This window comes from Podarcis muralis, chromosome 5 (genome assembly GCF_964188315.1).
Source record: "Podarcis muralis chromosome 5, rPodMur119.hap1.1, whole genome shotgun sequence".
Taxonomy (NCBI): Eukaryota; Metazoa; Chordata; class Lepidosauria; order Squamata; family Lacertidae; genus Podarcis; species Podarcis muralis.
Genome location: NC_135659.1, coordinates 32,856,191 through 33,111,591, shown reverse-complemented (window position 1 = coordinate 33,111,591; position 255,401 = coordinate 32,856,191). Strand labels below are relative to the sequence as shown.

The 255,401-nt window shown below is 43.0% G+C and overlaps 9 protein-coding genes across 16 annotated transcripts in view; 3 read left to right on the top strand and 6 right to left on the bottom strand.

Annotated features, from left to right (window-relative positions):
* Positions 1–14,810, top strand: part of DNASE2B (deoxyribonuclease 2 beta) — a 21,297-nt gene extending 6,487 nt beyond the window's left edge. For both annotated transcript variants that reach the window (XM_028732952.2, XM_077928529.1), the window contains exons 3-6: positions 2,694–2,775; positions 4,013–4,174; positions 11,287–11,487; positions 12,200–14,810. In XM_028732952.2, coding sequence (XP_028588785.2) covers positions 2,694–2,775; positions 4,013–4,174; positions 11,287–11,487; positions 12,200–12,561 — 807 coding nt within the window. In that variant the 3' untranslated portion in view covers positions 12,562–14,810. The remainder of the gene's footprint in view (positions 1–2,693; positions 2,776–4,012; positions 4,175–11,286; positions 11,488–12,199) is intronic.
* A 47,619-nt stretch (positions 14,811–62,429) lies between these two features.
* On the top strand, positions 62,430–69,766 carry RPF1 (ribosome production factor 1 homolog). Its single transcript, XM_028732950.2, has 9 exons — positions 62,430–62,703; positions 63,327–63,383; positions 65,321–65,401; positions 66,124–66,219; positions 66,871–67,024; positions 67,375–67,457; positions 67,533–67,714; positions 67,796–67,922; positions 69,069–69,766. Exons 1-9 carry the CDS (start codon positions 62,494–62,496, stop codon positions 69,108–69,110), a joined length of 1,032 nt encoding a protein of 343 aa, XP_028588783.2. The 5' UTR covers positions 62,430–62,493; the 3' UTR covers positions 69,111–69,766.
* A 556-nt stretch (positions 69,767–70,322) lies between these two features.
* On the bottom strand, positions 70,323–74,205 carry GNG5 (G protein subunit gamma 5). Its single transcript, XM_028732951.2, has 3 exons — positions 73,922–74,205; positions 71,516–71,671; positions 70,323–70,545 (listed from the first exon to the last, which is right to left on the bottom strand). The coding sequence occupies exons 1-2, from the start codon at positions 74,000–74,002 to the stop codon at positions 71,546–71,548; spliced, it is 207 nt and encodes a 68-aa protein (XP_028588784.1). The 5' UTR covers positions 74,003–74,205; the 3' UTR covers positions 70,323–70,545; positions 71,516–71,545.
* On the top strand, positions 73,276–103,348 carry SPATA1 (spermatogenesis associated 1). Of its 2 annotated transcripts, none has more exons than XM_077928528.1 (15): positions 73,276–73,652; positions 78,139–78,256; positions 79,642–79,872; positions 82,927–83,033; positions 85,010–85,127; positions 89,818–89,871; positions 89,967–90,309; positions 91,325–91,540; positions 92,952–93,096; positions 93,598–93,658; positions 94,732–94,855; positions 97,064–97,189; positions 98,094–98,272; positions 100,730–100,828; positions 102,383–103,348. In XM_077928528.1, exons 3-15 carry the CDS (start codon positions 79,837–79,839, stop codon positions 102,485–102,487), a joined length of 1,713 nt encoding a protein of 570 aa, XP_077784654.1. In that variant the 5' UTR covers positions 73,276–73,652; positions 78,139–78,256; positions 79,642–79,836; the 3' UTR covers positions 102,488–103,348. The 2 variants fall into 2 exon arrangements, with proteins under 2 accessions (XP_077784654.1, XP_028588774.2); XM_028732941.2 differs by having other exon boundaries at positions 91,265–91,540.
* Positions 103,349–107,174: 3,826 nt separating this feature from the next.
* LOC114598810 (di-N-acetylchitobiase-like) lies at positions 107,175–115,811 on the bottom strand. The gene is made up of 7 exons (XM_028732944.2): positions 115,461–115,811; positions 113,873–114,011; positions 112,056–112,264; positions 110,012–110,183; positions 109,417–109,514; positions 108,901–109,065; positions 107,175–107,363 (listed from the first exon to the last, which is right to left on the bottom strand). Exons 1-7 carry the CDS (start codon positions 115,632–115,634, stop codon positions 107,175–107,177), a joined length of 1,146 nt encoding a protein of 381 aa, XP_028588777.2. The 5' UTR covers positions 115,635–115,811.
* A 4,540-nt stretch (positions 115,812–120,351) lies between these two features.
* LOC114598808 (di-N-acetylchitobiase) lies at positions 120,352–128,445 on the bottom strand. The gene is made up of 7 exons (XM_028732934.2): positions 128,166–128,445; positions 125,703–125,841; positions 123,889–124,097; positions 123,018–123,189; positions 122,688–122,785; positions 122,045–122,206; positions 120,352–120,734 (listed from the first exon to the last, which is right to left on the bottom strand). Exons 1-7 carry the CDS (start codon positions 128,307–128,309, stop codon positions 120,546–120,548), a joined length of 1,113 nt encoding a protein of 370 aa, XP_028588767.1. The 5' UTR covers positions 128,310–128,445; the 3' UTR covers positions 120,352–120,545.
* Positions 128,446–129,901: 1,456 nt separating this feature from the next.
* Positions 129,902–158,679, bottom strand: LOC114598435 (vitellogenin-2-like). 2 transcript variants are annotated; one of them, XM_077928526.1, is made up of 31 exons: positions 158,583–158,679; positions 158,366–158,386; positions 157,183–157,334; positions 155,327–155,578; positions 153,526–153,687; positions 153,257–153,405; positions 152,121–152,271; positions 151,858–152,015; positions 151,341–151,506; positions 149,549–149,674; positions 148,975–149,193; positions 147,799–148,016; positions 146,654–146,751; positions 144,940–145,061; positions 143,629–143,730; positions 141,834–141,953; positions 141,566–141,737; positions 140,894–140,987; positions 140,075–140,260; positions 139,353–139,485; positions 138,733–138,961; positions 137,696–137,904; positions 136,883–137,095; positions 135,965–136,107; positions 135,557–135,695; positions 133,633–133,768; positions 133,227–133,413; positions 132,505–132,602; positions 131,837–131,931; positions 131,583–131,742; positions 129,902–130,084 (listed from the first exon to the last, which is right to left on the bottom strand). In XM_077928526.1, the coding sequence occupies exons 1-31, from the start codon at positions 158,620–158,622 to the stop codon at positions 130,044–130,046; spliced, it is 4,491 nt and encodes a 1,496-aa protein (XP_077784652.1). In that variant the 5' UTR covers positions 158,623–158,679; the 3' UTR covers positions 129,902–130,043. The 2 variants fall into 2 exon arrangements, with proteins under 2 accessions (XP_077784652.1, XP_077784653.1); XM_077928527.1 differs by having other exon boundaries at positions 137,696–137,901.
* Positions 158,680–175,102: 16,423 nt separating this feature from the next.
* Positions 175,103–200,834, bottom strand: LOC114598434 (vitellogenin-2-like). The gene is made up of 37 exons (XM_077928525.1): positions 200,769–200,834; positions 200,623–200,643; positions 198,996–199,016; positions 198,349–198,369; positions 197,365–197,513; positions 195,801–196,052; positions 194,995–195,156; positions 194,749–194,903; positions 193,681–193,819; positions 193,403–193,557; positions 192,982–193,159; positions 192,692–192,817; positions 191,948–192,151; positions 191,401–191,618; positions 190,932–191,017; positions 190,365–190,489; positions 190,109–190,210; positions 189,640–189,753; positions 189,367–189,553; positions 188,630–188,699; positions 188,335–188,523; positions 187,708–187,828; positions 186,788–186,953; positions 186,604–186,695; positions 185,504–186,235; positions 184,804–184,854; positions 183,357–183,440; positions 182,086–182,262; positions 181,847–181,989; positions 180,641–180,779; positions 179,918–180,029; positions 179,053–179,239; positions 178,095–178,186; positions 177,648–177,742; positions 176,943–177,093; positions 176,192–176,353; positions 175,103–175,415 (listed from the first exon to the last, which is right to left on the bottom strand). The coding sequence occupies exons 1-37, from the start codon at positions 200,806–200,808 to the stop codon at positions 175,303–175,305; spliced, it is 5,331 nt and encodes a 1,776-aa protein (XP_077784651.1). The 5' UTR covers positions 200,809–200,834; the 3' UTR covers positions 175,103–175,302.
* A 5,126-nt stretch (positions 200,835–205,960) lies between these two features.
* On the bottom strand, positions 205,961–224,912 carry SSX2IP (SSX family member 2 interacting protein). Of its 5 annotated transcripts, none has more exons than XM_028732928.2 (15): positions 224,774–224,912; positions 222,247–222,358; positions 221,573–221,706; positions 220,713–220,876; positions 220,314–220,514; positions 218,132–218,242; positions 216,715–216,850; positions 215,904–215,979; positions 215,613–215,790; positions 213,544–213,694; positions 212,516–212,652; positions 211,394–211,567; positions 209,136–209,247; positions 208,712–208,832; positions 205,961–206,916 (listed from the first exon to the last, which is right to left on the bottom strand). In XM_028732928.2, the coding sequence occupies exons 3-15, from the start codon at positions 221,613–221,615 to the stop codon at positions 206,745–206,747; spliced, it is 1,776 nt and encodes a 591-aa protein (XP_028588761.2). In that variant the 5' UTR covers positions 221,616–221,706; positions 222,247–222,358; positions 224,774–224,912; the 3' UTR covers positions 205,961–206,744. The 5 variants fall into 5 exon arrangements, with proteins under 5 accessions (XP_028588761.2, XP_028588765.2, XP_028588762.2 ...); XM_028732932.2 differs by having other exon boundaries at positions 211,394–211,564; XM_028732929.2 differs by having other exon boundaries at positions 224,799–224,912.
* Positions 224,913–255,401: the final 30,489 nt, after the last annotated feature.

Genomic DNA, 255,401 nt, shown 5'->3' with positions numbered 1-255,401 from the left:
CCATCAAATGTCAAGGAAATAAACAACTATCTGACTTTTAGAAGACATCTGAAGGCAGTCCTGTTTAGGGAAGTTTTTAATGACTGATGTTTTAATGTATTTTTAATCTTTTGTTAGAAGTCACCCAGAGTGGCTGGGGAATCCCAGCCAGATGGGTGGGGTATAAATAAATTATTATTATTATTATTATTATTATTATTATTATTATTATTATTATTATTATCCTTCTAAAATTTGGCCAGGTTGTAATAGCCTCTTGGATACTGAGGTAATATCAGCCCCTGTGTCCCATAACCCAACTAATAAGAGGTTATCAATTTTAATTTCCTCACTGAATTGCACCTGAGCCCATCTAGATTTACGTGGGTCAATTAATGTCATTCTCACAGTCTGTTGAACCCCATTCAATGCCTCTTCTGATGAACCATTTTCTGTTGAAGCACCTCTCCCCCAAAATGGAAATGTGACACACCCACACACGGTCAAAAGAGGATATATATTTGCTTAAGATGTTCACATGCTAATTTACAGGTTATAGGTGCTAATTTAGAAATGATTGTAAAATAGAAATAGAAACACAATATCTCACCGTAGTAGAGAAGAGTGTTCTTAAGTGACCTGTGTGCCTTCTCAGTTCACTCCATCCTTGATGTTCATTGCTGGACAACCAGATGGTCCTTCAGTAGATGATGACCAAACAGAGGGATGTCCTCTGAAAGTGGGGCATATGGCTACCCTAGACATAAGGGTGACTTGAGTGGCCATAGAAAAAACACACCACACAGGTGAGTCCTCATTAGGGATTGGCAAATTTGTCCATTTTAGTTTCTCATCTCAAAGCCTTCATTCATCATGTTTTTCTATCTTAAATTCGGTTCTCGGGATTTCTGCAGCAATTTGCACACGTAGAGGGAGAGGAATTAAACCCTCGTGAAAATTTGTCAATTTTTTTGGGTACAGATTTCTCCTAATAAACTTATTTTTGTATGCCGTTTTGACAAATATGCACATTTTTTGCAAGCAGTTCCCCCAAATATTTTTTTGTAGGTATGCATCTAATGAACATTCTCCCATGATACATATGCATTGTTTGGTTGGAGAACTACACTGGAAAAATGGTAGAAGTGCGAATTTTGAATAATAACCCTGTTTTGGTTTGTGCATTGGTTCGAGAAGTGCAAATTAGTTAGTGTTACATTAAAACACAAGCAAAACTGAATCCTGCCGCCCTTAGTCCTCATATTTTTTAGATTCTTTAGGAGACCTTTTGCTATGAAAGAGCACTGAGAAGGCTAGGTTTGTGGCTCTCCTCCCAGAAACCTATGTCTACAGGCATTTAGCTATACTATACCAGGTTTCTTTTTAATAATTAACAGGAAGGATTAGCGTCACAGCTAATTTCCACATTGTTTGGTCCCAAATGTGTGAGTGCTACTAAACCCTGAAACACACAGATGCACACACAAGTATCCATGTGTCAAAAAAAAAGCTTTTCCCCTGGAGTATTGGGTGTGAGACAGAGAATTTGCTCATCTTGGGGAGAATGCTGTCTGAAATGTTTAATGCAAGTATGCTTGTTTCTCTAGCCTGGTAACTTTCTCAAAGAGCCAAGTGCAAGCTCTCTTTTGATTATCATAGGCAAGGATTCTGCAAAATGTAAAGTCGGACAGACTACTAACTTGGTCTTTTGATGTGCACCTTGTTGAATGAGTTAATTTTCTTATCTGTTCTGATTTCAAGAACCGAATCGATGATTTATTTTTTTAAGTGACCAACAAGCTATTAAATTTGCATTCTCTTAGGAGCTGTTTTCCAAATAGTGTGTATATTTAAATACGTAGTTAATGATTGATTGTTCGTATTCATTACAAATAACATCTTTTACTAGGAGTTCTTAATTATATTGAAATAAGTAGGCATTAATATATATTTTAAAAAGTTGGCCAGACTGCCAAGATAGTATTAGCTTCTTGCCATCTTTCCAGCAGCTACATTTAAATACAATTAAGTTTTTTAAAACTAGTGCTATGCATCCACTTACTAGAAAATGCAATGCAAAAAGTTCACGCTGTACAAAGGGTAATTTTGTAGGAGGGTAATTTTAATAACATAGGCTATGGGCCAATGTGACTGCTCACTAGGGATATAAGAATTTCTGCTTCAATTTCTGTTTTCTTTGGTATTTCCCAGCATCCCTACTTTTTACAGCACTAGAGGTGATTTAAAGCTGTGAGCCTAGGACTTGCTGATCAGAAGGTTGGCGGTTCAAATCCCCGCGACAGGGTGAGCTCCCATTGCTCAGTCCCTGCTCCTGCCAACCTAGCAGTTCAAAAGCATGTCAAAGTGCAAGTAGATAAATAGGTACTGCTCCGGTGGGAAGGTAAACGGCGTTTCCGTGTGCTGCTCTGGTTTGCCAGAAGCGGCTTAGTCATGCTGGCCACATGGCCCGAAAGCTGTACGCTGGCTCCCTCGGCCAGTAAAGCGAGGTGAGCGCTGCAACCCCAGAGTCGGCCATGACTGGACCTAATGGTCAGGGGTCCCTTTACCTTTATCTAGATTATGCCTTTGGCTTCACACCAGTGGCAAAGGACCCTCTTGTGTCAATGATAAGGAGAGTGTTGCTTTTTAGAATCATGTTTCATTAAATAACATATTTAATAGACTGGTGTCTGTCTGTCTGTTTGTCTGTTTAGGAAAACAGCACTGCCTATGTGATATATAATGATGCACCACCTAACAAAATGAATTACAGCTGGACACATGGACATTCTAAAGGTATTATCAAGTGGCTTTTGGCCTGTTTCCACCTGCTACAGATGAGGATGGGTCCAGAAAACCACACAATGCCCTGCATAACCTTCCTTGCTATGTGAGGGAGTTGAAGTGGGAAAGCAGTGTAATGGGCATTCTGAATGGGAAAGCACTTTCAAGGATGAAAACCTTCATCTCTGCCAACAAAAAAACTATAAAAGGAAAGAAATGTATTCAACCTCCTGAACAAAATAGAAGGATATAAGCAAACGATTTGGTCATACTGAATGGATAGGTGATATATATCGCCCGAATATGAAATATGAATTCCTGGGCAGAGAGTGACTTCTGCACCCTCGTATCTGGGTGACCCCAGAGCAGAATTTGCCACCCATATGCCATTCTGGCGCTGAACTCTTTTGGGAAGCTGTTTGGTGGCAGCAGAAAGTTAAGTGTGTAGAATTTGGCAATCTGAACCTACACTGAGGAAATGGCTATTTCCCCACAGATTTAGTCTTGATGGCTCCACGTCTAATTGCTCTATATCTAGCAACCCACATTTCTCCACATTTAAAAGGTCATGCAAATCCTCCCCTTAAGGCACATGCTTGAAATACTTTCTGCAGTGAGGAAAGAAGATTTTTTTAAAACTATTCTAGAGAGGGATAATCAACTTCTGCAAAGTCATATGCTGGGATCTTGGCACCTGAAGGCCAAACTAGTCACAAAATGTGGAGAAATCCATGATTACAATGGCAAGTAGGCTGTTGCGGGTAGATTTTCAACTAATTAGTAGCTTCAACTATCAGGAGAGTGGCCCTTGGGAAGAAGGTGTTTAATGCATTCCTCTTTGAAGTTTTCTTGCTATTAGCTTTGGCCAGAAGTACAGGAGGAAAGGGTTAAGCGCCCCTTTCCCCATTGGCCACTTCTCCAGTTAGAGAACTTTCACATCATGTCTAGTTTGACCCCAGAACTTTCAGGATCCGCTGAGAAAATGAGTGACTTGCTGGTCGTGTACCTTTTTTCTAGGCAGACACTGTCACCGTTGACTGTGTGGAAGACATGTGTGAGACTGTGCTGGGTGAATAGAAGGATCCCGTGCTGGGAAAAGTGATCCCAAGCCACATTCCTGTGTATTAGTCAGACCATTAAATTATTTAACTGGGATAATGCAAATGGAGAGAGGCTTTTGACTTTTATGTTCATGAAAATTCCCACGATGACACAATTCCTTGCATTTTTCTTCCTTTATTATTGACAGGGTTTTTGCTCTTGGACCAGTCCCAAGGTTTCTGGGTTATACACAGTATTCCCGAATTCCCTCCATTTCCCGAGGACAGCTATGGATATCCACGCACGGGAAAGTACAATGGACAGATAGCAATCTGCATAACATTCCGATACGAGCAGTTTGCGGAAATAGGTAATGATAGCTTACTGTCTAGAAAGTGAGCGCAAACATGTCTAGATGAGTTTCTGGCTGCCAGTGTTTGTTACCTTAGATGTGCCTTATGTATGTATGGCTTGTTTTGAAGCTTACAGGTCGGTCATCTTAAATCGTAATTGGTAGCACTTCAAGTTTTGAATCAAGAATGTGAAACTTGCTAAGTGCCAAGGCTCATGTGCCGACACACATTGACCGCAGGCCTCAACGAATTTGGCATACCGTTTTCATGAATGTGGCAAATTATAATCGTTAGCTGGGCATGCTGACTTGGAAGTAAGTCCCATTATATCAAATGGGCCTTTGTTGTTTCTGCTTTCCTTCACTGTGCAGCGAAAGGGCTTGTCACGAGACAGGTGTTTACATTCCACAGTCTGTACTGTTGGAGTTTCTCACGGGAAAGGGAGACTGGATGTGACGTACACTGGTTTCCTGTTTTTCACTGTGTGATTCTCTCCAAGCTGTCGAGGAGAGAGGATGCATTATCTGCTCCGGCAGAGGCAAGATGTCTTTCTGTAATATAACTGCTTTGAACTGTAAATAAAGCAATATAGAGTATGTAGTACGTACTCCTCATCCTTCCGCTGGGCACGGAACTCTGCTTCACACCAACACGTGGTTATGGGCTCCAGAAGTCGAATCGGAGTGCCGGCAAAGGATCGGAATGCAGAGGGACAGATCGGATCGGAATCTGCTCTGCGCGTAAACATGATTGATGAGGTATGTGCTACTGCTCCGGGCGGCCTGCCAGCTTCTAGTTAATGGCTTTATGGCTGGACTTTGAACTTTTAAAGCCGTTTTGCCGGGAATACGCAAAAGGCTCCCAGGCTCAAGTTACTATGCTGGGGAAATCGAAAGTAACTTTTAAGTGCGCTTTTGGAATGAAGCAGCTGCAGCAGTGACGCAGCAAGATTTAAAGCAGCATATATAACGCTGAAGGCTAATGCCAGAGTCATGATGGCCCTTCAGGATGCTTGTGGGATTCCTAAGCTCAACAAGAAAAATTATGCGGACTGGGTTCTGTATGCAGAGGCAATTCTGCAGAAAGAGGGTTTGTTTGAGGTGATTACAGAAACCCCCCCCCCAGCTCCAGTTACAGATGCATGGAAAGCTAAGGATTCCAAAGCACGGGGAACTCTTACATTGATAGTATCCCCAGAAGAGCTCTGTCTATTGCGTGATAAGACCTCAGCCAGAGAAATTTGGGATTCTTTGAGAGAGGCTCACTTAAGGACAGAAGCTGGATCTACTATGTTTTACTTTAACAAGCTGCATAATATGGCTCTTGCTGAAGGTGGAGATGTGCGTTTACATCTGTTGGAGATGCAAAATCTGAGACATGAGCTGCAACAGAGAGGACTCAACTTTCCAGAGGCTGTGTATTCTTTCATGATACTACAATCTTTGGGTTCAGGTTGGGAGTCTGTTGCAACCCAGATTGCTGTGCAGCCAACCGCTCAGCTGACAGTGGACTTTGTTACTGCCGTGGTTTTAAATGAAGCAGATCGCCGGGGTGCTAGCTGCATGGGCAAGGGGGAGTCTTCACAGACGTCATCCCATAGTGCAGTGGAACCACCAGATGGCGCCAAAGCTTTGAAGGCAGTGAAATGCTACTCGTGTGGACGTCTAGGCCATATGAAGAGGGAATGTAGATATCCCAAGGCCAAGACAGAGCAGCGCAGCGAAAGCTCATCACGCGGAAAAGGCCGAGGCAAAGGCAAAGGTCCGGTGTCTAGGACAACGCAGCACAAGGCTATGGTTTCACGCTTCACTCCAAAGGTTGCAGAGGTCCGGAAGACGTCTAGATCTTTCTTCGTTGTTGATTCGGCGGCGACCCACCACATGTGCAACGATAAGAGACTGTTTGTGTCTTTTACACCGCAGGAAGGTGCGATTCACCAGGCGGATGACCACACTATTCCCAGTAAAGGCTACGGAACTGTTGTTCTTCACAGTTTGGACTTATCGATACAGAATGTCCTTTACGTGCCAGACGCCAAACATAATCTTCTCAGCGTTGGACAGCTAATTGAGCGGAACATTGACGTGTCCTTCAAGAACAAGAAGTGCATCATCACAAAGAAAAATGACTATGTGTTGCATGCTGAATATGTTGATCGTTTGTTTGTTTTGTATTATGATGATGTTGTGCAGGATGACACTTGTTGCATTGCAGGTTCTAACAAAAGTTTGCATGCAGAATGTATTCATGATTTTCATCGAAAATTTGGTCATTTGCATTTTGAGGCAGTATCTAAAATGCCTGCCTTGGTTGAAGGTATGACTATTAAACCCTGCAAGTACCACATGAAGTGCAAAGCATGCGCAGCAAACAAGGTGAAAATGGCTGCGAAAGGTAAGGTGTCTAGTAGGCAAGCTACGGAACCATACCAGATTGTTCATGCTGATTTGGTTGGACCACTATCGCCCTCTTTGGGTGGAAATAGGTACTTCATGGTTCTCATTGATGCATTTTCTAGATATATTTTTGTGTACAATCTCAAGCAGAAATCAGAGGCTTTTCCTAGGTTCAAGGAATTCTGTGCTTGGTTGGAAAATGTGCATGGTAAGAAGATAAAGACTCTTTTCAGTGATCGCGGGGGAGAATTCACTTCTCAGCAGTTTGAAGCTTTTCTGACTGAGAAAGGAATTCAACACGATTTGTCTAGTCCTCGCTCGCCATGGCAGAATGGACTTGCGGAACGGGCAAATCAGACATTGCTTCAAGGGTTAAAAACCTTGCTGCATGATGCCAATCTTCCAGAGAGTTATTGGGCCGAATCTCTCTCGTGTTTTGTTTACAGTTACAATCGCAGGTTATCTTCAGCGATTGGTTGTACCCCCTATGAGAAGATGTTTGGCAAGAAGCCATACATCAAACACATGAAAATATTTGGTTCTGACATGTGGGTTCATTCACCACAAAATTCCAAGTTAGACAAGCGTGGATTGCATGGTATCTTTCTAGGTTATCAGAAAGGGTCTTACAGAATAATGATGACTGACTCTAAGACAATTAAGCTCACGAGAAGTGTTGAGTACAATGCAAAGTGGGGGGAGAATGTGGGAATTTTCCAATGTTATCCTGATGATGGTGATGAGACTGAGGATAGTCAAAAGCAACCACAACAACCCACACCCACTGATGAAGGTTCTGAGTCTGAATCTGAAACTGAATCGGGTGATTCAGAGGATTTCAAGAGTGCGAAAGCCTCTATGCGACCCTCTGAAAGCTCTGATCAAGAATTGGAAGAACCATTGTTCACAATAGGTCGTTTTTCTCCTAAGAAGGAAGAGGAGAGTGTTGAAGACTTAAGGCTAATTCGTAGGTCACAGAGAGCCACAAAAGGCAGACCTCCAAAGAGATTTGCTGATGAGTTTGCTACGATAGCAGTAACAGCTGTTAAAAGCTCCAAGAAGGTATTTGAACCTTCAAGTTTCCAAGAAATCCAGGGTTTCGATTCAAAGGAAGCTGAGCCATGGTTAAATGCCATGAAGGCTGAGCTTGATTCCTTGGAAAGGAACAAAACATGGGAGCTAGTTCCAGTAGTTCCAGGAATGAAACTGCTTGGAAGCAAATGGGTCTTCAAAGCGAAGACTGATCAAAATGGCAAGATAGTCAGACACAAAGCCAGATTGGTAGCCAGAGGTTTTGCACAGGTACCAGGTGAAGACTATCACGAGACCTACTCACCCACAGTGAGGTATGAAAGCATTAGGCTTATGCTCAAGCTAGCTGCAGAGCAAAATCTACACATTAGTCACCATGATATTAATACAGCTTTTCTGTACGGATCTCTAGATGAATCACTTTATATGCTTCCACCTGATGGCGTACAGGTAAAACAGGGATTTGTTTGTGCTCTGAAGAAATCCCTTTATGGTCTCAAACAAAGTGCACGGTGTTGGCACACAAAACTCACTGAAGTATTGTTTTCTCTAGGTTTTCAGCAAGGGAAAGCTGATCCATGTGTATTTGTCAAAGAGGAGGGGCAAAAGAAACTGTACTGTTTGTTTTATGTTGATGATTTATTATTCTTTTGGAAAGATGTCGCAATGTACAATAACGCCCTAGCTCAACTGAAAGAGCACTTTGACATGAAAGATCTTGGTGAGGTAAACAACTACCTATCTCTGGAAATAGAGAGAGATCAAGATGGTAACATTCTAGTACACCAGTCACGGAAAATTGCTGATGTGTTAAGCAAACTAAACCTGATGGATGCTAACCCTGTAGACACACCGATGATAACAGGTTATCAGGTAGATGACACTGAAGAAGTATTTTCTGACACTACACTGTACAGAAGTGTGCTAGGCAAGCTAAACTTCATTGCCAGATGTTCAAGACCAGACATTGCTGTTAGCTGTAATTTGCTAAGCAGACAAGTCAACAATCCTAGTGTCAAGGATTGGAAAGCTCTGAAACGCATAGCGCGGTATTTGAAAGGCACTATGCATTACAGACTGAGATTTAACAATCAGAAGTCTGGTGGTCTTGAGATATTTGCAGATGCAAGTTTTGGAAGTGACACTGCAGACAGGAAAAGTACGTCTGGAGTTTGCTACATGTACAATCAAGGTCTGTTTGATTGGTCATGCAAGAAGCAAACAACAGTTAGCTTAAGTACTTGTGAAGCTGAACTGAATGCACTGTCTTATTCACTTAAGGATTGTGAATGGTTGTTACAATTGTGCAAAGATATGAAAATTCCTGTCAAATGTCCAATCCAGGTTTACCAGGACAACAAAGCATGTTTGGTTTTGCTGAAGTCTGAAGGTTGTAAGCAAAGCACGAAGCACTTGCAATTAAAGTTGCAGCATGCTAGGGAATGTATTCAGAAGGGACTCGTAACGGTGTCCTATATGCCAGGTAATGAAATTCCTGCTGATGTATTGTCCAAGATTGTATCAAGGGATCAACACTGTACCTATGTGCAGAAGTTGGGTTTGTACTGATATTGTACGAACACGCTGCCCAGTGATGTTCACAGAAAGGGGGAGGATGTTGGTTTCTGCTTTCCTTCACTGTGCAGCGAAAGGGCTTGTCACGAGACAGGTGTTTACATTCCACAGTCTGTACTGTTGGAGTTTCTCACGGGAAAGGGAGACTGGATGTGACGTACACTGGTTTCCTGTTTTTCACTGTGTGATTCTCTCCAAGCTGTCGAGGAGAGAGGATGCATTATCTGCTCCGGCAGAGGCAAGATGTCTTTCTGTAATATAACTGCTTTGAACTGTAAATAAAGCAATATAGAGTATGTAGTACGTACTCCTCATCCTTCCGCTGGGCACGGAACTCTGCTTCACACCAACAGCCTTGTCCCCTAGGAAGAGCTTTGGGAACGGCAGTCTTAATCTCAGCTCCAATGAAAAGAGTTACAAAATGGTTGTTCTAGGGCTGAAAAAAATTTACAAAGGCTTAACGCTAAGAGCAGTAAGTGCTATATGTCCAGAAACACAGATCTATTCAATGATTCATAGAATTGTACAGTTGGAAGGCACCCTGAGCATCTTCTAGTCCAATCCGCTGCAAAGCAAGAATATGCAGTTGTCCCATACGGAGATCAAACCTGCAACCTTGGCATTATCAGCACCACGTTCTAACCAACTGAGCTATCCAGGCATAAGAACAAAGGGACACCCGGATATAAGGATGTAAGTCGAAGCACGCATATTAAGTGTCCCAGAAATTGAATGTTTTGCAACTGAATGTGTTTAGAGTTCAGAGATAAGCCATTACCTTGATTTTTGAAGGACTAATGTGACTAATACACATCTGAACTGTAAGTGTGAGATTAAGGCTGCAGTCCTAAAAGTTCAAGTGTTGCCTTTTTTCTCAACTCAAAAACATATTCAGCTACAAAGAAACAGATTTCAGCAACGTAGCCACACTTAATATGTTTGCTCAGGATTACAACCTTTATCACAAACATTGAAATCATATGGGTTTCTGTTACATTGTTTTTGGTTTTAGGAACATAGACTTATTGCTCTTTGGGTTTTCAAACTAGCCTTGGCAACCATGAAAGCTGGAACCTTTTTCAAGTCCCAGAGCAGCCACTGCAACACCGTTTTCTTATTTCCAGTGTGCATGCATGTGTGCAATTACTTTAAAAGGTGACTTTTTGGGGGGGAAATGCCCTGCATAACCTTTCAGTGTTTTATATTTGCTGCTTCTCAATTCTGCATGGAATAAGCTGCATTTCTGCAAATCTAAGGTGTCTGTCTCAAACTATTAACAGTTTTCCACTCAGATTCCAAAGTATGGAGATGTTATATTATTATTGTTATCATACAGATACCTACTGAGAAGTGAATTAAATGAGACTTACTCCCAGGTCAGTGTGTATGGAATTGCAGCTCAAAAGTTTGGTCTACATCTTTTCCAAGTTTATTCTGAATGGACATGCCTATGATTGGGCAACATAATCACCTGATCCTGAGTGAAGCACAGACCAGAAGCAGGATCTATGGCTAAAGATGAGCCATATCTTCTCAAAGACTCCCAGGAGCATCAACTCCCAGGAGCATCAACTTTCACACAAGCACTAAGCAGGGGAACTTTCCTTGATGACATTTCTGCTAGGAGAGATATAAGACTATGCTAGCTGCATGGGTTGCATGATCACACGAATCCGCTGTGCACAGGAACAAGGAATCAGTGGGCTGAAACTAGTGTTCACCCATGGAATATGAAAGGCATAGGCTGTTGTTTCTTTAAGTCTGCAAAGGATACATGATTGATTATACCCTTCTCTCAATTTGCACTATGTTTTCGGTGCATTGAAGTGTATGGAGTGGAATAAAGTAATGACAAGGGAACAACAAGACAAATAACACAGTTTTTGGCAGAGGACGAACTGCAGCAGTGTGGAAACAGCGCTGCATGCAAAAGTGTAAAGCAGAAAACAATTCCTTCTAGAAACTCAGGAATCAGTTGGGTGTGTAATAGATCCTGCCTACCTCCTCTCACAAAAATTGCTTGTACCAATGCTGCTTACATACGTTCTTCAAAACTAGGACAGCATTTAGCACTTTTCACTGGTTTTTTCTTTTAAACATAGCTTTTGTTTTTCCATTTTCTTCAGATAAGCAATTGTTATTCTACAACCCAAATGTCTACAACTGTTCCATCCCAAAGCCCTTTCAAGCAGAGCTCCTCAACCTGCAAACAATGTGTGCAGGAGCACATCTGCCTTCAGTTCCTTCAAATCAAAGCCTTATCAAGCTTCTGTCAGCCCAGGGAGAAATTCTGTTCAACTTTGCTAAAACACGGTACGATCACGAAGGTAAGAATATCTATCATGAAGTTATCACTTTTGTGGAAACGGGGGAGGAGGGGGCTTTGAGGGGATTCGTGACAGGAAACCTGATGCATCAACTACTGGAGGTCTTAGACACACTTAGCAGTATAGCTCTATATTTGCATATCCTTAATAACAAAGGGATAGATAATAATTCACCTCCCATTGAGGGCAGAAAAATTGTGATAATGGCAGTGAGGCTGCAACCCAAACTCTGAACACTGAAACACCTTAACCAAAACTGAAGAGCTGGCAACTTAATCATTACAAACATCTAGGGATCCTTCAAAAAATATAATTCCCTCTAACAGGAAACTTCGGGGTCCCCTTGCGGACAAGACTGGAGCCACTGAGAATGAAACAGAATGAAACAAAATGAAATTGAAACCAAAGTGGGGTGGGGGTGACCTTTCTTCAAATTAGCCTAATGAGTACTGAGCATGCCCAGTTCTCACAGAAAGCCATAAGATACTGAATGTCAGCTGAATAAGAAAGAGACAGAGAAGCAGAGAGAGTTTATTTGCCACTTAAAAACTTCAAAGCCATGCTGGATCAGACCAGAGGCCTGCCTAGTCCAGCATTCTCGTCCCTCAGTGGCAAACTGAAATGAAGTATACAACCTTAGCCCTAATGGAGTCAATTTAAGAAGCAAAGCCAGTGATAATTTCTCACTTGCCCCCAATCCCTGATTTGCCAGATATCTACATCGCCTGGATGGCTCAGAAACTGCAAACAAACTTCCTGGTGGAATCCTGGCAGCGCAAGGGACACCGGCTGTTCTCCAATTGCTCCCTTCCTTACCATGTCTACAATGTAAACCTTGTTGGCACACCATGGAACTCCTCATTCCCATCCTATTACGACCATTCTAAGTGGTGCGTTTCTTCACGCCCTGAAGACAGATGGACATGTGTCCCTCAACAGGCTAAGAGAAGTGGTGGCTTCGTTTGTACCCAGAATCAGCATATTTACATGGCTTTCAGGGCATTGGTTCTCCATTATTATGATTGCCGTGAGTTTCAGGAATTTACAGGTGCAGCACAGACCTCTGGTCTCTAGGTCCTTCCTGAAAAGTGCAATTTTTCCTTCTTTCTTAAAAAAGAAATGTTTCTGGTCCTCATGGCTTTGGAGAAACAAAAAGAGGCTTGGGCATGATTTCAGGAAACAGGATGGTTCATTGGGCCTGTCCTGGAAGATCATATCTACCGGTACTTTCTTTTTTTACTCCTACATTCTCCAGTCTTTTCTAAGGACTTTGTATTCTGTAAAATACCCTAATATCAGAATTAGATATTATGTAACTGCAAGCAGGCCTGCATGATTTAGATAATTGGTTCTTAGTGCAAAATTGGAGGGATAATGTTAGTGAAGCATGTGGGCTTCTTTGGTATATAATTTGGGTTTGTTTTTAAGCTTGAAGGATACCCTGCTTGAAGTGACTAAAAATACAGGTTGGGTTTATGAACCTAGCATGCCTACCAGTTAAGTAAAAAAAAGGAGGACAGTGTTGTTTTAAGTGCAGTTTCAGAACTGGTTCTCACAAATACTCCTGAAAGAGAAAACCTGCTGAATAGGAAAGGGGGATAAAATTTGATTCAGTTTGCATTTAAAGGCCAAACTACCACATCCACACTTCCCGAAACAATACTTAAACTGAAACACAGCCATCTTTTGCAATTAGTAAGCGCCTGGATTTTGCAACACAGTTTCCCAGCCATATACTAGTGGGGGTGGGACGTACATGAATGCTTTATATTTGGCAAAATTACTTTGCAAAAATGTATGTATTCGGAGAAATCTACACTGAAGTGCTGATGAATTTTCAGGGTGTGTGTGTGTGTGTGTGTGTGTGTGTGTGTGTGTGTGTATATATATATATATATATATATATAAAATCTCAAACGGATGTGGAGATGTAGAAAACTGAATTTATATTGGAAAAATAAGAAACTGAGAGTGCTCAGAATTCACAGATTCTCCCACCCCTAAAGTGTATTTTAAAGGGGAATATGGCCTAGTCCCTATACTTAATAGTTCTTTTGTACCTGGGTCTTAGTACCCATCTTCTCAAGATGACTGAGGGGACCAAACGCAATGTCTTGAGGTAACATGCGTGACGTCACATGGAGCCAGGGGAGCGGGGCCAAACACCTTCTGAACACTGAGGAGGCCCAGACCCCTAAAAACCCAGGGGTGTGAAAGTGCCTCAGCCCCTAGGAGCTCGTGCATGATACCCCATATGATTTAGCAAAATGTTTTATCAATCAGGATGTTTAGATTGTCATCAATCAGAAGCAGGGCTTTTTCAGTGGTTTCCCCCACAAATGATGGAATTATATCCCCCTATAGGTCAAATTGGCACATTCTGGCCCTCTTCTGCTTGCTCTTCTGCTGTTTCCTCTTCTGCTTTCTCTTGTTGTGTAATGTTAGTTGTAGCTTTCGAAGTAATTGTTGTTTTGACTGATATTACAACTGCTTTGTTATGATTATTGCGAGACACTTTATGAGCCACTAGGGTTGAAAAGTGATTTTTAAAAATCCAAACCAATAACGAAGATTGTAAGCCTATCTATACCTACTTAGCTGGGAGTAAGACTCATTAGATGTCTGATCAGGCGTGTAAAGGATTGCACTGAAAGAATCAGCACTCAGAAGATCTAGGTCAACCAAGTCAACAGTTTGGGCCTCTGCTTCTAATATCGCAAATCACAAAGTATTAAGATGCCTGTAAATTTGGGTTAGCATATCCCCTGCACCTGTGTCATGGATAAACTTGGGTTCCAATAGTTGCGCTTTACAGTATGTGCATGAATTCATTTCCTCTTGACAATGTCTCTACTTGGCGGGGGCAGGGGTGATGTCAGGGTGGGAGAGCGGGAATTACAAGAAAGTTCCACTCAGCAAGTGCAAGGATTGAGCAAACGCTTCCTCTTTCACTTTCAGAAATATTAAAGAAAGAGCAGAAAAGCATATCAGGAAGTTTCTGAGCTGAAGATCTTCTTTGTATTGAGAGGTGGGATCTCAGGGCTTATAACCACATCCCTGCATAATGTCCATATCCCTATATAATGGGAAAGTATGGGTGGTTACCCTTGCTTCCCGATTAGTGATGAGGAAGATGATTCAATTCAGTTTGCATTGAGAGGCGATCCTGTCATTATCACACTTTCAGAAACTTTCTGAAATGCGAGAACTTAAACGCAGCCTGATCTTTGCACAGGAAGTTGGTTTTGGTAAACCACTCACAAGCTTTCTTATAATCAAGTGGCATGTATACGTTTTGTTAAATAAATTTTAAAAAAGATTGATCCTTTGGCATTTTGGTTGCATTTGTGTCTTATTGGTTTCAAACTTGTGAACTGCTAAGAGGACAAGGTTCAGTATGTGACGGTGATTGCTCTTTGCTTGGAGAAGCTGGTGGATGACTAGTTGCAACCATGATTAAGGTCCAAATTGGCTTCCGCAAAGAACAAAGCTTGGAGAGACAGGGTGAAAGGGATGAAAGATTTGTTCCTAGAGTCAAGCAGCACATACAAACAGCTAACTTGAAGATTCGGTCAAAAACTTGGATGGAAATAAGCTCTTTATATAGGTTACGTTGACTCAAGCTAAGGTCACCAGGTGGCAACCCAGAGAATATTTGCCCTATTGCAGAGAGTTTGGGGAGGGCAGACAAGAACATAGGGAGAAGAACAGCAGCCTCACCTTCTGTTTGATCTGCATCTTTAAAGGTGGCTTCACGTTTTCCAATTGCAATGTGGCAGCCCCCACCCCAACTGAATCAGAGCAATGAACAAAGTAGACCATTGCAATAAAATGAAGGCTAGTAATTAGTAAAGATCTGAAGGCAGCGCTCTTGTTTGTTGCCCAATATGTTTCAGAATAAAGGCATCCTTGCCATAACTGTAAGTGGCAGGGAAGGAGGAGTCTGGCAGAATTCCTGCTTCCTCATTCACGCCAGACTATTCTTGGCAAATTTTGAATAGGACGTGTAGCAAAAAGGCACAACTGAAGAGAACTTCTTGTCACTGCAAGTAGGCAGGTTATTTTGTCCACCCGTTTGGTTCCCTCTCCGGCAGTAGGCATTTAAGCAATGTCTTTCAGGAAAACAAAAAAGCAGCATCTGCACCCCTAATCCAACACACCAGCAGATGTTGGGCTTTTTGCTGTCTGTGATAGATCCTCCTCTACAAACCAAAGAACATCTGCTTAAGAGTCTAGTGCTGCCACACTGGGTTAAGTGTAGAATATTGCAAAGCAATGTCAACCATTCTCAGAATGACGACCACAAACAAGCATATGAAGCTAGATTTCCAAGGAAGAATTAATACCATATGCACAGCATGCACAGTTTAAGAAGTTGGATCTTCCTAACAGAGGGTCCATGTTGTGCTTGGCCCTGAAACTCTTCCCTAACTGGCTTGTGGGCGGGGCTTGCCCCGCTCCAAGCCGGTGGTGCCATAGTTATGCCAATGGCCTTTAGCCAATCAGTAGCGTGGCAAGGTTGGGGGTTGGGGGTATCTATTTGGCAGCTCGACGTAGGGACCTCCTTTTGCTTTGCGCTGCCGAACACCCACCCACCCGTTAATTAGGTTGTGTTTGGCCTTGCTTTGGACTTCGGTTGGTTGCCTGTTTTGGAATGGGGGCCAGGTAGGAATTTTCCCCAATGTGGCAGATTGGCTGTGGCCACTTGGTTTTTGCCTACCTCTTAGCAATCGTCACAACTTTGTAAGGTTTGGCAGTTAGGCATTGGTTTAGGGGAATGTGGGGAGGGGAGGTGCGGCCATCACCTGCCCCTCCAATGAATAGGGTATTCTGTTAAAGGAATCTGGGGGTCTGGATCCCGTCCGAAGCCCGGAGAGGGGCTAGGGCCATGCCAGGACCCCCGGGAACCCCAGGGGTGAGCACCAGTCAATATACACTGATGGAGATCCCCCTGCTGGATGTTTACCCTTCCAGGCTTCCTGCAGGGTGGGGCAGGAGTCAGATATAGTTTGATACCAATGCCTAAGCCAATGCCAGTCACATTTGTGTATTTTAATAAAGTTGTGGTCAAAATTTGCCCATTAACATTTAAACTAACTTCTGTCTCCACTGTGTCTTTATTTCCATTCGGGATGGGTTTTGGGGCTTGAAGCACAACTAAATTTCTGGTTAAGGTTGCGATTTTCAGGAAATGTTCCTGGCAGTAGATCCCCCTGGCATGAGGACTAGGCTGTTAGGAGCTATAAATGTCAATTGTGTGGTGTAACAAATTATTAGATTTACTTCTGGCATAATCCCTTTCCTGCCTCTCTTGACAATCCCTGCTTCAGCCATAAGCTCAGTGCATGATCTTGGACTATAGTCACTGACTGAGTCTGGACATCGTGATAAACAATGGTTTATCATGATGGAAATGAATCTAGTCTCTCTAGGACTCAGACACCCTCCTCCTCTGATGAGGCCATACAGAATTTGTTTCCATTTTTGATTAGCCACAGTTTGTCATATTGTTCAGCCTTGACAAACTGTGTTGTTGTTGTTTTCTTATCTTGAAACAAGACAGCTTCAAACCATCGTTTATGAAGCTGGGTTTAAATTAACCACAGTATAGGGTTTGGAAGTGGCAGCACACAAAACAGCTGTACTTGGTCAATCTGTCTGTCTCTTAAAATAAAAGCTGTAATACATGTTTCTTACAACTGATAACTTACCACTTTTACTGAACTGCAGCTTATACCTCCACTTTTAAAACCAACACGCAGGTGAGAGTTCTATCAACATTTTATGCTGTAAAATTTGGAAGACTTACTGGAATTTCAAACAGCAAAAAGGGTGAGGAATTGGGCTTCGGCAAAGATTCCCCACATCTGGAAACTGTATTTACACAGAGGCCTTTCTCTCGCAGAGACCAATGACTGAATATGGTTCTACAAGTTTAGAAAATTACTAGATATTTCACAGGCATGCCCTACATTCCAAAATCCATTTCATTTGAGGGCAACTCTTTTCCGTGCTTCCTTACCATCTTCCATAACAACAAATCTTGAGTCATATGTTAAACACCAGTTCCATTTTACACAGCTAAAATGTGATAGCTTATAGTCTCGTAGCACGTCTGACTTGGAGATTTGGAAATAAAACAGGGAATGGAGGATCAACACACATTGATACACAAAGCCTTCAACAAAATCTTGAAAAAAAGAGGGAGATTCTTGAACCTTTGTCTAAGAGGCAATGCCACATGTTTTTTGGTGTGTTCAGTGGGAAAGCACACATTTTTTATCTCTTCCAATCTCTGGGAAATGTTTGTGACATTCGCCTTTACTTATGCTTCCCACTTGAGATCAACAGGACAATTACTGCTGAGTAAATGTGCTGAGGACAGCGGCCTTAGAGAGTGAAGAAATAACTCGGATAGCATATGATGATTGGAATTTTTTCCTGGTAGACTTGCATAACAGGAGTTGTACCGGATCAGATAATCTTACTACAGAAAGTTCCCCCAGTTGCTGACCAGATTCTCTCAAGAAGCCCTTACAAGTTTTCCCATTGTATGCACCCATCCTCTGATTTTAAGAATTATACTGCCTCTGCTTTTGTACATAATAGTCATGGACAGACTTGTCTTCTGTGAAATAATTTAACCTGTTTTAAAATCAATCTGGTGTGGTGGCCATCACCAAAAGTTAATTATACAGTGGTACCTCAGGTTAAGTACTTAATTAGTTCTGGAGGTCCATTCTTAACCTGAAACTGTTCTTAACCTGAAGCACCACTTTAGCTAATGGGGCCTCCTGCTGCTGCCGTGCTGCCGGAGCACGATTTCTGTTCTCATCCTGAAGCAAAGTTCTTAACCTGAAGCACTATTTCTGGGTTAGCGGAGTCTGTAACCTGAAGCATATGTAACCTGAGGTACCACTGTACACTGAATGATACAGTACCCCATTTGTCCTTTCTGAATCTACTTCCAATCCACTTCATTGGGTGACCCTGAGTTCTAGTACTAGGAGAAAGGGAGAAAAATATATCTGTCCACTCAATCCATTGAATGCATAATTTTATTAACCATGTTGTCTTTTCCTCCCGAACATCATACACTGACCCAAATTTCACCATAGCTTAAACACTTAAATCTGTTCCAGAGAGCATTAGAGATAAAACGCCTTGAAACTCATCCACCACAGTCCCTATTGCTATTCTGACATTTATTATGTCTACAAAACATATCCTCCTTGCTGCGGATCACAATATAAAGTGAAAATTTCCCTCTGCCACGCACAGCAGAGTGATGAGGTAGTTGCCTAGTTCTCCGAACACAATTTTACTCCAAAAACGGAAATCGAAATATGCTCCCTGTCTGACTCCAAGCTTTCTCTTCTGACTGCATTTGACAATAAAAAGAAGGATCTCTTCTATCAAGTGTGTACTAATCCATAGCCGCTTGCAATGAACTAGACCACCAGTGGAAATTACCAGAATCAGTGCAGTATTGGTACCTAACAATTAATGTTGTTAGAAAAGAGAGCACGGCAAATGTACCTATCCCATAGATTTGGTCAGACCAGATTCCTCTCTGTCACATTTCACAGGTCAGTAAAGAGTCTTTCCATATACATACTATCTAGCTAGTATGTTCAATATGCTTCAAACAAGTCTTAAAAACTCCTGCTGTGATCCTAACTCACTATGTTTCATCGAGATCTTTCAGTTGGTTACAGTTTTGTTTACACCGTCTTTGTAATCATGCTAAAAACGTTCAATAGAAACATTTTTAAGAAATATATCCGAAACTCCAGTGCGTAGGAGCCAAACATTATGAACACAGAACATGAAACTGAAACTGATTTCATTAATTATCATGGTGTAAAAATACACTAGGTAAGAGATTGACAAGCTAGATAATCCATTAAAACCTCTGTAGTGTGAATTTAATTTCACAGGCATCTGCGGAACTTGAATGGAGAGTGTTCCAGTATAAGCATTTTGGCATGATTAAGAAAGTACTACTCCAAACACTCTGCCTATGAAAGGCTCGGTCACTTGAAGACTAGGAAATAGAATTTTAGACATCAAGGAAATAGGATTGTGTGTGTTTGGTGCCATATCCTTTTTTCAAGCTGATGGCTACATTCACACGTCTTTCATTTAGAACTTTCCTCAGTGTCATAAACAGAATTTCCCCTTTATTTAGAACACCCCATTATCCCCAGTGCTTTCCCCAAAGATGTTTACATCCACACACACACACACACACACACACAAAAACACCACACACACCCCGTGATTCAAACACTGACTGTAAAATCTGCCTACAATAGCATGTTCATCTATGTTCATCTGAGATGCCCGTCCTTAGCAATGTGCTAAGGCATAGAGCTTTATTTTTAAGAACGAGATCCGACTTACAGTAAGGTGGCACGAAGTAGGTCTCTGACACACTGTAGGTCTCTGCATTTTCGACTCTTGGAGATGGCTCAGGAAAGTAATAGCAACTCAAATTATCTTCTGGCTTCGGCAGCTGCTGCCGGTGCTTTATAAAAAGTGTCATCTTCATAATATGTAAGGTGGAGCGATGATTGAGGGGTTGGCTTGACAGATGTAAATATTGCAGCACTTATTCACTAGCGCTGCATTTCTTTTTTTTTCTGCCTCGGGCAGAAATTTTAATGAAGGAATCTATCCGTGACAACAAAGGGAGCAGAGAGGCAAAGGGTTGAATCCTGCTGCTCGTAGTTAAAACAATGGGAGTTTACCTTCAAACTTAATGGTAACAGGACTTCAAAGACTGAGCAATTCCAGATTGAAATAAATAAATAAATCCGAGGGCAAAATGCTAATTTAAAATCAATTGGCACTATACAACATAGCTAAAAGAAGGCCAATTTCCATATTATCGAGTCTAGGGTTGCCATGTTTTCTCGACAGTGGTTTTGCTACAGAAATTACATTTTAAAAAAGTTGGTGCCAAGTAGCAGTGAGGGGTATATGGGTATGGAGCATAAACAGTCTAACCATCATTATCCATCAGTGTATTTGCAGACCCTTCAAGTGTCCCTATTTTCCAGGGACAGTCCCAGATCTACAGAAGCTGTCCTGGTTTCTGATTTGATAAATGTTGGAGAGTATGGAGTTATGTGTGACACACACACACACACACACACACACACAACCGAGCCTAGGAGATAAGTAACTACACAACCTTTAGAAGACATCCGAAGGCAACCCTGTATAGGTAAGGTTTTAAATGTTTAATGTTTTATTATATTTTTATATATGTTGGAAACTGCCTTGAGTGACTGGGGCAACCCAGTCAGATGGGTGGGGTATAAAAAAAAAGTTATTATTATTATGGAACAGAACATCCCTATTTTCATCAGAGAAATATTGGAGGGTATGGCATGACACTTTACAAAATTCCAGGGGAGAAGTCTGTGCTCTGAGACGCAGTATGACAGGATTAAGGCAGGATAAAAACCATCCTATATACTAATTCTTTCTTTTGGTAATGTGGCTTTAATTCATTTTCATCTTTAAACTGTTTAACATAGTTGCATTGAGATATATCTTTGTTTACATTATAGCATATGGCATGCAAAAATTACATAAAAATAAAGCAACAATAAACACTCAGATAAATGTCTCTGAATATATTCACAAAGTTGTGTCAAATTACATATACCCAAATGATTACAGTCATTACAGATATGAAATGATGTAAGTTGCATGTGTATTGCTCAGATTGGTGACCACAAGTAAAAAGTATTTTGTGTTAATAACAATTAGAGCATATAGGAATTTATAGGATGTGGGGAAGGAGGGGGGAGGAAAAAAATTAACATCTGTACTTCATGCACACCAGATTGTGCTGTAAACTATGAGTTCTGTTCTACTATATGACTCAATATTTGTGTAATCACTAAAGTCACACCAGTCTGCACAAAAAGTGTCATGTTTCTTTTGACCTCTTGCAACTTTTAATTTATGTGTCAGTTTTTACAATTACGCTGTTTGCCATTACATCATTATGCCATTGCTCCATAGTTAATAAATGCAGTGATTTCCATGCCCTGCAATAGTTGCACTTGCAGCTGTTAAGAGATGTGTTATGAGTTCTTTGTTTCTAATTTGCATCATATCACGACTATACAAGTTAAGTAGAGACAGTGCTGGGGGTCATGGGCACTGTCTGCCTTGTAATCAAAGATATATTTTTTGTAAATACATATCGCCAGAACTTTGCTATTTTTGGACACTCCCACCACAAATGCTGATATTTCCCTATATACCAGTTCTGAGTGTGGTTCCTTGTACAGTCAAAACAGCAGCCCAAACACAAGAGGGAAGGGGACTAAGGGAATTTGGGGGTGGGGAGCCCAATGCAGAAATGAGATTCCGACTAAACATTAGGAAGAACTTACTGACAGTAAGAGCTGTCTCTGTTATCAGAGCTTTTTAAACAGGGGGTGGATGGCCATCTGTCAGGGATTCTTTAGTTGTGATTCCTGTATTGCAGGGGATTGAATTAGGTGATCTTTGATGTCTCTTCCAGCTGTACAATTCTATGATTCTACAATCATGCACCTCAGTGTAGGAGGAAATGTGGGATAAGCGAGTGATTAACGGGAAGTCATGTAAACACCCCGCAATATCAGAATGAATGCTCATCACCTTGTAAGGAAATCAGAATGAATGTTCAGTAAAGACCAGACATAGCCCAACCATGGCGTAAGCTTTGTGTATGCAGATCAGGATGAATGCTGAATAAACAGCTCACCTGGAGGAACCCATATACTAATATCGCCCACACACAAGAGGAGCGTATCAGCAGACTCAGGGAAATCTTGAGGGTGGGTTTTTTTAGATAGTTCTGAGGTTTGCAGAAGTACAGTGGTACCTCAGGTTAAGTACTTAATTCGTTCCGGAGGTCTGTTCTTAACCTAAAACTGTTCTTAACCTGAAGCACCACTTTAGCTAATAGGGCCTCCCGCTGCTGCTGCACCGCCGGAGCCCAATTTCTGTTCTCATCCTGAAGCAAAGTTCTTAACCCGAGGTAATATTTCTGGGTTAGCGAAGTCTGTAACCTGAAGCATATGTAACCCAAGGTACCACTGTACTCAAAAAATGCAACTTTCCCACAGGGCATTTGGAGAATCAGAGATCCAATTGCTGCGGCTATTAGTAACTGTCACTTAGGGATTTGCTGTTCTGTGTTTTAATGCAGTGTTTCCCAGCCTTGTGTCTTCAGCTGTTTTTGCACTACAACTCCCATCATCCCTAGCTAGCAAGACCAGTGGTCAGGGATGATGGGAGTTGTAGTTCCAAAAACAGCTGGAGACCCAAGGTTGGGAAACACTATTTTAATGGATTGTGCTTTTAATGGATTTAATGGATTCTTATTTGCATGTTTTAATCATACACCGCCCAATGGCTTGTGTAAAGGGCAGTACAGAAATCCTCTGGATAATAGATAAATAACTGAAGATGTGAAAACAGCTAAAAGTAGCCAAGTGAGGATTAGCATCCGCAGTGTGGACATGGAATGCTCCCAGACTGTTCAGGAATATAAAATGGAAAACCGAGTGAAAAGAGGAATTAGAGGTGTCACTCCTGGACGAAGGCACGACAGCATCCTCTGTCCCAAGCATTTTGTTTCAAGTTCCACTTGTAGATTAGTTATGTTTGTGAAGCTGTTTTCTAGATTTCCTTTGTCCATAGTAAACAATGATAAAACGGCAGCACACTCTACTTTTCAGGAGGGCAGTGACCACAACCTGCAACAGATTTAGGCACATATTTAAAGCCATTGGTTTTTTAATGAACTTAAATATGCCCAGTTCTGTGCCAGAAGATGTTTCTACAAGTTCTTACCAAGCAAATTTTGTGTTATTAGATTACAAAGCTGTGTATCTCCAGAATACTGAAATTGCTAGGCAGTGGAGCCAGCCCTACCATTAGGCAGAATGAAGTGGCCACCTCAGGTAGCAGATGCAGATGGCAGAGGGGGGCAGCAAGCAATTGGTAGGCTGAACTGTGTGTACCTCACAGCCGGTGTTGTGCCCCCAAGTTAGCCATCTGCCTTCAGGTAAGGATGTTGCTCTGATGTAAGATTCAGCTGGTCAGCATCTGTACGTGGAATGTGGGGAGGCACCTTCTTGTCATTCACTTCAGGCGGTAAAATACCTTGAGCCGGTTCTGCTCAGAAGAGCCTCATTCTGAATTCCATCTTCTGGAAAAATTAAAACTGTTCCTGGTGGCAGAACAAGATTATGCAAGTCACATTTATATGTGCAGGCTTTGGCAGCGAAGAGAACAGTCAGGGTTGCCATGTGGTTTTTCTGTTTTCTCGCTTTTTTAATGGTTTAGTGGACTTTTCAGCGCATACTACAGTGGTACCTCGGGTTAAGTACTTAATTCGTTCCGGAGGTCCGTTCCTAACCAGAAATTGTTCTTAATCTGAAGCACCACTTTAGCTAATGGGGCCTCCTGCTGCTGCTGCGCCACCGGAGCACGATTTCTGTTCTCATCCTGAAGCCAAGTTTTTAACCTGAAGCACTATTTCTGGGTTAGCGGAGTCTGTAACCTGAAGTGTATGTAACCTGGAGCATATGTAACCACTGTACATCTTATCATATTTTAGGTGTAAAATGTGTGTGTGTGTGTGTGTGTGTGTGTGCGTGTGTCTGATGTCAACATGTCTACGGTGCACGCTGATGTCACATGCCCAGGCACATTTTGGGTGCCCCCCCCGGCTCCCTCATTGGGGGTGGCAGATTTGCTCTTGGGTCAGGTCTGACCTGGGGGCGGAGCGGAGGAGAGGAAGTGGCGGCAATGTTGCCACCCCTCTCCTGCACTGGGCTAGCTCATGAAGGAGCAGCCAGCTCCCTCACGCCCAGCCCCAGCTCTGTTTGGGTGGAGAGTTGTCACAGCGGGGCCCCCTGCACTGGACAGAGAAGAGGAGGAGAGGCGACTTCCTTCCTACTCTTTCTGTGGTTCCTTAAATTTATTTTTATCATTTCTTGTATATTCTAAATTAACCTACCTTATTCTTTTATTCATCTACTTTAATTAGATACTCTTATGGAACTGCAGGTTATTACAATAATCCAATGTCCTTATCTGTTTACAATTTCTTTCTAAATATTCTACAAACCATTTCCATTCTTTTATAAAAAGTTTGTTGCGTGGCAAGTCCCCTCCCCCATGTGAAATGAAGACACTGGACACATTATTTAAGGTTAATGGGCATAAAAAGGCCACAACTTTATTGATTACAGAATTGAAAGGTTTTGGCTTTAGGCATTGGCTCCTATCGACTACCCGGCATGGGGACCGGGAAGGGTTGTCCACAAGCCGTGGGAGTCCTGTTGAAGTACGCCAACTAGGATCCCACGGGCGTCACCGCTTGGGGGCGTGCCAGAGGCCCTTACCTCCCTAGGTTTCGGACAAGGCAACGCCCCCCGGAGTCCTCTACCAGACTACCCCTTTCATTAGGGGGAAGGTGATGGCGCTTCCTCCCCCCCCATTCATTTGCATAACAATTAACCCCTGCCAATGCCTAACCGCCAATACCGCGGAAGTTGTGACATTTGCTACGAGGTAGGCGAAAAAACCAAAAGGCTCGAAATGCGCCAAGTTGGAAAAATTCCTACCAGGCCCCTTGCGGTGACCAACCGAAGTCCATAGCAAGGTCATCGCTAGCCTAGCCTCAGGGAGCCTAACCTCAGGGTGGGTGGGATGGGAAAACCTCACAGCTGGCAAGGGGAAAAGAGGGCGGTCCCCGGGCATGCCTGGGCTTAAATAGGCTATGCCCCACCTCCCCGACCCGCTGATTGGCGGGCCGGGTCGGAGACACGCCCGGGGATTCCCTGTTCACGCGGGGGCAAAGGCCGGCCCCCGCACGTGTGTGGAAGGGATTAGCCCGCAACCCCCTCTCCTCCCAGGTCGGAAATGGCTTTATCTTGATTTCTTATTTTTCCAGTAAGTTTCACCACTTCTGCATAGTCCATAAGTTTTTGTATCCATTCTTCTTTTGCCGGAACTTCTTCTTCTTTCCATTTTTGGGCAAATAACATTCTTGCCACTGTAGTCACGTACATAAATCAATTTCTATACTGTTTAGGTAGTTCTACCCCTATAATTCCCAAAAGGAAAGCTTCTGCTTTTTTTATGTTTACAAATGTTACTTTAAACATCTTTTCCAGTTCATTATATATCATTTCCCAGTAAGCTTTAACCTTACCTCAAGACCACCACCTTCTTTCTCTTTGCATTTCCAACACATATTCAATTTTGATTTATACATTTTTGCCAATTTACTTGGTGTTAAATACCATCCATATAACATTTTCATGTAGTTTTCTCTTAAACCATAGCATACTGTAAATTTTATATCAGTATTATATCCCTCCTTGGTGTGCATAAACCGGGCACAGAAAATTGTGGGGGCCTGGCCCCTTCATGGGAAATGTTGTGTGGGCTGGAGCACCCAAGGCGCCTATGCTAGAAGTTTCCTTCAAAATTGTTGTTTAGTCGTTTAGTCATGTCCGACTCTTTGTGACCCCATGGACCAGAGCACACCTGTCTTGCACTGCCTCCCATGAGCATTCAGGGCTGATTTCCTTAAGAATGTATAGGTTTGATCTTCTTGCAGTCCATGGGACTCTCAGCAACAATAATTGTCCCTATTTTCATCAGAGAAATGTTGGGGGATATGGCTCTGCCTTTTCTGCAGAACCAGCAGGGGTGAGGTTCAGATTGCACTTTAAATCAGACTTTTGTCCCCCCCCCCCAAAAAAAAGATGGCATTGCTGTCATGTCAACCAACTTTAGATCAGGCTGTGACATAGTAGTGTATTCCGGCCTAACATTTGAAAGCCAATGCAATAAATGATAAAGCACAAGAAACGATAAAGCAACAGGTAAAACTGGGTCTCCTTGAAGGGGTTGGGTGGCAGAAGATATTACTTAATCCATTATTCTTTTGATTTTGAGGGCTTATTCACACTCACCTTTTCCCCTGCTCTTCCCAAACACAGGGCCATGCTTAAAAGTTCCATGTTCAAGCGGTTTGTTGGTTTGTTGGTTGGTTTGTTGGTTTGTTTGTTTGTTTGTTTGTTTGTTTGTTTGTTTGTTTGTTTTTGCCCTGGAGCTTTCCCTGCTCAAATTGCCATTTGCTCTGATTGAGCTTTAAAGAGCAGGTTTTCACAGGGAAAGCTCTGGAGCAAGCGAGGGGGGGGCACTCAGACACAGAGCTTTAAAGCAATAGACCAAGGCCTGGAAAGAGTGGGAGAAAGGTTAAGTGTGGATAAGCCCTGAAATTGAAAGATCCCGTATTCGACTCATCCCAAGGCAGGACGCTATACATACATACAGACAGACAGACAGACATACCTGCATAATATAGATCAGCCTTTACCAGCATTCCTGAGAGGCCCATCTTTACTATCCTGACAGCACCTGCCTCATTATGCCAGCTAATGCTACGCTGCAAAAACTGTTTGCTAACACACAATCTGATAAGACATCAGTTTCAGCAATAAATATTCAGCACAAAATTCTGCAGCACTATAGGTATCAACCTACACACATTGCAAATCAGTTTCCAGAGATATGCTTACATCCTGTCCTTTACTTCCTCCCAGAAGATCTTTTCTGCACATAATAACCACAAGCATAGGAGCCAATTCCTAGGGGCCAAGGGGACTTTGGGTCCCCCCATGAAATATTTGAGGATGCATGCAGGTCCTTCCAAAGTTGATGGGCATTACCAATCAAATGGTGTGCGTACACCATGTCATGTGATTGATTATATGGGCATGGCTTACCCCCACCCCAATATTTTATTCAAGTTACCACCCCTGACCACCAGTCAGTCACACAGCCGATCCACCTGCCTCTCTACCTGCCCCGCACTTGATGTCATCCATGCAGACCAAATATGGCCCTCCTTGCTGCTACATAGGATTGCGCTGTTAGTAAACATGCCGTAACTGTTCTCCCCGTAACCATGTATCACTTCATGTGAACTTCTAATGTTGAGGGAAAACCTGTACATGCCTCCGCCATAAACAACAAAAAAAGACCATATCTGTACTCCCTTCCTCCAGCTTATGAAATCTGGACTTGCACTCCCTTGGAAAAAAATGAGCTTAACTGTCAAAGCAATGCAGGAATCTCTGGTTTAGTCAGATATTCTTTGTGTTTTGTTTCCCACTTCATGTATACACTATCATTTAAAGAATGATTACTTAAGCTTTCGCAAGAGCCCGAAGGTAGAAATCAGGGTCATGGAGTACATTAAGAATCATGAATGGGCCAAAGATGAGGACACATTACCAGGCTGACATTTTGATTAAGTGCATTTTCTGGCAATGTCTTGTGCTGTCATCATGAAGATGAGACTTTGTGAGGGTGAAAGAGGAGAGCGCAAATTATGGTCTGAAGCTCAACATCAAAAAAACTAAGATCATGGCCACTGGTCCCATCACCTCCTGGCAAACAGAAGGGGAAGAAATGGAGGCATTGAGAGATTTTACTTTTGTGGGCTCCATGATCACTGCAGATGGTGACAGCAGCCACGAAATTAAAAGACACCTGCTTCTTGGGAGAAAAGCAATGACAAGCCTAGATAGCATCTTAAAAAGCAGAGACACCACCTTGCCGACAAAGGTCCGTATAGTTAAAGCTATGGTTTTCCCAGTAGTGATGTATGGAAGTGAGGGCTGGACCATAAACAAGGCTGATCACTGAAGAATTGATGCTTTTGAATTATGGTGCTGGAGGAGACTCTTGAGAGTCCCATGGACTGCAAGAAGATCAAACCTCTCCATTCTGAAGGAAATCAGCCCTGAGTGTTCACTGGAAGGACAGATCCTGAAGCTGAGGCTCCAAGACTTTGGCCACATCATGAGAAGAGAAGACTCCCTGAAAAAGACCCTGATGTTGGGAAAGAGTGAAGGCACAAGGAGAAGGGGACAACAGAGGACGAGATGGTTGGACAGTGTTCTTGAAGCTACCAGCATGAGTTTGACCAAACTGCGGGAGGCAGTGGAAGACAGGAGTGCCTGGCGTGCTCTGGTCCATGGGGTCACGAAGAGTCGGACACAACTAAACGACTAAACAACAACAACAATTGTTGTTGCTGCTGCTGCTATTATTGTTATTATTGTTGTTATTATTATATATACACCTCCCATCTGACTGGGTTGCCCCAACCACTCTGGGCGGCTTCCAATATATATAAAAACATAAGAAAAAATTAAACTTTTAAAACAACAACAACTTCCCTATAGAGGGCTGCCTTGAGATGTCTTCTAAAGGTTGTACAGTTACTTATCTCCTTGGCTCAGGGGTCGCATCACTCCATACCCTCCAACGTTTCTTCAGTGAAAATAGGGATGTCCTAAGGATCAAATGAGCTTCACTGAATGCCCATGACATTTTGTGTTATGAGGCAACAAAACAAAAAAGAAAAGAAAAGAAAAGAAAAGAAAAGAAAAGAAAAGAAAAGAAAAGAAAAGAAAAGAAAAGAGGTTTCTCTGTCCACTTTTTCTATAATGTGCAGCTACCTGCTCTCAGGTAATGCTTCCATCTCAGATTCCCACAGCCAAGCTCCCAGACATCCCAGGGAGTGGACATGGTTTGGGGGGGGGTGAGAGAGTTTATGTTTCTCACCTGTACAGGATAATTACCTACAAGCTTCCTCTGTCCTGATGTGATCCACCTGTATTTTAGATGAATGATGAAAGAGGAATGAATCTGGAGATGCGATTGAACAATCACACCTGAGGAGAACTTCTTTCCTTCCCTCTTTCCTGCTCCAAACCCTCCCCCAAACTGCTGCTTTCCATAACATTTAAGATAATTATTTCTAGTCATTTTCAGCTTTGCGTTCCAAAATCCCAGCTGACCAGTTTTTGCCCCGTGTGCCCGGTTGACCCTCTTGGGTGGATTCCTCGTTGCTTGAAAAGAGAAAAAAATGAGTGGATTTCCCGCTCCCGTGAATTTATTATTTAAAAATTAAATAATTTAAGAATTAATCTTTGTTTTCCACAAGAAGGGAGTGTGGTGTGTGTGTGTGTGTGTGTGTGTGTGTGTGTGTGCTGCCGTTACTACCCAGAGAGACTCGCTACCCCACTTCCCTGGCTGGGCTGCTGAGGAAAATGGCCGCCACACCAGGTTACATCCATTTCCCTGACTAGCGTAGCAAAGAGGAGCCCAGTTGGCAGCCCAGCTTCCTTACCACGTTCGATGAAACAACCTATTCTATTTCCTGCCCATATAAATTTCACACATTGTCAGTCATAAGTCAAAGCCTGCATCAATCTGGATTTTTTTTAATACATGAAAATTCACATTTCCTCTCACAAAATACATAACTGTGTACACATTTCATCCTAAAATATGCATTTTTAATATGTTTTAACCGTATGTACATTTTTGTATGCACTTTTCCCCCAGCTGAGGACTATATCACAGCATTTGGAGATGTGCAAAAACCAAAAAAAGCCACCTGCATTCTGAACTGTACATTAGTCTGGGAAGTATGAATCAGGAAGTAGTGCCAACTTCTCTGCTACTTTGATCCTCTTCCTCTCTTTCCTTGTAAGCAGCAGAGATTTAGCTGCCGGGAGATAAATTGAGCACTGGCTTCCTATCATGCCATCCGCTACTGGAAGCAGGCCAGTTTGCTTTAAAATGTGGTCTGAATGAACTCTATGAGAGTCAGAGATTTCCTGGATGGCAGCAATGTTCCCACAGCAATAGTGGCCCATGACAAGTAGTGAACAATGCTGCTGCTGCTGCTGCTGCTGCTGCAGTCATGGTGGCAGAGAAAAGGATGGGTAGACAGAGATAAGGAGCTATGTCAACTACTTGGGCCACTGCATTTGCCTGCAGTTGTGAAACCCAGGGTGCTGGCAAGGTGAAGCTGCCACTCTGTTGGCCCATTCCAGCTGCCCACCAATGCCAGGACAGCCCAATGCCTACCTGTCAGCTCAGTTGGCTTGCCCATCTTGGAACAGCACCCTCCAGGAATCAGGAAAGTGAGTGGTTTGGAGAGGGTGGGTTTACCACAAACAGCAGCAAGACCATAGAATCATAGATTCATAGAATTGTAGACTTGAAGGGACCCTGAGAGTCATCCAGAGCAACCCCTTGCAATGCAGGAATCTAAACTCAAGCATCCATGACAGATGACCATCCAACCACTGCTTAAAAGCCTCTGAGGAAGTCCACAACTTCCTGAGGGAGACTGTTCCACTGTTGAACAGCTCTTGCTGCCAGAAAGTTCTTCCTGATGTTGGACCAACTAGTAGAAGCCACTAGGTTAAGGTCCGTTTTCTGTGTTTGTACAATGCTGGTCCAATATATTTTGCTGCCTGAGGTAAAGGTCAAGATTCCCCCACTGCCCCAACAGAAGTTGAGTGGATTTGGCTGTTGAAACTAACTTCTTCGCTCATAGAGAGACATCCTTTTCCACTGTACCAGAGGACAGCAGATTCCCTCAGAGGGCAAAAGCAAAAGCTGTTTTATACACATAGCTTTATCTTTCAGCACCTCACTGACACGCCTTGTCACTTCCACAGCAGCTGCCACCTGAGGCAGCTACTTCACTTTGCCCAGTGGCAGGGCTGCTCCTACCACTGGAAAAGGAGAGGCATAATTGTGAGTATGCAATGTCACCAAGATGTTTTGCCACAGCATTGGTTAAATTGAGGGCAGCTGGTTGTTGTTGGCTTCCATCAGTCTCAGGAGACAATGGAAGAGTGCGTCTTTGGGAGTGAAGTCAAAGCGAGGGAGAGTTACAGTGCCTGCTGTGGCTGTAGAGACCGATATGGGAGAGACATGATATGTTGCAGCTGGGCAGAGATGGTTTTAGGGCAGCGTGACTGGTTCCCCCACACTGGGCACCGAGCAGAGATGCGTCCCAAAAAGCACTTGCACAGCAATGGGAAGGAGGTATGGGGGCTCTGACATAGTCCCAGAGTCCTCCCACCTCCTTCCCAAAGTCTAGTTAGCGTTTGCCCAGCTTTGGGAAGGAGGTGAGAGGATTTTAGGACCCGTGAGGGCTAAGAGTGGAGGCACCACATTTTGGCAGAGCTCAGGATACCATTGTAGCAAAGTCTGCCCCTGAGTTATAGATGAAGGCATCCAGTTGTGTTGATGCAAGTATACCATGGTGTTTCTTCTTTCTGCATGCCTCCCAGTGCTCATGCCTTCTCAGGTCACATTTGCAGAGATCTTCGTAACACAGAGTTGGTCTGTCAACAGGCCTGGTGCCGGAAGCCAGCACATCCTTGGGGATCCTGCCATCTTCCATTCTGTGGGCATGGCCAAGCCAGCGTAGACGTCGCTGAGAGAGAAGTGCAAACATGTTGGGAATGTGGGCTTGGGAGAGCACATCTTTTTAAAAAACTCTGTCCTGCCACGTGATGCCCAAAATCTTTTTGGCACAGTGCATGTGGAGCGCATTGAGGCATCGTTCCTGGTGGCTGAAGGTTGCCCATGACTTGCAACCATAAGGCAGTGTGCTGAACATGCAAACCTGGTAGACCTTCATCTTGGATGTTAGCATCACATTCTCTCTCTCCCTTCTGGAGAGAATAAAGTACAACTGATCAGAAATAAACACGACAGCCTTTTGCATCCGGAGTGCGTTATTAGTGAGGCGGGTGAAGGTGGAATGTGGCCAAGGGCCTGAAAAAAAGAGAGAGGGAGGAAGAAATCATGCAAAAATGTGCTCTGCCAAATGAATGCATATTTGTACCATCCTGTCATGAGAAGAACATTGTTTCCTTTTACGTGGTAGGCGTAGCGAGAAACGCCTATTGGATAGATTAACAAAAAAACAAAACAAAACAAAAAAACCTTACTGATGCTGTTCTGTGGTTCTCTTTAAATGAATAATTAGGAGTCTGGCGTCGATTTCGGATGATAACTACTGCTTTCTTAGTACAGCTTTCCGAAACCTGTGAGACCAGTTTGCTGAGAGAAAGAGAGAGGGAGACTCTCCAGCGAAGTTATTGTGCTACAAGCGTTACATCACCAGAAGGAACTGTTCGTGGCTAATCAGGGATCTCGAGGGCATCCCGCAGCTTCCTGGTACACACACACAGAGAGATTGAGCTCGACAAATTAATGCAGCACATTTCAAGAGTTGCTTCTCAGATTAAGAAGAGGGGCAGAGGCACACAATTTTTATTTATTTGTTTGCTTTTGCTGCTGTTGCTGAGGTTCTGTAGAGCAGAAGAACCATCGCCACATCCACAGCCCAGCCACTTGCAGAAGCAGGGGCAGCAGCAGGTGGATTGGGCCCGGTGGCACTGGCTGTGAGAGCAATTTAGGATCTAGTAGACCTTGGGCCAGCTGAGCCCCACCTTCAGGATGTTCCATTTCGGGGTTTTCCACCAAGCTGTGCTGGCAGGGAAACTGCTAGCGAGCCTTTCAGCTGCCCACAGACTCATTCTGTCAGCAGCAATTGGCAGGAAGCTGGCTGAGCCAGCAGAAGTAAGCAGAGAGACACCTGCTCTGTCTGACACTCCCCTCTCCACAGCCCCACATAAGGGGGTTTGGGCAGCAGCCCTAATCTGGAAATAAGTTATCTAATATGAATGTTGTTTATTTCCAAATGAATGTGCTTAGGATGGGAGCCTTAAAGCCCCTGACCTCTTTATTGTTATGAGATTGTGGGTGACAGACACCCATAACCCCTGGATTTAGTAAGTGTTAGAATTTAATCCTGCTGGAGGAGACTCTTGAGAGTCCCATGGACTGCAAGAAGATCAAACCTATCCATTCTTAAGGAAATCAGCCCTGAGTGCTCACTGGAAGGAAAGGTCCTGAAGCTGAGGCTCCAATACTTTGGACACCTCATGAGAAGAGAAGACTCCCTGGAAAAGACCCTGATGTTGGGAAAGATGGAGGGCACAAGGAGAAGGGGACGACAGAAGACAAGATGGTTGGACATCGAAGATACAAACATGAGTTTGACCAAACTGCGGGAGGCAGTGAAAGACAGGAGTGCCTGGCGTGCTCTGGTCCATGGGGTCACGAAGAGTTGGACACGACTAAACGACTAAACAACAACAACAAAGAATTTAACCCATGCTTGGAGAGTTAAACTGGAAGCCAGACTCTTAATAGCGGGACTCGGCTTCTAGGGTTCAGGAGACTGCCTGAGAGATGGGCCATTAACAAGGGCTTCAGTGGCTGAATCTAACTTAATGTACCACCTCTGTTCTAGAGCCTTATGCAAACATAGGAGAATGAAAGGCAAGAAGGGGGACACCAGGACAAGTGAACTCCACCCAGATGAAATAATCACAGAGTAGCAGCAGCTATGATAGGAATGTTAGTGTCATATTCAGAACGTCAGTTATTTGAATACTGCAAATTCTTCATTTTAAGGTGCATTGAAATCTTCCTAGGCTTAATTCCTTCACAGCAAAATGTTTGTCATGAGCATGGGTAGTGTTTATCCATCTGCCCATTAATCCTTTATTCATCCCACACTTTTCGATGTGTTCCCCTGCCGCTTTCCAAACTGCAAAATGTCCATTTTTAAAAATAAAAGAGTGGATTTGTTGTGCTACGCCGGCAAGAGAAATTCAATACAGGCTGGTGAATCGGAGAATGAGAGAGGGGGTTTGCACGGGCCTGGTCTGGTGGAGTCATGGGAGAGAGAGCTTGAAGTCATTTCTGCATCAGGTAAAGTAATTTTTAGCCCACCCCACCCCCCAATTCCCCTCCGACCTGTCCTGTATTCTCCCTGACCAGTCCTTTATTTTGCCCAACCAAAGGCGTCAACCCTAGAGTTGACCTATGTTTCCTCAGAGACAATAAAATTTGCAAAGAGCAAGTAGAACTCTGAGTTGAGATATTCTCTTTGAGATGTTGTAGTTTGTGGGCTTGGGTGTCAACACTTACAAAATCCGTGAGGATCTGCTGTTAATCCGCACCCTCTCTCTTTGTTCAAGAAACAAGTGAAGCCATTCTGAAATAGGGTAATTGTGGATGTTCTTTCATGTCAAAAGTAATCCTAGCTCTTGAGCATAATCTGATAACACATGAACAAAAGGCTCTTCATAATGGCAGAAGACACAGATAAACTAGGCCTGAGTACAGAACAGTAATCCCGGTTGGGTAACCTATTTAATAGGGAATTAAATGAAATTAGATTTAAATGAAAGCTGCATAAAGGACTGGTAATAATCCTACAGAGGAGTGCTCAATCTTTGAAGTCGGGGATCAGAGTGGAAAATTTGAACAAAAAACCCAGCACTATAGTCAAACTTTAAGATTGTTCTTGGCTTCATCTGCACATTTACGTGAACATTTAAAAAGGTAAAGGTAAAGGTACCCCTGCCCGTATGGGCCAGTCTTGACAGACTCTGGGTTTGTGCACCCATCTCACTCAAGAGGCCGGGGGCCAGCGCTGTCCGAAGACATTTCCGGGTCACGTGGCCAGCGTGACAAGCTGCATCTGGCTAGCCAGCGCAGCACACGGAACGCCGTTTACCTTCCCGCTGGTAAGCGGTCCCTATTTATCTACTTGCACCCGGGGGTGCTTTCGAACTGCTAGGTTGGCAGGCGCTGGGACCGAGCAGCGGGAGTGCACCCCGCCGCGGGGATTCGAACCGCTAACCTTTCGATCGGCAAGCCCTAGGCGCTGAGGCTTTTACCCACAGCGCCACCCGCGTCCCTACGTGAACATTTAGTTTGGCTCAAAATCCAAACCTTTCCAGGTATTAGGAATGGGGAAGGAATTTCATTCAGCAAGGGCAAATATACCTCATTCACACTTTCTGAAGCAATACATGAACTGAAACATAGCCCTGCTTTGAAATCCACATTCCTCCTGCATTTGATGTTGCAGTACTTCATTCAGAGTAATGCATGCACAAAGATGCATATATAGGGGGCTATCTGTCACAGATGCTTTTGCTGAGATTCCTGCATTGCATGGGGTTGGACTAGATGACCCTTGGGGTCCAAATCTACAATTCTATGATTAGTGAAAATACATTATATTGGGGAGCAGTGCTTTGCAAGGATGTTCATATTAGGCGAAATTGCATCTGTATACGTAACAGAAAGTTGCATTGAAATACTGATGAATTTTAAAAATAAGATAAAATAAAACTGCATGCTGATGTGGAAGTGTGGAGAACTTGAATTTAAGATTGGAAAAACAAAAAGCAACGAAACCCAAACTGACAAATTCACTCATGCCTACTAGGTGTAAGAAGGAAATGTTCTCGGTCATCAGGAGCCCAGAAAACACTGATAACCCTTGACTAACCACGAATAACCTGGTTTCCTTTATTTAGTACATACCATCTAAGTAATGTCTACCGTATACTAAATAGAACAGAACAGAACAGAAATGTTAGTCTTCATGGTACCATATTGTTTCTGCAATCATATAGAAAGCCAGTTCTTCATTTTGTCTGTCCCTAATCTTGTTCTATACACATGTCAGCAAAAAGATTATGGAGTCCATTGGCTGCTTGGGTTCCTGACATAAATTCCAGTATTAATGTTTATCCTGCACCATTTATCCTGGTTCTCAGTTAGGGGGTCTGGGGACTTAACTTGTTAATTGCACAGTGAAAGCCACAATGTTGATCCACTGATCACCCAGCCTCTGCTTGCTGGCAGGAGAAAACTTGCAAAAGAGTTGCTGGATGGCAAGGGAGTTGGAATTGGGCAAAAAAAAACCTCTGACACAGTTCCCTGGGGCTCTTGCGATTGGAGGGGGCAGAGAGAGAGTGCAAATGGCTTGCTCCATGAGGTGGGTTCACATGCTTATAGTTTAAAAAATGTAAGAGGTCCCTTACCCTTGCTCTCTACTTTTTAACTGAAAAGAACTTCTAATTGCTTTCAAGGGCTATCAAGTTGAGATAACTACTGCACTGCTTGTAGGCAGGGTTTTCAGTGAATCTTGCCTTATGAGGTTGGTATTCGTGTCTCATCTTGGAAGTCCAACAGGGGAAATAGCTAAGCATATTGCCACTATGGTTAACACCACTCACCCTCTAATGATTTAGTTTAGTGCTAGGGCTGGACGATATTTCATTTTTAAACATCACAATGTATCAGCAGCTAAATACTGATATATCATGATGACTGGAATTTATCTTGGCTGCTTCTTTCGAGATACATGGTTCATCCCTACATGATGCGTCTCAGGTTCAAGTCCGAGCAGAGGAGCATCGGGGCTCTGCTGAACTGCTCAGCTGAGGGGTGGAAGTGGCCTCCCACCCCCCAGCTGAACAGCTCCGATGCCTCAGAAGGCATCCTAACCCCCAGCTGAGAGAGCCCAATGCGTCTCCAGCTTGCATGCAAACAGGAGAAGCACCAGGACTCCCTGTAGCTGAGGTGGGAGGATTTTAAAGGAGCCCCCACCCCACAAGCCAGCAGTGGACTGGGGGCTCTGTTAACTGCTCAACGGAGGGGAGCGGCAACTGCTCACCCCTCAAGCAAAGCAGTTTCATGGAGCTCCCATCCCACCGCTGGCTCGTGCAAACCGCTGGCAGGGCAGGGACTCCATAAAACTGGTTGACTGAGGCAACGGCAACCGTGTGCTCCTCAGCTGAAAAGTTTAAAGAAGCAGGTAAAGGGACCCCTGAATGTTAGCTCCAGTCACAGAAGACTCTGGGGTTGCGACGCTCATCTCACTTTACTGGCCAAGGGAGCCGGCGTACAGCTTCTGGGTCATGTGGCCAGCATGACTAAGCTGCTTCTGCTGAACCAGAGCTGAACACAGAAACGCCATTTACCTTCCTGCCAGAGTGGTACCTATTTATCTACTTGCACTTTGACGGGCTTTCGAACTGCTAGGTTGGCAGGAGCAGGGATTGAGCAACGGGAGCTCACCCCGTTGCAGGGATTCGAACCGCCGACCTTCTGATCGGCAAGCCCTAGGCTCTTTGGTTTAACCCACAGGAGCAAATTGTATTAGCACCTTGCCAATTCAGCTTGTTTCTCCCCCTGTGCTGGTAATGAGGGCAGAGCAGACTGCTGTTCCTGAGTCAATCTGTTACCAGCGCCAGCTGGAGAGAGTCAAGTGCAGCAGCTGTTTCACTCATGATATACTGCCGAGTGAAGCAGCCATCGCACTCTGCCCCTCATTCCGGTCCAGTCCTCATTCCCAGGCAGAGGCAAAGCAACCTGCTCCTGTTATGTATTGAAGTTCTCACCCTGGTCACCAGGGTATCGTGTATATAGTTTTCACTCAGGTCCACGTCAGTTAATTTAGGCGGGAGACCTTGGGTTGTTGTTGTTACAATGTTGACAGACGGCTGCCTATAAAAACAGGCTGGCTGAGCTGTTTGCTGTTCAGTTCAGTTCTAGCTTACTTATAAAGAACTACTTGGAGAAATCTCTGTGTCATCTACTGTTTAATAGCTCCGGTATCCGGAGTGGCGCTCGTCCCAGGGGGCGTGGTGCGCTGCCCTCAGGGATGAGCGCTGCTCTGGGTACCGGAGCAGGTTGCTTTCCCTCTGGCATGTGGTGTGCGTCCCTGGGGGTGCCACTGACCGGAGGTCGGCATTTTGTCACCCCCCCCCCTTTGGAATGGCACCTGGGGCGGACCGCCCCCCCCCATCCCCACCTCAGAATGCCCTTGCGCCCAGGCCTATTTAGTGCAAAAGGCAGTCTGTGTGGTTTTGCTCCCCCCCCCCCCATGCATGAAAAGAACATAACCAACCCGGAGTTAAGCGCACTTGCTCAGAGTATTTTCCTTTTGCTTATCAAGGTTGGCAAAACAATAATAATGATAACTGCAGTTTGCTGAGAGTTGTGAAACCACATACACTCAGGGGGTTTTGTTTGTGTGTGTGTGTGTGTGTGTGTGTGTGTGTGGTAATCCATCAATGTTTATGCCCTTATAAATGTTTTTAAAAGAAGATGAAGAGGACCCCAGCACCATTAAGATAGGGCCATCCCAGCCATGAGACGCCACAGTGACCTGGTGAGCTGTGCTAAACTCATCTTTATCTGTCCTCGACAGTGTGTGCACTGTTCCATACAAGCGACTACTTCAAGGTGAGGAGAACGGGCAGAGAAATCAACAGTACTGGGGAGTTTTGAGATATTAAAGCAGCCTTTCCACCCAGCATAGCAAGCTGGAGAGGCAGTTCCTGAAAGCGTGAGAGAAAGCGGCAGAGCCTGCCCAAGACATTTTGCTGCCTGAGGTGGAACAGCAAAATAGTGACTCTCTGAAGTCAAGATACCAATGCCACCCAGGTTGTGTTTTTTCCTGTATGTACCTCACCTGCTCCCATGCCAACAGCAGAAACACAGCGGTAAGAAAGTTAAATAACTAACCATTTGCAGCCTGAGCCTCCCTCTCTGCCTAATAGTAAGCCAGCTCTGTGGGGGCGGGGGGAGGCATATATTCTTCACAGAATGGAAATGTCAGCCATCACTTCCAAATTACTTGTTTATTAAACATCCATCTCTATTTGTTTGTGGAGTGGTTATATGATGTTGTGCAAATAATAATAATAATAATAATAATAATAATAATAATAACAACAACAACTTTCCTTACCACAAAAAGACTGATTTTGAGGGGAAGCAGGTTTGGTTCCCTAGAGCGGCAAAGGCTTTTAATTGTCCAACCTAAATTTTCCAGTACTCAACTGAATCCCACCTCACAGTCTAGATGTACCCAATGTATTTTATTCTGTTTTTGTTTTTTTAAAAAATAAATAAATAGGATGATCTTCCACAGGATTATCAGGAGATCTTGAAAGGGAGCAAACACAAATGGACTCACAGTTACCTTTGTTTGCCTTGGAACCTAGAAAGGATCATAGGCTCTTTTAAAAAAAAGCCTTATCAAGAATCTGTTCTGTATTTCTTGGTACATGCAGAAGAAAAGTGTATCATTAGCATTTGCAGTTTTGTAATAAGCATTTTTTGTACAGGCTCCAGGGCACTTTAGGAAAACCTTCAACCTCTTCCTCATCCCTTTGTCACCCTTCTTCTCTCTATGACCTGAGATCAATAATGTAATTTCTGCAAGTTGTGTAATCTAATAATGACATATTCCGGAGGCTATTAGGTGGAGGTGGTTGGTGGATAGTATAGGTATGTGTGTCAATCCTACCACCTACACACGGGTGAAAGAAAATGTAATTAGGTTTCTGTGATGGTACAAACTGTCAATGCAACAAGATGATTTTGTTTTAAGCAATCTTAGTTAGCAACACAGCCCCTTATTTAAACAGAGTCAGCTGCTGAAGGAGAACTGTCTCCACTTGTTGATTGCAGGTTAAGGATGAACTCTTTGAAGATCATCATTCAGTTTCGAAAAAGTTTCTATACCAGACAACAATTCAGCACAGAGTTTAAATATGTTTAAGCTCCTTGAAAGCACGAGGCTTAAGTGCAATTAACATTCTTAAATCCACCGGCCTAACACCTTTTAGCGTTATTCACTGAATACAGAAAGTGGAAACGATCCATTCGAAAATCAGTTGCATATTCTAATCTATGCCTTTGTAAAATGTATAATTATAGGAAATTGCAAGGTGTGTTTCTAGGGTTCCTTATAAAACCACACTCTTCCTCAAGGAACATTTCCTCTTCCCAACCAGGGAAAACTAAACACAGTTTATTGGTAATGAGTTGTTTTGGTGCGGCCAGCTAAATGCAATTTTCTAAAGGACAATTCATACTTTATGCTGCTGCAGGTATATCATTTGCATGTACGCAGGCCTCTATCATAGCAAGCAGGACTGAACTGGGATATTTCTTTGCCTGAGGTTAAGGACAAGATGGCACCCCTCCCCCCATCCCCATACATTTAAAGCACAAGGCTTTCTCCAAAGGAATCCTGGGGAACTGTTATTATTATGGGTGCTGGGAACTGTAGTTCGGTGAGGAGTAAATTACAGCTCCCAATATTCTTTGAGGGAAAATCATGTGCTTTAAATGTGCTTTGAATGTATGGTGATGATAATAAGATGAGACTTGTGGTCAAATCTTATTTCAGCACAGGTAAAGGGACAATAGGGACGCGGGTGGTGCTGTGGGTTAAACCACAGAGCCTAGGACTTGTCGATCAGAAGGTTGGCGGTTCGAATCCCCACAACGGGGTGAGCTCCCATTGCTCAGTCCCTGCTCCTGCCAACCTAGCAGTTTGAAAGCACGTCAAAGTGCAAGTAGATAAATAGGTACCGCTCCGGCGGGAAGGTAAACGCCATTGCGGTGTGCTGCTCTGGTTCACCAGAAGTGGCTTAGTCATGCTGACCACATGACCCGGAAGCTGTATGCCTGCTCCCTCAGCCAATAAAGCAAGATGAGCGCCGCAACCCCAGAGTCGGTCACGACTGGACCTAATGGTCAGGGGTCCCTTTACCTTTACTAAAGGGACTATATTTTCTGTTGTGGCTATGGGGAACAGGATAGCTTAGGAGGAGCAGAGCAGATGAGCTCGTGGGACTCTAAGTGGAGACTTCTTGTTTCCTGACATCTGCCACCCAAGGTAGCTGCCTCACTCGGCCTAACATTACGGCCAGTCCTAATAGTGGACACCATAAATTACAAAGGGGGCGTGCAGCTATAAGTTTGCAATTGACAGTTACATGCCAGTGAGGTAGTTATGATCTTAGTAATGTCTTTTGAGAACAACAGGCTACATACAGGCGGTGTTAATTCTCTTTTTTCACAGAAGACTTGCTTGGGAAAATGAGGCTCGGTCAAATTTTGACTGTAGGTTACATTATACCATATTCTGGCATTAATCATATGTAGGGGCAACAAAAGGAATGTGGGGCCTCTAAATAGGTGGCATTATGTAGGGTGGAGGCTTGAGAGCAGTGCCTTTACTGGAAGGATGCGGAACGAGCTGTAAATTACATACTTAAATGGTTTGCTTTAGAAGATCAAATGCTTCAGAGAAAGTGTCTCTCTGAACAGACGGGACAACCTGCCCTCAAGACTCCTGGTTTACAGTAAAGAATGTTGTTGTTGTTTAGTCATTTAGTTGTGTCCGACTCTTCGTGACCCCATGGACTAGAGCACGCCAGGCACCTCTGTCCTCCACTACCTCCCGCAGTTTGGTCAAACTCATGCTGGTAACCTCGAAAACACTATCCAACCATCTCGTCCTCTGTCGCCCCCTTCTCCTTGTGCCCTCCATCTTTCCCAGCATCAGTGTCTTCTCCAGGGAGTCTTCTCTTCTCATGAGGTGGCCAAAGTACAGTAAAGAATAGCTTCCTGGAATAGTTCAGCCTGTCTACATGGTGCTGGTCATGTTGTTTAGTGTGGCATAGGTATTTTAAAAAGAGCTAAATAGCTGGTGTGAGATTGGTGCTGTTGCACGGGGCAGAAAGGAGGACTTTAAGTTTGCCCGTGCCATCAGAATTGGGCTCCCCACATACTGCAGACTCTCCAAGCGCCCCCATGTTCCAGGGACAGTCCCGGATTTACAGAAGCCATCCCAGCTTCTGACTGGATCCCGGAATGTCCTGCTTTTCCTTAGGATGACCCTATTTTTTCATTGGATAAATGTTGAGTGGGGGTATGGAGTTATGCGACTCCCGAGCCAAGGAGATAAGTGACTATAACAACCTTTAGAAGACATCTGGGTTATGGACCACCGGTGTGAAGTTTACGGCATGTAATGCCTTGAAAGAAAATATTATGAAAATGATATATAGGTGGTACATGACCCCAGTCAAGCTTGCAAAAATATATCATTTGCATGACAATAAATGTTGGAAGTGTAAGGAGACTGAAGGAACATTCTTTCACCTATGGTGGACCTGCCCGAGAGTGAAGGCCTTCTGGGAAATGATCTATAATGAACTAAAAAAGGTATTTAAGTATACCTTCCCTAAGAAACCAGAGGCCTTCCTTCTCGGTATTGTCGACCAGAAGGTGTTAAAGAAGCATAGAACCTTTTTTATGTATGCAACAACAGCAGCAAGAATACTCATCGCAAAGCACTGGAAGACACAAGATTTGCCCACACTGGAAGAATGGCAAACGCAACTGATAGACTATATGGAGTTGGCCGAGATGACTGGCAGAATTCGAGACCTGGGAAAGGAGGAGGTGGAAGAGGACTGGAAGAAGTTTAAAGATTACCTACAAAGACTTTATAAATTGTTTGAATGTTAAGAAAGTGCATGAAAGGAAGGAACTTGGCATCAGCAGTCTAGATGAGAAATGTATGAGAATAAGTTGAACCATAAAGATGAGATTTGAAGTAAGGTTATACCTAAACTAAGTAGTTAAGTATTTGATGGAAATATTTAAAGCTAGAGGTATAACACATTAGATTTAGAACATAAGATCTGAAATAAGGTAATAAATTGCGGAACATAATTTTTGTTCGGAGAACGCAGGAAAGGGAGACGTGAGGAAGTCCAGAAGATTTTGAAAAAATGTATGAAAGGTTGTGATTTGTTATTTCTTTTTTTTATATAATATCTGTGTTTGTTATATACTTGGTGATTTTCTCTTCTTAAAAAATTGCAATAAAATATGTTTTTTTAAAAAATAGAAGACATCTGAAGGCAGTCCTGTATGGGGAAGTTTTTAAAAAAATGTTTAATGTTTTATTGTGTGTGTGTGTGCTGGAAAGTGCTCAGAGTAGCTGCAGCAAGCCAGTCAGATGGGTGGGGTGTGAATAATAAAATGATCATTATTAATAATATTATGGAATGTTGTTGTTTAGTCGTTTAGTCATGTCCAACTCTTCGTGACCCCATGGACCAGAGCACGCCAGGCACTCCTGTCTTCCACTGCCTCCCGCAGTTTGGTCAAACTCATGCTGGTAGCTTTGAGAACACAGTCCGACCATCTCGTCCTCTGTCGTCCCCTTCTCCTTGTGCCCTCCATCTTTCCCAACATCAGGCTCTTTTCCAGGGAGTCTTCTCTTCTCATGAGGTGGCCAAAGTATTGGAACCTCAGCTTCAGGATCTGTCCTTCCAGTGAGCACTCAGGGCTGCTTTCCTTAAGAATGGAGAGGTTTGATCTTCTTGCAATCCATGGGACTCTCAGGAGTCTCCTCCAGCACCATAACCATTATTATGGAATAGGACATGCTTATTTTCATCAGAGAAATGTTGGAGGGTATGATACTGTGGCTGCCATGGGTGTAGCCAAGGGGGGGGCAGGGGGGGGCAGCTGCCCACCCTAAATCAATAAAAATCAATAAAAATACATAGCAAACCGAGGTTCTGCCCCCCTCCCAAACAAAAATCTGCCCCCCTCCCCTTCTAACAAAAATCCTGGCTAAGCCCATGGACTGGCTGCTATTCACAATGAGAGGAAAGCAGTGGGGAGAGGAATTTTGAGCAGAGAAATGGTGTAAAGGAGAGAGTGAAACCTTCTTTCCCCACTGCTGTTGGAATACCATTGACCGTGGTTCCAGTGCACCACACCCCCCACTGGTCTTCAAAACCAACTACACATGTAAAGGTAAAGGGACCCCTGACCATTAGGTCCAGTCGTGACCGACTCTGGGGTTGTGGCGCTCATCTCTCTTTATTGGCCAAGGGAGCCAGCGTACCGCTTCCGGGTCATGTGGCCAGCATGACTAAGCCGCTTCTGGCGAACCAGAGCAGCACACAGAAACGCCGTTTACCTTCCCGCCGGAGCGGTACCTATTTATCTACTTGCACTTTGAGGTGCTTTCGAACTGCTAGGTTGGCAGGAGCAGAGACTGAGCAACGGGAGCTCACCCCGCTGCAGGGATTCAAACCGGCGACCTTCTGATCGGCAAGTCCTAGGCTCTGCAGTTTAACCCACAGCGCCACCCCCGTAGTTGGCCATAATCCATAGACTTCTTGAGAAATACTCCTTTTTGATGGGTTTTCTCTCAAATCAGCTTCCATCCCATTTGAAAACAGAAGGCCACAGTTAAACTGAGGTGTGCACAGTTCAGGCGGCCAATGTGCATGCACAAATGGTGGGCACACATTGGAGTTTGGGGCTGGAGATTCAAGTCCAGGGAAACAAATAGATATGGCTTAAACATCATTAATAAAATATACATTTGTGCACGGAAGAAAATTGCTTATCAGGTGCTGGCAGTACTGCAAATAGCAAGCTTTATTCTTCACAGGGAACCAATTAGGTTCACTTTTGTCCTTTGCAATCTGTGCTTCTCCCAGCCTGCCTACTTTTGCTAATGCTGTTACAGTACTCACATATGTTGAGTAACAGTGGCTGGATTCCAACAAGCTGCTCAGAGAAGATCCCCATGGAGCCTTTTTCTTCTTCTTTTTTGCGGGGAGGGGAATCTGGGACACTTTGACATGCTGTGAGATTTTACTTTAGGAGTGGAGCATAAAATGTTGAATGAACATCCTCCTCAGCCTCCAAAGAAATCTCACTAGCCTTGTCAAAGTCTCTCACTCCCCCCCCCCCCCAATTGAAATTCTTTGGATATTTCCTGCAAATGTCACTTTTGCTTAATTGCAGAGGGACATCCTAGGCACCTCCAGATCCTTGCTGTTCAAGCACATATCAAATTTTAGTGACTTGCCCACATTAATCTGCATTTTTGTGATTTGGCTTCAACCAGAAGAGTCCACACCCGCACATAATTGAATTTGTATGTGAGGAGCATCTTTGGTCTTTCTCATTCATACCAGTAGACTTTACTTTTGGTGTTATTCCTTTCCTTCTAATTTTCTAATTTTATTATGCCTATCTAGTACTGACAGGGCATAGCTGTGCACGTACCTTTAAAATAAAAAATCCCCACACAGGAAGCTGGCAAAAATAGACAGTCAGGCAATACTAATTACAGTGGTACCTTGGTTTATGAACTTAATCCGTTCCGGAAGTCCGTTCTTAAACCAAAGCGTTCTCAAACCAAGGCGTGCTTTCCCAAAGCAGCGGGGGAAACTCAATTTACAAAAGGAACACACACGACAGGAAGTGGAACATGTTCTGCTTCCAAGGCAAAGTTCACAAGCCAAAACACCTACTTCCGGGTTTGCAGCGTTCTTAACCCAAGTTGTTCATAAACTAAGCTATTCTGAAACCAAGCTACCACTGTACTCAGCACAGGATTTTTTAAATGTGGTTTGCTTGTGCAGTTTTCAGATTTTGTGCAAATCTGAAGGATCAGAAGAAACATACAGTGGCACCTCAGTTTTTGAACATAATCCATTCTGGAAGACCATTTGAGTTCTGAAACATTCGAAAACTGAGACGCAAAAGGCAGTCTGCAAATTTAATAGAGAAAATTGAGAAAAATGCAGTGGTACCTCAGTGGGAGCCATTTGACTTCCGAGGTGCATTAAAAAATGGAAGCATTTACTTCTGGGTTTACGGCGTTCGAGTTCTGAAATGTTTGTCAACAGAGATGTTCGAAAACTGAGGTATCACCGTATATGGAAATGGATGCTAGATTTCCATTTCTCAGTCTCGGATATGCTTCCAGAAGTGTACAGATGGTAGAATGCTCTGATGAAGAGCTGCCACATAAAAATCATGCCCCGCAATCCCAGATGGGAGGCTAGTTCTCAAGCAATGAGTGTCTGAATTTGGGCCTCTGCATTTCTACACTTCTAATTGCTATTGGGATTATGTCAATGTAAATTTCATGGCTCTTACTCCAAAGAATCCTGGAAACTGTAGTTTAGTAAGAATGCTGGCAATTCTCTGATAGAAATCCTCGCCCTTCCCCTCAATACCTACAGGAAAATACTATTTTTTAAATAATAATTTTTATTAGTTTTCAATTACAGTCCAATAATAGCCTCATTATAACAATACCAATTTATAATACAATTATTAATACCAATCGTTCAAATACCGAATTACATAATTTAGATAAAGTGCCCCCCCGCATGCTAGATTTGGTGATTTGATTATTTTCTTTATTTCTGCGTTCCAAAATCTTATTAATTTCCATTACATTCAGATCATAAAAATAATCCCTTATACAACAATTGCAATATGAATAACTTATATTCATGTTGACACATTAAATGATTTATAAAACTACAAGTGAGCAACTCAAACTATATCCTTGTTCTTCCTGTGTGTGGCAATTATTCTGTCCATGGTGGAAATTACTATTAAACCAGTGTAAGTTTTTGGTCCTCTGTCAACCAATTCGGAGTAAGTCTTATTGAACTTAATGGGAAATATTTCTGAGCAGACATGTTAGGGCTGTACTATGTGGAAGATTTTTTTTTTTTTTAAAGTCAAGTTATCTCTCTATCTATATCATGAAATAAATAAATCTGTTGCACAGATAAATTGTAGAGTACCCTTCCAAACTTACGTTTACTGTCTGAACACATCCTGAACCATCAAAAGGCTTGAATACATATGGAACACTGCTTTGAGATCCCTGAGAAACAGCACATTTTTGAAGGTTGTTTGGAAACCCAGCAACTTAGATGCTCATTATTTGGTTGTAGTTTCTAAATGCAAGTGTGAGAAGGACACTCTGCATCTCCCTTGGAGTTTTCTCTGCTTTATTACTACTGATGTTTCTGGTCTGATAACTTGCATTAAGGTTGACGGCCCTTGTTCAGATTGAGACCTAGCTGTATGCTTCAGAAGTTCTCCACTTTCCATTATTGGATAAATAACCAACAGACAGATAGCTGGAAGTCCCTTTTTATCTACAGGTATTTCCTTCTTTTCTATCTCTCCTTCTTTTGGTAGTCTATTATTATTACTTTTATCATTCTCTCTTATTGTATTTGGGTAAGAACTGCATGCAGGTGAAGGTGAATGATACTTTGAAGGGTCCTTTGTGAGAGGAGGGGGAGAGGGGATTTCACAGGCTATGAGAAGAGAGGGATGCTTACAGGTGAGAGCTGGGAAGGCTCACCTTTTTTTGTATGGGATAAAAGTTAAGATATAGCGGGGGGAGAGGATTTTGTAGTTTTCTATTTCTTTTCATCACTTCTAGTTTCTCTCTTGTTAGTATTCTCTGTAGATTAGCTCTTTCTTCCTGTTGTATCATTAAAAAATTCAATAAAACTTTTCGGGGGGAAAGAAGTTCTCCATCTTGCAAAACAATGTACAATTAACAGCATGATATTGTCGCCCGTGTATTGCCTCAAATCTGACAAGGTCATCTTTTTCTCCCAGGAGATGTGAGAGCCTGCTCGTCTCACATGCCAATCTGTGCAGACAATCAGCTGTCTGATAGGATGCCAGGATTGAATTGATTCCTGGGATAACGTAGGAAAACGCTGATTCCGGCAGACGAGGAACAAGAAGATCCTTATTTGTGGTAGCCTTTTCCCATAGTTTGACAACGGCAATTAAATTAAAACATTTTACTGCTCTCAAACCAGCCTCCTGTCTGGGGCAGTTGGTTTTGATGTGGGTATGATTTTTCACAAGGTAGCACATTCCAGCTAGCGCCTCCTTATCTGCAGAGTGAAGTGCTACAGTCCCATGAGAGGACTCTACCACCTAAAACAGTGGCCATCTCCCAATAGCTCGTAATCAGGGAATTATGCCCTCTGTACACTTGTGAAAAGTGCTTTATTTTTTTCGATTTGTAAGCCACCCTCAGAGCTTTTCCAGCTGATTAGCAGAGTATAAACACTTCGAACAAATGACTGTTCACGCTGCTGAAGGTTCAGTATAACCTTAGCATTATGCCAGCTCCTTGAGATTCACAGTGCTTCTTTTGCAAAGTCGGATATATAACAATCAAGAACCAGGTGCAAAGTAAGACTGAAGATGACAGTATCTCTGTGTCTGTTAAGAGTGCTCTTCTCTCACCACAGGCCCACACATTTGGGTTTAAAGCGAAGGGCTTTCAGGACTCATAATTTGTCAAAGTGACCTCCCCAACATAGTAATCTCAGGAACAAAGTTCTGAATCCATGTTTAAAATAACTACCTAGACTTATGCATGGGGGCATGCGCTAATCCAGTGGAATCTTCAGGGGGGGGGGGATGTGGGAAATGGCACGATCAAGTTTTTCAGAAAATAAGAGCCAAAGCGGTCAAAAAACTTAAGATTTAGAAGCAAAGGGCTTGCTCCTGAATGGTGGGAGTTTGTGGGGACTTTCTGCATTGGTGCAATAAGAGTGTATTAGTGGTGCATTTACACAGGACTGCCCACACAAGAATCCACTTCATTAGTTGTTCTGCAATGCCTCCCCTGTTGCACTATTTCCACTTAGGGAAGTTTTTAATGTTTGATGTTTTATCATGTTTTTAATATTCTATTGGGAGCCGCCCAGAGTGGCTGGGGAAACCCAGCCAGATGGGCGGGGTATGTATAAATAAATAAATTATTATTATTATTAGAAAGGGTCTTTTGCACTACAGTGTAACAAAAAGTAGGCAAAAAACCAAACTGGAGCATTTGTGGTATCCAAAAGAATAGGATTTGAGCAAGAAATTATGGGCAATGTCTTCTCTGATGAAATAAGAGAGGCCCCATCAGTGTTGGCATTCCGCCGGCTCCTAAAGACACACCTGTTTCTCTGACCAGTTTCATCTGATTTTATTGTCTCAGCTCTTTTAAAACTGATTTAATTGTCGTGCTTTTAAAATTGCTCATTAAATTGTATTTTTTAATTAAGGATGTTTTAACGTCACAATGGAACGGTTATTGTGTATTTTATTTACATTATGCATTGACTGTAAACTGCTTCAAAACAATTTTGGCATTAAAAAGCGGTATATAAGCAAATAAATAAACAATTCTCTCCAGGCTCCCAGGGAGAGGTCTTTTCCCATAATCTGTTACCTGGTCCTTTCAATGGGAGATTCCAGGAACTGAACTTGGGACATTTTGTGTGTGAAACACATTTTCTGCCGTTCAGCTGTGGTCTCTCCCCAAATTTATCTACTTTGCTGGCACAATGCATTTCTGAAATGGTGAATAATAAGATCTAGGCAATGGGCTAATTTAATACAGTAGTACCTCGCAAGACGAATGCCTCGCAAGACGAAAAACTCGCAAGACGAAAGAGTTTTCGTTTTTTTAATTGCTTCGCATGACGAATTTCCCTATGCGCTTGCTTCGCAAGATGAAAGGATACAATGTGACGATTTTCAATGCATTCCTATGGGAAACCGTGCTTCGCAAGACGAAAAATTCGCAAGACGAAAAAACTCACAGAACAAATTAATTTCGTCTTGCGAGGCACCACTGTACAGTAATCCCAGTTTCCTGGAAAACAGGTGTGCCTCTCCATGATGCGTAGGAGGTAAACACCAATGATTTTATTTTGCTAGTTGGAATTACGCTATTGAAACCTACCAATCTTTTTTGAACAATGGAAAGAGCCTATCTAACACAGAGAACCTTATTGTTTCTTTCGTGTTCGTAAGTAGAGGTACAGTACCACTGTACACATAATGCATTGCTTTCTATCTTTCTATTTCTTTATGCTGCACTCCCATCATGCATGTAGAGCTAATGACTCCCCCTTCCTCCCCCCCCCCAATCTTGGGAACTGTAGTTTGTTAAGGGGGCTTGGAATTGTACCTCTGTGTAGGGCATGGGTAGGCAAACTAAGGCCCGGGGGCCGGATCCGGCCCAATTGCCTTCTAAATCCAGCTCGCGGATGGTCCGGGAATCAGCGTGTTTTTCTACATGAGTAGAATGTGTCCTTTTATTTAAAATGCATCTCTGGGTTATTTGTGGGGCATAGGAATTCATTCATTTTTCAAAATATAGTCCAGCCTCCCACAAGGTCTGAGGGACAGTGGACCGGCCCCTTGCTGAAAATGTTTGCTGACCCCTGGTGTAGGGCTTCTCTGCCTTTGCTGCATGACAAACAGAAATTGAAAGTTACAGGTAGGTAGCCGTGTTGGTCTGCCGTAGCCGAAACAAAATAAAAAAAATCCTTCCAGTATGTTATGTACTGAATTGAACTAAGTTTGTTATTGGTATGAGCTTTCGTGTGCATGCACACTTCTTCAGATTGAAGGGTTATGTGGTGGTGGAAGCTGGGGCCTGAGGATGGGTTGCTGTGTGAGGCAGCTATTAAAGGCACAGGAACTTTCCAGAATAAAGGAGGCACCCACACACTTTGTTGAATGTGCAATAGGGCAAATGTGCTCGCGCAAAGTAGGCACCTATAGTCCACTGAGATCTTAGCCAACTTTGCAAGAAATGGTTGGGTCTCTTTTGAGGAAGCCAACATTTTCTCTCACTTCCTCTAAGCATGGAAACGCCCATGCCCATGTTACGTGAGGACAAATAAAAAGCTGGCGGTGATGCACTTTGCATATTAAAAGACATTATGGAACTGGTTATTGCTATTTAACATCCATATTGTGCCAACTATGGGTACAGGCACAGGGAAGTGAGGAAGTCCTTGCTCAATGGGTTGTAACCTACATTAGTGCCAAGAGGCAGATTCCTCAATGATTGCCCAAGGTTATTCACCAGAAGCAGTCAAAGAAGAAGAAGAAGAGTTTGAATTTGATATCCTGCTGTATCACTACCCTGAGGAGTCTCAAAGCAGCTAACAATCTCCTTTTCCCTTCCTCCCCCACAACAAACACTCTATGAGGTGACTGAGACTGAGGGACTTCAAAGAAGTCTGACTAGCCCAAAGTCACCCAGCAGCTGCACATGGAGGAGCAGGGAATCAAACCCGGTTCACCACATTACAAGTCCACTGCTCTTAACCACTGCACCATGCTGGCTACGTTTTACTGAGTCAGATCATGGGGTGCATCCAGCTCAGTATTCCGTACTCTGATGGGCAGTGACTCTCAAGAATCTCAGGCAGGAGTTTATCCCAGGTCTACCAAGTGACACGAGGGATTGGCCCTGGGACTTTCTGCATGAAAAGGATGCAGTCAACAACAAAGATGAGGTCTACCCTAAAGACTGCTTGTGGATGCCGTGCTGAAATTTTAAATATGGGGGCTTTAAGGACTTCCTGAGGGTGCCAGGAAGTGGTTCCTCAACTGGCCTCCGAATAAGAGCCAGTTCACACTGGTTCACACTGGAACAATTCTGAACTGAGGGACATTAATTACATATCAGTACACCAAGATAAGGGACGTGGGTGGCACTGTGGTCTAAACCACAGAGCCTAGGGCTTGCTGATCAGAAGGTTGGCAGTTCGAATCCCTGCGACGGGGTGAGCTCTTGTTGCTCAGTCCCTGCTCCTGCCAACCTAGCAGTTTGAAAGCACGTCAAAGTGCAAGTAGCTAAATAAGTACCACTGCAGCGGGAAGGTAAACAGGTGTTTCCGTGTGCTGTTTTGGTTCGCCAGAAGCGGCTTAGTCATGCTGGCCACATGACCTGGAAGGTGTACGCCAGCTCCCTCAGCCAATAAAGTGAGATGAGCGCCGCAACCCCAGAGTCATTTGCGACTGGACCTAATGTTCAAGGGTGCCTTTACCTTTACACTAAGGTGAGGTAAAAGGTAAAGGACCCCTGGATGGTTAAGTCCAGACAAAGGCAACTATGGGGTTGCGGCACTCATCTCGCTTTCAGGCTGAGGGAGCCGGCGCTTTCCACAGACAGCTTTCTGGGTCATGCGGCCAGCATGACTAAACCACTTCTGGGGCAACAGAATACCATGATGGAATCCAGAGTGCAAGGAATTGCTGTTTACCTTCCCCCCGCAGCAGTACCTATTTATCTACTTGCACTGGCATGCTTTCAAACTGCTACGTTGGCAGGAGCTGGGACAGAGCAATGGGAGCTCAGCCTGTTGCGGGGATACGAACCGCCTACTTTCTGATTGGCAAGCCCAAGAGGCTCAGTGACTTAGATCACAGTGCCACCCGCATTCCTATATCAGTACACTAGCCACATTTGGATAGTTGTTCTGCCTAATAACCATCAGTAGATCTTTCTGTCCAGTTAATGCTGGGAATTTGTTCTTGGAATGCTTCTTCATTCTCTGTAGGAAACCACCTCTGCAGTGTTCCTTCTTTAAATATCTGCACATTCTCAGTCTGAGGGATTCCTCATTGCTTGATTTGGAGATCAGAAACACTCAAACACTCTCAGCAATAAGAGTTATCCAATGTTCCTTGTGTACTGCATATACCTTGGGTAGTCTGTGACCTTAGTTTACTTATAAGTAAGGGATGTCCCTTAGTTTAGACACCACACTTGCCATGACTTTTGATGCCAACGCCTTCCTGTTGAAACAACTCCCCTTGGTTAATTCGCCTACAAACCACAATGCCATAGGTTTTGTCGCTTCCCAGTTGATGGGAAGTTACCACACAGGGGAAAATGAGGCTCATGCGTAGGGCTACCACCCAGCCTTAATTTTACCAGCCTGTGCAGAATTGGATCGTCTTGGCTAGGTGCCCAAATTGGAAGATGCAATGCAAGCCAGGGGGAAAAAATATCAGCTGAATTATTTTTGCAATTTCCCCCCAGGAAAACCAGCTCTTTGCCGCTGAATCGGAGCCAACATCAATCAGGTTTTCAGCAGATGTTGGCTCTGATTCAGCGCTAGCAAGTAGGTTTGCTAGGGGACAGAAGACCACTCAGACGCCTGCCTAAAATGCACAGGACAAGTGGAAATCTGCTCGGATCTGTGCTTTCAAGGCTTGGGGCAAGGGGAAGTGTTAATGCCCATAGTCTAACCACCCTGTAAGATTTGTGCAAGCAAATCAGGATGAGGGCCAAAGAAACAGGTCTTCTGGAGGAGCCCGGAAACTGGAAGCAAAGAAGCCCAGGACTAGAGGAGGAGCTCCGATGGGCTGGATCTTTCTGAGTTTAGGAGAACTCTAAAGCAAAACCAAATGCAAGAATCATGCAAGTTTCTTCCAATAACACTTGCAAAGGCTGAACCTATTGCAGGGGGGTTCCAGTCATGGCGGCTCATCGATAACCTATAGAAAGGCGAGGAAGTATTACCGTCGCAAAGAAAAGTCATTTAATGTATTTTTTGCTTACGATTAAAAAAAAAAGCAATAAGTGGCTTAAATATCAAATGCGGTTGTCACCTAACTCTTCAACATTTTCATTGAAAGTAACTCCCATTCATTTTGTGGCGGGGAGGATAATGTGCTTAGGATTGGTTTGTAAGTCAGTGGTTCCACTAAAAATATCCATTAGGGGACATGTGACTTAACTCTGAACTTCCCTTTGATTTGATTATTGTCCCCCAGCAGTACCCATAGACATTGTTTCCAACACCCATTACTGTTTATCTGCAAAGCACTTTCCAGACACAGTGCTCTGTTTGCAAATTACCGAGTTAGTCTAGATGTCATCTGAGGAGGTCTCTTACAGCACTGCAATTCTTAGTTGCAAGACAGAGATTTGGAGAAGGTTAAATGGAACCAACGACTGCCTTGGTTTTCTTAAGGCATGTCATTTGATTGATGGACTGTATGGGAAGTAGAGAGCCATTTGGGAATCAGGGTCTTATTCCCACCCTCCCCTGGGTGGAGATGACATCACAGGCTACGTACAGACTATCCCAGACCTTCCAAGTGTGCCAATTTTCCAGGGACAGTCCTGGATTTAGAAAAGCCATCCTGGTTTCTGATTTGATCCCACAATGTCCCACTTTTCCTTAGGACATCCCTATTTTCATCGGGAATCTGCTGAAGGGTATGGTTTCCCTTTAAAGCACACCCTTCCCCCAAGAATCCTAGGAACTGCAGATTGTTAAGAGTGCTGAGAATTATTGCTTGTGAGTTGTAAACTACAGTTCCCAGGAATCTTTGGGGGGGGGGTTGGATGGGGATGTTTTAAATGTATCATTTGTACACAGACATGTCTCTGTGTGAAACCGATCACATATCCACGTCATACATTTAAAGTGCATTTAACACACTTAAATCCTGGGAACTGTACTCTGTTAAGGATGCTGAGAATTGTATCTCTGTGAGGGGTCAACTACAGCTCCCAGCATCCTTTGGGGGAAGTCTTGTGCTTTAAATGTATGCTGTAGATGCTCTATCTGAAAGAGACCCAGAAGCCTGACTTGTTCTCTGTTAAGAAAGCTCCCCTAGAAATGTGACATGGAGCAATATCTGCTGGAGTTGATTCTGAGAACCCCCATCTTACGTTCAGCTGGTATATATGCATAAATAAAACTGTACATCACACAAATGCCGCAAGTCTCAAGTGACCCTGTTCAAAAGAAACCAAGCCTGGGATACGTGCAGGAACCCCTGCAAGTTCTCTTACAGATTTGGGTGTGTGTAACATTATTATGCTAAATTATAATTGAATGTGCTCTTTGGAGATCAAAATGTGTGTGTGTTTTCATCCAATGGGCGTTTAGCTTTATATTAACAGCAACAATCACCTTAGCCAGCACATTTAGCCTGGCATAAACAATCTGCCATAAAAAAAATGTTTCAAGCACAATACTGCAAGACACTTTGTTGTTTTTGCTGCAACATGGCTTTCTCAGGGAATTTTTTTATATTGGCAAACTCGCTGGTTTTGGCAGCACTGATTCCCACAGCTTCATAGAGGGGAACCCCGGTCACCACCACGGAGCTCTCCCAAGTCTGTACAGTATAGGACAAGCCTCGTGCCTAAGACCTGCTTCTCGGTATCCTGTAATAGACAAACAATGAGTTTCATTATTATGAAAACAAGTGTTGTCTAATAGGGGTAATTAGAGACTTCAAGCCAGGACTCCAAAAGCTGCTAGTTCTCTGTGTGGCCATAGGCAATGCGCTTACGTCCCAGTGCCTCAGTAGGCTCACCTGTAAAATGGGGATATTAACACTGTGCACCTTGTAAATAACATGAGATCATCACGATCAAAGGCTTTTAACGAGCACAAAGTATCGTTATTAATACTGAAGCTGCCCTGCCTACTTGGACTCACAGACATGCTCTGCATATTAATTTACCTTTACAATATTTAGAGTGTGCTGCCTGAAAGAGTCCACAGGACCTATTCAAATGCCGCTTAGATTAGAAGGAAGTTCTTTGAATATGCAAAGCGGCCACTCCAGAAACATTCCCCAGTACGTGCTCAACATTTTTTTATTTTTTTATTGTTAGCTTCTTACAAAACATCTTGCCCTGCCTGCAGGTTTTTAAAGAGATTTGTTTTAATGCATCAGAGTCATGTAACCTCTCCTGCGTGATTGAAATAATTTACATCTTGTCTCGCAAGGCTTCTTCCTCCATGAATAAACATATGAGAAATTTACAATTTTTTTAAAAAAGTTCATATTTTATATTGTAACTTTGGTTGCTTCTGGAAGGGTAGAGTGCCTGGCTCTATCCAATCATTGATCTTCCATGGCAAGATTATTGCAGCAGACCTTCACTGTGAATTTTATGGCTGTGTACACACTATAGCTTTAAATCACATCTGAAGCATATTTCCCCCTCAGAGAATTCTGGGCACTGTAGTTTGTGAAGGGCCGCTGGGAATTGTAACTCTGTGAGGGGTAAACTACCAGGATTCTCTGAGGAAAACGAATGTGCTTTGAATGTGCTTTCAAGGTGTCCTGTTCGCTGGGAGGCCGCTGTAGAAGTGGCATTTGGGGTAGCTGCCAAGCGGGAGGCAGGTCTGGCCTCCAAGAAGTATACACTGCAGCCATTGCTGCCACCGTGGCAGTAGCAGCAGCAGGCGATGCATTTATTGGAGGCCAGATCTGCTGCCCTTGTGGATGCTGCCACCCGAGGCAATTGCCTCAGCTTACCTCATGGGTGGGCCGGCCCTTAATGAAATCGAATCTCACTGAAGCCTGTTGGGACTGATGGACATACAGCTACCAAGAGCACAATCTACCCTGTCCCACAGATGTGCAAGAGTTTCAGCAGGACTCACTTGCCAACTACTAAACCCTAAACCTAACTGCATTATGTGAAGTGGGAGGTTGGGGCAAGGGTTTGGGACAATAAACTTACTATGTACCTTTCTGATTCCATTGCCTTTCCCGTTGCTTTTTTCTTTCTTAGAGATGCTAAGGGTTGAATCTCAAGACTTCTACGTACATGCATTGAGCTGTGATATCTGCCTTCTTCACAAGCAGGCCTTTGCTTGTGACCAGATTTGTATGTATAACTAAAGTGTTATGTATGGTGGAAGATAGAACATGGAAGATGGAGCAAACTTGTTTTCTCTTGCTCTGGAAGGTAGGACTCAAACCAGTGGCTTCAAGTTACAATAAAGAACATTCCGATTGAACAGCAGGAAGAAATTTCTGTTAGTAGGAGCTGTTCGACAGATGAATGGACTCCCTCTAGAGGTTGTGGACTCTTCTTCCTTGGAGGTTTTTAAGCAGAGCTTGGATGGCCATCTGCCAGGGATGCTTTAGCCGAGATTCCTGCATTGCAGGGGGTTGGACTAGATGACTCTTGAGGTCCCTTCCAACTCTACAACTCTATGATTCTATATCAGGTTTGGGACAGGTGGGCATGGTTTGAGGGAAATGGCTTCATGGGGTGAAATGAAATCCATTTGGCCTGAGGACCAAATGCGTAGCTCCGCGCCCCCCCCCCCCCATATAGAAGAACACATCTTTTGCATAGAAGAGCTTCTTCAACCATAGTTGTACTTGGCCAGAAGTGGCTAAAAACATTTTGGCACCTGATGGAGAAAATTTCAGCCTCTGGCAAAAGAAAAGACCACCTGGCCTTTCAGAACAGTAGTAATGCCTACAAATCCATGTTTCATAACCCAATATTAATATATATTAATATTGTTTATCACACAATATTGTTTATCACACGATCAACCCATTCCTTTTTTCCAAGACAGGCATCTGTAAGAACATTGACACCTGTCAGGTTTCTCACTCCTAACTCTGCATAGAATAGGGCTGGTACATTTTTAAAAAAGAAAAAGAAAACCTTCATAAATTAATAAAAAATAATTTGCTTCCCCAAATCTACCTTCAGGGAACTGCTCACATAATAGGGCCAGCCCTGCACGTAGCATTTTTATTTGCAAAGCATGTCAGCACTAATTGTTTTAAATTTTCTCTAGTAGTGGGTGGGTGTGATCCAAATGTAACAAGCAGATCCTGGGAAGATTAAGAACCAGGCCCAGGGGAGGAAATCCAGCCCAAATCCACCCATCTTTTCTGGCATGAAGTTCATGCATATAGGAAAGGCACAAAACATTCAGCTCAAAGAAGCAGACAATGAACAGTGAGATCGTCACCTTAGGAACCATCGCCATAAGGATCTGAGAGAGATGATTTAGTGTTGTAGTTGCAAATGACAACATCCTTATATAAAGAGGTGGTATGAAATCACTGAATCTTGCATATTTAAGTAATTTTTCTTTTCTTTTGCAAAGGCCATAAAGGGGAACCCTCAACTCTAGCTGAGAAAGGGTTCTGCACAGAATAACCCTTTGTGTATTTTCAGTTATTTGCACTTGCCCTAAATGACTAGAAACTTTGAATTATCTCAGCTAATTTGCCTGCATAAACTGGACCAGTTAGAAATCATATCTGAGCTCCAGATGCTGCAACCATTCCTCACAGGGTGCTGCCCCATCCCCTTGATCATTTTTGTTGCCTTTTTCTGAACTTTTTCCAACTCTATACTATCCTTTTTGAGGTGAGGCTGCCAGAACTTTACACGGTATTCCAAGTGCAGTTGAACCATGGATTTGTGTAACAGTATTATGACCCTGGCCCTTTTATTTCATACCCTTCAACATTTCTTCGATGAGAATAAGGATGTCCTATATAATAATAATAATAATAATAATAATAATTCCCTGCTCATCTGACTGGGTTGCACTAGCCACTCTGGGTGGCTTCCAACGTATATAAAAACATAATAAAACATTAAACATTAAAAAGCTTTAGATGTCTTCTAAAGGTTGTATAGTTACTTATTTTCTTAGCTCAAGGTCTCATAACTTCATACCCGCCAACATTTATCCGATGAAAAGTGGGACATCCCGGAATCAAATCAGAAGCTTCTGTAAATCTAGGACTGTCCCTGGAACACAGGGATGCTTGGAGGGTCTGCATTTTCAATCCCTCTCCTGATGATTCCTTCCATAGAATTCACCTTTTTCACAGCTGCCACAAATGAGGTGGACATCTTCATTTACCCATCCACTATGACCCCAAGGTCTCATTTCTGGCCAGTCACCAAGGACACTTGGGGTATGTGCAAGAATGCTATTTTTGTGAGTATAGTAGACTTTTTTAAAAATTCCCCATTGTATTATTTTCTCTTCAAAAAAGTGCTTGTGCTCTAAAGTCACTTCTAAATATGCTAGAAGCTTCATGCTGCCAGACCCTTTCTGCATTTACTCAGGAATCCCACTGAAATCTCCGTCAAATAGGATTGCAGTCAAAATCTACGCATGGCACTTTTTGAATGTAACTTTTGCTTAGTAAACAACCAGATGCAGATTTGGGGCACTGCCTCTGTAAAGCCTTTTTAGTATAAGTAGCTATTTGCTATGTGCATGCTTGGTGCATATAGATATATACATAATCAGTACAACATCCTGAAGGAGACATCCTGTCTCTATTAAGAAATACTCTATGCTTCCCACAGTTTGAGTTATGATTTAATTCAGTAGTTATGCCTTTTTATTGAAGTGTTATTTAATTCACAACTTCATTAATGATAGTATCACATTCTTTTCAGGTCAATGAGTCTAATTTTCCTGTATTTACAATGCATTTCACTTGTCACTCCTTGGCTCCAGGAAGTTGTGTGTGTGTGTGTGTGTGTGTGTGTGTGTGTGTGTGTGTTTGTGTGTGTGTATGTACGTGTGTTTGTATTCCCTAGATTTTCTTGGAAATAAGCCTAGGGAAAACAGTAGCAGTTCACCTGGGGGATAAAGACAATCAATCTGTCATAGTGGCAATGTGAATTTCAACAGTATAAGTATTATAAGCCAATCTTTCAGGTAATGCAGGTTCAAAGAATAGGAACAAGGAGAACAATGATGTGATTACATGTGTGTGAATGTGATGTAGCAAGAACAGACCCTCCAAGTTTCCCTATTTTCCAGGGACAGTCCTGGATTTACAGAAGCCGTCCTAGTTTCCGATTCGATATCAGAATGTCCTGCTTTTCCTTAGGACGCCCCTATTTTCACCGGAGAAATGTTGGAGGATGTGCAAGTGATCCCTCACTGCTAGCTCCAGATTTGAGCAAGCCTTGGGCAAAATGACTAGTGCTGCCACAGGAGGATAATTCATTCTTTAGCCTTTGTTTTTATTTATTCAGACAACTTATGTATATACCACTTACATTTCTATCAATTTTGAATTTTGCAATCTGGAATTTTGAATTTTGAAATCTGTTGCTTTAAATCGCGCAAGTTTTATGTGTAATTCTTATAAATATTAGTATGTGTGAGAGAGCTGCTTTACATACACAGAAGGAAATGTAGACACCTCAAGGAATTGACCATTTAATATTTTTAATTAAATACTTAGCACGAATTTAGAGCCTATCATGTCTGGGGGATGATAAGCTTCATAAACTACATAATACGTAGACACCTGCCCTGGTGCTAAGTAGCACCAGTAGCACTTTTAAGATTCAGGCAGTGTGACGGTGCTGTATGGCAAATAAAAAACAGGTCTTGCGCTCCTACTTGCCCGAATCTATGCTCAGGTTTTTCAAGTTCATCAACTTTTGTAATCCACCAAAATGCAAAACTACTGTGAGGAAAGAACTTTACAACTACATAAGTATAAAAGGAAAATAGCTGAAAATGAAAATATTATACATTTCCTCTTTTATGAAGATACTTCCAGTAAAACAAGCAGTAAATTCAACTGCAGCAGCAGATCACAGGAAAGGACACTGATCATTTGTTGCCTGAAATTACTGACTCTTCTGTCTATTCTCTGTAAGTACACTTTTCCAGACAGCCCAGTAACTTTTAATTAAAGGTAAGGTAACTCAAGTGTCCTTGTAGTCTGCTGGGACCCTAGACAGACCAATTGTTCCCCTGCTTTTATAGATTTGGGTGGGGGGGATGTGTCTCCATGCTTTGCGTGTATCCACTGAACTAAACATGTCTATAATTACTGGTAAATGCCGGCTGAGTTCTGGCAGTGTAGATTTAGCTCTAAACACTCCTTTACTTCCAGTCTCAAGAGCCAATGCAAAAGTGTAGTAAGGAACACTTTTAGTCCTACAGTCCAGTGTTCTGTCTAAACACTGCCAAAAAGAGGAAATGCTTCCCCCCCCCCAAAAAAAGGACTCGTTAGCATGTGCTAATTTATATGTGTAGAGGCAAATTCAGAAACCCATTACTGTCATTAAACAGAAACACAACACAGCTCACTTCATTGGGGAAGTATGTGACCACATAACTGGCTCAATCCGCTATTCTGGTTCTGTTTATGGAAAACATCAAGCCCCCTGCTCTTCTTTCTTATGATTCCTTGTCATTGTCCCCGGCTTCGGCTGGGGAGGGCGGGATATAAATTATTATTATTATTATTATTATTATTATTATTATTATTATTATTAAATTGGACTTGGGCTGGACAGCTCTTCAAATCGATAGCACTTTCAAATAAAGGGCTGTCTTCTGTAAAGTTCAGAGCACATATTCTGGTGTTGATCTCTGTTCAGCCTGTGTCTCATCACTAACCCAAAATTGCTTGAAGTTTGTTGAGGGGTACTTGTATCAGGTAACAATACTAATTAATTACTGAATTGTTAAATAATGTGTATTGTATGGCACCCTAGGAGTGTATTTTTTATTTATTTCTTAAGTGCACACTGTTGCAAGTTTAATGAGGTGGGGTGGGCCAGATAGCAACTTGACGGGTCCCTGGTGCACTCGAGGATGAATGGGTAGAAAACTGTGGTCTTCATTGATTTTAATAAGACTTGTATGTGTGGAACTGTGCACACACACATTAGGGTTGCTGCCTACTTCTAAATATATTATCATCAATTGTTGGGTAAAATGTCCACATGCTAGGATTTTGTCCCAACAGGAATAATGGAATTTCACCCTAATTGCCACTTTAACAACATATTTTAAATGTTGTGAGGGTTTTTTTTGGAGGGGGGATAGGTTGTTTGCCTGAGTCCCTTCTAACTCCCAGATCCAGCAAGGATTTCAATTATTGAAGGCTTCCTCAACTTCGGCCCTCCAGATGTTTAGAGACTACAATTACCATCATCCCTGACTACTGGTCCTGCTAGCTACGGATCATGGTAGTTGTAGGCCAAAAACATCTGGAGGGCCAAGGTTGAGGAAGCCTGAATTATTGGAATAACCAGACCAGCTTCTTGGTAACAGCATAAGCTTGGGTCCTTAAGGGAACAAAAGGTAGTGGCTCCGTGCCAAAGGGCTCCCTCAACTGGTTGGTAGCTAGAAGGACAAAAATCAGAGTGAGTTGTGTATGTGAGCAGAGGGCTGAAGCCTCTGATGGACATGGAATCATAGAATTGTTGAGTTGGAAGGGACACCAAGGGTCATCTAGTCGAACGCAGAATGCAGAAATTTCAACTTAAAACATCCATGATTTCTGCTGGAATCTAAGGCTGTGCCTATGAAAGAAGCAAGACCTTCTTGGTTGTTCATGGTGCGAGGCCCTCCCATTGTAAGCTCAGGTTGCATAAATGTGAAAATAAACCATACATCCTCAAGATACGTTCTGTTCTTTTCTATCTCTAAGGATTCCCCTCGGCGTCATTTCGCGCACGCGCATAGCGTCTTCCACGCCTAACTCGTCGGCTGACGGGCGAGGCTTGACGGCTCTGAGCATGCGCTTAGTGACCTCGACCCTCCTCTTACTTCCCCACAGCCCTGAAAGTTTTAAATGTAACGATTTCGGAACGTTGAGGTAAATCACACACAGTCCTCCTGATAATCTCCCATTTTAGTCACGCTCCCTCACGAAAAAAACAACTTTGCCTCAGCCTTCGCGTAATGCGCAGGCGCAGAATTCGCCCCCGCCTCGCCCTCCTGTTATAGCAGAGATGAGGCCGTCCCGAGGGGGCGGGGGTCGCGCGCATAGAACGCCGTGCCTCAGGTACGTTAAAAATTCGAAAATAGATGCGGCGTTTGCCCGCTCGCGCACGCGCACTCACGCGAGCCTGTCGCGGGGGTGAGCCCGGAAGAGGAAGTGGAAGAGCGGGGTGAAAGGTCAGTGGCTGCGGGAGACAGCATGGCCGGCATCCCGGGGAAAGGGAAGAAGCGGCAGAAGGAGCAGCACGATGCTGAGAGAACGAGCGAAGGGCTTGGCCCTGAGGGGGGACAAGGCAGCGCCCCCGAGCAGGGCCAGGTCCTGTTCCCGCCGTCTTTCAGCGTCTCGGAAATCAAGAACAAGCAGCGGCGCCATTTCATGTTTCTGCGCTGGAAGCAGCAGCAAAGGAAGGTGCGAGTTGTGAGAGGGAGGGAGGGAGGTTGGGAAGAGTGGCCGCTGGCAGATGATACGTCGCAGCTGTCCGGAACTTGGGGAGCCTGAAATGAGGAGGAGGAAGAGGGATGGTTGGAAGCTGTTGGGGCGTTTAAAGGCGCACACTTGGGGGGGGGCGGGGGCGGTGAAGTATTAAGAAAATACGGAGACTGGGGCAGGGATATGCTTCGTCGTGAGAGAGAGCGGGAAATATTGTACGTTTTTTCGTTTGATTTCGGCTGGTCTGACCCGATTTTAAGTGCCCACTCAGAGGCAAAAACTCAAATCGATGGGCTGGGCAAGTCAGTTCTCTCAGATTGAGCCACAAGGTGACTGGGGGGAAGAAAATGGGATAACACTACTGTGCACATCTTGGAAGAGAGGTAGGAAAGAAATGTGGCAAGTACTTCTGCCTTTAAAACTTATTGTTGAGAGCAGTGTATTGAGTTTTTATCTCATCTATGTGATCAGTAAAAGTACTGAATTTCTGTATATACTAGCTTTGCTATCGTTCGTGAGAAGGATGTGCCTGTTCGTTCATTCTTAGTGGCCAAGTTTATCAAAACGTTTTGTTTTCTTTCTTTCCTCCCTGTATGGTCCAGGAGAAATTAGCCATTAAGAAAAAGAGAAAAAAGGAGCGAGAAGCACTTGGAGACAAGGTAAAGGGGAAGAAGTAGTAACTTAATGTGTCTTAATATGTAAAGGGCCATTCACGGATGACTCTGGGGTTGCGGCGCTCATCTCACTTTATTGGCCGAGGGAGCCGGCATACAGCTTCCGGATCATGTGGCCAGCATGACTAAGCCGCTTCTGGCGAACCAGAGCAGAGCACGGAAACACCGTTTACCTTCCCGCCAGAACGGTACCTATTTATCTACTTGCACTTTTGGCGTGCTTTCAAACTGCTAAGTGGGCAGGAGCTGGGACCGAGCAATGGGAGCTCACCCCGTCATGGGGATTCGAACCGCTGACCTTCTGATCTGCAAGCCCTAGGCTCTGTGGTTTAGACCACAGCGCCACCTGCGTCCTGTTTTAATATGTACTTTTTATTAATAAAAGTAAATGTTCATTGACTTGAAACTGACTTTGTAGAGTTTATTTTCTCTTGTACAGTGAATTCCTGATATGTGTACATTTGTTGTAGCAAGTGGTCTTAGATAACATTCTCGCCATTGGGTGCAATACCATTGGATAGATAGGTTATGTGACTGTGGGGACTCAATAAAATACTAGACCTGGAGGGGCCTTCATAGCCTATTTAGTCCAACCTCCTACTCAGTGCAGGAAATTAGAACTAGAGCATCCCCAACAGATGGCTGCCCAGTCTCAGCTTAAAAGTGGAGAGCCCAGTACTGCTCTAGATAACTGATTTCAGCATCAAACTGCCCTCTACTCTGTTAACCAAACTTTACGCCCCGTAACAAACACACACAAACACAATGTTTTCACATGGAATCACACCATCCGTAACAGAGATGTGATAATACTATTCTGCCTTACATGGATATTATTGCAAATAAGAACATCTTCCAGGCTTGAGGGAACCTCCAATGAAGAGTTGCTAATTGGGAGCTCCTTGGTATGTTTATGAATGGTGAAGGGTAGCAGCCGTTCCATTATTTGCAATATGTGACTGTAAGCACCCACAATTTGACCACAAAGCCCTGGCACAGTGTTGCTCCTGGGTGTTGTGGGGAATGGTTGACAGCAGTTGTCTCCTGCTAGATAAAAACTGAATGGGAAAATGTGGGTGTGGGTCGAAGACCCAAAGCATGAGAGCCTTCAACCCTGGTAGACCCTTGGCAACTGAAAGTGAAAGGCACTGACTGGGTTTGAATACTGATCTGCAACTTCAGGACTTTGAAAAGATGCAATGTGATAACCAAATACTAAGGTGGTGTTGCCATTTTGGTAGCCTTTTCATGTATTACAGAAGTATTAGCGAATTTTATTCTGTTGTAAGAAAAACAGTTTTGGAGTACAACCGCTGCTTGCTTGCATGCAAATGTAATACATTTTAGTAACTGCAGAATTTTGATAATTTCTATAGTTCTAATTCTGTTTCGAACCTTTAAAGATTCAGAAATTATTAAAATTGATTACACTTGATGTGAGCACATTGTTTTGAGTAGCTAATAGAAACTTAGCTACTTTGCGGTACAGTTTTAGAAGACAGTTACTTTTTGGTGTAAGTACATTTTGGCTAGAGGCGGTCCTAGTAACTTTCTTTCTACCACCAGACTTAATCAACACACTTAACACAGTCTGTGGAATGCTCTTCCCATGGAGCTTCATTATACACCTTTAGGCGCCACGCAGGAAGTTCCTTTTTAACCAGGCCTTTGGTTGATTTGATTGACATCCTATGTCCTTTTAAAATTTGTGGGAGTTATTGGGTTGTTTTTATTTTGATTATGTATTTTTTGGTTTTATATTTTGATTTTGTTCTGTGAACTGCCCTGAGACCTCCAGGTATAGGGCAGTATATAAATTCAATAAATAATAATATTTTTATTTTTAAAAACTACTGGAGCAGTTGTTGGAAAAAGAGATGACATGAATATTTATTATTTTATATTATTTTTATTTCTTACAGGCACCACCAAAGCCGGTACCAAAGACAATTGAAAACCAGCGTGTATATGATGAAACCACAGTTGATCCAAACGATGAAGAGGTAGCACTATTTGAGAAAACTATAGTTTCCCTTAAAATGTTCCAGTGTCGAATAACATTTCCCTTTTGTATATTCTGAATAGTTTTTGCATGATTACATTTAATAAATAACCAAAGTAGACTGATGTGGATAAAGGTATTTAATTCCTTTTTCTGTTTTGTAATAGGTCATTAATAGCCTTAGGTTACTGATCAAATGTTAAATTTTCAAGCTGGTAGAGTCTATTTCTCAATAAAATATTAAACACTGGGTTTTTATTTTGCAAAATAAAGCAAGTTTCCCTAAGATTTTTTCAGAAGGTCCCAGGTTCAATCCCTGAAATCTAAAGTGATCAGATAGCAGAAGGTGTGAAAGATTGGAGAGCTGCTGCAAGTTAGATAAGATAATACTGATTTAGATGGGCACACACAGTCTGACCTGGCTTAAGGCAGCCTTTTATGGTCCTGTCTTGAAAAATATACCTGAAGTATCTGCCTGATGGTAGATAAAAAGAAGTGCCTCTGATCCTTATGTTACAGTCTTATTTTAAAGGGCCTCATATGTGTTGCTTAATATTTAAAGATTGTTATCCAAACGTCTACAAGTATATGTATGGTTCTGGTATGAAGTGATTACTGGCTGTTAACTCTCCCAAATTGAAGGTTTTGATTTTTAGCATCATCATCAACAACAAAAATACTCTTGTGTGATTTCATGCAGTATTTATCATTTTATATTTCCAGGTTACTTTGGATGAAGCTACAGATGAATTTGCACCCTATTTCAACAGGCAGACAGTTCCAAAGATTCTTATCACGACATCTGACAGGCCCCGTGGGGTAAAAAGAAAATACTTTTAAATAAAAAATTTAAAAAGATGGTAAAAGCTTGTTACACCTAGCTTATACGTAAGGTCAGGAGGCTGTTTATTTGCTCTAGATTTCTTATCCATTTATAAATTATAAAGTGTATGATCAACTGCCAGTTTCTTCTTTTTTAAAAAGAATGACACACAATACTCTACAGCATCCGATCACCATTTTCTTGAATTTATTCACTCTAGCCACATTCAGTTCAAATTTTTGGTCAGACACGCACAGAAAATGGAGTGGCATTCTTGCACATCAGAATTCCCCAGTTGGCTCCAGGAGCCTTCCTTCATATTTTGTAGAGAGTGCATGCTGGAATTTAATGTGGTTAGTGCATAAATTTAAGAACTGATTCAGGACAAGCATGATTTTTAATGGTTAATTATACAAATTTTTATATAGCCTTAAAAATTGAAGTGCAATGACCCATTCACAAAAATCACATGTTTGAAGAAAAACTCTCTTAAAATATTTGGTGGCTATAATGGAAGAATAACTTGATACATATATATATATTTAGCCAAGATATCAGAATTAATTGGTTATCTGCTATATTATCCCCAGAATTATCTCACCTAACCAAGTCTTTTGTATATATTTTTTAATTATTTTTTTTTGCAGAGAACTGTGAGATTCTGTGAACAGTTATCAACTTGTATTCCGAATTCACATGTTTACTATCGAAGAGGACTGGCTCTAAAAAGAATTATTCCACAGTGTATCTCGAGGGACTTCACAGATCTGATTGTTATTAATGAAGATCGTAAAGTACCAAGTATCCTTCACATATGAGACTGTCTTTTATACAGTAGTTATTAAAGTTACTGTTGATAATTGCTGTCCTTGGCTCTTGGGGGGGAGGGCAAGATAGACAATTAATAAATATTGATAGCACAATTAGATTATAAGCAAAAACAGCATTTTAGTGGTACTGTTTTAGTGTATGATATGTAATGTGTATGAAACTGCAGTTTTGCATAAAGTATAGAACGGTAAGTGCAATAATTATTACTCTTGCGCTGGATAGTCTGTCGCTATTTAAAGTTTCTACAGAAGCTGCCTTTGCACTGAGTGCTTTTATGTGAAAATTGTTTAATTGTGTTTGTCTTAACTCTGTTGGAATAGATGGGCTTGTGTTAAGTCACTTGCCTGAAGGTCCAACTGCTCATTTTAGGATGAGTAGTGTTCGTCTGCGTAAAGAAATAAAGGTGAGTTTATTTTCACAAGCAGAGTCTTCCAACTTGTGTGACTGTGTGCTCAGTGTAATACTCTATTTGTTCTAGCGAAAAGGAAAAGCTCCCTCAGAACATCAGCCTGAAATAATCCTGAACAACTTTACAACACGATTGGGCCATTCCATTGGGCGGATGTTTGCTTCTTTATTCCCTCACGATCCCCAGTTCGTTGGTAGACAAGTAGCTACATTTCACAATCAGCGTGACTATATATTTTTCAGATTCCATAGGTGAGTGGAAACTTCTGTTGCAAGGTATGAGAACTTGCTGCGCTTGACATTTTTGCTAATGTTTCCTATTATCTTTTAAAGGTACATCTTCAAAAATGAGAAAAGGGTGGCAATTCAAGAACTGGGCCCACGTTTTACCCTGAAATTAAGATCTCTTCAAAAGGGAACGTTTGATTCTAAATTTGGTGAATATGAATGGATTCACAAGGTATTATATTTCAACAATCTCTTAGCAATGAAGGATTCTGTTTATGTAAGAAATGTCAAGAGGCTAGACAACATTTACAGGGTACAAATAGCAGTGCACTTAATTGGGTATGCAACATCTTTCTTCTACAAAATATTTAAAAATACTTGAAATTGCCATTACCATATTGGTTTTCCTGAATATGGAGTGACAGAGTTTTATATATTTAGCTTGGACAGCAGCCAGAATGCAAAGAGTGTACTCTTTGTTCCATGGCAAAACCGTATTTTTGGGTAGTTTCAAGGTGGTTTTTTTTAAGGCATTGGATCAGCTGTTGAGAGATTTCCATCTTCCTCTGTGCAGTTCCTAAGGTCAAGCATCTACCGATTTGGGCTGGCTTTCATTACCAAGCCAGAAGTTTGCTTGTGAGGGCCTTATCCCTATCATTCGCTGTACTTGCCAGCACCTTGTGTATTTGAGGCAATCCTGTTTTCAATTATGCTTGTTCCTAGGCATATCTACCTATTTTAATGTATTAATGGGCTTTTCTATAACAAAGCAACCAGGGCAATTTGCCAAGCAAAAATAATTTACCTGGGAGTAAGGTCCATTGAACACGGCAAGCTGTTGGTTCAACACAGGTTCAGGCTGTTGGTCCCTAGTCCTGTGCCTTTTCTATTACTGTGATTGGGGACAATCCCAGCTTTCTTTCTGCAGTTCCACGTTTAGAGCTGAAGGGACAAGCAGGCAGTTCCTGCAGTTGCACTTCATATTAGGTGGTCACAAAAGCCCAGTACAATTGTAGGGATTGTCTCTTCCACTTTCCAGTGCCAAACCGGGAGCAGGGACTCATTTGGGCATGTGCCAAAACAAGTCCTTTTTTTGCCTACCGGTGTCAAAGTAAGATTTAGCTGCCAGCCCAAGTGGCATCATCTTGCCATCTGCCTCAGGCAGCAAAAGTCTTGGGCTAGCCCAGCCAGGAAGCACAAACCAAATTATTTGATGAGCTAAAGTGAGGCTGACTTAACTTTTGAAGTGCTTATGTGGCTACCTAAACTCTTTGTGAAACTGCCTGGTGTTTAGCATTCCTAACATGCAAAAAAAACCTATTAAAATTGTTTAATATTTAATAATCTGTCTCTGACTCATGACTGCTTTATCTTTTAGCGCCGTGAAATGGACACAAGTCGAAGAAAATTCCACCTATAACAGACTAAAAATGCGAAAACTGCTGTTTCATTTTCTGCTGAGTTTTCAGGAACACGGGTTGCTAAGGAGTTCTGTGGTCTACACAGAAAACCCCCAAATGACTATTTTCACCAGACTTTACATAAGCATCAGTCGAACTACCCATCTTCTTCAGTGCCTTGAGTACATTCCTCATATCACTGCTACTTTGAAGTGGAAGATTTCATGTTACAATAGCAAGAAAATGAATAATCTGCCGATCACTTGTATTTAAGAGATGAACTCTTAATCCTGTTCTTTGCAGATGGTGTTTTGTTTCTAAAGTGGGCTCTGTTTTAGGAGTAGAATCCTGATACTCTGAGAACAGCACACATGCTCATTCAGTTGTTTATCAAGTTCAGTTGTCAAAAGTAAAGATGTCAAACACCATTTTCAATAATTTGCAAGGGTTGTCTTGTATCTTAACGTATGGTCACATATTCAGTGCTGATTAAGGTATGGAAATACAAGTCAAGCGTTGCATAAATCTGTAAGACTTAAAGGGGGGGGAATCCAATTCTCTATTTAACGCTGAAAATACAAGAGACAGGAGACAGTGACTAGCACTGCATTCTGGCTTCATGGAAGGCAGTTTGATTTAAATAAAAATACAAGAAAAAAACCTTGCTAATGTTAAATCTGAGTATTGCCTTGCAATTATTATTGTTTATACTCAAAACAGCTCATTTAAGTCCTGGTTTAATGGTTGTTAAATGTATGGCCTACCACCTATGCATAGCCACAAGGAGAGAGGAATTTGTTATTTTCAACTAGCTGTGGCTTGTTATGTCTTAACTGCCAGAAACTGGCGAATTTAAACTGGTCAACATAAACTTTAAAACGGAGGTAATAACCCTAAGCAGCTTCCATCTTAGAATAATGCCAAACTGGTAGCTCCCCTTAGTTGTAGAATCCTTTAACCCCAAGGTACTCGATGCAGTCCCCTCTAAATATTGAGTACAACTCACATTAACCTGACAATTAACTGTACCAGCAGGGGCTGTGATGGGAAGTTGGGAGCCCAACATCTGCGGGGCAACAGGTTGACTACCCCTGCTCTAGCCATTATAATAAGAACAAGAAGTGGCAGGCTGCTGCTGCAAGCAGTTTGATGGTGTCTTGCTTGTGCCATTTTAGAAACCTATGTTTTGACAGTGCCCTGTGTTTTATGTGTAAAGCATTATACCAGCAAAGTTATTAAATCAACTCTTTATTGCTTGAATATAAAATTGATTCCATCATGATAACAGAAGTTATTGCAACTAGCATACAAGTTTAGAGAGGTAGATTGTAAGAAGTTTGACAACAGTAGCAGTATTACTAGTTCTAAGTTGGCACATTTAACATGAAGTTTCTGTACAGGTTCCAGGTCACTCTATTTCACTTCCATATTCACCAGACCCACAACAGATTAGTTCTGAAAAACACAGAAGAAAAACTCATTGCAGGAAAACTATTTGCTGATATGTGTGAATTCTGAAAACTACTAACTCCTTCAACTGAGCTCTTCTGTCTGCAATTCCAAATACATAGAGCTAAACAAAATTGCTAAGATGCAAAACAAACAAACAAAAAAAGCAGCTTTCCTCCCATATGGTCGCTAAATGTTTTTTAAGTTACAAAGGAAGTTTGCTAGTCAGGCTTATTTTACTTAGGAGTTGCAAAGAGATGGGTGCTCTAGGAAGGCTGAAGGCTAGCTAGCCCTCATCTGTGTATCTGTGGCTGAGAGAACATGCAGCAGGTTTCCCCCCAAAGATCATGTGGCACATTGGATTATCTGCTCATTCATATATCCTACATAGATCAGCTTCACCAACCTGGTGCCTTCCAGCTGTTTTGGCCTACATTTCCCATCACGTTGGCTGAGGTCAATAGGCGCTGGACTGCAGCAGAAGGTTAGGAAAGGATGACTGCCCCAGCCCACAGGCAGCCAAGAGATTTAACATTAGTTCTATCAAAAGTCAGTAAGAAGTTTTTAATGTGAAACGGTAAACAGAGCCCTGTATCTCCACAAAATTTAATTATTTTAAAATTACAGTATGTTAGTAGATATGCACAATCAGTTCTCATTTATGATTCACAACAACAAGTTCTTAGCCTAGAAGCTGGTGAAACTTAAGCTGCACTACTATACACTTGCCTAGGAGAAAGTCCTATAGAACACAGTGGGACTTACTTTCTAGAAAGCATATCTAGCATTCAACTCAAGTGGTAAGTGTTAGTTTAACTCTATGTAGCGTAAGGAATGGAACTTCCAGCATCCCTTACCCTTGGGACATGCTAGCTGGAGATGATGGGAGCTGAAGTCCAACAGCATCTAGAGGGCTACAGACTCCCCATCCCTTTTATAAAGACACCAAAGCCATATAATTCACTTAAAAACTTACCACTAAAAGAGTCCACGTAGGTCACACAAGTTAGAGAAATGAACACACTTTCTGCGGCCTAAATGGATTTGTACTTGAAGAAACTCCTGTTAGTAGGGGGTCATGGTGTGCATTCTGCAGGCAAAACTGCTTCAAGTCAGCTGCAGCTTGTGAAACCTAGAACAAATCCACACGATTCAGTAACATACTTAATAGAATGTTAATATGCTAATCAGAAATCAAAATGGATTCCACACACACACACACACCCCGGGTACCAGATGGACTGGTGCTCTATCTGGACCAAGCCTAATTGTTTTCCTTCACTGGCAGATCTCCCAAGAAGCTGCACAGCTTCGCAATTTTTGATCCTAGACCTCATGGACTAACGTTCTGACAGCTGCGTGTATTATTTGAGTCATCAAGTACACAGTATTTCTTCACCCACTCTACATGCTTTAGAGCAAAAGCTAACAAAGAACATCAAATCAGAGCCCCCATCATGCAATCTTGGGAGTAAGCATAATTTGGTATACAAATACTGTACATTTAGGGACGCGGATGGCACCATGGGTTAAACCACACTGCCTAGGACTTGCCGATCAGAAGGTTGGCGGTTCAAATCCCCACGGCGGGGTGAGCGCCCGTTGCTCGGTCCCTGCTCCTGCCAACCTAGCAGTTCAAAAGCACATCAAAATGCAAATAGATAAATAGGTACCGCTCCAGCGGGAAGGTAAACAGTGTTTCCATGCGCTGCTCTGGCTCACCAGAGGCGGCTTAGTCATGCTGGCCACATGACCCGGAAGCTGTACGCCGGCTCCCTCGGCCAGTAAAGCGAGATAAGCGTCGCAACTCAAGTTGGTCACGACTGGACCTAATGGTCAGGGGTCCCTTTACCTTACTGTACATTTGATAAAGCAAAATTAATAAAGTGAGCACCTGTATTTGTGTACACACTCAGTTGACTATACTACTTTTTAAAACCAGGAAGGATGCGGTGATCTGCATCAGCCCCCCATGAGGCCACACATCAGTCCTACTTAGCACCACTGCCTTTAAGACCAGCCATCTGAACTCTTATTAATGGGAGATGTTACAGAATGAATCTGGCACTAAACCTCTAACTTGGGGGGGGGGGAGAGATCTGTGGCTCCCCACATCCTGCCCTCCACCTCTCATCAGTCCCAGCCAGTACAACCAATTGGCAACCGTGGTGGGAGCTGAAAGTCCAACAAGATCTGGAAGGCCACAGGTTGCCCCTGCTCCACTGCAGAACTGTAAGGTATTCTCACAAGAACAAGACAACTAGAAGCTGTCTAGATATGGATATCCTGGGGGCTGAGTCTCTTGCTCTGAAAGAGCCACGTTTCCCTAAGGAGACATGGTGGCACCAGAGGAATAATATTTGTGAGTTCCTTGCTTGCACAACAAATTGCCCTTGCTGGAACTGAAGGCGAAAACGCAACAAGTGTATTAACAGTTAACTTATCAGTCAGCGAACGAAGCGACGCTGAACATAAAGTTGCCAGGTCCTCACTTCCAGAAGCAAGCACTCACCAAAGTTCTTACTCGTGGGTTCTGTATGCAATGGTAACTCCGCTTCCCGATGCGAAGTGCTTTGAGCGCTTGAGGGAGGGAAGCGACCAAACGTCGCCATTCTTAAGTCGGCCTGGATTGCTCGGAACGCCCGAGGCCAAAGGCTCAAAAGTGCTTGTTTTTAAAGCCGGGGATTCCCCCGCCCCGCCGCGATCTTCCTTCCTCCGCCTGCCCGGGGCCTCGCACACTTCCCCATTTTGCGGCTTGGGCGGACTCCGGCTCAGCTCGCCAGATCGCTCGTTGCGCCTCCCCTTGCTTCCTTCCCTCCCTCCGAGGAACAAAAAGGCTTCCAAGGGAGAGAAAGCCGAGATGACAAAGCACCCGCTTCATGATTTCAGAAGCGCTCCCAAGCCAACCCCTCCTCCTCCAACTTTCTAAGAGAAAGACAACAGATCCCAGGGAAAAAAGGGGGAATAACGAGATCCAAGTATGGGTGGGGACTGGGCGGCGGAGACCAGCCGCTTTTCCGGGAGCAAGCGCCTAACGGGCCAAGCTAGAGAGCAATCAAGCCAGTTTTAACCTGGGAAGGTCGGTTTGGGGTGTCTCCTGCGCCCCGCTTTTGGTGAGTGCGTTGGATTTTACGCACAGGGTTTTTACGCGCGCTCTGCCATTGATAAGGCGCTGCGCACCAACCTTTCCTATGCCTAGCGAAGGGAAGTGCAAACGAAATACTTGAAGCAGTTGAGTGAGCGGGAGTAATAGCTCCCGGGGCTCAGATTAACGCCCCGGGGAGCAGCCCTGAGTAGGCGCTCCCCCGAGGCGCAATAATGGCGGCAGTGGTAATGGCACCCTCTCCACCCGCGGCTCTTCCCCCCCCCCCCCGGCTCTCACCTTCACGCGGCTCACGCTGGCCTCGAGGCGCAGCTGCTGCACGACCTTCTTCATGGCCGCCACGTTGGAGGAGCCGGACATGGTCCCCTCGCTCGAGGATCCCGCTCGTTTTATGGGGCAAGCCGAGCCGAAGAGGCGCCTTCCCAACTTTCCCAACAAAGTTTCCGGCGCTCGGCAAACTCTCCCGCCCGCAGACTCGCGGCGGCTTGCAGACTCACGCGCAGCGCTCGCTGCCGGGCTCCTTTTTGGAAGAGGAAAAAAAGCCTGCCTCCCGGATCTCACCCCACCCCACCGCCCCAAGGGGCGGAAGAGGGAGCTGCCCAGAGGGAAATGAAGGGAAGGGTTTTAAAAGGGAAGAAACGAGATTTTAAGGTTCTTCCCAACCTCGTGTGGTGGCGGGGCGAGGTTTAGAAACACTTAAGAAGCGCGGTGCATTGCATTGCAAGGGGTTTTGGCTACACGACCCTGAGGAATCCCTTCCAACTCTACTGTTCTACGTAGGTGACACCCACACTTTGCATAGTAAACGTTAGGAAGACTCTGACAGTAAGACCTGTTCCACGCCCATGAGAGAGTCCTTCCTTGGAGTGTTTTAAGCAAAGATTGGATGGCCGTTTGTCACTCTTACCTGGGAATAGTTCTGAGTACAGATGGGATAGCCGTGTCGCAGTTTTAGCCGTGGAAGGTTCGTAATCAGCCTCCTCCCATCATCCACTTGCAATATGTAGTGGGAATAAATAAGGATGGGATGGGTAGGTTATCTACATCTGCAGGGTAATTTTTTAAGGATTAGGGGTAATGCTTGGATTTGCTTCTGGGCACTTGATTACAGTTACCGTACATGCAGTTCCTATTATTATTATTATTATTATTATTATTATTATTATTATTATCATCCATGTATTAATACCCTGCCTTTCTCCCTGACAGGGGCTCAAGGCAGCTTACAGATAATAACAAAGCTGGGTGGAGAGGCAATAATTTAACAAACACATTTAAACATTAGCAGAATTTAAATGTATAAACTTCTACAATATGTTATGTTATCGTAGAATTGTTGAGTTGGAAGGGACAGCAAGGGTCATCGAGCCCAACCTGGAATGAAGGAATCTTTTGCCCAACATGGGGCTCGAACCCATGATTCTCCCTGGAGGGGGATCCAGAAAAAGCCTTAGCCACCACTGAAAGGGAGAATGGCCATTGGGCAGAACTCCAACCCTGACAAGCCCTTGGCGATTGTGGATGCCACCCTGACCAATTCCATTGATGGGAAGAAAATGCCTCACCCGTTGCTGTGTCAGCAGACACACTTGCTTCCTGTGTGACTTCCACAGCTAGTGGAGCAGAACTGACACCTGCCCCCCAAGGCATCCAAACGTGCTAAAGTTAAATCAACAGCACCCTGGTTAGGCTTTTTCTTTTTGTTGCTGCTGCCAGCTGAGAGCCAGTGTGGTGTAGTGGTTAAGAGCGGTAGTCTCGTAATCTGGGGAACCGGGTTCGCGTCTCCGCTCCTCCACATGCAGCTGCTGGGTGACCTTGGGCTAGTCACACTTCTCTGAAGTCTCTCAGCCCCACTCACCTCACAGAGTGTTTGTTGTGGGGGAGGAAGGGAAAGGAGATTGTGAGCCACTTTGAGACTCCTTAAAGGGAGTGAAAGGCGGGATATCAAATCCAAACTCTTCTTCTTCTTCTTCTCTTCAGCTGCCAGGCACTTCCCACTGCAGTTGCTGAATTGGAAGCCGCAGCTGAGGCAGGGGCTGATTTCTGCCCCTCCAAGGCCTCAAGGCGTGTCAATATAGCCCCCACCCACCCCAAATCTGGCTTTTCCACCTCCTCAGGTGAGGGGAAAGGGGTTGGCTGCTCACACTTCCTCTGGGGTGCAGGTAGCACTGTTCCTTTACCCTTAGGGCCTCCCCTGCCTTCACCTGGAGCCATGCTAAGAAAATGCAGGTTGGGAAAGAATGTGTAACTATAAAAATATTCTCCCTTGCCCCAGCCCATAGGAAAGAGAAGCACAGTTGCAAAACGCAAGCCCTGGGAGCCAACCGCTAAATGAGCTTGCAGTTGAAGGGGGATTTTTAAACCTGATCTCTCTCAGCTCCTTGGGCTTAGTGCGCTAACCACTATAGTGCACTACCTACCGAAAAAATAACAAGACCACAGCAAATGAGTACCAAGATCCAGGAGAAACTCCCTTCACCGTTCCCTATACGACTGCTCAAGGCCAGGCCTCACAACAGCAAGGGCAATATTCTAACCCCAGCCACTGCTAACTCCCTAAATCCCCCTTGGGGGGATTTTCCCACAAAGGAGACTCCCCCCCCCCAAAAAAAAGGGCTGGCTGTAATGCTATCTCCCTGTTCTCACCCCCCAGGTTTATTTATTATTATTTTTCAAAAAAAAATTATTGGTTTTCCAAATTTACAACAAACAAATAAAACAAGAACATCAAAAACAAACAAAAACATTTATCTTAACTATAAGAATTCCACTTTTGTTAACATTGTTAAGTGACTTCCTCGAATCCCCCTGGCTGAGTTTCCATATAAATCATTGTAGCAGTTTTCCAAAACTAATTTCACATAAAATTTAAATAGTCCTATTAATATCTTTCTTTCTTTTCATATTGACTTTTATCCATGATGTTCTACAACATCACATATTTAGATCCTAGGCCTATATGGTACTCACAAATAATTCTATTTAAGTTAGCATATTTAACTAAATATTCTTTAAATTTCATCCATTCTTCTTGGTACTCCTCCACCTTCTGGTCGCGGACTCTTCCGGTCAGGTCGGCTAGGTCACCCCCCAGGTTTAGTAGGTCTCCCAATGCCTCGGAGGGCCCTCCTGCAACCAGTACTGGAGTCTGTGTTATGTCAGTCGGCAAGGCCTTCAGCAACTGCCAAGTCCTCTGCATCCAGCAGGCTCCAGCCTATAGGTTGCTCAGGATCCTCCTGCAGAAGCCACTGGGTCCTGCTTCGCCAATTGGCCTTCCTGTGATGTTTTCCCACACTGTGAGTAAGGGAGCGGGTAAGGAGAACCAACTCTCCTCTCTAGGCTCACGCCTACCCTTCCCCGCTCCACTGTGTTCAGGCCGAGCTGCCGGCCTGAGCCCAGATTGAAGCCTCCGCCTGGCACTGCTGCTGCAAACGGAGAGGCTGGAAGGGAAGTCAGCTCGTTTCCCTTAAATTGGCATCAAGCCCTGCACCACCCCCTCCTATCGGTGCCAAGGATTTCCTCCACTCTGCCTCTCTTTGCCAATGCGCCCAGCCATCTAGGCCAGGGGTCAGCAAACCTTTTCAGCAGGGGGCCAGTCCACTGTTCCTCAGACCTTGTGGGGGGCCGGGCTATTTCTTTTCTGGGGGGGGGGGGACATGAACGAATTCCTATGCCCCACAAATAACCCAGAGATGCATTTTAAATAAAAGGACACATTCTACTCATGTAAAAACACACTGATTCCCAGACCGTCCACGGGCTGGATTTAGAAGGCAATTGGGCTGAATCCGGCCTTAGTTTGCCTACCCATGGTCTAGGCCTTTTGGCTGGGCGTTCTCTGTTTCGCCCTGGGGAAACCGAGGGAGCGGGACCGCTTCGAAACACTCCCACCCAGCCCCATATATAAGTTTGGGGGCAGAGTTTAGTCCCTACAGAGAAGGCTGATGCCATGCGCAGGCCTCTCTCCTCCGTAGACCTTCATGCCTAGCTGCCCTTTCTCCCCTCTGCCACCAGTAAGGGGGCGATGGGGACACAGCAGAAATGAGAATTTTGCCCTATTTGTGCACCGACCAACCCGAGGAGGTTGGTCCCTTAGAGCAAACAGGACTCTGCCCTAGCAAGTGAAACGGCCTGCAATTTTATTTATATTTATATTTATATATATATATGAAGTAAAACACACCCAACCACCCTTTTCTAGCTTAGTGAGCTCTCTCCTTTGTTTTTGTTATTCTTCAAGGGTTTAACTTCTGAACTCATTTTATAGCTACACCAGGAGAAAAGTAACAAATGCATGTGAGATGATTGCCCAGGCAGGCTTTTTTAAAATAATAATAATAATCACATCATAATAATTTCGTTTTGGTTTTGTTTGTTTATCTCTGTGTGCTTATTTGGAAGTAAATTCCACTTATTTCAGTGGGGTTTGTTCTCCAGCTCAGTGTGCATTCTTCATCTTGCATTTTCCTTACATACAGGGTTTCTGTCTTTTGTAGGTTTGCCCTCCGCCCTTAAAACAAAAACAAAAAGCAACAACAGGCTTAATCAAGACTGAATCATTGATTCCTGAATCAACACAGGGATCAAGCAATCCCAATCATTTACCCCTGACAGGTAAAACTATAGTCTTCTATATTTTCAAGTGAGAAGGCTGTTAAAACGCACAGGAGCATGTCCAGGAAAACACAACTGATGGCAAATGGCCTACATCTGTAAAGTATTGGCATGATTTTTCTCAACAGAACTTCATGCCATTAGATAATATCCTTTGATGTAGTATGCTGAGTAAATGCGTAGAGAGGGAGGGACGGGTGCGGCAGGATGATAAAAATGCCCGGTTCAGAAATTAGTGAGTGTTGCTAGGCGTACAATTGCAACAGTGGAAATTCCCCAATCTGTTTACTTGTTTGTCTTTTGACGGAAGATGCCCACAAGGGCAGCAGGGCAGCAACCAGGAGGAAGACATCATAAAATATCTGTTTTATGACCTAACCACAACTCACACGTTTTGTGATCTAACTGAGGTAGCAAAGGTGACAGGAAGATTTTTATATCTTTAATGAAATACTGTACAGACTCACTCTCACAAGATAGGATCGGGAAACCAAACTTAATAAAGGCAACTCAGAAACTTCAACTGGTCCAAAAAGCAGCTGCCAGGTGACAGGTTGTGGTTCCTTTTAGAGCTCGTGTAACCCCTGTTTTTGGTTTGTTTCCAGGCCTGATTCAAAGGCGCTCGCACTAGTGTTTAAAGCCCTAGACAACTTAGTTGCCAAGTATTCCCTACAAACTTTCTACTTCCCTACACTTGGGTGTTAAGATTGACCAGAGTAGTAGTTGGTAGTTCCATCACCCTCAGAGGTTCTGGAGATGGTAGCCTGGGCAATGATATTCTCTGGCAGAGTTGCATCGGACACCTTCATTACATAGTTTCTGGTGTATGCTGAAGACTCACATCTTTACCCTAACCTTTACCCTAACACAAATGTTTTCAGATCCCATCCTATTCCCGTGATGTTCATTTGCTTTAATTGTTTTTAATATGGAATTTTAAATTGTTATAAGATGCCCTTGGACTTGCTGGTGAAGGGTGGGTAATAAATTGAATAATAATATAATAATTAATATAGAGGGGTTGACCCTTGCGAGGCTGGCTTTTATCAACTGGACTGCCTGCAGGACATGCACTGAGCACCACGACAATGTGTTTCATTCTTCATATTTCTGAGTGTAGAGTTACAGTTAGGATTATCTGGCCAGCATAAACTGCATTGTCCAACCGATGGCATTCATGTTATTGTTTTTATTCTACATGGCAATTATTGCCATGTAAGCAATGTGCGTAGAGCAGACCTTTGATTACTGAAATAAATCTCAGTTACATGGCCCTGGTTGAGCAATTCACTGGGTTACTAAGGTGATATTTACTTGTATAGAAGGAGTGTTCACATCAAAGCGTGATGTTAGCCAACGTTTGAATCCTTTCATTTTGTTTTCAGATTAGCTAGAAACAAAGTCTTCTGTCCTCCTAAGTAGTCTCATTTTTAAACGCAGCAATGTTTTTGACATGGAAATACATATGAAATGAGTGGAATGTTAACTCCGAGAGACCAATATCCTCTGTTAAATTATGTTTGTGCGATTTTTTAAAAAAATGATCCGGAATTCGCTGTGAACGAGGCTAAACAGGAACTATGCCATCCAGCCATATCAGACCTGCCACATCAGAGGTGAGAAATACAGTAATGGATCTTAGAAAGCATGTCTATTATCCGATCTTAAATGTACATAATCTTGCAACACTTTCTGCTGTAGATTGATGAGGTAACAGCAATGTATATAAATTGCTTTTTCCTATAAACAAAACCCTTTATTATCTTCATTTTTTGTGCGATCAAATCTCACCGCCTGTGAAAGGTGTTTACAAGTAGGCTGGTTTTAAACATTACCCAAATAATGTTTTAAATTTGCTTTATGGGGATTAAATACATATAGGCATTGGGTGTGATTTAGTAAAGATTTTCCTTTGTTGCCAGTGGGAGTTCATCTCCATCAGGAACAACGCTGGTGGTAACTGAAGTCTCCTCAGTGTTCTCTCTTGTCTGTTACACTTTTTATCTTTAAGCTCAGGGTCATATTACCCTACGTGGTGCTTCAGTTTAGAAGGTTGCGACAGCTGCTAGTTACGCACATGAGTGCTCAATGTTCATGTTCTGTGACTAATAGACCTGAAATGCTATTAGCAACAGTTGATACTTTTTTTAAATAAGAAGTTCAAAGCAAAGGAGTGTTAGGCTACCTTAATACAGCGAAGGGAGCACCTCCTTGCTATCATGTCGCTAATAGCTTAACTGTACAGATCTAATGGAGGGAGGAGCAGGGGTAACAAAGCCCTGTTTCACTAATTACGCTGCTTTCCTAATTTCTAATTAAAACCAACCTCCCCGCAAATCCACCTAGTTGTGAAAATAAAATCTAGACTGACCAGATCGAAAGCCGGTTCTGGCCTAATCAGTTTAACCTAGAAAAGAAATGACACATTTTGAAAGATCACATGAATGGAGATGTAGGGTTTTCGTCAACACCCCCCCTCCTCCGCCATGTCATCTTTTGAGCATCTGCAAAAGCTTTTAATTTATTGCCTTTTAATATTGTCTCTAGGGACGCGGGTGGCACTGTGGGTAAAAGCCTCAGCGCCTAGGGCTTCCGATCGAAAGGTCAGCGGTTCGAATCCCCGCAGCGGGGTGCGCTCCCGTTGCTCGGTCCCAGCGCCTGCCAACCTAGCAGTTTGAAAGCACCCCCGGGTGCAAGTAGATAAATAGGGACCGCTTACTAGCGGGAAGGTAAACGGCGTTTCCGTGTGCTGCGCTGGCTCGCCAGATGCAGCTTTGTCACGCTGGCCACGTGACCCGGAAGTGTCTCCGGACAGCGCTGGCCCCCGGCCTCTTGAGTGAGATGGGCGCACAACCCCAGAGTCTGTCAAGACTGGCCTGTACGGGCAGGGGTACCTTTACCTTTACCTTAATATTGTCTCTGCGCCATCCTTATTCCTTTAATTTCTTGATTGCATCTTTTTATTTGCACCAAAACTTCTAAAACTGTTATAAACAATAAATGTGACAGTGGGCAGCCTTGTCTGGTTCCTTTAGTTATTTTACAATTCTCAGTCAGTATTTACTTGATTGTTCAATATATATTGCCTTAACTCCTTTTATAAAAATGTCTCCACAACCCATATATTCCAGAATGCTCAAACAGTATTTTAAACTGGTAAAGTAATTATCCCATGGCACTTTTAGATTATATCAGGCACAGCTCTCCATTCAGCTTCCATAAATTTAAATGGCTGTGCTGCCATTTTTACCCAATGATCTGCCACAGTTCTTTTATGTTCCGAGCAGTGTTAGAAACTGAGATATGAAAGCTGGGAGCTAAACAGCACCTTAAACCTAGGTTATGGGTGCAACAACTGAATGTCTCTAGGCACACTTTTTAATAACAAGAATACAAAGCTGAAAATAAATGAATTGTGGCTAAAATATTATGTTCATTTTTCACATGGTCTAGTCCTTCCCCTGCTCACCCCCCCCCCCTTAATATTCTTAAGAGGATCTCTTCTCCAGTCTTTGAAGAGTAGCTTGAAGTGGGGAGGCAGAAAAAGGTCTTCCTTCCACTCCACAGTTTTAATCTGAAATCTTAGGCTGCGCCCAGAGCTCAGAAACTGCTCACTCTAATGAAATTCCCTGTCGCAAAATGTGCCTAGAACAATGAGAGTTTCCAACACTGGTTCTGAGGTGACATTACTTTTCTTTTTTGAGTGCTATTATTTATCAGTCAAGGGATGCAGGTGGCACTGTGGTCTAAACCACAGAGCCTAGGGCTTGCCGATCAGAAGGTTGGCGGTTCGAATCCCCACGATGGGGTGAGCTCCCGTTGCTCGGTCCCTGCTCCTGCCAACCTAGCAGTTCGAAAGCACAAAGTGCAAGTAGATAAATAGGTACCGCTCCAGCAGGAAGGTAAACGGCGTTTCTATGTGCTGCCCTGGTTCGCCAGAAACAGCTTAGTTATGCTGGCCACATGACCCGGAAGCTGTACGCCAGCTCCCTCAGCCAATAAAGCGAGATGAGTGCCGCAACCCCAGAGACGTCCGCGACTGGACCTAATGGTCAGGGGTCCCTTTACCTTTACTTAGTAGTCAGTCAAACATGGATAACAGTGCTAGATATTGGGGAAGGGGAAGCTCTTGTCTAAGTTCAAGAGCAAAACTAGGACAGCTTCATCCTACCTGAAGCCACTTTTGATCACCACAATATGTTAAGCTTGCCCCCATTCCCTGAGCAGTGTGGAAGCGTACAGCATACATGTGGAAGCATGTAGTTTAAACATTCCAACAGCGCATTCCACTGCCCCAACAACCTTAGATTAGCATTAAGTGCCAAGCAGGCCAGTTGCAGAAATCTGATAGCCAAACCTTTAACAGTAGTTATTCAGTTTCATTGTGTCTTGTTACCATGCCAGAGTTTCTGTCATCCCGGTAGACATAGTGTTTGACTAAACAAACAAACAAACAAACAAACACACCACTAATAGTTCCCTCCTGTTACAGGTCTTGTGTGTATAAGAAATCAAAGATATCTCATGTCAGTCCAAACCTCCACCCCATCTAAAGCCCCTCCAGAGTGGTGGATTGGGGGTTTGGGTTGTCCCTTTGCATATTTAGTTTGTCCATACTAATTGCTTATAAGATTTTTTTAAAAATTAAATATTTATTTTAATGCATTTAGCTTTTAGAGCTTCACGTTTTTTACGTTCCGGAAGACGTGTGGAATTTCAAGTTGAATACAGTTCCTGTAGATGTTGCCAGCAAATTTTTTTCGGCGGGATTTATAAGGTGAGTTGGAATAGTAAATGTCGGGTCTGCCTTTGAGCGTAGCAGTTCTAGTAGCAATTTATCCATTATATAAGCGGTATAGTTTTCTAAAAGCCAATTGTCGTATGCTGGGAAGCTTCCATGATTCTTCCATCAATTCTTTTGTAAAATGGAAAGCAGCCAAATTACTCAAAGGGAGGGGAGGGGTTTTTCAATCATTTGTCCTCTCAAAACCACCCTCAAGCTGCTTTTCTCCCTGAGGGGAAAAGATTTGGGTTTCTTGTATCTTATCTCTCCTTAATGAGAAATGAGCTTCTGGGAAGAAGGGTTTTGACTGGACAAGTAACAGGAAGGGACAGAGTCTAGGAGCTCCTCTTCAGCTTTGCTCCTGATTTCAGCATACCACGTAGGAGATTACGATAAAATGTGTGTTATATTCATTGTATTGGAAAGTTTTGTCGTTAAGGTTTTAGAAACTAGAGTTCAGGTTCAAACAAGAGGAGCAGCTTGCCCCAACCATTTAAGTCAGACTCCTCTGGCTCTCGGGCTCCTGCCGCCAAGAATCCTGAAAATTTCAGTTTATGAGGTTCTGCTTATTTTCTGTTAGTGATCGCTACTCTCCCTTTTCTCAGCCACCTACAATCAGGGACAGTGGCGTAGCGTGGGGGGTGCAGGGGGGCCGGCCGCACCGGGCGCAACATCTGGGGTTAGGGCAAATCCACAGGTTAGGGGGCGCAAATCCATGGGTTAGGGGGCTCAAATCCATGGGTTAGGGGGCGCAAATTACTTGCCTTGCCCCGGGTGCTGACAACCCACGCTACGCCACTGATCAGGGATGCAAAGATCTCAGTTTGGGTTCTCTCGGTTTCTCATTTCCCCAGTCTGAAATTCAGTTCTCCACATTTTTCAGCAATTTGTTATTTCTATGTTTTTTAAAAGTCCTCATGAAAATTCACCAGCATTTTAGTGTTAATTTTTCCTAATAAACACCTTTTTACATGCAGTTTATACACATTTTTGCAAGTACTTCCCCAAATATAATGCATTTCTGAATGCTGTTTTCACTAATTACATTTCTATGCACACTTTCCCCATATATATATATATCTTTGTAAACACTGATTGAAGAACTGGATGGCAATATTCAGATAAGTATGAATTTTGAAGGACAGTTGTGTTTTGTTTTGCGTTGTTTCAGAAAGAGCCAATTTGATAGATTTGGCTTTAAATGAGTACCGAGTCAAATTTCTCTTCCATCCCTGACTACAATTCCTAGATTTTACTGGAAATAAGTAATGGTTGTTCAGGTCTATTGTGCAGAAGTGTTTAGTGTTCTGTAAAGTGCACTCCTTCAATACCAGACATATTGGTGGGAAAGGATGTTGGCAATCACTGTAGAAAATGTCGACAACTTTAAATTAGGCAAGAGTCATATTATCTTCAGGTTAATCGCCTTACTAAGTTCAGAAACTTGTACCCACCTAGTTACATTTCCAAGATCATGGGGAATTTTAATAGTTACTTATCTATAGATCACAGAAACTATTAATGTCCTATTAGTGTTATTCATTCCTAGCATTATGAATTATAATACAATGCTATCTTATAATGAAGAAAATTCCTGCCTTAATTATCTGAGAAACTGCTTAGAACATCGGTCTTGCTAACTAAGATCTTACGCATGAAATTAGAAGTTTCGGCCGCAATGTTAACAGAGCCTGACATGGATGAATCATGTGAATAAAGAGATTTCTGGCACCTTGGAGATTTTATTTGTTATCACAAAATAAATGTTTCATTGTTTGTGCACAAGAAAACCCACCTTGGCACCAGAGGGCTCTAAAAGTTAATGTTCAAGGATTAAGTCATCAGTGTGAGCTTTTGGAGGTAAAATTAGATCTTTGTGGCATGTAATTAATGTACATTTCCTTTATACACCCACTTCCAAAACAAATATATCAATCATGTCTCTGCAGTAATGTAATCTGGTATTCTAGGGTGCCACCTTATATGACATTGAGAACATTAAGAGAGCAGCTCGGAGACTACCTGGGTGAAGATGCAGTTGTGGATAAGTATATCTTCCTAAAATGTATAGGGAAGAAACTTGCAGTGGTAAGTTTCTCCTGTGTTTCTGGGTTATCGAGAAGAGCTGTATGCTTATTTTCAAATGTTCCCAATTAACATTTCAAGTTCATGTAGTGGCAGTCAGGGGAAAAATGTGATTCTTTTTCTCCCTGGTTTAAAATAAAGAGTTATAAAACCAAGCAGGTGGAGATATTTTTTTTTTTTAATTAGGCATTTTTTGGTCACAGTCCAGTAGGCTCCTTTGCTCATGGGCTGTAGATGCCAAAAAGAGTTTTGGCTTTATCTTCCTGCGTGGCTGCCCTTACACTATACACCACAAGTTTAATTTGAAGTCATGAGGAGGTGAATATTTGGGGAAGTCCACATTATATGGGTCTCTCCTGTCACGTGCAATTTTGATCATGGCTTGCATTTCTAAAATTCGGTAACTGCCATAACTGCCACTCACAAGCAGGGAGCTTGTAAGAATATGAACCATAGAGTTGGATGGGACCATGAGGAACATCTAGTCCAGGGGTTGGCAACCTAAGGCCCATGGGCTGGTAGCAGCCCACGAGGCTTGTCTAACCGGCCCATGGTGATCCCTGTCGCCCCCCCCCCCCCGCTGGCCACTCTTACTGGCACGGGGACCAACTTCCGGGTTGATGGAACCTGTGCACATGCGCACGGGCGCTCCTCTGACCTGGATGTGCACCGGAAATAGCATGTGTGCATGCGTGCGGGATGGGGAAGCGCCCATGCACATGCACACACGCTATTTCTGGCACACTTCCGGGTTGAAGGAGCGCCGGAAATAGTGTGTGTGCATGTGCACAGGCGCTCCTCCAACCCGGAAGAGCGCCCGTGTGCACACGCTCCGGCCCATCCTCCAACGGACAGAGTGTCGACCGGCCCATCCTTGGATAAGGTTGCCTACCTCTGATTCTAGTCTAACCAATGCAGAAATCTTTTCCCAAACATGGGGCTTGAACCCACAACCTTAAATATAACAATAGTGGGGTTGTTGTTGTTGTTTAGTCGTGTCTGACTCTTTGTGACCCCATGGACCAGAGCACGCCAGGCACCTCTGTCCTCCACTGCCTCCCACAGTTTGGTCAGACTCATGTTAGTAGCTTCGAGAATACTGTCCAACCATCTTGTCCTCTGTCGTCCCCTTCTCCTTGTGCCCTCCATCTTTCCCAACATCAGGGACTTTTCCAGGGAGTCTTCTCTTCTCATGAGGTGGCCAAAGTTCTGGAGCCTCAGCTTCAGGATCTGTCCTTCCAGTGAGCACTCAGGGCTGATTTCCTTCAGAATTGATAGGTTTGATCTAGTGGGGTAGGAGAGCTTAAAAAAAAATAACATCTGGCTACCAATGCTCCCCTTTGGTTTCAGATAATACATGGGTAGATGAATCCAAAAAGCCTGGGACACAAATTTTCACGGCCTTCTAGCAGCAATGGTGGCTCATTTACCAGAAGTAATGTATTTAGCGTTAACCCTGACAGTGAGTACTCGATTCTGACCAAACTAAGCCCCCTAGACATCAGGTTACGCAGTTAGAGCCAAGTTGGAGCTCTTGCAAAGCAAACCTGCTTCCCCAAAACATTGTTTCTTTTTGTGATAAGGAAATAATAGGAAAATGCACTGGAAAGTGTGAGATAATGCTTGGTTGATGCAACGCCTGCGTAATCTCCCCAAGAGCAAATCAGGGCGAACACTCATAAAGTAGCTGGCGACATCTGCAATCAAATCCAAATGAATGCTTATTAAATAGGTTGTATTGCAGCACCCTGAGTGTAACTTAGTTGAGTGGAACCTTACGGGTGTTAGGTTCTTTAAGAGAGTCCTGCTGTTAACTGGCCTGCAAAGCAAACTTTGAAACTACGTTTTCCACCATCTTTGTTCTCTGCAAAAATGCCTCTCGCTTTCACTTTCATTTCACCTTTAACAGTGTAAATTCCCACGAATGCAATGAGATAGACCTCCCATGTAAAAAGGCTTGGCAATTTTAAAAGCACTCTTAATGTTTTGATCTTAATAGCTGACATAGCGGAGAGTAGTAATTCCGAGGAAAATTAATGGTCTAATTGCAAGTTTTAATCATTTATTTCCCTTTGAGCTGCTGGAAGCCTTTCTGACAAAGAGGTTTGGAATTTGTTTTGCTTTCCCGTGTTTTTTTTTTACTGCCCCAATTCTTTTCCGTGCCAAGACTAATAAAAGACGCAACCATGAAGAAAATGAGATGGTTCTTTCAAGTGCACAATCTGCCTGTGTGCAGAGTGCGTAGCTTGGAAAGCCTACTGTAGATGGTTGTCACAGCTCTTCTCTTGTCCAAACATATTTCTCTCTACTGCAAATCTCTCAGTTGTATTTACAGAATCAAATCAAGTTTTAACTGCTCTGCTAAGGACAAAGAAAAGCTTAGTGTCATAATATTTAAATAACTACAAAAGTTACCCACACAGTCATTGGTATTCCCAACAAACGTGATGAAGGCACTGGGTTTTATCAAGAGAAAGCGATTCATACGTTGTCCAGGTGAAATAGCTGGAATATAAGCTAGTCATGACCTACTTGTCCCATTGATTTCTGTGAGAAATGTGACCCATTTTCTTTGGATACGAGTCACTGTGTTTCTGGAAACTATGGTTTGCTGACTGGGAGCCAGCCTCAGGAACATGTACTTCATTCCCTTCCTCCTGACGCCTTCAGTGCAAGCCCTCCTTCACTTGCCAGCTGTCTTTTCATATTGTAGTGTTACATCTGCTGTGATGTTAACCAAGGCTAACACTAATCCGGTTCCATCTTAACCAAGATTTCCAAAGCTGCTTCAACCCTTGGTTTCAAATCCAGATCAATATTGGAATTAGTTAGTTTCACTGCAGGCATTATAATCAAACCATGATTAAGACCAACAAGAAGATGCAGCGGGGGATTCTAGGAAGGTGTGGGGAGGAATTAGGGAGCAGGGAGTGCATACAGTGGTACCTTGCAAGATGAATGCCTCGCAAGATGAAAAACTCGCAAGACGAAAGGGTTTTTGGTTTTTTGAGTTGCTTCGCAAGACGATTTTCCCTATGGGCTTGCTTCGCAAGACGGAAACGTCTTGCAAGTTTGTTTCCTTTTTCTTAAAACCGTTAATACAGTTGCGACTTGACTTCGAGGAGCAACTCATAGCACACGGTGTGGTAGCCTTTTTTGAGGTTTTTGAAGACTTTGGTGATTTTTGAAGCTTTTCCAAAACTTTTCCGAAACCGTGCTTCGCAAGACGAAAAATTCGCAAGACGAAAAAACTCGCAGAACGAATTAATTTCGTCTTGCGAGGCACCACTGTATTCTCAAGCCCTGTTCCCAATTTACAAACTATAGTTTGTAAGGAGCCCATGCTATATCTTTAGGAAATCACTATGTATATTGTTTTGGTCTTTCCCCACTTTTTTGTACGTTTCAAAAAGCCCTTGTACAAATGGTATGAAACACCCTTTTGATTTACTTGATAGGAAAGGTTGACGTTGTTTTATAATATTTGAGCGGTCAGAGCAATTATATGTAATTATACGCATGTGAACAAACATTTGCTGAATTTCCCAGTTCTACCGTTGCCCAACAGCGCCTTAATCTCTTCCCAGAGATACTTCTTTCTAATAAGAGAAGAGATACTTGAACTCTGTAAAGACATGTTGCTTTTATTTTAGGGGAATCAGCAGCCTTATTTTTTGTAGCCATTAAAGTTAAGTGACATTCAAATTAAGCAACATGCTTTTCTTTTAATGAACCGCAACCCTTCACGGTAAAAATCTGGTGTGGTTTTAAACAAGCATCTTTTTATATTGTTATGTACTTCCAACTCCCCTGTGAGAAGTCCAGAGGTAGCACAAGAATGAGAGATTTTATAACAGTTTATTATTTATAAGGAGAAAGTAATAAAGACAGACTTCTAAAGCAAAACCACCAATTCTCTATTAGCTCTCAAAAGAAAAATTGCACCCCAAATATACTTCTGTTTTAGTCAGCTTATCTATAAACTCCAAGTGCTCTTGGTGCTCTTTCCCTTTTTCTATCCAGATTCAAAACTGCCAAAACTTGCTTCTAAAACTCTTTTTGTGCCTCCCCATTAACACTGATGAGTGTGACTTTCTGAAGGCTGGAATCATTATGGACCATTTAGTACTTTTGATAAACCTCTGATCATATAAATTCAGAGTGATAATAAGGGCAGCCAAATTTATAGCAGCATTTTCTATGTTACTTCTAAGGCGTTCACACAACTGAAGGAACCTTAGGTGATTAATGAGATTTAATTAATTGATTTATCGGTTGTTTAATGGAGCAATCCTAAGGGAGCAGTGATCTAAGATGGTTCAGACACTTTTGCTGAATTGCATTCCCTGCCAGAAATGGAACAACCCATTTGCAGAAGGGCATCTCTGAGCCTAACACTTATAAAAAAATTATTAGAAATTAGCTAAAAACAGACAGATGCAATAAAACAATAAAAATAAAACTACCAAAGTGAAAAAGAATTTATAAGCCTTTGTAAATAAAAAATGGCATAACTATCTAGCCGAATTCCCAAGATAGATATTCTGTGTTTTCCATTATTCACAAAAGTTTTGAGTATAGCATTTTTTTAAAATGTTATATTCTGGCTTTCAGGAATGTAAGATGCTATACAAATTGAATGGTATGGCACTATCCTGTTTTGATAACGTTGTTTCTGTTGTTAACTTCCAAGGTGAAAGCAAAGCAAGAAACAGAACTGAAGCTCAAATCGTTTGCTCCTCCCTATGTACGTATATTGTTACATCAATTTTCGTGTAAAAGCAAAGCTATGTTATTTAAAAATATATTATTTATTTCAGATTAACTTGCTGTACATTTCAGGCATTTCATCCAGAACTTTATTTGTTGCCTGGAGTAGAAAGTATTTATTCATCTTCATCGTCAACTCCAGAAAGACATCACAGCAATGCAGACTATATACGTGCATATACATCATATCATAGACCACTTGACGTATCAGCTCCAGATCGTGAAGCTGGACAGAACCCCAACGTTTTGGAGAGTTCCTTGAAACATCATCTCAGCCCAACTCAGGATAAAAATAATTTAATAGGATGGGACGAAACTGAAAAAGGAAGTGCTCAAGATCTCCCTGCAACACAGATCTCTAAGCAAGAACAGAACGAAAGGATTAAAGAGAAATATAATTCACAAAGAAGGGAAGGTGAGATATATCAAGGCTGCTTAATTGCTATAACAACCAAGTTCAGGTCAAATTGCAAGGACAGCACAAATATTTCTTTTCCTCTTGATTTTTTTTTAAAAAATAGTTTTCAATTATTTCTCCTCCAGCAAGAGCTGCACTTCATATTAAGATCAGACAAGTTATACCTTGTTTGAAACCATGAGGAGTTTCAACAACATGAGGAGGAAAGCATAGTTTTAATTTCTTTCTCCACAATCAAGGCTTGGAGCCTGTTGTGTCAGGAGAGGGCAAATGATCTCTCCCCCTGCCCCACCATACCTTATTTGAGAGGGAGATTAAGCATCTTTAACCTGGCCATTATTTCATTGTCTGTATTGATGATGCTAGCAGTAGGATTCCCATCTACTAATCTGGTTTTGTGCTTTTTTGGTGTTAACAGTTTTGCTAGAGTTTGGGTTCCATCAGGTTTTTCTTCCCTGAAACTTCATTTGCCACAACTGCCATTCCCTTGTTCAGTTAATCATATGTCCAGACTGGTTTCGTTCAAATTTAAGGTTTCGGGGCGGGGGGGGGGGGGGAGGAATTCAAATCAGAACGACTTGTTTGCAATATGAGTTCCTGATATTTATTTGTATTTTGGTCCTACCTAGACTGTAGCATATGTAACATTTGCTTTTTTAATTTAACAAAGGTTCCAACAATATCACTTGTTACCAAAAAAAACCCTTAATTTTTATTTAATGGGTATATATTTCTTTGAAAATTTATACCCAGCTTTCTTAGAAATAAAATAAACTTAAAGTGGCTTACCAAAAAAAAGTTCAAAATGTGCATAAAGCAGTTCACGTTACTTACGTTAACATGACTATTATAGTTAAATATGATTATTTATAATAATATGTGATAAATCTACAACTTAACACAACTCTCATAAGTATATATAGCCTAATATATAATTATGTACCGCCTCCAGGAGAAATTAGTTGTAACAGAGAGCTAAAGGAATCCATTAAATCTCCCTATACATTCCAAGATAAAATTTCTGAGAGACAAAACTCCGTAAGAAAATCCACATCGGTGAAAATTCCTCAGCGAAAGTCTTTCAGCCAAGCTCAAGAACGGCAGCAAAATACTCCTAGAAAGGTCAAGAAATACAAAGATTCTGTTGCACCTTTGCGTATGAATCAGAACCGAGGGCAAGAGGGAAAGAACCAGATTCAAGTCAATCACATCACACAGAAGAAAAAAGGTATACATTGCTCCACTAAGCACTCCATTTAAAGTTTATTTGTATTTTGCATTAGCATTTTTTTAAAAACCAAATCTATCTGAAAAAGCTGCTCTGGAGATTCGGGCAGCCACCTGGAACAGCATGAGAGGCACCATGCAGGATTCCAAGGGGCAGAGGAATAAGCAAAGATTGCCTCCCACCTTCCTCTACTTGAGGAACTTCCACGGGATCTGAGAGCTTTCCATCAACAGAAGGAGGCCTTCCATTTACGGAATAGCCAATCTGAATCCCAACCCTTTGGTTTGCATGAAAGCATTTAATAAATAATGCACTTAACCGTATTTTTCCATGTATAAAACAAGGTTTTTAAATTAGAAAATAATGTTAAACATTTGGGGTCATCTTATACACGGACAGTGCAGAGGGGGGACGAGCAATTGGTAGCAGGTGCGAGCAGGAGATTGTCAGCGGTGATTGGGCATGTGATTGGTGGCTGCTGCAAGGGCTGTTATTGATTGGCTGCTGCTGTGGCAATTGGGCGGGTGATTGGTGGCTGCTGGCGGCGAGCGGGCAGACGATTGGTGGCTCTGGCGATGCGTGGGATTGGCAGTGGCAATGAGGCAGCTGAGTAATATTTGGCACCTCCCCCCCACAAAGAAAACCTTAACAACTCTTGACAATCTCCCCCCATTTGGAGTCCCAAAAACAGGGGCGTCTTATACACGGGGGTGTCTTATACACGGAAAACTACAGTAACTTGCATTAAACTATTTAATAAAGCTCAGTGGTCTGCGGAACTGGTCCAGAAGCCACACGAGGACAGCTTTTCGGTAGTAAACATTGGTGGTTCTTTAGGTGATAAGATCCGCTTGCTTGCATCAGGCCTAATTAGAAGCCAGGAGTGACACCAATCCTAACCTAGATGAAAAAAATAGAAACTTGAAATGGTTGGACATTGCAAACTACAGCAGTTTATGAAAGGGGAAATGTATTGTGCCCGTCGGCTGATACGCACTTTTGTCCAGATTGCCTCCCATTTCCTACATTTTACAATCTCCTGTGTGATAGGGCTGGACACGTTTTTATTAAAACACACTGGCAGTTGCCCTTAGATTTTTCTTTCATCTCAGGGTCTTCCTTCTGTATCCTGCCTGTGAGCCAACTGGCATTCTTGACTTTGCGTTGATAATTTCCCTTTTTGCTTCAGGCGGATATGCCCAGAATCTGTACACACTCATTTTTTTCGCCAAGCCATTGCTTCTGGCGGTGGATGGCAGAAATAAAAACATGTATATAGAAACAGAAATATTATTTAATATTAGGTATTATTTATTACCCGCCCTACACCCTAACGTCCCAGGGCAGGTTACAACATTAAAACACACCATTAAAAACAGCTAAACAATTTTCCCCCCGACCTCTGATGTAGAAGAAGCTCCTATTGCGCTGGATGCAAATACAGAAAACGAAGGTAACCTGACAGGAATTGGAATGGGAAGACACACCACAGGGGATTCTGGAATCCCAGAATCATTGGAGGAGAGAGACATGGACTATTCACACAGAATGAGGAGGTAACGAAACAGAGAAATTTCTTTATATATCTTTGTGATAAAGGCTAAAAACACTTGAAATAAACAAGCTGTCATGCTGACAGTATTAGCTGCCCTTCATTAAAGTTGCATTAAGGGCTCCCAACATGTTGGATAATGGAGAAAAAAGCAAACACTTTAATTAGTTTTCAGACAAATATAATTAAACCTGTGAACCTGTTCTCTTCAACTCATTTCCTGTGTGTGAGGTTAGCGCTTCCATGGAATGTTTGCTACCGGTCCAGTTGGCTACCAGCAAGCTGCCGCGCCCTAATTTCAGCACCCCGTTTTCAGATTGGTAATCTGCCACCCCAGCACTCTATATTTGCTAGATCCCACCAGCCTTTTAAACAAATTTAATTAAGGTGGTTTGTTTCTAATGTAATTACTACACTGCATTTGGATTTCATCTTTAGCCAACAGCGCCTTGGAATTATTTATTGTTTCTAATGTAATTGCACTGTGCTTTAATTTCATCTTTAGCCAACAGCATCCTGGAATTGCCAAGTCTATGGCTGACACCGGTAGCGTGCAAGATAGCCAGGTATGTTGCCAAACGCCTAGCAAAATAAATAAATAAGGTAGTTGAAATTGGTTGAAATCGTTTCAGTAACTTGAGCTCGTTTTTCTTTTCTTTTGGATTGTTGATTGCAATAAGATTTCGTTGTTGAAGCAGAATAACTTTTACCCACTCTTGACAAATGCTCATGAAACAAGCGCTTTTGCCATACATCTGAAGTAGCACATATGCTACAAGCAATTGGAGATGCATGTGGGTTTATAATGTTTGCGTATGTATGTATATGTACACATACACAGAGATATATTCAGTACCAAAGTACCAAGGAGTAGACCAAGTCTATACATATTTAGTTGGAAATAAGAACGGAGGGCTATGTAAATTTTGGTTCTCTCAGTTTTTCATTTTTATAAAATATTAAATTCAGTTTTCCACGTTTCTGCAGCAATTCACATTTTTTGAGACATAAATCCTCATGAATATCCTTAAACATTTGAGGGTGAAATATCCTGTTTTGGCTAATGTACATATTTTGCAAATAATCTACCCCAATATAGTGCATTTTTGGGTTGTATTTTAAAAAATAATCCTAGGAGGTTTAGTTTGGTTAGTATACACTTCCAGGTAAAGGTAACACTAAATACATTACTCCTGGTAACCGAGCCACAATAGCTGCTAGAGGGCCATGAAACTTTGTGGCCCTGGCTTTTAGACTTGTGTACTCATGTGCTATCTGAAACCAAAGCAGCTCATGGATTGGCAGATGTGAAATATATTGGCATTATTTTCAGCTCTCCTACCCCACTATCTGGGGCAATGCTGAAGTTCAGCTTGTTTGTCCATCAGAACACATGGGCCAGATGCATGCCATGAAATATGCCCTCGATACTCTGCAATGTTCAGAGATCAGTGGCAGAGGCATATGGATTCCTAGCCAGACAGGTTGTGGACAGGGTTCCCTGAAGGTAACTATTGTTTTCCACTAAAAGGTCACTTGAGTTAGCCTTCCTTTTAAGACTGATATAAATAGACTCTCCAATTTCATGTACTGTAGGGAAAGCAGTAAAAGCTGACATGCCTTTTCATTTGGTCCCTAGACTGATGAAAATAACCTAAATGACTTTGCACATCTGAGCCAGTATATTTCGCCTCCTACTCCACCTCTTCTGGCTCTGTCTGTAAACAGAGCTGAAGTTCCCAGCGGAATCTTTCCAACAGAGGGTGAGCAAATCATTCTAAGAGATCTTATGGGGTTAAAGTCTTCCCCCGTAACCTAGCGAGATCATGCCTGACTGCAAAAGGGAACAAAGATTGACAGCAAGAGACCCACACATCCACACCATACATTGAAAGCACACCTTCCTGGGCACCATAGTTAATGGTAGGGATGTCACAGAATTCTGCTGGAAATGGAAACAACAGCAGAAGTCACTCCTAATTCACAGGTTCATCTGAGATCAGGCACGGAAATCTCACAAGCGAATGCGAGCAGTTTTCGCTGCTGCTTTTCAGTCCATAAACGTCACATAAAGAATTACACTGTTTTCTGTATTGTTTTTGCTGTTTCTGAAATGTACTGGAATTAATTATGTAATTAGTTTCAGTCATAGTGGATAGTAAGATTAACAAATGTTGGTTTTAGCAGAAGCCAAACTGCAGCAGAATGGAAACGGATTGCGAAAAAGCTAGGTCAGGACTGAGATCACTGTCTTACATTCATAGTTTAGAGTGCTGGGAACTGAAGCTCTGTGAGGAGTAAACTATGTTTCCCAGCATTCTCTGGGGGGAAGCCATGTTTTTTCAACGTATGGTGTGAATATGACTTGACAGAAATCAAAGCCTCTGGAAACCTAATGGGAAAAGCAGGAAAAGCCTTGAATCTCATGCTCTGCTTATACATGTGTGTAGATAAACCTTATAACACACACACAAAAATGACAATTCTCTAGGGACCTTCATTCCAAGGAAACCAAGTACAAAGTATGCGCTAGGACCCCTCTCACCACTCTCATTTTTGAGGGTGTGCAACAACTTTGTAGTTAAAAATGGCATTAGTTGACAGCAGCAGGCTTTTCCTGGCTCTCTTATGAAGTAGGAGGCAGAGTTTGCTTAAACGTAAGTGACCCCAGTGCATGCATTGTCTAAGCAAACACCGTTGTCGGGGAGCCTCTAAGGAGTCACTTGTCATTGCCAGCATGTTCCAAAGACACTAATCCCAACCTCAGTGCTTGCCTTTCCTTTGACCGAGTGCCCCTGAGGGAGGATAATTTGGCTTAATTCAGTTTTTACATCATTAAATTAATCCAGCCGTCTGTGTCACATCACAGACGAAGTGTTTTGTTATACAATTAGCACAATCCCCATAGAACTTATATTTGTTATTTCACATACAGTATATATACCGTACTTTTCCATGTATAAGACTAGGGTTTTTTATTTAAAAATTATGTTCAGAATTGTGGGTCGTCTTATACACAGATACAATCTCTCTCTCCCCCCCCCCATTTTCTCAAGTTGGAGTCCCCCAAAACAGGGGATGTCTTGTACATGGGAGCGTGCTATACACAGAAAAATATGGTATATAGAGCACTATTTTTTCAAGGAACTCAACCATGTCAATACATGGTTCTCCCCTTCCTCATTTCAATCTCACAACAATCCTCTGAGGTAGGTAGGTTACCCTGAGAGAGCATGATTGGCCTAAGGCCACCCAGTAAACTTCGTGGCTGAGAGGTGATTTGAACCCAGGTCTCCCTGGTCCTAGTCCAACTAGCCACAACACCTCTCTGGAGTAGTGCAGACTTTTTGTAATTGCTCATATGTTGCACGGTTTCTGCTTTTGACAGGAGCTATGCAGTGGCAGGTTCCCAGTAGACATGCCTGGTCTCATTAATCTCTAGGCATTTAGGCATCGTTTTCTTTACTTAGAAGCATTTCTAAAATGCTGAATATTCAAAATCTCTATGCAAAAATACAAGCATTAAAACATTACCGTCCTGGCAGAAATGTATTCATCGGGGAAAGCCTGGGCAACACAATATGTGTTTGCAAGTTTTAAAATTCCCTACCCACCCCTCAAGAGGAATTGCTGCAGTGACACCTTCAGATGGTATGTCTGAGGTACCTGAAGGGGAAAGTCACAGAGAAAGATTTGTTTCATACGGTGTGGAGTTTTGTGAACTAGCATCTCGTACAGGACAGAAACGGGCAGAATGTTACTGTGGGCTGTGTGCATGGATCTTGGGAGGCAGGCAGGGATCTGATGCTCCAAATTGCCACACCAAAGACCCCTAAAATACTGCAGATCTTTCTGTAGACCCGGGCTTCTGTTCTTCTCGGAGGCGCTCCTGTCTCAGATTTATTTATCCTGGGCTTTCCGCATTTTTTAACCAGCACAAGTATACTAATCTTGAGGTTTCTTTTCCTCAGGTAGTGAGTTGGTCAGACAACTGCAACACATCAAGGCAGAACGAAAGCACCTGGAAAGGGCTAGAGAAGAGCTGGTTAAAAAAGTGAGGAGCTTACTGGAACAGAACAAACTCAGGAGATACCAGGGTATGTGTTATTAGGCTGAGATATCTGGTGAGGTGTTATCGACACACCCACACCCACCTCCTTAGTTTTTGTTTTGTTTTGTTTTGTTTTAGGCCAGTTGCCAGAAAAAAACCGAATGGCGAAGTCTCCCCCCTCCACCCCACCTTCTGCTTTTTAAAAGTTGTACTTAGGTGAAAAGGCAGCTTTTGCATTGGCCTCCATTGTCTCGGGAGTCACCAAAGCAATGTCTTGGAAAAAGGGAAGTCCAAGCGATACATTGACAAAGCATAGCTGCTTTATGTATATAAAAACCAAGGTAGCTTTTGGCTGGTTGCGGGTGTGGTTTAGTGGGTTTTGACAGGTCAAGGGACAGAGCCCAGGGAATAAAGAAGGTGAAGGAAGAATAACTTTATTTCTGCTTGAGTGGAGGTGGTGGAGGACTGAGGAGCTAGCAAAGCTAGAAGATAGCATCATTGTTGGAGGTGGGTTTGCTTTTGCTTCCCCCTCCATGGTAGTGTGTCATCTAGCACCCTGGTTTCCATCAGAATTGGACCATTTCTTAGATGTCTCTCAGTTTATACCCCTTCTTTATCTTTGTTAAAGCGAAGCCTCATACCTTCCTGCAAACCACACATTCGAGAGTTTGGGTTTCCACATGCTAGAGTACAGCTAATCTTTTTTAAGTACTGTATGAAAGCCGTGGCACTTGTCCTAGCATGTTAAAATTTATACAATGTTTTCAACTCTTAATATTTTTGGTTTATGTTCGAACAGAGCAATATTGCTTACTATTCTGATTCTTAAGTTACAATCCTGTATTTTCCTAGGACTAAGCCTCACTGAACTGAACAGGGTCTGAAAACCTGAATAGACTTGCTCCATTGAGAATATCGTTTTGATCTGTGCTCTGGTTTCCCCCGTACAGCTCGTGATTCCTGGAAAAAGAAATATTTTGAAGCTAAAAAAGTCACAGCTTCCTTGGAGGAAGTTTCAAATAAATTGCGGGAAGATTTAGAACTTCACTACCAGAAATTGTTGATGCAGCTAGAAGCTAGGGATATAAGGAAAAAACGAAATAATTTAACACAGGTTGCTAATTCAAAGGTAAATGCTGTTTATTCAGTCTTTACTCCCCTTTCCATAAAATCAAAGCTTCTTCATGCCATTTAGACAGATAAGTACTCTTCAGATTTTATAATAACCCTAGAAGAGAGTTTAATAATTTCCTTCACTAATCTGACATAATCCCTGCCTGTATAATTTAAATTGAGCTACTTTTTATATCTCAAAGGCTCAATTCCGTAACGGAACACGCTCATCGGGAATATTTGTATCAGACTGTTTGTCTTTTGCACAGGAAAATGATATCCACGCAGATTAACTTTCAAGCCATGATCCTAAACATACACTTACCTGGGTAGTCAGGTACAGCTACAGGGATGGGCAAGCTGTGGATTTTCAGATGTTGTCGTACTACAGCTCTCTGCCTTCATCCTTGACCATTGACCATGACAGCTGGGGTTGATGGAAGTCCAACAACTTCAGAAGGACCACAGGTTGCCCATGCAAGCTTTTCTGTACCAAGGCATTGTGTTTAGAATGTGAAAATAATGGAAATTGATAGTGACCTGCACTAGAAGACAAATACTATAATGGCAGTAGAGAGAGACAGAGAGAAGTCCCCCAAACTAGATGAAATGTAAATTAATACATAGCATTGTAACAACGTGGCCTTGCCAAAAATCATAGCTTTACAAACAGGAAAGATGGAAATTTCTCTGCAGGCTCTTTCCCCCTCAATTTGAACTGGCATAACACACTGCTTGCCTGATTCAACTCCAAGATGTAATTAAATTGTTTTGTGTGTGTAAAATAGCTTTCTCGCTGGCTCGACAATGAAACTCGTGAGAATACAGTTTTAAGTTAATTAAATCCTTCCCATATGAATCATGCCCTTGAGATATCAACACAGTTCTGCTAATTACTCTGAGAACCAAAGGATTTGCTTGTGTCTCAGCCTTTTCTCATGTAGCAAACTTCCTCCTGTTTACATCTTTCAAGTTATCTTCCTGTTAAACCAATATTTATCCCAGTTATATATCCCAGTTATAAGGCATGAATGATTCCCCCCCCCCTTCAGATTACCTTCTGTTTACAGCAGTGACAGGGTGCCTTTGGTTTGCCAGATGCTGTTGGACTCCTACCAGCCTCGGCCATCATTGCCAGTGGTCAGGGATGATGGGAATCGGAATACAACATCTGGAATGCCACAGGTTCTCCATTCCTGGTTTTGATCATGCGTTAAGACAACATCTTTGTCGGCTCTGTTCATTCTCACAACTGAGTTCTGCATTTGCACGGAGGAACTCTGGAACTTTCTAGAATGTTAGTCGAGGAGCTGGTGTTCTTTCTTGCTCATTCTGGTAGAGAAAGATGTGATTATCTGAGCACACTCTGAGTGGGTAAAGGAAACACATTCTTGACCATTTTCGCTACTACACAGATGGTAGCACCAGGAACTTCGTGATTTAGTTTCTCACAGCTTTCTATCTTCATTTTCAACCATTTCAGCTACCACTTGTTGTGTTAGTTTTGCTTTATGGTAATGGTGCTGCCATTTTCCTTTACAAAGCGCAGTAGCTGTGATGCCAGGTGACATCTATGACTACTGTCTCTTCTGTTTGGGTGAAGGAAAGCCACTAGATAGATAGATAGATAGATAGATAGATAGATAGATAGATAGATAGATGATAGATAGATAGATAGATAGATAGATGATAGATAGATGCAATCATTGCCTTAAATAATAGATGTAAGGAGAAATTAATACTCAATTTTATTACGTATATAGTCACAGATTCAGACTCAAAACTGTGTGATATCAAAAGGGGAGATGGGAGAGTCTAAAACTGGCAGTACAATCAAAATACAAACCACAAGATTCCTTGCCCATTTCCCTTCATTTGCCGGAGAAATATTAGACAAAACTGGATCCCTTGATTCCAGAAAATAGCCTCTTGTCTACCCCAGTCCCCAAATGGAGTCCAGCACACGCCCTCTCACAACAAAGAGGTGTGGAGAGACAGGAAAATAACTCACGTTGGAAGCACCCATATCTGCACATGAGCTCTCTCTCTCTCTCTCTCTCTCAAATTCACTTGTCCCTTTTAATAGGTAGAAGTCTCATGGGGAGAAGGACAGGACAAGTTTATTCTGGGCTTGGGTCAGTCTAGGGCAGCTATAGCAAGGTCTGCCAGGTGTGTACCAACTAAGCATGGAAGTAAATTCACATGCAGAATTGCATTATTTTATGTTAATACAGTGAGGCCATGGCCTCACCTGCCATGTGACCAATCAGTCCACCATTTGAGTAACTGTATGAGACATAGCCCTGATGTTCTGCACTATGTATGTTTCTGGGTGGAAGGTGATACAACAGGAGCTGAGGGACTAAATCATATAATTTTAAGGAGAGATGCAGATTTGGACAATTTGCACAGACAGTGATATTAATAAGTGCAGGATGTATGTTAACTCTGATCTATACGATGTTTCTTCTAGAATAATACAATAATCCAGATCACCACTCTGCAGCATGAAATTGAACAACTAAGGAGAAAGGTTGATAATGCAAAAATGAAGCTTGTCATAGAAATTAAGGTATTACACACTAACTTGCCTAGTTTGTTTTATATCCAAGTGAAGAATGTAAACATTATATTTAGATTTTTATCTCAAGCATACCTTTTAGTGTTTTTCTTTTTTAAAAAAATACCATTTAAGTCACACTTTTGCTTCCAGGAGTTTAAAGTGGCATACATCCCAATCCCCCATTTTATCCTCAGAATAACTCTTACAAAGCTTAGGCTGAGAAAAAGTAACTATGGGATAGCTTCATAGCTTCTTGAGAGCTAAGTGAGGAATCAAATCTGGACCTCCCCAGTCATAGTCAAACACATCACCCACTACACCACACTTGGCTCTTCAGTAGCTTAAGACTGGAGAGCTGGAGGTCAAGGGAAATAACTTATCTTGCTTTTCAATTGCTTTTGTTCTGTAGGCATATTCTGAGTTCATTGCACTATGGAGCTGAGGACTAAAGGGTGTTCACCCTGGAGTTAAGCACATGGTCATATTTGAGATCTGGTTCACCAAAACATTGAACTTTAACTTTGCTTCCATAGCAGCGGTGTTTCTGTAAGCAGCCACTACTCCACTTAGGAGGAAGGAGAGGCTATTTTTCAAAAAGCAAATACGCAACCCTTGTTCTTTGAATAGGAACCTGAAAGTTTGTGATGCTGTACCAGGGAATGTCCTACACCACATAGAAAAGCAATATAGCTTTTTACTTGTTCGTCCCATGTCTGGAACCAGCAAATACAACTGGGGTCCACTGTGGTGGTTGCTGCTTTCAGTTGGCAAAGGGCACGTAACTGATTAGCAAACCACTCATCTTGCCTTTCATTTGCACTGAAATGATGGGTGGAATAGCATATGGGCAGCATAATTGCATAGGATACACAAATAATTTTGCCACAGCAGACATCAAGACGAATAGCGTAGATTTCAGCAGAAGATGAATTGCAGTGGAACAGAAAACATGCAGCTGACACAGGGTGGGAGAGAACATGATGTTTTCTCACATCCGCTGTGCCTGTACCACTTTTTCAAAATTCAAAATGTGCCTGGGATCCAAACATGTTTAGTATCTCTGCTTTAAACATTGTGCCTGCCAACATGGAGTACCAAGATGGTGTGTGCTTTTCAGTAGTCTAAATGTAGCTCAGGGACCTCTTTTGCTAATACTACCCTCTAAAATGTGTTTATGGTATTGTACTAATAATACTACAACATTTATGGTGTTGTACTAATAATACTACAACAACAATTGGCAATTTGTGGTCAGAAAAATCACAGGAACAGAAACATACCACTTTGAGATCTGCAGTACAATCTGTGGTATTTCTTCACCTCATTTCCCACTCTCATTAATGGGAATATGATGTAATTTGTACACTAGGGTTTGCCATTACTAGTGACCTTAATATGCCAGAAACAAACCAAAATGGTTCATCCTTTAACTCATTGGGCTTGAAAGATGAAAGAACAAGGAAATGGTTATTAATCCACATAAAGGTTGAACTGTATCTATAAAATAATACGAAGGTTCTAATTTCATTCTTCCTTTTGCAACCTTGGAATCTTTTCTTCTAGATGAGGAAGCAGGCAGCTTCTGATTTGCGAGCACTGAAGGCAGAACTGGCGCACAAGAAAGTTCAGTCTTCTTTAAGACTCCACCCTGAAGGACAAGTCTATTAGCTGGCTCCCGTTCGTGAGATTCGTATTTGCATATTTGTATAGCTACTCCCAGAACCTATTTCTTCCAGCTTTAAATTTGTTCAGCTATAGGAGAGATGTTGTATGTGTTGAAAATGAATGTTGAACAACAGTAATTCATCACGACACCGATATGTAATAATTCTACTGCTGGCGTTAAATGGCATTATCACCTCATTCCAGTAACGGATATCCATGTGCAGGGGGAAAATGTCAGTTGGAAGGGGGAACATAGGAAGAGCCTGCTGGATCAGGGCTATGACCCATCTAACATCCTGTCTTCACAGCAGAAAGACCACACACCTGTTTTCCAGGTGGTGGTAGCAATAGCAGCCTGGTCGCTAGATAGCTGGGGTAGGTGGGTGAGGTGGACCTGCCCTCACAACCAGCTGATGCCACAGCCAGCCTCAGCCAGCCGCAGGAGCTAGTGAGATTGCCTGCCGGAAATGGAAATTTAAAACAGGTCAGTCATGGCTCTAGTTGGCCAGCGGTTGCTTCAGCGACGGACCTGACAGAGCCAGTGATCAGTCGGGTCCACCACCAGAGCATAAAAGCTGGCTGCATTGCAAGCAGGAAGTTCAGTCAGGAATTGGCCCATAGCCGTCATGGCTAGTAGCTGTTGATTTGTTGAATTTATCTCGTCCTCTTTTAAAGCCATCTGAGAGCAAGCTCCATAGTTCAAACATGCAGTTGCTTGAAGAAGTACCTCCATATCACCTCAATCTTCCCACATCCAGCTTCATTGATGTCCATGAATTCTTGTGTTATGAGAAAGTGGGGGGAAGCTTTCCTCTATCCATTTTCTCCATTCCACACATAATTTTATAAACGTTTGTCATTTCACCTCTTACTTGCTTTTACTCTAAACTGAAAAGTCCCCAATGCTGGAACCTTTCCTCATAGGGGGAAAATCCTTCTGGTGTGTATTGCAATGGCACCCTTCAGAGACAGAGGAAGCCTGACTCCAAAACCATTGCAGCTCCGGTAGTTGCCTTCTTCTTAATGGTGAAGAGCCACCTGGGTTGACTCCCAAGTTCTTCCCACCATCCTCTGGTGATTGGGATGCTGTCTGAAGCTTCGCCCGGACGCTGCACGTTGCCTGTTAAGCAGGGCTGGTTCTGCATGTGTCACAGTGTGTGTGGACAGTTATCTGCTACAGATTGAGGGAAACCAACATTTATAAGAAATCTAAATACGAAAGACAAAAAAAAAAACAAAAAACCCTGAGTAAGCTTCTCCACTTTTTGTATTTATTTAGATCTAAGTGTTTTGAAAATCAAAAACTGGTTATAAACTTAAACACAACCTTAAACACACTTGTAAGTTGCATCTAAATAGGGCTGTAGACATGCTACACTTTAAGCCACATCCTTTTTTTCAAAGAATTCTGAGTACTGTAGTTTGTTAATGGGTTTTTTTTTGGGGGGGGGGCGGGTTGAAACTGTGAAGGGTAAAACTACAGTGTCCAGAATTCTTTGAAGGAAGGAACAGGCTTCAAATATCTAGCAATTACACAGCCCTAGTCTTGTTTCCATGTAGAGTGAGATAGGAGGAAGTAACCAGCATCTAGTATTATTACTATATTCATTCTCATTTATGGAAACCACATTTGACTCCTTTTTCCTCTTCTGCAGTTGCAATTCTGGTGTAAAAGAAAGGCATTTCTTCTGAGGAAGCTGCTACGTTCCTTCTTGCTTTCCACTCTCAAGCCCCAAGGTTTTAATGGTTAGCAAGATCGACAATGTAGTAAAGGAAGACTGCTATTGGGTTTACATTTGCTTGTGGCTAGTTGAAGTCCCTTGGCGGCTTAGTGGGGAGCTGAGATGGGTGAACGATGCAAAAAGCAGATAATGGAGATCTATCTAAACCTTACGCCTTAGGCCCCACATTGGTGTTGGTTCATCTTGTAAACAAGCTTCCGTTCTTTCTGTAGAAGTTGAGAAACAATTTGCCCTTCACAAGATCACAATGCATCTAAATAATGACAGCTGATGGATTTACTTTTAACAAAAATTGATTTGGTTAAAAAAGGTAAACGCATCAAAGTAAATCCATCAGCCACCATATTCCGATCAGATCTTAGACCTGTTATCATCCTCAGAGAATGGGTTTCTGGAACGTAAATGCCTCATCTGTGGTAAATTTCGGCAAGCCCTGCCCGTGAGCTCTTCCTGCCTGAAAACCATGTCATACGTCTAGTCAAGGAGCCAAATAGGAGGCATTAACATGGTAACAGCTGGAAAGCTGACAAGGAAGTGCTAATTACTATGAGTAATAGACGATATGAAATATGAAAGAGGATATTAAAATCCTGCAACGCTTTTGGGAAGAGGAACTCTGCATACATTGAGCAATCCCTAGCACTAGTATTATTCAGAAAAACCTTTATCGGGGTGTCCAAACTTTTTTCAAAGAGGGCCAGATTTGATGAAGTGAACATGCGTGAGGACCAACCAAAATTGTTGAGCTTTTTTTAGGATTTAACCCCAATATAGTTGATTGAGCCCCTTTGGACATCCTTGCTTTAAATCCTTTTTAGGATAGGTACTCACTCTATTTCGCTTCGTGCTTAATTTTAGATGCCAGATTTGTTTGCTTTTAATTAAGAAAACAGAAGTTGCCAATTCATTCCTTGTGAAAGACTTAAAATTAAGGGCTGGTTCAAATCAGTGCTATTTTTCTAGAAAAAAAGGTGCCAGAACTCACCATGAACCTCTCCCTTGTTCTCTTAGAAAGGCAATGGCACCTACCTGAGAGGTGCCACAACAGTGTGGTGGGGGAAAAGCCCTTGTTCAAATGTGTTTTGAATCCTTGGTGACATCAGCTTTATTTACATGGAACAGTCTTCCTGCAGGAGGCAAAGGTTCATTTTTTTGCCTCTCAGTTTAAACATGGGAGATACAGGAGAGCCAGTATGGTGTAGTGGTTAAGAGCGGTAGTCTGCTAATCTGGGGAACCGGGTTCGCGTCTCCGCTCCTCCACATGCAGCTGCTGGGTGACCTTGGGCCAGTCACGCTTCCTTGAAGTCTCTCAGCCCCACTCACCTCACAAAGTGTTTGTTGTGGGGGAGGAAGGGAAAGGAGAATGTTAGCCGCTTTGAGACTCCTTAAAGGGAGTGAAAGGCGGGATATCAAATCCAAACTCTTCTTCTTTTGTCCATCACTGGGCAAAAGAAATGCACCGTTTTCAAATCTTTTAGCAAAGTGAGGGGGACCCACAAAATATTTTTTTAAAAAGTGATGCAGAGCAATGCAAAATAAAGCTGCTAAACGTCAAAAATGGCACATATTGGGGTGAGATTGCAGCACCCAAAATGGCTGCCATGCTTTCACACGAAGAATGGGATGAAGAGGTATGCCATTGCTTGTTAGCAATGTACATATCTGCGGAACAAAGTTTGGAGGATTTTCAATTATTTTAACTGAGTTAATATTCCTTGTAAACCACTTCGAAGTTTTATTACAATCTCTCTCTCTCTCTGTCTGTGTGTGTGTGTGTGTGTGTGTACTATGCAAGTTAAACACCCATGTATGTTGTGATCTGTGCACAAATATTCTAAATAAATGTGTGGCATCATCACTTTTGACAGCCAGTCATCTTTGAAGGGATGGCAGAGAATAAAAGTCTCAGTGCAGATCATCTGACTTTCTCACTTCCTTGACCACGTGATTGATTAAAGTAGATTAGTGCCAGGACTGAGCAAGCTATTTAGGCTCGTGCAAGAGGCTTGTGCTAGCCCAATGGAAAAATTTGCTTCCCATTTCACCAACCCAGGGCACTTCTGAACAGACTCCCAAATGCCACTTTGGCTACAGTCCTGGACTATAGATGGCATCTTTCACTGCAGATAATAGCAAAGTGTGTGTGTGTTACATATATTTAGGGATCAACAGGCTTCCTCTTTCAATATTAAAATGTTGCATGACTAAAATTGTGTTATGTCACATGAATGGTTTTAAAGATAATTTGAAATGAATATATGAAATTATTTTTTGGAAAGAAGTTTAGAACTTTTTTTTTAAAGTAACTCTTCAACTGATCTGATAAAAACAAGCCTAAATGTAATACAACTATTAACAATGTTTTGTTATATAGTTTTTTAAAGTGAAGGCCTGAAGACACAACCAAGCAGTCCTACTGAATTACTCATCTTGAACTAGGCTATGGAAACCACAAATAATTCAACAGTGCGATATTTCTTACTTCCTATCCAAATGATGGACTTTTCATTTTCCAGTTTGTGTATGAGAAATTGTGCATGGCTTTCATTTGCACAGCGTGATGCTTGTTTAATTGCCACAGCATATCCCCAAATACTGCCTAACGTTCATACGATGCATGTTTTAAGTCAAGTAATGAGGTCCAACGGCAGCTATAGAAGGTTTTCGATTGGTGAATCATTTATTACATTTTTATGATGCCTTTCTTCCAGGGAACTCGAGGTAACATACACAGTGTCATTGCTGTAACATTCCAACCCCCTTCTTATACAGAAATAAATAAATGACAGTAAGAATCCATTGGTACAATAGTACCCAGTATGCCTTTTTACTATAGTGAGGGAAAGGTGAGGTACATTTCAAAGGATTCTCCCCTCTTGGCAGTCTATGCCCATGAAAGAAATTAGCCATTCACAGCTGTCCAAATTTTAGTCCATATTTTCATAAAGTCACTTTGGTTTCAAGGCCTCCCACATTGCTGCTGTTTGCCCTTGGGCTGCCGAGTCTCCGGAGTAGCTGAGACAATCCGCATGCCACATGCCAATGCCTCGTAAGCCGCGTTTTTTCACGTAGGCTGCCTTCAGAGAAATGCTCCTGGGATCGTCAAACCACACTTGGTGGAAAGCTCCCCGTGGGTCCTGCAAAAGTCAAACGGAGAAAAGATGTTAGCATGCTTTCCCTGTGTTCTTTCCAAACCCAGCCTTGCAGCTTTAGGTGTTCATGAGCATAGGAGAAATCCAAGGAACTAGGGCAGGCTTCCTCAGCCTCTGCCCTCCAGATGCTTTTGGTCTACAATGCCCATGATCCCTAGCTAGCAGGACCAGTGGTCAGGGATGCTGGGAATTGTAGTCTCAAAACATCTGGAGGGCCAAGGTTGAGGAAGCCTGAACTAGGACTATACACACACTGGCCAGTTAAATAGATCTGGTATCTTCTGCAAATTATTCTGCAGAAAGCTGATGGGAAAGAGTAGGCAAGTTTTCTTCTGTCGTTACCATTTTCGGCTCCTTGCCAGATGTATGGGGCTCTGAAAGCCTCCTCTGAGGGCCTTCTGGCGGTTCCCTCACTGTGAGAAGTGATGGTACAGGGAACCAGGCAGAAGGTCTTCTCAGCAGTGGCGCCCGCCCTGTGGAACGCCCTTCTTTCAGATGTCAAGGAGATAAAGTATCACACAACTTTGAGAAGACATCTGAAGGCAGCCCTGTATTGGGAGGTTTCAAATGCTTGATATGTGTTCTTTATTATGTTTTTTAGATATGCTGCACTCCGCCTGGGGAAACCCAGCCAGACGGGCGGGGTATAAATAATAACATTATTATAATTAAACTTGCTTGATAGTAAAAGTAAAATCAATATGGTGCTACTGGGAAGCTAATCCCTTTCAATACAGACTTGGTTACAGGGACTGATGCAACTAGCTAAAAGAGAAATTTTTAAAGAAATAATTGCTGAAAACTGGAAAAAAGAAACTGCCAACAAAAAAGAAATGGCAAGATAAACCATTAGAGTATATTGAACTGGCTAGATTAGCAGAGGCAATTAGAGATCACACTAGACAAGAGTTTCAAAAAGCATGGGGAAAATGCAGAGAATACTTCACAAAACAGTGCCCTAAAATACATACCTGGATTTGTTTCTATTAATGTCTTCAGGAGACTTTGTGGATATTTATATAATTAGGAAAATCTTAATAATTATTCATGAAGGAAACAGTTTATAAGAAGTAAATAAAGAGGCCAGATACTGGATAAAGGAAGTTTTTATTTGGTTGTTTGTATTGTTGAATGTTATGTTCACTGTATGTTAAGTTCATGTTTAATGAGGGTGGATTTGTGTATTGGGGGTTTGTGTTATGTTGTAAATAAAATTCCAATAAAAATGAAATAAAAAAAATAAACAGATTACTTTCCGTCCACCTTTCCTCCTCCTTTGGTTAAATTATTGCTGTTGTGCATTTATCATTTTCTCTCTTCTCCAATTATTACAGAAAGCTGATAGACCACCATGAGATTACCAGAATTTTGTGTGATGGAACTAGGAATGTACGAGGTGGCTTCTTGCCAGGAGGGATTAAATCCTGAATGAACAGATGCACTGCTGTAACCTTCTTTTTTATATATAGAATAATAAATGGTTTTTAAAAAACAACATATAAAGGAATTTTATACAACTTGCCTTGTATTCCACATATGGAGCTTTCTGTTCCTTATCCCACAGGATCCCAGAAAGTGATCTGGGAACTATCTGCTTCATTACTGCTTTGTAGGGCACTTGGTGTCCCACAGGATCACTGCATGGAGCCCCTTGGAAGGGGATTTTTGCAACGGAACAAACATGGTCCTGGAGAAACACAACTTGTGTCATGCAAATGTACTAGAGCACAAGAAGCGCTATGTAGATCATGTGCATATATTTTAATTCCTTGTCCACACAAGAGTCTACTACCCCATTAAAATCTCTCAGAAATAAGATACAGTATCTTCTGTTTAACAAGCTCTCCATTTTCTTAACAAAATTCTGCTTAAGTACACCACACACCAACCACGGTGTGCAAATTTATAGAACTGGGCGGAGGTAAAACGCAGGCTGTTACAACAGTTTTGAATCAGTGTAGAATCCGTGCCCACAAAAACAAACTTTATAAACCACATTGAGCAAAACATAGTTAGAAATTAGCAGTCTTTCTCTTACCTTAGATAAACCTCGGCAGGTATAATCATAGCCATACCATGGAACACCCATCACAAGCTTTTTGGGATTAATGCCGATGCGAATATAATTGTCATAGCCTAATTTAATATAAAATTTAACATTTACCTGCCTGCTTTTTTATTCTTACTTCCACGCCTGCAGCTACGTTTGTAGCATTAACAAATCAAAAGCTGTTGAGAAACATTCAAGATACGACTAGCCCTCCAAGTCTTTTTCACATGCAGCTAGCTACCTTTGAAGAGTGCTGTGTGATTTCATTTTCCATGTGATTTATGTCTTACTCTTATCAAGAAGGCACCTTAATATGAGAACAGATGTTGACAGATTTTAAGGTGGCTACATTTCCTTTAGTACCAAGATCCACACCTGGGATTTCTACTACTGTAGCTGCTTAAAGATGTGCATTGCAACTCTCTCAAACATGGTTTTAATGTATCGCTTCCAAGCAATATACAGATTTATTCGAAGTTCCACAATTTACATAATTTATTCTAATTAAGGTTCATAGGGTTGCTAAGCCTACTGCCAATGTCCAGCAGATTTTCATAGTCCGTAAACTGAGGCTAACTCTTACCAGCTAAGGTTTGATTGTATGGAGCATTAGCTCCTAGTATGCAGTGTGACCACATCTGACTCTGTTCATCATAAGACATCACAAACACGAAATCACAGGAATTGGCTATCCCAGTATAGTTGTATACTCTTTTGTATATGCATTCTGGACACCAGGGTACATCAAAAGTTACCTGCGGAGGAAATAGAACTGCACATTTGTCACTAAACAGGCATTATTTGTAGAAACAATTGTCAATGTTATTGCAGTAACAACACACACACAAGCACACCCTGTAACATGAGTAGGCAAACTAAGGCCCGGGGGCCAGATCTGGCCCAATCGCCTTCTAAATCCAGCCTGCAGACAGTCCGGGAACCAGTGTGTTTTTACATGAGTAGAATGTGTCCTTTTATTTAAAATGCATCTCTGGGTTATTTGTGGGGCCTGCCTGGTGTTTTTACATGAGTAGAATGTGTGCTTTTATTTAAAATGCATCTCTGGGTTAGTTGTGGGGCATAGGAATCCGTTCATCCCTCCGCCAAATATAGTCTGGCCCCCCACAAGGTCTGAGGGACAGTGGACCGGCCCCCTGCTCAAAAAGTTTGCTGACCCCTGCCCAATAACATTGCATTAAAAATTACAATCGAAAGAATGTTTCCACCTCAACTGCAGCATTATCAGAACCATATATATATATATGCCCATTATTTTTTTCCAAATTATAACAAGGGAGTGTCATTAGAGCTGAATTCTATGCATGTTTCCTCAGGTGTATGTCCTACTGTATTCAGTGGGGCACACACCCAGATAAGTGTGGGATTCCAGCCTAAATTTCAAGACTAGCTTGCCAATTTTCTCCATTAGTGCAGCCACCCACAATTTGAGCAGCCAGCTCTTCACACTTTGCATATATTTGGGTTTTCCCACAGCCTAGCTGAACACATATATGTTGTGAATTCAGTGCTTTTTTTCTGGGGGGTACGCAGGGGTACGCATACCCCTAAACATTTTGTGAATCTAAGTTTGGCCTCAAACTTAGGGGCAGTATTTCAATATGAGTAGGAAAATGAGAGTACCCCTAAACATTTTTTTAAAGGAAAAAAAGCACTGGCTATCTGTTACAGAATAGGTGTTCACAGAAGGCCAGAAAGCTGGCACAGATACTTTAAAAGGACGCAACAGTACTCTCACGTGGGATTGTGGCTTAAGTGGATAAAGGGTTGGTTAGTTGGTTTTAGGTTACAGTGGTACCTCGGGTTAAGAACTTAATTCATTCTGGAGGTCCATTCTTAATCTGAAACTGTTCTTAACCTGAGGGACCACTTTAGCTAATGGGGCCTCCCGCTGCCACTGTGCGATTTCTGTTCTCATCCTGAAGCAAAGTTCTCAACCCGAGGTACTATTTCTGGGTTAGCGGAGTCTGTAACCTGAAGCGTCTGTAACCTGAGGTACCACTGTATTTGTTTTTGACAAACATTGAACCTGTGGGGGGAAACGTATTTTTAGGACCCAGACTATTCTTGGGACTGTAATTAGTTTTAAATTGTTTTTACTATTATTAAGATCCCAGGATGGGTTACAACAATTTAAAATACCTTATAGTGAAGAAGCGTGAGTAATAAATTGAAATGCCACCCATCATAATCATCTGCTACTATAGGAACATAAGAAGAAACTATGAAGGACTTGCTCACAAATTTATTGGCAGCTGCACAAACTATAGCTAGGAAGTGGAAGGGGCAAGCAGAATATAAAATGGAAGAATGGTATAAAGTGATGTGGGATATAGCTATTAATGATAAATTAACATGTGCCATTAAGGTAAGACGGGGAATATGCAGGAGAAATGACTTTGAGGAGATTTGGAAGGTATTTGTAGAATTTGTACTGTAGAATTTTGCAGTTCTTCATAATTTTAGAGTTCTACACTTATATTCAGGACCAAATTTTTTGCTCACAATGGGAAATGCCAGCAGGAGCCTTGAATCCCATCCATTGGAGTGACACACATCACACATGTGATATGTAAACAACCTGTAAGAGGAATCTGCTTTATTTTTACCTGTGATCCTGGAATTTCTTTGTGAAATGCTTCTGTCATTTCTTCAACCAAAGCTGTCAATGCATAATATTTGGCCGAATACTTTTTAACCTGTTGCTCAATGTCTATATTGATTCCATCCATGTACTGCCTTTTGGCCAGGGCCAACTGATGGTTTATCCAGGCTGTCCTGGCAGCAGGGTTAACAATTTTCTTCAGAGGTATGTCTCCTAAAGAACAAATGGCGATTAGTTGTCAAAGTTTTGCATCACTAGATGATATATATATATTTGGCCTATTGTTTTTATTGCTTTTCCAATTTTTTTTAAAAAACAAATTTTCACCAAATTAATACAAATGTAAATACAAATTTCACTAGATGAGATGTTTATATAAACAGTTGCATTCTGGGTCATTGCACACATCAACGGGACATGAACTCCTGTTACGCCATCTTCCAGGTCTAAAAATGGCGCATGGCTGCATGTGCTTTGAACACATGCAAAATGGTTGTTCCCTGTATATAAAAATACCACCGGCATCTTAAATATGTTTACTCAGAAGTCTACCACATGACTTTAGGATTAGAGTTTGAACCACTTATTTCATTACTGTCTATACCTATAGACTTTGTATCTCCTTTTGGGGGCGGGGAGATAAGATTTTAAAAATGGTTGGAAATAAAGTAAACACATTGGTCTTGTTATAGCTCTAATGAAGGGCAGTTAGTCAGTCGTAATAATTAGTGGCCCCAAATGGGGATGCAGAGGCTACAGCTGCATACAGCCAACTCAATAAAGTCAATTTGTGATACAGATGCAGATGGATTGCCAGGTGTGTATTATTATTATTTTACAATAATTTTTATTAGTTTTCAATTACAGCTATGCAATGATAGTCTCATTATAACAATGCCAAATTATAATACAATTACTAATCCCAATCATTATATAATTTAGGTGGCCTCCTGCATGCTAGAATTGATGGTTTGATGACTTACTTTGTTTCTGTGTTCCAAAATCTTATTCATCTCAATTACCTTTCAGTCAAAAAAAATCCCTTATACAACAACTGCAATATTAATGATATCCATTCGTCTTCACACATTTAAAGGGTTTATAAAACTATAGGTCAAGCATTCAAACTACATCCTTATTCCTCCTGTGTATGACAATTATTCTGTCCGTGGTGTCCTTCCTGTCCTTGTAAAATGTTATGTCTATCTTTTCCCAGCCATTGCTGCTCTCCATCATGCCTTGGGCGAAGCTAATGCCAGATGTGTATCTGCTGCTACAGTGGCTGAATACACAAGCTGATTTTGTTGAATCAGGGAGAGGATGTTTTGCCATATGCCTTTGGGGATTTCCACATCAAGATGGGTGGCGGCAGTTGAACAGCATTCCTGGGAAAGGCTACCTGAAGAACGTCTATGAAATCAGTGGAACTTGTTTAGGTGGGTGAGCAAAGAACACAGCAGATTCTACATGCATCTAAAGCTGTGAACCTTCAAAAGAGAGATTCCCCAAAAGCAATGCAATGCAGACTATTTTCTTTCTTTTATAGCAGAGGCATCTTAATGTAAACTGGAGATTATTAGCCAGTTCTAGGCCTCTCAGATAGTACCAGCTGGTGGAACAACTTACTTTCACACACTACCGAGAAACTGTGATGGGAATCACAGTTGTTATGTGATTCTCATATAGGGTCATATTAAGGTTTGCCGTCTTACGTGCACTTAATGGAAGTAAACATCATTGACCTCTGAGGGGCATATACTTCAGAAAGCATCCATTCCGAGTTTGCGCAAAAATGTTCTTATTACCCTGCTCAGAAGATACCTTTTAAAACTATCCTGGATCCTTTCGAATGAGCGTAGCACATGAGCTCAGGGTCATATTTTCCAAAAACCGCCACTGTCGTAATTTGCGACCAGTCATAGAACTTCCAAGTCTTCCCGCCGACGTCAAATACAAAGACCTGCAGAGGCACAGCAAAGTAGATAGCTCTTTCCCACAACAGCTGGAGATGTTAACTCTCTTCACCAGCTCTATTTGTTTAATGTCTCAAATGCCAAGCACACTCTCGCAGTTGACCAATGAAGTGTTGCGTTGCGAATTCATAAAAAGTACACTGCCGCCCAAAAATATATGTTCAATTTGTCTTCTTTGGTCGCTACATGCCTCCTACTACAAGGCAACTCTTTTTCTACTGTTTTGATACAGAATGCACTGTCACTCAGTTTTGTACAAGGGGAAACCCCCAACTTACACATAAGCCCTCCTGAGTCCTAGAGACATCCTCACCCAACATCCCAGGACAGGATTTCTATGTTTGTGCTTCTGTGCCTTTGTTACATGTTGGGGGGGGGGAGTAACAGAGGAAGCTTCTCCTGATATGGAGGTGCGAAAGTTGGTATTTACCACGACAAGTTCCTTCTCTGTAGGGAGGAACGGGAGTCTGTGTGGGATGTTACCCCTCCCCATTGGCAGGGAGTGAAAATTTTTAGAGGATGCATCTGGTGGGTAGGGTACACCCCACACCAGTTCAATTCGTGCTTAAGCAAGTAAGTAAAAAAATAAACAACAGAACAGGAAGGGGAAAACATAACTTGTTAAGGGAAAGTAACTCAAGAGATCCCACAGTGTCTCCCTTCTCCTCTTCCCCTTCCACCTCATCTGAGGAAAGCTTGCCTTCTTTCCTTTCTGAACAGATGGAGGTATTGGTGTGGTATGGGAGTTGCCCCAGGCGCAAAATTGTTAGGGGGCGCAAAATTTCAACATCCGGTGCTGCCTCAATACAGCTGCATGCTTCCGTCGCTGGGCTCTTTTGAAAATGGGTTCTCCATGCAAACCAGGGAGTGACCTCTCCAGACAACAGAACGACTCCTCTTTCTCTGCAGCTGCAATCTCCTGGATGACGTGGACACCGTGAGGCCATTGAATGTGTGCATGCGTACTCCAACCGTTTCCCTCCCTCCCATGCGGGCCCCATGCGCTGGCAACCCACGATACACCACTGGATGGAGGGAGTGGGTGCAGGCCTGGAAATCGAGAATGGAGTGGTGGTGACAGCTTAAGGCACTCTCTGAGTTGGCTGCCTTCAGAGGGGAGAGTGTCCTATATTCCCTGGAAGCCCCTCTGCCAGAGCTCCTTCCTCCCCTGCTCAGTAAAATGGGAGCTACCCTTTGAGGAAGAAAACACAGCAGGCCGAGTAGCCTTCAAACAGGTGGGCAGCGCAGGAGGTGACTTTGCAACCGCCTGCTAGATTTCTCCATTTTGTTGTTAGGGTTTGGCTGGTCCACATATGATATGATCATCTTTATTGTCATTGTCCCATACAAAACAACGAAACTGAAAAAATCTACATCAGACATGATGTGCCCTTTAATCCTATTCATTGCAAAATAACAATAATAATAAATTTTACCCCCACATGGTTCCCATAAGGGACCTTGTTCCTGCGCACCTCGAACTCTCTGCTTTCAGAGATGGGGTTGCAGAGCATGGGGTTGTCACAGGGGCACGTGCCTGAGCCCAGCCACAGGCGGAGGAGAAGGGCGGCCAGCAGGTGTGTCTCTCTACCGCCTAGCAACCTCCCCATGCCACAATCTCACTTCCACAACCCCTCCCCCCACCGGAATCAAGGTTCTTTGTTGGTGTGTACAGAACTCCCCACCCCCGTCCTCATTTTCATCCTACGGGAAGTGGGACAAGTCAAATCATTCTGTCTCAGGTGCCAGAAAGTCAACGTAGACTTCCAAAGGATGAGAGTGATAATTCCATAGTCCTCTAGACAATATTCTCCATCATATTTATTTAAATAACTTAAAAACAACCACCATTTTAAGGCTCCGATCCTCTGCATACTATATTCAGCTGAACTAATTGGGACTCATTTCTATTTTCAAAGGATCAAGCTCTCAGAGAATTTGGGGCTGTTAACTGTTTCTTGCAAGGGAGTTTGTGTCTTCATCTGCAGCACACATTTAAAACACTTAAATAGTCATGAGGTGGTTTTGGGGGGGAGGGGAGGGGGTTTCATTGGTACCTATAGACTATGCCTGCAATATCCACCCAACCCCTCTATAAAGGAACAGGTCAAGGAAGCGCGTAAAACCAACAAGGACCCACATGGCCGCCTAGTACCCACTGCTTCCTTGGTCAGCAGTCCCCTTATTATAAGGTAAAGGTGATGACCCTAGACTAGCCATCCTTTTGCACAATATTCAGGACTGGTAAACGCTGCTTGGAAATGCACCAACTGGTCACTTTCAGTCTGCAGCTGGTTTGAATGGGATTTCAGCAAACGAATCACCCCACAGAAAACACGCTGTGTGGCTCGGTCCTAGCAAACAGTACTATGTTCCATGAGTTAAGCAGGCCCAGGATTGCAGCCTAAATTTTCAGCAACAGTAAATTTAGTAACATTGCTCCGCTGGTTCCTTTTCTAACCCAAAGCCCAACCCTATCGAATCAAGACACTACGTGCTGTCACCCTTGAGCCCTCAGATGAAAATTCCTGGTCAAACTGGGGACTAGGCCTTGCACATGTCTATCGGATCTGTTGCTGTGGGAACAATTCCTCGGCTGATTCTGAACAGAGAAGGAAGTTCTAGGCCAGGGGGTATCCAGAAAAAGGGGTGTGCATGCTGGGGTTACTCGGTGATGGCCACCTTAAGTCTGTGGGCTCCCCCTAGTGCCAGTCAGTGCCTCAGACCTGGTTTGTAGATGGAGACAGTCACCATTTCCCTCAGTCAGTTGCCCCTGCCAGTGTCTGCAGACTGAGGGGAATTTTGGCAGGAGGAAGAAGGCAGCATTTTACAGTATTAGTGCAGGGGGGACTTTTTCAACAAAGAGGAAGCAGCCTAATTTCGCAAGGTTTGAGAGAGCTGCACCTCCTAGCCCTCTGTATTTGGTATCCCTAAATACACCAACCAACAGAAACCCCACCCCACCCCCATCCATTTCCTTTTTACCTTTCGTTAAGGAAGCATTTGACATCTAAGCTTGAAAGTGAGACTCAAGTCCTTAATTTTGCAGTCGCAAAGCATCAATTCTGCCTGCTCCTTGGCGTGCAAGTTTGAAGAGCCAGCTCTATCCAAAAAAATTATTTTTAAAAACAGATGTGCCTCCACTGTGGAAATGTAATATACTATTTCATAAAACAAAATACAAAATAAGGTGTGGCTATGTTGCAGTCAATCTGTTCTTGAAATATAGTGTTTTATTAAATGTCTAAATGGGTAGAAAATTATTGTTATTAAGAAGAACTGTGTGACAAAGGCCCCCTTGGGCTCATGTAACTTGTTTCATGGTTCTTAAGACCCTTGGCCCATATTTTGTTCCATTCAGTAGAGTATCTTACCCTCAAACACTTTTTTCCTCTGTACAGATGGCCTTTTCCACTGTTGATGATAGCAAAGCTGAGATATATATCTACCTTATCAACAGGTTATAAAGTTACATGTAGCTAGGGACTGACATCCCGTCTGTCCATATTATGAAGTCCCAAGGCAAACTAGATAAGCCTGGAGGGCTGTATTTTGACCCTGGGCCAGAGGTCCCTTTACCGCTGCTTTAAGGGATCATAAGACTTTTCATTGTTTTTGCTACAGTAGACTAATAGGCTACCCCCTCTGGCAAGATGTAAATATCCCTGGGAAAGGGCTGCTCATTCTGTAGTACACTGGCCTTGCATCAAAGGGTCCCAGGTCCGATCCTATCTCCAGGACTGGGAAATGCTTCTCTCTAAAAATCTGGAGGGCTATTGCTAGATGGAGCAATGGTCCGAGTGACTCGGTGTAATACACCCAGTGCCGGATTTACGTATAAGCTAAACAAGCTATAGCTTAGGGCCCCGCTCCCTTGGGGGCCCCAAAAAAAATTAAAGGAAAAAAAACTGGATGTACATTTCCAAAATATAAGATAAAAAAATAAAAATAAAACCTACATACAGCAACAGTGTTTTGTGTTGTGTAGGCTCCTATGATGTAAGTAATGCTAGCCTGCTCCCTAAAATATCACTGGTTTGCTCATTTCTATATCAATTACTTTGATAAAATACATATTTTGTTATGTGCAAATGGCTTTTGATACCTCTTAGGTCCATAAATTACCATACTGTATAGCATATATTCAACACAAAAAACAGCGACATTTTGTTGTTGACAAAGGACAGCTGGACATATAAAGGGCCCCATTACCTTCAGTAGCTTAGGGCCTCATCAAACCTAAATCCGGCCCTGAATACACCACCTTATCTTCCTAAGCAATTCCTTGATTTGTTCTTCAGCTTAGTTGATAAAAAGAAACTGAAATGTTACACAAAAGGTAAAACAAAACTTGGCAGATTTTCCAGTGTTAATATAATTTGTATAGGTAAAGGCCTTACATATATAAGGCCAGTCCCCATGTGATGAAAAAAGCTAAGCGTTATCAGCTATGCACCTTGACCTAAGCTGTGAACATGGGTAGTCAATTATTAACCAGAACAGTCTCTTGCCCCTATCCCATGTCAAATCATTGGTCTAACAGTTCTCTCGATGTTGGCAGCTCAGGATATGGCTCATGGTTTTATGTGCATCTTCCCCTTGCATTTTATTTACGCTGACCAACAGTTTTCTGTCCTTTGCTTTCTTAGGGTACGTATTTTCAAAAGAGAGAATTTTCTCCTGCAGCTATGAAAAGGAACACCAGTCAGAATACTTTAGTCAGAGTTGATTGTGCACAGTATATTCTTGAGTAAAAATGGTACATTGAGAAAAAGGCACAGTGTACTTTGCTACGTCCCAATATGTTTGTACGTTCAGATAGTTCTGCGTATGCCTATAAAGAAAACGGGTAACTTAACCCCATAGGAGTCGTGTTTCCAACGGTCCCCCACTTGTCCTTGGAAGCCTTGCAGGATCATGAGCAACTTCATGTAAAGGACCAATGTTTCTAGGACCAATGTGAAATTATAAAGCGCCTTTATTTTTGTTATTGGATGCTGCAATAATTGTTTATGTAATCTTGTTATATTTAGAGTTCTGAAATGCTTTTTTTTTGTTTATTGTATTTGCTATTGTGTTGCTTTGCTGCGTTACTAGGAATGCTTTTTGTATTGTTTGGTGTTGAAATGTATTGTTTCTCTTTGCCCTTAGCCACTTAGCAGGCTTATTTTTGTGGGAAAGCGGCATACAAATAGAACGAATGCACGAGCTGCCGCATGATCGCCAGGATTATAGGAGTCTTTGGACTTCCATCTTTGCTTGGGGGAGCGAAGTTTTCGAGATCTAACTGAAAAAGAAAGTAGAGCAGCAACAGCACATCTCCTTGAAGAGCGACTTTAATGTCATGCTATCCTACTTCTTGAGACGGCTGTTGGAAGGAGGAGCTGGTGGTGGCATGTTGAGCCCATGTAGAAACTGCACCCCCAGGGTGCTTTCTGAAGTGGCTGGTCAGGGAGAGGTTGTCCTGAGGCCAGCTTGTGTATTGTGTCACAAGAGTGAGGGTGCTCTGCCTTTTGACCTTGTCTAGGTCATCTCTAGGGACACGGGTGACGCTGTGGGTTAAACCACAGAGCCTAGGACTTGCCAATCAGAAGGTCGGCGGTTCGAATCCCTGCAACGGGGTGAGCTCCCGTTGCTCGGTCCCTGCTCCTGCCAACCTAGCAGTTCGAAAGCACGTCAAAGTGCAAGTAGATAAATAGGTACCGCTCCTGCGGGAAGGTAAACGGTGTTTCCGTGCGCTGCTCTGGTTCGCCAGAAGCGGCCTAGTCATGCTGGCCACATGACCCGGAAGCTGTACGCCGGCTCCCTCGGCCAATAAAGCGAGATGAGCGCCGCAACCCCAGAGTCGGTCACGACTGGACCTAATGGTCAGGGGTCCCTTTACCTTTACCTAGGTTATCTCTTAGTGGTGAAATCAGGCCAGGCAGTTGGGTTGGTGAGCAGAGGAAATTTGTGTGATTTTTTTTTTTCTTGTATTGCTTTTTTCCCCCTGCCATGGGCTCAGGTTGACTCTTGTTATAGGGCACTGCTGGCCCCCTGTTGTAGTCAGAAAGGGATGGGTACATTGGAATTAGATTATGTGTTTGCATAGGCCAGAGGTGTCTTGAGAATGAGAAATGCTGTCCTGAGGGTGGAGAACTGAGGAACACATGATGGGTTGAAAAGGATGGGCCTTTACAGGGGAAGGGAGGTTAGAAATGTTAGGGATATTCCCCTCGCTTTCTGCTTCTTCCCCCATTCTATGGGCTCTTCCTAGCGCCCATGGTACTATCGAAAGGTTTTGCTAAATAATCAATCAGTTACAGGATAAAAGAAACACATGTGATATAAGGTACTTAAAACATTATTTATTAATGCTGAACAAAATATAAAGCAGGTATTTAATTTTATTTGTTGATAAAGATGTATTAGAATTGAAAAAATAAAAACCAGATAATTAAAACTAATTATATCTGTATGTAAAAATGCATTAAAATTGAAAATAATGATAGCTAACAGGCAAACTAAACACTCTCCTTTAGTCACTTTGGTATCAAGGCTGCCCACATTGCTGCTGTTTGCTCTTGTGCTAAGGAGCCACCGGAGTAGTTAAGGCAATCTGCGTTCCACATGCCAATACCCCTTAAGCCAAGTTTTTTCACATAGGCTGCCTTCAGAGAAATGCTCCTGGGATTGTCAAACCACACTTGATGAAAAACGCCATGTCCGTCCTACAAAACAGTGAAACAAAGAGAATGCGTTAATATGCCTCCTGCAAAGTAAGCTTGATGATGAGAGGTTTTTGCACTTGGATCCAAGAGAGCCGAACTCAAGTCTCTGCCAAATGCTCCTTTGCATATACTCAGACAAAACAACTTCTCTCGGCCTTTGAAAAATGGAGCTAATGGGCACATGCCTCAAAGTGTTACCGTGAGGCAAAGCAAGAGAAGCCCGTTGCAAATTTTAAACGCTATATAAAATGATTGGTTATTGACAACATGTTACGCAGAGCACTGGTTAATAATATGCCTGCTTACTGTTTATGTTTCCAATAATTATTTGCAAATTCTTCAAGTCTACTTTTCCCATTTATGAAGCCTTCAGTCAAGACATGGCAGGTACCCATTTCATCAGGAATATCCATGCTTGATTAATGCAACATGTTATAGCTTCTGCTTTAAGAAAAAAATCAGAAACCAGATGGTGCAGAATACAGCAACTAGGTTGTTGAGAGATGCTGGTTGGTATTAGCATTTTCACCCCTATACTTAAAGAGATTCACTAGATCCAAGTTTGCTTCTGGGCACAATTTTAAAAAGTCATAAATGGTCTGGGATCAGGGTCCCTGAAAGATTGCATCGTTCCAACAGTGTTTGCCCAGCAGCTGAAATCATCATTAGAGGCAACTGCTTTCACTTGCAAAATTTAGATGGGTGGTGACCAATTAGAGGAACATTTCTCTAGTTATGCCTCAATTATAAAACTCCCTCCAACGGAGATCCGCTTGGTGCCTCCCCTGTTATCTTTTGTTTTCTAGGCAACATATGTCCTGTTGTTGGTTTTTTTTTACTATATGGGGTCCGCCCCTATCTTTAGAAGATGAAAACCATGATAAGTTTGCCCAAGTTTCGTTTTGTATATCCATGCACATCCAAGTGGAGAGTTTGTGGGGTGAAGTGGCCTGGGAGAGGAATTTTTTTTAATGCATCTTGTAATCTGTCTTGCATTCAGATGTGGCTATTCCGGCTATGTCTGCATGATGCCTCCTGCTCTCTCCATCTTAATCATAGATATGAGGGACAAAACAACCATCACCTTCTTTTTCTCTTTCTCCAACTCACTCCCACCCCAGCTTTTAATTTGTTCAGCACGTTGCTCCCTGAAGTTCCAGCAAACTCAAAAGCATGTTCATCACTTTGTGATGCTGGGGTTTTCCCCGTTAATGGATCAACACGACTACTATCTGATTCTGGTGTACTTGTACAACTTATAGCCTTCTAAAGGAAATACATTTCAGAAAGCAAGTCTTTTAACAACTCACCTTGTATTCTAAATATGGGGCTTCCTGTTCCTCATCCCACAGGATCCCGGAAATAGAACTGTTTACCAGATCCATGATTACTTTATACGGGCGCTGACGTCCTGCCGCGTCACTGCATGGAGCCCCACGGAAAGGAACTTTTGCGATTGAACAAACATGGGCCTGAAGAAAAGCAACTTCTGTTACACAGATGTGTTAAATCTCCAAAAAAGAGGGAACAGTCTTTAATCCATGCCCCTGAATTAAACTTCAGAGACAACAGCGAACAAAACATAGTTAGATGTTAGCTACTACCTTATTGTCTACTTTACTGTAAAAAATAAGTATTGCAAAAGCTTAGACAAAGAGCACTGCACCTCCAGTCTCAAAATGGGTTTGAAAATATTTGGGACATTGTAACATTATCAGAACTTGTATTAGAAGAGAAAATAACATGCAAATAAGCAGGTTTTTATAAAGAACATTTGGCATTGCTATTGTTTTGAATAATGATTCTAAGGAAAACATATATCCGTATAATTTATTTATGTTATTGTAATATGAAAGTTATAATGTTATATATTATGTATCTCTAAGCATTTTAAATAATAAATAGAAGTTGTTTTAAATAATAAATATAATAAAGCAGCTATCTTTCTCTTACCTTAATTAAGCCTAGACAGGTATAATCATAGCCATACCATGGAACACCCATCACAATCTTCTTTGGATTAATGCCCATGTGAATGTATTTTTCATATTCTAATTAAATTAAAAAAAAATTAATATTATATCCAACCATCTGAAATTCAACTGGAACAATCATATATCAAATTTTACAATTCTTGAATCCTCTCGCCTACCTCAGATCTCCATTTTTCAACCCCCTCTTCCCCAATTTTTTTATTACTTGTTTTCTTCCTTGGGGGAAGAAAGTGGGAACAAATTTCCATGGCTTCAACGTTTTTGGAAATATTATATATTTGGTTCTTACCCATTATGGTGTGGTTATATGGAGCATTGGCTCTAGCTATGCATTCTGACCACACCTGACTCTGTTCATCGTAAGACATAACAAATACGAAATCACAAGACTCTGCAATCCCGGTGTAGTTGTAACATCGTTTGTCTATGCAATCTGGAGACCAGGCTACGTCAAAAGTCACCTGTGGGGGAAAATAAAAACACACATCTATCTCTAAATGGATATTCTTAGTACATTATACACAATTTGCAATTCATTTCAACATTGCATATAGTGTGTTCTTCAACTTCGCTTTACTCAGGGTGAACCTATTAAAATTAAGGCCCTAACTCATGTTTATTAATTTCATGGGGTCTGGTCTACTCTAAGTAAAACTCAGCTGAATACCATCCATTCCTGTTAATTGCTTGGAATGTTTGGGGACACAACCACAGCATCATCTGTGTAAACTTGGCAACAAGGTATAAGATTCTAAAATTGTTTATTTTAAAGTTATTGTGACGTTTTATATTGGATCAGATTGTTATCATTAATGTTTGATGTTTTAATATGTGTTGGAAGCCGTCCAGAGTGGCTGGGGCAACCCAGCCAGATGGGCAGGGTATAAATAATAAATTTATTTTGTTGTTGTTGTTGTTGTTGTTGTTGTTGTTGTTGTTGTTATTCCTGGCCTATTACTATTTTTTTGTTGCTGGGCTGACACTTAATGGAATAGCTGTGCCTGCTATCAATATCCAATACCAAAATTTGTGCTCACAACAGTAAATGGTGTCAAAAAAAAGAGTGTTTAATGTCATGCACTGAGATGAATCAATGGAATTTGGCTGATGTGGAATTGAATTCATATTTGTGTAAAAGTAATCTCTGCTTTATTTTTTACCTGTGATCCTGGAATTTCTCTGTGAAAAGCTTCTGTTGTTTCTTTAACCAAATCTGTTAACGCATAGTATTCAGGTGAAGACTTTGCAACCTCCTGTTCAATGTCTATATTGATTCCATCCAGATGCTGTCTTTTGGCCAGATCCACTTTTTCTTTTATCCAAGCTGCTCTGACAGCAGGGTCAACAATTGACTTCACAGATATGTCTCCTAAATAAGAAAATGTGATTAAGTGCCAGGCTTGAATTGCTAGAAGGGACAAGAAACATTTTAGACTACCATGATATTAAATCTCACATAATATATAGCAGTATATTCCACTTAACTCAAGGGGGCTTACTTTGTGATAGGCTATGCTTTGGATTGGAGCCCTAATCCCTTACTTCATAACTATCCCAATCTATCCACCCAGAGCTCTTTGTACACATCCTGGGGCAAAAAGCCTTCATCAGCAGATCAGGGTTTGTATGAACACCTGCTGAAGTGGATAATGTGATAAGCAGTGGGCTATGGATATTAGCAAGAAGAGAGGGCCTGAACACCAATGTTCATAAAGGAAAGGAGAAAGTGAAACAAGAAATGAAAAAAGCATTTAGAAACTGCTTCAGAAGTTGCTTAAGAACTAAATCTAGTCACAAGATATATTGCTGAACTTTTGTGAACGCACGTATATTGTTGTGCTAAACTTATTAAACTGTTGCTGACACCACTGGATTGGTTTGTTGATTTACTGCTGAATAAAACTGAGTTGTATCCTCCTTCTTTTGTGATCCAGATTCTTGTCCCCAATTACTTGATCTAGTTAACCCCAATGTGTGCCAGAGCTTACACTAACAATTTACACTATGTAATGGAGCCCAAGGAGTAAGCTACATGTTACATAAACTACATGTTGCATCTAGCACCCTTTTTTTAAAAAAAGTGTGCTTAATGCTACCACTTTTATTTTGAAGGAAAAGCAGTTGTATGGGTCCCTGGTCTCCTGGCTGGCATGTGCCTCTGAAGATGCTATTTGCAGTAAACAGCACCTCTGGTGCTGGCGACAAATAGCAGCCACAGGAGATTTCGTGGCAGGAGATCTGTATGGGACCCTGATCTAGACTGGGAGTACGCTACAAGTTTGAAGATATGCAAGTGTGCTTCTTTCTCAAAATAAATGCAACACTGTTTTTTTTTTTGGGGGGGGTGTCTGTGTGTTTTAAAAAAGCATGTTCAATGTAAATAGAAACACCATAGCTTCCAGACTTTACATCCAGACCATGGTTTTCTGGAGCGACACATTTGTGTTCTGGCCTGGCAGCATGTGCTCAAGCAGTTACATCCCCTATTATCCTTGGCTGTCCACAGTATGACAACAGTACAGGATATTACATGAAGTCTCATGATCAATTACACAACCATTTAACAGAGCTTACATAGAAGTTCTCCTGAAACAATCGGAACTTTATCTTCTGTGTAAATGAGTCTAGAACTAGGGATGATGGGAGGAGAATCATGCATGCTTTACACTTCTTAGTATGCATGAATCTAAAGCCAGCAAATTTCAAAAGAGAGCTCCCCCAAAGACAAACTGATGGGTCCATCATCCCTTTGTGCTTGAAGCAGCTTAACATAATGGAGATCACTAGTGTGTCCTAAGACTGGTGGTGCAAGTTGACAGTGAAGGCTTACTTTCACACAATCACAATATTCTCATATAATTATTAAGGTTGCGCTCCTGTGCACACTTAACAGGAGTAACTCAGTGGGAATTACTTATGAGAAAACGCATACAAGATGCTGACGATACACCAAAATGTTCTCTGCAGAACATACCTTTTAAAACAACTCTGGCTCCTCTTGAATGGGCATAACACATAAGCTCAGGGTCGTATTTTCCGAAAATTGCCACTGTAGTAATATGTGACCAGTCATAAAATTTCCAGGCCTGCCCACCAATGTCAAATATAAAGACCTGCAGAGGCATAGAAAAAGAAAAACAGTAAAAGTCTCTCTCTCCCCCTACAATGACCAGATGTGCTAACTCTTGTTATTGGTGTCATTTAAATCGTTTATTTGTTCATTTGGTTATTACTTATTCAATATAGTTCTATCAATTGTTCAACGGAAATCCTCAAGGGGGCTTACAACACTATAAGCACAAAAATCGTCTGTATTTAAGCCCACCAACACTTAAGTTACATGATAATCAAAAATTAAAAGCCAGTGGCAACAGCAGCGACACAACTCAGCTAAACCTGCTGAACACCATTAAATGTACAGGTAAATAAAATAGTTTGCACCCGGTGCCTTAAAACTCTATAGGCAGGTGCAACACAAAGAGATAAAGACCAGAAAAAAACACGAAAGCCCTCATAGGTCATCAGTGTAGCTCCCACAATAGGCTCTCATAGTCAAATGCTAGTAGTGTTCCTAATTTATGAAGTAGATTGTCAAAAAACGATGGCTCTAAGGAGACTTAATCTTTGTATGGATCAAATAAGATAGTTTGCTAAATTATGGGATCTCATGATAAACATTTATCCCTTCAAATAAGTATTATCTTTAAAGAGATCAGCTAAAATTCAAGGTTTACTGACTAATGTGAAGCACAAAGATGGGTATCGTTAATTAAACCACTTCTAGGCAGCAACCCACAGAACATCTTGTCATATAAGTTAGTGAGGATTTTCCAGGGCTCAACCAATTATCCCTGGGAAGCAGGAGACAATACACTTGGGAGTTAACTTTCAGATAAGTAGGTGAGATGCACTTCCCATCTAATTTGAGCATTTTAACAATTAGAAGCATGCCTGAAGGGGCAGGGCACATTGGTTTCATTTCCTCAGATACATATCTGCCTCAGACAAATTTTCTCAGTAAAAGGGACTATTACAGTTCAGTAGTGTTGTGGTAAAAACAGAGGATGTTCAAATGAAAAATAAATATAACAGTCCTGTATACATTTCAACGGAGCACAAGATACACCTAAGCCCCTTGAAAATCTATGGATCCAAACAGGTTTAATTATGCACAGGATTGCAATCTATGCATTGCAACTTGGGACTCAGCTTATACAGCTGAAAATAAAATGTTTCAAATGTGTTGTAAAGTGCAATATACAGATGTGACACTAGGTGGTGGCAGTGAGCTATGCCAAATTCAATGTATTTTTCAAAACGTTTTTTTAAAAAGCATTTTCAGAGCATTTTTTAAATACGTATGTAGATTCCACCTTGGGCACCTTAAAATAAGAGATGAGACAAATTCATGAAGGATAAGACTATCCATTGCCACTAGCCATGGCTATCTATTATGCACAGCAGAGACAAGGAACCTTAGGCCCAGGAGCTAAATGTGACCCTCAATATCTTTCTATCTGGCCCTCAGTCCTCTGCCCAGGCCAGGCATATATATTCTCTCGTCGCTAGACCTACTTCATGCCTTCCACTGCTGCTTTAGTGGAGGTGGGATGTGTCCTTGAGCTCTGATGCCTCCTGCTTACTTGCATAAAGAAATGGTGTGTAGGAAACTCTTGACTTTCACATGGCCAGAACCGCAACAGGAAACTGTTGTTTCCTTCGCTTCTCTTTTCCCACTGCATAGCCTCCGTTTTAACTCATTCTCCTAATGTTTTGGCCACAGAGGGCAGTGCCAGTTTTCAACAAGGGGAAACCCGGAGTTACATATAAGCCCCCAAAGAATATTCAGGTTTTGTGCCTTCCTTGAGAGGGCACCAGTGCCTTTAGCACTGCATGAAAAGCAGAAATCCAACAGGCGAAGCTTTCCCTGTGGTGCAGAAAACTTGCAGTTGCAGAATCTCTGCCTATGGAGAGGGCAAGCATTGCAGGATATGTATGGAAGCTTCAGCCTTCCAGATCAGTGTGTCTCGAAGTTGCATCTCCAGCTGTTTTTTTGGACTACAACTCCCATCAACCCTAGCTAGCAGGACCATTGGTCAGGGATGATGGGAACTGTAGTCCAAAACCAGCCAGGGAACCAAGTTCGGGAAACCCTGGCCCAGGTGTTGCTGAACAACCACCTCCCGTTGTCCCTAGCCATTGGCTATGCTTGCTCGGCTTGGGACGGGAGTTTGTAGTTCAATAACGTCTGGAGAGGCTTCCTCACCACCACAGGAATAACCTTCCAAGTTACCACCACCTCCCGATCTCTCTCCCTACCCTCACCAACACCGTCGGGGATTGGCTGAGAGGAGCGTCACGTGCTCTCACCAGGCAACCGCGCCCTCCTCTCCTCTCCCCCTCCCGACGCCTAAGAGGCTGTTTGGCGCCTGCGCACCTCGAAGTCCCTGGCTCCGGAGATGGGGTTGCAGAGCGCGGGGTCCTCGCACGGGCACGCGCCGGAGCTCAGACGCAGGTGGGAGATGAGGAGGAGGAGCGCGACCGGGAGGCGCGCGCCGGCGCCGCTTAGCAACCCCTCCATGTCTTCGTATCAGGTGCTTAAGCGGGGCGTGGTGCGTGCGTGAGTGCGTGCGCGCCGCGGCTGCTGCTCCTTTTCGCCGCTGCCTCTTCGAGAATATATAATGCCTGGCTGAGGGCTGGCGTGGGGGAAGGTGGGAAGCTGGCTCCGCCCAGAAATGGAGGGGGAGACGCTGAGGGAACGGTTTTATGAGCGCCCCTTAGCGTCAGCCGCTATGTTTCACCCTCAGGGATTGGCTGTGCCAGTTGCCTTAACAGTTCAGAGACAAAACTCAAGTGGAATAATAATACAAATAATAAAATAATAAATCCCTCAGGAGCTGCCTAATTTGGACACTTTAAAGACAGGAGTACCTGATCCTCTGCGCTCTGTATTCACTGTGTAAGCTTTCCCAAACTTTGAGGGGGGGTGGTCGCACCACAACTCCTTGGCTCCATAAAAATAAAAATAATTATTATTTATTGCATTTACATACCGACCAAGAGGTTTCAGGGCGGTTCACAGAACAAAAAAAAAATAAAGCCACAATTTATTGATGGATTGAATTTATATACCGCCCTATCCCCGGGGGTCTCAGGGCAGTTCACAGAATAAAATCAAGATGTAAAGCCACAAAGATAACTAATAAAGATAAAAACAACAACCCAATAGCACCCCCCCCAAAGAAAAAACACATTTTAAAAGGCCATAGGATGTAAATCGGATCAACCAATGGCCTGGTTAAGAAGGAATGTTTTTGCCTGGCACCCAAAGGTGCACAATAAAGGCGCCAGGGGAACTTCCCTGGGGAAAGCATTCCACAGATGGGGAGCCACTGCAGAGAAGGTCCGTTCTCATGTTGCCACCCTCTGGGTTTCCCCAGCCAGTGGGGGTAGCTTCCAACCCATATAAAAACATAATAAAACGTCAAACATAGACTCATCCCTGGTACCCACCAACCCTATAAAAACTGTTATTCGGAATGCAGGTTGCACAACCTGCTAAGGAAGATAGCAGCACCATAAAATTTGAGGCAGTAACAATTGCTTACGTTTATTGAGAATTTGATTTAAACTGTTCAGTTTGAATAATTGAAATTGCTGAGCATGATCCAGTGATAGCAGCTTTTCAAAGTTTGGTCTCCATTTACACCTCCAGCAGCCGCCTAGGTAATAGCACCGGCCCCCAGGGGGTGGTACCACCCACTTGGGAACCACTGTCATAGAGATCCCAGGGCTTTGGTTTTTGGTTTTTTTTAAGCATCATTTGTATGGCTAAAAGCCAAGTCACCTTGCTCCCAATTCTGAAATTGCTCTGCAGTAACGCCTGGCTGCTTATTTCTGGTATTGGTTGCAAGAGCCAATACTGAGGGTGTGTTTTGTGAATGTGTGTCATGGAATCTGGACTCGATGCAACATGGTATTTCAAAAGACACAGAACAAGTGCAGCTGTGCTCTTTGAATCATGATGTTTTATTAAATGATTTAACACAAATAGATTTTTTTAAAAATTATTATTGAAAATTACTGATAGTATTATGGTAGAAATGCATTGTTCTTCAAAGGAGAAAGTGATGCTACTTTTCCTGTTTGAAATAATTCCATTGCTCTGTCCATTAAATATATTGGCCTTGGAATGGAAACCATTTGAAGCTCTAATGAATCTTCTGCCAAATAACACCAAGCTGTGCATTGCAGGTATTCACAGGAACATGCTGCCCGAATCTCAGTTACAATTTTGATATCCTTGAGCTTCTGGTCAATGCCTATTTGCTCTTCCCCGTGGAATGGTAGCAGATTCTGTAACAAAAATGGGATGTGATACAGATTTGCTATTTGAATTTCAATTTCACCATGTGACTGTTTAAAAAGACTATGCATTTAGAATTCTACTTATTGAGCAGAACACTGATAAAGATTTATCTCAAAGATTTATTACTGGATCGACAACAAACTAGAGTACAATGGACATAGCTTGCAGCCAAAGTAATGAACGATAAATTTCTGGGCAGGATTTCAAGAGCAAAGTAACTTCAGTGAGACTTCACTTGATCAACCCCAGTGGATTGCATTCTGTACTGTAATACATAGCTCTCTGTTTTAATATGCTTTAGTGTGAGAGGGTGGTTTTTATTTACTTATTTATTTCAGCTTTCAAACCCACATATATATTCATTTAACTGGGAAGAAAGAAAATGGTTCTTGAAGAAATCTATCCTGTCATCCTTAGTCCTGACCCAGGTGCCTCTTCCTATTTCCTTAGTCTTCTGATGTAAGGGAAATGGGGAGCTTACCTGCCCAGGACTAATCAACAGTAGCTATGGACTTTTACCTATCCCCTCCAAATATCTGGAATAGGAAAGGGTGCAACCTGTTTCTGAGACTCCCAGGAATAGAATCATGTCAGTCCTCACAGGCTCATCAAATAAGGTAGTCAAACTAAAGCCCAAGCAAACTGTATCTTAAAGACGACATATTCTGGATAATATTGATGGATACTATTTCTCCCTCCCTTCCCATGGAATAAGGATTAAAATACTGCTTCGCATACTTATGCTGTGTCAAGAGGTCATGTTCAGCTGCAAGTTGCTTTCTCATATCTTGAAACATTTGTACGTGAACATTTAGGCAAGCCACACTGAGAAAATACATGGAGTTTAAACTTTATCTAAATTATAGCCCGGACTGTTTTAAGAAACCTGATTTTTGCTAAAGCTTCCAAACTGCGGCTGGAAATCTCGCATTACAAAATAAATTATGAAAACATGGGAAATTGATAACTTGCCTGTGTGGGTGGGTTGTTCTGTTTTGTTTGTGCAAAATGTGTTACAACCTGACATGAAGACAGAATAGGGAAAGGTGTCTGCTTAAATTGAGCAGGGATTATGAGCTATACTAAAGAGTGGGACTCAACCAGTGTTCTGCAATGGGAAGCCCAACTACCTGATTACATCAATGCAATGCAGGAGAGAAAGCCATAATGTGTGAAGTATACAATTGTGTTTTAGAAGACACATACTTCCCAGAGCTGAAGGTTGTTCATATTTTTCTGCTGCTATATATCTTTAAAAGCACATGTTGGCTTTGCTGATTAGTAAAGTGGTCATCCCGAGTTCCTACAAATTTTGTGAAGGGGTGGATGGAACCATGATTTGGAAATTAGTCACAGTCATGGAAATTTCTGGTTCCCTATTTGGTGTTTTCCCCGCCCTAGAACTGTATTCTGTTAAAAGGCTGTGAAGAAGAAAATATGTGCATCAGTGCCAGATATTCACATATTAATAGATAATTGCCTAACCTTTGGCACAGGATTCTGATGGAAGAATCCAAGACTGAGCAAAGCTCACAGCATTTTTGGCTTCATATCCACTGGGCATCTTATATTCCTGTTCATATTCAGCATCGTATCTTCCACACATTCCACAGGTTTTCCCAATCATTGATAAAGGTACTTGAATCTGCACAGGAACGTGGTAAAAGTCAATGCACTTCTGGCTGCATATGTGTTTGTAAAAATCCAAGACATTGGTAGGATAGCAAATAAAAGTATACCATAAGCGTGCGTCCATCATAGAAGAGATTTTCAATGCCAACTTCTGGAGCTTTTAGTGACAAGCCATTCTTCTCACGAGTGATAAGGATATCACCTGTAACCAGAAAACAGAATTACTTCCCCCTAAAAACTCTGGTGTAACATCTCAGTGCAAATTGTCACCATTACTGATTTCTCTCTGTTTCAATTAAAGCATCAGATATGTGGAGCGGAAATCTTGCTGCTGTTTATGTGAAAGCTGCCCAGCAAGTAAGAATTGCTCTCTACTGTGTTTGCAATATAAAAGGTTACCGGAATAAATAAAATATTTGAATAACGTTTAGGCCTAATTCCACGATCAACTGGTCCCAGAGGAAAAATCAGCTAGCTATATACCAGACCATATATATTGGAGATCAACACCTGCCAAAGTAGGGGCCCAGTCTGGCTCCTTGAGAGAAACCATCTGCTCTCCTCCAAGTTGCCAATGGGAAGGACAGATGAAAAATGTGTGCCGGATTGTGTGGGCATGTGACATTTTAGCTGTGGTAGTGGTAAGCCCTAGTACATGGCCCTAAGGTCATCCTTTCAGTTGCTAACCACTGGCATACATAAGCCCCTTTACAATTTGCTATAGATAGTTCAAGTGAGTCAGACAATTCAGGAGAAGTCAGAAAAGGTATGCTACCTTTGGAATTGAAAGTGAATGGGAGATTCTCTGGTGGAATTTCAGTACCGTTAATCCTCAGCTTTTCAAGTCCATTTGAAGAATACATGTCAACCTGCCTTTAAACAGAAAAAATCTGGTTTAATTAAGGCAATGATACATTTATGTCATACATACCAAGTGCATACCTTGTTTGACAACTTGTTCACATTGGACCAATGAACATTCTACCTTGTTATCAATCACTGGTGGTTAAGAATATTTTGTATGACAAATTCAGATATTAGTTGGGGAAAGTGTGTCAATCTAGTGTGATTACCAGTATAACTAGTCTTTCTACTAGTCATATTACCAATATTCATTAACTATTTGGCTTCTCATATTTTGATCAGGTTGACTTTTGTAGGGCTGCCATACGTCTGGAAAATCCTGGACATCGCCAGGATTTTGATCGCTAAATTGGTGTCCGGGCAGATTTTTTTATGTCCATTCTAAATGTCCAGGGAAACCTGGAGGTATGGCAACCGATGTCGTAAGTGGGTCTTCTTGCCTATTTTCTTATAAGTAGACGAAAAAATTATTTTTTTCCTGGTGGTTTTGCCAAAACAAAAAACAAAAAAAAAACTACTACTGGTAAACAACCTTTCCCTCCTAAAATAAATAAATAAATAGGTCAACATTTTTTTTGTCCAGATTTTCACTTTCTGAAATATGGCAACCCTAACTTATAATGCTTTACTTACAGACTGGCAAAGTCGATACGGGCCATTATCAGATCAGTTGACTGTTCTGCTTTCATTGCCCTCACCAGGAATTTCAGTTCCGGGCTACAGTCATGGACCAAGACATGGTAGCAGTTTGCAGGCATTATATAGTGAAAGCTAACATTGTTGAAAGTTGTGATAGTATCTTGTGATACTGAACAACGACCTAAAAAGCAAACACTATCAGTAAGCATCTTCAAATGGTTAGAAATAATATTCTGATAAGAGATATTCTTCTGGCATATTTTATTATTGAGTTTTCAACCCAGAAAGTGATTCAGTAACTGGCATGGAGTTTGGAAGGTGTGCTGAGGACCAACTGAGATCTCTCAACCAACTTTTGCTGGAACCAGGAGAGCAAAACGACGCTGGCTAACCTACTAACCTTTCAGATTTTCCACAAATGAGGATGGCAGATTAGAGATGAAACTCCAGGCATGGGGCTGCTTTGCTAAATCTTCTGCGTGTTGGGCTACAGGGAGTGGAAGTGGTAGCCAGATGTTTGTGTCATAAAGTGTGACCTAATAAAAAGGTAAGATAATATCAGTGCTATTTTTCTAGAAAAAGAGGTGCCGGAACCCACCACCAACGCCTCCCTTGTTGTCTTGTAATGGCGATGGTGCCAACCTGAGAAGTGCCGGAACTCAGTTCTCCTGATTTCTAGCTGAAAGGCCCTGCATAATATTTCTATTGCAAGGGGAAGGAACACAGGTGGTAGAAATGGTTAGAAAGTCATACTGAAGAAGAAGAAGAAGAAGAAGAAGAAGAAGAAGAAGAAGAAGAAGAAGAAGAAGAAGAAGAGTAGTAGTAGTAGTAGTAGTAGTAGTAGTAGTAGTAGTTTGGATTTGATACCCCGCTTTATCACTACCCAAAGGAGTCTCAAAGCGGCTAACATTCTCCTTTCCCTTCCTCCCCCACAACACTCTGTGAGGTGAGTGGGGCTGAGAGACTTCAAGGAAGTGTGACTGGCCCAAGGTCACCCAGCAGCTGCATGTGGAGGAGCAGAGACGTGAACTTGGTTCACCAGATTACGAGTCCACCGCTCTTACAATTGCACTCAGTTAATGGGCAGTGTCTGTTCCAGGTTTGAGAGACCTCTGGGCTAACTGCTCTCGGAAAGGTCCTCTCCTCTGCTGGTGTTTGATGGTGGCTCTATCTGGTGACAGGGGTCGGCAGCAGCACTCTGAGCAGTGCAAGGTAGTTGGATCCAACCACCATTTAAATTTCCCAGAATGCCACAACACTCCAGGGCATGGTGAGAAATCTAAATAGCAGCTAGACCCAGCTGCCTGGTGGTGGCTAAAGTGCCCAGCTGGAAATGGGTTTTGTTTCTTAAGGGCTCCAAGGCAGATGTCCATGGTGAGTTGTGTCAGTGTGTTGGGTCCTCAGCAGCTGCCCAAGAACACCAGGCACTAAGACCAGGTGCAGCAATGGGGAATGTTTCACCTGTTCAATTCCTGCATCCCATATATATCTTAAAGGCACTGTTAGAGAACTAGGGCTGAACAAAAATGACATTTTGTTGGTGAAAGATGATACTTTTCACCCTGCCTGGAGGTGCCAGAGATTGAAATTGGTGCCTTCTGAATGCAAAGCAGATGTTCTACCATTGAGACACTGGCTAATGAAAGTCACCTCCTGCTTGGTTTTGGCTCAGCCCTAGTGCCAAGCATATAGCCCAATCCTAGGCATGCTGACTCAGAAGTATGTCTTATTAGGTTCAAGGGGACTTTCTCCCAAGTAAGCGAGTACGGTATAGGATTTTAGCCTTCATCTGTATTTGCTTTCCTCTTTTCATTTGCTTAGTTCTTGACAAAGCCTTACACACTCTTTGGAAAATGGAACAGATTAACGGAAAATAAACACATTTGCTTCATTTGCACAGTCTTATCGCAATAGTTCTTTCTTTCCTATGGTACAATATAAGCGGTTGGCACATGCAGCCTTCTTTCCATCTGCAGATTTGTGGAGGAATTTATCTTGAGAGCAGCATGATTCCATGACTCCCTCTGTGGGAAGCTTGGTTTTATTTGCTGATCTGTCATTTATTAATTGGAGCAATATAAATGACTATTTAAACAATTGTTTTAAGGTGGTGGGATTCAGAACGGCAAAGATTTGCCAGGAACAACGATACAAAAGCCACCCCTCACCTCCTGCCCTGGCCATTGTGAGCTCACAGGGTTCCGGATGCCATGGCAGTTCCACGACAGATCTTCTCTCCCCGCCCCCCCATCCCCACACGTACACTTTGGATTGCTGCACTAAGATTATTAAGGAATGTGAAAAGCCCAAAGCAAATAATTTACGTTATGTAGCTTCAGAACAAGAGCACAGCTTCTCGGAGATGTGAGAGCCACGACTACAGAAGTCTGCTGTGAAGGATTCTTCCGTTCTCTTTGGGACAATCCAAGCCTACAGGCCATATCAGGAACAAATGTGGATAGCCTAAAGGAAAAAGGGGTGAAAGGATTTAATCCACATTTGGTAGAATGCCTTAAAATTCTGTCCGTTTCAGACTAGAAACAACCTTGTGCATCTTCACTGGAAGGAGAAGAGGAAGAGTACTAATGTTTTAATCCAATTCATTTTGTTGGGGCAAGAAACACACACATAACGGCATCCCTTGCTGGTAGTTCTCTGCAGATATAGCTCAGCTCGATTTCCACATATAGATTTAAACATATATTTGAAGTTCTGAATTACTTAATTCTCACCCACTTGCAGCAGCTTCTAGTCTGGGAGGAACTCTGAGCCAGTCCACCTTGATTTGCATAGCTGGATAACCAGCAAACCATCCATATTCAACCTTCGTTGCAATATTGTAGTCTCGACAATCCCAGCCCCATTTTAGATAACCCTGAGAAGAAATAGGTAGTGGATTTTATGCCTCTGATATAAAAATTAAAGTAGCTACATCGCTGCAGTTACTACACTGATTTTTCATACCACTGCACTCTTCTATTTCCTTAACCATTACTGGGAAATGCAGTTCTAGGTTACAGGGGTTTTTCCCCTTGTGTTTTTTTTTTTTTTTAAGCATCTTAACCAAATACCATAATGGCCTTGAAAGTCAAGTAGCACTTTCCATCCATTGCAGCCCAAGGTCACAACTGAGATGGCATTTCTGCCACCATTTGCAATGAATCTTTTCAGGCAGAACTTCCAAACATCTGCCTGAAATAAAAGCGAAATGGCAACCCAAGAAAAAGTGTTAAGAAGCAGACCACAACTGAAATAAACTTCTTTCTTGCTGTGACTCCTTTACATCTGTGGCAGCCCTGTTTAGCGAAATTTTTAATGTTTGATCCTTTATCACATTATTATTATTATTATTATTATTATTATTCTGCTGGGAGCCGCCCAGAGTGGCTGGGGAAACCCAGCCAGATGGGTGGGGTATAAATGATAAATTATTAATAATTATCACTACTACTACTACTACTACACCCCGTGGCCCTGACTTTGCCACCACCTCTCCCCAGCCCTTTCCACATAAGCAGCAGATACACTGGTGCCAGGAGTAAGGTGGTTCTGCAGCTCTGCCCCACTACTACTGATAAATATTGTAATTGTTGCTGAATGACTTGGTTGGGGAAATACAGTATTTTTTTGGTCATATAGTTGTTTCTTACCTCAGCCTTCTGAGGATCAAGAATGGAAATACCAGCACAGAGCTTGGGTCTTTTGGATTCTTTTAAGTCTGACACAAAGACTTGTACTGTAGGCCTGGAAGTGTGTAACTCATCGTGGAGCTCAAGGTGAAGGATGGTGACCTTCTTCTCATTCTGGATAGCACAGAGATCAGCAACCAGCACCGATGATTTATTGTGTCTCAAGAATTTGGGCTAAAGTCAGAAGTAAATTGGGGGGGGGGGTTACTTTAGAAACGTTACCACAAACATCACACCGTTCAAGCAAAACTGAACAGCACACTGGAATTTAAATGCATCTTCCTGGTATAATATGCTGTTTTACAAAACATTTCCAATGAAATTCTATTGTGCGAGATCAGATATTTAATGAGGTTATATCATTTAAAAGGTCCTAATTTTATCAGCACAAGGGCTGAAAAAACAAAGCAGTATTAAGTAGTAGGCTTAATATTAGTTAATAAACCAAAAACATTTTGAAATAGGTTCATAATCTATGAAAGCTTTAGTACACTAACTAGTAAGTGTATTTGATAATGCAGCGATTTTAACTTCCACATATATGAACTATATAGCCTAACTACATCTGAACAGACTACAGAGTAGGTGCTGAAAAAGTTTCCCCATTCATTGTGATAGCCCATTTTCACATGCAAATTATGAATATGGATGAGTGGCCCAGCACTTAGTTATAAGACTGGGTGCTTTCCCTCTGAGAGTCTCACCCACCCACCTCTTTTCCATTCATTCCCTCTCTCCTCCACACGCCTTGGTTTCATTTCAAGCCATACAAACCAGTTCGGTTCCTTTGCTCTTCTTGGTTTTAGCGTCCTCTTTCTTCCCTTTAGTCTTCCACTTCTTTCTCTTAGCCTTTTGGTCTTCATAAGAAGAGGATTCATTATCTACATTATCTTCATCTTCATCGGTGTGCCTCAGGTGGATTGCGTTTGAATGCGATTTAGAGTCTGCTTGAACCTCCAGCTGTATTTTGGTTCTAGCCGCTTCTGTCGAAAAACCCATGCATGAGTTAGAACAATAACTATTGAAAGGTAGACAACCATCAGTTGTGGGGAGCATCAGGTAGGGTGTCAAGCATTGACATTACTGGCCCACAACTGTGCAGGGTGCGCGGGGGGGGGGGGGGGACGACTGCTGCCCTCCAGAGCTTCCAGGCCTTACTCCTCCTCCTAACATGCAGCTGCTGCTTGTTCCTCCCTCCAGACATGCAAACAATGACCAGAGTCAAGAGATTCTCCCCTTCTTCTGAATAACTGCACTGGGCCCAGAGAAGGAGGGCAAGCAAATGGATAGCAGTGATGGAGATGGGTCCATTCGTGGAGGGAAGGACCAATGGAGAGCATCTTGCCCAAGCGCTCTTCAAAGTTGACACTAGTGAGCATTGGGGGTGTAGATTACTGTTAATGAACCTATTGACCTAGCGCATGGAAAATGCAATGAAACCTTTCTCCAGACCTAAACACATTTGCCTGGAAATATTTCCCATTGATTCATAGGGTGCACACTGCCCAAACAGATCAAAGCTGGTGAGTTTTTCCCCTTTTAGTGGGGCTTCTTGTTCACTTTTAAGATGACAGATAATTCCTCAGCACTTTATTCTTCAATGATAAGGAGAAACTGCATTTATGAAAGTAGTTTTCTGATCAAATGTTTGCAAAGAATTGACTGCCATGGGGTGATGGGATGGAGCTTATGCAGAGTATGGAGGGAGACCCCCAAGAAAGGCAAAGTATTATTGTATAGGAATTGTTTACAAAATTAGTGTGCGTATTCAAGTTTGATTAGTAATGATAAATTTCTAATAGAAACTGTACCTGGTTTCACAGCTAGTCTGATTTCGCATTGCCCAAAATACTTGTGTAGGTCTGCATCTTTGAAGAACGCAGTGCTGCACTCTTTCATGGTGAGACATGTTTGATACCCTAAGCTAGATAGTTTGATATATGAGCTGGGTGAACACATTGCGTTTCTTTGACTGTGGTGAAACTCTTCTTTCAAGCCATAAATGAATGCCCGTGATGCAATATCAAAGACACTTCTTTGCTGCATTAAAAAGAACAACAACCGATGAAATATTGGACAGGAAAAAAAGTATTAAATAAATTCTGAGGCAATTCCCCCCCTTTATATGAAACTGGATTTACCTCACCAGATTAGTTAAAGCTTAGGCCTGGATATGCGTAGATAGGTAAACTGGGTGCCCCAATGCGTTTCCACAAAGTAGATTCGGTGAAGTTTTATTATATAGATAGGCTACAATTGTGAATTACTGAAACGGTATATATTTACCTCACAATATTTCAGTGGATAAACAAATATGTTGATTCTTTAATTGAGCATATTGGATAAGTATGGAAATTTAGAAATAAACTGGAATCAGCAGCAGGACCTGGATCATCTGCTGTGTGTATCTTTACAATGTACTATCCATTACCCTTCTGGTCCTAACTTTTGATGATTCAAAGCATTGTTCTAGAACATCAAATCCAATCATGTCTGGCGGAACCGGGGTCCTCAAAGGTGAATTTGGTTCATCCGCATTCCTTGACACAGCATAAAATTTAGTCCTGAAAGCACAGGTGTAAAACACTCAATATGTAAGTGGAATAAACCAAATATACATAATATAAGGACGCTGTAATTTTCAGTCCAGTCATTCTCATGTTTGTCGTGACTTGAATGAATGACAGAGGTGATACTGAGAACAACTGAGACACAAATGAGGCGTGTGATTCAGGAATCTGCGGGTGGAGAGAGTTGGCCAACCTTTCCAAAGCACACTCCAGACATCGTTGTGTCGCACATCCTTTGTTGCTCTTGGAATTCCACTGTAGTGAGAATTGCATTTTGATCTGTAGTAGCCACTTTAGTGTCTATTGAGGCTGACCCTGAAGTCCTTACTTAGGCAAAATTCTCATCTACTTTATTGCCTTGGTAAGGACTGCAAGATCAGGGCCACCAAATACCGGTAATAGAAATTGCCTGTAAAGGTAAATAGATGTTTAGAAACCACCGAGAACATGACAAATTAAAAAGAAAAAGCAACCCTGTATACTTCCAGAAGTATTACTGCATTAAGAAACCAACATATATTTATAATTTTTGCAACAGCACAATTCACTGCTATTTGCCACAATTAAGTTATAGCTACTGTACCTCACAGCCAATAATTCTGTCTGCTGCTGGACTGGGGTCATTTCAAACTTAAATATTTCCTCTTTCATGTCTATCTTGGCATCAAATTTAACCGGAATGTTTGCATGGAATTTAGCATGGAATTCAAGACCAGATTGGAAATGTGGTGTGTTGATTGCCATCACTCCTACCAGATGCGTTGATATGCTGAAAAAAGATGGAAATACCAACTTAGATAATAATGTAAACTATTCCCTCACACTCACAGTAGACACATTTAGAATCTCATTTAATATGCAACATACAGAATGAGAATCTGTCAATAAATATAACCACAAGGGACTATTAGTGATTCAAACATAGGAGCCGTGTCAATATTTTTGTTAGATTATGCAGATTATGAATTTTAGTGGTAGGGAACTTTCTTTCCTGGTGGAGTGGACTTATATAGTTACAAATAAACTCAGATATTAAAGAATTTTTTTTAAGTCTTTTGTCACCTTTCCTTTGAATGGAAGCCAAACCTGGGTAAGCACTGCCTCTGTAATTTCTCACAGACTGAGGTAATGGAAGCCCAAAGCAATAGTCTTCTTTGATAAAGGTATAGTGCTGTCCGCTACACCTGCAATCTGACATTCCCAGGTGCCAAGTGGCCCCACTTGAAAAACTTGCAGTAGTGTGACCCATATCTCCCATCTTTGGAACAGAAGACAGAAGGCCAATGCTAGTCAGTTGGGCACTACCAAACCCCAGTTTGGACTATGTAAACAATTCCTTCCTAATTTTGCCATTCATCAGAAAATTAAGCAATCCTAATTTCATATCAGCAATCATGCCTACCTTGAGTTAATGTCAGCACTAAGAAGCAGGCTGGCTTTAAGCAGCTGTTCTGGTCCAGAGTCATTAGTCAAAGAAGGAAATATCTTCCCATCGACTGAAGGAAGTAAAAAAAGAGTGATTAAAATGTCAAAAGCATGAAGTAAAAAAGGAATTTAAGACATGGATTTACTGTTATCAGCTAGCATATTTTCATTTTCACAAATGTATAAGCAATTCACTAAGTTCTAGGGATGGGTGAATCTGTCAATATTGGTTTCTCTGAAGTTTCTAATTTTCCAGCAGCTCACTATGTTTCTGCATCAGTTTGCATGAGTGTGTGTGTGTGTAATCACAACAAGTTGTTGGCATTTTAATGCATATTTTCCCAGGAACTGCATTTCTGCAAGCAATTTCCCATATACATATTTTGCTAACATAAGATTTTCATGAATATGTTCATTTTTAGGCACACTTTCCTCTAATATGCACATCTGTGTACACATTTTCTGGATGGGGAACTACACTGCAAAATCAGGAAAAGTGTGATATTTTGAAGGATAGCTGTTTTTCCCTTCACATACTGTTTCTGAGAGTGAAAATTAGATAGGTTTGTGCAAGCTGAACTGAATCTCTCCACCATCCCCAATGATCACTAACAAAGCTAAGGTGGTATGGGGCTGTACCAGTGCTCACCTTTTGCTGAAACATCTGCCACGCTGGCACTATATAAGCCAAGTTCCAGTGGGAGGCCTACACAGGTAGGTACAATGTGTCGAAGTTCTCCTGCCAGTATGGGCTGGGTCCATCTGCCTGTTATGCCATTTTGGAACAGGGGGGTCAGCATCTCTGCTGGTTGGGTCACAAGCTAAGCAAAATTAAAGATGCAAGTGTGTTTAATCAGCAATCAGAGATGGAGAGAGAGTATTTCCACACCCTTCCAGACTGACAAAACTTGACATACCTTCACAGCCTTTTCAATGAGTTCTTTGTCAACCAGAACAAAGGCAATATCATGACTAAATAATTTCAGAGAGCTGAACAACTGAGGCTTTTCTGAAGGGAGTTCCTTCCATCCCTTTAGCTGGCAAGAGAGAAATGATTGGTTTTTTTGAGGTTGCTTATAGTCATGTCGGGTTTCACATAGTGTCAGTTTACCTTTAATTATTGCAGAAATTATATAGTTGCTAATTGAAACATACTCATTCGGTTTTCTTTGGACAAGGGGTGGACAACTGCAAGCCTAGGGGCCTCTGGGCATCTCTATATCTGGTCTTTGGGACTCTCTCCAGGCCATTACCCTTCTTTGAGCCATACCCCTCCCTGCCCCTGCTCCACACCCTCCTTTATTTATTTACCTGGCAGGAATTTATCATCGACCTATAATGCCTTCTGCGTGCCTGGATGCAACAATGTATTTATAGACACCTCCAACTTTGGGGTGACTGAACCAAACCACTCTGTGAAGCACCTGTCCCCCTCCATTAAACAGCTTGCCTAGCCACTTGCCACCCATGCTGCACGCTCATCTCCCTGTCTGCTATCACACCAAAGTTGGCATAGTCTCCAATAGATGATCGCACAAATCGCAGCGTGACGACACCCTTGCATTTTATTTATATAGGAGGAGATTTACAGGTTGCGTGTGCATGCACATGGTTGTCACTGATTGATTGATTGATTGATTGATTGATTGATTAACTGACTCTCATTGTTAAGATGTACTGTCAACCCACCATGGGAAAGTCTGAAAATGTGTTCTTTGCAACTCCTCTAAAATGGGGGACTTGAATTGTACTCTTCACAGGGGGTATAGTTAAATGGTGGGATTCACTCCCAGAAGCGGCTTTATTAGACGAATTCACTCCTAGAAGCGGCTTTATTAGATGAATTCACAGAGGAAAAATTTGTCCATGGCTACTAGTCACGATGACTATGTTCTGTCTTCACTGGCTGAGGCAGTATGCTTCTATATATACCATTTGCTGGGGAAAATGCTGTGAGGAGCATGCTTTTGTACTCAGGTCCTGCTCACAAGTTTGCCATAGCCATTTGGTTGGCCACTGTGATAACAGAATGCAGGACTTGGTGGGACTTTGGGCTGACCCAGCAATGCTCTTTTTGTGTTCCTATGCTAGCTAAACACCTATTATTTGCTACAAATGTTCTCTGAAACTTCTTGAAACAAACAACTGAAAAGGATGATAAATGGGACATTTCGGCAACAAATGGTGAGGACATGAGGTAGTGGAGATCAAGCCAAGATACACATGGTATGCAGTGTTTGGCTCTGGGAATAAGCTTTTGACTTCTCTTAGGAGGGTTCAGGCTAGATGGGGGATTGTTGTCCTTTCAGCTACTTATCAGGTTTGGTCGGAGGAAGAGTGGTTTGCGGCAACATCCAGAAACATGTATATTCATGCATGCAAAATGCAGCGGCTACTAGCCACAATGGCTATATTCTATGGCCGCTGCCAAAGGCAGTATGGCTCTGACTATCAGTTGCTGGGGACTTGCAAGTGGACAGGGTGTTGTTGTGCTCAGGTCCAGTTTACAGGTTTCCCACTGGCATCTGGATGACAACTGTGACAACAGGATGCTGGAATGGATGGACCATTGGCCTGATCCATCAGGGCAGTAGTAACCCCCTTCAGCGGGGATGAAGTTAGGCTAAAAAAGCAAACAAAGTAGCAGGCCACACTTCCAATTAAAAATGTACTGCAATTCAAACTAACAACAACAAAAAGGCACACACATACCAGTTTCCCAAGCGCCCTAATTTTTTTGTACATTGAAGACTCAGCAAATGGAATATCTTGTGTTTTGAAGATATCGGTGAGGCCTTCCAGGTCGAAACGTACCTATGTAAAACAAATAAGCTTTATATGCGCAAAAATATGAAGTGCAGATTCTCTGAAGAAAAGAAAATGAGGAAAGGTTGTTTAGTTAATCTTTGTAAAGAAAAGGCCTGGAGGAAACTAAACAGAGCAGAGAAGATATTTGAGGAATTCCATTGACAGAATGATTTCATCTCAGGTAACTTCTTTTCAATACCTTCCCTACACTGAAGCATTGAAACACAAACTGAAATGACTATTTGGAATAAGAGGAAGTCCAGATAGGAAGAAACCAATGATGTTGGAACCTTCAAACAAGGGGTGGAGGAAAAATTTGATTCAGTTCATATTTAAAGCTGAATCTATCAAATTTGCACTTTTCAAAACAAATGAGAACCGAAACATAGCTATCATTGGAAATTCATTCAGATCTGAATTTTGCAGTGCAGTTTTCCAACCTAACAATGCTTACAGAAATGCACATGTTAGCGGAAAGTACGAATAAAAATTGAGATATCAGTGAGCATAACACAAAAATACATTGTATTAGGGGAAATTGTTCCAAAAATGTGTACACTGCATACAAAAAGCTGTTTGTTAGGAGAAATTCACACTAAAATGCTGGTGAATTTCCATGAGGTTTTTTTTTTTTAAAAAAACAACCCAATAATCTGCAAATTGCTGCTAAATGTGGAAAATTGAATATAAGATTTAAAAAATTCAGATACTGAGAGAACTGGAATTGATAAATCCTTCCCTCCCTACTTCGCACACAGTATTTTTCTTGGCAGTGTTCCTTTGTTTATGATAAACTACCATTCTTGCCCCTGGCAAGCAACATGGCAGGTTGCTACGGACAGGAGGAATATTAGCATGCAATGGAAACAAAGCATATTTGGCCCTGAGCATTATAACTTAGATCGCTCCTGATGTAGCTGGACTACCATCACATCTATACCATACATTTAAAGTACTCTTACACCACTTTGGCAGTCATGGCTGCCCTCCCCCTATCCTGGGAACTGTAGTTTGTTAAGGGTGCTGAGTGTGGTTGGAAAATCCCTTGGAGAGCTCCAATTCCCAGCACCACTGACAAAACAGAGCCCTTAATTTTAAGCTTCATGCCTTCAAATAATAATAATGTTGGATCTAATGAAAAAGCTAACATTTTCCTCTAAAATTGTAGCTTTAGAAGAAGGAATTACATACCATTTTCCATTGATATGTACTTACCTCTGCAATATCCATTGCTGAAGTGGCGTAGTAGCCTCTCATCTTTGCAAGGACTGATGGAAACAGTGTCTTCGGACTATTCATTAGGTAGACTCTTCCAATTGCACCAGCTCTGTAATTTCCTATGATAGGAATTTACAAAATAAATAAAAGCTGTTTGCTGCTCGTTGTAGGATTTGTTTCACACAGACAGATGCAATTCGATATACTCACTTGCAAATTACACAGCAAGTGGAATCATAGCGAGGCAGACTATTGGTTCATTTCGCTCAGTTCTGTCTACACTGATTGGCAGCAGCTCTCCAGGGTTTTAGGCAGGGGTCTCTTCCAGTACGTATGGTGCTCTCAGCAGTGCCTCATCCAAGGAGTGCAGTTCCCAGGCAGGGATATAGGGAATCAAGTGATCCCTTATACATCCTGATCCCAAGTTGTTTAGGGCTTTAGATGTGAAGACGTTTTGCCCTGCCACATCCCAAGCATACTCGTCCCTTTTGAGGATAGCTACAGAATTTTGTGGGGGCTTAGCCCCCTTCTTGAAAATGGCCCCCATGGCCCCACATAGATGGTGCCCCTGGTACGGGGAGATATATTGCATGGCAAGGCCCTGGGCCCTCCCCCACCTCTTGGAAAATAAAACACACAGACACCAATATTTTGGGTTAATGGGATAATTAAGGCCACAATTTTATTGGTTACAGATGTGAGCAGTATTGGCTTAGGCATTGGAACTGAACTGACTATATCTGACTCCTGCCCACCATGCAGATAGTCTCATAAGGGTTAACCACCAGTAGTGGGTGTCCTGTTGATGTACATCAACTGCAAGCTCCTCTAGGGTCACTGATGGGGTCATGGCATGGCCCTAGCCCATACCCGGGCTTTGGACAGGATCCACACCCCTGGATCCATTTAATGGAATACCCTTCAAGAGGAGGGGCAGATGAAGGCCACTACCTCCCCTCCCATAAACCACGTTTTACCAATGCCTAACCGCCAAACCTTACAAAGTTGTGACGATTGCTACGAGGCAGGTGAAAAACACATGGCTGGTGCCAATTTGCCAAATGGGGAAATTCCTACCTGGCCCCCTAAACAGGCAACCAACCGTGGTCCATAGCAAGGCCAAAGGCAAACGCATGAAACTAGGGTGGGAGGGTGGGAGATCCAACACAGGAGGAGGCAAGAAGGAAGAGCCCCCCAGCCACGCGGCAGTTTAAATAGCGAAAGCCATGCCCCCTGGTTGACCAGATAGGTTGGACAGGGACTGTGACGCAGCTGGGTCCTCCAGTGACGCAGGAGGCTAGGCCACACACCCCCGACGCAGGGAGTGCATGTGGCCTGCCTGCATCCCCGCCCCACCCCCTGGGAAGGGGAGCAGCTTTACAGAAGGGTTTTGTAGGTAAAGATAAGGAGTTTGTGCTGGATTTGACGATGGGAAGGAAACCTGTTTGAGGAACGAGTGCTGGTGTAAGTCAAAAGATCCCTCACACTTTACCATCTAAAGTCTGTGACATTGACATGGGAACTTGGAACATTAGTCTCCCTTCATCATAAGTTCCTTGTTTAATATATTACCAAACCACAGCATGGGATGATTCAGCCATAATCTCTTGAAATATAAAGGTGGAGCTTCGTACAGCAGCAACATCTTGCAGGACAAGTAATCCAGCTTAAAAGGAAAAAAAGAAATCATGCAGCCGAACCAGTTACTTACGGTAGAAGCCATCGATGTGGATGACGCTGCTATAGCGAATGCTCAACTTCTCTAGCCTGGCAGAGAGCAGCATGATGGCAACTCTGCAAGCTGCAGACCTAAGGGACAGCAGTGGAACAATATCATAATCCTATTTAAGCAGTGCTCTTTCTCTTGAAAAATGTTTAGGGGTACTCTCATTTTCCTACTCATATTGAAATATTGCCCTTCAATGAGGCCAAACTTAGATTCACAAAATGTCTAGGGGTACGCCTACCCCTGCGTCCCTCCAGAAAAAAGCACTGTATTTAAGACACTTCAATAGACTTAGCAACTTTCAGGAAGATGTTTACTTATTATCAAGAGGGAAATCAAAATCTTCCATGCTGTTGTTTTTTGTTTGTTTTTAAAGACCCCAGTGGAGTTTAAAGGTTCTCCCAGTCACATGGGGCCTGCTCAGGGGCGGACCTTGGTCACATGCTGCCCTGTGCAAAGCCACATGACTCCCTCCCCCCAGACCTTGTGGCGCTGGCCTAAGCCAGGCTTTGGGAAGGACGTGTGAGGTTCTGGCAGGGTCCTAGAGCACTCTCACTTCTTTCCCAAAGGCCAGTAAGTGCTTGCCCATCTTTGGGAAGGAGGAAGGAGGGCTCTAGGGCCCTGTCTGAACCCTCATGCCTCCTTCCCAAAGCTGGGCAAGTGCTCACCAGACTTTGAGAAGGTGACTTTCTTGGCTATGCGTCCAGTGCGACTCCCTGGCCTACTTTTTCGTGAGCGGATGCTGCGCAGGTGGGAAATCAATTCAGGATCCAACCACATAGGGTGGGAAATCAATTCAGGATCCAACCACATAGGGTGGGCTGACTGTGTCGGTTAAGGATATAGAACCTTATTTCTGTTGAAGGCCGCTTTCCCTTGGGGGGTAACATTTGGGGGGCTGCATGCTGGTGGTGGGACCAGAGTAAAAAAAAAGTGAATGACCACCAATCGTCTCTCTCCGACCCTATTTCTCTCTCTCTTTCTGAAAGACCCTTCCCTTCTAAACAGCCAGAGGTGTGAACCAATTGCTTGCACGGGGCTTTTGCAACCAGGCCAATGGAGCTCCAGTAAACTCTTGGTGCTGTGCTGGTTTACTAGGCTCCCTTGTTTGTAGTTCTCCTTCTACTTACAGGTCATAGAGCTGTGGAATCTTGCCCATGGCCAGGACCTTCATGTGCGAATAGGCAAAGCTGGCAACCTGCAGATTTCTCTCCCTTTGCACGACATTGGCCAAAGCTGTCACTAGAGGGACAGCAGGTTTGGTTTCAAAGAAAACAACACAGGCCACCATCCGGACTTTAGAAGGAAGAGAGTTGTTTGCAAAGATCTGAAAGAGAATTTCCCGCACCTGGAGAGAAAAAGGACAATGCCACAAGTTAAACGATAATTTATGTACCAGTATAGAAAGCTGCCTTATGACTAGAAATGTGCAAATTTGTCAATTTCATGTTTTTCCAATCTCCACAATTTCCACATCGTGTTGTGAAACTCCACCAGCATTTTAGTGCAAATTTCTCCTAATATGCATGTTTGTGTGGCATTTTGCCTAATATACAAGTTTTGCAGAGCAATTTTCCTTAAAAGAATGCATTTTTGCCTGTGATTTTCATGAATTTATGCATTTTTATGCACACTTTATCCCCAGAATAAACATTTTTGTACACATGACTTGGCTGGAGAACTGCTTTGCAAACTTTGGAGAATATACACACATATATACAGTGGGTTTTACGCAGGGGGACGCATATCCCTAAACATTTTGTGAATCTTTGTACTTTTGTCCATTTACTGTATTTATTTTTCCTGATTTGAACTATAAAATGGTGCTTTTCTTGAGTCAAAATGAGAGTACCCCTAAAGATTTTTTTTAGAAAAAAGCACTGCATATGTATAATAGTCAGTTATAGGACCCTCCTACATCTGAGCTAGAGTGTTTTGTACAAATTGGTACTGTTGTACCAGCCCATAATTTGACACTTCGGATGCAATTCAGAGATTAAAAGTTCGCCTGTGGCACAAGCACTTCCTGCTTGCCGCCATGTTATGTTTCTGTGAGAGAGGGTAGGAAAGGGTCTCTCAGAAGGCCACGTAACCATCCCAGTGAATGCCTCTCATGTGCCCTTGGGAGGATCCTTTGCTAAGCAAATACACTTTTAGCAAAATAATTTGCACTGCACGGCATCCATTTGCTGATAACCCAGGTTCAGTGCCCTACATTAATGTGCATGCTTCCTGGCCCCTATCTTAGATTACACCTGACATTTGCTCTGGGTCCCATTTATTTGGTTAAGAAGGACTTTGCTTACTTCTGGGGCTTGCTTCCTTGCTATTTTCCTCAAGGCTAGTACTGCCTCGGCCTGGACATTCTCTGGCAAAGCATGCGCCATAGATGAAAACCCTGGCAAGAACTTTTTGATGTAATTAATGCTGGCTGGTTCTCCTGCGTTGCCCATGGCCTTCAAGGCCAGCACCATGTCTTCCTCGTGTCCTTCGCTGACTGCACCAGCTGCAAGATCATGGAGAGGCTGGAAACATAACAAGGGTCTCGTGTTAATCGTTCAGTTGCTGATCTTTCCTAGGAAGCTCAGGGGTGATGTTTGCCTATGTGGAATGCACAGGAACTCTAGAACAGCAAAACAACCAGCAGTTCATCCACACAAAACTCACAACTTGAATCCCTATTAGAAAAAATATATATTTTTAAACACATTTTCTCTCAGAATGCACATGTGCATTTGTAGATGAGAGCTGCTTTGGGACATTTAGGATGTGCGAAAGTCAGGCAATAACTGAGTCCCAATCAAATTCCCACAACCCAAGGCGCCAGTCTGCAGGCAGGTTTTTGCACACTTTAAAGAAATGTGAACACTGCTTTCTTACCTGAAGTATTTCAGCAGGGCAGGGGTGGAAGTCAGTGCAGTGCCTGTTTACCATGGCGCCATATCCTAAGTCAACGACGATGCGAAGCGCTGAGGATTTCTGAACTCCAGGAGAGGTGATCAGATCCTGCAGAAGCCAAAACAAAGTCAATGTAATGTGGATATTTGCTAGAACCATTGGTTTGTTTGAAATATATCTGACCCACTTTTCCCAGAGCTCAAGGAGGCTTACAAAAATTATTAATAACTCCAGTACAGAGAACTACAGCTTGAAACCAAAAATAATGACCCACTATAAAGATTTTTCAGCCCTTCCTACAATTTTCTCAGACCCCCAAATCACCTGAAGCACCACCTCCTTCCCTACAGATGCCCTGCTCCAAGTAGTTCTACAGCCCTCAGTAGCTTAGATAGTGGTGACCTGGGAGAGAACATTTTCTGTGGCAGCTCCTAAGTTTTGAAATTCTCTTTCCATAGAGGTGCAACCAGCAAATGTTTTCGGCAAATGCTGAAGACACCCATCCTTTACCCTGGCCATTGACACCTGAGATGCGTGTTTTCAGAACCACCTTATTTCTTCCGATTGCTTTTTTTTTTTTGTAATTGTAAGCTTTTAAAATAATTTTCGGGGACGTGGGTGGCGCTGTGGGTAAAAGCCTCAGCGCCTAGGGCTTGCTGATCGCATGGTCGGTGGTTCGAATCCCCGCGGCGGGGTGCGCTCCCATCGTTCGGTCCCATTGCCTGCCAACCTAGCAGTTCGAAAGCACCCCCGGGTGCAAGTAGATAAATAGGGACCGCTTACTAGCGGGAAGGTAAACGGCGTTTCCGTGTGCGGCTCTGGCTTGCCAGAGCAGCGATGTCACGCTGGCCACGTGACCCGGAAGTGTCTCCAGACAGCGCTGGCCCCCGGCCTCTTGAGTGAGATGGGCGCACAACCCTAGAGTCTGTCAAGACTGGCCTGTATGGGCAGGGGTACCTTTACCTTAAAATAATTTTTAATTTGGTTTTTTTAATTGTTGTAACTTTGACTGAAGGATGGACAGGTAATGATGAAGATAAAACCAATCATCTTGCTATCTATAAGCCTTACTACACAGATGGGCCTTGTGTAATAGTTTAAATCTCCACTTCTGGTCCCATTACATATTTATTCCCGAGAACGTCAAAAGCACACCCTATTCTGACACCCAACGAAAACATATATTGCTTTGACGCTGTCCGTTTCAGCACCACTTTACTTCTTCTGCTTGCCCTCACTGATTTGCTCTTGTTTCCCTATGCAACCTGAAGCAAGATCTCATGGGGCGTAACAACCAATGACGTCACACTGCTATGATGACATCATGGACCCCATAAACAAAATCATCTGGGTCATCACCACTACCAATTGTATCAAATGGTAGTGTCAGCAGATAGGGACAGCAAGTGCAAAAAACAAGCTAGAAAATGATACTGTGAAGAAACACTAGTCATATGGGAACAAAAGGATTACACACAGCATTGAAACAATGTCATTATTTTCGGTAATTTGTTTAGGGCTGCTGAGCATATTAATTCTGAGGTAAATCTCAATATCTGAGGCTCAAGATTATTCAAACGTTTTAACCACCTCGAAAAAGTGGAGAGATTACAAACTGATTAAAACTGATTGCATATCATTTATTCAAAAGAAAAAGAAGCTTTGTACTCTTGTGATCTTTTTCACTGAAGGCAGAAATAAAACTAAGACTAAAATGCTGCTCTGAAGCTTCCTACTGCTTAGGGAAGTAGGTAACATTAAACAGTATACTTACTGCTGCTGCTTTTAAGGTAAGGCTACTGGTTTTTGTTAAATGGAAGGCCAAAGTAAGAGTGAGAGCAGATTCCAAGGAATTCAGAGACTCTTCTTGAATTCTTTGCTTCAGGAACGTAAACGTATTGGTGGTTCCTGCTACAGCAACTGCACTCAATAGCCAGCGCCTGTAAAGCAAGGTGAGAGACCATCATCTTCTGTTTCCCCTGACTGGTAGGACCAGCATAATTACCTGACATCCTTGGACAACTTCCAGTGCCCCAGCGGAGCCCACCTTTGATGGCTGTCTTGGTCCCCTCTTTTTCCAGCACTCTGCTGACTAGTAAGCCACCATTTCAGTTGCTTAAAATTGCACAGAGCACCCATGATGACCTCCAACCACCCATTCGAGTCAAGTAAGAACTGCCAGTGCACAGAGGAAGGGACCCACTAGAGGGCACTACACCGAGGCCCCACTCACACCTAGAGCTGGCCATGCAGACTAAAAACAGGGGTTGCACATTAACAGCATCAAATACCTGTATAGCTGTCTATCTGCAAATTGTTTCCAGAGAGATTCAAGATCTTCAGAGGTGGCTGCTCGGGAAAGTTCAATAAGTTCCAAGAACTTGGCCGGCGCTTCTGGATGGAGTTGTAGCTGGCTCTCCTGAATTAGCCACTCCAGCATTTCCACCATCTATAAGGTAAACAGAGGGTGAAAGGAACTGGTTATATTCCCTCCTTGACTATTTAAAATAATTTTCTAGGCCTTCCGTTCATTTTCTGTTGCGAAATGTCTCACCCGTGGCTCAGGGTTATCGGTCTTTATTAGGTGCAGAGCCATCTGGGGAAGGTCTTCTGGAAACTGATAATGAATATTTCCGTAGTTTTGCAGCAAGTTCCCTGGCATTTTGTCTTGGTTGGTTGTTGTTTCGATCAAAGTCAAGTTTTGTCTGGATTGGGTAAGAAATAAATTCATGTATTAACGCTGAGAAGGATTAAGGTTGAAGTCTATAGATTCTGAAAGGAAATGCCTTCACTTCGACTGAGAGAAATCCATGTTCAGCGTCACCATGGACCCCAGTCTGAGGGCTCAAAGCATTGGTCAGTTTAGGATTCTACAACCTGTACATGCAGCTCAATGGTAGATCTCATGCTTCACATGAAGAAAGTCCTGGGTTCAGACTCTTGTTTCAAACCCTATAAGAGCTGCTTCAAGGCAGCATTCTTCATCCAGCATTGCATCAAGCACTGAGTATATATATTACTGCCCTTCATCAAAAGATCTCAGGACGGTTCACAGAATAAAATACAAGGTAAAACACAAGTAAATAATTTAACCAAAACAGCAAAACAATAACCCCTCTTTTCCACAAACACAATTAAAAGGATATAAATATTAATCAGCCCAAGGCCTGGTTGAAGAGGAATGTTTTTGCCTGGCACCTAAAAATATATAATGATGGTGAGCAGGCCACAAATGGGGAGCCACTGCAGAAAAGGCCCATTCTCATGCTATCACCCTCCGGACCTCACATGGAGGAGCCACACGCAGAAAGGAATGATCAACTCAGAGTCTGGGACGGTTTATACGGAGATAGGCTGTCCTTGACCTTCTCTCACTTCAAGATAAAATCAGCTAACCATTAGGAGAGCTGCTATATCTTTAATGTTGTCATCACTTGTTGACCACAGAATGAAGTGATATTTTCATGTGATGCTGCAGCCATCACAGATCAAACACTCCAAACACTTGCATCTCCCCTGACATCACCTTAGACACAACGCTTTTGAAGGGTTTCCCATTCTCAGCTACCAGTCAGCAAGCACAGCCTAATCATGTGCCAATAGAGTGATGTGAATGCATGTGCAAACCAATCCACAATTCTGGTGACATGCTTGTCCCTTGCTCTGATTATACCACCGTGTCAGACATACCTTGCATTCATAACAGCAGTACTACCAACTTCATTGAATGGGGAGATAGTATACACCTGCCGGGAGTCAACGTGTGTGATCAGGGCTCCGGTATCCATGTATTTTAGTCGGTAGTTGAAGGCCACAGCCCCTCTTGTGTTTGTGATGTTCTAAGAAGGACAAATAAACTGCTTATATCAAGTTCTTTTAAAATTAACTTGGTTTTATACTATTTGAAGCAACCTACGTTGTGAATATTTACATCAATGGCTGCTGTTAAGGCTCCTTACCAAAGGACATGTAGGACAAGGCCGGACATAGGCCATTCCAATGTTCTTCACAACTTTGTTTGTGCAGTTGCTGAGGTCTTTGGTTTGGGAAATGGTGCTTACATTATTGGCCTTGTCCTCCTGGACAATGTACTTGGTGAGGCAAGTTCCTCCAACTCCATCCTGCAAAGAGTAATGGACAACAATGAAATCACAAAATCTTAGGTCCTAGGAACATCAGAAAGTCTCGTGCACCACAGCAATGCAGTGCCCTACATAACTGTCTCCCTCACTTCCTATTAACCCACATAATTCAGGTTACAGTTTGTTAAAAGGAGAAATCAGGAATGAACAAGGCACACTAAGCTCATCAGAGTGAAGTGAGTAAAGTCATATGTTTTCAAGATGGGAATAAGTAAGCATGGGCAATGCAGGGCAATAGATATTTAGATAGGCTGAGTGGGAAGGAATTTATTTCATTTTTGATGTTCTTCTTCACCCATGGTTCTCTTGAGGTACCAGAGATGGGTGCAACTTGGGGGGGGGGGTGATATTGTTCCCAATCTGGAGAAAGTTATCATTTGAAATCAATTTATCTTCAATGAGATCATTGTGGACAAGGCGTAATTCAGGTGAGAAACCTATGTTGAATTCTCCCCCCTCCCCATATGTAGATCTCTAGGAAGGTTTTGTTTTCATCTTCAAGGTCTGAAAGTTCATTGGTCAATGTGAAAGCCACTCATCATATGTGATCACTACATATATGTTTATCTCACTGCTTCTATATAGCTGGAAACCTGAGGTGTATTGTGGCTTCTTGATCAATATTTGCATGTGATGCAATAATCTCACATCACAAGCTACACAGATGTTTTGCACTACTCAGACAATGAAGTTCTTTAATTTAGAAAATGTTTGGAGTAGCACATTACTTTTGGCACTCTCTGATTTAGTTGGCATGACAGATTGTAATAGGGATGGTTAAGGACATTTTGGACTACAACTCCCATCATCCCTGATCACTGGCCATGCTGGTTGCAGCTAACGGCAGTTCTCCAAAACATCTGAATTATACCAGATAAAGGAAGGCTGGCCTAGGAAGTTTGGCAGGATGTCCTTTACATCTCTTCCAACCCTATAGTTCTGCATGCTGATTCATGTTCATCACTAGATCATTACAGTATCACATTTAATGTATGAATAAAGGTAAAGGTACCCCTGCCCGTTCGGGCCAGTCTTGCCAGACTCTAGGGATGTGCGCTCATCTCACTCTATAGGCCGGGAGCCAGCGCTGTCCGCAGACACTTCCGGGTCATGTGGCCAGCGTGACAAGCTGTATCTGGCGAGCCAGCGCAGCACACGGAACGCCGTTTACCTTCCCACTGGTGCTTTCGAACTGCTAGGTTGGCAGGCGCTGGGACCGAATGACGGGAGCGCACCCCGCCACGGGGATTTGAACCGCTGACCACGCGATCGGCAAGTCCTAGGCGCTGAGGTTTTACCCACAGCGCCACCCGCGTCCCATTAATGTATGAATAAGCCACGATAAATCAAACACGACAGAAAGAGCTTTTGCAGCACCACTCATAATTTCGGACACAATGCTCGAAACGGAGTTAGCTCACTTCTGTTCAGATGCAAGTCATTAATTGCTAAGTAATCAAGTGATTAGAAAGCAATTAAGTGGTTCACAGGAACAAGCCCTGGGGGACACTTTCAGAAAGTTCCCATGTAAAAACAACAACACATGATTCTAATACTCTAATGTTTGTTCTTAAAACGAGTCATTTTAGAATCTGAAAAGACCAAGAAAATGCCATACCTCCTGCAGCTCGTACACACTCTCCATCTCATTTACAGATATCTGCAGCAAGTTCAGGATGCCCCTTATTATATTTATGCACTCGATTGAGACATTTTTAAGGGCATAAATATTTCCGATGCAACCTCTTCTATATTCAAACTTAAATGGTTCAGGAAAACATAGATCCAGCTTCTGAGTGAGAGTGGGTGTTTTGAAGGTTGGATCTCTGGGCCATCTTCCATTGTATTCTTCCACTTGTGGAGAAAGGACCTAAGAGCAAAAGCACCAGAGGAGTGAAGATTTGAACCAAATTAAAATATTTACATGCAAGCAACAGAAGAGTCATATAAGGAGGAGAGAAAGATTTACCTAAATTTGAATGTGGCACCAAAACTGAGAACATGTATCTCCCGAGTGGACCCTTACTCCCAAGTAACTATGGAAAACATGCCTGAGTAACCTTATTTCTTCCTTCTAGCTGGGACCAGAATAGTATGCTGAGTAGGGTTCATCATGACCTCAGCGCTGTTCCTTGTGTTATGACACAATGCTGGAAATTGTTGTATGCTGGCAAACACTTCATTGTGCTCTGGTACAAGAGTCCTCCGTTTTGGTTAACCTTGCAACTTATTCTCTTCTGCTGCCTTTCACACACCCTCCCCCTTATCTGTTTCTGGTTGTTCATTCCACCCCCTCTCTTAATGGAGGCTTACCCTCACAAGCTCTGTTCAATTTTACAAGGCCTATCAGAATGACAAACAGCTCCTACATTTCTAAAGCATTTGATGAGGTTACTGTCATGTCCACTCCCCCCCCCCTTTTATCAGTTTCCCAGACGTACAACTCAACTGTCCACCCCAATATAAAAAATTGTGTTAAGCTACCAAACTTCTGTATTTGTGTTCAAGTTTGGCCATCTAATTCTTTAGGAGTTGCAGGCATTGGTAGGCTGGTCCACATCTTCTTCACTAGCTTAGTAGAAATCTCCTAGAAGATCCCACGTAGCTACACTGATGCTTATGTCTTTCTGAGCTATTCTGAGGAAACGGACCTCACTAGTCTAGCCATGTTTTGTTTCTGTGCGAGTTGTAATAAGCCATTCTCCTTCAGTTCCTTCACGGATGAAAATGTATTGATAACATCTGTATATTTTGGCTGAAAGAGTTAACCCAAAAGTATTAGGTGATATCTAATGTTAGTCATCTTCAGAGTGGAACCACTGAAATCAATAGCCTCAAGTGTTGATATCACCTTACATACCAATACGCATAACAAAAGCATCAATGGCATTTTTGTTCTAAAGAAAAGAGCTTTGGGTGGGGATCCTTCAACCTGTTTCTGCCTGCTTCTCATGAGATTCTAGACACTTGCTTCCATGCTTAAGCTGCCCACCGCTTCTCCACTTAAAATGGTCTCCTATAAAACCAATACTTTGGTCACCTCATAAGAAGAGAAGACTCCCTGGAAAAGACCCTGATGTTGGGAAAGATGGAGGGCACAAGGAGAAGGGGACGACAGAGGACAAGATGGTTGGACAGTGTTCTCGAAGCTACCAGCATGAGTTTGACCAAACTGCGGGAGGCAGTGGAAGACAGGAGTGCCTGGCGTGCTCTGGTCCATGGGGTCACGAAGAGTCGGACACGACTAAACAACAACATCAAACCAGCTATCTAAAAAACCAGTCTCTCCTGTATTGGTTTCTACAGCCACAGCAGGCTCTGTAAGTCTACGACGGTTTTACTTCACCCCTGAAAGCACACTCCCTGAGACAGATGGATGCCAGCCAACCAAAGCCACACGATTCCGGGTGAAGAAAGAAAGAGCTTGGCAGGTATGTTTAGTCACTAAAATTAAAAATTGTTATCATAATCTACCTTAAGAATGTGGTCTTCCTGGGACACTCTGCTGATCTTTACTTGGCAAGACAGTTTTAAGACAGATTTTTCTAAATCCCCATCTTCCAATCCAATCTGAATGAGTCCGGTATAGTTGTAAAGGTAGGATTTGAGATTGCTAAAACCAGGTTCTGTTAAAAAGGAGGGGGAGAGATAATTCTGAGTACCTATAGCACCCTACACAAATAAGAACACAACAATAACACTAATATCTGTGGTGCTTGGGAATTGAGCACATTCCCAAAGTACTATAAATTATACAAAATAAACTATGCAAAATATGTGAATGAATTATAATATTTCTAGTATATGTTAGGATGATGAATTTAGCTTGAAACCAACAGGTGTCTCTCAAAAGCAGGTTTACATGTAAATAACAATTTCTGTGATTCCTAAACATAAGGTAAAGGTACCCCTGCCCATACGGGCCAGTCTTGACAGACTCTAGGGTTGTGCGCTCATCTCACTCTAGAGGCCGGGAGCCAGCGCTGTCCACAGACACTTCCGGGTCACGTGGCCAGCGTGACAAAGCTGCATGTGGCGAGCCAGCGCAGCACACGGAACGCCGTTTACCTTCCCGCTAATAAGCGGTCCCTATTTATCTACTTGCACCCGAGGGTGCTTTCGAACTGCTAGGTTGGCAGGCGCTGGGACCGAACGATGGGAGCGCACCCCACTGCAGGGATTCGAACCGCCGACCTTTCGATCGGCAAGTCCTAGGCGCTGAGGCTTTAACCCACAGCGCCACCCGCGTCCCTTCCTAAACATAGCTGAATGCAAAAAAAATAATTTAAAAAAATCCTTGCACAATTCAGTCCTATACATGTTTACCTGGAAGTGTGTCCTACTGAGTTCAATAGGCTTACACACTAGTAACTAATAGGCTATACAGCTTGGACATACAGTATCTAAGAGCAGGCCTATAACTCGTGCTGTGAATCTTGACCCTCCCAGAAATTTATCCTTCTCACTCCCCCTCCACGCCACAAAAATGAAAACAACCCTTACATGGTCCCTTGTGGTGTGTCGTGCCCTTTGGCGGGGGGCGGGGGCGGAATGGCAAAATGTAAAGTACTGTAACACAAATCCACAGAGAACCTTTCTACGCTTTAGCCAGTAACTACCAAAAAGATAGCATGTTAATAATGAGAGCTTGACTTACCGATATCATTTTTCTGGCTCCCTGTGTGGGGAAGAAATACATTTGTAAGTGGAAAGAATTGTAATTTAATATGACAGATAGATAATCTATGATAGATAGATGATAGATAGAGATTTCACTTGGGATAGGGTGAGGTGAGACTTCCAATTCCACCTTGCCCCCCCCCCCCCCAGAGATCACCATCCCTACCTAGTGGCAGAGGGAGTAGGGAGCTTACCCACAAGAGTGATGAGCAGCACAAAAACGACCCCCCTCATGTTCAAGGTGAATGAAAATGTCAGGGAACAACACCAGCTTTTATACACAAAGAATGATTAACAGGCATCTGGTGCTGGGGGAGGAGTTACTGAGTTATCAACTTAGTTACTCAAGTTGCTCAAACATTCTGTTGGCAACCATATTGGCTTTTTTTGCTTTATAAAGAGAATGAAAAATATTGATGCGCCCCCTCAAACTATTCACTGCTGCGATGCAAGCGCAGGGTGGAGGAGGGCAGGAAACAGGGGCAACTTCAACAAAATTGTGAAGTGCTGCTGCTCATGATCTGAGCCAGCCAGCAAGTTATGGTTCCTTTTGGCATACTAAAGGTTGTTCTCCCATTCATTCCACCAGTAAGGCAGGGCAGATCTTTCAGTTTTGGTGCTGTCGGTTTCTCATTTTTCCAAACTTAAATTCAGGCCTCCACATTTCTGCAACATTTTCTATCTTCATGAAAAATCAGCATTTTTGTGCAAATTTCTCATAGTAAACATTTTTGTACCCATTTATTGCAAGCGGATTCCCTTCAGGATATATACGTGTGTGTGTGTCTCTCTGTGTGTGTAATATCTCACTAATATATGGATTTTTATGCTCACATTCCCCCAGTATATGAATTTTTGTACTCATTATTGGGTTGGTGAAGTGCAGTGCAAAATTTGGAGAATTCTCACTGGGCTATTTTGGGATGTTTCCTCCTCCTTGCCCCTTAGGCCTTTTCTGTCTTTCCTAAATATGTTTTTATCTGTACTTCTGCAAACTTTGGGACCACCCCTTCCTCCCACACGTTGATACCTTCTCTTATTTCTCAATTTTAGCTACATCGCTGTCTTGGCTCAGCTTCCTGAATTTGCTAAGAGTATATATGATGGAGATTTAATTGCTTTTTTTTAAAAAAAATGGCAAACTTAGGATACATGATTATTTAAGAATATATATATAGAAATGTTTACTCCAGAAGGAGAATTGTGGATGGCCATGATGAGCTGGAAGGTTTCGAAACATTTGTATTTAGACATAAGGTTGGCACGGTCATTTTGACCTGACACACATGGCCCAAGCTCTTATCTGTGTTCTTTCACTGCAGGACAGAGACATCAGCAATCATATAAAACTATCTGAAAGACAGCCCGGCTTACGTGCATGGCTTCATTGGTCTATGTAAACTGCCTCATAAAACTGAAGAGTTGGAAGGGACCCTGAGTGCCATCTTTTCCAGTGCCTTGCAATGCAGAAATCTCAGCTACGGCCATCCAAGCTCTGCTTAAAAACCTCTAATGAAGGAGAATCCACAGCCTCCACTGTGGAACTGCTCTTACCCTCAGAAAGTTCTTTCTGATGTTTAGTCGGAATCAACATTCTTGTAACTTGAATCCATTGGTTTGGGTCCTAGCCTCCAGAGCAGGAGTAAGCATGCTCTGTGCATGCTCTGGTTATCTCCCGCTTGGACTACTGCAATGTGCTCTACGTGGGGCTACCTTTGAAGGTGACCCAGAAACTAATCCAGAATACGGCGTCTAGACTGGTGACTGGAAGCGGCCGCCGAGACCACATAACACCAGTCTTGAAAGACTTACACTGGCTCCCAGTACTTTTCCAAGCACAATTCAAAGTGTTGGTGCTGATCTTTAAAGCCCTAAATGGCCTCGGTCCAGTATATCTGAAGGAGCGTCTCCACCCCCGTAGTTCTACCTGGACACTGAGGTCCAGCATTGAGGGCCTTCTGGCAGTTCCCTCACTGCGAGAAGCCAAGTTACAGGGAACCAGGCAGAAGGCCTTCTCGGTAGTGGCGCCCGCCCTGTGGAATGCCTTCCTATCAGATGTCAAATAGAAAAACAACTACCAAGCTTTTAGAAGACATCTGAAGGCAGCCCTGTTTAGGGAAGCTTTTAATGTTTGATGTATTACTGTATTTTAATATTCAGCTGGAAGCCACCCAGAGTGGCTGGGGAAGCCCAGCCAGATGGACAAGGTATAAATAAATTATTATTATTATTATTATTATTATTATTATTATTATTATTATTATTAAACAAGCTTGCTCCATCCTCCATGTGACAGCCTTTTAGATATTTGAAGATGGCTGTCATAGCTCCTCTCAGTCTCCTCTTCTCCAGGCTGAAAATACCTAACTCCCTCAACTGTTCATCATAGGTCGTGGTTTCCAGACCCTTGATAATCTTGGTCGCCCTCCTCTGCATATGTTGCAGCTTGTCCAGATCTTTCACGTCCTGCTACGTTGCATCAGCAACATCAGCAACAGCTAAGCTTGGAGGGTCTTCTTTCCCATCCATTCCTGTAGCTTCCTTGGAAGTAGGGGACCTCTTTTTGCCTGAAGCAACCCTATTAGCGGCTAAGCGGATTAGCGCTATTAGCGGTTTAGCGGCTTAGCGGCTATTAAAGGCTTAGCGGCTTAGCGGCTAAAAGGCTATTAGTGGCTTAGCGGCTTAGAAAAAGGGGGGGGGGAGCGGAAAAAAATAGCAAGACTAGCAAGACGTTTCGTCTTACGAAGCAAGCCCATAGGGAAAATCGTCTTGCGAAGCAACTCAAAAACGGAAAACCCTTTCGTCTAGCGGGTTTTCCGTCTTGCGAGGCATTCGTCTTGCGGGGCACCACTGTATTATACTTCATGAACACATTCCAGCCAAGTAAAAGAACTCAAGGTAGGCACAGAGCAGGAACCGTGAATGTGTGGTCTGGGGAAATGAGGGTGGCTTGAGGGGAATCCCATGGGTTGGGCTGAGAGGCCAAGAGGACTGCTGTTGGCCACCAGACCTGAGGTCCCCCAGCCCTGGTACAAGCTGTTGGAGCCTTGTTGAAAAGTCCCCCAAGATTATATTGCATTGCCGTTGCAAGTATGGTTGTCTCTTTCTGTCTTATGAGCCCCTCACCCTGTCTCCTTCTGTTTTTATATAAGATATAGCAGCCACTATGGGTGAGAGAGGCATCCAAATCAGGGCCACAGGTCTGAAAGAGGCCTGATGTTCACAACATACCCTCCAACATGCCTCAGAGGAAAGTTGGGGTGCATGGTTTGGGAGCTGCACTCTTGAGTGAGCCAGGTGACTTGTGAGAGAGTGCGCCTCCCCAAAGGGACATCTTTTGGGGCCATACTCTTGTGGGAGGCAAAATGGGCCAACATCTCAGGAGCCAATCAGAAGCCGGGATAGCTTCTGTAATTCCAGCTCAAATCAGGACAGTTGAGGGGTATGTCATAACCTATCATATAGCCATGCCTTCCGATAGTTCTAAATAAAATACTGTTTTTAAAGGCCTTTTTGTGAACATACTCAAGCAGGGGTTGTGCATCTATGGCTCAACCAATGTCACTGAACTTTAGTTCCTACCAGCCACAGCCATCACAGCCACAGGTAAGGAATGAATGTCCAAAAGCACCTGGAGGTTTACAGGTTTCTCACCCAGTATGTACACAACACAGATTGCCCTTTCTCAAGACAGAGCAACGGAGTGAACAGTAGGGGTGTGAAAGATGCATATTGAGATGTGGCTGTCCTGGGACAATTTGGTCTCACAGCCGAAGTGTACTCCTATGTAGTTTAACTCGTCGTACTGTCATTGGGTGCCTGATCTGGCCCAGCAGTGTTCTTACAAATGCCCCTTCTGTCCTAGCAGGACTGCAGATAATGTTGTGCTCTGTAAAGTCCCTTAAGTCATGGGGAACATGTGGACTGCAGCCTAAAACATATGTGAAGATCACTTGTGGAGCAATGAATCATTTTGCCCACACTTGCAATTCAGTTAGGGATGAGGGAGATTCATTCATTCATTCCCCTCCCATCTGGCTGGGTTTCCCCAGCCACTCTGGGTGGCTTCCAACAAAAGATTAAGAATACATTAATATATCAGTCATTAAAAACTTCCCTAAACAGGGCTACCTTCAGATGTCTTCTGAACGTCAGATAGCCAATTTCATCCCCATGGAAAGGTGGATTACCTAATTCACACTCTGCAAAACAATATGCAAACTAAAACACAACTATCCTTTGAAATCCCGCATTCCCCTATCAGTTTCAGTTTTCCTCGATTTTTCATTTTCCCAATCTTAAATTCATTTCTCCACATTTCCACACCAGTTGGTGATTTTGTAAAAGCATCATCAAAGTTCACCAGCATTTTAGTGTCCATTTCTACACGTGTTTTTATGAGATTTTGCCTTAAACACTTCTCCCTTTTTTTGCAGAGCAGTTTCCCCTAATACAGTGGAACCTCGGGTTACATATGCTTCAGGTTACATACGCTTCAGGTTACAGACTCCGCTAACCCAGAAATAGTATCTCGGATTAAGAACTTTGCTTATGAGAACATAAATTGTGCTCCGGTGGCGCGGCAGCAGCAGGAAGCCCCACTAGCTAAAGTGGTGCTTCAGGTTAAGAACAGTTTCAGGTTAAGAACGGACCTCTGGAACAAATTAAGTACTTAACCCGAGGTATCACTGTACAGTATAATGCAATTTTTGTATTCCGGACACTGATATATACAGTGGTGCCTCGCAAGACGAAATTAATTCGTTCCGCAAGTTTTTTCTTCTTGCGAGTTTTTCGTCTTGCGATGCACGGTTTCCCATAGGAATGCATTGAAAATCAATTAATGCGTTCCTAGGGAAACCACCTTCAGACCAGGTCCGGGGACAGTCTGTTCCCCGACCTCTTCTGAAGGCTGGGGGGGGGGGGGGACAAGGGCTTTTTTCCCACTGCCAGCCTTCAGAAGGCTGTTCTGAAGGCTGGCGGTGGGAAAAAAAGCCCTTCTTCCCACCTCCCGCCCCGCAAGCTCCGGGGACAGGAGGGCTTTGCTGCCGACCGCCAGCATTTTAAAAGCCCCTGCTGTCCCGGGCGATTTTAAAATGCTGGCGGGCGGGAGCGAAGTCTCTGCTGTCCCGGGGAGATTTTAAAATGCTGGGGGGCGGGAGCGAACGCTTCGCTCCCGCCCGCCAACATTTTAAGATCGCCCGGGGCAGCAGAGACTTCTCGCCCAAAGCAAGGGGAGCTCTCCGAAGGGCTCCCCGTGCTTCGGGCGACAGGCTGCCGCCCCAAGCCTCGCGCACCCGGCGGGACCTCCTGCCGGGTGCGCGAGGCTTGCAGACACTCGCCCGAAGCAGGGGAAGCCCTCCGGAGGGCTCCCCGTGCTTCGGGTGGCAGGCTGCCGCCCCAAGCCTCGCGCACCCGGCGGGACCTCCTGCCGGGTGCGCGAGGCTTGCGGACACTCGCCCGAAGCAGGGGAAGCCCTCCGGAGGGCTCCCCGTGCTTCGGGTGACAGGCTGCCGCCCCAAGCCTCGCGCACCCGGCGGGACCTCCTGCCGGGTGCGCGAGGCTTGCAGGCACTCGCCCGAAGCAGGGGAAGCCCTCCGGAGGGCTCCCCGTGCTTCGGGTGACAGGCTGCCGCCCCAAGCCTCGCGCACCCGGCGGGACCTCCTGCCGGGTGCGCGAGGCTTGCAGGCACTCGCCCGAAGCAGGGGAAGCCCTCCGGAGGGCTCCCCGTGCTTCGGGTGGCAGGCTGCCGCCCCAAGCCTCGCGCACCCGGCGGGACCTCCTGCCGGGTGCGCGAGGCTTGCGGACACTCGCCCGAAGCAGGGGAAGCCCTCCGGAGGGCTCCCCGTGCTTCGGGTGACAGGCTGCCGCCCCAAGCCTCGCGCACCCGGCGGGACCTCCTGCCGGGTGCGCGAGGCTTGCAGGCACTCGCCTGAAGCAGGGGAAGCCCTCCGGAGGGCTCCCCGTGCTTCGGGTGACAGGCTGCCGCCCCAAGCCTCGCGCACCCGGCGGGACCTCCTGCCGGGTGCGCGAGGCTTGCAGACACTCGCCCGAAGCAGGGGAAGCCCTCCGAAGGGCTCCCCGTGCTTCGGGTGACAGGCTGCCGCCCCAAGCCTCGCGCACCCGGCGGGACCTCCTGCCGGGCGCGCGAGGCTTGCAGGCACTCGCCCAAAGCAAGGGGAGCTCTCCGAAGGGCTCCCCGTGCTTCGGGTGACAGGCTGCCGCCCCAAGCCTCGCGCACCCGGCGGGACCTCCTGCCGGGTGCGCGAGGCTTGCAGGCACTCGCCCGAAGCAGGGGAAGCCCTCCGGAGGGCTCCCCGTGCTTCGGGTGACAGGCTGCCGCCCCAAGCCTCGCGCACCCGGCGGGACCTCCTGCCGGGTGCGCGAGGCTTGCGGACACTCGCCCGAAGCAGGGGAAGCCCTCCGGAGGGCTCCCCGTGCTTCGGGTGACAGGCTGCCGCCCCAAGCCTCGCGCACCCGGCGGGACCTCCTGCCGGGCGCGCGAGGCTTGCAGGCACTCGCCCAAAGATTTTAAAATGCTGGGGGTCGGGAGCGAAGCGTTCGCTCCCGCCCGCCAGCATTTTAAGATCGCCCGGGGCAGCGGAGAAGTCTCCGCTGTCCCGGGAAGGCAGGCGGGGGGGAGCAAAGACTTTTGCCCCCCGCCAGCCTTCAGAAGAGGTCCAGGACCTCTTCTGAAGGCCGGCTGTGGGCGAAAGTCTTTGCTCCCGACCGCCAGCAATTTAAAACAGGTCCCCGGAGATTTCCCTATGGGCTTTCGTCTTGCGAAGCAAGCCCATAGGGAAATTCGTCTTGCGAAGCGCCTCCGAAACAGAAAACCCTTTCGTCTTGCGGGTTTTCCGTCTTGCGAGGCATTCGTCTTGCGGGGTACCACTGTACATACAACTGGTAGACTTTGCAGATGCAGATACAGATATATACAAACAAAAAGTATCTCTGTTGTTCCAGAAATTCTAGATTTTACACAGACTCCGACTCACTTCTCAAGACTGACCCTGGCACACAGACAGACTCACTGACTGACTAATGAGCTGGCCTGTCTCAGTCACTTAGATAGATGGCACTGGGCCATCATCATAGCAGCTGTCTTGGCTGACCTTTGGCCTGTTGTCTTATCTCATACATAGGATGATTTGCACTCATGAAGGAAATTAACCTCTTCCTCCTTGTCCAGTTCCTCCAACAGTGTTTTGGTCCTTGTACAGTGGTACCTCAGGTTACAGACGCTTCAGGTTACAGACGCTTCAGGTTACAGACTCTGCTCACCCAGAAATAGTACCTCAGGTTAAGCACTTTGCTTCAGGATGAGAACCGAAATCGTGCTCCTGCGGCGTGGCGGCAGTGGGAGGCCCCATTAGCTAAAGTGGTGCTTCAGGTTAAGAACAGTTTCAGGTTAAGAATGGACCTCCAGAACGAATTAAGTTCTTAACCTGAGGTACCACTGTATTGTTATGGAAAGTGCAAATTAGGCAGGTTCACCTTTCAATGTGAACTGGATCGAATATTCCGATACGTCAATGATCCCTTGTCTGCACACATCCTTATTTGGTGTGTTGATTTTATACCCCCATTCTGACATTTCACAGAAGTATTGGTAGCTTTATGACCTCCCAAAATAATACAACATTAGAAACCAGTGTAGACAATAGTAAGCTGGATGGACCCATGGTCTGACTTGGTGCAAAGCAGCTTCCCATGCGAAACACAAACTGTGTCTGTCATCCACCAGGGGGAGCACCACTGGTGGCAGAAGAACGCTTCCTAATGTGAAACAGGCAGCAGTTGGGGTGGAGGTGCGCTGAGGCAACAACTTTTGACACACACATACACACAATTTGGACCCAAAGTTCTCCACAAAGAACTTTCAGTTTAGCCTTCAATCTCTTTACTTTGGCCACTTCCCAGGATTCTGTCATGTACTGGGGCTGCCTCATATATTCTTGCTTATTCCTTCGTGCTGGCAGTTTCATGTGGTGTCTTTTTTTATATATATAAAATATTTATTGAAGATTTTAAACAATACATCAGCCAACACATAAAACACCATCACCAACATAGAAGAAAGAAAAAGAAAGAAAAGAAAAGAAACAAGAGCTTCCTCACATCCCCCTTTCCTGCGTTCCCATTTATAAAATTATATTCAGCAGTACTTCGCCTTCTTTCAAGTCTTATTTTGTAATCTTCAGAAGTTTATGTTTCCAATTTTGAGCTTTACTTTCAAATATATGGATCTTTAATTTTAACCTGCTATTTGTCAAAATTTCAACCTTGTTCATACGGTTCACATATTTTCATACGTCTTTCCATTAATTTATTAGTGCCAGATTATTTTCTATCCTGCATCATCTTAACATTCAAAGTTTCATGTGGTGTCTTGCTGCTTTGAATGACCACCACAGATCAACTGAAATCATAGAACTGTAGAGTTGGAAGGGACCGCAAGTGTCATCTAGTCCAACTCCCTGCAATGCAGGAATCTTTTGCCCAACATGGGACTTGAACTCATAACCTTGAGATTAAGAGTCTCATGCTCTACTGACTGAGCTATCCCAGCTGTATGTTCATGTCACATCAAACAGTCGGTTCACATGTTCAGGGGCCAGTCATTTAATTTGTATCCTGCTTTTCCACCCAAAAAGAAATTGTGCTCAAAGCACCTCATAATACTTTTTTTTTTAAGTTACCAAGGCATGTGTATTTTAATGAAGGGGGGGGGGGGAGAGAGATGTTTTACTGGACTGCTGCTATCAAGATGCTACTTGTGTTGCTGAGGAAGCCCAACACCCTGCCGTATCATTGGCTCATCCATGACAGCAGGACCTTTGTTACTTAACTGTCATGGTCTGGCAGAATAGTGTTGGGAGGTACCAGCTGGGGAACCCCCAAGTGAAGAAGACTCAGAGCCAGTGGTGTCACAACAGGGGGTGTGGGGAGCTGTATGCCCCGGGTTCCATGACTGCGGGGGTGACAAGAAGTCATCCCACAGGGGCTCGCAGGGGCACGAGCAGCCATTGCGCCACCGCAGCCGCCTTTGGAGGATCCTCCATTTGCAGCTGTAGCAGCTCTGGGGGGATCCCGGCACCGTCTGTATGGTGCTGGAGCGGCGCCTGCGGCAAACCGCTATACAGCGCATGTGTGGCGTCACTACGTATGGCGCATGCGTCGTATGTAGCAACGCCACACACACACCCTATGTAGTGACGCCCGCCCCAGGTATGACAGCGCCTTCCTTCGCCCCTGTTCAGAGCCAGGGTGGGATGACAATGAGTGGTCAGAGGGAGAAGAGGGAGCAGACTGGGAGGAGGAGGTGTTGGAAGCTGAAGTGGTAACAGGACTTCAATGAGCAGGAAGAGGCTGGAGAGGAGCTAAGAGGCAGAGATTAGGCAGGCTGCAGAGGTAGCCAAGGGGTTCCTCCTCCTGCTGTGAGCAGCTCCGCTCTTCTCCGGTCTCCCAGAACCAGAAGATGTATGAAAAGGGCAGAGCAAAGACAGGCAAAATGATGGCGCTTCAGATTGCTTGGGAAGGAACCGGAGGAGGAGACTTAGGGATCTGTGGGAAAGTAGCAATCCTCAGTCTCCACAACTTCCTCAAGAGCTAACTATATTCTCTAGCCTTTATGCTGGAGAGGATGTAAGCTTAAAGGCACAGTCCTCCATGTGTGGTGTATTGATTGCTTACTGTATTTTCCTGCTCCATAAGACACACCTGACCATAAGACGCACCTAGTTTTTAGAGGGGGAATGCAAGAGAGAAAAAAATCTTTAAAGGGAGCACTGAGCAGAGCCTGTATGCATCCCACGCTCTGCTCAGCGCTCCCTTTCATGAGCTGTGTGGAGCATGGGGGGGGGGGGGCTTTCCCCCGAGGAAAGAGAAGGGCAGCCCGTCAGTCCCTTCTCCCTCCTCGGGGAAACGCCCCCAAGAACCGCAAACACGCTCCACACAGCTCTTTTAAGGGAGTGCTGAGCAGAGCCTGTATGCATCCCAGGCTCTGCTCAGCACTCCCTTTCACGAGTCGCGTGGAGCGTGTGTGTGGCGCTTGCAGGCTTTTCCCTGAGGAGGGAAAAGGGCAGCCCATGACTGGCTGCCCTTCTCCCTCCTTGGGGAAAAGCCCCTAAGAGCTGCAAACACGCTCCATGTGGCTCTTTAAAGGGAGCGCAGCTCTTGGGGGCTTTTCTGAGAGGTGGGGGAAGGGACTGAGGGACTGCCCTCTGTCCCTTCTCCCACCTCCCAGAAAAGCCAGCAAGAGCCGTGCGCTCTTTAAAGAGCCGCGCCTAGCCTCTTGGGGGCTTTTCCCCAAGGAGGGAGAAGGGACTGACGGGCTGCCCTTCTCCCTCCTCGGGTGAAAGCCCCCAAGAGCCGCACACACGCTCCACGCAGCTCTTTGAAGGCAGCGCTGAGCAGAGCCTCCCGCCTGCATTTGCTACATAAAACACACCTTACTTTTTAGGAGGGAAAAAGTGCATCTTATGGAGCGAAAAATACGGTAAATATATCTGGACCTGGTTTTTTTTTTTTTTTTTTTACTGACTGTCATCTGCCATAATGGGACAATGTCTTGTACCTGATTCCATGTAAGTCCTTTTGTCCTACTGTCAATGGAAAACGATATCAATCCAAATGTCAAGCATAAAAAATGGTCTTCTTTCTTATCACAGTAGTGAGACAAATAGTTGCTTCCAATAGGGGAAAAAGCCCTCCCACCACAGAAACATAGGTCCAATATGTATGGACTTTAAAAATATAATGATTATAATAAATTTATTATTTGTACCCCACTCATCTGACTGGGTTGCCCTAGCCACTTTGGGCAGCTTCCAAAAACATAAAAGCATAATAAAAACATAAACATTAAAAACTTCCCTATACAGGGCTGCCTTCAAGTGTCTTTTAAAGTTCTATAGTTATTTGTCTCCTTGACATCTGCTAGGAGGGCGTTCTGCAGGGAGAGCGCCACTACCAAGAAGGCCCTCTGCCTGGTTCCCTGGAACATCACTTTTCACAGTGACGGAACTGCCAGAAAGGCCTTGGAGCTGGATGTCCATGCTGTCCATGCTGAATGATGGGGGTAGAAATGCTCTTTCAGGTATAGCACATATGGAGAGCTTATCTCAACATCAGAGGCTGATAAGAGGAATAACAAAGAAAGGTGGTTTTGACTCAGTACGGTCTTTATTTACATTGTTTATTAACAATAAGCTTGTCTTTCCATCTTTTACACACGATGAATAGGTTTGGCACTTTAATTTGGCCTAGTGGGACTATCCAGTGATGCAGCAATGGAGACCTGTGGCCATCCAGATGTTGCTGATTTGCAACTGCCATCATCTCACATCGTTGACCGTTCTGGATGGGGCTGCTGGGAGCTGGAGACCAGCAAAACATGTAGGGCAACAGGTCCCCCATTTCTACTTTAATGGCTAAAATGGAAATCTATTAAAATTGAACTCTCCTCCCTCAATCATGCACAGAGAGACACCAGCGTAGATGCTCTCACCAGCCTTTGAGAATAGTAGTGATGATCAGCAGTGTTACCCTTCCACCTACAGCAACAGCCCAGTGATTTATAAAAACATTTCAGTATAGTTTTCTCATTCATGTGTGTATCAGTAGATGAGATAGAGATATTTTTCGCTCTATAAGACACACTTTTTCCCTCCTAAAAAATAAGGGGAAATGTGTGTGCGTCTTATGGAGCGAATGCAGGCTGCGCAGCTATCCCAGAAGCCAGAACAGCAAGAGGGATTGCTGCGCAGAGATCCGTCTTGCTGTTCTGGCTTCTGGGATTCAGAATATTTTTTTTTCTTGTTTTCTTCCTCTAAAAACTAGGTGCGTCTTATGGTCTTATAGAGTGAAAAATACGGTAGGTAGGTAGATAGATAGATAGATAGATAGATAGATAGATAGATACCGGTAGATAGATAGATAGATAGATAGATAGATAGATAGATAGATAGATGATAGATAGACAGATGCTAGATAGAGATAGATGATAGATAGATAGATGATAGATAGATAAATGATAGATAGATGATAGATAGATATAGATAGATAGATAGATAGATAGATAGATAGATAGATAGATGATAGATAGACAGATGCTAGATAGAGATAGATGATAGATAGATAGATGATAGATAGATAAATGATAGATAGATGATAGATAGATAAATGATAGATAGGTGATAGATAGATATAGATAGATAGATAGATAGATAGATAGATAGATAGATAGATGATAGATAGATAGATAGATGATAGATAGATAGATAGATGATAGAGATGATAGATAGATAGATAGATAGATAGATAGATAGATAGATAGATAGATAGATGATAGATAGATGATAGATAGATGATAGATAGATAGATAGATGATAGATAGATAGATGATAGATAGATATAGATATTGATAGATGATAGATGTAAAAAATTAGGATGCATATGCATCTGTTCTCCCATTAAACAAAGAGCAATAAGCATCAGTACAGCTTGCTCACCTCATTGGAAGGACATCTCACTTTCATGATATAGGGACTAGATACTGTGCTATTAAAGATCATTTTGAACTTAGGGAACTATTCCTACACTTATGAGTTTCCCATAGGCATCTGTTTGTCCACCATCAGAACAAGATGCTGGGTTGGACAGGCCTCTGGTCTGATCCAGCAGGTTTCTTCTGAAGTTCTTATTCATGTTTTCGCTGAGCATCTGTACAAACCACCACTGATTAGTTCTACCCCTGCTGCAGGAGTATTTCTTAGCTGATTACTTGTAGTCCTCCCCTTTTCCTCTCTTTGGAGTCAAGTCCTCTTCTCCTTATCCATCCTCTAATCAAGTCTAAGGAAATAATGATCTTCAATGTAGAACGTGTCAGTCAAATCCCACCCACCCCCTAAGCCTGAAAATCTGGGGCAACAGCTTCGGGCACCACTATGCCTGAGTAAATGTGTTCCACAACTATGCTGCTATCTGAAGGAGCGTCTCCACCCCCATCGTTCAGCACGGACACTGAGATCCAGCGCCGAGGGCCTTCTGGCGGTTCCCTCATTGTGAGAAGTGAGGCTACAGGGAACCAGACAGAGGGCCTTCTCGGTAGTGACGCCCGTCCTGTGGAACGCCCTCCCATCAGATGTCAAAGATTTTACCTGACATTCAGAAGACATCTTAAGGCAGCCCTGTTCAGGGAAGTTTTTAATATGTAACGCTGTACTGTTTTTAACACTTGATTAGGAGCCGCTCAGAGTGGCTGGGGAAACTCAGCCAGATGGGCAGGGTATAAATAATAAATTATTATTATTATTATTATTATTATTATTATTATTATTATTATTATTATTATCTGTAGGAGTCTTTGGATTGTGGAGACTGACTATGGGTAGGGGTTAGCTTGCATGGCAAAGAAGAAGAAAAATACAACTCTGCTCCCTCTTCCAGACCACAGACTGGAGAATAGTATTCTGGGGCAGCTGAGTATCTCTGAATTAAATATGTGATCTTGGTGGGATCCAGAGTAACCTGTTAAAAATCTAGAATGCAGACCTCACTGTGGTTTTCTGCACTGACTTCAATCAAGCTAACAACTTGTTGACTTGGTTTCTAAACCATGTCACGCAGCACAGTTCTTATAGATGTGTGTGTAAATCTCATTGAGGTCAATGGAACATATTCCATTCATGGAATCATAGAATTGTAGAGTTGGAAGGGAGTCCAAACCATGTCAGGATAGGATTGCAGCATTCTCCCTCTTCCAGACCACAGACTGGAGAATAGTATTCTGGGGCAGCTGAGTATCTCTGAATTAAATATGTGATCTTGGTGGGATCCAGAGTAACCTGTTAAAAATCTAGAATGCAGACCTCACTGTGGTTTTCTGCACTGACTTCAATCAAGCTAACAACTTGTTGACTTGGTTTCTAAACCATGTCACGCAGCACAGTTCTTATAGATGTGTGTGTAAATCTCATTGAGGTCAATGGAACATATTCCATTCATGGAATCATAGAATTGTAGAGTTGGAAGGGAGTCCAAACCATGTCAGGATAGGATTGCAGCATTCTCCCTCTTCCAGACCACAGACTGGAGAATAGTATTCTGGGGCAGCTGAGTATCTCTGAATTAAATATGTGATCTTGGTGGGATCCAGAGTAACCTGTTAAAAATCTAGAATGCAGACCTCACTGTGGTTTTCTGCACTGACTTCAATCAAGCTAACAACTTGTTGACTTGGTTTCTAAACCATGTCACGCAGCACAGTTCTTATAGATGTGTGTGTAAATCTCATTGAGGTCAATGGAACATATTCCATTCATGGAATCATAGAATTGTAGAGTTGGAAGGGAGTCCAAACCATGTCAGGATAGGATTGCAGCATTCAGCATCTAGAGATACTTTGAAGCTCACACCTGTGCTTTGTAAATGTGGTGCCAAGTGATGAGGCTTGGTTTAATAATTGCAGTAGTATCACCTGATTTCTCATATTTAAGAGGTTTTCCGCACCCAAAAGGGAAGAGGAAGTATTACTGATCTCAGCAATCGTCTTTTTTTTTGTACTTTTTCATTTTAGCTGGTTCAGGGTAGCATGTCAATGCTGTGCTTTAATTTTGGTGGAATTAGGAGAACATCTTTTATTGTTCATTGTGTGGTCTTAAAAACATAAGAATGCTTCTAGGGTAGGGTTGGCAGGGTTGACATTGATTTATATTTCTTTTTTCCTTTTTTCTTTTGGAAGAAAAGGGGTGGAGGGGGGGAGATGGGTGGGGTTGGGTGGCAATGTTTCTATTTTGCTTAATGTATATAGGGTTTGGTGTCAGTGTTACTCGTGCCGGTTCTCTGCTGTTCACTTGTGTTCCTCTGGTGGTGAAAGAGGTTGGGGTTGGCCTAGGGTGTGGTTGTTTGTTTGTGATTGGCTTTGTTTTTGTGTGTGAGTGGGGTGGGTGGGTGTTTTGGATCAGGTTAGCCATATTGATTTATATGCTGTTGGTGGATTATTGTCATTGTCTTGTTGTCATTGGGCTGTGTGCGTGATAAAGGGGAGCCATACCGGGGTAAAGGCAGCGTCTTCTGTCTGTCCCCGTGTCAGTTTCAGTTTATTGGTTAATTTTTCTAGTAGGGCTGTTTCCCATGCTATTTGGTACCATTGGTCCATGCTTACTCCTGACAGGTCTCTCCAGTGTCTGGTTATGGTGTTTCTGGCTGCTGAAAGTAGGTGGGTTATGAGTGCTTTGTGGTGTAAATGGGCATTGTTGTCTTGGAAGATGTTTAGTAGGGCCAATTCTGGGGTGATGTCTAATACTTGCTTAGTTATTTCGTATGGCTGTTGTCCAGAATAGTTGGATTTTGGGGCACTCCCACCACATGTGGAGGGATGTGCCTGTGGAGGTGCACCCTCTCCAGCATTTTGGTGAGGTTCCTGGGCATATTAGCACTAGTTTTCTTGGTGTTAGGTACCACCTGTAGGTGAGTTTCAGAGTGGGTTCTTTTCTTTTCGTTGATATGGATTTAAAGGGGGGTTTAGACCACATTCTGGTCCATTGAGTGGGGTTAATCTCGTAGCCTATGTCATTCTCCCATTGTTTTTTGATTGCGTCTAGGGGATTTGCAGGATTTTGGAGTAGTATTTTGTATATTGCGGAAACCATCCCTTTACCGTTTCCCTTTGTTGTTAGGAGGAGGTTTTTGAAGGTTGTCAGGGGCCGAGTTGCTGCTGATTTTACTGTTGGGTTGTTTAAGAGGGCATGTAGTTGGTGTTGTGTTAACCAGGGCATTTGGGTGTCTTCTAGTTTGTCTTGTATCTCTTGTGTTGACAAAGGTTTGTTATTTTTATAAAAGTCTATTAGGTGATATAAGCCTTTGGCTTGCCAAATTTTTATCTAGAGGTCTTGTGCTGCATGGTGGAATAATGGGTAGTACGCCAGGGCATGTTAACCAGGGCATTTGGGTGTCTTCTAGTTTGTCTTGTATCTCTTGTGTTGACAAAGGTTTGTTATTTTTATAAAAGTCTATTAGGTGATATAAGCCTTTGGCTTGCCAAATTTTTATCTAGAGGTCTTGTGCTGCATGGTGGAATAATGGGTAGTACGCCAGGGGGGTTAGTGGGGATGGGGTTGGGGATAGTTTGCCTATTTCTGTCTTCCATGCTTTGAACATGGTCTGTGTGTACCTGTTAAGTGTTGTGGGAATTTTGATTTATATTTCTTATGTGAATAAATATACAAAACGTGTAACTGCATCATTACACATGCTTACAGGCCCACAGATAATTATGGCACAGACAGTTTTAGGTGCTAATCTTACTTCCAGCAAACAAACTCCCAGGAATTCTGATAAGATAATTTTTCATTCTTGGTTGCATATAATGTTTATAAAAAAAAGTATAGTCCTGTACCATGCTTCCTGATGGGACAGAAATTGTTCCTTTTATTTTGATGCATTTAACACTTTTCCTGCCATGGAAGAAGGGTGGGAAGTCAACTTTTAAATTATGTATTCAATTTGATATTAAACTTGATGTTAATTTGGGTTTTTTTAAAAATTGAAATTCAATAAAAATTAATTGGAAAAGAATATTTCCTCCTGCCTCTTTACTATTAAAAAATTAAAACACAGTCACAGTACCCAAATTTCCAATCATTCATTCAATCATACAAACATATCACGTCACCTTTTTGCATAACTAATGAAAGGAAGAAACCACCACTTTATTTTTCTGAATGCAAGTGTTTATTAGAAACTCATCCATTTCATTCATAATTGCCTTTGCTTCTGCAGGGTTATGACTCGACTTCAGATGGCTCAGCAGTGCTTTTTCAATTAACTTCTGTGTGGCTGCCTAGAATTAACATACTGGCCTCCCACAGTAAACGGTATTTTGGGCTTCTAATCTGTTCAGTAGGAAAGTTATGCTTCACATTGTTCTTCAGCACAACTGCATGTTACGTGGGCTTCAACAGAGGAAAGCAGGTCTTCTGATTTTGCAGCGAGGGTAACCAGATCAGTTGGCAAGGTTGCCCCTAGAAACAAAAGGAAAGAAGTAAAAAAACGTGAGAAGGATTAAACTTTTGCCAAACGAATGGTGCTTCTTATACCTACACCTGAAGGCTTGGCTGGAGTCTCCCAGCCACAACTTTCAAAACAAAAAACCTTCACTCTAGCATTGCTATTTTCAAAAGGCACTGCCAATGAACTCTTGGGAGGGAAGAGAGCATTATTGTTCCCCTGCATCTCCCATGTATAGTTCCACTCACTAATGTGCTTCATATGGGGCAAATTAATTTCAAATCATGTTTCCAGTACAGGCTACAATGCTAGACATACTGCGTGGGACTTATATCTGAGTAAACTTCCTTAGAGATGCCGTTGATGAGCAATTTTCATTATTATGACTATAGTAAATAAACTTTTATTAACATAAGCCCATGTTTAACCAATTATTAATATAAAAGCATATGTTATACACCAGTTTGGCAATCCGTGAAAGTAGAAAAATAAAATTTATTTCCAGTGCTTACTGATGCTAGAGAGTTTCAGGTGCTTTAAACACGCTACAAGCAAAAGCCTAATCTTTCATAGAAGCAAAAAACCATGAGCCTAGGCTTGCTGTTATAGCATTCTGAACTACAATAAAATCAGGCTCCTTGCTGCTCCTTTCTTTGATCCCCCTAAAGGAAAGATGTTTTAAACCCTGGGGACATCCAGAAAGGTAGCAAAATGTCATTCTGCAAAATTAAAGCATGACTGGTGTAATTTTAGTGTGTAGTCCAAACCAGTAGAAGTTACATGGACTTACCAGCTGAGAGACAGTGGAAGCTAGAAGACACCTGAGTTGTTGTGGTGGGTCTGCACTTCTCCTTACAGCTCAACACGGGTAGAGTAGAAACACATTGCATATCTTCTTCTCCAATCCGGATTGGTTTCTCAAGTCTCCTAGTTGAGTGTTTCAGTTTGCAGGCTGCAACAGATTAAGGACAAACCTTTTAAGACATTGATTTTTTAAAAAACAACTAAAGAAGCCAGAGGTTCTACAGCATAATTCCATATTTAACAGTGATAAAGTCCAACAAAACAATGAACTGGGCCAACAAGAAAAGCAACATTTATAGAGTCACCATCTTGATGCTTGTCACTTAGCAGGTATATGGATTCAAGCAATTTAATTCAAAGGTTGAAAGTTTCTATTCATTTTTGATGACTATCTGACTGGCAACCTTGGGCAGCTGTGGACACCCCACCCCAGTTGCCTACCTCATTTATTGTTGCTGTTGTTGTTGTTATCCTATTGCTTTGAGCAATGATGTGCAGCTGGTTTTAGCCGCATTTACAATTTCCACATTGTCTCTGATCTGGCATTGCTCTGGGGCATTATGGGAAATTAAAATGGCAGCTAGACCCAACTGCCTGTTGCTGCCCTCCACTGCTGCAGCCAGGTTAAGTCCACCAAAGCTTACTGATGGAGGAAGGGCCAAATTCTGCATGATCCCTTCAAACCCAGACCTAGCTACCTTAGTCATAATTAAAACAAACTATCAGACTCTACCTACCTCCACCACATTCATCGGGGACCAGCCAGGACTGAGCAAAGCTCTCTGGATCTTTAGCTGAGTAGCCACTTGGTGTTCGTAATTTTTCTGCATTTCCGCCATATACTTCACAAAGACCACAGGTATATCCGATAGTGGGAGTAACGGTTACCTTTATGAAGAGAGAGAAAAAGAGGGGGGAAGTAGTTGGGATTGAGTTGAGAATAAGAAGTTGGCTCATCCTGCCAAAGCAAGCAGTGAAAATATAATACACAGCAAAGGGGAGCATGTTTCAAATTCCAAGTCTACTAGATCTTTACAGCTATGTGCCTCAGTCCAGCACCACACAGGGTCCTAATGGGGATTTCTTTACCCTCTCTGTGTTTATTCCATAACTGCATTAGTGACACATTCAATAGCTAGAGTGAAATAATTCACTTTAAAGTTTAAAGTTATCTTGGAGACTGGAGAGACTTAAAACTAGCGTTGATGATTATAACTTCACACATCTGTTCTTCCAGCCACTGCTTATCAGAAAGGCACTGGGAACATCCCAGTTATGTTTTATTGATTCGAAGAGTAGCGGAGTCTGAGACTATGAGCATTATCATTATTAGCTGAAGAGGGCAATGTACTTTGATGATCTGATAGGCAAGCACAGGTTTTGTTTTGCTGTTTGCAAATCGTTTTAAAACCTTGAAAGCATTAGCTGCAGAAGAAAAATACCTGAACATTACGTCCATTGTAGATCAGCTCGTGAATTCCAAACAATGAAGAAAGTACAATTTCGTCACCTTTGCGGTCTGATTTAACGGTAAACTCTGTAAGTTAAAGAAAAGACAATCTGATGAATTCATTGAGAATTGGGTAAACATATAAAATAAAATATTCTTCGGATTAAACTACTGATCCTGTTCAACTGAAAATTCCTGTTCATCAATGCCTCCATTATTTTTTTCAGTATAGTTTAAAGTGAGAGAGTATACATTATTATTCTGTTTTTTTGTGCATGTTGATCTGTGTAAATACAACATCCTAGCCCTGAATTGCAGGAACAATAAACTCTCATCCAGTATTTATTTCATACTGGTGTTATACTGGTGTTTTCTTTCTTTCTTTGCCTGCCACCTTGAGACAACAGATGACTTAACTTGTAAAAATACAATTACATACCTTCATGTCTGACTGGGAGACGTGCCATTGGTATTACAGAACCATCAATTTCTACTATGTTCTTTCCATTGCGATTCTTGAGGGTAATTTCACTTGTTAAAAAAAGGGGGGGGGCAGAGAAACAATTAATGAATTCTCTCTCAATGAGTTTCAATTACTTCCAATAAAATAGTTTATATTATGTTTTTCTCTTATCTAAGTACTATTATTAAAGGGACAAAATAATTGAATCCGCTACTGTGCATCCTTTAATGTTTTTTTCTTTCCAGATATTAATTTCATCTAAACCCAATTCTAAGCTCACCAGATTCATTTAAAACTAAAGTTGCATTCTGCTAGCTACTGATTCTTAGTTAGAATATCACTCCCTGTCCTGTCCTGTCCTGTGATTTGTCATTGTTTTAATTCTTGAAAAGCAAGTAAGCTTGTCTGGGAAGCTAGAGAATTGTCTACAGTGTGAAGAGGAAAACATAGAGAACCAAGGGAGCAATAGATAAAAGGCTTGAACAGACTGCATATATTTCGGAAGTGTTAATACTGCCCAAATTAGCCACTTGGCACCTTCAAGTCAACATGTGAGATTCAGCTTTGGATTCCATCACGAGCTGAAGCACATAAGGAGTGGGGTTAGTAATGACACCAGTCTTCTGAAAAGCTCTCCCTTTGAAGGCCCACCCAACCCCTACACTGAATGTTTTCAGATGCCCAGTATGATTTATTTACATGGCTGAAATAAAACAATGTATTATGTATTTGTTTTTGTTTTTTTGCTTTAATGTTGATTTATCTTGATGCAAGCTATTATGGTTTCTTTTGAAAGAAGAGTAGGGTTAAAATATTTTACAACAAACCGTTAAACATGCACTTTCTTCTTTTTCTTTTGGAAGCTGAAACTTTTTCCTTTCACCCTGTGACTGGATTGGATTAGTGCAAAGATACTGTGGTTAAGAGTACTTACCTGCCAGCGATGGTTAATTTGAGTAGGATGTTGTTTGCATTATTAGATTCATATTTTATCAGCACCATAAACTTCTTGTCACAGGTACAGTCTTGTAACAAAGTCATGAAACAATCTGGAGGCAATCTTTTGTCAAAGTTTTGTCCAGTGAAGGTTGAGATCTTTTGACCATCGATTTTGCAGACACCTGATAACAGAGAAATAAATATGAGTAAGAGAGAGGGGGGAAAACATTTTTTAAATATTATGTACATCATGGAAGCAATCAATAACCAACATATTGGCCAAGGGGATAATGAGCTTGGAGAATAGTGTGGGCATTTTGTTAGGGTTGCCATATTTCAAAAATTCAGAGCTTTTTTGGGCCAAAGTTGTTCAGCTTTTTTGGCAAATCGCAAAAGAAAATTGATGTTTTTTCAGGAAAATCAGCAAAAACAACACTGCCAACATGGGTGGCCATACGTCCGGATTTTCCCAGAAATGTTGCTGATTTCTGCCCGGAAACCCTACATTTTGTATATGATTTTAGCAGAAAGATTTTGGTTTTTGATCGTTTGAACATCGCCCAGGACAAATCTTGTTAAGTGATAGATTTGAATTAGCTGGCAGTGGACTGGGTTTTAAGTAAAAGCCTCTGAAATAGGATTTAAAATTATGGAACTATGGTGAATATGCAAGAAGTCTTGGTACATTTTACCCCAGCTTTCACTGTTTCTTTTCTGCATTCACAATAATCTGAGATTATTGTATAGAAAAATATGTCGAGGCATTCAAAGAAACTGATTCACTAAAAAAAATTATTATTATTATTATTATTATTATTATTATTATTATTTGATGCTATGGGAATGGTTTAGCTACTGACCATTCTGACTAGCAAGTATCACTGATGGAACATCCCAGAGTTTTGAAGGTTGGTTAGAGTCGCCAATAGGCAGTGAAAACGGAATCATGCAGTCTTCAGCATAGATGGTCACCTGGAAAGGAATAGGAAAACAAATTAGAAATTGGCTGTGTTGTCTTTCTCTTTGTTCTTCAAACAGGCACAAGGATGTGTTATTTTATTATTAATATTTATTAAATTGTATACCGCCTTTCATCCGTAAATCTCAGGGCGGTTCACATGTCGAACCCTTACGTTGTTCGCACACAGTTCAGCAACATCATTATACATGAATGATTTCTCACTTCATCCTCAAGTATTCCTTCCTCTTTGTATGATTGGTCAACTAAAATCATACTGGCCCAATAACTTGTATTGCATTGTATCTCAGAAGTTAATAGCTGAACAACTTTAAATGTACACTTTGGGGACAAATGGATATGTACTAAGTGCACACAGGAAGACTAGTATACAAGGCTTTCCTAAAATCAATTCTGGGAACAACAACCAGAGGTCATCTTAAAATGGTCAAGAATTTCACCTCTGGTGACACATTATAAATGCCGCCAGCTATCCCGCTTAATCATGGTCCCAGATCCAAAAAACAAAGGGTCATAAAAATGGTGGACATGTACACCCCTGAATTTCATTCGAAATAATACTTTCACACCTGTCACATCTCAAATAATGTCATCTGTAACTCACAGTGGGTGTCCTCATGATCACAGCGTAGCTTCTAGGATCAGTTAGAACTATAACCAGTGTAACCTCTTGAGAGGGATTTCTTTGAACTTTGTATGAGTAGCCCATCATGTAAGCAGCTCCAGGAATCACTGTAGTTATTCTTTAAAAAAAAGAAAAAGAAAATATTTCTTAATTGGCTGTAGTAACATAAAAGGTGTGATTAGCAGTAATTCTATGCATGGGGGTACATATATGAAGAAATAATTAACAGTAATAATGGCCGGGCAAAATAAGCAGAAATAAGAATGTAGTGGACATAAAATTTAGGTGTCGTTTAAGAATAAAAAACTGAGAGGTGATGAATCTTGGCCATAGAAGACTGTCTTAGATGTGAAAAGAAGCTAAACAACAACTACAACTATAGCAGTCTCATTCAAACAGCCTTTAGGACTAACATAAAACCATCACAAATGACCCACCACAAGGCAAATTCAGGCTTCAGGGCATGTTGATAAATTTGAAGTTGATTTAGGCAGCAGGGTGGGCAGGCAGGGGTCCTGGAAATTACAAGCCTGATTTACATTTGGTGCTGAGGATTGTGTTTTTGTTCTTCAAACGGTGGGGGGGACGGGGACTTTCCCACAGAAATCTTCCAGAAATGTAGGCTCTGGATTGTGACTGACTTGATAGGCAAGGATGGTTTTATCCCAGATTGCTGCACACCACACTAAACGAAATAAGTGTAAGGCAGGCCAAAGAGGCGAGGGACTGAATCTTTGCCACCCCTTCTCTTTGTTTGCCATTTGCCAATGTACTCAGAGATAGCTGCCTGTCCTGAGATGGAAACTATGGCAACTACTTGGTTGAGCTTTCCAGGGAATGTCTTCATACCAACAGCAACTAGGAGACTTGCTGGGGCTAAATGTCTCCCATTTTTTATCTCCAGAAAGACATAAAGGGATGATAAGTAGCAATTGTCCATAGGCCTGATTTGGCTTCTGCTCCAAAAGTGGCAGTTTGTGAAGAAAAGCTAACAGCTTTTTGACGGCTGTTCCTCTTCAGCAGGTATTCAAACCCCACTTTCTATGTCCCAGGCCTTCAAAAAAAGATTTAGATTAAAACCGGACATCTCCTTTTTGGTCACAGTAAACACCACCATATGCTTGGCTGCAATACACTTAGCAGAGATGTCATAAGTGAATCATTTGAAGATGCGCATCTACTCACTGTTCCACAAAGTTCGTCATTACTGCAGGAAGCCTTTTGTGCTTAGCCTTGAACTGAACTGCTGGCCTTTTAGCAAACCAACCCGTCTCGACTTCTGCAGCGACCTGGTAGTCTTTGCAATCCCAGCCTGCTTCTAGAGTGGTCTAAGTGGCAGAGTACAGCACATTTTTGTTAAAAAGCGGCATTAGCATTTGGATTGAATGCTCTGTGAGGGGTCGACACGCTTTGAAGAGACTCACCCTGAGCTTGTGAGGGGTGACCATTATGCTTTGGAAGCAGACAACTGGCTTGCTTGGCCGTGTGATGTTTCTTATAGTCACTTTCAGCATGGAGGAGCCGTGATAAACGTCGCCGACGATTCCGTATTGTCTCTTATTGCGAGTGAGGCATTTGACAGCAAAGGATGCTACTTTTTCCTGGGACCAAAAAAAGAAGGAAAACAAAATTATTTAGATCGTTGGCCTAGTCAAAGAAATTACTCAGACCTATTAGTATCATCTACTCGACAGATGCCAGTGGCTCCATAACCTCTAGATCGGATTACTGCAAAGCGTTAAACGCAGGGCTGCCTCTGAAGACGGTTCAGAAGCTTCAGCTGGTGCTGAATTCAGTGGCCAGGTTGCTCACTGAGACAAGATGGTTTATTACACCGATTGTGGCCCAACTGCACTGGCTGCCAATTAGCAATTCTGGACCCAATTCAAAATGCTGGTTCTGACCTCTAAAGCCTCAAACACCTCAGGACCGCAATACCTCAAGGACTGCCTCTCCCCATATAAACTGTCCCAGACTCTGCATTCATCATCTGAGGCCCTTCTATGTGTACCTCCTCCACGTAAGGTCTGGGAGGGCCTTCTCTGTAGTGGCTCCCCATTTGTGGAATACTCTCCCCTGAGAGACTCGCCTGGCACCATTATTACACGCCCTTAGCCTTTCCTCTTTACCCAGGCCTTTGGCCATTAAATAATATACGGGTTGTTAAAGCTGGGGCAGGGGTGTGCGTTATTATGATTATTTTATTATTATGCTGTTTATTGAGTTTTTATTATTGTGCTCCGTAAAATGTGTTCTGAATGTTGTACAATGCCCTGCCATCTTTTGATAAAAGACGGTATATAAATCGAATAAATAAAATGTTGGGGAAAGTCAATTGAAAGTCTCTTCTGAAACCTTTAGAAGGATGATTAAGTTATTTCTTTGGCCCTTTCAGAAATGGCTCATTGAGGCAGCCTCATCATAACAGATTTCTGTTCTGCTTTAGCCTACTCAGTCTAGATACTAATTTATTACTGGGGTTTTTTTTGTATTTTAATTTTAATCTAAGCCATATTTTACCAAGAACTACCTTGATGTCCCTACTGAGTCAAAAGGCAATGAATACATCAAAAGATAATTAAGTATATAAAAACCCAAATAAGCTATAAGCGATTAATATATTTTCCAATTTATTCCAACTATGCCCAGTTTGTAAATTTCCATCAGCCTTGCCATTTTCCAAAGGGATACTGACCGAAGAGCCCTTTGTGTATTCTTCATTGCTGGAGCTAGAGGAGCTGCTGGAGCTGGAGGAGGAGCTACTTTGCTGCTGTCTTCGCTAAAAAAAATGAAAAGAAAAAGCATCGTCAAGATTTAAAGTTAGTCCCAGATTAAGCAGTGATGAAGGCAGTTTTCTTTGCAGCAGCGACTGGCAGAGGGAAAGGTGGAGAGGCCAACGATAGGTGGAGACGGAGCCAATGACAAGCAGAGCCAACTCATTCTAGTCCCACCCCCATGCTCCCTGCTATGTCCTAATAGGGTGACACTGCAACTAAGAAGGATGAAGTTGGCAGTCAGGGCCTCCTCCTTTACTGGATGCAAGTGAGGCAGTGTGGCAGGGTGCCATTCGCCACAATGGACCAGCCTCTACAGTTTCTTTGTGGGTGTTAAACGCTGTTAAAGTATATAATCGTTATCTCCTTGCCTCCATCACGAAATTGTTTCGGAATATACCACCCTATGCATTTTAACCAAGACGGTGGGAGTGGGAGGGTGGGGGATGAGTATCAGTAATGCTGAAAAAGTCACCAAGCACTCCTTCACCCAGAAGATTACACCATCACCTCGCACGGGAAAGGGCGGGATTTCAACTGCAGTGCAATTTTAAAATACTAGTCATAACGATAACGAGAAATCAGCAGTCCAGCGGGCTGAGAATATCGTCATCTGGCTTTGCAAGAAAATGGCGTGGACAATCTGGGAGAAATGGTGTAATGGGAATAGAAAGGGTGGTGTTATGGAATGGGGGTGACCCCCCAAAAAAAACCCTAGAAATTGTGGTTTTGATTATTTGGAGTATTGAAGGGAAGATTTGAGGTCAGTGGAAAACTACAGGCTAATATTTCTTTCCAAGCCAGGGCCTCACCTGGGATAGAGGCATTAACATGACAAAGGGGGTTGATGGCCCATCTGAGAGCCTGGGCTTGGGTTGCCATGGTGATGGGGTATGAGTTTGAGGTGACAGGAAAAGAGAGTCTTGAGCAAGGTATGCCGGGAAAAAGAAGAAAGAGAAAAGACATGGCATCCCTGTTGGGCAGGATGGCTGAAGGCTGGCAGGGAGAGATGCTTTGGGCTCCAGGGCTGCACTGCTGTGAGGGACAAAGCCCCTCTTAAAACGACGATGCTGTAAGTTTTTTACTCCCTCCATGCAGACAGGAGATGTAAATAGGTGAATAAACCATTTATTTCTTAAAGATACAAGAGTCTCCGCCGTGTCTCAGTTCTCCACAGGAACGCAGACCCTGGGTGAGTGCCCGGACACCACCACTCCCAATAATCTTGCTACCGCTCAGCAGAAAGTGGGGATGGCACCAAACTTTTGCAACAATATTTTTAAAAAACTGTATTGCTGCTAGTGCAATCTGCCTTCTATGTCACCCCATAACTAAAACAAACAAAAAACAAACAAACAAAAATCTTACCTGCTGTTTCACTGACAGGAAAGAATATTGAAGAAGTTTGGAATGCCTTCCCTGAGAAAAGAAGAAAGTTTTAAGAGTTTTCAAGAAAAGGGATTGCTTTTTTCAATGGTATCAGCACAGAATAACAAAACTTTAAAAAGATAACATGACAGATTTAACCCCATGAACAATGTTGGTTTTTAAAAATTCAGCAGTGGGTGCTTCTGAGGACCAACCTCTTGGAAATATTGTCAGAGAAAGTGAATATTCATTAACATAATTAACAAAATCCAAGCCTTTTCTGTTGGAGTATTAGCTAGAAGCAGCCAGCCCAGCTTGTTTCGTCACCCGAGGCAGAAACTGTCGGCACCTTCACCCCTTGCTGCTGCTGCCACCGCTGCCGCCACAGAAAAGTCACCTCAAGCATCATTAAGCTTCACCAAAGTCTCCTTTCAATCTTTGTGACGTCTCAGGAGACTTTGGCGGATTTGGGGGGTGACTTGGGAACAGTCTATATGAGACCTCTCCCCATGTGGCTCGGCCTCAGAGTAAGAACAGTGGCTGCTTGGTCTGGCGTGCCAGTTGCTGCCTGCCCTAGCCAGACATGCTGGCGTCCATGAAGCAGTGCTGCTTGCTTTCTCTTTCCTTTCAAATGTAGTGGCTACGGCTGCATTCCAACCACACTCATGCATTCAACTGAGAGCAGTGACAAAATAGTTACCTTTTCCCGGGAAATGTCAGAGCTTTCACTGCTGCTGCTGCTGCTGTCGCTGCTGTCACTGTCGCTGCTGTCACTGCTGTCACTGCTGCTGCTGCTGCTGCTACTGCTGCTGCTGCTGCTGCTGTCACTGCTGTCACTGCTGTCACTGCTGCTGCTGTCACTGCTGTCACTGCTGTCACTGCTGCTGCTGCTGCTACTGCTGTCACTGCTGCTGTCACTGCTGTCACTGCTGCTGCTGTCACTGCTGTCACTGCTGCTGCTGCTGTCACTGCTGTCACTGCTGTCACTGCTGCTGCTGCTGCTGCTGCTACTGTCACTGCTGTCACTGCTGCTGCTGTCACTGCTGTCGCTGCTGCTGCTGTCACTGCTGCCACTGCTGCTGCTGCTGCTGCTGCTGCTGGAAGAACTGTCTCTGGACTTTCTCTGCGGAGAATACTTGGTTTTACGGGGATGTTTATCTTTGATGTCACTGTTGCTGCTATCGCTGCTGCTGCTGCTGCTGTCGCTGCTGCTGGTGTCGCTGCTGTCGCTGCTGCTGCTGCCACTGCTGCTGCTATCACTGCTGCTGCTGCTGTCGCTGCTGCTGTCACTGCTGCTGCTGCTGCTGCTCTTTTTGCTGGGCCATTTTTTAGTAGAACCGGGTGGTGGAGATGGGAAACGATCCGATTTTCTGTAATGCTCATCATCGTGGCCTTTGGCATCCCTTGCATCCTTCTGCGTTTTGTCTCCACGCTGCAGCGTGATTCAGAGGAAAGCAAAGAAACACCTTGGTTCAATATATATACATCATGACATCATTCACTTGCTTTCCTTAACAAGGGGCAAATAATAATAGCTGTTCAACTGGCTGTACTTGTTATAATACATGCATAGCTATGTTAGTCGCTGCAGAGAAGAGGAGGTGGGCAAAACAGAGGTGCTCATTTGTTCAGAAATACACTTCATCTCCAGCACCTCATACCCCATGATTCTTACGTGGACGGCTTCAACCCTTTAAAGTGGCGCAGTCCCACCATAGCTCCCCTCTATAGATTGTTCCACAGAAATATTTAGTTTGGACAGTAGAAGTGACACCTTAAAATCAGGTGTCGTTTACGTACCTTTGCTGCCTCAGAAGCTCTCACATCCCTTTTCGTCCTCAGTGCTCCAGAGCCTAGTTGGAGCTCCCCTTGAATCTTCTCCAGAGGAACAACTGTATAGATTAGAAAGCATGCATAAATGTTAGAAGCGGAAGGCAACCTTGTGGGTGCTTACAAAGAGAATGTCTTGGTCATATGATAATACCTTGTACATAGAGAAACTCCATTTGATGTTCTTCACACAGGTAGTGCAACCAAGAAGTCACTTTGGGCATGTCTTTTGTTTTCTTGATGGTCTTCAAACACAACTGAGTCATGCACCAAGGCACCCATATGCAAGTGGGCTTATATTTGTAGGAATCGCTTGATTGCTGAATTGAACAGAGGCTTGTCAGTATTTAGAAATATATCCCAGCACAGTAACATACGCCAAAACCAGAAATGGGCACCATACAATAATAATTTTTAAAAAACCCAACCCTGTGGTATCTGAGGGTGTGTGTGTGTGTGTGTGTGTGTGTGTGTGTGTGTTTGTTTTAGGAGGGCTCTGGAAACATATTATTATTATTATTATTATTATTATTATTATTATTATTATTCCTATAAGCCCATCTCATGAGTGTGGGTAGTACCTTTTATAAAATATCACCTGTGGATATAAATTATGGGAAAGAAAAGCATTTCTTCTTCTTCAGAACTATTGCTTTGATCCATAATTAAATTGATTAATTAATGAGTTAAAACTCATACAATGACTCAAGATTTCTCTGCTGAGGTGACACCTCTAGCCTTTAGCTAATAATTTACATCTTTACCATGGCACGTTAACTTTTGCAAAAGGCATGTCTGTATTGGTTGTAAACTTAGCATGGAGCCACTGTCATTTCACTTTTACCTGTAAATATCCACAGTGTCCAAGCACCTTCAAGAAAGAATCTAATTTCGCTAAATACACAAGGACAATTTCCCCCAGATTTCTAAACAATACTAACTAAATAAAAGGAGAGTTACAGAAGAAAAAGAAGACGACATATCTGAACCACAATCAGCTAAATACAAGGACAGGATATAATGGCATTTACCACAGAACACATCTGCACACACGCACACACACACACAATTTACCTTAATGTTGCCTTTTTCTGAGTCGAAATCTCCATCCAAAATATCGATTTCAGGTCTTTCTGGAAGTACTGAAGCCTTCTTCTCAGAATGTATGTATCTTGCAACAGTATGTGCCTCATGGCTGTGTGGATATGCAATGAAAACTTTTCAACATGCAAATATGAAGCCGGGCATATCGAAAAAGAACTCATTTGTGCTAGGAACACAGCAAGAGGAGAGAGACTAGCTGAGAAGTAAGAGGCTGACTCAGAAGATACAGGATGCCGGGGCTCAATTTTGGATTCTTGACATTGTTAAAAGATGGTTTGGGCTGCACGACTGGGACACATCTCTGTCTGAAACCTTGAATTGCCAGTCATAGGAAATGGCACTGGGCAAGTTAAGCTTATGGCCTGACTCAATTTAGAGCAACTTCATATATTCATACTAATCCTCCCTCAAAATGGAGAATTATATCACAAAACAGGATTTTGGGGAAGCCAATAACAGAGAATGATATAAGCCTTGATTTTGCGTCTGGCTCTTACCTAAAAATCCCCTATGGTCAAGTTGTATGTATCCTTACTCATGAGGAAAAACCTTTATGGGCAGTAGCTAACAAGAAAAATGATAAAATAGCCACTCTACCTTGCCATTGCCAACTCAAACTGATCATCACGGGGTGGGGCGATGTCAAATTTGAAGTTCTTGTTTCTGATGTCCACTGTGGCATTCATGTTGAATACGCCTTGTGTACGGATCTGGGCTCTCATTTCCAAACCGTGTTGCATGTCGTATGTGTTCACTCCCCAGAAAATCATTCCGTAGCCCTGGAGGCTAAAAGGCAATGAGAATGAGAACATTTTAGTATGCTGGAATAATCTGTGTGTTTCATTTCTCTCATTTCCTTATTTTTCCAATCTAATAATGTTCATTTACTTACGCAAGTTTGCTGTCAACTTGAAGGTGGATATTGGCATCTCTGAGATCACCATGAGATAATTCTGTCCTTGCTAGAGAGACAAAAGGAAGACAAAAATGCTCAAAAGGAAGACAAAAATGCTCAAAACATAGACAAACATCTATGAAGTTTCTCTTAACCATTTACTAGTGAACCATTTACATTAGTAAATATAGGGCTTTTAAAGATATTTGCTAATGATTTGGTATATCTAAGAAATAGGCCATTAACTGATGAAACATTGTAGAGAAAAACAGAGTGCTCTTTTGCTTACAACTCAGGCAGGGATGTTAGTGTACTCTGGTGCTATTAACTAAGTTGTCATGAGCATGACAGATGATGCTTCGATGAAGCAAAAGACAGACCTTTGTTGTGCTCTCATTACACCTTAGTAAATAGGAAGTAACTTCATTGAAATTAGACTAGTGTGAAATACAGTAGATCACATCCACACACCTTAGATTTAAAGCACGTTTATACCAGTTCAACAGCCATGGTTTTCCCCAAAGGATCCCAGGAACTGCCATTTGCCACTCACAGAGGCACAATTCCCACAACCCTTCTGAAATGACACTTCCGATTATTTTCTGGGGGAAGCAAAGTACATTAAAAGCCTGTTCCCTAAAACCTGGGTCTCAAATCTGTCATGCTCTGTGATTTTCTCCAACGTATGTGATTTCCAACAAACCATGGTGAAATTTGATTATCTCCAAGCTTACCCTTTAATAAACCGTGTGCCATGATGATGCTATGGGCTCTTGCTTGGAATGGCAGACCAATAACTGTTGGAACCACGTACTGAACATCTAGCATCACAGCTTTCATAAAATGTTGGTTGATGTTTTTAAGGCCTTCGATAACCTTATGCAGCATGGGCAGCTGATCTTGTCTTTGCTGCTGCATGTTCTATAGGGCAAAGATGCAATAGGTTAAAAGACAAGGAGACAAAGCTGATAAATAGGTTGAGGGTGGGGGGACACAAACTTCCATACCTTCATAAATGCCTGCATTTCATCAGTGGTGATAAACATCAGTTCTTGGCCAAACATTTTGACAGAGGCAGATATCACAGGAATCTCACGAGGGAACTCCTTGAATCCCGGCAGCTGAAAATCAAGCCCATGAGGGTTATTCAAAACTGAGTTTATTCAAGTAAATTTAAGGAAATAAAGAGCAACAGAAATGGTTTTGCTATTTAATTCTGCAGCCCTCAGTACACTCCCGTTGCAAATGCTCACAGCTTTCCTTGATTTCACAATGCCCTCAGAAACAGCTCAATTTATTTAGCTGTGAATGGGTTATCAGGTTATTCATTGCAGCTTTTGCCATGCTGTGGATCTCCATTCGAAGTGGAGAAATGTGGCACCAAATCCAGGGGTTCACTAGTGTAACCACCCTGACAAGGACCTCCTCCATCATTTCCCTATGGCGAATATACTGAGAATCTGGAAATATGCATACTTTTGCTTCAGTGTCCTTTATCTTCTGATATGCAGGGTATTTGTCGAATTGGTGCGTGTTTCTCCAGAGAAGTTCCTTGAGGCCCTGAGTTCTCACTCTAACCTTTAAAAAAAACAAAAAACAGAGGAAAAGTTTTGAGAGCAGTTTGCTAACGTTCAGCATCTATGGAGCAACATGGTATGATAGCAAAACAAACCTCTCAAGCATCCCCACCTCCCAACCCCTAGAAATGATCTGAATAAAATGTAACACAAACCTCTAGAGGCTGAATAGTTGAACCTGCAAAGTTTACTTCTGTTTTCCAGATTATAGTTGAAGGGAGCATTGTTTGGGGGCTTTCGATCATAAACCATTTCACGAGGAATCCCGCTCTGTGTTTGCCTGCAGTGGAAAAAGCGACAATGAGTCATTGCCGTGTTATTAATCCTTGTGAATCAAAATGGGATCCCTTGGCTACTACTGCTTGGAAAGATTTTCCCTGGCAGAAGCTTGCGACCATCCATGGTTTTTTTGTTTGTGAAATTCAACAGGATGTTACTGCTGCCAACACAACAGAATTTTTGAATTTTCAGTTTCAAATATTCGGTTTATTTCTACTTTTAGTTAAGTATTTTTATTTATTTGCTTGATTTTGGAGGGGGGGAACCTTCCACCCCCTGCTACGCCCCTGTCCAACATAGTATGTTAAAGGGTCTTTAAAATCATTGAGCCCTTTGGAATAGATGCTTTCAGTTCCAAAGTGCTAAGGAGTGGGTTGTGATATCCAAAAGATGGTGGCTCGTTTGGATAAAAGCTGGGAAATGAACAGTTGTCTGCTACTTACTGCTGAAGCCACTGACAAATAAAACCTTGCTCTGGTGGAGGGGTCTGGGGTTCAGAAGTTTAAGAGCCATACTGCATGCAGAAGACCTAAATAAAACAGGTTTGAAATTAGCAGCAGGTAATAGCAAAAGTCTCTAAATGCATGTTTGCTTGTTTACTTAATGCATTCATGTTCTGCCCTTTGCGCAACAAATCCCAAGGTGGTCTTCAATGAGAATTTGATGATTAAAATACTACGAAAACACATATAAAAATGAAACCACTTCCCAAATTTGGCAGAACAAACAGCTCAATTACAGTGGATTGGATCCAGATTTAGTTATGCTTAGAGCAAACCTGCTGCAATAAATCTTACTAACTTGAGTCCCACTGAAATGTTACCAGTTTAGCAGTAGGACCAGAACCAACTCTAATGAATAGCAGCAACAGATTTACTGCATGAAAGGTGATCTGATTGTAGATCGACTTACAGGCTGTAGTACAGTGGGATCCTGACATTTGACCAAGCTTTCATGTGAGAGTAGGCGAAATTGACCAGTTGCAAATTGTTCTCTTTGAGCAAGACATTGGCAATAGCTGTCACTGTTGGGATGGCAGGGTTGGTTTCGAAGAGGCCAATGCAAGCCATCATTCGGATGGTCACATTATATGAAGGGTCTGCAAAGATCTGGAGGAGAATGCCTTGCACCTACAGAGAGAGAAACACACCATGTGGGGGATCAACTAATAGTATTTACCTGGCAGCAGTTGAGCGCATTGAAGGGATGCATCAAATCCTCAGATTTAAATGGATCTGCCTAGGGGATCAAATCACAGACAGGAAAACAATACATGGGAGAGTTTTAAATAGCTTTGAGAAAGGGGCTGCTGCTGCTGCTGCTGCTGTTTTAAAAAGATCTTTATCAGATGTGACTGTGTAAGTTTGCAGTCCATTGACAGCAGTAAATCTCAGCCGCTTCATAATGCCAAATACTTTGCAACCAATATATCGAGGTGACTTTCCTTTGCTCTTCTTACCTTTGTAGGTTCCTGTTTGCCAATTCGCGCCATAGTCTGAACAGCAGCTGCTTGAATGTATTCTGAATATCTGTGGGAATCAATCACGGTTTTCACTAGCTTCAGGCTGGCTGGCTGAGCTGCATTGCCGATGGCTTTCAGAGCCAGAGTAATTTTGTTTTCATTGTGTTCCCTGGTTGCATCAGTTAGGAAGTCGTGAAGAGGCTGCAGACAAATGAGATGAACACTTTTTAATTCCATTCAGAACCCCATAAATGTTGTACATGTCACTATCCTCGCTCAGTGAGGAAAAGATGAAGAGTGAGTTTGAGAGGGACCATAGATTACTGGAACCGCCTATAAGTGTCTCTATGGTTTCAGAATATGTTAAGTGCTGGTTGCAAAAGTATAGGAACGTGGCACTGATGGCACTGAAAAGACTTTAGGGGCCCAACAGTCCATTCACACAAAGAAAACTCCAAAAAAAGGCAAGAACTCTTTGTTGACAAGCTAACCCAAGATCCCAAATGTTTCACAAGCACACAACTGGCCTTCTTGAAAGGCACAGGGCGAAAATCACTCAAGGAAAACTATACATCTTTGTGTGGGAAGCTAATCAAGTCCCTGTGCGGAGCAGGTACGTTCTGGCTATGGTGGGATTTCAAAATTAATAGTTTAAGGTGTGTAATTCTCCCTTCTCTCTGGGAAAGGCATTCTTCTTTTTATTTGGGGGGGGGGGGATAACTTGGAACAAGGACCATATACCTCAAGCAATTTGGTGGAGCAGGAGCGAGAATGAACACATTGTTTGTAGACGGTGGTACCATATCCCAGGTAGAAAATCTTCACAAGCCAAACTGATCCGGTATTCTTTATTTTGGGGAGCATTTTCTGTGGGTGAGAGAAAGAAAGATTTCCAATGAACCAGAATTTGAAGGAAGCTTCTTGTTACTTTGTGATAATTTTTTCTCCTGTAAATTTTATAGCTAATGTGATTTCCTATGTAACACATTGTTCATTCTGATAAACTCAATTATAATTTTACATGTACTTACGATTAGCACGTCAGCAATTTCTTCAGCTTTATCTACGTTAGGCTTGACAGAGTGTAAGGCTAGGGAAATTGTCCAGTACAATTCCAAATCGTGCAGTTCATCTTTGACAACTTTTTCTTTGAGGAATGTCAGTGATTCTATAGTGCCAACAGAGGCGACTCCAATCAGGAAGGCATTCCTGCAGTGAGCAGAAAAAGAACATTCTGAAAATTTCATTCTTCATTCTTCACTACAGAGCAAACACTGACTGGTTCAGAGCCCATCCACCCTTGTGGACAACAGGATCTAGAATCAATCTAGATTGAAAGAAGCATGCTGATGATGAGCACAAACGATTCAGGATAGGGGAGGGGGGAAACCTACATTTTGGTGCTAGTGTGTTTGCAGCTGCTGTGTCTTATGTGCTAGTCAGCCAACGTACCTGGCGTTAGGTTTGTTCGAAAACTTATTGTAGAGAAGGTGCAAATTTTCCAGATTCAAATAACGGAGCAGCTGGCTAAGCTGTAAGTACTTGTGGGCATTGTCTCCACGGATGTCTTGTGGGAAGCGGTCAAGCTCAACCAATAGCTCTTCAATCTGTCATAGTAACAAGAAGAAAACAGTAACTAGAATATATTCACTGTGATGGAGAAATGCACACTGCTCTCTTATCGGCTTTATGAACCGTAGAACCATTCCATACGCCAACACATTCCCTACCTGTTGCTTAACGTCTCCGGTTCTGACAAGCATTTGGGGAAGAACCTCTGGGAACTCGTAATGAATGTTTACATTCCGAAGCTGAACCTGTGGCAGTTGGGCATGTTCATTTGTCACCTCAGTCAGTGTGAGCCTTTGCCTGGAAGGGAAGAGAAAACCACAAGTACCATTCAGTGATTTGTGCTGTTGCTCATCCAGGCAGTTTCTAGATTGGCCCAGGAAAAATTAGGAGGAGGACAACTGGGAGATATGGGGAAGCTGGTGGAAATGTAGCCAAGACTGAGTCAGAATTGCATCTCTAGTGGATGATAGGGAAATATTTGATTGGATTGTTTCTGTTTGCAGGCCTGACTTCCATTCCATGTGTTCATACAACAAACTTCTGCTGTTAATTTACACTCTGTGCAATGCCTCATGTACTCCTGAATGGAAGTCTGATGTATTAAAGTCTGTGGGGATACTGAAATCAAGAGAATGTAGACCACACGAATGACACCTGTCCCCATGTAATGGCAAGCATTTGATTTTGCATCCCAAACCTTTTTCTGTTTTTCCCTTTGCCATTTGTAGTTTGCAAAATACTCAACAGCATGGTGCTATGTTAAATGTTTCACCAGCTTCATCATTTCAGATGGAATTATCTCTCCCTCTCCTCTCCTGGTCAATGTTCTGGGGATTCTCCTGATACAGGAAGGCATGGGAAGGGCATGGGGTGAGGAACAGAGGTAGGGGAAAACCCATTGCCTAGGTGAAAGTCCTTACACAGAGCTTATGCTGTCAGAACCCATTGGGTTAATTCTGCCCATTGTCTCCAGGCCCAGGACTTTAAAACTAATATTTCATTGGTGTAAAGCAGTTAAGTGGACATGAACAGCCTTTACCTACAGACAGATAACAGCAGCTATTATTTGGGAGGATTTTCTTTATTTTATTTTTATTTTGCAATGCTGCAAATGCTTTTAGTAGCAACCCAGTTGCTACTAAGACCAACTCTTGCATAGCCTAGCTGGAACCATGGCTCACTTGCAGACCCTTTTAAAAGTTATTATTTAAGCTATGGTTACTTACGTAGCTTTCATAACTCCGGCACCCTCAGCTCCACTGAATGGAGAAAGCTGGTAGACTTGTTCGGCATCGACTTGCATGATCTGAGCATCAGCTCCAGAGGGGTTATATTTCAGTTTGAAGGTGAAAGCTTCAGTCCCTTGAATCATCCTGTTTTGCTATAGAACAGAAGGAAGTGCCTCTAGTTAGCATGGCTTTCAGGCGGACGTTACCCTCGCTTGTAAGCAAATCACGTTCCAACATTCTTACCAGCAGGCAGTTGGGGTTACGGTGGATGAAGAACGTTCCAATGCTGCGCTCCATTTTGTTCCTGCAGTTGTTTGAGTCTTTGGTCTTAGAAACGAGGACTGTGCTGCTCCTCCTGTCACCTCGGATGACGTATCTTGTGTGGCACTCACCTCCAATTCCATCCTGCAAGTATAGATTTAGTCACTCTGTAGAATGGCACATGATAAACTCCAGGGGGGGGGGTTGGTTTTATTTTTTAAATGAGAGGAAGAAGGCATGCAAAGGAATTTGTGGGGTGTATCCCAGGACACTGGAACTAATGTTAGGCATGTACAATTTCCACAGCTGAGTGTTTTGTAGAATCATAGAATTGTAGATTTTGAAGGGACCACAAGGGTCCTTTGGTCCAAATTCCTGCAATACAGGAATCTCACATTTTGCTTCCTGAGGTGAACAAAATGTTGCCTCCCTCCTCCTACAACATATAGGTGCTGATCAGGTTGGCTTGTTTCAGCACTGGTGACAGGAGGACGAGTGTCCACCTGAGGCCTGCAGGCTAACTTAAGGGGCAGAGGGCAGGCCATGTGATCCACATAGCTCCACCCTCCAAGGCCTTGCTACTGCAGCAACTGTTGCCTGAGGCAGCTGCCTCACTCTACCAAATGGTAGGGCCAGACAGAAAAGCAGAAAACCACAGGAGTCATTCAGGGGAACAGAAAACAGTGGGGAAAGTAAAAAAAAGTGAGATAGTTCAGTACTGAGGTAAACTAAAGCTGCTCGAAAAGACGAGTCCAAATGCATATTAAATGTACATGGAGGAAACGAACCTCTTGTAGCTCATACTCTTTCTGGTTTTTAATTGACATGGAAAATCCGTTCAGGAAGCCTCTGACAAGATTCACACAAGGCAGAGGTGGGTCTCTTGGCACATGGATGTTCTGAACTTTGCCATTGACGTAGCCAAACAGGAAAGAATATTTGGTGCAAGCAATAAGTGATTCAGGTTGCCTGGAGGGTGCGGCAAATGGAGGCTCTCCCGGAAAGATTCCCACAGCATCTTCAACTTTCAGAGATACAATCTGAGGACAAAGATGAGAGAGTAAACAAATTGCTTTTCATTTTGTTTCTGAAACGAAGAACAGTGTCTCAATCTAACTTAAGCGAAGCACCTGCAAATCCAACTGACTTCAGCGGGAGAGATAAACAGTACCATCTAATACCTGTACATGTCTACTCAGAAGTAAGTTCTACTGAAGTGTGTGCAGATTGTAGGGTAACAATTGCTAGTTTCGGCTGCATCGTGCCCTTTCATGTTATACCAAATAACATGTTTTAAATACAAACAGGATGCCCTAAAAATGATTATACTATCTTTTTTTGCATTACATATACTTTTGCATATAATATCTTCAATATATTCAAGCAATAAACATATTGTTCTTACTATTATTACATTTTTATCGCACTTTTCCTCAGAGGAGCTCTAGGTGGTCTACATGGTTGTTCTCCTCACAACAACCCTGTGAGGTAGATTAGGCTAAGGGACTGTGGCTGATCTGAGTTCACCCCGTGAGCATCACGGCTAAGTGGGGATTTGAACTCCAGTCCCCTAACTCCTAGTCTAACACTTGAGCTACTGCACCATGCTGGTGTAGTGATCTAAATAAAGAGCTAACTTAATTCCCCCTTCTTTCCTTGTAATTAAACTGGCTCCCCAGTGTACTGTTATATAATGTAGTAGAGATAAAGCAAACATGTGCATAGGAACTATTTTATGAACTATAGCCCCAGAAACAATGTTCTGTGAAAAGTTCGCAATGATTTTTTTTAAACAGTTGTGTTGTCAAGAGTGAAATGAAAGCCAACTAAGCTTTTCCCTTTGCAATCCATGGGTGATTTTAGTCCCATGTGAACATTTAGTCAATATGATTTGCTGCCCTTTCATGACACCCCAAAACAGCTGCCTCTCTCTCTTCTGCCCAATACTATGGCTGGTCTAGTTGTCTTCATTTCACCTCTCCTCATTCCTGCCTTCTCTGGGCCACCACAACAGAAATTTGAGGAAATCCATGTTTGGGGAAAAAATTAAAATGTTGTTGTTGGTAAACAGCTGCTTCACTTTTTCATGTTTAATATTTAACTTAAGGTTAATTTAAAGCTCATCATACATTTACTTTAAGGTTCATCAAGAACATCACCTACCCTCTCCCCTCCCACCGATTCTGTTTTGGATACACATTTGATTTTAGGATTGCATGATGGGTGGAGAGCACTGGAGTTTACAGTGAAAGCTAGATGGCACCTCCTTGCTTGTAATGCATCAGGAATTCTAGAGGGGATGCTCTGTAGTCTGATGGCTATTTAAAGGGACTGCATAATGATGATGCTTACCTTGAGAACATTATCTTGATCCCCTCCATAGATATCTAGCCCTCCAGTCAGCCTCACAACAGATCTACCCATCTCATATCCTTGCACTGTGGTGACAACGTCGGCGACATACTTGTAGCGGTAGCGTTTCCCATGCTCAAAACGTGGCTCTACAAAAAATAAGAGAGAGAACAATTTACACCTGCTGTATTTCATATATGCACACCCAGTAGGGTGTCAAGATTTAATCACCTTAATCTATGTTGTGATTAACTTAAAACTTTAGTGGATTAATTGCAGGGTGATGTTTTGCCCTCAGGGCTGCAATTTTAAAGTTTTGCCCTGCAATGGGAAACAGGCAAGAAAACGTTTCTTTTAAGCATGAGTGCTGCTTCCCCTTACTACTGTTGCTTTATACTTCCTTCAGCATCTTGAAAATGTCTTCAATCCTGAGCTTTGGGTGAGATGTGGATGCATTTAAATGTCATTAAATGATTAATCTAAAATGTTCAACGTTTAGATAGGACTTGGGCGTTCAAAGCGCTTTAGGTCATTTATTTTCTGATCTCTACAACAACCTTGCAAGGTAGGTCAGTATTATTATCCCCATATTGCAGATAGATTCATGGCTGAGGAGCAAATAGGGTGGTGTGCCCAAGGACATACACCGGGAATTTTCAAATTTGTAGCCCAGCTGCACAGTGCAATCCTATGGCTAGCTACTCAGAAATACGTAAATTCTCTTGAGTGCAATGGAGCTTACTTCCATTGGTAGGTGTGTATAATAGCAGGGGTGCTGCTGGGCTTCAACACACATCAATGGTCAATGGGCAAGATAACGAGCCTGTGGTCTAAGAAGATCTGTAAGGCCACAGTTTCCCCACCTATGGTGTATAGGATTGAAGCCTTTGGCAATATACCAGCTCAACTAATTCCCCCCTCGGGTAGTCAACTGCCCTAAAAGTCATGTTAATCAGTGTTATGACGTGTTATAGATAGACTTACTGATTTCGGCAGTCTCAGTCCCTGGGGAAAGAAATTGGATAGGTTACAAATTGTGTATAACAGTAGACCATAACCACTTCACTGTGAAATATACAAGTGGGTCCTAAAACAAAATGTTTTGGTGTATCCTCATGTTCTAATAGAAGTGTTCCTCTCTAAGATTCTCGTCAGCCAGCCATGCCCTTCTTTGCCTCACTCCATTCCATTCCCCACCACCACCTCAAATGGCAGCCAACATTCCACAGCTATTCCAGTCCTCATGGGGCAGCTTTAAGGCATGTGTTTTTGTTTGTTTGTTTGTACTTCTGGAAACCTCAAGGGTTCACCAAACACACTTAATACCACCCTCTTGTTTCTCCATTGCCCCATTTTGGTTCCTATTCTGTCGCCACACTGGCTGCAGTAATTGATTATCAGTTAAAGAAATTCCTTAATTAAAAACATTTCGTATAGTGAATCAATAGTGTGGAGCACTTTATAGTGTTCAAAGCGGTTCACATAAATGATCTTGCTGCAGTCCTTACAACTATCTAAGGCTGCCCTGCACAATTGTCCCTATATTCCAGAGGGAGACACACCCGAGTTCGGGGGTGGGGTGGGAATTAAACTGGAGATTTTCAGTTGGTTTAAATTCCTCTCAGACTTACCAGGTTCTTGCGTCTGGCCCTCTGAGGGAAAGAAATCGGAGAGGTTAATGTGAGTATAACTGCACAAACATACAAGCACAAGAAGAGTCTGCTGGGTTAGGACATTGTCCCATCTAGTCCAGCATCCTGTTCTCACAGTAGCCAACCAAATGCCTGTGGGAAACTTGCAAGCAAGCCCAAGCATAAGAGCGGCACTCTCCCCTCCTGTGATTTCCAGCACCTGGTATTCAGAAGCATACAACTGCAAATCGTGGAGGCAGAGCACAGCCATTATGGCTAGCAGTTGCCAATAACCCTCTCTTCCATGAAAGTTTTAAATCCTGTTTTAAAGCCATTGTCACCTCCGGTGGAAGTGAGTTCCAGAGGTTAACTATGTGCTGTGTGAATGATTACTTTCTTCTACTCTGTCTTGAATCTTCCAGCATTCAGTTTCAGTAAAGTACAACATTTTAATCTATATCATCTATCATCTATCTATCTATCTATATCTATCTATCTATCTATCTATCTATCTAATCTATCTATCTATTATCTATGTATCTATCTATTATCTATCATCTATTTATCTATGCAGTTTATTATCAAAACTCCTGTATAGGATTCCAGCCAGCCAGCTATGCACTTTTTCAGGTTGTTGCAGTCCATATCCCCTCCCTCCTGGTTTTCCAGGTTTATTTTCCAGCTGACACTTAATATTCTCTGGCATCTGAGCATGCAGATTGGAGATTTCTCTCCCCCCCCCCCCCACTTTAAAATACCTCTGGGTTTTCCTGAGCATGCTTTGATAACACTCACACACACCACTTTCCCTGAGCATTGCCCTGTTTCAGCTCCATATCTTTTGGCACCTACCAACTGAGTTTGCTATTAGAGTGGCTTAGCTAAAGTGTATGCTGGAAAATGCATTCATTACTGGAAAAGCTTTCTGCTGCTCAAATCTATACCCACAAAGATATATCCGCAAAGTTTCATTTACACCCATTGTGTTTCATAAATGTATTGCCACTAGAATTGCATGCAACAATCGGATTAATTACTCAGTGATGATCACACTAAAACTTCACTTGATTAATAAGGAGAGAAGTTTTAATTAGCAGAGCTGTGATTTATGTATTTGTGAGCCTCTTTGGGCTTTAGTATAACACTGCAATAGGAAACAAAATTTCCTTTGAACAGTGAGTTGTTGCTTCTGCTTATTAATTCGTAAATTACTTCATACTTCCTTCAGTATCTTTAAAATGTACTCATATTGAGCTTTGGGTGAGATGTAAGTGCATTTAAAAATCATTAATGAATGAATTAATAAAGCTTAGAATTTAGACAGCCCTCTATAATTTTCAAGCTCTTCTCATAATTTATTTTTGTAATTCTTACAACAAGCCTGCAAGGTAGGTCATAATTATTGTTCCCCATATTTCAGGGCTGAGGCTCAGAAAGATTTAAGCATTTTGGGTCACTTAACAATACTTAAACAAGGAACTTCAAGATTTTGCAGTTCAGACACTATGCTACACAAACTCAACTAATCTCTCCCCACTCTACCCTTAGTAGTTGACTATCATAAATGCAACTTCAACAAAGGTACTATGGTGATTTTAAAATAAGGTTAGAATACTGATGAACTTACTGTCTGGAATCTTCTGGCACGCTAGAAGAGAGAAATTGAATAAGTCACAATGTGAGTACTGACAGCAGAAAATAACCTTCTTCTTTTTTTGCTAAACTCTACAGAGTTCTGCAAAAGGATAATAGTAAAAGCAATTGCTGACTTACCCACAAGGGCGAACAGGAGGGCTAGGACTATTCCCCTCATGGTGAAGGCGAATGATAGCCCTCAGCCACAGTGGGCTTTTTATAGGGAGATCAGCAGCATCACGTGATCCATACTGATCAAGATTTTGCTGAACGTGCAGATGTTTATCTCTCTCAGCAAACTTTTCTTTTGGCAATCACTGACTTTTTAAAAAATAATAATTTTGGGGGTGTAGATTTCCTCATATCCAGCAATCATCTTAGGCATCACTTTAGGTGAGAGAGACATTGACCTGGTCATTCTAACCTAACATATGATGCAATAGTTTACCTACTGACGGATAAGTTATTCTGAACCTTGCACCTACCATTGTATAGTCAAACATCTGGTTAGCCACTGTGAGAGCAGAATGCCATACTTTCCAACATTTCTCTGATGAAAATAGGGACATCCTATTATTATTATTATTATTATTATTATTATTATTATTATTATTATTCCCCACCCATCTGACTGGGCGGCTTCCACCATATATAAAAGCAGAATAAAACATTAAACATTAAAAACTTCCCTATAAAGGGCAACCTTCAGATGGCTCAGGGGTCAGATAACTTCATACCCTCCAACATTTATCTGATGAAAATAGGGACGTCCTAAGGAAAAGCCAGACATTCTGGGGTCAAATCAGAAATCGGAGCAGGTCAGGCACACAGCTCTGTCCTCTGTCCTCTGTCCTCCATTGCTCCCCGTCTCATTGCATCCGCCGCCTGAGGCAGCTGCTTGACTCTGCCTGATGGTAGGACTGGCCCTGATCAGTGCAACACAATAATTATTTTGGCTTACGTTCTGGACAGAGGCAAGAAGACTGAGGTGAGCTAATGGATTAACATAGATGAGGAGGAGGTTGCAGGAGTCAAGGGTGAGGAATGAACAGGAGGTGTCAGCTTGAAGGATTGGTTTTCTTTAGAGGGGTGCTAAGGGAACAGGTGGCGGAGCATATTTTGCTATGTTTTAAGGAGAGAAGTGACAAAACTTGTTACAAGGAAATAGTGGCATTAGACATAGAGAAAGCCAAGTCAATGGTGTCATTCTCAAGAAGGATGGAGAGAGGAGTGGAAGCCTTGTGAGTAAAAAGGAACGTTGTAGTTTGGGACATAATGAGTCCATACTCCCCAACATTTCTCTGATGAAAATAGAGACGTCCTATTCCATAATAAAAATAATAATTTTATTATTTCTACACCGCCTACCTGATTTGGTTGCCTCAGCCACACTCTGGGCGGCTTCCAACATATATAAAAAACATAATAAAACTATACAGGACTGCATTCAGATATCTCCTAAATGTTGTAGTTACTTAACGGCTTGGCTCAGGGTTTGCGTAACTCCATACCCTCCAACATTTCTCTGAGGAAAATAGGGGCATCTTATCATACCCTCCAACATTTCTTGGATGAAAGTAGGGACGTCCTGAGGAAAAACAGGACATTTCAGGTTCAGGTCAGAAACCGGGACGGCTTCTGTAAATCCAGGACTGTCACTGGAAAATAGGGACACTTGGAGGGTTTATGAATCTGAGGCAGGCAATGGACACACATTCAAGGTCCATGTTAAATGAAGGCAACTGCCCAGACCCACAGTCCAAGAATGTCCACCACTGACCATTAGCCATCCTGGCTGGAGCTGATGGGTATTGGGAATTCATCAACATCTTAAAGGAAGATTGGTGCATTAACTTGTTGTTGTTTTCCTAAAGAATGTACTTTAGATCTTTTACAGCATTCCCCCCCCCCCCCCAAAAAAAGATCCATCAATAGTACTATTGCAAAAATATGAAGATACAGGCAGGGGAAAGGGGGTGAACAGATATTTACATGATTTTAAAATTTGATATTTAAATTCATAATCTGCCTCTCTTGGTTATTTTCCTCTTCGGCAACATTGCTGCAATTTGCAGTGTGTCCTTTTATCACCGGTCACAGTGACCAAGGGATTACTTTTTCATCTACAAAAATATTGACAGTGATTAGCAAATATTGTATCTTCCATGAATGCCAAGTTATGTAGGTTTCCAGAAGAAAGGGGTATTGGGGCAATAACAGGTCAGTGAAAGCTTTCTCTGCCCCCCCCCCCAAAGGCAGGTCATTCCAGGGAAGCAAAGAACCAAGACAAGCCAGAGTCGTTTGTCCATCCAGCTTCATTGCAGCTGAATATTATTGCTTGCTGATTATTCAGTGTTAATAGTATGGCTAAATTAAAATTCCATCCCAATAGACAGGACTCCTGTTAGAAATATTCAACCTTTAAAATGAATGTTTTAACTGGTTGAATTAGTATCAAGTGGGTTCCTTTATTAGATAGGAACATGTTGATCAGCAATTCCTGAAGGATCTTTCAGCTATTGCATGGGTAGGCAAACTAAGGCCCCGGGGCCAGATCTGGCCCAATCGCCTTCTAAATCTGGCCCGCAGGCAGTCCAGGAATCAGCATGTTTTTACATGAGTAAAATGTGTCCTTTTATTTAAAATGCATCTCTGGGTTATTTGTGGGGCCTGCCTAGTGTTTTTACATGACTAGAATGTGTGCTTTTATTTAAAAAGCATCTCTGGGTTATTTGTGGGGCATAGGAATACGTTCCTTTTCTTTTTTCGAAAATATAGTCCAGCCCCCCACAAGGTCTGAGGGACCATGGACTGGCCCCCTGCTGAAAAGGTTTGCTGACCCCTGAGCTATTGTTTCCGAGCACTGAAGGTGAAAAGAAGGGGCTGGTGTCTCGTGCTTAAAATTTACTTCTTAGTATTGATATTTGCTCTGAAGAAGGCCTGAAACGGATGTAAGAGTCCAACTGGAATATTTTGATCGAAGACCATTGGTAGAATTCTATGTGGTTAAATTGCCCATTTAAATCGATATAATCTAGTACGTGGGAACAAGCATTAAAAATAGAGGTCATATATCATTTTTGCACTGTGAGACAGCTTCAACTAACGATGTCTAATTCAAGATTGTGTAAGGAACCAGGGTCATTCCAGGATATGTGGTGGACTTTAAAAAGAAAGGTAGGTTGCAGTTTTGTACTGGGGTCTTCGCAGAAATTACTAAAATGCCTGGACAGCAACTACTGAAATCTCTGGAACTGGTGGAGTTAAAGATTTTTTTTCAAAACAACATGGATTGCCATTTCAAACCTCTAATGGGCTGTCTTCTTGTAGCTACCTGGCTGGTTGTTGCTCAATATTGGAATACTGGAAGTTGCCACATTAGCTAATGGTTATTAAATGGCTTGGCAAGTCGCTGTGGTGGGAGAAGTAACAAATATGTCTGGTTAAAATAGCGAAATATAAATATACTTTTGTGACAAACTGGCACTCTTTTATTGTTTATACAAGCAAAGATGAGAAATTAAGACTTTCTGGCTGCTGTGAACATTCTGTACTTGAATTTTAGAGCTGTAGCCCACAACATCTGCAGGGTCATACGTCCTCCACCTCTGGACTAAGTGTGACTAATTTACAGTGAAATCCTACACGTCGATTCGGAAGCAAGCCCCATTCAGTTCATTGGGGTTTACTCCTCGGTTAATTGGATATAGGAGTGCAATCTCAGACTGTAATTCTTAGTGGGGTGGACTGTTGTTGTTGTAGATTACATTTATATACTGCCCTTCATCCGTAGATCTCAGGGAGGTTCAAAATGTAAAATTACAATATAAAGCCCACCAAATACATAATAAAAATAAGAACAAAGGGAAACCAATAACTCCCCCCTCCCACAGATTTGAAAGGCCATAGAAGGTTAATCAGCCAAAGGCCTGGTTCAAGAGGAACATTTTTGCCTGGTGCCTAAAGGTGTATTATGAATGTGCCACTGAGGCCTCCATGGGGAGAACATTCCACAAGTGGGAAGCCACTGCAGAAAAGACCCATTCTCATGTTGCTACCCTCTGGATTCGTGGATGAGGCTCATGAAAAAGGGCCTCAGATGCTGAACATAGGGTAGGTTCAAATGGAGAGGTGTTATTGCGGTCCTGAGCCATTGAAGGTTTTATAGGTCAAAACCAGCCCTTTGAATTGGGCTCGGAAACTAATTGGCTGCCAGTGCAGCTGGACTAGGATTGACATTATATGCTCTGTCTTGCTCCTGTAAGCAACCAGGCGGCTGAATTCTGCACCAGCAGGTTTCCAAGCTGTCTTCAGAGGCAGCCTTATGTATAACACGTTGCAGGATTCTAACCTTGAGGTGTGTGGAGCAATGGATTGCCAACTGTATCTGAAGTCCTATCAGCACTTGCTAAGTTAGAAGATGTGACGGGGGGTTGAGGTGTCTTCACTCACCTGTTTCCATTTACCTTCTGGGTTTGTCAAGTTTGCAGATTATCTGAGTATGACCCAAACTGAAAGTTTGACTGATGTCAGTGTTGTGCTGGCAAGTTGGGGAGCTGACCGGTCAAGAAGTGTCAGTTGACCAGTCAACAGATTGCCCGTTGTTTGATCACTGTCAAATATTCTCAAGCATTCCATGAAGCCAAGAATGTCACTGTGTCAAAAGCAGGCAATGTCCTTTTTTTATTTAATGTTCTGAATAAGCAGCTTCCCTGAGCACAATGGTGGGTGATGTAGCTGCCTTTCCCCCACACCGGAGGGTGAGGCATGTCCACAACACTCTGGTGCCTTGTCTCTTGTGGTGCTCTTTCAAGATGTGGGTGTTATTTTGTGTTACGAGTCACACCCTCACAACTGCTATTCGAAATGTGGCCATTGGCCCAATACGATGAGTGACCTCTGCAGTAGGTATATGCCTACATGCACACCATTAAAAAAGTGTATCGGGTCTTCTCTCATGTAGAAGAAATAATTTTGTGTGAATTGGCTCCAAGTCTTACATTTTAGAAACCCCAGAAACTTGCAAAAAGAATCGCAAAGTTCTTATTTGTTTTGCTAAAATGCATTACATAATGCAAACTGTGTAGCAGGGAGATACCGCAACGCCTTTTCACGGAAAGAATCAATTCTAAAAATTATAGTGCATACAAATAAACACAACTTTGATTCTTCAAGCATAGATTCATGAGCTGATGAAACACTGAATGCTTAGCAGTTAGAATTCAGAGGCCAGAGGAAGACCCTGGCAAGCCAGAGGGAGCTCCATCGTAACCTACCTCCGATTTGGTACAGTGCTTCCAATTGATAAATAAAACACCAGAATCCATTCATTTGTATTTTGTAGAATACGCTTATTACATTTATTTTGCAGATGCATTATAAGGTTCTTTTTCTCTGAGCATTAAAAAAAATCCCCCATCTGTAAACATAGTATCACAATTAAAAAAAACACCTCTGTGACAATTGGCATGTAAAATACTATGATTTTTTGGGACCTGTGAATTTAGTTTCATGGCATTGACACGTTATCGTGTGTGTGTGTGTGTGTGTGTGTGTGTGTGTGTGTCTCCATCTATGTGCAAGCTAATACCTTGCTTTTTAATTTATGTAAAGAGGTAATCCCAAAGTCACACAATAAATATAGAACCTGCCGTGTTAATCACCTGCAATATGCTGTACATTCAAGTTGGGGGTGGGGGGAAGAGTTTCAATGCCAGTTACACTTGAGACGCAAGTGAATATTTCCCGCCATACTAGTGCTAAAAGCACTACTAGTACCTGAAGTAAAAAATACAATTTCGCTATCATAAGATTCACACATTCCTTTCGTTCAAGAACGTCTTCTGTTCTAAGAATATAATCTGTTTCAAGACATATATATTTAAACAGCCTTTCAAAAAGGGTACAGACAGGAAAGGTCCGAAGTGAGGGCTGGGATGGGGGGAGGAAGGATCCTTAAAAAGCCACACATACAGCACAACCGCTATCAATGTCCGCTGATTGATTCCATGAAAAACAAACACCCTGTTTCACCAAACGAAAGTTTATGGACACATCCAGTTAAGCAGAGAGAGAGAGAGAGAGAGAGAGAGAGAGAGAAAGAGGTCCGAGAATCTAAGGCAAGTTATCTATGTGGTCTGTGCATAAGTTTGCTGGCAGTGGCATGTGCAAGCTGTCCGCATCGTCTTGCGCAACGGGACTGGCATCAGTAGTCTGCATCTTTCTCAACTGTTCCTTTCTAACCTGGCTTGGCTTTCGGTCATCGGGCGTTTTATCCAGAGGAGCACTTGAGGCCAAGGAGAAACAGAAACAAGAAGAGAGAGTCAAGCACATTAATTTGGAGGAGGAGCCCTGGCTCATGCCATTTATGACACCTCCCCCAAGCCAGGCATTGTTTACCAATTATATACGGCAATTATATATGGCAATGTACCATTGGGTTCTTCGTTTTCTACCTCCATGGTGCAAGGAATGGCCCATGCCAAGCAAAACGCAGGGCTGGTGGGATACAATTGGCTTGGTCTACGTGGTGTAGACTTGCCCTGCCCTGAACAATTCCAACAACAGCTCTACGGCCAGGTGTGCGACAACAAACTTGAGGGCCAACAAACTTGAGGGCCGCTGATGGGAGTTTATGGCCGAAAACGTGTGACACCATTGTTAAAACAGCTGCACTGACTGCCCATCTACCACCAAGCCAGGTTCAAGGTTCTTGTATTGATTTACAAGTCCCTGAACAACTTAGGTCCACTCCAAGGCAACTCAGGGAGCACCCTGAACCCTTATATCTCAGCTCAGTCACTGAGACCCTATGCAGGAGCATTGCTGACCATTCCTCAAGTTGGTGAGGTTCGTGTGACAACAAGAAGAAACCGAGTTGTGAGTGTCATTGGCCCAGTCTTGCGGAATACTCTGTCAATAGAGATTCATCGGGTGCCTTCTGTGCCAACTTTTAAATGCCTGCTGAAAACTTTTTTAGTCTGCCAGGCCTCCCCCCCCCCCAATGGTTTGTTGCTGCTTGTTTTAAACTCTTTTTTTTATTTTATATCTTTTTAATGTTGTAAAACCACTTTCATGTGATTTAGTGGTATTTAAATACTTTTATAAGTAAATACAGTCGTACTGCAGAAGTCAAACGCCTTGCGAGTTCAACATTTTGGCTCCCAAACGCCGCAAACCCGGAAGTGAGTGTTCCGGTTTTCAAAGGTCCTTTGGATCCCAAACGTTTGAAGCAGGTTCCGATTGGCTGCAGGAGCTTCCTGCAGCCAATCGGAAGCCGCGCTTTGGTTTCCCAAAGTTTTGGAAGTCAAACGGACTTCCGGAATGGATTTCGTTCGACTTCCGAGGTACGACTGTAATAAAAAATAAACATATGTTGGAATGCCCCAATTCATTGCAGAATTAACCCATCTCTCCGTCAGACTTCTTGCAAGACCTTGTGAGACTGGAAAACTGTTAGGGAGGGGTTGTATTATATTTACTATTATATTCCTACCCCACCTTTCCTGAAACGAGTTTGGAGTGGCAAATGTGGGTCACCCACCTTCCCGTTTTAGCTTCACAACACCCCCCCCCCCACTTGGGCTGAGAGAAGGCAACTGCCTCAAGACCATCCAGTGAGCCTCATGGCTGAGTGAGGATTTGAACCCAGATCTCTCAGACCCTAATCCAACTGTCTAACCATTATACTTGTTGAAGCCAGGAAACAGCTAAGAACAGATTACATAAGAGAAAGAACAAGGGTGCCAACTTGAATAAATATTGTGGGGGCCCAGGGAAGCATAACCAATCACATGACACAGTGCACACACCCCATTTGGGAATGCCCATCAATTTTATTGGGGGCCAGCCCCCTCAAATATTTTATTGTGGGGGTGGAAGCCGCCCCCCCCCCCGGCCCTTAGGAGTTGGCTCCTATGCAAGAGAACAATTATTACACAGAGTCAAGTGATTCTAACATCTCTTGGAACAAACATCTAATCCAAAAACTTCTGAGGTTCGTGAATATTTCTACCACAGCCTGTTAACTTTTTAATGCTGTAGGGAAGGGGAGGTAAAAGTGATAGAATAAACGCGGATACCTGTTCTCAAGGATATGCAGAGCTGCCTGACAAACATCTGAGAATTTGGAGGCATTGGTCATGTGGTTCAGTTTCTTTTGGCGATACCTGAAATTTGCTAATGGATAATCCGAGTCGGTACCTGCAAAACAAATGTTGCTTCTTAGGAAACAATAAGGCCAAATGCTGTCAGAGTCGGGAAGCTAATAGAGGTTTGTTGGTGCAGCGAGCAGTTCATTAGGAAGTAAAATGAAATCATTGCATTACACTGCATTGACCTTTATCATGTCCTTTACTTACGCTAAGTGTATACAACAGAAAACCAGTGAACAATATTGCACTTATCACCACAAATTTAGTCGTAGAGATTTACAGCTAAAGGTAGGCATTTCTGCTGTTAAAGGGAGAATGAGTTTGTGAAGAGTTTTTTTTATAAAAGTCTTACTTCCCCAGAAGGCACTTTGAGGTTTCGCGTTGTCGCATTTATTTTGGTCAGGAGTCATACTCAAGAACTGTTGCTTCAGCCAAGTCCCGCGATCCTCCTCAAACGCCTTCCTCTACACCAAGAGAAAACCCAAAATTACCACAACAAATCAACATACATCTTGGCACTATACTTAATAAATTAACTGAACGCAGGCTGTTAAAGAAGATCATAACATTGGCCTTCACCTGGAGGTCCCCTTCTGCTTTGGTTAGTGGAGGTGGGTTATCTCCCACTCACACAGGAAAACATGGACCATGCAACTTCAGGTACTGAACCTAAGCTCTCCCCACCCCACCCCCATAAGTTTCACATCATGGCCAAGTCTGCAGCAGAAAAAGCAATTGAATAATGCGCGTAATGACCTGGCTATAGGAGACCATGAAAGAGCCTCCTGCACAATTTGATAGCCAATTTAAGCTTAATACATCTGCACCCCAAATCAGAAATGAACTTCCCTGCAAGTACCAACATTCCATTCTCTGTTTGGTGAAGGAGTTCTCCCAAGATGGAATGTGTAACAGGCTCTATTAAATACTGGGTGGGCCAGTGGCTGTTTACAAAGGGAGGACAACTCTGGGCTGAAAACACTGCCTACAGCAGCGGTTCTCAACCTGTGGGTCCACAGATGTTGTTGGACTACAACTCCCATCATCCCTAACCACTGATCACGCTGGCTAGGAATGATGGGAGTTGTAGTCCCACAACATCTGGGGACCCACTCAACACTGGCCAATGGGGAGATGCCTTAGTCCTGATTGTAGCATCTTGTGAAGGTGCTTATCCAAGGACCAAGTTGCTGCCTGGCAGCTTTCCGAGATGGCAGAAGACATTTGATTGAGGCGGCAGCCACACTGGTGGAATGTGTTCCTATGTTCAGAGGTGTTGGGATGTGCTGCACTTCATAGGCCAAAGCTAAGCAGGCTTTGGTCCACCTGGCAATTGCAGGGCTGGTGATCTTTTCCCCCCAAGGAGGTGAGATGGAAGGAAACAAAGAGATTGTCTCTTTGAATGATGTGTACGGTAATTTGTGCCAGGTTTTGCTCAGCAGCCAGAGAACATTTGGGGCAACAGAAAAGGTTCAGGACATGAGGGAGTAAGAGCAAGCTCCTTTGAAAAATGTCCTGTGAAATATGGTGTCGACTTCAAAGATGAAAGAAGCATCTGACCTAAGGACTATTCTGCTCTTATGAAAAACACACGAGTTGATCATAGTCTTCTAACTTGAAGGACGCAGAAGCTTTAACATCACGGATTTTCATAGGTTCAAAGGATTATAAGGCAAAAGGAAAGAAGAAATGAAAGAGGGAGAGGATGCCTGAGAACAAGCAGCAAAGAGAGAATTTGGATCCACTCTGAGCAAGCGCAGGAAAGAGTGAGAAAGGAGCTTCAAGAGATGCTTAGTTAAAAGAAGAAGAGGAGGAGGAGGAGGAGGAGGAGGAGTTTGGATTTGATATCCCGCTTTATCACTACCCGAAGCCTCAAAGCGGCTAACATTCTCCTTTCCCTTCCTCCCCCACAGCAAACACTCTGTGAGGTGAGGGAGGCTGAGAGACTTCAGAGAAATGTGACTAGCCCAAGGTCACCCAGCAGGCTGCATGTGGAGGAGCGGAGACGCGAACCCGGTTCACCAGATAACTTGTCTACCACTCTTAACCACTACACCACACTGGCTCACTGGATCTAAACTCACACCTCTGCTTTCCTGTAGAAAGAGGAATAAAAATATATGCTTGCATACCTCCCACACTAAACAGAGAAGGAATGCTATCACAAAGTTTTAGAGCTTTTGCAGAGCTTCACCTGGAACTATGGTGCTGCTGAGCACAAACTGTAAGCATCAGGTCCATGGCTCTTCTAGCTCAACATCCCCTAGGCCAACCTAGGGGAACCCGCAAGCTGTAATACTTGGATGGTTGGAATTAGAACCAAAGGCTGATCAGACATCATACAGCAGGCATGTTTTAGTGGGGGGTGCACATCTATAAATACAAATAGATAAATGCAAAGAAGCTGTAGCTAGCTGCAGCTCCCTTAAACATGCCCTGCCTGCTTTTGCTTTCAAACATTTGAGTGTTCATTGTGTGGTAAACAGTGGACACAATATGAACAAGGCCTGCTACGCAGATCAGCTCTACTTCCCGGTAATTTGATTTACCTGAGAAGCACACAAAAAGACTGATCTCCAGCCTTAGAAAGCACAGAATCATTCTGAGTACCTCAAGTCCAAGCCTGATAGCAGCCTCTGTAAAACTTTTGCGCTCTCTCTCAAAGTTCTTCTTCTGTTCCCGGAACAGTTTCCACTCCTCCTTCAGCCTCTCCTTTTCTTCCAGCAAGTAACAGTCCTTTAGCAACATATTGGTGTCATCATCACATGGAGAAGTTAGCTGCTGCTGCACGTAAGTACGGGGGGGGGGGGGGAATGAGAAGTGATTATTTGGAAGCTACTACCTGGGCCAAAATAAAGTTATATTTAGTTACCAGAAAAAGTCAAAATAAACTTGACAATTAACTAGGTGTTCTACTAGGCCAAAAAGTCAGAAAAGCATGTGTTGGTGGAAAGAAGGAATCTATAAACTGAACTACTGAGCATAAGAAAGAGATTCCATTTCAATTCAGCTGCTCTGTACTTGGAACATTATGTAACCTGCAGCAGGCATGAAAAGTTCTAAAACTAGTCAATTCAAAGTGCAAGGAAGCAGAGCAGCTAGAGTTTTGTTTTCCTTGCCCTCCTTCCTAAAATTAGTTCTGAAGCACACCAGGATACAAAAGCCTGCATAACCCCCTTCAGGAATTTGTGGCCTTGTTCTTTTCCATTTGTGCCAGGATCCAACAATGCACAGGCAAGGCAGACTTCTTAAAATCATGTTAAAATGTGCACGTTTTAAAACTGTTTGTAGATCTGTATTAGTATTATTTAAGTGCTACAGATCTAAAAGAGCATGAGGAAATTGTTAAGTAGAAAGCTAAGACTGAACTACCGTATTTTTCGCTCTATAAGACGCACTTTTCCCCTCCTAAAAAGTAAGGGGAAATGTGTGTGCATCTTATGGAGCGAATGCAGGCTGTGCAGCTATCGCTGAAGCCAGAAGAGCAAGAGGGATCGGTGTGCACCGATCCCTCCTGCTCTCCTGGCTTCAGGGATAGCCACGCAAAGCCTCTTGAGCGCAGCCGGAGCGCTCGTGCCTCTTCGCTCAGGAGGCTTTGTGTTGCTTTCTTGTTTTCCTCCTCTAAAAACTAGGTGCATCTTATGGTTGGGTGCATCTTATAGAGCGAAAAATGCAGTACTTGATACCTCTTGCACACTTCATCTAAGACCATGTATCTGATAAGATGCTTACCTGTAAGAGCTGCTGCTGAGTTTTCACCATCTCTTTGCACTGCTGAATTTCCAACTGCAGCCTCTCGACTTCTAGCTCATGGCTCTCTCTTGAGATTGTATCTTTCTCGTTTGGTGACCCAGAATGCACATGCGATACTGCAAGTTTGAAAAGTTACCTTCTGTTAATTTCTGCCTTTTTATTAAGAAATAGTTACTGAATTTGTTCTAGAGGAGAAAAATCTACAAAGAATCAACCATAGAAGTCAATAAATTCTGGAGGTGTTGCAGCACAGATCATACTCACCAGTCCTCTGTATAATGGAAATGGAGAAAATCAACACTCAGTTCTCTGTTAAATTGCTAATGTTCTCTGGGGCTACATGGACTCTCTTAGTCATTAGATAAATGGCCAGCATTTCTTTCAAAGCAATTATGCCAAATGTCCAATGAAGGCATTAGCAAGGCTCCAAAAGACTTGAATGGAATCAGAATGTGATTGTTTACTTAATGTACAAAGGAAAATTAAAAAAAACACAAAAAAAACGGGCACTGGACATTACTGAGTTTATTAGGGGCTGTAATATATAGAAGGATAAAACCTTACAGATGGAAAGCAGAAGAACCCAAAATGCCTGAAAATACAGGATAACAGAAGTGCTATTCTCAAAACTTCTACAACTGAAAGAACTGGGAGACCAAGAATTTTCCATTAAAGTCAAACCTGCTAATAATGCTTGTGTGATTATGAATTATGTGATTTGTAAATAGACAATGATGTAAGTTTTGTTCCCCAATTCCTGAAGGGCATAACAAAATTTTTCTGTCATAATGTATCTTAAATAAAATGATTGTATTAAATGCAACTTTCTTCTAGCTGTTCCCCTGTAGTAAGGAAAATCCAGTTTCTATTGCTTGAGATGTTTTGTAGTGAGTGATCACAGCACCACTAGAAAACTGTATTAAATAGGTATTTCCATAGCAAGTGCTCAACCAACATTACAGAAGGATTAAAGATGGCTCAAGTATGATGCAGGTCTCTACTTTTACCTTGGTTGTCCAGGTTTTCCACATGATTTTTCAGCATTCTCCACTGTTTCCGAATGCTGTTAGCAAGCTGTTCACGCACTGTTTCACAAGAAAGTTCCCACACATTCTCTTTATTTGCTTCTCCAGAGTCCTCCTCCATGTCTGAGAGAACCTGAAAGGAAATGCCTGGTTTAGACAATATCCATGAAGCAGCAGTGGTTTCCAAAAGTGTATGTGCTAATTGTGGGATTGTTTGGTTCATATTATCCTACTTTTAATACTGTTGATTTAGTTTGTGTTTTAATGTAGATGGTTGACTGTAAATATTTTGCTTTTAGTGCTCCTATTTTGAGAACTTTTTTTGAGTTGAAAAACGAAGATAAATCTTCAAACAAATATACATAAGTTATGATTACAACATTATGCTTTCCAGCACAGGCTATTCATCTACACAGCTATTTATATGCACAATGTGTACACCTCCTCTAGAAAACCGCTTAAATAAAAGGATATTTCCATAGCCTTTAACCAGCATCTCCTACCAGTTAAGGCAGCTCAGAATTCTAAAATCCTGTTTTTCTGGACATGATCCACTCAGAACTGGTTGTGAAATTGCATTGGCTCCAAAAACTTTTTTTAAAAAACATGTTTTTGTCAAATATACTGCAAATGCAGTTGAAAAGGCAGCATAGAACATTTCAGGAAAATAGTACCTTGATCATATTTTTTAAAAAAAACAACACACCCACAAAATATAATTCTTCAAAGAAGATACATTAATTCAGTCCCCAAGAATCTCCCAATTTCTCTCGTGCTTTAAGCCTGCCACCCTAAGTCACTAGTTCCAATCCTATAAACCAGGGTGTTTCTTGTGGCAAAATAAAGCAATAACTCCATCTACTGAAAGTAAAAAAGAATGACACAATGTGTTCAAATGTTATAGTGTTAAATGTTATGATGACTGTCAAGTGATGCTTTAATAACTATGGAAGCAGTGAAAGTAACAGGCAGATACAGGCGCACAGAGTAGATAGAATAATAAGGGGAGTCAAATACCAGGGCAGTTTAGCTGGAGTTAATCTGTTTTGCACATATAATCTAGCTCTGAAGTTTGTGTAATAATGGGAAATATAAAAAAAATGAAATGCTGCTGGCAGAAATTTAATTTCTGGTTTAAGAGAAACAATTCCAACATGCCCAAGTTAATGAAAACACACCCGTATATATATAAACTATGCTCTCCCCCAAGGAACAGAAATCTGCTGTTCCTGTCTTGCAGAAAATAAAACATGTGGCGTTAAAGCCTGACTATGGCACATTTTGAAGTCAACAGGAGAAGTTAGGTTGTTGTTGTTGTTTAGTCGTTTAGTCGTGTCCGACTCTTCGTGACCCCATGGACCAGAGCACACCAGGCACCTCTGTCCTCCACTACCTCCCGCAGTTTGGTCAAACTCATGCCGGTAACCTCGAAAACACTATCCAACCATCTCGTCCTCTGTCGCCCCCTTCTCCTTGTGCCCTCCATCTTTCCCAGCATCAGTGTCTTCTCCAGGGAGTCTTCTCTTCTCATGAGGTGGCCAAAGTACTGGAGCCTCAGCTTCACGATCTGTCCTTCCAGTGAGCACTCAGGGCTGATTTCCTTAAGAATGGATGTGTTTGATCTTCTTGCAGTCCATGGGATCCCTTCATGGATCACTGCCTTGCCGTGGCGAAGGGGCTTGAAGAACTCAGAGAAGCTATGAACTATGCCGAGCAGGGCACACAAGATGAACAGGTCATAGTGGAGAGTTTTGACCAAACGTGATCCACCTGGAGCAGGAACCGGCAAGCCACTCCTGTATCCTTGCCAAGAAAACTCCATGGACAAAGACAACAGGAAGTTAGGTTACTTGTGACTAATTCCCATTGACTGTATGGTTATCTTAGTTCGGAACTACTCAAGTAGCACCTGGTGGAAGATGCAAGTCTAACCATTTAAAAGATGAATTGCAGAAGACAAAAGTGAAAAACAATTCATACGATCTCATGGTACAACATCTTACGGTGCAATTTTGTTTTTGCTTTCTGTGTGTGTGTGTTTTAAAACTTACAGTTCCATTGCCATCTTCAGCCTTCTCCTTGGGTTTCTGCTTCTGTGATGGAAGGAGAGAGATTATCTCCTTCTTCATTTGCTGAAGCAGCTTTTTGAGCTCAGCATTTTCTATCAGAAGCTGCTTCTGACGCTGTTCGTACTCGTTTAAGAGAGCTTTGAACATCTCCTCTTCGTTTCTGAAAGCAGAACACGCATAGTAACTAAGCATGAAAAATGCAAAAATAAAACTGTGTCGTAAGCAAAAATAAAGCAGTAATAGCTCTTTAACATTAGACATTGACCGGCTCACCTCGCTTCTGTTTTCCCAGTTCTCCATGCACCTCTCTTGCCATCAACTCTACCTACATAGTTTAGAACATCCATGGCTGCAAGAAGGAGAAAATAAAAACACATTTCAGACACCCTAGAAGATGACAATTGACCATACATTTTGTATTGCATTATGCTGTGTGAAGTACCAGAAGCCCAAGTGAGTGAGACTGTGTCATTACACTGTCCACTTTCAGCCTCATGCAGATGGACATTGGCAAGTTGGCACTGGTTGTCGTCCTTGCTATGTCCGAACCTAAACATACCAGAAACATCCAGTGCCGTCTACCTGCCAACCCCGAGTTAGGCTTCATATCAAGTTAGGTTCTGAGAAAAGCAATATACAGTCGTACCCTGGATCCCAAACACCTTGGTACTCGGATGTTTTGGCTCTCCCAACTCCGCAAACCCGGAAGTGATTGTTCCGGTTTGTGAACATTCTTTGGAATCCAAACGTCCGACGGGGCTACCGCAGCTTCCAATTGGCTGCAGGAGCTTCCTGCAGCCAATCAGAAGCTGCACTTTGGTTTCCAAACGTTTTGGAAGTCGAATGGATTTCCAAGGTACGACTGTACTGTGTTTCTTCGAAGGTACCACTTTTCCTGCATCATGATGTTTGGACAATGCAACCTGAGGAACAGTCTTCCCTAAACTGCCAGAATTTACCAAAATTTAGGAGTTTCCATGCCTATCAGTTTGGAAACAAAAAGGGCAATGACTGATCACTTAAAACTAGAGTGCGAAACAAAACTGACCAGCCCCACCCCTAGAAAAAGATTTAGAAGACATACTCATTTTTTTATCTTTCTTGTTCATAAGAAGTTGATGAAAGCGCTCCTTCAATTTGTTGTATTCTCTTTCTTTCCTCTTCATATCATGATTGTACTGGGTGGCTCGACTTGCAACAATGTTCTGTAGTTTCTGTACCTACAAAATGCATATTTTTAAAGAAAAGATTACTCTTGATTTTGAATTAAAATTCCTGCCTAATATGAAACTGCTTAGGTCAGTATTTCTGCTATTGATGCAGCCAGAAATTCCAATTATTGGTTTGGATGCAATTGTGTCACTGCTTCTGGAAAGCTCTTTGATACAGTGGAAGCTTCCTTGAGCCAAATAAAATGGGAGGGGTGACCCACAAATTCTCTTTTGCCTACACAACCTTCCCTACTGTTCCAAGGAGTCCTTCAAAGTAAGGTTACCAGATGATTTTCAATGAATCTGGGGACACTTCTCAACTTCAATGGATTTTGTATGGGATCTGATTTGTAAATCCAGGGACTGTCCCCAGGAAACAGGAACATCTGGTAACCTTACTTAAAAGCTATTGAGCAGATTTAGAATGAAAAACTAAGATGCTAATAACGTTAAATCACCTCTATTTCATTTCAGAGTTAATAATCGTGAAAACAACTTGATTACCTGTGGTGTGAAACTGCAGATGCAGTGCAGAGTTTCCTAGAAATGTGTTTATTTAACACAAAATAGGTGGGCTGCTGGGTTGAGTAAAGGTAAAAGGTAAATGACCCCTGGACATAGTCAAAGGTGACTATGGGGTGTGATGCTCATCTTGCTTTCAGGGTGAGGGAGCCGGCGTTTGTGCTTAGACAGCTTACCAGATCATGCGGCCAGCATGACTAAACCACTTCTCGCACAATGGAACACCGTGACGGAAACCAGAGCACACGGAAACATCCTTTACCTTACCACCACAGTATCTATTTATCTACTTGCACTGGCATGCTTTCAAACTGCTAGGTTGGCAGGAGCTAGAACAGAGCAACGGGGGCTCACTCCATCGCGGGGATTCGAACCGCCAACCTTATGACCGGCAAGCCCAACAGGCTCAGTGGTTTAGACCACAGCACCACCCGCATTGAGTATGCCAGCTCTAGCCCCTGGTCACGTCACCTTCCAAATTGTGGAAGGCAACCATGTGTAGTTGTGTGGGAAGCTTTCACATTTTAGAACCCCAGAAAATCAGCAGCCAGTGCTGGTCAGTGATGATGGGAGCTGTAGTCCATCACCATCTGGAGGGCTACAGCTTCCACACCGTCAATTACACAAGCCTGCTGCAAACACAGGTTTCAACAACTCCACACCTAGTGAATTTCCTTTTAAATGAAAGGCTGGCAATATTTTTTAAAAGTTCACTCAGTCTAGCAAAAATTATCAATGCCACTGCCATCAACGTACAGGCTGACTAACCTCATCTTTTTCCGTTTTTAGCAACTGGTGTAGATTCCTGTTTTTGCATTGCAACTGCCTGTCCCTTTCTTGAAGTCCAACTATTTCTCTTCTAGAGGCTTCCAGCTGCTCCTGTTTAAAAAAAAAAGAGGGGGAGAGGAAGTGACCCACAATTCACTCTCACAAGTTTACCTGAAACACAACTGGCTGCTGCCAAACTACTGAGATTGTAGTGTTCGGTCACAGAAACAAACACTTAGTACTAAGCGACTGGCTTCTATTAGTCTGAACCCCAGGGCATTAGCACAACAGCTTACCTTCATGGAATGCATTGAAATCAAGTTCTATGTTCTTCTGTATTTTAATGAAGTTGATCAATTTGCCTCCAACCTGCAGACCTGGAATAAGGTGGGACTAATCCTAATTGTGACCCTGTGCGTTGCACAGCACACTCTGCCTTCTGGAATTAATCCGTTTACACAAGGCTACAAGTGGTAGGGCTGATAGCCATTTATACTACTGCATGCAAAGTATGCTGTGTTAAAGAGAGAACCACCAGGATATCTACCATAGCAAGTGCTTTTTTAAAAAAAAAAAAGAGAGAGAGAGAGAGAGAGAGAGAGAGATATGACCATACTCATGTAGCGATAAAAGTGCCATGAGTGCCTGCATAAAATGGCTGGCACAGGCAGCAAAAAAATAAAAATAAAATATAAATGTTCCAGTACTCCATGAATATTGTTGCAAAAAGGCCCTGGCTGTAGCGCTGCTCTGAATTAAATAAAGCGCACTGCTATGAAGACCCAACCAAAAGGATATGGCAGTAAAAGGCCCCCTGATGTGAAATGCAACTTCAAGAATTTGCTCTAATCGCTATGAGTTTTTCATGTGATATACTCTAAAAAAAATACATGCCTATATTGTGGCACACAGGGAAGCTAAACATTGCGTCCATGACAAGGCTGAAGCGAGTTCCCTTACAAAATACTGAGGGCATTCTAAGTAAGTCAGTTGACATAAAAGCACACATTTAAAATATTCTATTTACCTGCAATAATAAATCCAAATTCTACTTCAGAAGATAAATGGAAAGCAGGCCAGGTGATCAGCTCAGTATCTCAGAATAATCTTCGTCTATTGTATGCTACCAAGCCCAATTCAAGGAGTTAGCATTAAAAGCAAAATGACTAGGGGCACAAATATTTGAAAGAGCCACCTCTCCCTATTTGTGCCCCTTGTGCTAAGGTTATCAGGAAAGGCCCCTCTCGCTGTTCATTTTTTAGGGAGTAATCACTGCACTCTAAGATGGCACCCTGTTTATGGAACTCCCTTCTCCTTGGAAAACAGTTTGCACCATCATTAATCTTTTGGTGCCAGTTAAACACTGAGTTGCCTGGGCTTTAAGAGGGGGTTGATCTGAGGTGGACAGTGGTAAATGGTTGGTTGTCTGCTTGGACTACTGCAATGTGCTCTAAGTGGGGCTACCTTTGAAGGTGACCCGGAAACTGCAATTAATCCAGAATGCGGCGGCTAGACTGGTGACTGGGACTGGCCGCCGGGACCACATAACACCGGTCCTGAGTGATCTGCATTGGCTCCCAGTACGTTTCCGTGTTGGTGCTGACCTTTAAAGCCCTAAACGGCCTCAGTCCAGTATATCTGAAGGAGCGTCTCCACCCCCATTGTTCAGCCCGGACACTGAGATCCAGCGCCGAGGGCCTTCTGGCGGTTCCCTCATTGCGAGAAGTGAGCTTCCTGGGAACCAGACAGAGGGCCTTCTCAGTAGTGGCGCCCACCCTGTGGAACACCCTCCCTTCAGATGTGAAGGAAATAAGCAGCTATCCTATCTTTAAAAGACATCTGAAGGCAGCCCTGTTCAGGGAAGTTTTCAATATTTAATGCTGTACTGTTTTTAACATTTGAATGGAAACCGCCCAGAGTGGCTGGGGAAGCTCAGCCAGATGGGCGGGGTATAAATAATAAATAATAATAATAATAATAATAATAATTATTATTATTATTATTATTATTATTATTATTATTATTATTATCTGCTGTAATGCTGCATTCTGATACTGCACACAGCATTCCTTTTTATGCGTTGGTGGCGTTCCAATGAATTTTATGGCTGCAACCTGCCATGGAATCAAGAGCAAACGAGAACTCCAAATAAAATAAAACAATTAATAATAAAATGTTGCACCTTTAACTTAGTATAGCTGTTCTGGAGGTGGTCCATGTCACTACCCAGTTTTAGATGCTGGGTTTCTGTTTCTTCCTGAGCTCGCAGAGTCTTGCGCTGAAGCAGCAGCATGTCATTCACACAGTTTAAAACCGATACTACGTTTAACTCTTTGCCTCTGGAGTCTGCATAAAGCGAAGGGAAGCCCAGCGTGGTCAGCTCCTAGCGCAACAGAACAAATTCCTTTTAAACCAGTCTCTGGCAACATTCAGGTCTTTATCAAACAGAGTACTATTCCTGCCATAAGGAGCAAATGCTTAGTGGTTAGTGGTTGGTGGGTGGGTGGGTGGGAGGAGTGGAGTGGGGCATTCATTCCTCAAAGAGCATGCTTATATTTGCTACACAATTAAGTCAATTTACCCTGTTAAGATAGGAGAGGCTCTGTTCAACATTCTCTTCTGTGCAGAAGGCACTGAAAAAGCTGTGCGCACTTTTGGACAAAGGCAGTGGTGAGCAATGCGCTTGCTGTGCACTTAAGCTTGAGGGGGACATGTTTCTGCCTGAGGTATACCAAGTGATATTATCTGGAGAGGAAAAAGCAAAATATTACAAAAATATTACCAATCGTTTTTGTTTTACTGAAACAAGTATACCTATCATCAGAGACCATTCAAGATGGTTTCAAGGCAAGTGTAATTCCTGCATAACAAAGATAAACAATAAACAATTGAATAATTTGGATGACTAACCAACGGCAGTTAAACGTTGGAAACCAAGAGCTATGACATCCAGCAAGCTAATTATAAGAACAATTCCAAAAGATTTGTGGCGACATCTCTCACTATGAAGCTTTGCATCTGATTAAATAACAAATGTACTTTCCTTCTTTCTTATGTATAATCAGTACGAGTGACCTTGTAGATACAGCATCTTATGCCTCAACTTTCCCCAACAAAGCTTACTACGTTAGCCACAACACTCTGAACATACAAGACATTACAATAAATTTACTGTTGATTGTTAGATGGAAATACTTAGCTACCTCTCTCTCTCTCTCTATATATATATATATCTCACAATTCTGCAAAAAACAACTTTCTTCAGCAAAACCTATTAGAAGCAGTTACATAGTTATGCATTTCCATTTTAAAGATTAATTTAACTATTTTGTATACAGACGGTCAGTCTCGACTATCAACTGCTAAGATCTTTTAATAATTATAATCAACCCTTCCTGCATTAAGACATCCAAAATTTAACTTATGACTTCAATAATTCACCTGGCGACAGTGCTGGCACTGTAACAGTGTTCCAATCTCCCATAGCAACTAACGCATCCAGAGAAACAGATCAACTGCTTCAGCAGAGAAGCATTATGAGCCACTGCGGGTTAAATCTCCTACGTAAGCATCTCCTACAATAGCAAGAACGTTTTAGATTAACGTGAGTATTTAAATCAAATGAGAGGCTAAAGCAGGCACAGGAGGCATTCTATGTATGTTAGAAGCCACACTCTTTGATTTTCAGATCCATGGGCCTGGCTAACAGTTTATAAACCATGCAGAGGTTTGTGATAGTTAGGTAAACCTCAAGTTACAAATCAATACTTAATCATCCATGTGAAGAAAAGGAAAAGTAACAAGGTTGCGTTAGACAAATTGCCTTATCATCCGTGTATGGCAAATGGGCTCTTATAAGCAACGAAAGGGTTTTATACATTGGAAGTTTATCAATATGCAATCACATCAACTCTGTATTCTTCACAGGGGGGTGGAGGGGGAATAGAAGCATTCAGGAATCGGTGTTAATTCCTCCCCAAAAAAGTGTGCTGCACAAAGAGGGAAGAGACATTACTGACAATATTTCCATGATTTTTCAAAACTGGGAAGAAAATCTGATTCACTCGAGGTCAGAATATCACATCAGAATTGAACAAAGTTGTGAGACGATTTACCTCTATTCTTTTTTTTTATGCTACCAAGCCAATTTCGCGTGGTGATTACTTCATCACTCCATGTAGCAAGAAGTATTGACGGCGTCAGGGTATAAACTTCAGAACTAGCTCCCTGAAGTGGAGAAAAACGTCAGTTTAAGCCACATTCATAGGAAAGAGCAAAACCGTCTTAAGGAAGATAACCCCGTGGTGACTTTATAATATGCTAAAAGTGAAAATGGAAATCATGAGCCAAACCTCTCCCAAATAAAAGTTTATAGGGTCCAAAGTCTCCTCTACCCAGCCACCTCACCTCTGGTTGTAGCAAACTCGCTCATTTACGCAGCCATGCTCAAAAGATGCATAGTGGCTACCTATATTTTATGTGAGAAAAATGCTTTCTTGACATTGACATGCCAGTAGCTATTACATTTTTAGGCTCACTTCCTCCAAAGAGATCAAATTATAGGCGAAGAGGCAACCACTGACCCATGGTGACCCAGTAAGTTTTGTGGCCATATAGTGATTTGAACCCAAACACTACACCACATTGGCTTTCAATATCCCTAGAATGAATGTATAATTTTGGGTAGTACAAAATTCAACCCAATTTAACAATCACCCACACTAGATGGTACTTAACAACATCTGTGTTGTCCTGCCCATCTGTGTTTCCTGTCACTCTATATAACATACAACACTTGATTGGTTTGCTTCAGTGTGGATTTTCGATTTGTGCCTTAGGATTCCCTCCCCAGGAATAAATATTTTCACAGAACAGAGTGGACACAGGTAAACACAGGGCTGAATTCAGACTATGAGAGTTGCAAATTTTAACTGCAGGTTTAAAAACAAATTCATAATGGCAGCTTTACTGCAAGCCTTTCCATGCAGAACTGCTCGATTATAAGCTCATATGGTGCTGTAAATTATTTAGACTTGATAAATAGGTTTAAAGTGAGATTTTAGAACCCCGGCTAGTTCAGAATTAAGTGACAGCAGATAAATAGGTTCCTACAGCACTACAGTGCAATCACATTACACCATCTGCCTTTTCAATACCACATGCTGTGTCATCCAAAAAGAAAAGAGGCTTGTTCCAAGTTCTTAAAAACACAACCCCCTTTCCGCAGCAGAATATGTACCTCCCCTAACAGGGTTCAGATTATTTTGCAAATGTTGAGACAAAGCGTCCATAAAACAGTTGACATCACGTAACTTTATTTCAAATCTCGTTCACAGCTACTCATGGCTTCAGAGATGAACCATGGGGTAAGGATGTCATTACAGGAGACGGTGCTGCACACCATAACTAGGAAGAGCACATGGAGAACTGTGTTCTAAGATTAGATTGCAAAGAGAGTTTATAAAAGCTTAAGCCTTTCATTTGGCAAGTAATCTCCTTAATAGACAGCTCTGTTATCCGGATGAAACAAAACCAATTTTGCAAAGGATAATTTAAGGGGCCACAGAAATGATGCAATTATACAACTCTATAACTAACCTTAAGATTTTCTAACAAGCTCTTTGTGTGTCTCCCGTATGTATTATACTAGATGTCTGGGGAAGCATAAGGTAGCAAGAGGAGGGGACAATGAACAGTTTTTCTGCAACTGATGGACAATGTCTTTGCACTGTAACAAGAATCAGCATGCAATCTCCGGAAAGATCTGGGGAAACTGGACTGCATAAAGGCTATACAACCACACTTTTAAAAAAGCCTGGTGGATAAAAATAAGTTTAGTAAGTACAACACTATCATTTCCATTTGTCCTTCTAATACTAGATGATCTTGCTATTTTTTCTTTTCACCAGAGCTAAGAAAACGCACAAGAACCACACTTCGCAGCTCAAGCACAATATGAACTGGAAAACAACCAGGTGTCATCCCTGTGACATATACCAAACTAGCAGACAACCTTGACTGTCCCAAGCAATGATTAACCAGATCCACAAACAGCTCGCATCAACTTAAGAGGGGGGCTGGACTTAAATCTCCAAAAGCTCGGGAGTGGGGGGAGGAGAGGCAGGGAATCCAGTTTGGCTACTTACAAGCAGACAAGCGATCAGCACTGGACGAGATAGATAGAGAGAGAAAACAACACGTCACCACAGGGGATTTAGGGATTAACACTGTAGGCGCAGCCCCATCCCACCCCGTGGGCGGTGCAAGCGCACGTGGGTGCTTGAGACCCCTGTCCCCAAATTCTTAGGGTCCTGCATTGCATTGCAAAGAGAGTCCTGCATTGCAGAACGGGGCTGGACTAGATGACCCTCGTGCTCCCTTCACAAATCTACAATGCAGCTGCAGCTCGAGTTAGCACACCCCCCCCCCACCGCAAGGCCCGCTTCCACGTGTGCACCGCCTCCCTATGCATCTGTCCCCCACCCCCCCGTTGGCATTATTTCCTATTCTCCTTCCCTCCCTACCCCCCACCCACCTCGGGGTGGGGCGGGTGAGCTGCCGCCCCCCAAGCCCAAACCTGCTCCTGGGGCAACTCCGCCCCCCCCCCCGCGCTGGTCTGAGTGGCAGCTGCCCTCCCCTCACCTGCCAGGTACCTGGCGCTGCCCACCTGCTGCTGCGAGAGAGAGGACAGGGGGCGGGGCAAGCTGGCGACCTCGGCTGCTTCTACCTCCTTCGCCGCCGCCGCCGCCTCCGGCACTAACCGACCTGGCCCCGCCCACGCGCGGGCGGACTGCGCGGGCCCCGCCTCCCCCTTCCCCACGCGGCGCCCCATTGGCCGGGAGGTTGCTAGGAGACCTTTCAACAAGAGGCCCTGGGAGGCTCTGCAGCTGCTGCTGACGCCGCCGCCCACCCTGCGCGCCAGAAGCGCCTTTCTCACCTGTTGCAGCGTTCCTCTGAGAAAAGGGGCCACTCTGCATTGGGAGGCTAAGGCTATATAGAGTTTCCCAGGCTGCAGTCAGAAGAGATGAGAGTGTTCTGGGAGGACTGGGGAGCGTTTTTTGGGGGGGACGGGACGGGACGGGACACAGGATTCAAGTGATGGGGGGGGAGTGTATTTTATTTTATTTTATTGAATTTATATACCGGCCTATACCGTCTCAGGGCGGTTCACAAAATAAAATCAAGATGTAAAACCACAAAACACATAATAATAATAAAAAAACAAGCCAACAGCCCCTCACCCCACAAAAAAGCACATTTTAAAAGGGCATAAGATGTGTCTGTGATGTGCTCGCAGTTTTCTCATGATTAAAAGCTCTCCAGGGAGAAAGGAGAGAGGTAGTGACTGATTTCTGTAACTGAAATTCCTCCCCTCTGAGAAAATTTCTAATAATTTTTGTTTTGCTTCCCAAGATAAGTACAGCCGTTACCTTGATTTTTTTTTTAAAAAATTGCATTTAATGATAAAATTGTAGAGCTGGAAGGGAACCCCCAGGGTCATCTAGTCCAACCCCCTGCAATGCAGGAATCTCAGCTAAAGCATCTGTGGCAGGTGGCCATCAACCTTCTTACTTAAAAACCTGAAGAAAGTCCACAACTCAGCCACCCAGTCCACTCTTTCACACATATAAGATGCTTTGCACCCGTTTTAGTTCTGGAGCATTGCGGCAGGAGCAAAATGGTGGCCAGGTTGCCGACTGTTGCCACTGTGGTTGCTTGCAGTGTAGCAAAAGTGAACACGACTAGCCTGGTGGGGCAGTTCTGTGGAATTACTGCTGTTACCTGGGCAGGTGGGAAAGTCGGTGCAGCGCAGGCACACTTGTCAGGACCACCAGATTTGGCTCCAGCAGTGTGTTCCCTCCATCCTGACCTTCCCCTGCCCACCTGGTCTCTCAGCATCCTGGTAAGTGGCAACCACAGCCATGGCAGCTGCTCCTGCATTAAGGGGGGGGAAGGAAGTTATGCCAGTCATGCTGCTTAACAGTGAGCCCTTCCTCCAAATAACAGTTTGGCAAAACTCCCCCAAATTTCACCACCCATAAGAAAATGCAGAGAATTTCAGAAGGTTATTTTTTGCTCTGTTCTCAACTGAGACCCAGTTTCTGAAGATCAGGGCCACATCCTACTTTTGACCTGGCAACTGAGTTTAGTGTAAGGTAACCAGATTTCCCCCCCAATGAACCGGGGACACTTTTCAACTTCAATGGATTTTGTATGGGGACTGATTTGTAAATCCGGGGACTGTCCCCGGGAAACGGGGACGTATGCTAACCTTAGTTTAGTGGGAATGACTTCCGAGTAGAGCTGCAATCCTATGCAGCGTTAGGCATGCTGTGGGCTCTGAGATGCATCTGAGACGCACATGTCCATAGGAATGCAATAAGGGTACCAGCTTTAAAAAAACAAAACAAAAAACATAACCGTCTTTTGCATAGTGCTTGATCTGCAGCAGTTAGCAGGTGGTCTTGTTTGTCTCCATGCCATGGCAACTTGACTTGCTAATCTCTGTATATCAAACTCCCTTTAAGTGGGCAATGCTATTGTTTTCTTTGTTATGTCTGGCAGCTCTATATATGAGTCACCCATTACATTCTGGAAGAGTGAATAACTAAGGTGTGATCCCTGTTTTCCTTAAGGAACTTTTATTTCTAGAATAAAGGAGAATGCTTTAATGTTCTTCAGCCTGAGAGCCACCTTCAAGGTTAGCCAACCCTATGAGAGCTGATGTACGTGTACACACTACATATAGGTTAAAACAAAAGGTAAAGGACCCCTGGACGGTTAAGTCCTGTCTATGGAGACTATGGGGTGAGGCGCTCATTTCAATTCAGGCCGAGTTAGCTGATGTTTGTCTGCAGACAGCTTTCCGGGTCATGTGGCCAGCATGATAAAACCGCTTCTGGTGCAACTTCCTGCCGCAGCGGTACCTATTTATCTACTTGCACTGGTGTGCTTTCGAACCCCATTGTGTGGACTCAAACCGCCGACCTTCCGATTGGCAAGCCCAAGAGGCTCAGTGGTTTAGACCACAGCGCCACCCACTCCCCTTACACACTACATATGCACACCACACATATGACACACACACCCTATAGCTGGTACTTTTTCAGGGTTTAAAATTTTTTAAGTAACAGTACTTCTTTTGCCACATATCTGCATGGCATTTAATAGAGTAGGAAAGTGTAGGAGAAACGGCATATTACTTCAGTAAGAAAGGGTACCAGAGAAGGCGCTGGCAGGCAAGCAAAGGTGCCTCTGACATTCACGCAACCTTGTACTCTGCAGATAAAAACTAATTTGTTTGAAACACTAGTTGCAGAATCCCAGCCAATGTTACAGCACTGAGCCTCTGTTATCTTTAAGGTCATGGCTGCTTGTTCTTACAACACATAAGGGAGTTTACTTTTTCAGAACTTTTTTTTTAAACTCATATAACAATTAATTAATGGATTGCAGACCATACGATTAATCAACTAAGATTTCTTTAACTGGATAATAGTCTTATACTTTGTACATAGCAAATTTCTGCACCACCCCATGGCAGCTGCTTTGTGGCATGTTGCAAGTTCCATCTTGTACCCTATGCTATTTTAAAATCTGCATGAAATCACTGGGTGAGGTAGTCCGGAATTTGGGGGCAAGGTATCATCAGCACGCTGCTGTTACAAAGCTCAGCTTCTTCCTTGGTCTCATGAGACCATCTTGGTTCTGAGTCAGGTTAGAGGTGGGCTAGATGAGGTCGAACTGAGTGAAACGTAATCCAGAAAACATGGGTGTTGATGGTGGGAGTTGCCTTGTTCTAGATAGAATTGCATTTCCCTTAAGGAGCAAGTCCACAGTTTGAGAATGTCTGGATCTGGAATTGCTTCTGAATAGCTCACATGGCAATAAAGGCTAGGAACACTTTTCACCATGTTTGTTTGGTGTCTGCTGCTGAGAAACAAGGGCCCTCTAATGTCACACATGCCTTGATATTCTTCACAATAGACTATCGTAATATGTGTGTGTGTGTGTGTGTGGATATGGTTGCAGTTGGTCCAAAATGGGTAAGACATAACAGAATAATAAACAGTAGCCTTCCTTCTACATACATAACACCTGTGTCTGAATATTTGCACTGGCTCTGAATTAGTTTCAATCAGTGCTTTTTTCTTTAAAAAAAGTGTTTAGGGGTACTCTCATTTTGACTCAAGAAAATCACCATTTTATAGTTCAAATCGGGGAAAAGAAACACAGTAAATGGACAAAAGTACAAAAGATTCGCAAAATGTTTAGGGGTATGCGTACCCCTGTGTGTCCCCCAGGGAAAAAAGCACTGGTTTCAATGCACAACAAACATAGAAGAAGCTGATAAAAGGGAAGAGGGCAACTATGTGAACACAATGTGAAATTTAATCTGTCTCTTGTTCTACACTAGGACTATTAGTTTCTGTTTCTTATTTTTTTTTAAAAAAAACACAGAAAATTTGTCAGCATGTTAGTGCATCCCCCCCACCCAACCCCATACATACATTTATGTATGTGATTCTGAGTAATATACACATTTTGGCAAGCAATTTTCACTAATAACATGCATTATTATATTTTATTTTCATTAATATCTGCATTTTGTGGGCATGCACACTAAGTAATACATGCTTTTTTGGTAAACGTTATTTGGCTGAAGAACTGCATCACAATCTGGAGAAGAGCAAATTTCAAAGGATAATTGTGTTTTACTTTACCTAATTCCCACTTCTCCAACCAATATGCAGTTGTTATTAAAAGTCCAACCAAATCTAATTTCTTCATCATCACTACTTTCTGCTATTAAAAAGCCTCCACAGAATACAACTCTGTGGTTATAAAGAAATTCCAGGCTTCCGGGTTCAAGTCAGGATTAGAAATTCAGACTGTGAAGGGTTTGTATTTCACAATCGCTGTCTTAATCTGAGTGTGCATGTTTTATGGTTACAGTTTAACTCTACCAAAACTACCTAGGATTTCGTGCCCCTTGCTGAGACTGTGATATTAGTGATGAGAGTAATTTTGCAGAGGACAAAAATTATTGTCCAAAAGGCCAGTTGAATAATTATTCCTAACAGAATAGCATGAGCAAGATACACTTGAAATAGCAGATTCAGTGAAATGTAATCAGTGCTGGCAAAACAGACTTCAAAAATAAGAGGCATGTGGCACAGAGAACAATTATTAACTGTTCTAAGTTTTCTCCTGCAGAGGCTGAGGTCCTAAACATGGGCACCCAACCATTGAGAAACTAATAGAAGGCTTTTGCATTTAAATTGAAGAAAGGAATCCATATAATCCTGCGAAAAGAATGCACTTTCAGAAAGTGCTGTGCTCTGTGATCAGTGGGTCAGTATCGTTTATAAATGCTTCTGCAGTAATCTAGAAGGCTATGTTCATTTTACAACCCTAGAGATTAAATACCGTATATGGCCTCATGGTCTTGCAAATGGAAAATCCATACAGTGTTTTGATAGGATTTTTAATACTGCAGAAATACTAATCTCCTGGAATGGTCATTGGATATTAAATGCTTTGCTCTCTGAACTTACTCCCTGAGCTACACAACATTATAGCTATTCTTGCACCAGAGGCAAGAATTTATTCCCCAACAGTTTGGACCAGCTGGCCTAGTATATTTCTATGAAGTAGGGTATCATAACCTGATTCCTTCCAAAGAAATTTGCGAAAGCCTCACAGTTCATTGTGCTAGTTGTGTGATCCATAGAAACATTCCTTTCTAACCGCTCTTATCAGCTTACACTGAAGTGTAAGATTTGATTACCCTTGTGCTACAACTGTATGGGAAGCCAGTGAGTTAATACAGTACAATGTGGGGGTGCAACGGGGCATGTGGACAAATGATATAGCGCAGCTATAAAATCCAGCTCTGTGTGTGTGTGTGTGTGTAACATTTCATTTTCCCACAAAGTATTTTGCAAGGCCCTTGTCCTCCGCCTGTGTTCGGTCACACCATAATTATTTCAAATCGTACTTATACTTTCTTGTTTTCTACTTTGCACAAAGCCATTTCAAATGTTTCCTTAACTTTACTGTGTGACAAGGTTTTGTCATTTAAAATAAGCTCTTTATAACAGCCGTTGAAAGAGCTCTTAGGTACACAGGTACACTTGATCTGTTGAATGTGGCTGTAGGTGTCTGTCCATGATCACAGCACTGTACTCTGTTCAAAGGCTGCCAACCTAGAGGGATGGTTGGTGAAGGAACAGCGGGGGGGGGGGGGGGGAGTAGGAAAGATGTAGTGAGGGGGTAACAGTGCCTTAGGGTAGAATTCTATACCCATTTACCTGGAAGTAACGGACCTTAAGTGTTCCTATTTTCCAGGGACACTCCCGGATTTACAGAAGCCATCCTAGTTTCTGATTTGATCCTGGAATATCCTGCTTTTCCTTAAAGGCAAAGGGACCCCTGACCATTAGGTCCAGTTGTGGACGACTCTGGGGTTGCGGTGCTCAACTCGCTTTATTGGCTGAGGGAGCCGGCGTACAGCTTCTGGGTCATGTGGCCAGCATGACTAAGCCGCTTCTGGTGAACCAGAGCAGTGCACAGAAACACCATTTACCTTCCCGCCGGAGTGGTACCTATTTATCTACTTCCACTTTGTGCTTTCAAACTGCTAGGTTGGCAGGAGCAGGGACCGAGCAATGGAAGCTTCAAACCGCCAACCTTCTGATAAGTAAGCCCTAGGCTCTGTGGTTTAACCCACAGCGCCACCTGTGTCCCTTCCTTAGGACATCCCTATTTTCATCTGAGAAATGTTGGAGGGTATGGAGTTATATGTCCCCTCCAGAGCCAAGGAGATAAGTAATTATCTGGAATGTTTGTTGACACAACCTTTCAGATCTTTAGTCACATCCTTAATTTAAGCAGCATAATATACTGCAGATGTCACATTGTAATTCCAAAACTAAAATATGAAATATGCACAACATCGTAAAATATATTTAATTAAGATACCATGGATATCTCATACTTTAGTCCTTGGTTTAAGAAAACAAATCTGTGTAGAAAATGGGGAAAACTAAGGAATTTCATACAGAGGCCAAATAACAAGCTGCCAAGGAAACCTTCATTATAAGCTCCCTGGGGCTACGAAGAAACACTCCACAAATAGTTCGTTACCAATTATGCTTTGTGAAAAGAATACATTGTTCAAAAATATACCACCGCCACTAACCCAGTTAACAGAACGGTCATTCCTTTGCGAACTTGGCTTCTTACAGCATTTCCTATTGTTCAATTAGAAGTTGCAATAGACACATTCCTCAAATATCTAAAGGTCTGCCACATGGAAGATGGAGCAAGCTTGTTTTCTCCTTCTCTGGAGGCTAGGAACCAAGGGAAATCAAGTTACAAGAAAGGAGATTCCAACTAAACATGAGGAAGGACTTTCTGACAGAAAGAACTGTTTGACGGTGAAGAAGATTGGCGTGAGAGGTGGCGGGCTCTCCTTTGGAGGTTTGTAAGCAGAGGTTGGATGGCCACCTGTCATGGATGCTTTAGTTGAGATTCCTGCATTGCAGGCAGTTGCACTAGATGACTCCAACTCTACAATTCTATGATTCTACATAATGCAATATTAAACTATTTGGGGGGTGGGGTAGGTGACAGTGCAGATCTACAATGGGATCTCTCTCCCCACATGCAATCTGTTTTGTTCCACAATCTGCTCCCAGGGCAGGTGGTGAAGAAGGGGAGTAAGTTTGCTTCACACAAATAAATCTGTGTTCTGAGGGAACATTTGCCTGAGTGGCACATTGGATACACACCATACTCACAAATTACTCAGATTACAAACCAGTTTTGCACTTGGAATTTTCATGGAAGTGCAACACTGAAGACTGGGCGTTCCTAACAACCCTAGCAGCCCTACCATTATTTAATACCTCAGGGCAAAATATTGTTATGAGTTTTGGGGGAGGGGGAGTAGGCTACATGTGAGACCCTTCCAAGCCCTGGATCCAACAAGTGTTAAAATATAAGCCAGGCTAGCTTCCTTTGTTGAGTTGATCACCTGCGTGATGGGCCATTAAGGGGAACAAAGGAAAGGGACTCTCTGTGAGACGGCAAATGGGTGGTTAGTTACAAGACAAAACCAGGGTTTAGAGTTGAGTTGCAGTGATGTGACTTAGAAGAAAAGCAGCAAGCTGGAGAGAGAATCTGAGCAATGTTTGAGAGCAATGCTTGATTTCTGTTTGAATCCAAGGCTGTGGCTATGGGAGAAACAAGACTTTCTTGTGGTGTTCATGCTGCGAACCCCTCCATCGTAGGCTCAGGTTGTATATCTGTGTAAATAAACCATATATCACAAAGACACCACAGTCCCTACTGTGCCTTATCCAAAGGAGGTTCAAGGAATGAATTCCTCCCTTCCTGCATGCATTCCTAATTTTGACCTTCCCTCAGTGGTTGCTAATTAGATTTCTTTTTTTAAAAAGGTGTTAATTGCATTCCCACAACTAATGCTATGTTTATTTTGGTCCTTGGTTGAGGAATGAGCAATCAATAATATATGTGTAGCTTTGGCTCTGACGTGACAGAACTTGCTGGTAAAAGGTGTAAAAAGTTATGCAAACAATTAGATCTTTACACTTACACTTGGCAATAAAAAAATTTCAGAAGTGAGAAAAGATGCTTTTTGTGCATCTTGTTAGATTTGGCATATTTTATCATGTTTGTCATGCAGATTTAGAGCAGCAAAATCAAAGCACTGGAGAAAACAGACAATTATTATTATTATTATTATTATTAAAAAGACCTAACTCCTAGAACAACTAAAATGGTGCTATTAATACATTTGTACATTGGAAAGTTATTATAACCTAAAACGTGTACAAATCAAACATATCTAACAACTGACCTTTGAGCCTATGACATGTCCCATCATAGTACACATGACATAATTTTGGTTAGTACTGGAAGATAAAAATACTGTGTAAACAGAATACTCAGGGCAAATTAACTTGGGACAAAGACAAACTTTTCAACATCAAAACCTCTGGATACATGCCATCAAGTTCATTCCACCGATTTGATTGGCAATTGGTGGAATAGCACTTCATATCCAAGATTGAAAAAACAGGAATATGTGGATGCGAATATGCCAAATTGGTGTGCCTAGTTTTTGCATGAAAAAGGCCATTTCCCCCAGTCTGACTTGGGTTCCACTAGTGAACAGGGTGTTTAAGAGGAAAATTCCTGAAGGAATAAGAATACATGGAGTTTAGGAAGGGGCCAGGTGTGAGTTCAGCTTCCATTGCCTGCATGTCTCTTTCTCCAGAGTAAAGATACCCAACCCCTTCCATTTCCCCCTCATTAGACTTGGTCTCCAAGACCCTCGTCATATTTGTTGCCCTCTTCTGGACATGCTCCAGTTTGTCACTATCCTTTTTAAACTGCAGTGCCCTGAAATGGAAACAATCCTATGATTTGGACGAGGTCTGAACAAAGCAGAAATGAAGGACCTTTTTATTTGGAAATGAAGCAGAAATGAAGCAGAAATGAAGGACCTTTTTATTTCGCATTCAAATAGCAACTTACTGCAATTGGGAAAGTGTTGCTTCTCACCTGAAATTTCACATCCATTGCAATCATAATACTGTATTGACTGAAGCTGACCTGTTGACGAGTGCCAGAAGGACACTTATTTCGCTACCACCAGGTGTAACTTCCCCCTGCTACCCCCTAAATATTTGGTTGCACATTTCCAGCAGCAGAGATGGTGACTGGCACCCAGATTCCATCCAGACAAATGCATAACAATGCGGTGAAACGCTGCCTATTCGCTTTTTAGGAAAAATACAGTGACGAAATGAATCTCTCACAACAGACATATTCGCTTCTGCATCTGCAGATGTGGGCAAGCTCAGGAAAATAACCTGTACAACTCATCTATTTTTACTGGCGCAACAGTGGCCTCCTGTGGCCAGCAAGCATCAATGAGGCTGTCCATTCCCCCTAGGGATCGAAGGAAATTCAGAGCCTTAGTCATCATTGCTTCATGGTTTATGGAACCCTGCATGCCTCAGCCTCTGCATTTTAAAATAAGGGGAGCAGACTTTAGACAGGAATGAAAAGGAAGTGATACTTTATTGAGAACGGCAGTCCGATAGAGGTTATCTTTGGAAGAACATTTGTAAAGGGGACTGTTTCTCAGTTGTGTACTGCTGGCTTCCACTAAGATTAGGTGGAATAAATTTCAGACTGCCAGAAGCAGAGATGAGGGAGGAATTTGATTCTGTTTGCATTTTAATGAGAAACTATTTAGTTCACACTTTTTAAACTGACATGGGAACCAAATCACAATTATCCTTTGAAATCTCTAAATTTTGCAGTGCAGTTTTCCAACCAAACAATGTTTCCAACCAAAAATGCACATACTAGGGAGAAATGTTCATTAAAAATTGGACATGAGTGAAAATAGCATATGAATAATCATTACCTTGGGGGGTGGACTGCTTGGAAAATGTGTATATAGTCAAAACAGCATGCAAAAAATGTGTATATTGGGATAAATCCACACGAAAATGCTAGTGAGGATTAATTTACATGTAAATTACTGCAGAAATAGAGCAAAAGAAACCATGATCGTCCTCAGTTGGACGTAACACTAAGGAATGCTTGCACAATGGGTGGAGCAAAGGCAGAAGCAATTTTTGTGATTAGAATACAGTGGTACCTTGGTTGTCGAACTTAATCTGTTCCAGTAGTCCATTCAACTCCTGAAACTGTTCGAAAACCAAGGCATGGCTTCCAATTGGCTGCAGGAGCTTCCTGCACTCAAGCGGAAGCAGCGCCAGATGTTCGGCTTCTGAAAAACATTCACAAACTGAAACAGGGTTTGCAGCATTCGGGAGCCGATTTGTTCGGGAGCCAAGCTGTTTGAGTACCAAGGTACCACTGTAAACCATCATCTGTGGTTTTCTGTGGCGTGTGAACTGGGCCAAAACAAAGAAAAATCTGATTCCTAAGTCTACTACTAGGGCCCTTTGCCTCAAAGCGTTGACATGATGCAGATTCCTTGGAGTGTTTGCACAAATCTCTTCCTCAAAAGTTTTCATTAAGCAACTGTCATATATAGTAAAAGGGTAAAGGGACTCCTGACCATTAGGTCCAGTCGTGGCCGACTCTGGGGTTGCGGCACTCATCTCGCTTTACTGGCCGAGGGAGCCGGCATATAGCTTCTGGGTCATGTGGCCAGCATGACTAAGCCACTTCTGGTGAACCAGAACAGTGCACAGAAATGCCGTTTACCTTCCCACCAGAGTGGTACCTATTTATCTACTTGCACTTTGACGTGCTTTTGAACTGCTAGGTTGGCAGGAGCAGGGACCAAGCAACGGGAGCTCACCCTGTCGCGGTGATTCAAACCACCGACCTTCTGATCAGCAAGTCCTAGGCTCTGTGGTTTAACCCACAGCACCACCCGTGTCGCTGTCATATATACTAAAAGGCTAAACAGGCTGATCTGAATGTGCATCCTCTTCCTAATGTAATCAATCGTCTTATGTCCAAATCTGTTTTTCAGCAGGGAAGGAATACCATTATTGCTTGCTACACCCTCTTATTAGTAACTCTCGCTGAACTGAAAAACAGAGTGGAGAACAGCATGTACTCCCTTCTGCTGAGTTAAAATGAAAATAAAATCGGATCATTTGCATCCATCCGTCACAGTTAACATTTGTGAGACTCAACTAAGGCAGCGATCCGAATCTTATTTTGATATCGAATAAAGCAGCAGACATGGCCACCTCCTTGCCACGCAGAGTAAGGAAAATTGATCTGACTACACAATCAGGCTCAGAGGCTAGACAAGAAAATCATTTTACACAACTTTGAGGGTGTGTGGGAGAGAAGAGAGCACAGGCATAACATATGTAATAGTCCTAGTCATACTCTGTGTAAAAAACAACCAACAACCTCCAAAATAATTTCCCTGGAGTTGTGGAGCTGATCTTTCCGAATCAGAGTGACAATTATCCATTGCTCTTATTACATAAAGAATCAGAGTTTATGTTACTTCCATATGACTGTAAAATTGAGTTGAAGTTTAGTATGGCAATATTCCTTATTTATTTTTAGAGCCCATAAGTATGAACTAATCCAGGGCATGTTGGCACTGCTGCAGATAGTACCACCATAGAAAAGCCAAAAATATAGCAAATTCTTTGACTTCCTCCCACCCCAATGTGGACTTTAGTATTTGTAAATGATCATGACCCATATGTATGTCTTGCCCGGAAAGTGCTGTTTATACCTGTTGTCTGTATTATGCCCTCGGACATAACACAATCCCTCTGTTCAAAAGAAATATCTTCCCCAACTCCTGCCCTGTTGTTGTTTTTATCAGTTTTAACCCTTTTTGTGTTGAGGGCTAGTGTTTAAACAGCCTCGGTCCAGTACACCTGAAAGAGCGTCTCCACCCCTATCGTTCAGCCCGAACACTGAGGTCCAGTGCTGAGGGCCTTCTGGCGGCTCCCTTACTGCGAGAAGCAAAGTTACAGGGAACCAGGCAGAGGCACCATCTAAGTGTGTTAGGGACTTTATTTTGGTAGAGCTTACTCCTTAGGCTTAGCCTGTTCTTCTCCTGAAGATATCCCGCAAGGCAGCAAAGGTTTAGGATCAGAGTTAAACCTTCCCAGCTTGATGAGCCCCATCTGCCCATCACTTCCCTCTACAGCGCATGCAGAAAATGCCGTCATGACCATTGGACCCACTACTGATCTCATCTACTCAATCCACCAGAGCCTCTCTTCACATGTAAGGGAAATCCTTAGCTCAATGAGGGTTCAAGACCCATCAGCTACCCTCATCTGGTTTTGCTGGCCAGTTCCTGGGGTATGGCTGCTGCTGCTGCATGCTGACAGCTTCTAGAAGCCACAGGTGAGAATGGAGTGCAGCTTGAGGACCAAAGATGGACAAACTACCCCACCAGAGGTACTACCCCTCCCCTAACACCCCATACACCCTGTGAAAGTTGTTGCATATATTCCCCACTTTTCCAAATCAGCAAGATGTTCCAACAGAGTCACTACTGTGGAGTTTAATTTCCCAGTGAGTTCAATGCTGATTCTAAAATTATACTGTTTCCCAAGAATCTGCACAAAACACCCACATACCTAGAAATTAAGGACCTGGGCTAAGGCAATATACACAAAAGGGGGGGTTATAAATATAAAAGTATATTTATTAGTAACATAATAGAGAGTGGAAATACTGTAGCTTCTAAATTTAGCCTGGATGAAGAGTGGGAAATTATTCTCTCTAGAAAAAGGCAACATGAATATGCTTTTTAAAGAAATTAAGCTTAATTCAAGGAAATGTTTATTTGGGTCCATGCACTTTGGAAATTATTTAATTTTAGCTAACTGGGAGGGGACAGGCTGTGCCTTCTCCTTGCCCAAGCACTGCAGAAACTAAGCTTTCAGTCCTCTGTGGTGCCATGGTGATGTTCAACATATGCATTCAAATAGATTAAATTAGGCAGATAAGTCATAGTCAGAGGAGGAAAATGAAATGTGAGGTTAAAAATAGCAACGTAAGATGAGTTACGGGAACATAACACTACAGATCTATTTATTACCTGCCTTGGTTTCGTGTTTTTAAAAGAATATTCTAAAACTGTGCTATTGCCAATCTCATGCCAATCTCTATGGCAACAAGAACCAATAGCTCCCAGCAAACTTTTCACAATGCCTTTTAGATTCCTTTGGGGTGACAGGTCTGTTGGTGGTATCCGAACAGCAACAGCCCAGGCAATTATGGGGTTAATTTCCAGTATAAAGGCTTCTGGCTCAATACAGACCATCCAAGTGTCCCTATTTTGCAGGGACAGTCCCAGATTTATAGAAGCAGTCCCGGTTTCTTATTTTATCCCAGAATGTCCCACTTTTCCTTAGGATGTCCTTATTTTCATCAGAGAAATGTTGGAGGGTATGGAGTTCTACAACCCCCTCGCCAAGCAAATAAATAACTATGCAACCTTTAGAAGACATCTGAAAGCAGCCCTGTATTGGGAAGTTTTTAAAAAAATGTTTAATGTTGTGTTATGTTTTTATATATGTTGGAAGCTGTGCAGAGTAGCTGGGGCAAGCCAGTCAGATGGGCAGGGTATTAATAGTAGTAGTAGTAGTAGAAGTAGTAATAATAATAATAATAAGAAGAAGAAGAAGAAGAAGAAGAAGCCATATTTGGGTTTTCTTTGGGAGGGGGTTATAGAATATTGCATTAAGCAAATGCTCTCCCCACTTCCCAATGTATTTCCCCACCACTTCTGACAAAAGTCCAATTTTAGGGAGAAGATGGTTTATTCTGCAAGAGCACCAAATCATTTTCAAGTGTGCAACCTGAATTTGCCAGTTTGTGGTGGAATCTCACTGAAAATAGTGGCAGTCTGGAAGTGCCCCAACTTTTCAGTATAAAACATTTAGCACCCCCCAGAAAGAGCATAGGGTTTCTGTCAAATATTGGTTTGCACTGTTTTTAGATTATTGTCTTAGCACATATTGTTTTTTTCAAAAAAACACAGCCTCTTATTTTCAACACTCACAGCGTTTGGAAAATAAAGATTTAACGTTTTAGAGATGCCAGGTACACATAATTTTAATGGGAGTCAATGATAGTTGTTAAGTACATATTTGCATGTTCAGACCCAGAAACCTCCCCCCTAAATAAATTCACACTTGACTCAAAATTTTGGTTTTGGTTTTTGGCAGAATTTAGGCCACAACTTTATTGATTACAGAAAGTGACTGGTTGCATATGCAGGTAGCGCTGACCCAGGGTTCCAGCATAGGTCAGCCTAGGGTGAATACCTCAATAAGCGGAAAGCTGGGAACGGGCTAACTCCGCCACCCAAATGCCCCCCTGGACTCAGGCACGGTCACAACCTGCTCTCAGGGGTTGACCAAACCATTGAGTCCCTGGATTCCTTTAATGGAATACCCTTCACATAGGGATGGCGAGAGCGTTCTCCCATCCCTATCACCTGAACCAGAGCCTATCTGCAACCTTACGAATTGTGACAATTTGCTACGTGGCAGGTGAAACCCAAATGGCAACAGCCAATCAGCCAAGTGGGCGAAATTCCTGCTGTGCCCCTTTCCCAACAACAGATGACACACGACGGCATAGCAAGGTCAAGCGCAAGCCCTAAAAGTAGGGAGAGGTGGGCGGGCATTCTGAATGCATGCGCTGAAAGAAGAAGCTCTGGGTCACGTGCATGGACATAAATATGTCCCTTGAACCGTTTGGACTGTGTCCCATTGGCCAGATTGCACCCAGCTTCAAGGGACCTACCAATCGGGTCTTGTGGCTGACTAATTGTACCCACCCACAACACAGGGTGTCAGTTTTCCAGGCCTCACTCCCTCTTTAAGGGAGGACCTGATCCCTTCAGATAATTTATGAACCAGAGATTAGCATGCAAAGATAAAGCAGAGAATACCACATGGAAATTGTCAACAATGTAAGCTTCTCTCGGAAGTAAATAGCTTCATGATGTCATTTTGAGAACACCAAGAAGTTAACACATGTGTGAAAAAATGCCTGGCCAAAGTTTATATTTCTATCCCGTCTTTTTAATGTGATATATTACTCAGTGCAGCATACAACAAATAAAAATATCACAATTCTTCATAAAGCTACAGTACAAACCACAAGAAATTACTATAAAATAGAGAAAGGCTTGGGACATGGGTGGCGCTGTGGTCTAAACCACAGAGCCTAGGGCTTGCCGATCAAAAGGTTGGTGGTTCGAATCCCCGCCACGGGGTGAGCTCCCATTGCTCGGTCCCTCCTCCTGCCAACCTAGCAGTTCAAAAGAACATCAAAGTGCAAGTAGGTACTGCTCCGGCGGGAAGGTAAACGGTGTTTCCATGTGCTGCTCTGGTTCACCAGAAGCAGCTTAGTCATGCTGGCCACATGTCCTGGAAGCTGTCTGTGGACAAACGCCGGCTCCCTCGGCCAGTAAAGCGAGATGAGCGCCGCAACCCCAGAGTCGTCCGCAACTGGACTTAACCGTCAGGGGTCCCTTTACTAAAGAAAGACTCAGCAAATTAAAAGCAGTATTTATAATCTAAAAGGTTTAAACCAAGAATAGTTTAAATGTAGGTATTGCTGGACTACAATTCCAGTGGGATGATGGGAGTTGTAGTCTGCCCAAAAGTATCTGGAAGACCACAGGTTCCCCACCCCTGGTTTAGATACTAAGAAGACACTTCATAATGAAGACACATTGGAGGATGACCAAAAAGGGTTAAGTTCATTATACAGCCTTCCCCAACCCGGGGTCCTCCAGATGTTCTGGACCACAACTCCCATCAGTCCCATCCACCATGGCCGATGGTCAAGGATGCTGGGAGTTGTAGTCCAAAATGGTGGTGGTGGAGGAGAAGCTGAATTAATGAATAGATGCTTTCATCTACAAAGGACCATGCCAACCACAAGGAAGGAAGTTTAGGAAGTGAACTCACCTTTTCCCTTACTTCCATAAACGCATTATCCCAAAGTCCTCACGAAGCCAATAAGCCTGTTCTTCCTTCAAGATGTGGCGAAGAACACCTTGTGCTAGGCTGGCAGGACAACCAGGCCTTTGTTCCTTTCTCGAATCCATCATTCTGAAAGGCAAAAGTAAACAATTACACCCACTCTCCTTTCCCTGGCGATTTCATGCCCGCCGCCAGGAAGTTAATCACAAAGTTACATAGCGGCTGAATGGCGTTTTGCTTTGCATGTGCAGCTCCCACCATGCGAATCTGTCAAGGCTGCGTTCTCGTTCCTGACATATGACTAGCTTTCCATTCTTTCTGCAGAGGAGCCACCGTCACTGAAACTCCTAAAGCTTCAAAGCTTCTGTCAGGCAAATTCACAATGGAAAAACACATGCACAGAGAGATAGAAACCCACACATTGTCCCCCATCAGTATAGTCCTGTTTTAACAATCTCATGCTTAATCAAGTCATTTTTATAAATATTGAACTGGCCATCCTCACTGATGCAGAATGACTTGATTCCTTTCTATTCACACCCCTCGGTTTTAGGTTCCAGTGACGCAAATGTTTATATCGGGTGTAAGTTTTAGGCTCTTCATAACCACGAACTGCAACTGATGTAAGCAAGGTTGCATTTACTCAAAACATTCTTTGTTGTTTTCAGTTTTATTTATTTATACTTATTCAAAGGTATTCAAAAACGCATACCCATTGCAAAGTATCTTTTACAATTTACTGAGATAAAACCGTACTTAATCTAGAGAGAGAGAGAGCAAAGTCAGAAGGAAGAAAATAGAAGAAAAAGAGAAATCTAAAGAAGAGAGGAGGAGAAAAGCTGCTGTGTCAAAGCTGCTGATTAAAATAATTTAAAATATATTAAAATTGTCCCAAAAAACCTTTTGCAGAGACATGGAAGCATGCAGGGTGAACCCCCCCCCCCCCGCAATGTTCTTTTAGGGTTATGTATGTGGGCAGGTAGGAGAAATAGGTATAAGTGCAGCAACTACATGATTAGGAAATATGATAAGGTTTGCCTGATATCTGTGGAGCATCAAATTCATGTTCTCAACAGGATGAAACTACAAAGGTCTCGTGACAGAAATGACCATATGTTGCAGCATGTATTCAAAACAACAAAGAGACAGTTCACAGTATGAATATCTGCAATGAGGTGAAAGCTGGAAGATACTACCGTCCAAAACATCACCGGGTACCAGTGATCTCTGTGTGATTACTTTCCAACAGATGTCGAGGAATGACTATGCGCTTCCGCCCATGATGTTTATCCGAAAAAGAAATGTCAAGCAAACATCCTCTTAGAAGTGGGAAAATTCAGCCTCACCATATTTTCCACCCTCTCCTAGATCTGCCTTCCTCACTTGAGTGTCATCAGGATTGACCTTCATCTTGCATTATGTCTCATCCATGAGTCATTCTCCTATAAACACTAGGCTACATAATGACTAGATGCTGACAAGAGGTTGTAACGCGAAGGTCGTCAACAGCTTTTGAAGTATTGTCAGACAAATGGCCTCAGGTTAACTCGCAGGGCCAAGGCACTTTGGCACCTGAGGCAGGAAATTAAGTATCTACTACCATTTAATCCTGGCTTCCCCAACGTGGTGCCCCCTCCCGATTTTGTTGGACTGCAAGTTCCACCAACCCCAGCTAGCATCGGGTGCCAAATTTAGGGCAGTGCAGGTGGTTCCCTCGCACAGGGTGCTGAGCTGAGGTGGCACAAAATTGAGAAGATCCATAACTGAGAAGATCCATTTGGGGATGCCAGATTTTGGCCTCATACAGGGCACCATACTATGAAGGATTACCAGTGTCCACTCAATGCGTTCTGTGTGATGAAAAAAGGGGCTTTCCGAGGAGTGGACCTGAGTGAAACCTGCCTGTTCCGCTCCACCTCTCCAAGGATGCTTGCCCCTAAGCCTGCCTGCCATTGGCCAATTCAGCAGGCAAGCTAAATTCAAGCTTCCTGGCTGCTGGAGAACCAGATTGGACAGGATCCCCCTGACTGAGGCAGCCCTCCATTGGGATGCTTCAGGTGAGGTAGTGCAGGCCCGCAACACTGCCCCACCTTGCAGGAGGGAAACGGATTTACTTTAAAAATAATTTGTTCCACTCTTCCTCCCAAAGGAACCCAGGATGGCAGAGTCTGCCCATTAAGTGTTTGTACACCACCATCTACAAAGCAGCTTGCAGCTATGAAAACCTGTCAAGAAAGTATTAATACAATCTTAAAATAATTGAACTGGGGACGCGGGTGGCACTGTGGGTTAAACCACAGAGCCTAGGGCTTGCCGATCAGAAGGTCGGCGGTTCAAATCCCCGCGACGGGGTGAGCTCCCGTTGCTCGGTCCCTGCTCCTGCCAACCTAGCAGTTTGAAAGCACGTCAAAGTGCAAGTAGATAAATAGGTACTGCTTCGGCGGGAAGGTAAACGGTGTTTCCGTGCACTGCTCTGGTTCACCAGAAGCGGCTTAGTCATGCTGGCCACATGACCCGGAAGCTGTACACCGGATCCCTCGGCCAATAAAACAGGATGAGCGCCGCAACCCCAGAGTCGGTCACAACTGGACCTAATGGTCAGGGGTCCCTTTACCTTTACCTAAACACAGAAAACACAGAAAAGCAGCAGTAATAAACAAACACAGTAAAACAGAAGCAAAACCCACGACTCAGCTTGCATCATATGAACCAGGGATACCTGTTCCTGTTCCTTTTCTATTCCTGTTCCTGTTCCTTTCTTAACCCAGGTTTATAGCTGGCCATTCTGAATGATAGCCTTTTGTCATGTTGCTATTTGGAACCACCAAGGCTGGCAAACCTCCTCTGGTGGATCAGCTGTCAGGCAATCATTCTTAGAGCTAATGCCTTTCCCAACAGCTCGTTGTTTGGGGGCCTCTAATAGGCCTAATGAACCGAGGCTCCCAAGAGAGCTCCATTTACACAGCCACTGAAAACTAAACAGCACTGAGAAAACATATTACAGAGAGCCGTCCATTACAGGAGGTGAAAAGGAATGGTGAAAAGAAAAGGGTTATTATTCAAATGAATAAAATTCACTTTGATTTCTAATGCTTGCAGTCTTTATGTTCCTGTTGGCTATGTCCAAGCTCCAGGTTCAGATTGAAGCAGCATACAGCTGAATATAGGGGACGCAGGTGGTGCTGTGGGTTAAACCACAGAGCCTAGGGCTTGCCGATCAGAAGGTCGGCGGTTCCAGCGGGAAGATAAATGGCGAGGCAAGCGTTGCACCCCCTAGTGGATGGAGCAGCTGGGGTGGAGGCGCGCACCGGGGTGTCTGTGCGCAGAGCCCGCAAGGCACGAGGCTGCCACTGCTGATGGCACCTTCTCAGCTTGGCGACCCCGGCTCAGCCATCCCAGGAGTGGGGTGTGCTGATGTCCCTTCATTGGCCAAGAGGAGAAGGAAGTGGCACTCCAGACCCGAAGGCCCAGACTGGGCTCAGCTTGCCTTCCTTTGCCTCCGGAAGGCGGCAGGAGCTAAGCCACGTGGCCTTGATGAGGGGTGCCTGGATTGCGCCCCTCTCAGAATTTTGTACCTGGGGCCACCCCCCCCCCTCTTCTCCACCCCACCCCCACCCTGCCACTGCCTAGCTACATCACACCTGATGTCCACCAGGGACAGAAAGGCCCCTGAGTACGCAGGGTGGATGGGTGGGTTTTGGAAGTAGGCACCCATTACGATGTGCATTGATAGTACATGTCTGCTTCTGGTGCCACACCAGGCACAAAGAGTGGCTCTCTAGCAGCTATGCCAAGGAACCCAGCATTCCTTTGTAGTCGTTGAACAAAAACATGCAGTGGTAGACTTTGCGCACTGACTGAACACTCCTGAGTGAGTGCAGCAGTGACCCTACACCCTGCAAAGGTTATGAGTGAACTGACCCACAACTTGTGATCCATTTTTAATTCCATTAATACGTAAGTATTCTAAAATCTCTTCTGCAGGACCAGAAACTCAAACGTGGATAAGGTTTCTCCAGGTCTTGCTCAAGCTTACAGAGACATCTTGTGGCTAAGGTTGGAACAAATTAGAAAGGCAAAAGATTGTTAGTAAGTCAATAGGTTCCACCCTTATGGTGGAATGTTATGGCACTTTGATTTTTTCAAGAGTTAAAAACTGGATATACAATTAAGATGGCGGTTTCGAAATAGAAGCGAATGAGCATTTCACTCCAAAGGTTCCACCTCTCTTGTTTCCTTGAACATATGTATATTAAGTACAATCTACTAGGAAGATATGGCATGCGGGTGGCACTGTGGATTAAACCACCATGCCGCTTGGGCTTGCCCATCGAAAGGTTGGCGGTTCGAATCCCCGTGACGGGGTGAGCTCCCGTTCCTCGGTCCCTGGTTCCTGCCCACCTAGCAGTTCGAAAGCACATCAAAGTGCAAGTAGATAAATAGGTACCACTCCGGCGGGAAGGTAAACGGCATTTCTGTGTGCTGCTCTGGTTTGCCAGAAGCGGCTTAGTCATGCTGGCCGCATGACCTGGAAGCTGTCTGCAGACAAACACCAGCTTCTCAGCCTATAGAGCAAGATGAGCACCACAACCCCAGAGTCGTCCACGACTGGACCTAATGGTCAGGGGTATCTTTACCTTTACTAGGAAGATATGCACATACAAATGAATTTAGTTAGACTGTTCGACGGCTAGGATGAATGGTAGAGAATCAATTAATTTCAATAGGAGTTCTCCAACCCATTATCTGTTCCTATATATTGTTTTATTGTTTTATTTTAAGGACAAACCCAGCTTTATGAGTTATAATATACAGGATCTGAGTGTTTCCAGCAAAAGTTTGATTGTCAAAAATTGGCAGATCATCGTAAACACACAGGGATTTGATCATAGAAAGAATAAAATCATAAGATCATGCATCACAGCGACAAACAACAACAACATTTGACATCTCCAAGAAGGTAAACGCTTTGTGTACTTGATAGCAGAGCTCGTTTTGAAATTTCAAGTTGTAGCTAAGAGGATAACGTGCTTTCCACGTAAACAGTTTGGGAGCCAAGAGTTTTAAAGATGTCCCTCTGTTTGTTCTCCTGTAAACAAAGAAGACCACACTCAGCTTTGCTAAATTGAAGAGTAGAAGGCGAACTCTCATAGAACCATCATCCACATTTAGACATGCCGAAAAGTGTCCGTGGAACTTAAGAAGGAAATGTGTTTATGACTGTTTGATATTGTGCCGTGACCTCGAATGAACATCTTTATAAACATGCATACATCAATAAATTATCTCTCTCACGCGTGCTTGCACAAAGATGCGAGTAACCGGGGGGGGGGGGGAATCCCATCCCTCCTCGGCAAATTCTGTAGGAACAGGCATATGGAAATTGTATAAGGTTTTCTCTACCATCTCTGGTATGGCCTCCTTTAAGGGGATATCCACAAACCAAAAATAATAAATCAATTATTATTTATATGCTGCCCATCTGACTGGGTTGTGCCATCCATTCTGGGCAGCTTCCAACAAATTAAAACACAATACATCATCAAACATTAAAAACTTCCCTGAACAGGGCTGCCTTCTAAAAGTCAGATAGCTGTTCATTTCCTTGACATCTGATGGGAGGGTGTTCCACAGGGTGGGCGCCACTACCGAGAAGGCCCTCTGCCTGGTTCCCTGTAACCTCACTTCTCACAGTGAGGGAGCCACCAGAAGACCCTCAGAGCAGGACCTCAGTGGCCAGGCTAAATAAATACTTCTAGTCAGCCTACTAAGTCTCCACTCCTGTGGCAACAGGGTGTGTGGGGTTAAAGGTAGTTGAACCACCACATCTAATGCTCTGTTAGGCTCTTCCCAACAAGGGGAAAGTGTGGATGGAGAAGAAATGATTTCCCCTCCCCTTCTCATTTTGCTATTTCATTCTCAGGGTCATAGGACTACAGCCTAGAGAACTGTTTTTCTGGGCATGTTAAAATTGCCTTGAGTTAAACCTGCTGGAAATATATTCAAGGAGGAAGAAGAACAACGGTGGAAAGTCGTACAGTGGTACCTCGGGTTAAGAACTTAATTCGTTCTGGAGATCCATTCTTAACCTGAAACTGTTCTTAACCTGAGGTACCACTTTAGCTAATGGGGCCTCCCGCTGCCGCCGTGTGATTTCTGTTCTCATCCTGAAGCAAAGTTCTTAACCCAAGGTACTATTTCTGGGTTAGCGGAGTCTGTAACCTGTAGCATCTGTAACCCGAGGTACCACTGTATTGTGGTAGCAGTAATCCTTGCAGTAACAGGATGACTTAATTGAATGCTGCTCAGAGAACAGCCAGGATGTCCATACCTTGCTTGTGAAGAAAAAGAAGAAGAGTTTGGATTTGATATCCCACTTTATCACTACCCGAAGGAGTCTTAAAGTGGCTAACAATCTTCTTTTCCCTTCCTCCCCCACAACAAACACTCTGTGAGGTGAGTGAGTCTGAGAGACTTCAAAGAAGTGTGACTGGCCCAAGGTCACCCAGCAGCTGCATGTGGAGGAGCGGAGACGCGAACCTGGTTCCCCAGATTACGAGTCTACCGCTCTTAACCACTACACCACACTGGGACTTCTGCAGGTTTCTGGCTACTGCTCTTGGACACAAACCAATTCCTTTCCATGGACCTTGGGTCTGATCCTGCAAGGCAACTCTTCCGTGAGGAGGGACATTCTTGTTTTTTGTTTGGTAACCGCGGGGTAGTTGATGAATAATGTGCAACTTGGGAACTATACAGATTGCGGGATTTTTTATTTATTTACTTACTGAGGATTATATTGTCCTCTTGGGCATTTTCCTTTTTTAATGGGAAACTCAATTATGAACATAATAAATATAATACAATGGAAAGAATTTTGGAGTGGCAGATTTGGAAGGTGCAAATGACAAGAGAAAGATCATGGGGAAACAATGAGAGCCATTTGGAAGAGAAAAAAGCAGAGCGCCTAGTCCTGGAAATGGCAAGGCAAGGATAAAGGAAACGCCCAGAATCAGGGTGTACTACAAAGAGAACATTTTGTGACCACTTCCTGGCCAGGACACGAGACACACATCCCTTGGGTGCACACAAATGTCTCCCTGCATCTCACAGTGCAGACCAGAGCTATTTTCTCACATCCGCATAGCACCGCATTCTTATTTTCCAGCAAAGAACAAAGGGTTTTCTCCCCACATCCTCCCGCTTTTGCTAACTGGCTCCCTGGGCTGAGCTACCAGAACAAATGCCGGACCTTGTGTGGCAAACTCCTGGAAAGGGTTAGCTGCTCTGGCAGGCCTCCCGGTTTAAGAAAGAGTAAGCTCAGCAGCCTTCAACGCTCTTTTGGTGTCTCTCCACACACACACACACACACACACACACACACACACACACACACACCATTGCTTCAGGGAAAATTATTACACCTTGACTTAGTGAAGCGCTGATGGCCAGAGGCTGTGTGCACATTACTGACTTAAAACGGATCAAGGCTGGTTTTTCTCTCTCTTCTGTGTTTCAAATCACATCTGCATGTTGCTGTACCTACACTGGTAGGCAGAGAGGCAGGGCCATCTTAGCATATGCACCGCTGGGGTGCAAAGATCCGCCTGGCACCCCAAAATTTAGTTTAAAAAAGGTAAAGGGACCCCTGACCGTTAGGTCCAGTCGCGGACAACTCTGGGGTTGCGGCGCTCATCTCGATTTATTGGCCGAGGGAGCTGGCGTACAGCTTCCGGGTCATGTGGCCAGCATGACTAAGCTGCTTCTGGTGAACCAAAGCAGTGCACAGAAATGCCGTTTACCTTCCCGCCAGAGTGGTACCTATTTATCTACTTCCACTTTGTGCTTTCAAACTGCTAGGATGGCAGGAGCAGGGACCGAGCAACAGGAGCTCACTCCGTCATGGGGATTCGAACCACTAACCTTCTGATTGGCAAGTGCTAGGCTCTGTAGTTTAGACCACAGTGCCACCCGCATTATATTAGCTGCCCCCAAGGGACTTTTGCTCCATTGCTTTTCACTGCTGCTGATCAAGAGTGACCGGTATACAGTAGGTATACATTTGGCGCCCCCCAGAATTTGGCGCCTGGGTACCCCCGGGTAAAGACAGCCTGGCAGATAGGGCTTGATAACGACTTCATGTGACTTTGTATCAGATCAAAGTAGGTTTGGGGGAAATGCATCAAAACTCAGTACTTCTCAAGAAGCTACAGAATAGATGTGGATTGTGGCTAACACTATGTGTACATACTAGCAGTGGAGACACACTGAGTGAAGAGTAAACTGGGAGTGCCAGAAGCCAGATGTACCTCAGTGGGGAGGGAGTTCCAGAATTTAGGGGGCTAAAAGGACTTTGGGAAATGATATATAATGATTTGGGAAAAAGTTTAAAATAACTTTTTCTAAAAGACCAGAAGGCTTTCTTTTAGGAATTTTAGGTGCCAAAATTCCAATGGAGCAGAAAGACTTTTTATGCGACCACAGCTGTGCAGATGTTATTGGCCCAGAGATGGGAAGAGGACAAAGTCCATACCAGAGAAGAATGGCAGATGAAGCTGATGGATTATGCTGAAATGGCAAAAATGACTGGAAGAATCAGAACTCAGGAAGACCAAAATTTTAATAAGGAATGGGGACATTTTATAATTTATCTTAAAAACCATTGTAAACAGCTAAAATGGTTAGTAGGATTGGAATAACACTTGTAGTTTAATGGTGACCTTTGGAAATATTGGAGATATAATAAATTTGGATTATTATAAAAGATGCAGGAGGAAATGATTAGCAACAGGATCCACAAAGGGGAGGAGGGAAGTCCAGGAGATTCTTTGGAATCTTGTTTTTATGGTGTATGTTGGATATATGATTGTAAAACTTTAATCTGAAAAATCAAACAAATAAACTTTGTAAAGAAAGAATTTAGGGGGCTACCACAGAGAAGGCCCTATCGTGGGCCGCTTTTGTGATCCTGAAATTCTGAGGACAGTGAAACTACCAAGAGCAGAGGCGCCAGCTTGCAAGGGCGATTAGGGAGGCTAATGTCGCGTGCGCGCGACGTCAGCACATTGGGAGGAGCTGAGGGTGGAGTCCAACATGGCGGCCGGTGGTTTCAATGGCCGGTGGCTCCTTCCCCACCTCCTCCTGTTACTACCACTGGTGGGAGGCTGCTTCAACCCTCCTTCCCTTCCACAGAAGGAGGAAGAGGAGAAGGAGCTGGCCACGAAAGTCAGCTCTGTGCTTCGCCTCTGCCCTTTTGGAATATTGAGAGGGGCTGGCCCAAACTCAAAAATTTGGGGGGTTAAATGGACTCAGCCCCCTGGAACTGGTGGCCCTGACCAAGAGGGGCCCCTCGACCACTCTGAAATAAGGCCACCTCTAAGAAATTTGATCATTTAGGCATTGCACCTTAAATTCTGTACGTAGCTTTTTTTTTTTTTAATATAGCAAACTAACAAACTGCTTGCTGGAAAAAAATATCTCTCTCCAAGTGATGTACTAATCCAGTGCTTATGGTGGAAGAACAATGACAGCATAGCGATCAAAGCTCCCACTCTGTTCGAATGGAAGAACCCCCCACAAATGTATTTGCATGCGATATATATTGTTCCTTATTGTCAGTGAAGCAACAGGGTGATTAAGGCATTATCCCTGCACACAAGTAAAACTGGTCTGGTTGGCGGATTGGATTGCCCTTTTTGGAAGCCTTCTTTTGTTTCATTTTACCTACCTGTAAAATGGCAGAAACTCTGATGGTTCTATTGTGCCCGTACGTGATTCATAACCTTGTCTGCAAACGTGCAGTCCCAGCAAAAGCAGGCAGTAAGTTCCAAAACAGTGTCTTGACAACAATGATATAAATTGGAGCACAAACTTAATACTGGCTGCTTGCAAAAGCATTAGGTAACCCAACATCAAACTCTTGGTTATTTATTTTCACTTAATGAAGGCAGGGAGAAAATGCTTAGATTTCCCACAGAGATCTAGCCAATGAATCAAATGGAGAGGTGCACAACAATACACAACCTTCGACGTTTTGCATTGTAAGCAGACACAGATCCTCAGAAGCGGGGTTTGTTTCTGGAACGGCATCTCGCAAATTTGCCTGCAGAGGAACAAAAAAGAGGCAGAGTTTCCCAGGAACAAGGATGAATAAAAAATGGTAAATTGATTATACAAATGTGTCTGACAAGACAGGGAGCACACTGCTTCCCTCTTTCTCTGTGTCTGTTTTATTCTTTATGGGGCAACCTACCTTTAGAGGCAATACATGCATTCAGCATTGCGAGCCAGATTTATATAGGGGATATATATTTAGAGCTTTAAGCTAAACAACGGCCACCCCACTGCTTATATTAGGAGTAAGCAAGTAATTCTGTTTACAAATATGGAACAGTTGCTTCTGCAAATGGAAGCCAATGGCCTCCATGACGACTTGCACCCCGCGAAGCACCTTTTCTAACCGCTAAACTTATGTTATTGTTTTAGAAAGAGGCAGTTTTCTCCTCATCTTCTTGAGCTGCCCTTTAAAAAGGCATCTCTGCCGTCAGAGAGGGACGCAGGTGGCGCTGTGGTCTAAACCACAGAGCCTAGGACTTGCCGATCAGAAGGTCGGCGGTTCGAATCCCCACGACAGGCTGAGCTCCAGTTGCTCGGTCCCTGCTCCTGCCAACCTAGCAGTTCAAAAGCACATCAAAGTGCAAGTAGATAAATAGGTACCACTCCGGCGGGAAGGTAAATGGCATTTCCGTGCGCTGCTCTGGTTCGCCAGAAGCGGCTTAGTCATGCTGGCCACATGACCTGGAAGCTGTATGCCGGCTCCCTTGGCCAATAAAGCAAGATGAGCGCCGCAACCCCAGAGTCAGCCACAGCTGGACCTAATGGTCAGGGGTCCCTTTACCTTTACCCTTACCATCAGAGAGGACTTCTCAGGGATAGGGCTGTGGGAGAACGGATGGGGGTCTGTGCTCTGCAAGGAGGTGGTGGTGTGTTGGCAGCCAAAGTTCCCACCAGATAGTTTTGTGCACACACGCACGCGCACACACACACAATTATGCATGGCATGGAGAAAGCGGATAGAGAAAAGCTCTCATAACACCAGAATTTGGGGACATTAAAAGAATGCTGAAGGTTGGGAGATCCAGGACGGACCAATGAAAGTACTTCACACAGCTCATAAACTATGGAATTCGCTCCCACAGGAGACCGTGAGGGACAAAAGCTTGGATGGCTTTGAAAGATTAGACAAATCCATGGAGGAGAGGGCTATCAATGGCTACTAACCTTGATAGATAGGTTCCACTTCCACAGTCACAGGTAGTTTATAGAAACTGCAAGAAGAGAGGTTGCTCTTGCACCGAAGTCCTGCCTGTGTGCTTCTGCCAGTAGGCGTCTGGTTGGCCACTGTGTGAACATGGGGCTGGACTAGATGGTGTGCATCGGCCCAATCCAGTTGGCTTTTCTTATGTTCTTACATGCCCTCAAAACTCAAGCTCGCCACAGATACGCACACTGCACATTATTGTTCGGTGGCAGGCAGAGAGACAGGGCTTTGTGGGTTTTCACATCTAGAGAGCAGTCCTCAGCACATTGGTCCACCTAGCCCTGTACTGCAAAGTCTGACTGGCTACCACTCTCCAAGGGCAGAGCTCTTTCCCACTGCTGCTGATTAGAGAACCTTTTACAGCCCTGTTAGCTATTAACATCCCACAGAGAATAGAAGTGGCATTCAGGAACGGCAAAAAACACCATTTTCTCACTCAAGAAGCATCATTTAAATAAATATTTCCTCCCTCTGTGGTTAATCAACTCATTTTTTGCCCTAACTTTGACTCACCAACACTGAACACGCTCCCTTAAACATGCCCATATTTCATTGGATGCCAGGATAAGTCACTCATTCTCCATTCTATTCCAGAGGGAGGCAATGAGTATCTCTATCAATGAACAAGTGTGATGGTGGCTGATGAAGGTTTCTTTGCCCCAATCATGGGAGACGGGGGGGGGGGGTACATGCCCACACCCTGTCCACAGTCCTGTCTCCTTTTCTGCTCTTTTTAAGATGTAGCAGCCATTTCATGTGGTGCCACCCACAGTCCCTTTGTGACTAGCGCCTGTGGCGTTATCACAAAATTCCAAATGTGCCCATAGGTCCTTAAAGGCTGGCGAACCTTTATCTGTCTTGTGTATGAAGACTTGACTATTTAACAAATAATGCAGTTGCACTGAAGAAGTAGAAAATCTTTCTGAACAGTAGAGGGACGGGGACACACACACACACACCATTTAGGACCAGGTGGAGAAGGCTGTTCTGAGGAAGGAAGGTGAAGTGTGATTTCATACCCCGCAAATGTCTCAGAAAAACTGGGACATCCCCTTTTTTATTGCAGGAGAACAGCAGCCAATTTGGGTGCTGCATTTTTGGGCACCATTTTTTGGTGGAAAATTGCGGCATGAAATCATGCGAGATCATGGCTCCCAAAATGGCCGCTGTGCTCTCACAAGAAAAAAACAGGAAGATGGCGTCCAGGGACTTGGTGTCCCACATCTTGCTGTCACGGTTCTGGAGGGTATGTGATTCTGCTGAGTAATAAGTCAATAATTCATTAACAAAGATTGTAGTTTTTTCTCTTAAATAAAGAGTTAGCTCTTGTAGCATGGATATATTTTTATTTCCGCATGCTGTACCATCAGTGTGCATGATGGCACCTTGCAGATTTACACATGCAACATATATGAGTCCCTGCTCCTAAGGAGCTTACAACCTGAAACAAACCACATGGAAACCACAGACAAAGGAAACAACAGACAAGAGAATGGGAGGGAAGAACGTGGACAAGTCTCATTGTTATGTACTTGAAGCTTGGTTAAGAAATTTAAGAAGACAAAGGGCACACAGAAAATGTTGGTTTTGAGGAGGGTTTGAGCCAAGGGAGAGAAGCAAGGCCATGTATATGTTCATGGAGCATATTTAAGGAATAAGAAATCTTATCACTGGCCAAGGGTAGTAAATGTGGGGAAAGTCATAGGGTGGGCCAATTGCTTGCTCCACCCTATACTTCAGCCTTGTTTCTCATCATTAAAAAAAAGTTTTGCATGCTGGTTGATCAAGAACAAACCATGTCCTCCTACCAGAGCGAGTCCTACATGGCAGTCAGCAGTGATTTATTTGCTGGAAAGCACAGCCAAATATTTGAAATTGAGACTTCCTGCTCCCACCTACACCTGCTGCACACATTCCAGTGGTAGAGCCCTCCGTGCAGAAACTCTCAGGATTAGTCCCTGATATCTCCTGGCAGGGCTGGGAAAGACCAGACCCTCCAAGTGTCCCTATTTTCCAGGGACACTCCTGGAATTCTGATTTGATCCTGGAATGTCCCACTTTCCATTAGGATGTCCCTATTTTCATCGGAGAAATGTTGGAGGTTACGCAACCCCCAAGCCAAGGAGATAAGTGACTATACAACCTATGGAAGACATCCAAAGGCAGCCCTGTTTCGGGAAGTTTTTAAATGTTTAATTATGCTTTTATATATGTTAGAAGCTGCCCAGAGTGTCTGGGGCATGTTGCAGGATACGGAAGACTCCTGCCAAAAACCCAGAAGAGCCACTTCCACTCAGCATGGACAATGCAGAACCTGATGTGCCCACATCCCAGGACTTGGCAGTGAGAAGTTTATCTTGGAGATTTCACAGGCGCTCAAAGAGCAGAAGCCGTGTTAAAATGGGTCACCGGCATGCAGGGGTGGAGGAAGGGTAGGTGCGGCGGGGGCAGACCACCCCGGGTGTCTTCACTGAGGTGGGTGACATTTGGCGTGCTTCTCACCCGCGACTCCCAAGCCTACCCTGAGCTGTTGGGGTAAGGGGGGAGCTGCGCCGCTTTCATGGTGGAATTCCCCCCTTCCCCTTTCGTTTTGACAGCTTGGGGGAGGCTTGGGAATTGTGGGGGGGTGGTGCACCAAATGTCTGCCATCAGCGGCCTGCTCCGCTCCCATAGGCAGCTCGCTCTGCCCCTGGCTGCAGGGCATGCGCCCCACTCCGTTCACCCAAGCTGCTATCCCGTGCCTGGGAGGGCACTCTCCCTTGGCAGTGCGGGCATATGCATGCTCCAGCAGTTTGGAGGCAAAAGGGAGAGGCGTGACCAGGCAGTAGTTAAGAGGATGAAAATCCATCATGAGAGAGGATGTGATCTTTGTACAGCAGGCACCTGAAACGGAGAGACAGGTTGGTGATGCTATAGGATAATAGTGAGGGATATGGCAGTCAGGAGAAACTGGACCTGCAAGGGCGTGCACAGGTATTAGGTGAGAGCAGCAGACTGACACAGAGATGTATACAATTTTAGATCTTGGTTACACTAATGCGAGCCAATGACATGCCTAATAAAATAGAAACAGGGCATCTTGGAATTAGGCTTTTAAATTTTCACATTGCACTATAGGTTGGTGGCGTTGTTGTTTTTTTCACTTCTAAGTTAGCTAGCTGTGTGGAACTGGGCAATCTGTATCATGAACAATGGGCATCATTCCTTCAAGGCTTAGCTTTCATCTGCTGGGCCCCAGGAGATCTAACATCAAATTCCGGTCTTAATTCTTCTTGCCACAATGCCCTGGTGATAATTATTTGGCAGCAGTGACTGCAGATATCTCTGAACACAGATAATCATTTTGCAAGCAGGTGTCGTTAAGAGAAAAATACTGGGCTGATGGACTGGTTTAGGCATGCTATTAAGCCAGACCTAAGTAGGCCTGGAACTTTGT

Coding starts and splice junctions, on each gene's coding strand:
- SSX2IP (XM_028732928.2), bottom strand. CDS start 221,615: ATGGGAGATTGGAACACTGTTACAGTGCCAGCACTGTCGCCAG. Junction 218,243..220,313: donor ACAGCTATACTAAGTTAAAG/GTGCAACATTTT, acceptor TTTTTTAAACAG/GAGCAGCTGGAAGCCTCTAG. Junction 209,248..211,393: donor CTATCAGGCTTGGACTTGAG/GTACTCAGAATG, acceptor CTCTTGGTGTAG/AGGAAGGCGTTTGAGGAGGA.
- RPF1 (XM_028732950.2), top strand. CDS start 62,494: ATGGCCGGCATCCCGGGGAAAGGGAAGAAGCGGCAGAAGGAGCAGCAC. Junction 67,715..67,795: donor ATATTTTTCAGATTCCATAG/GTGAGTGGAAAC, acceptor TATCTTTTAAAG/GTACATCTTCAAAAATGAGA. Junction 67,923..69,068: donor AATATGAATGGATTCACAAG/GTATTATATTTC, acceptor TTTATCTTTTAG/CGCCGTGAAATGGACACAAG.
- LOC114598435 (XM_077928526.1), bottom strand. CDS start 158,622: ATGAGGGGGGTCGTTTTTGTGCTGCTCATCACTCTTGTGG. Junction 149,194..149,548: donor GCCCTGCTGAAATACTTCAG/GTAAGAAAGCAG, acceptor TTATGTTTCCAG/CCTCTCCATGATCTTGCAGC. Junction 131,743..131,836: donor ATGATGGACGCACGCTTATG/GTATACTTTTAT, acceptor GTTCCTGTGCAG/ATTCAAGTACCTTTATCAAT.
- LOC114598810 (XM_028732944.2), bottom strand. CDS start 115,634: ATGGGGAGGTTGCTAGGCGGTAGAGAGACACACCTGCTGGCCGCCCTT. Junction 114,012..115,460: donor CTTATGGGAACCATGTGGGG/GTAAAATTTATT, acceptor GTGCCTCTGCAG/GTCTTTGTATTTGACGTCGG. Junction 110,184..112,055: donor AAGAAATTCCAGGATCACAG/GTAAAAATAAAG, acceptor TTTCCTCCGCAG/GTAACTTTTGATGTACCCTG.
- SPATA1 (XM_028732941.2), top strand. CDS start 79,837: ATGCCATCCAGCCATATCAGACCTGCCACATCAGAG. Junction 89,872..89,966: donor AATCGTTTGCTCCTCCCTAT/GTACGTATATTG, acceptor TGTACATTTCAG/GCATTTCATCCAGAACTTTA. Junction 98,273..100,729: donor CACAGGTTGCTAATTCAAAG/GTAAATGCTGTT, acceptor TGTTTCTTCTAG/AATAATACAATAATCCAGAT.
- LOC114598808 (XM_028732934.2), bottom strand. CDS start 128,309: ATGGAGGGGTTGCTAAGCGGCGCCGGCGCGCGCCTCCCGGTCGCGCTC. Junction 122,786..123,017: donor ATATAACCACACCATAATGG/GTAAGAACCAAA, acceptor TAATTTAATTAG/AATATGAAAAATACATTCAC. Junction 122,207..122,687: donor CCTGTCTAGGCTTAATTAAG/GTAAGAGAAAGA, acceptor GCTTTTCTTCAG/GCCCATGTTTGTTCAATCGC.
- LOC114598434 (XM_077928525.1), bottom strand. CDS start 200,808: ATGAGGGGAATAGTCCTAGCCCTCCTGTTCGCCCTTGTGG. Junction 197,514..198,348: donor GACTGAGACTGCCGAAATCA/GTAAGTCTATCT, acceptor TATTTTTTGTAG/AGCCACGTTTTGAGCATGGG. Junction 180,030..180,640: donor TGATCATGAGGACACCCACT/GTGAGTTACAGA, acceptor ATTCCTTTCCAG/GTGACCATCTATGCTGAAGA.
- GNG5 (XM_028732951.2), bottom strand. CDS start 74,002: ATGTCCGGCTCCTCCAACGTGGCGGCCATGAAGAAGGTCGTGCAGCAG. Junction 71,672..73,921: donor CCAGCGTGAGCCGCGTGAAG/GTGAGAGCCGGG, acceptor GATTTGTTCTAG/GTTTCACAAGCTGCAGCTGA.